The sequence below is a fragment of the Pteronotus mesoamericanus genome, unplaced genomic scaffold (genome assembly GCF_021234165.1).
Source record: "Pteronotus mesoamericanus isolate MK-2021 breed Mesoamerican mustached bat unplaced genomic scaffold, CSHL_Meso_final contig_657, whole genome shotgun sequence".
Classification (NCBI taxonomy): domain Eukaryota; kingdom Metazoa; phylum Chordata; class Mammalia; order Chiroptera; family Mormoopidae; genus Pteronotus; species Pteronotus mesoamericanus.
The window spans coordinates 14,542,585-14,800,739 of NW_026555229.1; the positions used below are offsets into that span (position 1 = coordinate 14,542,585).

The following is a 258,155-nucleotide window of genomic DNA, read 5'->3' on the forward strand; positions in this document are numbered from 1 at the left end:
TCCTGTTTAGATCTCAGAGCAGCTCTGCAAGGAAGGTTTTATCATCCCCATTTGACAGATAAGAAGCTCAAAGGGGTAAAGCAACATGTCCAATGTTTCAAAGTCAGTGGCGGGTGGGATCGTCCAAGTGCACGTCTGGATCACTTTATAGGCTTTAGTGTTCTCTGGTTGCCTTAGATGGAGATCGGGCAGGAATGGGGGAGGGGTCTGTTACAGTAGCCGCCAGGGGAGCACAGAAAGGTACACTCACAGGTAATTCGGAAGCTGAAGGAACACCGTTTCATTGTCCAGACTACCCAGAAAACTACGGCATTTATCAACTCTCCGTGAGTTCCCCCATCAAACAGATACTGAGTTTAAGAGGGAACCAAATGACTTGATTTTATTTCTGTTCTTTTCTGACTGCAGTTATAGGAAGAGCTTCATCAAAAGACAATCAGAAAGAGGAAAAAAAGAGAGGCACCAAGTCTCCATCTAAGAGTTTATTAACTCGCACACACTCGCATAAACTTCTTTAATCGATTATTGGTCTTGTTTAATCAGTATTAGGGTAAAGAAAAAGAACCCAAATGTGGCTTTAATCCAATTGCTGAGGTATTAGAACTTCTGACTTTTGGGAGACAGCGGAGGACCGTGAAAGGTATCCCCGAACTGGGTTCAAATTCCAGCTCAACACAAAATCAAATTGCAGGAGACCCTGCAAAGGAGATTTTGTGCATGTTTCCTATCGCACAGGGTTATCCAAGCCTCACTCAAAGCAGTTAATTAGTATTTACCCCCTGTCCCTACCTTCATACGTTTGCCTTTCAAATTTGTGTTCCTTATCATTCCAAAGGGAAAACAAACACTCTTAAAATAGAAAAGCAAAGCATTGTGTTTGATTCCTAACCCCAGTAGCTCCTAAAAGCTACTTTGCTTTTTAAGTAAATGTAGCATTGGGTGAACTCCTAAAGCACATAATATTAGCACCTCACAGGACAAACCACGTCGGTGTATGTAGGTACTTTTCGTATACTGAGAACAAGTGTCCAGAACCACCCCGAGAACCTTTGAACTTCGCTGTGGGACGGACCACGTGGATAGCGGTGTCAGCCAGTGAGAAGCCTGGCCCTGGAGCTGGAACACCCATCACTGCAGACTTCGCCTTTACTTGAACTTGGTCCTTACCCAACTCTACTTCCCCTCACTCCCCCCGAAAAGTGGATAAAGTATCTGCTTCTCATTTCCACAGCCTACAATACTCTAGGCCACATACTTCTGTTCATGAGCACCTAAAACAGAAGATAACCTATGAAAACACTTTAGTACAGCTGAGTAACCATTTCCTAAAATAGACTGGGTTTGGGTTTTTTTTTTTTAACTTTCATAGAAGGCCACTTTAAATTACCTGATACATGACTAGACTCTTTTACAAACTGAAGCAGCCCTTCGACCCTTCCCCAAAACTCCCGTACCCCTCCCCCATCCTCCTGCAACACGGTTACACAAGGTCACTTCACCAAGGACTTCCTAGTTTGACTCTCCAAATACCCCCTCATTAAAAAAACAACTAATGTGCACATATGTAAAAGTGGTACATCTCTAGTTTGACTTCTAATTCCAAAAAAGGCACAAAGCGACATCAGAAATCACTACGGAACATTTTATCAGTCACATTACATCAGTCCCACATCCGCGGCATGGAGCCCACAGCTTTGGCAAGCCCGTATAAGATGAAGCCCTTCCCCCATCATAACTGGACTTTGACAGATGTGACAGGCATCTTGCTGAACTTTCTCTCTTTGCCCATTCATCTCTTCCTCCCTTGACTGACCTGCTGATCAAACCCCATCCAAGCAGGACGATGAATTGAAGGTTCAGCCCAATCACCTCAGGACAGGGAGTGTTCTGGTTGTTGCTTTGGGTGTAGGTCTGTTGTGCGTATTGGAGTAGGGGTGGGGGGGTGAGCAGAGACACACAAAAAGACTGTCCCTGCTCTGTAGCAAAGCTGTTGCTGAAACGAGCATCAGCCACCTTCATGCCTTACGTCTTCGGCCTTGACGTGCAAGTTACTCGTACTGGCTACTTCAACTTCCAAATCCTTTTGTGAGAGGGTGCGAGGGGACCATCCCGTTTCTCAGACGGCACCTGGGACTGGGGACTGTGACTCATCCTTCCCCCATGAAGCAGTGTCTCCAGGACTCTACAAGTTGGTGCCTTTGGAGCTCAGAAGGCATTTAACCCCAGAAAAGTAAAAAGGTAATGAATGTTCCAGGCAAGCAAACAAAGCCTTATTTACCCATACATTGTAACAAGACTTAAGTACCCACTATTTAAAATAGGCTTTCTTTGAAAAAGTGAGTTGAATTCCAGTAAGGATTCCAGGAGCAGGCGCCCTAGCCTGCTAATCCCTCTGCACTCAACAACGCTAAATCAACACACAGGCAAACACAAAGTTCAGGAAGAAGCTTAGTTCAGAGCCCAGAGCAGCACTGTCCTTTAGCATGGACTCCTAGGGACCTGTTTCGAGGGACAAATGGAATTCATGAGGCTCTCGTGGGAGCAGCAGACACTCAAAGTGTGTCTCCCGTGGGGTGGGCAGAAACACAGCTCAAGACCTAGGGAGCCAGGGTGCTGGGCATTTGGGGTGTCTTCCCTGGTCAGAGTTCATAGTGAACCTGCCTGAAAAACAGCAGATAGTTTGGCAGGTGTAACTGATACTTCTTGGAGCAAGCCAAGTGGGAGAAGGTTGAAATCCCATACACACATGCTACTTCCTGCCCTCGAGCCTTTAATTAGTCATTAAACAAAAATGACAGTGTAGTGAGAGATGTGGAAAGCTATCCGGGGATGTGATATATTCCACAAGTTAATGTTACTAGAAGTTGATTATCAATAAGCTAAGTATTTTATTTCAATGGATCCTAAACTTTCAATAAATCTATTTTTGCACCAGGTTAAACAATAGAGATTCCTCTCTTTAATATAAGATCCTTTCCCCTTTTTTAGAGGGCAGTTAGGGGCATATAGTCTTGGAAAAAGCAAGGCCTTTGGGCCATCAAAAAGGCAGGGAGGCAGGGGGCCAAAAATTCCTCAGAAATAGAATACTTCTTAAACGTATGCTTCTTTTAAAAAATAAGAATCAGGCTTCCCATCAAGATGGCGGTGTAGGTAAATACAGTACTCAGAGCCTCTCACAATCACATCAAAATTACAACTAAACTACAGAGCAATCATCCTTCAGAACACCCCAAATCTAGCTGAATGAAAGTCCTACAACTAAGGATACAAATAAGTCACACTGATACCAGCAGGGGGAATAGAGACGTGGAAGGAGCTGGTCTCACACCTGTATGTGGTGGGTGAAAATTGGGAGGGATATCTCAGTTGCAGAGTTTCCACCCTGAGGAGCAAGGTCCCCCAGCCTGGGGTTCCAATGCCAGGAAGAGAAGTCCCCGTCACTGGCTGTAAAAGCCAGAAGAGATTGTGGCTGAGGCCGTGGGGTGCTGGCATCCCAAGTGTTCCTCTTAAAGGGCCCACGCACGGATTTACTCGGACTCACTTGCTCAGAGCTCCAGCGCTGGGGCAGTAGTTTGAAAGGCACCAGGAACATACAGGGAGAAATGGAAGCGTCTAGAGTCAAGGCAAGAGCTGAGGGGCAGCTTTCTGCCAGACAGAACTGCTGGCAGAGACCAGTGTTTCTTTTGTGGAACATCCCCCATCCCCCTTCCCCAGAGGCAGCAGGCAGGCGCCATGTCTGAGTCTCCATCAGCTTGGCTCACACTGTTCACTTACCCCGGTGATTTCCTGAGCCCGCGACCCACCAACGTGAAGGCTGACCCAAGCTGTTTAGTGGCTTTTCCATTATGAACAGCGTGACTTGGCTCTCCAAAAAGCAGCATCTGGCTTCAGCATGCCCTCTGCCTTTCTAAGTGGCTCCAGGCCCAGCACTAGCAGCAGCCGGCCTTGGTTCGCAAATTGGCCTTTCCTGGGCATGTCTGAGCCCAGCACCAGGAGCAGCCATCTGCAGATCATGTTGTGGCTCATGCTGGGTGGCCTCGAGCAGGGCACAGATGGTGGCTGACCTTGGTCTGCACTTCCTGGGAAGCCCCAGATCTAGCACCTCCCCCACCCTCGCCCCGCTCAGTGAACAGACCCAGACTATGACAGGGCACCACCCAATCCCCTCCAAAAGGGACAGACTCAAGGGGCAAACTCAGCAGGCATCAGAGCCCCACTGAAGTTAAGTCCTGTTCCGTGGGGTGGGCCATCTACACGGAGGATTCTCCACAGTGGTTGCAGCCAGTCCTTGCAGCCAATCGGCCTGGGGGCAAATCTCTCCTATTGAAGTGCCAACAGCAATCACAGCTCAACTACAACAGAAGAGTGTAACAGCCCATTTGAGGTGGGCGGGTACACGAGGAATGCCCAGCTTGGGTGTGCGGGGAGGCTGTGCCACTGGACCCTACAGGACACCTACTACATAAGGCCACTCTACCAACTCGGGAAGATGTAGCTGATCTAATACATAAAAACAAGCACAGGGAGCCTGCCAAAGGGAAGAGACAAAGAAATATGTCCCAAATGAAAGAACAGAACAAAACTTCAGAAAAAGAACAAAATAGAAGCAAGCGACCTACTATATGCAGAGTTCAAAACACTGGTTATAAGGATGCTCAATGAACTTAGGGCAAGAGCAGATGAACTTAGTGAAAACTTCAACAAAGAGATAGGAAACTAAAAACAGCTAGAAAACATTAAAAAAGTCAGAAATGAAGACTACATTAACTGAAATGAAGAATACATTACAGGGAATCAATTGTGGAGTAGATAAGGCAGGTGATCAAATCAGACATTTGGAAGATAAGACAACAGAAAAGAACAAATCAGAACAGCAAAAAGAAAAAAGAATCCAAAAAATGAGGACAGTATGAGGAGGCTCTGGGACAACTTCAGGCAATCTAGCATTCACATCATGGGGGTGCCGTAAGGAAAAGAGAGAAAACAAAGAATTGAAAACCTATGTGAACAAACAATGATGGAAAACTCTTCTAACCAGGGAAAGGAGATGACCATACAAGTCCAGGAAGCACAGAGGATCTGAAACAAGATGAACCCAAAGAGGTACACCCCAATACACATAATTAAAATGTCAAAGCTTAAAGAGAATCTTAAAAGCAGCAAGAGAAGAGCAGTTCATTATCTACCAGGAAGCTCCCATAAGAATGTCATCAAATTTCTCAAGAGTAACCTTGCAAGCCAGAAGTGATTGGCAAGAAATATTCAAAGTGATGAAAAGGAAGGACCTACAACCACAGCTACTTTACCCATCAAAGCTATCATTTAGAATCGAAAGACAAAGAGCTGCCCACACAAGAAAAAGCTAAAGGAGTTTGTTACCACCAAACCAGTATTGCAAGAAATGTTAAAGGGCTTGCAAAGGGGAGGAGAAGGGGAAGGAGAAGAATGAGAATGAGGAAGAGAAAAAGGAGAAAAAGAAACAGAGGAAAATAGTGAAAAAATAAAATGGCAATACATACATATCTATAAATAATCACTTTAAATGTAAATGGCTGAAATGCTCCAATCAAAAGACATAGGGTAACAAGTCTCAATAAGTTTAAGAAGAGTGAAATCATATCAAGCATTTTTCTCTGATGATAATGCCATAAAACTAGAAATCAATCACAAGAATACACAAAGACATGGAAGCTAAGTGATGTTATTAAACAATGAATGGGTGAACAATGAGATCAAGGAAGAAATCAAGATACTTGAAACAAATGAAAATGAGACCCAAAATCTATGGGACACAGGGAAAGCAGTCCTAGGAGTGAAATTTGTATCATGACAGGCTTATCCCAAGAAACAACAAAAAGCTCAAGTGAGCAATCTAACTTTACACTTAAAGGAACTTGAAAAGGAACAAAAAACAAAGCACAAAGTGAGTAGAAGGAAGGAAATAATAAAGATCAGAGCAGAAATAAATGATATAGTCTTTAAAAAACAATATAAAAGATCAATGAATCTAAGAGCTGATCCTTTGAAAAGATAAACAAGATTGACAAACCTTTAACTAGACTCATCAAGAAAAGAAAGAGGACCCAAATAAATCAGGAATGAGAAATACAAAGGATTTGTATTTCTGACACTAAAGAAATACAAAGGATTTAAGAAAATACTACCAACAACTAGTCATTCTTAGGTACTCGTCAACTTCAGAACGTGTCAAACCCTGTACTCATCAAATTTTGACAAGGAAAATGTTTCAGCACTCAGCCATTTGCCTGGGACTCATCACACTTGCTAGAGCTTGTATGAGTCACGGCACTGCACCTCAAGAGAAAATGCTTCATCATTTGGTACTCTTTGGCTTTGGCACTTATCACTAGTTCTGGAATAAATTAATGACGAGTACCAAGGTACCACTGTATATGCCAACAACTGGACAACCTGAATAAAATAGATAAATTCCTAGAATGCTACAATCTTCCAAAACTAAATTGGGAAGAATCAGAGAATCTGATGAGACAGATTACACCTTATGAAATCAAAGGAGTAATCAAAAATTTCCCAACAAACAAAAGTCCTGGACCGGATGGCTTCACAGGTGAAATTCACCAAACATTCCTAGAAGAACTAACACCTCTCCTTCTCAAACTATTCAAAAAATTCAAGAGGAGGAAAGACTCCCAAGCTCATTTTACAAGGCCAGCATTATGCTAATTCCAAAACCAGATAAAGACACTACACAAAAAATTACAGGCCAATATCCCTGACAGTAAAATCCTCAATAAAATCCTACCAAACTGAATACACCAATACATCCAAAAGATCATACACTATGATCAAGTGAGATCTATTCTGGGGATGCAAGGTTAGTACAAGATTCACGAATCAATATAACAAGACATACCATATAAAATGAAGGATAAAAACCACATGATCATATCAATAGATGAGGAAAAAGCATCTGATAAAAAACTGGGCACCCATTTATGATACAGAACATACCTAAATGTAATAAAGGCCATATATGACAAACCCACTGCCAGCATCATACTCAATGGGCAAAAACTACAAGTGTTCCCCTTAAATTGGGGACAAGACAGGGATGTCTGCTTTCACCTCTTACTCAACACAGTACTGGAAGACCTAGACATAGCAATCAGACAAGAAGAAATAAAGGCATCAAAATTGGAAAGCAAGAAGTAAAACTGTCATTATTTGCAGATTACATGATTCTGTACATAGAGAACCCTAAAGATTCCACCAAGAATCTACTAGAACTGATAAATGATCAGTAAAGCAGCAGGACATGAAATTAATATCCAGAAATCAACTGCATTTTTATATGCCAACAATGAACTATTAGAAAGGGAAGGTAAGAAAACAATCCCATTCACAACTGCTTCAAAAAGAATAAAATACCTAATAATAAATTTAACCAAGGATGTAAAGACTTGTACTCAATTATGACACTGAAGAAAGAAACTAAAGACATGAATAAGTGGAAACATGTATCTTGTTCATGGATAGCATGAATCAACATCATTAAAATGTTCATACTACCCAAAGCAATCTACAGATTCAATGCCATTCCTATTTAGATACTAATTATTTCAAAGAACTAGAATATTTCAAAAATGCACATGGAACCACAAAAAAACCCTGAATAGCTACAAAGATCTTGAGAAAGGATAACAAAGTTGTAGGAATCACATTACCTAACACATTACTTTATATCAATATTAGGTATCTATATTAGATGTCAATATTAGATATCAATATTACCTAATATCTAATATAAGATCATAGTAATCAAAACTGCATGGCACTAGCATAAAAACACGTACAGATCAATGGAACAGAAGAGAAAACCCAGAAATAAACCCATGCCTTTATAAGTCAAGTAATATTTGACAGAAGCAGCAAGCACATACAATGAAATGGGCTAAAGAGTTTACTCAATAAATGGTGCTGGGAAAATTGGACAGATACATGCAGAAAAAAGAAGACAACCTTCTTACACCCCACACAATAATAAATTCAAAATGGATTAAAGACATAATGTTAGACTCACAACCATAAAAATCCTAGAAGAAAACATAGGCAGTAACATCTTGGACATTGCTCATAGCAATATTTTTTCTGATATATCGCCTCAGGCAAGGGGAAAAAAGAAAAAATAAACAAATGGGACTACATAAAACTAAAAAGTTTTTGCACAGCAAAATCAACAAAGACAACACACTGAATGGCAAAACATATTCACTGATATACCTGATTAAGGGGTTAATATCCAAAATTTATAAAGAACTTGTAAAACTCAACACCAAAAATAAACAAACAATCCAATTAAAAAATGGGCACAGGACCTGAGTAGACACTTCTCCAAAAAGGGCATACAGGTGGCCAACAGACATATGGAAAGATGCTCAATGTCATGAATCATCAGAGAAATGCAAATTAAAACCACAGTGAGAGATCACCTCACACAGGTCAGAATAATAAATCAACAAACAAGTACTTAGGATGTGGAGAAAGGGGAACCCTTTTGCACTGTTGGTGGGAATGCAACCACTGTGGAAAGCAGTATGGACTTAACTCAAAAAATTCAAAGTGAACTGCCTTATGACCCAACAACTCCACTTCTGGGAATTTATCTGAAGAAACCTTTAACACTAATTTGAAAGAACACAAGCACCAGTGTTCACTGCAGCATTCTTTACAACAGTCAAGATCTGGAAGCAGTCCAAGTGTCTGTCCATCAGTAGATGCATGGATAAAACAACTATAGTACATTTATTCAATAGAATACTACTTGGCCGTAAAAATGATGAAAAGTTCCCTCTTTGTGACAGCACGGATGGACCCAGAGAACATTATGCTAAGTGAAATAAGCCAGTCAGAGAAAGACAAATACCATACGATTTCCTCGTAAGTGGAATCTAATGAACAGACTGAACAAACAAGTAAAAGAGAGACTCATAGAGAGAGCAGGTGGGCAGCTGGGGTCGGGGGAAGGGTTCGGGGGTGGAGGGGCTGAGGGAAAAAGGACTCAGGGACCCGGACAACAGTGTGGTGACTGCAGCGGGGAGGGGGGAGTTGGAAGTGGAAGAGGGTATAAGGGGCATAAATGGCGATTTAAAAAAATACAATAAATAAACAAATTTTTTAGAAAGGCAAAACATGGGAGGCAAAAATTTCTAGTCTGGCTTAACAAGGAAATTCAAGCAATTTGAATCAGCCTTGCCAACAGTGGGGTGAATCGGAGTGTTTAGTAAGTGGTGTATCTTAATAAACAATCAAAGATGACATTACAGTACAACTTGGTAAACAGGCATTATCTATTTAATAAGTACAATATATACATAGAATTCTCTTGAAAAGCTTAATTTTATACAGAACCATATTTACAAAATGAACAGTGTAATCAAATTAAAGATTATCTGTACAATGCACACACATATATATATATATATATATATATATATGAACTTTGGAAGAGAGACAAGTTTCATCCTCATAGTCTAAATGGGCAGCCATATTGAATTTTAAGAAAGAATTCCATTCCAGAAGAAAAATACAACTTTAATACACAATTATATTTTTCATTTATTTTCCTGAAAATTCTTGATATTTAGATACTTTTTCAACTTACTTTCTCTTGTTCACCCTTGACAAATTTTTAGGTTTCTAGTGCCACCAACTGGTGTTAAAAATGAACAATCTTAGCATCAAAAAAGAACTGTTAAAATAAGAAAGTGATCTTAAAAAATAAGCTACAGGAGTCATTCGTAAGGCAAATTGACCATACTGAAAAACTACATGATTGATAAAAATATTTCCACCAGGGTAGTGTATGTAACATTTACGGTATTAATGGCTTCTTATTTTTTTCTTCTAATGGTAAATATGGGTCTCAATTTATATGTAAAAATCTTTAGAAAATAATATACTGCAAAACAAAGTTTGGAAACACATGACAGCATGATTAAGTGATCTTTATGAGCATCATGTAGGCATTAATTATCTACTAAAATCGCAAAAATCGAATGCCATTTTATGGCGTTTGCATTTTCCTCCCTTTTCCTGAAGGAGTAACTAAACATCAAAAACTGTGACAAAAGTATGGAAATGTGTGTAACTACCAAGAAAACAGCAATGTCCTCTCAGCGCTCCTCAGTAAGGATTCACTTCCCAAAGCTGCATGCCGGAGAGGTTTCTGGGTCACCTACTTCTACAGGTGGGTTGACCCTCTCCCCACGAGGCTGGCTGTGAGCTGCAGAGGCTCCGAGCGCGGCCCCTGCTTCCTCCTGCTTGCACTGGACCGTGAGCCCCCGGAGGTGAGGAGCTGCTCGGTCTGGCCTGTTCACCAGTGCAGTCACAGTACCCAGTGCAGTGCCTGGCAATAGGAGCTTTTCAATACATGTATTGTTAAATGAATAAATAACGTATTGGTAACCCGATAAAATTTAACTTCAAGATAAATTGTTTTAAATGGTGATGAAGAAAGTTAAAAAGAAAATACCAAAGTTCAAACTCCTTATTCTGCTCAAACCCACTATTTTCACTCCTTAAAAAAAAAAAAAAAAGGCTGAAGTTTGAAGTGGCACAGAAACAAAGCGAGCCACCATAAGTACTCACTTTAAAAGTGACACCCAGTGAAGTGTATACAAATATACACACACACACAAAAAAATCATTTCCTACTCAAAGAAACCAGAATAGCTTCTGATGTGAACACTTCATAATGAACATATAAAACAAATTCTCCCCCAGATCTGAGGCTTATCCAGACCACGGTCCCTCTCTGGACACCCATTCTTCCCGCCACGCGTTCAATCAGTTCGGGCAGGAAGCCTCTAACCCCTGGCAGCAGCAGCCGCCTGCGCGTCCGTGTGGAGACAGAGATCGGAGACATGCACAACTCTGTACATTTTGCTCTGTCCTGATCCATATAAAAAGGGTATAGTAGAAACCAAAGAACAAAAGAAAAATAAAGTATTTTCTTTAAAAGTTTTCCATAGTTTCTTACATTTTAGGGGCGAAAAGTAACAGTAAGTCAAAATGTGATTTATAATAACCTTCTTCTAAAATTGTTTCAAAAATTAAGTTTCTCTGAGTGAATGGTGGTACCAATGTCAACACTGGAATGTTTCAATTTTGTATGTAATAAATGTATATATATATTTTTAAAAGTACACAGACATAGGACTAGATCTGATCACTATTTGGTCTCCATTAATACATTCTTCATCTTAGAAGAAAAAAAAATTGGAGTGTTGGAATCTGTATCACATAAACCGTAAAAACTTAGTTATGCTGGCTACTCTAAGTAGTCTTTAGTGTGTCTAGAAGCAAATGGGAAAATAATCAGATTTGATTGCACTAACCCTCTTATTTTCTTTATTTTGATAAATTACTATTGGTAAAAAGAACAAGACACACTATGGTTAGACATACTTTTTACAGCTATTTTAAAAATAAAACATTTCTAAACTTGTATTTCCATTTTGAAGTACAAAGATTGTGTTTCTGGATGACAATATATAACACAATATACCAAAAAAATACAATGAATCATCTAATCTTTAGTAAATTATCTTTTTAAACAATGATGATTTTAAAAATGTTAAAACACGTTAATGGGATATTGCCACCATGAGCCCAACTTTGACAGCCATACAATCCTTTAAAGGCTTTTAATCCATCACCCCAAAGCTTGCTTAAGGGGAGAAAAAAGAATGCAAATATCCAAAACAAAATTGTCTACAAGACAAACATATAATGAATTGTGAAAAAAATACACTCAGGAATTGTAACAGGTGAGAAGTTACAAGAAGCAAGAAAAAAATCCAATGACATAGAAATACTGATACTACAACTGGCAACATTTAAGCTGCCACATCTTAAATAAATATTGTAAAAACCCAATGGGATACAAACATTTGACTCTAAAATTCCTTTGGTTACAGAGATGTAATTATTTTGTGTTTCAAATAAACATATTGAAACATCATATTTGGGGACCATACGATCACTCCAGATTAACATGTAATTACATTAATAATAAAGAATGGGTGCCTTCTCTTGCGAACAGGTTCTTCACAAATACTTTAAACATTTATCTTTACACTCGATCTTAGTAAAACTAAAGTATTTCAGTTTCAAAAAATTCACTATTCATCTGTTTTAATAGCTAATCCATTTCACATTTTAAAATATAACTGAAGTCCACAGGAATTTTCTAAATGAGCATATAATTTAAAACCATATTTTATGTAACTAAAGATTCCAAAATCCCAACTATTAACTCAAACAATTTGAATCTGAAAAAAAACGTACCTAGCCCAGATGAGGTGCATACTAGCCCGGTCGCTGCTGGTCACCACAAGCTGGCCTTCCTAGCAGCTTCCGTTAAAATTAAAAGCTTTAAGGGTCACTGGCAACGCCCCCTACAACACAACCAAATGTTACAGTGGAATGTCAAAACAAAAAATTTTATTTTTTACCTCATTTTTTTCTTAAGTTGGAGAAATAGCATATTACTGGAAGATTAACCCCTGGTCTTTTCATGCATAATTTTTTAAAAGCTGAATCATTTTTGACTTTGTGTTTTAAAGGGGAGAAACATGAAGAAGGGGTTTCAAAAGCCCTTGTATGCTGAGCACTTCATATGACTATTAGTGAATTAAATTAGGGTGTTTTGGTTCAATGATGGGCTGCCACTACACAATTTCATCAAGCCTGTACTCTTACGGTATACACTGCAGTGCATTCCTACTGTAAAAGGATACTTTTCAATACAGATGGAACCATGAATCTTTTACTGGCTGATACACAGCAGGGGAGTTTCCAACAATACTGGGCAGGGACACCTGCTCCTTGTATGGTTCTTGTCTCTTCACTGAGCAGCAGTTTTGTTAGGTTTTCTTCATCCTCTGTTCTAGTTCATGCTGGTGTTTAATGAGACGTTCTATTTCTGTTCCAAGTGTTTGTAAATTTTCCTTTAATATGAAAAAAAGAGCAAAAAGAGAACATAACTACTAAGTGTAATAATTAAAAAAAGATTCCGTTTGAACTACTGTTGCCTACATTTTGAGGCTGATGATCAGTCTTAAATATCATGTGAAATAAATCAGGCATACAGTTATTTTCAATAAAGTATTCCTACATATTTCAGAGTAATACTTAATCTTCTTACTAAAGCTACTGCAAATTTTATTGCATAGAATTATTACTAAATTTGAAAATTATTCTTAAAATCCATTACTAACTATTAAGACCCAAACACAGCACAAATACAACAGGTCAGAAAATAGCTGCAAAAAATAAAATGAAGCTAGAAAATACATTAGAATGTAAATACCTTGATCTTAAAAAATATCTCAATAACCAATTTTAACTTATTACAGTACATCTCAAAGGCCACCCACTGCCAAGTAAACAATCACATTAGTGTCTATCCAATAGCTAAACTGGTCCATCAACAGACGATTGGATAAAAAAGCCATAGTGCATAAAAACAATGGGCTATTACTTGGCCATAATAAAGGAAGAAATCGTATCATTTGCAACAACATGGATAGACCTAGAGGGCATTATACTAAGTGAAATCAGTCAGAGGAAGATAAATACCGTATGAATTGACTTATACATAGAATCTGAAGAACAAAATAAATGAACAAACAAAACTGAAACAGACTCATAGATACAGAGAACATACTGATGACTGATGGCCAGCAGGGAGGCAGGTGGTAGACTGGGTGAAAAAGGGGAAGGGATTAAGAAGTGCAAGTTGGCAGTTACAAACAGTCACGAAGGTGTAAAGTACAGCATAGAGAATACAGTCAATAACACTGTAATAACTCCGTACAATGCCAAGCGGGGGCTGGGAATATCAGGAGAAACACTTGTAAAGTATATGACTTTCTAACCACTATGTTGTACATCTGGAATTACTGGGTTGGTCAAAAAGTCCATTTAGTTTTTTTGCATAAAATAAGACACATTTTTCATTTTCACCAACACCTTTATTGATTTGAATATTTTGAGTATGTCAGCTATCTCCCACGTGGTATAACGTTGATTGTTTTCAATTAATGTCTCGATTTGATCATTATCAACTTCAACCGGTCTACACCCGATCATGGGGCATACAGTCCAGTGAGAAATCTCATATGGAACTTTGCAAACCACTTTTGACATGTTCTATCAGTCACAGCCCCTTCTCCATACAATGCACAAATCTTTTTTTGCATTTCAGTTGCATTTTTATCTTTCTTGAAATAATAAAGCATAATACATCAAAAATGTTGCTTATTTTCTTCCACCTTCAATATTAAAATGGCTACACGAAAATTTACCAATTCTAATAACTTTTTTAAAAATGCATGCTGATATGACAGCTGTCACAATACAATCTAACAAAACTGTTGTGACTGAAGTTAAGGACAACTACTACTAGAGACATCTTATGGAAAAAAAATAAAATGACCCTTCTGGCCAACCCAATGACACAAAGTAATACTGAATGTAAACTATAACTGAAAGATAAAAAACAAAAATATAGCTAAACAATTTTTTACTATTTCTTTCATTGTTAGCTTGAAAAGTTGTACTTTTCAGAAAGAAAAAAATTTTATATCTAGGTAAAATGCCTATCTTGTATTACAAAAATAGTCCACCTTTGTGCTGGACCAAGCTATGAAAGAGTCACCATTTTGCAGTATTTATCGGTGAGTTAGTGAATGAGAAATACAAATACCTTCAAAGTAATATTTTTTAGCAACGTATCCTCCAAAACAGCCTGTAACTTTCGGTTGATCTCCAAAGAGAGCTCCAATGTCAATCCACTGTCAGCTGGATGGGACGTATACAGAGATGCCATGATGCCGCCCCGCCTGCTTAAGTGGACTTTGTTAAAATCTGATGCCTCTGAAGAAAGGGTGCCTGCTTCTTCCCGCAAAATGTAACTCTGAATTATCCTGCAAAATAAAACAGCACTATCAATTTTGTACCTGCAGAATTAAAAATGCTGGAACTTACAAGAGTCAATTAATGATAAACATAAAGATAATTAGCATAAATACCTATTTGCTTAATAACAGAACTATATTAGGAAATAAAGGAATTTTCCTTATTCGGATGGTTTTCTAAACATATGTACAAATTGCTTTTCTATTTTTCTTTATTACTGTAATAAAAATATTTGAGCAGTTTTTTGCTCCTATTTCAGTTAATATTATTTTCAATTTTCATGTTATTAAACTTGGAAAAGTCATGGGCAATCTTTTCCCTAACTCTAAAATTATTTCAAAAGTAAAATTAAAAAGCTATGGGTAAGGACTGCAATATAGAAAAACTCTTAAATGAATCTGGTGAGAAGAATTCGGCATAAGCACAGATTCTGGGGTGTCTGACGAGTTGAATTTGGTTCTCCACGCTTGGTCTGCCACTTGCGAGACGAGCGGTGATTCTGGAACATTTAGTAATTTGACCTGAGCCCTGTTAACTCACACGCCAAATTAGAAAACTCATTTCTCTCCCTAAGTAGATGCCAGAAATCAGTCATATATTATCAAGTCAACAGGCACCATGCCCTGTATTTAGTAGGTGCCCAATAAATTACTCCACTATGTTCTACCAACAGGAAAGATAATCCACAACACTATGTATCTCTTACAATCACAGTCATAAAAACAGAAACCTAAGCAGAACATTATCTTTTAAGTCCAAAGTTATTTTGATATCTTAAAAAACTTAATGCCCATCAGCTACCATCATGAACGACACAGTAACCCTCTGGACCAGGACGTTCCATGACCAGCAGACTATTTCAGCAGAAGCAAGGTCATTGACATCCTTCATGCTGGGAGGGCAACAGTTCCTAGGACAGAACTTGGGGAAAGACTAGCGAAAATGTGTACGACCACACCGCACGTCATCTTTGTGTCTGGATTCAGAACCCATTCTGGTGGTGGCAAGAAAAGTGACGCTGGCATGATTTACAGTTCCCTGGATTACGCAGAGAGAACGAACCCAGACACAGACTTGCAAGACATGGCCTGTGTGAGAAGGAGACCTCAAGATCACAGAGCAAAGAAGGCAAGAAGAGAATGGAGAAACTCAGAGGGCCTGCGGAGGCCAACGCCAACGCAGGCAAAAGTGAGCTGCAGGTTGGATGGTGGAAGAAATAAAGATCCTTCAGTGACTTTATCTGTGCTGACTGTGCAGATTTTTTATGAGAGGATTAATAAACTAACAGCTTTTAAAAAAATTAATGTCTTTAAAGAAAAGATCTGTGGTTTTTTTCATCTCTGTATTCCTAAACCTAGAACATAGTAACTGATCAACAAAGGAATGGGAACTGAATGACTATAATTAAGAAATCATTTTCTGAAAGATAAAATCTTGATAGGATTAATCTTGACAATAACTTTACCATCAGAATAATTTTGACCACAGATTACATTACCATAGTAATACATACTTTGTTTTTTTCCTAATTTCTTCCACCAGTTGTTTGATGTGATCCTCCATAAACTCTATCTTTTCATGTTTCCGGGCATGAGCTTTCTGCAGCCGTACAATCCTCTCAATCAGCATGGCTTTGTCTACTTCCGGGAAGTTATCCACAGCTACTGATGACCCAGTGTTTTCTGGAGATCGATCTTCTGCACTGCTTCGAGCATTAATGGACCCTAAAGACAAAAAAAAAAAAAAAAAAAAAGTTTAGATATTGTACCTGGCCTAGTTATCTGTAATCTCATACTGTTTCCTCTGGTATGATTTTCAAATAGTCTAACAGAGCTGGGCACAGAACATAACACAAGTAATACCTGGCCTGACTTCTTATGTCTGAGTATACTGATAACAGAAGTACAGAAAGATCCGCTATGTCCTCCAGGAATAGGAAGGGTAAGAATCCACAGAGAAAAAGAAACTCAAGAAAAAGAAATAACAAGTCTGAAGACCGACCAAAATTAAACTGAGAAAAAGAGACAGACTGAGAGACACAGACAGACAGGAGAATACAGCCAAGTGGGTCAAGCTCGGGAGCCAGGTCTCCCCAGGTTCAAATCTCACTTTCTAGCTGTAAGACTTTGGACAAGTGACTTAACTTTCTGTGCCTTTAAGATTCTTCATTTTAAAATGAAAATAACATTTACCTCATAGGATTATTATCCTAATTTAAATGAGTCAATACATGTGACATGCTTACAACCATGCAAATAATAAGCCCTAAGTGAATATTAGCTATTATTTTTATCAACATCAGTTGAAAAGAATTTTTTACCTTTTTACCCTCTAAACATATGACTTTTTCTCACCCCACTTTGTAGATTTCAGACAAGTTATGTATCTTCCAACATCAAGCACTAATAAATGGCAGAGCTGAGATCTAAATACCTACGTGTAATTTCAAACCCATGTTGCTTCTACTAAACAATTTCCCACTATTATGACAGTTGATGGCATTTTCTCCCTAAACATGCAACTCCTGGGAGCGGTGCAGCAGTGGCAGCGAGGACTCCAGGACCTGAGGGCTCCGTTGCTGCGGATTTTGGACAGGTCATGGAAACACTCTTTTAAATGGAAATTGTAACAACTCACATGACTTCTGCAGAGTAAATGATATGTTTGAAGCACTTAGCATTCTGGCATTCCAAAATTGATAAATGCACTAATATTTTGCTGCTTTCAAAATGTTATCAATCATAATTTTATAGACTATTCATTTCTGCTTTACACCATAGGCATATTGACTACAAGAAAAACTAACAGACTTAAAATACATATGTGTATATATATTAAAAAATCTGATATATAATGATAGCCATTTCATTAGTTCTCAGGTGTTAACAATAATATAAAAGTAAAAGAAAAAAGGTACCATTCTACAGCAAATCTCTCTGGATGAAAACTGGAAGAGGAAATTGTTACGCATAATAGAGGAAAAAGTAGGGAAGAAAAAAGGAGGTAGGGAAATAGATGATCTAGAACCACATGACATACACCTAAAACTAATATAATATTGTATGTCAACTATATTGCAACTAGGAAGAGCTTTAAATTCCAGGATGGAGGAGGAGGAGAAGGAGGGGAAGGGGGAGGGGAAGAAGAAGGAGAAGGGGAAGAAGACAGGAGAAGAAGAAAAAAGGAGAAAGAGAACCAACATGACAAAATGACAAATTTGAAACCCTGGGTAATGATTAGAACTTAAACATTTAACTGGCAGTATTTTTTCCACTATGTACAGCTACCTCTTTTAAAATTGAAAATGAAAAACATTTCCATACCTTTTAAAACAAAAAAATGCTATTTATTTTTATAATCAATCACAAAATAACTAAAACATTTAGTTTTCTTTTACCTGATGAACTAGAACGGCTTCCCATGCTGCTCACTTCTTTATCATAGCTTCCGTTCTCAATCTGATCTAATTTTTTTCGTGCTATAGAAAAAAGAAATGGATTCCTTGTGACAATTACCACGACCATTTGTCCCCACGACCTCCAATTTTAATTGCTAAAATCACTTAAGCAAAAATGGCAGAAACAGCAAGAGAAATTTTGTGAATACATACTTTAAAGAGGAGGGCTGCAGGTGCCTTTCATATAAAATGATATCTAGAAATGTACAATTCAAGGACAAAATATATAGAAAGGACACTGTGATAACAACCCACACTGGCCGGCATCACTTGGGTATGCTAAGCATACTTTTTGGAGTCCAGAAAGATGTGGAAAAGTACCAGGGATGTCCCCAAATTTCCCTTCAGTTACATCTATAAAAACAAACTGAATTCAAATATCTGAACACATTTATATTAAGTGCTAAGTTTCTTTTATTGCTATGCTTCATCAAATGTTGACACAAATAAAGTAGAGGCAAAGAGAGAATAAGAGGTCAGAATACACATCTTATTCATCATTGTATCCAAGCACAAAGCACAGAGACTCCCATTAACTGTATGACTTTTTAAATGAAAGAAACCTGGGATCCAGTTCTGGCTGTTAATCACTGAAATTGTTTGGTTGCTCTACAACCTTCCCGGATCTCAGTTTCCTATAAGAGGAAAGGGTAGGTCTCGATGATCTCCAAGCTACAGGCCTATAGGTGGGGGGTGGGCACCGCACATGCTGCACAAAACTATTCACACGCATGCATGAGGAGAAAATATCGAACTGCTATTTAGACTTGTATTTAATCTTATCTTTTCAAATTTATATTTTTCTTATGTTTTCTGATGTACATAAAATAGAGTAACACATGATTAAAATGTATAAATATATATACATGGAGAACAAATGCTTAATTTTTATTAATAGGAGTATCTGATCAAAAAAATTTTGAGAGCACTGACCTAAAGTACTTTTCCAATTCTTACACTTTGTAGTCCCATGAATGAATGTCCTTTAGCATAAAAGATGCTACAGACTATTAATGTAACTATAAGAGGTATAACAATTTGGTTTATGAACGTTAATACACTAAAAAAAAGATAAGGCTCTAATCAATGTGGTAAAATCTGATGTCAAAATATTTTTTTTCTATAGATCCTAATGATTAAAACAAACAAATGAAAAACCCACTCAAGGTCTAAGTGTGGAAGAATTTCATACCTTGCAGAAGTTGTTTGGTAAGATCCTTGACACTAGAGGCAAGCTTCCGTCTTTGAGTTACTAATTCATCTTTTAGTTCTTCCGCCTGGGTACTCAAGGCTTCAACCTCTGCTCGTTTGCGAGTGAGTTCAGCTTGCAGAGTCTGCACTTCCTCTTTTCGCAGTTCTTCCTCTTTCAACAATTTACTTTCCTAAATATTCAATTAAGATAAAACAAAAACCACAACTTTTAATAATAGGTGACTTATATGCTTCTATTATTTCTCACAGTTTAAAACACTAAAAATACCAGGTCTCCAAAGTAGATTCTCCTATCATCACTCCTTACCAGGTTGTATTTACTGAGCTCCTCAAACCCTTCGGGTAGTGACAGGGGCTACAGCAGTATGTTCGCCATTCTACACATGCAAAACACGTGCTATAGGTCTCCGCATTTCTGAACTAAAGTTTCAAGTTATTTTTATAAGTAAATTGAAGTCGCCCTCCTAACTTGAAAATATTAAATTGTTTTTAAACTACAAAAATATAAAAATGTAAGGTACTTTAAAAAATACATAAAGTAATTCCAGTTAAGAATGACCAAAACCCTGATTTTCTTGTTTTCAAAAGAGAAATATTTCTTTATAACCATTTCGGGGAAAGATTTTATTGTAAATTCCATAAGTTGAAAGGAAAAACTGACACTTCTCACAGCATTTGAAATTACAGGAAAGTCAGTGCCAATAAAAAAAGAGCTTAGATCAACTACCGCTAGGTTTATGCTATTAGGGAAAGCTAATTCGTGCTTCTTGCTATGTTGCTTTAAATGTTCAATGGACAATTATACTTACCAAATTAACATTTGTCTGTTTCATGTGTTCACATTGGCTTTGTAACTGACTTTCACTACAGGAAAGTTTATCAAATTGTGTCTGTAAAGAATTGGATTCAGACTGAAGTTGTGCATTCTTACTAGTGAGCTTTTCTGTAAATAGTAGTAGCTCAGATTCTCTTTTCCTACTGCCTTCGATGTCTTTTTGTAGGTCATTAATCAAAGAATTAAGACTTTCCACTTCTTCCTTCAAATTTTCAATTTCTTGTTTACCTCTAAAAAACAAAGTTTATATTTAAGAAAAAAATGAAACCATTAAAAGACATTAAAGTAATGGTTTGGGAATTTTCACTGAAGGAAGTACTTTATAAAGGCACTTTATTAGTTCATGTAATTATCTGGGAATGGCTAATACAATACATGCTAGGAACTAAGCGCTGGGCATCAAAGTGAGCAAGACCGACGGGGCCCGTGCTTTCAGAGACTTTCATCAAGCAGGACAGCTGTGTGAGTGTGATAAAACACTGGTGCCAGAAGCACCAAGTGGGTCACCCGACCTAGTGTAAGCTTGAACTGATTCTTAAAGTAGGGTTAGTGAACTTTTCCTGTAAAAGGTCCAGCACAGTGAAGACCTTAGGCCTCTGGGGCATATGGCCTTTGCTGTAGCTGTTTGATTCCGCCACTGTTGTAAGAAAGCAACCGAAGACAATACAGAGGGATGAGCACAGCCGTGTTCCAAAAAAGTGGAATATACAAAAAGAGGCGGTGGGCTGGATCTGGCTTGCAGGCCATAGTTCTCTGATTTCTGAGCTAAAGGAGAAGCAGGAATGAGCAGGAGAACTGAATTTGTTCCAGGCTGAGGAGGCAACATGCTCAAGCTGAGAGAGGAAGAAGAGAATGAACTCCTGTTGGTCCTCACAAACAGATGTCTGACATTGATGAGGACGAGGGCCGCACTAAATGCCTGGGACTTAACACTGGGCTCGGCACGCAGCAGGGCTGGAACACAAGATGAAAAAGGAGAAGGCGCGGAGGGAGAGGCAAGAGACAGTCACTAAAGACCTTCCAACCCACCTTAAGGCATCTTCAGGGGTGTCCAACCCACAGCTCTCGGGCCACATGTGGCCCAGGATGGCTGTGAATGCGGACCAACACAAAAATCATAAATTCACTTAAAACACTATGAGATCTTTTTGTGATTACGTGTCATAATTTATCTGATGTATGATCCAAGGCAACTCTTCTTCTTCCAGAGGGGCCCAGAGACGCCAAAAGGCTGGACACCCCTGCATGACTAGACAATCCCTGAGGCAATGGAAAATCACGGAAAGGTTCTGAGAAGGTATCCTTTTTAAAAAGATTATGCTAACCCCAGTGTAGGAAATGCATTGAAGAGAAGTACGGAGGAAAAACAGTTTAGAAGCTGTGGCAGTTTTCCAGATGAGAGCTGTTAATGGCTTGGACAATGGTAGCAGCCACAGGGATATAAAAGTAAACAGACTTGAAAGACTTTAAAGAGTCAGCACTAACAATATTTTGAAACTGGTTAGATATGTGAGGGGAAGCGCCAAAGAGCATAGGTGTCTCCCAGGTTCCTGGGCTGGAAAACCGCGTGGATGGTACTTATCACTCATCTCAGGAACATCAGAGAGCCACGGTCGTGGGCGGGAAAGATGATCAGTTTTGGACATTAATTAAGGTTTGAGGTGCCTCTGACACTTTTGTGTCTAGAGTTCAGCAAAGTGGGCTGAAAATGATTTGAAGGCCCTGCAAATACTGTAAGAAGAGTAGGATCACCCCGGGTAATAGCAAGTTTTATGATAGATTGCTAGGGCAGCCCAGGAGACTGAGGGCGAGTGGCCAGCCAGTGGGGAGGTGCGCACAAGATGAAATGAAGCCAGAAACAGCCAGAAAGACAATGGGCTCAGTGGCAGTGACACTGACAACCGAAGCAAAGCTTAGTCTGAGAAAGCGTCTACCAGATCTAAGGAGGCATTCGCACTTTTTAATGGAATACTGGCGTAGAAACCAGAGTGAAGTGGAGAGGGTTCAAAGAACAAAGAAGTAAAGAAATAAAGGACAAGCAAAGATGACTCTGTAAAGAAAGGTGTGTGGGTTGTGAAGGAAGGGAGAAAAGTAGGGAAGGTTATTGGAGCTTGATGTTTATATGATGTAATAATATGTAAATGCAGAAAGGAAACTAAGTTGAAAGAGAGAGGTAAGAGACAAAGGATAAAGAAATAGTCAACAAAGACCCTGAGAAGGCAGGAGAGCACGGGATCCACAGCTGAAGTAGAAAACAATTCAATTCAGAGAGGAACAGGATCATTTGTTCCATTAACAGAAAGAAAAGAATGGAGAATGGTTATAGATGCAGGTAAGTTCATAGGACCAAGAGCAAGAGGTTCACAGGACTGATAGTGAGGATGGTCAACTGATAGCACCCATTTTTTCTGTGAAATAAGAGCTAATTTCCTGCAGCAAATACTGAGGTGAGAAGGAAGACAAGAAGTGTGAAGAAAGCAATAAGGTTTGGAATAGATGCTAGGAAGATGGGGGAGGAGGTTCTAAGGACATATGACAGGTTAGAGGTGTACTAATATTCCAAGTCGAAGGTGCTAAGAAGCATGAATATACAGCAGCACCACTCTGGATTACAGTGAGATTTCTTTAGCGACACCCAGTAGCCTGGGTATCCGTAGGGCATGAAAAGTATTTGGATTCAACCTGAATCCATGCTCTGCCAGGAAATATCATGAGCAGGATTTAGCTAAGGGTTTTATAAGAAGCCAAGGGATAATTTCAGATCATGATCTTAAGTTACGTGCATGCGAAATAGCTACAGACATATATCTACCTTTTAGAAGAAAAAGTAAGCATTGTACATAAGTAACATAATTTGAAAGGTAAGGAATAGATAAAGAAACCAAAATCCCTTGTCTTATAAATTGCTACTGCCAATGTTTAGGGAATATAAACTTTGATTTTTAGAAGCCATGATGGGAACTTCAAAGGTAAACCAAAAATGTTCAAATGAAGACAGAAATTTTACAATTTTTAGCAAGTAAAATTATAAATTCTTGTTTAATGAAATAATTGCACTTAAAAATAAAACCTGAGATAGAATTTAAAAGCCTGCTGATTAGCACAAACAGAAGTTGCTTGTTTTATACCTTTGAAGCTGCTCCTGTATCTGATCCGCAACTTTCACTTTGTCCAGTAAGTTCTGAATTTCAGCTTTTTGGCGATTAATAATTTCCTTATATTTTGACAATTCATCTTCTGTTCTTAATCGTTCATCTTCTAGACATTTCACCTATCATAAATCATAACCAAGTTAAACTACAAACAAAATTTTCTTGTTCCTTATTAACTATTTCAGATAGTAATTATATATTAATAATCCAAGCTGAATTCTGGAGCAGTGTTAATTAATGGGAAATTAACAATCCTGGATTTCGGTTTCAGGTTTCCCCTGATTTAGTCATGGGAATTTTAGTATGTCATTTTTTTTTTTCTGAATCTCCACTTCTTCACCTGAAAAGAGGCTATACCTTCCCCACCTGCCTCAAAGAGCTGACATGGAAAACAAAGAGAAGGGTATGGGGAAAACATTTTGAAAATTATTAAGTGACTGCAAACTCAAAGTAGTTACTTAAAAGCCTATTTCTAAATAAATGAATGATACACAGTGATAATGTTTCACAGTCATATTAAAAGGGATACTAGTATTATAATAAAGACAAAAACACTGGAAAGGATTTAATAAGCTGTTAGACATTAAGACTGTATACAAGACGATCAAATATATACAGGAGAATTATAAAGAAATTCTACCTATTATTTTCTCATACTCACAGTACTAAAGTTCAACTATCTTTCCAATTAATTAATTTGCTGATAAGACTGTCTTTGGATCAGAGGCCCAAGGATAAGTTATAGATACAGCAAGAATGTAATAAAACAGGAATGTTTGCTAAACACTTCAAAGGAGTTGAAGTGGAAGATACTTTCATTTTGATAAGAGAGTAGATTTTATTGCTATGAAGTTGATATTCTACTCCTATGAGCTCTGTTATTTTGTAAAATTTCTATTTTTATTTACTTATTTTTTAATCCTGAGGATATGCTTATTGATTTTAGAGAGGGAGGAAGGGGGAGAGAGAGAAACATTGAGGTTACCTTCCATATACTCCCCAACTGGGGATTGAACCTGCAACCTTTTGGTGTACAAGACAAAGCTCCTACAAACTGAGCCACACAGCCAGGACATATTTTGGAAATTTTCTAAATAAATGCCCTTTCCCCAAAATTTAAAAAATCAGGAGTCCGAAATTTAAAATATTTACCGTTCTTCGAGTCATGCCTAAGATTTAATTACCTTTGTTCTCAGTGTTCGGAGTTCATCCATGCCCTCCTTAAATGTCCTCTTCAGGTCTTCTAGTTCCTTTATTTTGGCATGGTGCATCTTTTAGAAAGTTTAAAAGAAAACACAAATCATTATGTACTAAACTAAACTAGATTCTACTCATCCCAAAAGGCTTTAGAAGTAGATGACAGTAAGTTCCCGTTATTTCTCTCCTACACATTTATTATACACTCTATGGTATACCAAGAACAAATCACTCACCTCAAGCTGGTCAGATTTTTCTTGCATTTGTTTTTCAAGCTCTCCTTTTGTAACTCTAAGCTTGGCATCAAGCTCATTTGATTTAATTTCTTCTGACTCCTATTGGAAAAGAAATGAAAAAGTACAACTTCATTTTTAAAATTTTATACTTTGAAAAGTGAAGAAGGCTTTGGCAATTAACTCTACTAATTAAGAAATACATATTATGTATCTAAAAATGACAACTGCTTTGAAAGATTTTAAATATGTCAATTTTGCAAGACTTAAGATATGTATCATAATACAGAGTGGTTTCATTTTTAATTTTACATTTACATTCATGTACTTCTAATATTCGTCATTCTTCTTACATTTGTTAGTGTTTTTATTTGGTTAAAAACTTCTCTAATGAGATTTCTATATAAGCTACAAGTACTTGAACGCAGGAAATAACCTGTATTTTATTTAACTGCCCTACCAAACTCATTCCACACTTCAAGAATTAGATACAAAAATTCAGTTAAACAAGAGTAAAGATTTAGCATAATTTGTTACTACTCTATTTGAAAAGTTAGGCATACCTGGTATGTTTTTATCATATCCTGACAATTTTTTCGAATCTGATCTGCTTCTTCCTTTGCTTGGGTTAACTTTGTTGTTGTCTCTTTGAGTTTATCTTTGGTTTCCTGCATGGGTAAAAAAAAGGTGACAAACTTGGGCACAGTGATGTGATGAATGGTAGGAACAATGACCAGAGTGAGGAAAGTCCTTGTCTCAGCACTGCCACCGAGGGGCTGAAGAACTAAAAGCCATTGAAGAACTAAAAGCCATTAAATAAAATTAAATTTGATAGGCTTTTCAGCAAATCACTAGGATTTCCTAACTAACCTGGTAAGACAAGAAGAGAGCAAGTATTAGCCAGTTCTTTGCACACATAATAAAAGACAATTCTTTGGTTTACGGCTGTGGTATCTATTCATAAACTGCTTTTTTTATAGGTTCATACTGCAATTTGGTTTCTGTTTGTAACCACGCTCCTAAAACAGCAATTGTGAAGGTTTGCAGGGGCTACTCTCTCATCAAATTCAACTACTTTCTTCTTCTCATTTCCTATTCTTGAACTTGCCTCAGTTCTGACCTCTCCCGACCCTCTGAATATCCTCCTCTGTTTCTGTTACACGACAGTGGACTGTTTTGTCCCTCTGCCTTGCCTGGCTCCTTGACTGGATTTCTATTTCCTGTGGCAATTTTCCAGGATACTTCCCTACCCTTAGCTCTTTCTCCAAACTCCTTCCAGGTACCCGTGCAGCCCCATGGTGTTGGCTATCATGTGGATTTCAAATAAGAATCATCTCCTCCTAGTAGCTCCCCTTCAGAAAGGAGTAAATGTTGCTATTCTGCCTTCCCATTGGTAGAGCCCAGGGCATCCCTAGGTTATAACAGCTGATACACTGGACTGTAGCTTACATGTCTTCGCTACTGAGGATACAGCTTCTGGGAAGCACCTAACTCAGAACTTGCCACATATTAATGGTTCAAGTAATATTTAATGAATTAATAAAGGAATGCCTAATATATAAACCTTCTGTTCTAGTTAGGGTGGTCTTCCCAAACACCAAATAGTTATTTCCCTTTTCCCTTACTGTTCCTCCACTTGGAATGCCTTTCCCTTCATCTCTTGAACCATCTAAACTGCATCACATACTGCTTCCTACATGTCATTTTGTTTTTGTATAAATCTATCATACTATTAAGAACTTAGTTATATACTTTCAGCTGCTGGCTTTTAATAATAATTTCACTTGTATTAAAATTCAGAATCACTTTTAAAATACAAACATTTTGAGACTTTTTCAAATATTGTTTTAAAATTTTTTTAAATTTATTGATTTGAGAGAAAGAGACAGAGCAAGAAAGAAAGAACAAAACATTCATTTGTTGTTCCCCATAGATACACATTCACTGGCTGATTCTCGATGTGCCCTGACTGGGGATCCAAGCCACAACCCTGCCGTATTGGGATGATGTTCCAACCAGTTGAGCTACCAGGCCAAGGTGTTTTGTTTTTGTATTTTAAAAGTATTAGACTATTACTTCAACAATAGGACAGAGAGAGAGGAACTTTATCTCCCCTTCTCCCCCCCCACTTCTATACAGTCAGTAACTAAAACAGAATCTGGCACACAGGAGGCACACTTCATTCAAAAGTTAGCAATTGAGAGATTCCTATATGCCTCATAAATGCTCCTAAATAACTGAATAAAAGTGAGAATCACATTAAATACGTTTTAGTTAAGGTATTAACTGTGTTTCACCCACTGGTTTATTTGTTCGGCATTCACTGAGTACCTGCCATGTGCCAGGCATCAGGTAGCAAGCGGCCTTTACGATCACTTTTCATTATATTAATTTTTTGATACAATGGTATTCATTAAGCACAATACCAAGAGAATTATATTCATAATGAACAGATAACTTATTCTTTAAATATTTGTATTTGTATTTAAATAAAAATTTGTATTTCTGGATTATAAGAATCTTGGCATTAGTAATATTTTCAAAAATTTCCAGAGTATACTTTCAATTTGAATAGCCTATGGATTCTTCTCTGCCCCTCAAATTCCTGACAATGCTTAATATAGAACACAGTCAGGATGCTTAAATGCAGGAATGCAAAAAATGCTTAAAGAACAAAGTCACTGCGAGCAATGAATGATAAAATTTAACATGCGATCCAGTTATGTAAATCATTCAAGGAAATAGCTTTCCACAGTTAGCAAATATGCAGGCCCAAGCGATCCTACAGGAGTCACTAAGTTATTGTGCCTCACTAACTATTACTGCATTTGCTTTTAAAACTGATTCCAATCATTTTTCCACTGCATTACCATACTTACCTTGTGTGAATCCACTTCCACTTTTAATTTGTTTTGTGCCCATTTTACTTTAATGATGTGAGAATTGATATCTTCCTTTAATTTGTCCATTTCTCTGATGAGTTTAGTAGTTTCAGCTTCCTAAAATAATATCACTCAGTCATATTTCTCATTTAACAATCAATCAATTATTCGTGTATTCTTTCTATCTCCTCGACATAATCAATACAATAACACTATACTTCCAGAGCTGGCACATTATGGCCTATAAGCCATAAAACTGATTTAAAGTGCAAATCGTAAGATGGCAGTAAAATCCTAAATCCAATTAACAGACATAATTGACATACTATACTAGATATGTTGCAAGTACAAACACACCTTCATTCTTCTCAACTAGCTGGCCTTAAGATAAAATACAAATTAAATTGGTCTTGCCAGAATTCCTGAGGATAATGAGAACATTTCTGAACTAAAAGTCAGTTAATAAAAAATACCATCCATCACCAAGAAATGATGACCCGTTAGAAGTGAGACTGCGCCTTGAGGCCGCTACTCAATGCAAAGGCTCTGAATAGCTCAATACTCAAGTCTTCTTGGAAAGCATCTAAGAGCAGGTTTTGTTTTGCAAGAAAAATATAAGTTCTATTCTATAATAACTGTTATATTAGGATTCTGGTCAAATTATACTTATTAAACCAAGATATATACTATGTGTATGTGTGTGTATATATATATATATCTTGCCAAAATAAAATCTTCCTTTGAGGCACAAATTCATTTCTTCAAATCGGATTTAATAAAAAAATTTTTTAAAAAGATCTATCAAAAAAGTTATCTAATAAACAACACATGTCAATTTCTCATCTTTTCCCAATAACATTTTCTGCAGACAGGTAACAGGATATTGGAATTATTTCAGCTTAATACTTAAAAGGTGAAGTAAACAACTTCATGTTTAATAGTGGTTCAATCATGTAAAGTTGTGATTATTTAAGTAAGAAAAGCAAACAGAATAAATTTCAAATGAGATAAAACAACATAAGTTATACCTTTGTTTCGTACAGCTGGTGCAATCGTCCTTTCTCCTGAGAAAGCTGCTTAATTTTGTTAGCGTTTTTCTCAGATTCCTTATTTGCATCTCTAAGCTTTCTCTCAAGTATCTCTTTTTCCTTTCGAAGGTCTAAAGATTCTTTCTCACCTCTTACATACTTCATTACCATTGCTTCTTTTTCCTGGCGAGCCTCTTCGCATTTCTTATTGGCCTTTGAAAAAACATCTAGCATTAATAAAAGATATTTTTCAAATAAAAATAAATCAAAAAAGTGTATTTTTCTATAATATTATGAATGTATATTTTTGGTTTTGGTCTTTGAACAATATTCCCATGACGTGTCATGAAATTTTAAGAAAAAATTCAAAATTATTGATAAACAATACAACAAACACTTAACTATCACCCTGTTGGTGTGGCTCAGTTGGTTGGGTGCCGTCCCACAACATGAAAGGTCACAGGTTCGATTCCTGGTCAGGGCACCCGTCTAGGTTGGGGATTTGGTCCCTGGTAAGTCAGGGCATGTACGAGAGGCAACCAAATGATGTTTCTCTCTCACATTGATAGTTCTCTCCCTTTTTCTCCCTCCCTTCCCCTCTCTCCAAAAAATATATTTTTTAAAATCTTAAAAAAATTAGTATCATTAATATTTACTTTACCCTTTTCTATTCCTTTCACCTTGGTTGACACGCTTACCCCTCCAGATCTGCTTTCCCATACTTTCCTATCTGCCTTGTGCTACAGAAGGATGGCTGTCAGACCCCACGTCAACAGGTCCCCCGCCCTCATGCTTCCAGGAGGACTCAGCCAAAAGAAGCCACCAGGCAGCCTGGGGCAGGGAGGGAGAGCCGGCTCCACGGGCACCGGTCAAAGGCGCCTCCCTGGCAGATGCCTCTCCACACAGCTCTGTCTCCAGGTAGCACTCCCTGTGCCCTCTCCTATTGCTTTAGCCACAGGGTGACAAGGGTTACTCCGCCAGCCCCAGGATCCTCCTTTTTCCCTTGTCGGGCAAGCTAAGTTTTACCCAACCCTTTGTAAAGAGTCCTTTTATGAAATTCTCAAATCACCAGTTTCTGTTTTCTGCCAGGACCCTTACTGCATGGCCAAAAATTTCTAAAATCTATAGTCTTAGCTCCCTCACAAAAAGTAACAAAGTGCTAATTAATGATGATCTGATTTACAAAGAGCTTTCTAATGTATTTCACACTTAAGAATTATCTAACTGGATTAAGTGTGACATCAACATACTCATTTAAAATTCCTTGTTAGTATAAGCTGATACTCCATATTCTGAAATTTTCTACAATAAAACTTCTACAGATAGCCCTTCATTTTGGTAAATTTGTAGTTTGCAAATATGATGAAGCACATATTTACTTTAGAGAAGATGGAACCTTAAGCTTTAGGGATTTCCAATGGCATCTAGTAGTAAATATTAACCAATACTGTACCTAAATTGAAGGCAGTACAGCGTCAGGATAATATAAGAAAAGTTCCTATGCTCTCATGAAAAGTGACTGAAAAAGTCTGCTTCCAGGAGTTCTGGTACAGTGGGTAATCACATATAATAAACACTCCAAAATATTATACATACACAGATCAGTACTTTTTGAATAATCCAATTGGTATTTTTCTCCATAGAAATAGCCTACTAAATTTCAAGAGGAATTAAGAAAAACATTAGGGATGCCAGAGATCCCTGAGAATTTGACAATGTGCCTGCAGACAAGGATTGAGAAAACTGTGCTGGAACTAGCTAACAGAATTAGATAGGTTTTTATATAGTTAAATAACTGTACTTAGACAAAATCAGTTAATGGTAACATAAACTGTAAAAGAAGTCTGATTGCACAATAACTTTATGTTCACATAGTGGATTAGCTTTTGGGAATACAAACAAGAGTAAGTCTTGGCTTCTGTCCTGGAATAGCTCCTTACTTACTAAGAACAATATATAAACAAATATTATAATACAATGTAATTTCTAGTAGATGAATGTACAAGGTTCTTTGAAAACACAAAAATACTAACATTCCCTGGGAAGAGTTGGCATAAAGGGTGAAGGATGCTATACTTGAAAACTAGGTGCTATACTTGAAAACTAGGTGCTACACTTGAGCTAGACATTGAAGGTTAAGTAGGAATCGATAGACTATAAGGGGTTAGTCAAGGGGAGGAATTCAAGGTAGAGTGATTATCATGTGCAAATGCCTAAAAAACATAAAATAGCTGATACAGTTAGAAGACATCAGTTATTTTGAAGGGTTTAAATTTGGTGTGTTGGTTAAAGTGGGGAGAAAGTATTAACAGTTATAAAACAAAGAAAGGTAAAGATTAGATCCTGAAAGGAAAAAAGAATTATCTTGTCATGCTAATGATTGGAGATTTTTCCTATGGGCAATGGGAAACCAAAGGAAAATTTATAAATCTGAACCTTTTGTTAAATGTGTATTTCAGTAAGATGACGGGAGACCCCATGGAAATGGCACTGAGGCTAAAAGAAGTAGAAAAAACACAATCACAACAGATGAGGTAAAATAAAATAGATGAGGTTCTCGATCACAGCAGGGAACGTGCACCAGAGTGTTCTGTTACTCAGAGACTCTTTCATGGATCAGTTTCAAGGGAATAATCTGGGATCCTAAAAGTTCACACTTCTGGGTCCCACCCCAATAGTAGTAGCACCCACTTCAGAGAATTGTTGAGAGTACCATGTCAGTCTGTCTGTGGCACAGATAAAGGAAGAGAAGCCAGTAAAAGTTTCGGATTTGACCAGCTTACGATGTTTATCATTTACTTCAATAAAGATAAAGCATGAAGAAGATAATCAACAGGATTCAACAGGCAGTTAAAATTATTGGTGTATTAAGTAGGGGGAAAGCAGTTACAAAAAAAGACGTGCATTATTAAATTGCAATCAAGTGTGGGGGGAATGTAACTATGCACAATATACCAGGGTCTGTCCAGAAAGTATCCAGCCACATACCATGAAATATAGACACATTTATTGACGAAGATACAAGATACAAGAAACACTGTACACTGGACTATGATGCCTTAGTCCCCTTTCAAGCAGGGACCGAGGACCCCACATAGTTCTCCCAATCCCCATCAGCTGCCCTGTTGTATTTTCCTGAATCTCTTCGGCAGTCTGAAATCTCTTCGCCTTCAAAAGTGATTTTAGTTTTGGGAAAAACCAGAGGTGGCAGGGTGCCAAATCTGGGCTGTAGGGGGGCTGAGTCACCTGGGTGATTTAATGTTTTGCCACAAAACTCTGCACGAGACATGATGTGTGAAGGGGCAGGCTGTCGCGATGAAGCTGCTAATCACCAGTTGTCCATAGCTGCAGCCTTCTGAATCATCCAAATAGTTTCCATGGAGGAAAGCTTAATGCAAAATTTGATGCAGATTCATTGCTATACTCACTCAGTTATTCTGAATGTGGCGGCCACAGAGTACACACATGCTCACTCAATGGTGTCTACTGCCCTCACTGAGTAGTACAGTGAAGTTGTCATGGTTCACACATGCGCATTACAGTCCACTCTCCTTGGCTGTCAGGTTACATTGCTATTGTGCAAAATGTTCTCATTATATTAACAACAGCTGGACTTTTTCTGGACAGACCTCATATATGCATACATATACCCAAAACATCAACTATTAGCTATGGAACAAGGAATGGAAAGTAAAGAGATTGGGAGCAGGAAGTGAGAAATAGAAATGAAGAGGGACTTTCATTTTTTATTCTCTACATTTCCTTTAGTTATTAAATTATTTTTTGTAGGAAGAATGTTCTTTATGTATTGCTTTAGCATTTTTGAAAATGTTAATTTTTACAGAAATAAAATTGCCCATTCCTAATACACCACTGATGTCCAAAATCATCTAACTAGATTAGTTTACTTTAATAAACGAGAGAATCATCAGAAAGAGAATGATGATAATACATTGAAAAATACCTGTTCCGTCCGATGGGCCATCTCCTTGTGTAACTGCTGAACTGTGTTTTTAGCAGCAATGTCTTGAGCTATTAATTTATCTTTGGAAGCTTTAAGTTCTTTATTAAGTTCCTCTATTCTTGATTCTAACTACAAAGAAAATTATTTCCAGATTATTTTTATAGCTGTATCAAACAAATCACCAATACCAGACATAAACATAAACAATGTAAACAAACACAAAGAATGCAATGAGTACTTCAAAAAGTAAATGTCAGCAACATAGCTGTATCTCATTAAAATTACATTAGTATAAATCTGAAGCAGATTCTGATAAGATGGATGGTAAACTCGAGAGTAATTACTATGGAAATAACTAAAAAACTCAGCATTACACACTCAATGCAAAAGAAAGCAGTACTGAAAAAATAGGGCAACAAAATGACATGAAAAAAAAATAAATGGAAGCCATAAACCCAACTCTCAATAATAACATTAAATAAGAGTGGATTAAATAATATCAAAAGGCAGAGATCGTCAGACTGGAATAAAAAATAAGATCCAAAATATGCTGTCTACAAGAGACACTTTAGATTCAAAGGTATAAATAGACTGAAAGTAAAAGGACAGGAAAAGATAAATCATGCAAACAGCAACCATAAGAAAGAGTGGCTGCACTAACATCAGACAACATAGGCTAAAATAAAAAATTTACTAGAGATAAAGGAGGAAATTTTATAAGAGTAAAAGGGTCAATACAGCAGAAAGATCTGACAATTATAAACATATATGCACTTAAGTTACACAGCACAAAAATACATGAAGTAAAAACTGACAGAAATGAAAAAGGAAATAGACAATTTCCTTTAGCTGAAGACTTCAGTACCTCACTTTCAATAACCTAGACAAAAGGTTAACAAGAAAACAAGAGACTTGAACCAAACTATGAAATCACTAGACCTAAATATCTATACAACACTGCCTCCAGAAACAGCAGAATATACATTCTCATCAAGTGCACATGGAATATTCTCTAGGACAGAATATACACTAGGTCATAAAACAAGTCAGTTGAAATTATGTAAAGTATCTTCTCCAATCATAATGGAATGAAGTTAGAACTCAGTAACAGAGAATAAATATGAAAAATTTACAAATATGTAAAAATTAAACACCTAAATAGCCAATGTGAGAAATCACAGGGGAAATTTAAAAATACTAGGTGATAAATGAAAATAAAGATGCAACACAGTAAAACTAATGGGATGTATCTAAAGCAGTCCTTTGAGGGAAATTTATACCTGTAAGTGCCTATATGAAAAAAAAAAAAAACACAACAAAAATGATCTCAAATCAGTAACCTAAACTTCCATCTTAAGACACTGGAAAAAGAATAGGAAACTAAACCTAAATCCAACAAAAGGAAGGACACAATGAAATTAGAGAAGGAATTAATAAAATAAAGAATAGAACAGGGAAAAAAATCAACAAAAAAAAAATGGTTCTTTGAAAAGATCAACAAACCTGACAAACCATTAGCTAGATTGATCACTGGACTCTAAATGAGAGACATACTGACCTTACAGAAATAAAGAGAATTATGAACAAATACTAAGAACAATTTAACTTATGAAATGAACAATTTCTAGCAAAACCGGCTCAAGAATAAACAGAAAATCTAAATAAATCTACAATAAGATGTTGAATTAGTTATCAAAAAATAAAAAATTACACACAATGAAAAATTCAGGCTCAAGTGACTATAAGTAAATTCTAGCAAACAGTTAATGAATTAATACCAATTCTTCACAAACTCTTCCCCCTAAAAGAAGGAGCACTCTCCAACTCACTCTAGGAGGTCAGTACTGCCCGGACACCAAAGCCAGGCCAAGACTCCACAAGAAGAGAAAGCTGTAAGACCAGTATGTCTTATAAATATAGATGGAAAAATTATCAACAAAATACTAACAAAGCCATCCCACAATATATCAAAAACGATTATGCACCTGGTTTAACATCCAAAAATCAATTAAGGTAACACACCGTATAAATAGAACAAAAACCACACGATCATGCCAATAGATGCAGAAAAAGCATCTGATAAAATGCAATACTCTTTCAAATAAAATATTCAACAAATCAGAAATAAAAAGCATCTGTAAAAAACCCACAGCTAACATTGTGCTTAATGGTGAAAGACTGAATGCCTTCTCCCTAAGAATAGGATGAGAGAAGGATGTCTAATCTTGCCACGTGAAGCTGGCATTTTATTAGAGAGTCCAGCCAGGGCAGTGAGGCAGGAAATGAAATAAAAAGCACCCAAATTAGAAAGGGAAGAAGTGGAGCTCTCTATCTGAAGATGGTATGATCTTGCACTCAGAAAATGTTAAATTTACAAAATATTTTTAAAATGAGTTCAGCAAAGTTACAAAATATAAAAAAATGAATTGTTTCTATACACTTAAAATTAGCAATCTGAAGATGAAATTAAGGAAACAATTCCACTTACAACAGCATCATAAATAATAAATTACCTAGGAATAAACTTAACGAAGGAAGTGTAAAATGTATAGTCTGAAAACTATAAAACACTTGAAAGAAATAAAGATCTAAATAGATGGAAAGACATCCCATGTTTATGAACTGGAAGACTTGCTATTTTTAAGATGGCAATGCTCTCCAAATGAGTCTACCAATTCGATGCAATCTCTAACAAAAACCCAGATGGCTTCACTGTAGAATGACAGACATACAGTAAAATTCACATGGAAATACAAGGAACTGGTAACAGTCAGTCTTAAAAAGGAGAACAAAATTCAAGAATGCACACTTCCCAATTTCAAAACTTACTATGAAACAAGAGGAAACAAGACAGTGTGGTACTGGTACAATGACAGACATATGGATCAATGAAACAGAATTGAGACTCTAGAAATAAACCCATTTATCAATTGATTTTCAACAAGAATGCCAAGAGCATTCAAGAAAGGAAGGATAGTTTTTCCAACAAATGGTTATGAGACAACTAGATAGCCATATACAAAAGAATGAAGTTGAATCTTTACATCATACCATACATAAAAATTAAATCAGAATGAATCGAGACCTGAATATAAAAGGCAAATTGAAAATCCCTTAAGAGAAAAACAAGATTGTCTTCATGGTCTTAGATTTGGCAATGGAATCCTGCATATGATGCCAACTACATGAGCAATGAAAGAAAAAAACAGATAAACTGACATCATCAAAATTTAAAACTTCTGTGCTTCAGTGTACACTATCAAGAAAGTGAAAACACCACTCACAAAAGACACTATTTGCAAATCATATATCTGATAAAGACTTATACTCCACGATATAAAAATACCTATCACAACTCAACAATAAAACAAATTAAAAAAATGAGCAGAAGACTTAAATATTTACCCAGAAATATCTATTTAAGATATACAAATGAACAAGGAGCATAGGAAGGGATGTTCAACTTCACTGGTCATTAAGGAAATACAAATCCAAACCGCAAGACATCACTCTACACCCATCACGGTGCTATTATCAGGAAGTCCAACAACAAGTGTTGACAAGGATGTGGGGAAACTGGACCCTCATACTTTGGCTCCTCAAAAGTTAAACACAGATTTATCATTTGACAATTCCACTCCTAGAATATACAGCCACAAGAAGGAAGGAAAATGAAGAAAAAGGAGAGGCAAGGAAAATCAAGGCTGGGGAAGCCAGCTAGTTGGATAAAATTTGAAGTAGGAGGGCCAGTCTTCACAGTGTAGTTTATATTAAACTGTAAATTCAAAAATACTCTAATGCCATATATAAAATTTTTAGGTATATATTGTTTCTTCTTTTAATTGGTAAAAAAGTCTATTTGACTGCCAAATCAAATCTTTTCTACTCAAATTTCTACCACCTATAGAATACAATCACAACTATCATACACAATTAATGACCCAAACTTCATAAAAAAGAATGCTTTACATACCAAGCAACCCTCTAATTTAAAATACAAAACTTTTATTCATACACAAATTTTCAGGAATGTATTTATTTTATAAATTGAAGTGTAGTCTTTTAAAGATTTCAGTTTCTTTTTACCTGTTTAATTGTGTTCATGTGCTGCTTCTCTGTTTCTGTTCTTTTTTTTAATTCTTCTCTTAAATTATCTTTTTCTGAACATATGTCTAAGATGAGCTCCTGATGCTTCTTATTTTCTTTAATTAACCTAAATATGAAAAGGGCAGTATTAAAAAAAATAATTTAAAAAGGAGATTTGGAATGTAATCCTTTTGCAGATTAGGGTTTAGATACTTACGATTAATAAATCAACACTTCTAAGTACTCCTTTTGTAACAGTACATTACACTTTGGAAAAAAAAAATTCTCCGGCCAGTCAAGCTGTTAACCTTTTCCTAGAAATTTGTGTATTTCAAATCAAGCGGGTGTACCCTGCTGTAAGAGCACCGCACTCTTTCAAGTTTCTGCCCTTGGGCATCTCAGTTATGTACTTCGGTCCCTTCAGCACCTGGGCCCCCTCAGATCAGCAGTTCTCGACCAAAGGCAGTTCTGTCCCTCCAGGCATTTGCGGGAACACTTCTGGCTGCCGAAACAGGGGTGGCGCGCGCTGCTGGCTTCTTGTGGGTGGAGGCCAGGGATGCTGCTAGGCACTTTACAGTGTCCAGGACAGCTGCCACCACCAAAGAATGATCTACCCCAAATGCCAACAGTGCTGAGACAGAGAAGTCTTGCTTTAGATTTTAAAAACACTTCAATGATATTTTCAGTGTTAGAGTAGTCAATGGAAAATAACAAAAGCTTAAGCAGAAGTTTCGTTTTCAGTCCCCTAGAAAAGTATAAATAAAACCATAAAAATTACCTGCAATAAGGTAAAATGCTCAAAAAGGTTAACAGCTGATAGTTGAGGATTATTAATAGCAACAGCTATTACTTAACATTTATTGCACAATTACTAGTTATTAAGTTTAGCTTTAAGTGCATTGTTTCATGCAATATTCATGTCTATGTAATAATTGTTATCTTTTTCATGAATTAAAAAGAAAAACAAAACTGAAGCCTAGAACGTGTTTCAGTTCATATAGTTAGTAAGCGGTTGAACTGAGATTTGAGCCCAAGTCTAATTCTACAGCCGAGGCCTTTACATCTTCTACTTCGAAGATCTCTCACTCAGCAAATGCTTACAGGGTACCTGCTATGTATCTATATTATTCTGCATGTCAAAAGTACGTAAGCAAACCGTCCCTGCCCACATGGAGCATACATTCTAAGGGAGAATATTAAAATAAAAAACAAATAGATGTATAGTAAAATGCCAGGCAGTGGGTAAGTTCTAGAAACAAAACTGAAGGGGGGCAAGAGAACTGAGAGTAACTTCAGCTGTGACTTGAGATGCAGTTTGGGTAGCCCACCCTAAGGACCACAGGACTATGTTGAGAAAGCAAGTCATACAGGTATTTGGGAAAGAGAAAAATGTAGCATGCAAGTTTATTCAAGCTGTTTTGGTCATAGTTGTTTAGCTGAAATTATTTATACAAGGTGTATACCCAAGTTGTTGTAGAAGCACAAGAATCACAAGTAAACAATTTAGGAAGGGAGAAATGAAGAGCAGCAAGCCCTGAAATTATTCTTACATGCCAACTGCACATCCTATACACAGACAGTTCATAATGAAGAATTCTGGTTGGGATCTTGGAAAATAATACTAGTATTAGACCATAGGGGAATGGATATATAAAACAAAGACATCTGGCAATAGATGCATTCATGAAAATCAAGGCCAAAGGAACTGAAAGGCAGTTTTAGAGCTAACCTGAGTCACAAAGCTTTTAATTTGGAATTAAAAATATTATGTATATAACAAAAGATTAACCTAGATTTAAAAATGACAGTGCCTGACATTTATATAATGCCTTAATCTACACAAAGCAATCCCATCAAGTAAGTATCATCCTCCTCATACAGAGGAAAACTCGTTGGCTCAGAGGCTGATCTGGCCAACGAAAAAGGGCTCGCCAATGGCCAGGGGGGCCTTCCAGCTCCGGGGTTCTGGGCAGAGCTGTGTTACCCCAGTCTACCACGCTGCTGCTGTTCAGACAGGGCACAGTAAAAAGGAAGAATTAAATGTATCTAAAAACATTAGGAATATAGTAAAAAATTAGTAACTTGTAACTAGTTCATTTCAGATACCACATGAAAAATCCTCTGAAACCAAACTCACTAGGCTCACATTTTAACTTGGCCATTTATAGACATGTGATCTTGAACAAGTGCTTAATCTCTTTGTGCTTCAGGTATCTCATCTGTAAAATAATAAATAATAGTTCATACCAAATAGGGTTATTGTGAGGATTCTGTGAGTTAATATTCATAAAGTGCCAGGCACATAATTAACAGCATGTTTGTTGCTATTATTAATAAAAGTAAATCTTATCATTTACAAGAGAGGCATCAAAGTGATTAAGAGTCCAGATCTATGGAAAGTGGGAAGAGGCATCAGGGATAATCTCAAGGGGAAGGTCTTTGGATAGCAGGAAAACAAGAAAGTTACCCTAAAAAGCAAGAATGGCAGAAACACTGTGGTTCAAGTACAAAGTCATATAGTTTATTCATAATAACAACATTCTAGGAAAAATATAAGTAGGCACAGCAGCCACTAGTTTTGGGGCAGCATTGTAGTAAAATGGCCTTGGAGTCTCAAAACAGATCTGTACATTCATATTCACAGCAGCATTATTCACAATAGCCAAAAGGTGGAAGCTACCCAAATGTCCATTGATGGATGAAAGGATAAACAAAATGTGGTATATGCATATAATGGAATGTTTATTACTCAGCCTTAAAAACGAAGAAAATTCTGACATATGCTACAGTATGAATGAACCTTGAAGACACCTGCTGAGTGAAATAAGACGGTCACAAAAGGCAAATTACTGTATGATTTCATTTATATGAAGTATCAAGAAAAGTCACACTCTTAGAAACAAAATATAGCCGATCCCTGAACATCATGGGGAATGGGGCACAGATGAAAATCCATGTGTAGCTTTTGACTCCCCAAAAACTTTACTAATAGCGTACTGTTGACTAGAAGCCTTATTGATAGTCAATTAACAGATATTTTGTATGTTATATGTATTATATACTGTAGTCTTACAATAAAATTAGAGAAAAAAATGTTAAGAAAATCATAGAAATAAAAAATACATGCACAGTACTGTATGTATATATTTAAATAAAAAGCCATGTAAAAGTGGACCCACATAGTTCAAATCAATGTTGTCTAAGGGTCAGCTGTAGAATGGCATTTGCTAAGGACTAGGAACAGGGGAAAAAAAGAGTTGTTTAGTGGGTAGTTTCAGATTTGCCAGATGAAAAAGCAATGGAAATCAGGTGCACAACAATGTGAATATAATATACTTAACACTACCCAAATGTACACTTAAAAATGACTAAGATGATAAATTTCATGTTGTGTATTTTATCACAATTTGAAATAAAAATTAAAAAATAGTAAAAAAGAGGGGCTCTAGATGCTAAAAGATTAAATTCATTGGATGAACCAAGGAAGGATGAGCTGGTTTGGGAAAGACCGATCCACTTGGCAAGATAATCTGAAACAGACTGGCAGCTGATAATCTGAAGGCAAGACTGGAAGCGAGTTATGATTAAAGGCCAATTACATATCCAGCAGTACTTGAATTATGCTGTATTTTCTTCTGTCATCCTCCTCTGGTGTGTAAGCTTCCTCCTCCTCTTTCTCTACACATATACACCTCCCATTCAAGTATCATTTTTTAAGAATCAGCCTGTATTTTAGTGAAGACTTGCATGGTTTGTTTTCCTTTCTTAAAGGTTACAAAACAGTGCCTCAATATATGCATCGCTTCCACAGATAAATCTATAATAAAAATATAGCACAATATAATACTATTAGGAAAAAATAAAGTGAAATTAAACTCATTAAAATAAAAGCTAACTCCACAAATACAAGAGGTCCAAAATCAACTATACTGTTATTTACTGAATGATAATCAACAAATTCTTCTGTTCACTAAATTTTAGTTTTTTTAACCAATGAATTTACAATGCGGATTTTTAGGAAAAATTATTTTATAATTTCTCATTTCCTTTGAATTACTCAGTATTTTTTTTTTACAGATTTTATTTATTTTTATTTTTAGAGAGAGGAGAAGGGAGGAAGAAAGAGAAAAAGCACCAATATGCTACAGAAACATTGATCAGTTGCCTCTCACATGCCCCCAAATGGGGACCTGGCCTGCAATCCAGGCACATGCCCTGACTGGGAATTCAACCTGTAACCTTTTGGATCACAGGCCCGCACTCAATCCACTGAACCACACCAGCCAGAGCTGAGCTACTATTAGTTCTGTACAGCATTTTGACAATATGCTCAACATTCTTTCAAAACTGAAAAATTTGAGTTGCCTTTTATAAATATTTCTAGATCTTTAATAAAATACTCTTTTAGGTTTATATATTAAGATGTAAAGCAAACATATTTTGAATCATATTAAAAATATCGACTTTATATATACATGTTTACATAAGCTAATGTATGACAGGTATATAATATATACAGGGGTGGGCAAAAGTAGGTTTACAGTTGTGAGTGCACAAAATACAGTTTATTCTTGTATTATTACTTGTTAATTATTATATTATTTATTTGTATTACAACTGTAAACCTTTTGCCCACCCAATTAAAAACACTGATGTACACCTATTTCTAAAATAACGAAGATAAAATACCACATTCTACAAAAACACTTATAAATACCTACTCAAACTTGACCTCTGCTTAATTATTCACCAAATACATACTTGTTGACTAACTACAATGTGCATGACTCTATTGCGGAATTAGAAGCAGACAAGATGATATCTTCCTTTAAAGAATGCCATCTTTAATCCCTGTGGAAAAAAATAACCTGAAGGGAAAAAAAAAACAAAAAACAACTTACTTCTTTATGGTGTTCTCCTGCTGCAAATATTTATCCTGCACACACTTTTCAAACATAATTAATGCACGTTCTCCCTTGTTCATTCCATTCGGTACTCGATACTCTGCAAAATCTGTAGACAGGAGCTCAGATTCTATTTCTTCTAACAAATCCTCTGATGCTGAAACACTCTTTATTTTTGAAATAAGTTTCTTGGTGCAATCTGTATCATAGGGACTTTCTGAGTAAGTCTTTTGAAGAGTTGCATTTGCAAACGCAGGAGACGTTAATTCCGCCAGTATTTGAGTTACTGTCTGTTCTGTTTCATTTGTTTTAAAAACTCGCTTTGTAAAATCTCCATCAGGAAAATTAGCTATTTGTTCAGTCTCTACTCGGCATGTGTTTGTTTTACCACGAGAATTCTCACCTCCACCGTGATCTGGAACATAATTTTCCTCTGCTTCAATCTGATTAGTATGTTCATCAGGCCGACATGAAGTTTTATCAAAATTTAATGACGACGGTTTGGACTCGTTTTCTAAGCTGCTGCTTTCATCACCAGAAAACGAGTCGCACGAGTCTTCCTTTAACACAGATGTTTTCCCAATACTTTTTTCCGAGGAAACGGCGGCTCCGTGCTCTCTCTCTGACATGCTGACCGGCACCAAGTTACACTGTATTTCTTCCAATCTGTTCCTGATCTTCGTTTTACATCCTAAGTCAAAACATCAAAATTTAAAAAGGAAAGTTTTTTAAAACCACGATCCCATATGCATTTGCACATATCCCATGATGTGGAATAACTAAGGCCACAACTTTACCACTAATTATTCCTTTAAGAGCCATTCCCTGAGGCGGGAAAAAAGAAGAGAGCGCCCCGGCCAAGCGTGCCATGACCACTGGGGTGCTCCAAAGCCTCACTCTCTCCCCTCCAATTCGGTCGCACCGCTCCACTGCGGGTGCAGCCTGCCCTTCTTCAATCACCCCCGTAAGACGCGGGTTGGGTACGGAATAAGACTGGTGACTGGAAGATCAGTGCCAAAGAATTGTTTAGAATTCCTTCAGCTCCATAGGAAGAAAATGAGTATCTCAAGAATCTGTAATAAAATACTGGGGAAATAAGACAGCAATGAAAACACCAGAAGAGGAATTGCAATCTAAAATAATAATGCAAGACACATTACCACTTGAGGTGGTGAACATACAATACAACATACAGATGATGGATTACAGAACTGTAAACCTTAAACCTATGTAATTTTACTAACCAATGTAATCCCAATAAATTCAACAAAAAAAGACATATTACCGATGACAAAAAGTTACTGAGAAGGAAAACCGTTTATAACAAAACACACAGTTACCTACAACCCAAACACCTAGAGCCGAGCTGAAAAAAATTACAGTGTAAAGCATCCCTGGCAGAAATTCATTTTTCATTCAGGCCAGGATCCAGGAAGTACCATGGTGATTTCCAAACATGTTCATCAAAAATAAATAATAATCTGTGCAACACAAATAGAGGCTATATGCAAAGCCTACGTTTTGTAAAAGCAACATCTACTAAACTAATGCAACCATTTTAGAATACATTTGTATGCTATATATAAGGGTTACTATTGCAGCTATTTCCTGAAAATAATTCAACTTCAAAATTATCCTGAGACTGATAAATATAAAACACTCCCGCAATCTTTATTTAAAAAAAGAAAAAGGGGAATTGTCAACTTCTCTTGTCAGACTCCAACACAGCAGATAAATTACTAGAGTCATATCAAGTTGGGTAAAAATGTGGGCAGATCACAGTTTTGACAGAAGCTAGGAAAGAAATAACTCCAGATGGAAGATGAACTTATAAAAAACAAAGCAGAAAGATTGACTTTTTTGAATAACAGAAAGATTCATGCTCACTTTGGTCTATGATGGAGGTGGTAGTCCGAAGATGGTGAAAAGGTAAGAGAAGATGGTCAGGTGGAATGCTCAGAACGATAGGCAGGAGTGATTTTTGCTCAGGACGATAAATACAACCAACTTGTGTATGCCTGATTAATCTATTGAGCTTCTGGCATACAGGAGGTTCTCAAAAATGTGTTGAATTAAAACACAGAGTGACATGATATAACTAGTATTTGAGAAACACTATTCTAGGAATGCAGGAAACAGGAAGAATAATTCTAAGAAAGGAAAAGATGACCAGCTTGTTTGTCAAACACTGTCTTTTAATTTAAACTGTCCTTTGAGGTATCAACTAATATTGACATTGGCCTTAACAGTAAGAATTACCTAGCTGTGAAACGTATTGCAAAACAATCAAATGGAAATTATCATTCTCCTGCTGCATATATGTTATAACTAAGACAAAGTCCACACTTGTATTAAAGCTTGGTTTAGACAATACAAATAAATGCAGTAAGTTCATAATTAAGACCTCACAAGTATGCTGTATTCCAAAATCTAGGACAAAGTAAAATCACTCTCCAACAGGGGCACTATATATCTACATTACCTTAAAGTAATTCACTTTAAGAGATAACCTGCAAATGTGTTGCTGCTAAATTTGAATTTCTAATTTAGAAAGTAATCGTAAAAGCTAACGAAGGACATAGTTTTAAACATCATAATTAGCCCATTATGTTATCAACTGAGGTAGAACTCAGAGCTGACCAAAACGTAATGGATTGAAGAAAAAGAATCTTAGTAAGTCCATAAAGGCATTGTGTCTCTCCAGAATAGACGGCGCAAGTGAGAAGAAACTTGGTCATTTGAGAACTTTATGAATCTTGATTGAGTCAAACTTTGTCCGAGACCAAAAAAAAAAAAAAAAAGAAAGAAAGAAAGAAAAGCACTACGCAAAACATTGGTTCTTATCCTCTCATCCAGCTGTTGCATTTTTCCAGGGTTTCAGTCCTCAGCTTTCTTTTCCCTCCCAAATTTTATCCACTTAAGTAACTTGAACCAACAACTCATAGTTGACACCCACATTATTTTCAGCCCTGTGTCCCTGAGTTAATGAATTATCCATACCTTCATTTTAACTGTTATCTACATTAAAATCTCCATCTGAGTATAAGGATTTCCACTGAACGTTGCACCACAGCCTCCCCCTTAAACAGCTAAATCTAAAATCATAAGTACAGCTCCAGTAATGGAGCACTCCCAGCTAATCTGTCAGTGGTAAAGTTTTTCTTGGCCATGACTCCTTCCTTTCCTTTGTCCTGTTTTACCAATTTCATGTCTCCTACAATTAATTATACCCTCCTTTCTACTGTCACTCTCCCCACCTGCAACCCAATCCAGGCCTGACTGCTCCACACCTGGGACACGTGAACTGCCCCATCTCACTCCATTCCTCCCTCCCGTTTTCCTTCCTGCAATTCCAATGGGAGGATAGAGGTTAATGAAAACGACAAATGACTTCAGACAGCACTAGGGCAAGTGTCACCCTATCCAAAGAAGGAATGGATGTTTTTAATATCATTGGCTCTGCAAAAGGGCAATAGAAGGGGCCCTATGAAGGGGGCCCCCAATTGCAGAAGGGGCCAGGAAGCTACCACATTGCCTCTAAAAATAGCCACACACAGACTCTCCACAGAGCACACCAATCATCAAGTGCCACAAGATGAATTAGAGTGAGGTCAGGGCTACCGTTTCCCTCTCCAGAGGTTCAGGTACTGAGAACCCTGTCCCCACGGACCGGTCGCCTTCGCCCTCCTGCACAAGGGCTGGCTTGGAGGAGGAGATGGAGCGCAGTTCAGAGCAGGATTACACCTGTTCTTCAATCTAAGCCGCAGGGAACAAAAGCCTCAACCTTTCTTCAGGGAGAAGAATGTCTGTGTTTTTTGTGGCTCATTTTTGTTTTTTTAAATTATTGAAACCTGTCTTAATTTCTGGATTTTTTTTTTAGTAATCAGAAGTGACAGAAAACACATCAAACCAAGACAGTATTAAGGAACTGCACTTGAGAAGGAAGTGGAGGGGAAATGGGGGTGTTTTACACAGTATGACTGGAGACCCATTAAGGAAGAAAAAAAGAAAACAACAAACATTGCATGTCTGTACCTCGGAGCTATGACCGCTTCAGTAGACCAGCTGTACTCCTTTTCCAATCTTCTCTCTCAACACATTCCTAAAACCCTAGTACTTCTCTACTCTCTACTCTCTACCAGTCCCTGACCAGTCTACTCACGATTTCACCAGTTTGCTCACTGACATTTCCAGGGCTCTGCTCCTCCCTCCAGAACGTCCATCCCATTCTTCTCTCCAGAACCGAATGACATTTAAAGGACTGATTGTAACGCTGTATCTTCCTCCAAATTTTCCCTCATCACAAGTACAAAAATTATTTCAAGTAAATGACAACATACTGCACTTATCCTCGTCAAGCAGTCAGGCCTTCCTTGTGACATTTCTTTTAAAATGACCTCTGTACCTGTGAGGAGGAACCTCACTCAGGACTGATTCAAACTTTTTAAATTTCCAACAACAGTTAACAATAAATAGGTAAATAAATCTACCAAACATACTCTCTACTACACTTACACTCACTTTTCCAAATGCTGTTCAGCGGTTCTCAACAGTGTGGGACCCACGGGGTTTACACAAGAATCCGGGGGACTGACCAGCATTTAGCGAATGGGAACCAGGTTACAACAAGCCTCACAATGTACAAGACAGCACAAAACAACAAAATTTGTCACATTCTGCTGAATCTTCATCTAGGTTAAAAAAAAAACCACCCAATTTTATAATTACTTCAGCTTCGACTCTGTTTTACTATTATCCTCCTATAAATGACAGAATGCTTAAAGGACAAGTACTTTCCATACTGTTGCTCAGTAATATGCCCATGACTTTTGAAAAAGTCTTCATATTAAATGGCACCTGATAACCAACCACTCAGCTTTCAAAGTCTGTTTTCTGATGCTTAAACGAATACTTCAATGGAGGCAAAAGAAAAAGGAGAGGGGTTAACGAAGATCTATGTGTATGTATGTACAAAGCCATCACCAAAGATGAAATAACTATACAACAGTGGGGGGAGGGGGCCACAATGCACTTGATTCTGTCCATGATTAAACGTGGCGGGGTGGGGAGGGGGAACAGCAGAGTCCCCTGGCGGGCCTCTGCTTGGCAACGCGTATACAGGCCAATTTGGTTGCTGTCCAAGTGTTTTGGGGGATGGGGAGAGGGAGAGTTGCCATCAAAGCTACTGAGGATGGGATAATCTAGAAGTAGATTAAAGGGGGAGAATGTAAAACTAGATGCTTGTTTACAAGACTGTTTTAATAAGTGCTTGTATAAATTAACTCATATAGATATAGTGATTACAATAATAGATTACAATCTCTTTTGCTTTTAAAGAGTAACATAGATTGACTTTAGCAACTATAACTCATTAGGAGAAAATACTGTATTTAAAACTTAGAGTACAGTCACAAAATCCTCTTAATGCAGCACTTTTTTCTCCAAACTAGTTTGTTTCTGACACAGTACTACAGGACCAATTCACACTTCTAAGCTGCTTCAGAGCAGTGAGAACTGGTTTCGCTCTGACTGGAGCTCATCAGCTGTAGGCAACTGGTCGAGAAACTTTTTCTTTTGGTTTGTTTTTTTTTTTTTTTTTTTTCGGCCTGAAGGCACCCATTATCCACCTTGGATTTTATTTCTTAGGAAACAACTTGCATTCCTACAAAATTATTTCCATGCAAGAGCCATATAAATGAAAACACTGTAACAGCTTTGTTTTCCCACTAAATTAGCAGTATAAACAACAAAAAACCTAAGCTTATTCAATAAATTGCAAATACAAATGAATTCAGTCCACAGAGGTTAGTAACAGGCCTCATACAAAAGTACCAAGTCAGAAACACATTTCCAAACTCGATATTAATTCATTCACCAAATATGTATTGAGCATGTACTATGCACAGGCATTGTTCTATGCTTTGGGAGCAGAGCAATAAATAAGCCTTCTTTTATCGAGTTTACATTCTGATATAGGGGACCAATACATAGAAGCTCTATATTAAACTTTTTACTTTTGGTGTTTATAGTATTTTAATTTGAAGATCTGTCAGTGCTATCTGTGTAAGTTTTTTTTTAACATCCAACAGAAAAATCTGACTCATTTCAGTATAAATATTATTTATAATAAACTATAAATTTTTAAATTATAAACTGCACCATTTATATCTCAAATAATACAAACTGCATACTTTTCAAATAATTTCCATTAATATAAGCAAGTAAAGCCTGTGAGAGCATTCCTGTTTTTCAATATAATGGTTTACCATCCTTTGAAGGACAGATACATGGAAAGGGTTTTTACATAGTCCCCAAATACACTTTGAAAGCAGCATAATCAAATTAATAACTTATCTTTCTGAGGAGCTCTAACAAGGTTCTGATACCACGATTAAAGTCAGGAGCAATACATTGAATCAAAAAACATCCACAGTCCAACATAGTGTGATCTCAATCCCCAGGTAAATGAGTTTTAATAGCATTAACTTTAAAATACAAACACTTCCCTGGATAGTTTTGAAAAATAGAATAAAGTAACAGAACAGAAAAGAACCTGTGTAAGAAACATGAAAACCTTGTTTCACATGGGGAAAGTATCTGACACTGTGAAGTTCATAGAAGGTGAATTTATGCAAATAAAATTCTACTTTTAAAAGATTAAAAACTGAGCTGGCCTACTTCAAAGAATTCTAGATTAGTATGATCAAAAGGAAAAAATGTTTTGTAAAGTATTCACATTCTAACTAAGCTTTTGGGTAAAATTTAACTTTAATATATTGAATTTCCTTTACATGAAATATAATCACTATATTTTAAAAGCTGCCTTTAGTCCACTAGTTTAAAAGGTGTATTATATGAGCCCAAGTTCAATTATCCCTGTGGGGGGTTCTTAATCTTTGCACCCACAAAGCAGGATGAATTTTTGGGTACATGCATTACATCACACACACACAAAAAGACATTAAAAAGACTCAAGGCAATTGATGCAGCAGGATCTCCCTCAAAATAGTACCAAATCCCCTGAGAGGATAATAGGAGAAACAGAAATTATGGTCCATCAAGATTCCAGGAAAAAGAGGGTAAGGGGCCACATCACATAACACATTATCAAGTTGTATGTCATATTATGAGCTTGGTATCTTAGATCCATGCAATTTTGTTATCTCTAATAACTTTTAAAGCACAAAGTTATTATTACAGAAATCTTATTTTGAAGCTAGTTGTATGGAGCTCACGATTTGAATTTTAATGAGCCTAAGAAAACATGAAGTACTTTCTGCTAATTTTCCCCCCAAATCTGAAAATTCAAAGGAGAAAAGAAACTTGACCTGTACACAGTTCCCTTTACAAAAAGGAAGGCTAATAACCTTAAAATAAATGAGAGAGAGAGAACATGTAAGTCTGACTTACATTAAGGAGTTCTGATTCATGTTTAAATTTGAAACCACCTCTGGCCTGGGCTTGGTTAATTTGGAACGATGTAGTTTATTAAAAAATCAAATTATCCATTAGCACTTACTACATAATCATCCCCACAGTATATTATCAGTTTGTGTCTCTTAATGACAAATACATTGACAATCCAATCAGTATTTTCCTTTCCTGGGTTTAATTTCCACTGTGTATCTATCGCCCTTTCACCCTAATATTTTTCCTTTTGTTTACTTCTTAGCTGAAACAGGTATTTAAAATCTTAGTAACTGAGAAAAAATTCCAAGGACAGATATGAAATAATATAAGATCAGAAGGTTATTTGTAAATTTCAATTATCTGTGATCCCACTTGTTGCCCTGAAATGAGTATTAAATATAACATTCACAATACTGTAAACTCAGTGTCATGTTTATGAGAAATGTGAGAATTGGCTTTAGTGATTTAAAGCTAGAGATAACAGGTAAAAGAAAAATCTAAATTTTATTCTAAGAAAAATAACAGAACTTAAGGTTAAGGATTCTTTAACATGAAACTGATGGTTTCGTAAACTAGAGTTGATTACTAGTTATCCTTCAAAGGCAAAGATGATTCTTCTAAGTCTGTAAATAAGGCTACTTTGTCCTATCATCTTTCCCTAAAGAGTGGGACTACTGCTACGCTGTTTTATCTTTCCGATGTCAGAATGTAGCTGTAAAGAGATGTTTTTACATTAAATATACTAGGCAAATTATCATTAGCTATGCCGTCATTGGGTAGCATCAAAGAGCAACTCCTGAGTCTATGGGTGAATGAATAAAAGTTATAGACTGGTTACTGTGCTATACCACTCTTTTTGTATTAGCAATAAATAAGCCTCTGATATACCAGTCACTGTGCACTGTGGAATCTCCACTATTTAAAGAAACCTTCAAGTTTATATGCAAGTATTCTGAATTAGACATGGTCTTAAAAATAAAATCAATATAAACACAACCCATACATTTCCAGGCAATAAAAACAATATAAACAAAAGCAGAACATTTCCAGATAGATTTGTAATTATACATGTTTGCCTATTACAATGTAAGAAGGAGTTTTAATTCTTTAAATTCTGCAAGATTGGCGAACTACTCAAAACCTTCACTGAATTTTAAATAACATGAAAAGACCATAAGGGGAAAAAGAACGAGGCCAATCATCACTGTTTCCTATTTGCGTAATGGTGAATAAAGGATTGAAAAGTAGCTGTACAGAGAGAACAGTAAACTTGATACGCAGGTAGATACTTCAGTTTCACTATCAATGTCTTTAGAACCTTAATCTTTCCCACAAGATCAACACTGCAAATATGAAGGTGTAGTCAGCAGTTAGGAAGGCTACACCCACTAGCATACCTACACACTTAATAGACCTTTTCTTTTTCTTGAATGACTACCAGCACATCTCTTCAAACACTGTTCCACTGACTTACTGCACATTTTCCTTGGAAAAACTCCCACTCTATCATTTTGGAAGAAACAAAAAAGCTGGGCATCAAGGGAACATGACATATGCACAGAAAAAATTGACCAAATGCCTGGGACGGAACAGCGTATCTTTGCTATACTATCTTATTCCCATAGCCAAGACGACTATCAAGTGGAAAAGGCAGTTTCTAACACAAATGTCATGACTCCAAAGGCTGGCCTCTTTCCTCTAAACAAAATCAAGATGTGAATATTTGCTGTACTCACTAAATTGTTAACAGCTGAGCAATAACCACACCTGCACTAGTTCCCCAGGATTGCTACTACGGGACCTGTGGAAGGAGCATTACCATTTTACACGTTAGGGAGAGTCACAAATGTGAAATATCCTCCTTACCAGCCAAGGTTTATCACATGTCTTGATGTCTTTGGAAGAAAGGCAACATAAAAACAAAGACCAGATCTTTCATAGTCACAATCCCGAAGAACCGTTTCTTAGTTACTTAAAAATCACAGTAATGGCAGTGTTCAGAAGAGCGTAGAAAGTGGTCACAACAATAAACATCAAACACACACACACACACACAAATACACACAATCAACTTGAACAGACGAGGAAAGAAATAGGCGATTGAGTCAATGAAAGATCGCAAGCAGGCGGAGCTGAGCAGTTCGCATTGGGAGGCCAATCAGCCCAAACTCCGCCGCTCTCCAGGCACCGCTCAGGAGGCGCGGGCCCTGCGACCCCCGGCAACCCCTCCAGCCGCGTCTACGCCGGCAGCCCGGGACCAAGGGCGGGCGGGAGGGAGGAAAAGAGACCATAAACTCCGTTCCCCAGAGCCCGCCTTCTCCTATCTCCTGGGAGCCGCCCGGGGATATGCAGGACTGCGTGCAAGAGGGGAAGCCCCGCCACGCCGCCGCCGCGACTCCCCCGTCCGCCCCGGGCGTCCCTCAGGCACTCACCCCACTTCTCCGAGCCTCACACCGTACCCCTAACGAGGCCGCTAGAGCTCCGGCTTAGGAAGCAACTTCTCCATTGCCAGGTGCGGCAGACCAGGAGATGTGGGGGACAGCGGTGGAAAACACGGTGGACACCGCGCTCTCCCCGCAGCAGCTTCCCCAAAGCCCCGCGGAGCTGACACATCAACAAAGATGGCGGCGATGCTGAAACCGGCCCTGCTACAGCTGAGGGGGCGGGGCTCCCTGGGGGAGCCAATCAGCGCGGTGCGGCCGGTGTGACACAACGCACCTTGGGCCAATGTAACCTGTCCGCAGTGGGCGGCCGGCGAAGCGCCGCCTCCGGTCCCAGAGTCGCCAGTCTGGCTAGCCACTCTGGGCACCCACGCTCGGGCGAAGCCGGTTGTGCAGTAGCTAGTCCTGCCCTACCTCTTGCGCTCCTACGGGGACAGGCGAATTACTTCTTCCTATAGGATGCACTCATTGGATGTAATACTCCTCACCCTTTGGCCCTCCCTCGTATTAGTCATGAGCATAAAGCGATAAAAGAGAATTCGAAATTATGACTTCCCAGCTTTGATGAGCAAACCTTGCACCTGACGTAGGCAGAGTCATCAGGAGTAGCCTAGCTGCCCTTCTGATAATTCTTCCTTGGTAGAGGCTCTGGGGGTTTCCATACTACCGCGTTCCTGTCCACAGCGTGGCACCTTCTACCATTGTTTGATAATAAACTGCTGGTGCGTTCCTGTCTGGCACCTGACCGTAAGCTGCTTGAGCACCGGGTCTGTCCTCTCCCGGCTGGGATACTCAGCGGGCAGCATGGGTTTTGACATGCAGGAGCTGCTCAATAATTAGCAACGAAAAGTGATTGTGGGTGGGAGAAGTGTATTGACTACAGTGGCCTATTTGGGTCTGAAGAAGTCAGGTGAGCAGTTTTAGTTTGTGGAGATTTTACAAACCTCCTCTATCCAGTGAAGTAATGTTCTTCTGGTTTAGGGCTTATGCACGACTCGAGTGAAAATAGCTAATTCTGACAGTGGTCAATGCAAGTGTTTCTAAAGCAAAACTGTTAGGACAAAGGTCTCAAGGTCGGGGCAGTTCTAAATGTTACGTCTTACTAAATGTTAAAACATAGCACGGTACTTTATAGATGCAGCTGTGAACAGGATGCGCTGATAGAACTCAACCAGATGAAAGCAGCCCACTGCAAAGAAGAAATCAACATGTAGTTGATGAAATATTATATATAAGCAATGGCAAAACTTTCCTTTGGGGAAGGCACAGCTTCGCAGATAAATCCCAGTTCCTTTACTTGCTTTGTACATGAATCCCAGTTCCTTTACTTGCTGCTGGCAAATAAAACTACCCTGTGATAGTTGTGATAGTTTTTGTTTGTTTGTTTTGAATATATCATACCAAGTGGTGAACTCCTTGAGTTCAGTAACAAAACTTGCTACCATTCTGTTAAGCTTTGTTACAAACTCCTGGCAAAATAGAGGTAGGGAGAGACGGAAAATAAAGAAATCACTTTAAAAAAAGTTGTGTAACTCTCTTCCTCTTTCCTTTTAAACAGGAAATGGCACCACCCTCCTTAAATGAAGATACTGCATTAAAACACTTTTGTAGTTGACCAAATATTCTGAGAAATATTATTCCAAGGGGAAAAACTGAAGAAGATTTAATCTTTTTATAATACTCATTGTCAGTAATAACATTCATATTTTTATTTCTGAAATATATATTAGTAGAAAATATGTAAGTAATTATGTCTTCCAGGAATCAAAATTTTCAGTATTGGGGAAGCAAAATACAAATATAAAATCAAATTAAGTAAAGACAAACCGCACAATTCTAAATTTGAATTTAGAAATATTCATATAAACTTATGGGGCATTTTTTTTTTTTTGTCATTTAAAAAAAGTCTGTACACTGGAAAGGCCAAGTACAATGACCAATCCAAATTCTCCAGACTATCATCTTTATATATAATTTCCCACCGAAAAATTCACCTAGACTCCTGTTGGAGATCAAGAGCTGATTCTAAGTGTGGGGCAAGAAATCTACAAGACAGCCCAGATCATGTTGTTTATACCAGAAAAGAGAAAGAAAGCAAAGATAATAGGAGTTGGGTCAAAAAAACTCGGGAGGCAATTTAAAGGTGCTTCCACAGTTCGAAGACAAGACAACTTTAGCATTCAAAAGTAATAACAACAACAATTGATTGAGACAGGTCTATTATGTTAAAAATCAATGAGTGTGCTGATTTTGGTCACCCCTGGAGGACACCAAAGAATCATCACAATCTGAAAACAAAAGAATCAGGCATGCTACCTTTCCTGTTAAAAACTGAACCTCGATTAATTGGTTGACATGGAAAAGTTCTTTATAGAGTTCCAGGTAACAAATGCAGAAGATAGACTATCACCATTTTGCAAATCCTGATGAAATAATGGATCTATGAAATGATCATCAGTGAGTCTAGAATCACTAGATGAAAAGCTGATGGGAAACTTGACAGTGGATGGTTGGGGCTGAAAACACTTGAACCTGCTAGACCTATTTTAATATCCCCCAAAGAGAACAACTCGGTATCAAGCATCTTCTGATGTCATGCAAAAAGCAGCAAGTTTTCAACCCATGTGCCATGGCACACTGGTGTGCCACAAGAATTTTTAAAACATGCAGTACCTGACTAATTAGTCAGGGGCACTGACCTCTTTTCACTTAGATTGTCAAATTTAAAAATGACAACAACCAAGATAAAAATAGCTGTCTGGTATGAACGAATCAAAGATATACCTATATTTTTGTCAGATTGGCAAAAATATATATATATTGATGTGCCACAGAAATTTAGTAATTATGTTTGTCATGAGATGAAAAAGGTTGAAAATCAGTGCAGTAGAGGATTACAACACCACCTGTGAAGTATTCTTGTAGGGGATGCAATCAACAAAATCCAGTGTGAGAAAGACTGCTGTTACTTTGCTATGATTTGTAACAAAATGAAAGAATTAAAAGAGACATCTCTTTTAAAAATACATAATGCAAACATAGGATCTTGTTTGGAGCTTGATTTTAACATATCAACTATTAAAAACCATGAAACAATCTGAAAATTTTAAATACTAATTGTATGATATTAAGTTATTTTTAAAGGTGAGATAAATTTTGGTGATTTTTATAAAAGCCATAATCTTTTAAGTATTCATATTTAAATATATATGAAAACATACACAGTCCAAGAAAGTACTCAAAAAATAGAATAAAAACAACCCCACATTGACAGGATTATGTCAAAGGAGCGCTCAATAGCAACACAGTTGCACAGCTGGAACAAATTAAGTGAGGAAATAATGTAGTGTTGGATTATAAACCAAGATACAAAATAAATGTCATACTAATATATACAAAGGCAGATGATTGAATATGTTAACAGATGGAGGAGACAAATCTCCATGCAAATGATTTACAGATAATTTCTGTAGGTGCCCCGCCCTTCAGAAGTGGAAATAGAACATTTCTCCTTTAGTTGTAGACTGCACATATAGACTTCCTTGTAAAGTGTATGGTATGGAAGAGGAGGGGGGAAAGAGAAACTTTGTAGTAGAGAAACCTGACAAACTCTTGCTAGGTGTTCACGGAAAACATAATTGTTATAAATCATGTTCATAGGACATGCACTTGATATGATGCAATACCAATGGCACTTCAGCTCTGTAGTCTTCCTTCCAATAACCCCTAACTCCAGTCTTACCATGAGAAAAACATCAGACAAATTCCAGCAATAAGGCATCCTACTAAGGGCCTGGGAGTACTCCTGCAAGCTGTCAACGTCACCCACACAGGGACAGTCTGAGTAACTGCCATAGCCAAGAAGAGCCTAAGGAGCCATGACAACTAAATGTAATGCAGTATCTTCAATGGGATCCTGACTCAGAAAAATGATACTACATAAAAACAAAGGAAATCTATGTAAATTATGGACTTCAGTAGTAATGCATCAATATTGGCTCCTTAATTGTAACAATATATCCTACTAATTTAACCTCAGTAATAAAGTTACTAAAGTGTGTATGGCTTTTATGGTAACTCTGTACTGTCTTCTTAATTCATTCTGTAAATTTAAAACTCTTCAAAAAAAAATATGTTAAAAAGAAAGTTAGGAAACAAGTCCTGGCTGGGTAGCTCAGTTGGTTAGAGCATTATCCCCATACGCCAAGGCTGTGAGTTGATCTCTGGTCAGAGCAGACAAGAATCAACCAATGAATGCATAAATAAATGGAAGAACAAATCAGTATTTCTCTCACTCCCCCCTCAAAATCAATGAATAAAAATTTTTTTTAAAAGAAAAGTAAAAATTTGTTTTAAAACAACGGGGGGAGGGGTGGTAGAAGCCCACAAAACTGACTGAATTGGTCATGTTAACACTAGTGATGGATACGGGAGGGTACCAGTTTTTATCACAACTTGTTTGAAAGGCCCATAATTTTAAACAAAGTTTTAAAAATATTTTATTTAGATAACAATATAGAATAACTTCTCCCAGTAAGGGGGAAAAATGTGATCACATGTGTTTAGTTTCCAAGACGAGGCAGAAGCAGTGATTAATTTTAAAAATCTGGTAAGACTTTTAAGTGGTCAATGCCACTCAAAGGACTTTGGCGGAGACAGGTCTGCCAACTTAAACTCAAATTTCGCTCTCGAAGACCCCAGGGATGCCTTCCTAGAAGAAGCTAGAACAATTCCCGCAAAGGAACTTTCTGCGCCCGCGGAGGAACTTTCTGCGGCTCCTCGCTCTTGCACCACCCTGGGGCCGCGCCGCACCACCGAGGCTCCAATGCCGCTTCCGCTTCCGAGACACGCGGAGGGCGCGTGTGGGTGGCCGGGGGCACACTGGGGTGCAGACTGCGCAGGCGCCGCGCTGGGCCTGGGAGGCGTGCTGAGCGCCCTTGAAGCGCTGCTGCGCGGCGGGGGCTCCCAGGCACAGGCTGACGCCACTACGGCCAGACTTCAGAGACAAGTTGCCGTCAGCGGCCCTTTTGTGTCTTTCCAGGTCAGGGGTCCCAGGCGTAGGGGGAGTGAAAGCGTGTGGGCTGTGGGGCTTTGGTCTTTGGGAGGCCGGACGTTGGGCGCTGGACGTTGAGATCGGGCGTTGAGGTCAGGCGTTGAGCAGGAACAAGGGCCGTGGAAGTAGAGGATGGAAGGGTGAAGGAGGCCTTGGTGTCTCAGCTGGGAAGGGTGTGTCTAGGGTTGGAGGTTTTGACACGGGGAGGACACCGTACCGAGGAAAGGAGCAAGGGTGGAATTGAGCCCCTGGGCAAGCGAAGACCCTGCAGTAGGTTTGGAAAATAGCACGTCCGGGTTTGACTCTCCAAAATGTGAATGTCAGCTTACAGTCCATGAGGAGACCTTTTCCCTCTTCTCTCTAAAAGAAACTGGTTTGTGGATTCATTGCCTTTGATTAATTCAAAGTTACGGTGCAAACAATAAGAAAAATAAAGTTCCCCCCGCCTCCCTCCTACCCCGAATAGGAAAGGAAGATGCGCCCCAGCATTGGCTTAAACATGGGTAAACCAGCACTGGTTTATTAAGCAAGTGTTTATAGCATGTCTGCTGTGTGCCAATCGCTTTCTGGCAGTCGGCGCCTGCTGGAAATATGCTTGCCCTGTTGGCTTCTGCAGTATGGAAGATATTTCTGGTTCCCGTGTTGGGCCACCTATTGAATGAGAAATTGCGCAGCCTAGGGATCTGACCTGGATTTTTTTTTTTTTTTTTTTTTTTTTTAAATTTCAGCTGTTAAGATATAGACGGTGGATGGGGGCGGGGGGCGGATGTGCTGGAAGCAAGTTCACGTTTTCACCTTCTCAGGTCTCCCTTCTTCTTCTGCAGGAATAAAGAGATACGAATATTTTAATTTTCAAAGTATTTCCATCTTAAATTGTGCAAACGGGTCCCCTTGGAGTGGAAGAAATTCTTTATATGTGAGAGTGGGATATAAAAGTAAAGTATTAGAGAGAATGTTAGCCTTTTAATTAGTAAGCACCAGCTACTGTGCTAAATTGGTTACATACAGTCTTGCATTTAATCCTCATGATTGGGAATTATAAGGAAGTTACTATTGTTGGCCACATTTTATAGCCACTGAATCCTAGAAAGGTGAAGTGATTTCATTGAGATAGCACAGCTAAACGAGGACCATGAGACTGTTCAGACTTGGGCTTGACCCACTTTAAAGGTCCTGTTCTGTGGATCCCTTGAGTTTCATAGCTTTAAAACTGTTTCCTTTGAGTAGCCTTTTCTCAGTACAGTTTTCAGGAAGACAAAAGCAAACTTTACAGAAGAAAGAAAAAGTTACAGCTAGGGAATTGCTGCATGCATTTGGGGGCTGGGGGGTGTTATTAAAAGACCCTAAATCCATTAAATTTTATGGATTTAGCTGGGCCATGAGGCTGTGGTCTCCAGGAAGGAAAGGAGAAGGCCTACAACACTGTTAGTGTATCTTGGAATGCCCCTGTCGTCCTAAGCAAAGAGGAGCAGGCTTCCAGTGGAGGGGAAAAAAGAGAAACCACAAAGCATTTGCCCTGAGGGAGCTTCAGGTCTTGTGGGGGTCAGAGCAGGAAGCACAGAACCAAAGGGCAATACAAAGCAAAGGTCTTAGTTTTGCCTTCCGAACTGTGTAAGTTAGTGGCTCCCAGTCCATTGCTATTTCACTGCATCAGTGATTCCTTTAACATAAAATTTGTGGACCTTTCTGATTAACCTCATGTTAGCTAAGGAAACATGTGACTAATTACTATGAATTTGAGGATGATCATAAATACATTTTTACTCATCATCAGCAGCGTATGAAAATTGTGGATTGTTTATGGGGGAAACTGCTTGTTTTAAAGTCAGGTAGAGTTAGCCCATGAGGTATCACGACCCTTGCACCAAGTATCGGTTACCGCTCCGCGCTTGTGTACCAGAAGTCTGCAGCCCAAGACCGGCCACACTGCCTCATGGTATAGAGCCTGCCGCAGTGTACCCAGTGGTTGTCACAGGTTGAAGTCACGTAGGGATAAATGCAGATTCTTACTCAGCCTTAAGTCTGTATGTGTGTTAAAATTTTATAGAACTAGAAATCAAAAGAAAAAAGGCAATTTTATCATATAATAATTACACAGTGTAAAAAACAGTAAGTTCCAGTTGATTTTAGGTGACTGTGAATTTTGTGTGTATTCACAGTGGTCCTGGCTACTTGACTCAAAAGCTGACGCCTAATTGGAGTAGTTTTCAAATCAGGGATAGCAGGATTCCTCTGTTGACAGGGTGTCGGCCGGCCCACTTTTGGAATCCTGTGCTCAGTCAGGGGAGTCATGTCTGTCTGAGGATTTCTGAACTAGACAAAGTCCAGAATCACGAGGAGTTTGGAAGGTGCGTTTCATCAGCAGGGGAAGGACCTGGAGGAAAGGAGACGCGATGGCTGACTCAGGTGTTTGAAAGGCTGTGGTCACAGGGCAGCGAGAGGAGCCAGTCAGGAGGAAAAAGTACCGTCTTTGAAAGCACAATGCAATACAGTTGGATGTTCAAAATGAAAGAAGGTGTAATAAGCTTCTAGTTAATAGAACAGGTCTAGGTGTCTCTGTGCCCTGGATATTGTAATGAACATTCCTGAATAGGGAGAGGCCAGTGAGGTGTCCTTCTACCTCAATTTTCCACAGTAGGTGGAGCTTCTTTTAAGCTCAAATCCTTATTTGCTGCTTAAACTTTTTATAATGGGTCAAAGACTGATTCTGTTGTTGTCGTTGTTCCCTAAAGTCAAATATATTCACTAATTTTGGGGTTTTGAAAAGTTAATATAAAACATGAAGTTGTGCTATTAAATTTCAGTGAACCTTGACATGATGTAATTCTCCATCTAAGGCTGCCAGGTGTAGATTCAAACAGTGAATTTTGTTTCTCCTGTCCAAGTTGTAATGAAAACAGTGCCACAGTTCATTTTAAATGGTTGTATGATGCAAATATCTTTTGAATCCCTCATTGTACAGAGTACCATGGTAGGTGCTATGAGTAATCAGAGGATTATATTGTTTGTTAATTGTTTAAAAATAGGACTTGTTCCTGCATTTGAACTATCTAAAGTAACCTAGAAGACAGACATAACTGTTTATAGGTAACTAATACGGGGTAGTAAGATGCCAGTCCACTAGATCGACTCTCAGCATAACCAAATACAGTCAGGATAGGTTTTTTTCTGGAGTTGTATACTGCATTTTAAGCGTCCCACTTGAGAATATGACTATACTCTAGTTTTGTGGTTTGAATATTACTGTGACACTTTACCTGGTTTATAGTAACTACACATTAGGAAAGAAAGGTTTAATTTAATATGCAATTATATTTTAATCTTTCCAGTGCTTTGTTCTATAAAAGTAATTCATCCTTAACTATAGTTTGAAATATAAAAAAGACAGTGAAAAAGATTCCCTCATCAAACTACCTATGCCAGAACTCACTGTTATTTAAATTTTAATATGTTTCATTCATCTTTTTAAATGGAGCTTGGTTCTTTTTTTGAAGTTATAATTTTATTGAATACACAGGGTCCTTTTCTTCTGATTTTTTTCACTTGCTGTTCTAACAGACATTTTACAATGTTTTAAAAACTAGGGCTCTAAATGGTAGTGTATTCTGTCTAGTAGAAGCATCACAGTTAAGTTTTTTACCTAATTTTTTCCAGCCATTTAAAAAAATATATTTATTTATTTTAGAGAGGGGGGAAGGGAGGGAGAGAGGGAGAGAAACATTATCTTTGATTGGTTGCCTCTCCCACACCCCCAACTGGCGATCTGGCCTGCCAGCCAGGCATGTCCCCTGACTAGGACTCTAAAAGGTGACCTTTCAGTTTGCAGGATGGCGCTCAATCCACTGAGCCAAACCAGCCAGAACTTTTGGGCCATTTTAAATGGACATGTATACATGCAGGATTTTTTTTTTTTTATGTTCAGGATTGTTTTAATGGATGATTTCTAGAAGTAGAGTGGCTAGGGATGTTTTTTAAGGCTCTTTAGATATATAATGGGTTGACCAAGGAAGTTTATTTCATTTTTTCCTGTGTGATGGCTCTAGTAGCACTTAGTTGTCTTTAACTTCTTTCAAAACAATTTTGAAACAATTTTGTTAGATTGTATTGTGACAGCTGTTGTATCAGCATGAAAACTCATCATAATTGGTGAATTTTTGTGCAGCCATTTTAATATTGAAGATATGCAACATTTTCGGCATATTATGCTTTATTATTTCAAGAAAAGGTAAAAATGCAACTGAAATGCAAAAAAAGATTTGTGCAGTGTGTGGAAAAGGTGCTGGGACTGATCGAACCTGTCAAAAGTGGTAGCGACATCTTGGTACTATTGACATATCGGCCAAATAACTCTTTGCTGTGCGGCTATCTTATGCACTGGAAGATATTTAGCAGCAGCCCTGGCCTCCACCCACTGGAAGCCAATAGTGAGAGACAGGCGACATACTCAGAATATCCAAATCAATAAAGTTATTGATGAAAATGAAAAATGTGTCTTTTATTTTATGGAAAACACATGTAACGGACTTTTGGTCAACCCAGTATGTATGTATATTTATTGCCAAATTGTTTCCCAGAAAGGGCATGTTAATTTTATGTTCCTTTCAATAATGAGTGTTCTTTTTAATTGCACCCATGCTAGGTAGAAATTAATACATAGTTATTTCACTTCAAAATTTTTTTAATTGCAAATAATGTTGATTGGTTTCCCCCCTTTGTTTATCAGTCTTCATCCTCTTGTGCATCCTATTCATGCCCTTTGCATATTTATTGGTATCCGTATCTATTGGGCTGCAAATAAGAATCTGGAGATCAAAGCCGGACTGAGGACTCAAGGATGCCAACAGGGACACCAGGCTCTTTGCGTTTTCTGCAATTTCTTATGTTTATTGCTTTCTGATTGCAACATGGGGACAGATCTTCAGGCCACAGGTCCATGTTGCAGAAAGAAAGGGGTGAAGGGCCCTGCTAGCCAAATTTGTCTCTGCTTTGCAGAAAAGGACAGAGCTTTTAGAGAAGCCTCAGCACAGAACTTTGACGTGGACAACATTGTTTCACTCACACTGGCAGTTCAGAGGTAGAGGAGGGCACTTGGGTTATTCATCCACTGTCTGCTCCAGTGGCTGGATGTTTTTACTGTTTATACCACCTTTAAAGCGTATCAAATTTATCATCTTTGTATTAATACTTATTGCCTGGACCCGTTAGTGGTTTTTGTAAGTTTTTAACTGTGCATATCATCATGTTTGCTGTCATGCCCTTGGTAATATTTTATAAATTTTAGATTAAAATGAAAAAACAAAAACAAACTTTTCACTCTCTAATAAATTAATGGCAGACTGATTGGGAAGCAAAATCCAAGATGTAGATTTGTGTATAGTGCGATGAGTAGACGAGATCTGTTTGATACTACTTTGTTGTGGTGGGGTTTTTGTTGTTGTTGTTGTTGTTGTTGTTGTTTTGAGTTAATTGAGGTGGCCTATAGTCCAGTATATGCTCAGTGTCAGAAAAATGAGTTGTTTTTGGTTGTATTTGTACCTGTTAAATCAAATTGATTGTTTCTAGAATATTTATCACTGTTTGTGTGTGTGTGTGTGTGTGACTAATGTCCTTCTCATTGCATATTGAATTTCTCCTCCATTATTGTGAGTCAAAGATTTCTCTGAACTCTTTTGTTCTGTTTTATTAATAATTACATTCCACCCTTATTTTGCTTATTTGTGTAACACATGTTTTAGTCCTTTTAATTTTCAACCTTACCATATAATTTTGTTTTATGTGTGCCTTTGGTGCATAACATCAAGTTGGGTGTTTTTCTTCCTGGGTCTCTTTTTTCCTGTGTTAATTGAGACTAAACCATTGATACTTAAATTACTTGGGCTTGGTTCTGTTATCTCATTTCATGTTTCTCTTTACTGTGCTTGAATTTTTTCGATTAGATTTAGATTTTCTTTGCTGTATTTTTATTCTTCTGGTAGTGACCCTGATATTTTAGTGCGCATCCTTTATATTGTACAGAGTCTAGAGTTACCCTGTATTTGAGTCCCCACCGAATTTCCCCGGAGGTTATTTTCCTTTTTAATTTCACAGTATTGCTCTGTTTTCTCACTGCACCCAACATTGCGTTGAGTAATTCTCAGTCTGGTCCTCCAGGTCAGGTGTGCTTATTGCTACAGCTGTGCTCTCCTGGCAGGAAGGGTCTCCGACTGTAGCTGCCCGTCTGCAGACCTTCTATCAGGGGTCCTCCCAGGATCTGAGAGTTCCCCGCCATTGAATGTGCCTTTGGATCTCTTCTTTATTATTTCATTATTTTCTGGATTGTCACTGGATTAAGCGAGGCCTAATTTAAAGCAGAAGATGAGATGAAAGTTTCAGGACACCAAGAGGGAGAATTTTTCTGCCATTTATCTTCTATTCACAACAATGTTAAATGAACAGCATTTAGATATTACTCATGCTAGTTTCAGCTCTTTGTGATTCTTTTTTTCCTGAACAGTTTTGGGAAGATGGGCAAAAGTTTTGCCTGCAGCCCGCAGGCAAAGCTGTTAGGTCACTACTTCAAAGAGTTGTTTGCCCATTTTTATTACATCCCCTGGGTGGGCAGGACACTGATTATTTTTAAGATTAAGAGAGTAATAACACACCAGTGTAATTTCTGGATAGAGGTTTCCCAAGTGCACTTTGCAACAACATATGCATGTGTGTCTTATTTGCAGAGAAAGGTGCACACAGATAAGTGCTTTAAAAGCAGTAGAGAGAAATTAAAATTTATGGAAATTTAACTGCAGATTATCAAAGCAGAGGTTTTGGGGAAAATGCAAGAAATAGGGGTCAGCTGAGGAAAACTGTGAAGGAGGACAAGGAAGGAAAGCATTTACCAGGCAGATGAGGGCAAGGGTATTCTGGATAGTATTTGGGTTGGACAAAAAGCCTGTTAATGTAATGGATTTTTGTGTTTTTTTTTATGTTAATAAAATGAACCATTTTTCATTTTCACCAATAATTTTATTGATTTGGATATTTTGAGTATGTCGCCTGTCTCCTGCTATTGGCTTCTAGTGGGTAGAGGCCAGGGGTACTACCCACAGGGGAAGATGCTAAACATCTTCCAACCATAAGACAGCCCCACAGCAAAGAATCATTTGGCCAGGATGTCACTAGTACCAAAAAACTTCGCAAACTACTTCTGACACATTCGATCAGTCCCAGCACCTTCTCCATACACTGCACAAATCTTTTTCTGTGTTTCATTCGCATTTTTACCTTTCTTCAAATAATAAAGCATAATATGCTGAAAATGCTGTGTATCTTCTTCCGACTTCAATATCAAAATGGCTGCACAAAAATTTACCAGTTTCGATAAGTTTTTTAAAAAATGCGTGCTGATATGACAGCTGTCACAATACAATCTAACAAAATTGTTTCAAAGGAAGTTAAAGACAGCCAATCACTACTAGAGCCATCACACAGAAAAAACATCATGGACTTTTGGGCCAACCCACAAGTTGAGCACATTCAAGGACAGACATAGCTGAGCATCAAGTATGAGAGGGTAGGGGGACCCTGAGAGTCTAGGAAGGTAGGTGATGATCCGACTTAAACAATAACCTCTACTGTATCTCACCAGTAAGTTGTAGGGTCTCGGTTACAGATATTTCTTTTAAAACATGAACGTCCTTTTCTATTCCTTTGTTTCAAAAGCTTCTCATTTGCACTATGAGTTTTCACAGAAAATATTAAAACAACTTCGCTAATAAGGAATTATAAACTTCGATAGTTAAACTGTACTACCATTTATGAGGCACACACATGTATTCATTATTTTTATAGACCTGCCTGAAAGAAACTTTACATGTATTTTCTGTTCTCCATTTCAGAGAAAGATAAAGAAGAGGTCTCAAATATGTATAAATCAAAGCCCACCTGAGAAGTGAAATATAAAGAGAACAAAATCTATACTCAGCTGTACCATAAGAGCATAGGTGGTTTTTAGCTCATGTTTTGGGGATGAAAATTTAGCTTATGTCACACGATCCAAAAGCAGGTGCAGTATTAAAGCTGCATCATGAAAACTCCAGTCAGTTACCTTCAGCATGCCTCTTACCTTTTCTTTCCCGTGGTTTCTTATCTTCTGTGGGTCTTGAAGGGTAACTGCTTGGGATGCCGGTGATAAGTGTGCTGTGGAGGAGGTGTCAGCAAACACAAAAAAAGCAAACCCGGCCCTAACTACACAGACCGTTCCCCCGAACTCTTCAGCGAGGACCCGCAGATAAATCTAGTTATTCTGAAAAAAGAATCATTCCCTGAAACATCTGTTCAGCTGGCTGCTGGCCCTCATAATCCATTTGCGTGGGCAGCGAGCTCCGCTGCTCCAGTGTGACTGGCAGGGAAGGCGGGCCGCAAGGCGAGGGCAGTGCGACTCAGGGACCAAAAGGGCCTTGGGGACTGGGACTGGGACTGGGCCGGCCCAGCTGGGGAGTGTGACAGCTGCGGCAGCCCTGGAATAGGGTCTCAGACAGACCCAGAGGGCCTGAGGCCGCGCCTCGCTCCGTGGCTACGTGTCCTGCACTGATGGAGCCTGCAGAGCCGTTCCATTGCCCATGAGGGCTGAGCAGGGCATCACGCGCACCTCGGCGCTGTTGGGTGCTGGGATCCCCAGCCAGCCCTGGTCCCCAAACTGACCTGGACTGCACCTCCGCGGTTTAATGGCCCCTGGCCTCCAAAGCTTTTAAAAGTAAGGGATGGTATGGAACTCTTGAGAATGCTTTTTTGATATCTGGAGTTAGTCTTTGGTCATCTTGCTGAGTTCCATTGAACTTGGGAGTCTGTACTTACTGACAGAGTCGTTCTCTTCTTGTACCTGTAGGCCAGGCTTTGATAACACGGTTACATCGGTGTTAGAATTGTTCATGAGAATTATCTGTTACATAAAAAAAAAGTTACCTGGGCCTGCAGTGCTTCTACTTTCGTAATTAAAAGTTGCCTTTTAAATACATTTTTTCCCTTAGACTTCTGTGGATGTTAAATTGCCGCTTAATGTGACATCAAGAAATAATTTGGAGGCATCTCCTTGTAAAATGACAGAGCCATTTAATTTTGAGAAAAATGAAAGCAAGCTTCCGCCATGTGATTCTTTAAGAAGTCCTGGAGGGCATTCTAACCACCCAAATTTCAGGTTGAAAAGTCCAGAGAATGGAAATAAAAAAAAAAATTTTTTGTTTTGTGAGCGAACCAAGCAGTATCTGGCTAGTCAGGAAGACAGTCCGGTGTCCTCAAACCCTAATAGAATCAATGGAGAAGTGGTTGGATCCGAAGGAGACAGGAAGACATTGCCAACAGGTGAGTGAAAACTGCAGGTTTAACACTACGCATTCTGATGATTTCTTCGGCTTTTCATAAATATATGTATATATGTGCCAGTGGGCTGTTAACACAATAGCCAAATGGCTACCATACAGTATTTGCATTGAAATATTAATTTAGAAGGGAAAGCCAATATATCAACTACCCACCTTTAGCTAGATTAATCAAAGAAAGGATTCCTGGGGAGAGAATGTCTACTGATGAGCCTTGCTTCACCATAGAGAGTTTACAGTCTGGGAATGCAGAAAGCAAACACTTTGACTTTTTATGGGTGTTCTAAAGATTGGCCATATTTTAAAAATACAATACTGTGCCGACTTTATGCACATAATAGCTCATGGAAATACTTCTAAGATGTTAACTTGTTTCATTTCACTTAAAAAAAATTATTCTTTAGTCCAAATTCTGAAAACCTGGTATTTAAGGAGACTGGCCCCTGGTGGAAATTAGCACCTTCAAACCTGTATGAGATGTGGCCTTTTAACATTATGGTGATACAGTTCTCAGGGTGTGGCCCTTGGGCCACCGGGATTCGCCAGCAGGTCATATCTGTTTCTCTAATGCTAACGTATCTATTTAACTAATGCTAAAATACTGTCTGCCCTTTTGCAATGGCTATGCTGACACGGATGTGCAAAAACGGGTGGGTCCACTGTCGGCACTTCATTAGCTCAGCCTTAGGCAGGGACACCAGCCCGGGCTAGTCATCACTGAGTTTTTCGTGGCCGTCCACCTGTAGTTAAGACAAAACCACAGAAGACAGTTCTACTTAAGAATGTCCTTGATGAAGCAGGATGAATTACTAATAAATCTCGACCCTGGTTTACCGGTGTTTTGTGTGACAAAACGGGCATTATCTCCCTCACTTTGTTGCGTATTGAGTAGGAAAAGTAAGGGTGTGATTGAATTGTGGGCTGGATGAAAACCTTTTTGGGAGGAACATTATTTTTACTTGAAAAGAATGACAAACTATGGGTACCCAGACTTAGATATCGCACAGTCCTTTTCTCAAAAATGAGCTAAGTGAGCCTGTCACTTCAAGGAAAAGAGCTGACAATACTTTGTTGCTAAAAATAAAGTTCAAGTTTTCAAGCAAAATTAAGAATTATAGGAAACCTATATCACTCTGAGCTTGACAGCTTCGCAGTACTTAAAGGCTTTTTTGGTGAGATGCATGGTGGCACTAACACTTTTTGGCGTCATGAAATGTGTCAACTTTTGGAAGCTCTGCATGACTCAGGGTTTCTCATTCTTTTCCGAATGCCCTGTGCATGATGTTGCGTGGTCACGCGTGGGTAAAATGCATTCCGAGTGCGAGATAAATCACTGTATCTAATGCAAGTATGAAAAGTTTATAGATGTGGTTTTAGATGCCACATTGTAACTAACCCTTAAAATACCACGTGAGTTTTGGTGTGAAATTAAAGGAAAATATTCACAGTTGTCTGAGGAGACCATTAAATCCTTCTTTTTTTGCAACCATGTATCTGTTTGAGGCCAGATTTTCTTCAGGTACTCTAATCCAAGCAACACATTAAAACAGATTGCGAAAGCAGATACTCAAATCCAACTGTCATTGGTTAAGCCAAAGAGATGTGCAAAAATGTAGAAAACAGGTGCCACTCCTCACAGTCTTTTTCCTTTGGAAAATACAGTTTGGTTATTTTTTCTTTTTTCAAAACTTATGTCAACATGTAATGCATATGTCGTTTTTAAAGTAAATATTTTTAAATTCTTAGTTGAAATTTCTAATTCTTAGCTTTAATGTCTAATGAGTATATATTGATAAAATAAGCCCTATAAACAAAAGCTCTTTGAGGTCCTTAGTGATTTCTGTGAGTGTAAATGAGCCCCAAGTCCAGGAAGTCTGAGAAGTACTCTCTTAGTGAATGGAGAAAAGTTCACAATGAGAAGAATGGTAGTCAAGGAAATTTCAGACAAATATTTACAGTGTAGGATTAAGACTTGTAGTATAGCTTTATTATTTTAACATTACTTAATTATGGTATTTTACATTTTCAGGAATAAGTTAATATTCAGCTTTTATTAGGCTTTATATTTTTCCTCCCCAGAAAACTCAGTGTCACCATTAAATGTTGGAAATAGTTCACCACCCGAAGAAGCAAATAGTGTAAGTTATGGGTTGTTGGGTTTTTTTTTTTCTATTTGGTTTTTCTGTTGGGTAAAAGACTCTAAACTTGTTTTTGTATTACATTAATAAAGAACTATTCAATATTCAGGTATTATGTGAGGTCAAACTTCCTTTTCTTTAACCTAGTACCTTTTTTTAAAAAACCAGCCTTTTCTTTTTAGGTAATTGTAGATTGACCTGCCGTTGTAAGAAATAATGGAGCTCCTGCTCCATTTGCCTTCGCCGAGAGTCTCCCCGCGGTACCAGGCTGCAGGCCTGTGGTATTTGTACCGCAGCGGGGCTATTGACGGACACTGAGATCACAGACCATTTCCATCACTGCACGGAGCCCTGTGTGCCTTTTTTATGGCCACATTTACTTCCTTCCTTGACCCCTGGCAGCCAGTAGTCTGTCTAATCCCTATTTCCAAAATACTGTTATTTCTAGGATGTTACATAAATGGAATCAGTTGAGGACTGGACTTTTTCACTCAGTGTAATTCTGTGGCGATTCATGTCGGTTGTTGGCTGTCTCAACAGTTCGACTCTTCTTATTGATGAGTAATATTCCATGACGTTTAACCATTCTTGCATTGAAGTGCATACATCTGGATAGTTTCCAGTTTTGAGCTAATACAACGGAAACTGCTGTTTGATGCAGGTTTTTATGTGAACATAAGGATTTTTTTTTCCTAGGATAAATTCCCAGGAGTGCAATTTCTGGATTGTATAGTAGTTGCGTATTTGTTTTTTAAAGAAGCTGTCTTACCCTGTTACATTCCCGCTGAGAATGTGTGAGTGACCTAGTTTTTCTGCATCCAGCATCTTCAACACATTTGCTGCTACTAGTATTTTTATTTTCTCCATTCTCATAGGTCTGTAGTGACAGCTCATTGAGGTTTCCATTTGAGTTTCCCCAATGGCTAATGATAACCGTCTTATCATGCGTTTATTTGCCATCTGTGCATCCCTTTTGGTGAAATGTTTCTTCATGTCTTTCGTCCCTTTTCTTATTTGTGTTGTTTACTTTTTTACTGCTCAGGTTTGAAAGTTATTTATATATTCCAGATTTTAGTTCTTTGTTAAATATATGATTCAGAAATATTTTCTCCAAGTCTGTAGTTTGTCTTTTCATTCTCTTAATGGGGTGTTTAGCACAGCAGAGTTTTTCAATTTAAATGAAGTCCTGGTCAACTCTTCCTATAATGGATTATGCTTTTAGAGTTCTACTTTAGATGCAGAAAAAAATTGAGGTTATCTCCAAAAAGTTTTATTTAAATTTTATATTTAAGTTTGGTGTCCATTTTGAGTTAATTTTAAGTTATAAGGCTTAGGTTGAGGTTGACACTTTTATTTTTTTATTTTTTGCCTAGGTATGTCCAGCTGCCCTGGCACCATTTGTTGAAAATTCTTTTTTCCACTGAATTGCTTTTGCACTTTTCTCAAAAAGTGGTCATATTTGTGTGGGACTATTGTGGATTCTCTGTTCTTTTCTGTTGCTTTGGGGAATAGTCCTCCTCAATACCAAACAGTACTGGAGCTATGTAATAAGTCTTAAAGTTGGGTAGAATTATTCTTCCCACTTTATTTTTCTTTTTCCAAATTGTTTTTGGCTAGTGTAGTTCTTTTGCCTACTGGTATACATTTTTAGAATAATCTTGTCTAGGTCTACAAAAGATCTTGCTGGGATTTTGCTGGGAATTGTATTAAACATATACATCAATTTGAAGATTATTTGCATCTTTACCTTGTGGAATCTTATAATCCATGAACACAAACCTGTCTTTTCATTTATTTAGATTTTCTTTATTTTTTTTCACTTTGCAGTTTTCAGCTTATAAGTCCTGTACATGAATCTTTTGTTCTAATATTTCTTCCTTTATCATTTCCTTTGTGTTTAGAGAAATTCCTTTAACCATTCTTTTAGGATAGGTCTGCTGGTGACACAAATCTCTTAGTTTTATTTGAGAATCTGTTGATTTCTTCTTCATTTTTTGAAAGAAATTTTCCTAGACAAATTTTTTAGTTAACATCTCTTTGCTTTCAGCACTCAAAAACTCATGTCACTTCCTTCTGACTCTGTGGTATTTGATGAAAAATCTGTTCTTGGAACTGTTTTTCCCATCTATGTATGTAAGATGTCATTTCTCTCTCTCTCTCTCTCTCTCTCTCTCTCTGTAAGCTTTTTTGTTGTCTTCAAGAAATTTGACTAAGGTATGTCTTGGTATGTAGTTCTTTGAGTTTATTCTCTTGGAGATTTGCTCATCTTGAATTTGTAGATTTATCCAAATTATGGGAATTTTGGTCTTTATTTATTTGAGTACTTCTTTAGCCCTGCCTTCTTTCTCTGTTTCTTCTGAGGCTCTTCGGAGACATGAATGTTAGACCTTTGGTTATAGTCCCATAGGTCCCTGAGGCTCTGCTCATTTATATCTTCCCTGACTTTCTTTTCTCTCCCTTGTTCAGATTAGGCAAGTTAATAGTCTGATCTTCAGGTTCACTATTTCTTTCCTCTGTTCCCTCCATTCTGTTGTTGAGCCCACCTGTTCTGTTTCCATTATTGTACTTTCAGTTTTAAAACTTTCATTTGGTTCTTCTTTATATGTAATATTTATTTTCTGAGACCCTCTCTTCCTTTGTTTTAAGCATGTTCATAATTGCTTGTTGAAGTATTGATGGCTCCTTTAAAATTTTTGTCACATAAACTTAACATCTGTCATCTTGATGTTGGCATCTTTTCATTTTTTTAATTCACTTCTGATTTTCTTGGTTTTTGGTATGACAGTTTTTTTCTGTTGAAACTGAGACATTTTGGGTATTATATTATGCCACTCTGTATGTTATTTAAAAGTTCTGTTTTGGTCACCTTCCTCTGACACTGCTCCATCAGGAGAAGGGGGTGCTGCCAGGTGGGAGTAGCTGTCCAGGCTCCCCATTTGGCCTCAGTTGACACAAAGAGGGTGTTCTTCCTTGCTGCGGGGCGAGGGTGGGGTGAGGTGGGGAAAGAGTAGGCAGGCCAGAGGGATGTGCAGAGGTGGGAGGATTTGGAAACACTCATTACTGTTGAAGGGTGGCAAAAAAGTCCTGACTGTCCGCTAAGTGTCCTCTAACACCACCCCAGTAGTGGCTTCTTTAGGGTGTGGACGTGATGCTCATTTCTGCCAGATGGAAGTCCAGGCTCCCATGTGGTTTCCACAGGGAAACCCTGCAGAGATGAAGTGTTGGCGTCCTACTCTGTCGGCCTTCCTGGTAGGAGGGTGGGCACCTCCTTATTGCCTGGTGAAGGGGGAGTCTCAGCTACCCACTCTGCCTTTGCTGGTGGAAGTGGGACCACAGTTTTTTCTGTGGTGTTTGTCTAGAGTACTGTAGTTATTGATGAAAGTTTTTTGTCTTGCTGGGCTGCCCATTTCCTGGTCTTTTGACTAGCAGGAGCAAGCTTTTGGTCGGGGTTATGAGTCTGCACCTTTTAGAGTTTCCGGGCTGTTGGCTTTTCCATGTATCTGGGATATGGGAGGCAAAAAGAGAGCTCAGGGACTCATTGCCACGTCCTTCCGTGGGTCCCAGGGGTCCCCAGCCTGTCCACTGCCTGCCTTCCGAGTCAGCTTACATTTGTTTTACATGTAAGTCCAGGGTTTTTAGTTGTACTTTGTGGGAAGAGGAGGGAAACATAGATCTTTATCTTCCCAGAAGAGGAAATTCCAAAGCTAGTATTTTTTTAAATGGTATTACCAAATTTTAATGTTGCTATTCTCTTTTCTTAATAGAAGCCTAGCAATAATGTGTCTCCTGCAAAGTCAAAAAAAATGTACAAGTTGGGTCAGAATACCTTGTCCATAAATAATCCAGCGCTCTTCAACTCCTTAGGACCTCCTTTTCGGTCAGCTACTTGCCATCGCTGTGGCCTGTTTGGTAAGCACGTTGCTCTCGGTTGTGTTAGATTATTCCTCTACACATTTGACAAATATTTTACAGGAAATTTAAAATATATTACATATAAACAGAACAGCATAGTATATACACATGATATACCCAGCCATCAACATATACCATGTGTTCATCTGTACTCACCCATTCTTGCTGCTGCTTTATTTGACTATTTTTAATAGTTCTTTTTAGATAAAACTTCCATGCATTGAAATGCACAAACCCACACCCATATAAAGATACAGAATATTTCCTTCTTTTCAGAGGGTTTCCTCATGCCCCTTCCTAGTCACTGTACTGCCTAGGGTCAATCACTGTTGTTGTTTTTCCACCATATATTATTTTGCCAGAATTTCATATAAGTAGAATCATACACCATGGACTCTTAAATAAAGCTTTTTTTCATTTAGAATGGTATTTTTGGAATTCATCCATGTTATTACATGTACACTAATAATTTTTGTGTTCATCGCTGAGTAGTATTCCGTTGTATTATGATACCAGTCTGTTGTGTTTTTGTTTGCTTTCCTATTTGTTTTTCGAGAGAGAGAGAAACTTCACTTTGTCATTCCACTTATTCATTCATTCATTGGTTGTTTCTTGTATGTGCTTGACTGGAGATCAAACCCACAACTGCGGCTTATTGGGACAACTCCCTAACCATCTGCACTTCCTGGCTGGAGCCACCACAGTGTTTATCTGTCCTTTTGTTGGAACCTTTCACTGTGTCCGTTTTTTGACTGTATTTATACAAGAATGAAAATAGAGCTCTGCATATTTTTGTACAAGCTATTGTGTGGCCATATGTTTCAGTCCTCTTGGGTACATACCCGAGAGAATCGATGAGTCAAAAGGGTAGGTGTGTGTTCAGCTTTGTAAGAAACAACCAAGCTGTTTTTGAAAGTAGTCTCATTTTACATACCCATTGGTAATGAATTACGGTCCCTTCATATCTTTGTCTACATTAGGGGTTTTCCGTCTTTTAAATTTTAGCCTTTCTTGTGGGTGTGCAGTGGTATCTTGTTGTGGTTTTAATTTGCATTTCTTCATAATCAATGATCTAGGGTAGTTTTTCATATTCTTACTGGATATGTGGATATTTAGTGCCTCTGGTTTTTCTTTCTTTTTTTTTTTTTTTTCCCTGTTTAAGAGTGGAGGCGTTTGAGGCCAGCTTGGTTTTGCTGGGATGGGGGACAGGGGGAGGGTGTTCTTGTTTTTTTAAGATAATTTGGGGGGTTTTTTTGGCCTGCATACTGATAGGATTTTTCAAAATACTTTATTTCAACAACTTCCTGGGTTTTTGTAGCTATGATTCTTTTCACTGGTTTTTGTTTTGTACTTTTTTTAATGGCTGGACGTAAGCCATGTCAGAGTCTGCTTGCACGAGTCTGTGTTCACTGACACAGATTTTCTCTTTCCTTTGGTGGTTCTTTCATAACATATGTTCTGGACTCCACTTTAGGGAAGTCAGTTGTTTGCAGTCTGCCCTCCCTCTCATTTCCATCTTTGCACCCCCCTTTCTGTGCGTTTTGGGAGAGCTTTGAAAGTTTAATTGTAATAATTATAAGCAGCATAAGCGTTTTCAAGTATTCTTGATGTGATTGTAGAATGCTATTTGGTATGTCTCATCTCTGAAAATGTCTTAACTCTGGGCCACAAATATTTGGAATAAAATGTTATGGGCCGTGTTCTGCAGGGTCGCTGAGGTGTTCACAGTGCAAGCAGACGTACTATTGCTCCGTGGCTTGCCAGAGAAGAGACTGGCCAGCGCACAGCATCGTGTGCAAACCTGTGCAGCACAAGTAAGTGGGCATGTTTTTATTCAGCAGGGAATATGTAAACGATTTTTCTGATAATACAGAGATTAAATCAGGTAAGCAGGCCATAACCATGTAGAAGTTATTACTTTGTACTTATTAAGGTAAAACGCAAAGTGTACAAATCTGCAGTGAACAACAGCTCTATAAACCTACAAGTTTTCATGAATAAATTTTATTAGGATGGACCTATTAAGAGTTAAAACCTTAAGTGATTTTTAAAAAATGATTAGAGCTTTAAAAAGCCCTTTGAATTATATATACACCGAACTCAAGTTTACTAAGATAGAACTCTCACAGTGCTTCTTGGATTATGATCTTGAAATACATGTATCTTATTTGTGTGCTATTTACCAGTGTACCGAACAGTTTCACATATATAACCTCATTTGATCTTCAAAACTATATTTGGATGTGGGAAGGGTCACCTCCATGTTGCAGAGAAGAAACCCAAGGCCTGGAGACCGGGCTCCTCCCTTTCATGGAGCGGCTTTCGGAAGAAGCACTATGCACAGGACAGGCCATTGCATAGACAGCTCTGAGTGATTTTATTTTGTTACTAGTGTGATTCCATCTGGAAGAAGCTGTTTTTCTGGATTTTGTTGGTTGAGAATTTAACACTCTTGTGGCCCTTGCTCTTAACTGGCTCTGTACTATATTATTATCAATTGCTTTATTTCAGCTTCCACAAATTTAAAGATAAATCACCTCTTGAAGCAAAGAACGTGGAAGTGAAAAATGAGGTATGATATAGACTTATTTCTACATTTCACCAGTGTTTGTTTAAGAACAAAAGTTTCCTTCTGAATAAATCTGTACACTCTAGTGATTGATTTGGGGTCATTGAGAATTGTTTTCGCCCAGCCTTTCTCTCAGTGTAAAACCGCGTGAACTAGAGAGACAGTCCCTTCTTCGCAGCCCCTGCATTGCACCTTCTCTAGCCTTGTGTACTGGATTCTAATGGGGCCCCCTTATCCAATGAACATTTTTTCTATTAACACCTTTCGGCTGTTCAGATAAACAGAAACTAAATCGTTCATAATCTGAAGAGTATTGGTTGTGCCCAACTCATTTATAAATCATTTTTAGCCTGATCTGGCTGGTACTTTTTAAAAAATTGTCTGTGCAGGTCTCAAGGTTTCCTGGGAGTTCTATTCTGTGCAGGAGGGTAGGAGTAGGTATTGTTTGAAGACAGGACAGCTCTTTCCCCTGTGCTTAGGGACAAGTCCCCGGGTGAGGGGACAGAAAGGCGGTCTCCAACCAGGGACTGCTGTGCTGAACTGTAATAAACCATGAATTCTCAGACCCTGTCAAAAATATATATATATATATATATATCGTCTGCCTCAAATAGTTATTCCTCCAAAAATATTACCAAGTGCAAACATAAACCACCCCCGCCTGTTTTAACAAACTCAACATTATCTTTATCATCATGGCATGATTCTTGGGTCATCCCGGTGCTGTGTGCATTGCCTGTGGACAGTGAATTTTAGAGACTTTTGAAGTGTATATACTATTCTCTTATTCAAAACTAAGTGTCAGGCTGTTTTGACCTTGATTCCAGCAGATAATGGCCACAGTATCACTGAAACATGTGCATATATGTAACTCACTTATGTGTTTTTTTCAAACCAGAGTAACTATCCACTTGGAGTTACTAAAGAAATATCCATTTGTGCTGATAAAATAATGTTTTCTGATTTGAGAAGTCTGCAACTCAAGAAAACCATGGAAATAAAGGTATTTGTGTTTAATTTTCACAGGCAGTGATCCAAAGAACTATAGGTTTTATTTCCTTGTTTTCTATTTTGAATTCATAAGGTAGCTACAAGATATAATCTGATGAAATTGATAAAGGTTGCAAAAACTGAGACGCTTGTATCTTAGTTATAAAGCTTTAATAAATTCACATTTGCTTATGTTCCCAGTGAACTATTACATCTTTTCTGTCTTTGGAAAGGGTACAGTTACTGAATTCAGACACCCAGGTGACTTTTACGTGCAGTTATATTCTTCAGAAGTTATAGAGTACATGAACCAACTCTCTGCAAGTTTAAAGGAAGCATATGCAAACACAACGCATGAGGATGATTATATTCCTGTTAAGGGGGAAATTTGTGTTGCCAAGTACACTGTGGACCAGGTAACGTCTGTTGAAATGAATTATTTAATAAGATGTCTTACTTTACTTCGGTCCTGTCAATTTGACACCAGAGCTTTTAATGATGCAATAGATGGCTTAAAGCAAGACTGGTCAGACTTCTGTATTTCTTCCTCTGGCAGTATTCCAGGCTCTGCGGGGTTACTTCCTCCAGAGCTGTGCTAGCTGGCTCGGGCTCTGGCTCTGTTCCTAGGCTCCTCGAGAGCTGGTTGCAGACTGATTGCCAGCCGTAGAGCTTGTGTTTGTTTGCATAGCTGAACCAGCAGTGTGTCATGGAGTCTGCTGGACTAGAATAGCTTGGCAATATTTGTGGATATTAAAGTGATCTAATTAGACAAGTTTAGGGATTTCTTAGCAAGATTATTAGAAATTATGTTAACTTGTTAATTGAGTGCCCTGACGTAGAATAATAGCCTTTCCTTTGCGCGCTCTATAAATTGGTTGAGAATTTTTAAACCAAGATTGTGAGATGCTGTTTTGAAGTAGAGTACCATTTTATTTAATTTCAGACCTGGAACAGAGCAATAATACAAGATGTTGATGTGCTGCAAAAGAAGGCACAAGTCTTATATATTGATTATGGAAATGAAGAAGTAATTCCAGTAAACAGAATCCAGCAACTAAACAAAAACATTGATTTGTTTCCTCCTTGTGTGAGTCTCTTTTACTTTGTAAATTCCTAATAGGATCCCAAAGGAGCTGTTTTTAATGTTTTGATGAACACAGTATTTGCTTGTTCTATCCTGCCACTAGTGCCAATTGGCATATCCTTTTATACATAAACACTCATTGGTTTTCTTGGCTACTGTTAGCATTTTTAGGCACATTTTATCAATCTGCTCTATAAAAATAATAATTTTTTGCCCTGGCTGGTGTGGCTCAGTGGATTGAGTACCAGCCTGTGAACCAAAGGGTCGCCAGTTCGATTCCCAATCAGGGCACATGCTTGGGTTGCAGGCCAGGTCCCCAATAGGGGGCATGCAAGAGGCAACCACACATTGATGTTTCTCTCCCTTTCTCCCTCCCTTCCCCTCTCTCTAAATAAATAAATAAAACCTTTAAAAATAAAAACTAAAAGTAATCATTTTTATATTTATTACATTATTTGAAAGTGACTTGAATTAATGTGTAATTGAGGGATAATTATTTTCCTTTTTTTAACTTCTCAAGCTTCAAGTCTCAAAAATCAAAGCATTGTGAATAGAGTACCCAAAGAAAAAAATTAGTACACATAAAATTGCTTGTTTGTTTACTACTTTTGAAGAGTTTTGATAATTTTTCTGCAGGAAATACATTATCTTATAAAATCATCATGTAATTAATTAGAAAAAGTCATTTTCAAATACTGATTTTTTTTTTTAAGTAACTTGTGCACAATTTTTCAGGCCATAAAGTGCTTTGTGGCTGGCGTTATCCCAGCAGAGGGGAATTGGAGCAATGACTGTATCAAAACTATTAAATCACTGTTAATGGAGCAGTACTGCTCTGTAAAGATTGTTGACATCTTAAAAGAGGAAGTGGTTACCTTTGCTGTGGATATTATGCTGCCCGGTTCAGGTGAGACTCGTCTCTTTCTTTTTAAATGGAGTGCTTAATATCTTACTTAGTATCTGCCTGTTACTCAGAGAAGGACTAGAAACATGAAGTGAGGTCCAGTAAGCTCTGCTCAGGGGTCATTCAGGCTGTGATTGAAAACACGGCCTTGGCCCTGCCCTTGAAGGTGGCATTTGTTACAGACATGGCACACATTCATAAAACTGAATGGTTTAAAAGGCTAGATCTAGACTTTGTGTGGGATAACTACATTATCCTTTTAATATAGCCATAATAGTATTGACTCCTAATTTCTGCTCTTTTCCTGAGGAGCTCAGAAATTTCTCTATGAATTCATTCATTCTTTTATCATCGTTGCTTTTTCTTGGAACAGCCTTCTCGGAACTGTATTTTGTTAGCACCGAGACTGTAAGTACGTAGTGTTCACATTGTGGAAATGGAAACACTTTGGAATCCTGCTCTACCATCCTGGCCTTGTGGCTCTTTGAAAAGGGTCTTCTTAATGGTGTGCTTATAATTGCCTCTCAGTCTCCAAGGTACTACTCCTCTACGTTTAGAGGGTCAGGGTCGGTTGGTGACTTGGTAGAAAATGCAGTTAATTCTGTTGTAAAATTAAGTATAAAAATCTATGTTTTGTTTCATTGGTATGTATGTGTATGATGACCTTGGAGAACTAGAAGTGCTGGCTGATCCTTGTTTCAGCCTTGTTTCGTGTCTGAGAAGTAGTAGTCTTGTGCCTTCAATTCATTTTTTTCTCATAAATGGTGGTCTTTCTAAGCCCACCAGTGTGGAGGTGCTTAATCTTTCATGTTAATCAGAATTTTGAAGTGAAATCTTTTCATGAACTTTTGTCAAGTGATCATAGGAATTTTGTCTTAACTTTTAAAGCTGAGAATTACTAAAACATATTTTGTACATGGAAACTGAACTAGTAAGAAATATGCTACTGTATTAATAGCTGTGATCTCTAAATCGTGTAATTATGACTCATTTGTTTTATATTTATGCTTTTCCTTAATATTTAGTATATATCTCAATGTCAATCTGTTTTCTTAATCACTTTTAGGAAAACTCATAGACCATTTGCTTGTAGAAATGGGGTATGGCTTGATACCTGAGGGACAAAATTCTGAGAACCAAAGCGCAAACCAAAGTGAGTATACACATTAATAGTGAACAGGATAGTAACTTAGTTATTGAAGAGTATCTTCTCTACTAAACAAAAAACACAGCCATCACAGCGTCAGATTAATGGAAATGCTAACCATCCTATAAGCTTTGTACATGAAAGGTGATTTTTTCAAATTTAGTAGTACCTGTTTGTATTCTCAGTCTTCCCCGCCTAGGTTTTTCCCGATCTTTCAGATTAATCCTTGACAGCACAATCATCAGAGATTAAAAAGCACTAAGTATCATAATGCTTTGGGTTGAGGGATTTTTAGCTAACATTTCCTCAGTTTAATTTGTTTTTCTTCCTTACTTGGGTATTAATAAACAGGGCTGTAACATTCTGTCCTAGTAGGATGGTGTTTCATTTTAACTTTTTACTTTTATTTGCATGTGTGTCCTTTTCATTTACTTCAGTGAGGACCCAGTTTTGCCAGGAGCATTTTATTTTCTCACTGCCTAGTCCTATGGGTCCTTTCCTGTCGTCTGCTTTCTCCTTTCCCAGTTACAGTCACCCAGTTACACCCAGTTACAGGGTGGTGCAGCTTAACCACAGGGGTATGTTCTGAGAAATGTGTCGTTAGGTGATTTTTGTCATTGTGCAAACATCACGCAGTGTACTTACAGAAACCTAGCTGGTGTAGCCTGCGCTGTAATGGTTTGTGCTCGACTGGCCACTCATAGGTTTGTTTCCAGCAGCCTCAGCACAAACTCAGGAGCAGGACATCGTGCTGCGATGTTACAGCGTCACAGGAGTTTTTCAACTTCTTAACCTCACAGGACCACTGTTGTATATGCAGTTCATCATTGACTAAAACATTGTTATGAAGCGCATGACGCTACTTTATTATTTAAATATATTTTGTTGATTATGCTATTACAGTTGTCCCAATTTTTCCCCCTTTGTCCCCCTCCACCCAGATCCCCCATTCCCCCTGGCAGTCCCCCCCTTAGTTCATGTCCATGGGTCATACACATAAGTTCTAGCATGTTTCTGCACATTAATCCAGAGGTGATCTCTAGATTAATGATGCTATGATTAGACTCATCTGATCATATAAACAAACAGTTAGTTCTTGAGTCTACCTTCTCCTTCACCTCACATCTCTTGCTCTGCTTGGTTGTGAAATAGTTACTGATTCTTCCCCCCAAGTATCCTTTTTGTATGTATTTTTCCTTTCTTTTCCTATTAACCCCCTTTTTTTTTTAAGTTCAGGAATCCTTAACATTCAAGACAATTACAACAATGCTTTGATTTTTATTTATTTATTTTGTTGTCTCCTGTCTGTATTCTTACACTACTGCCTACATGACATCTCTAAAACCCAAATTTTGGTGTGACAACTCTGCTTAAAAGCTTTCAGTAGTGCTTTGCCATCTAGAGAAGAAAAACCAAACACTTCCTGGTTTCATAGCAGTCATGGTTGAAACCAGAAGCGTTGGTGGTGTCTTTGGGAAAGTATGGAGTGAGGAAGGACAGTGGGGGCCTACGCCATCGCACGAGAAGCCATGCTGGGCAGGACGGGAGGAGCATGGGGGAACTGTTGCCGGAGCGCCAGCACGGCAGAGGCTTCTGGGAGGCAGTCGCAGTAGTAGCAGATGCTGCAGAGGTATCGGCGGGAGGAACAGGAACCACTGAGCAACACCTGCTTTGCTACTGCACCATGGGGGTGTGCAGCACAGACACAGACACCGTGGGAATGAGGATGTGCAGGGCGCAGGCGGGGAGCACCTGGGAAAGGCTCCTAATTCCAGACTTGGAGAGGAGCCTTTTCAGAGTGACACCCCACCGAGCAAGAAATTATCAGGCTGCTGGCGACTGGGAGGACTTTGGCAAGGGAGCAGGGCGAGAACAGCACCTGGTAAGGCCTGGAGGTGCGGAAAGCGTGGTTGGGCCTGAAAAGCTGGAAAATTGGATTATTGAAACCAACGTGACTTATTTTTCTGTTTTCTGATAAGGTGAGCCTGAAGATGTTGGAAAAATGACAGCTGAGAACAAAATTGTAGTAGACAAGAGAGACTTAATCCCCAAAGTGTTAACTTTGAACATAGGTGATGAGTTTTATGGTGTGGTTTCCCACATTCAGACTCCAGAAGACTTCTTTTGTCAAAAACTACAAAGTGGATGTAAGTAAATCTTCTCAATTTGTGCTGTCCAGATAATATAATTCAGGAGATTCAACATGCAAAAATGAAGATAATGTGTAGATGTGCATTCCTTTTGTTTAAGAAGTGATCTATACCTGCAGATAAGCTGGCCGAACTTCAGGCCTCCCTTCGCGAGTACTGTGGTCGGATGTCTCCCCGCTCGGATTTTTACCCAGCCATCGGCGACCTCTGCTGCGCCCAGTTCTCGGGTAAGGAAGGAGAGCGTTGCTGTGTTCTTCACTAGAGTTAAGTACATGCAGATGAGATGGACTCTTCAGTTCACATGATGGCTCTATTTGAAACAAGTAATAAAGTGCACTGATTATGTTTTTAAATATGTCCAATTAAACTAAACAGAAGTGTGCAAGCAACAGGGGCTGTGCGAGAGAGAGTGGCGGCGGGGGGCGCGGAGTGAGGAAAGGAGGTTTTACTGTTTTATCAGCCCCGCAGTTGTTGGACACTGGTGCAGATAACTCCGTTTACATCAGCACGCGAAGGGGGTGGGGGTAGGGGGTCATGTCCTCACCAGCGTTCTTTGGAACAGCCAGAGGGCCAGCCTGGCAGCCCAGAGCTGTCGGGGCTCAGCCTGTGTAAGTAACTGCGCAGGCCTGGCCTTGGATGCCTCGGTTCTGCGATTCTCGGCTGACGGAGGCCCAGCAGCCTCACAGGAGGGGAGGTACAAGTAGGCCTCCGGGAAAGGGTTCATGGGTCGGTGGCGTCTGGCTCACTCATGCTGCCAGGCATTCTGACATTAGCTCTGTTTGATGCCTTGGCAAATGGTCCGTGTACTGAACAAGACGTAGGGGACTGACATGACCAAACGTGGTCTTTGTCCTAATGAGCTGTCTACTAGGCAGACAAGGCATGGAAATAAATAATGACAGCATACATACAGCGTGAGTAGTCAGTAAGGTGAGAATAAAGGTGACACTGTAGGAGTTGAAGGCTTCTGTTAAGCGAAGATAGGAGTGTGAGTAATTATGAAGCTCAACATTAAAATGCACAAAGGACCATTTCTAAATTTGGGAAGAAGAGTTTGGTTTCTAGCTACATGGGAAAATAATTTTGAAACTGAGTCTCCCTTTCTCAGAGGATGACCAGTGGTACCGGGCCTCCGTTTTGGCTTATGCATCTGAAGAATCTGTGCTGGTTGGATACGTAGATTACGGGAATTTTGAAATCCTTAGTTTGAAAAGACTGTGTTCCATAACTCCGAAGTTGCTGGAATTGCCCATGCAGGCAATAAAGTGTGTGCTGGCAGGTAGGACATTTTTACCATCCTCATATTCTTAAGCTACTAAAACTACAAGTAGTGGTATTAGAATTGAAATTAAACTACTGATAAGATAAAAGACTGTATTCAGATGTAACTTATCTTCACATAAAAATATTTCTTAATAGAACATTTAGGAAACACTATAATAAAACAAAATTTACTGTTATGAAATTGAGCGGGGATTTTTCTTGCTATTTATGGAGCCTGCACCATTAATATCATGGAAACCTATGAACTACATGAAGTAGAGGGAATCCTGCTTATAAAAGCGACATGAATGTTGCAGCATGTGCTTGGAAACTGCTGTATGTGCAGTTTGTCCCACTCACAGCAGGGTCTTCTTTCCGTGTCAGTACGTGGCCCCTATAACCTTCATTTAAATGTGCCCTAAATTAACTAGTTATTTCCAAGTATTTGTTTTTAACAGTGTTTTTTACCTACATTTTACAACCCCTCCAAGATGATTTACTTAACCTAGGTTGCAAGATGTAGGTATGTTGCAAAATATGTCCTTAGGAGTAATGAAGGCCTCAGTGGATATGCTTCTTTCCATGTTGGATTGTTCTTCACAAGGGGTTGAACTGGTCGACGCCCCTACCAGAAAGGCAGGAGGTGGTGAATTCCTTCACACGTTGGTGCACCAAATAGGTACTGGGTGGCCAAAAGTTTCATCTGTTTTTTTCTGTAAGATGGCTCTAGTAGTGTTTAATTGGCTTTAACTTCATTTGAAACAGTCTTGTTCAATTGTATTGTGACAGCTGTCATATCGGTGTACATTAAAAAAAAAAAGTAACCAAAATTGGTGAATTCTTGTATAGCCATTTTAATACTGAAGATGGAAGAAAATAAGCAACATTTTCGGCACATTATGCTTTATTATTTAAAGAAAGGTAAAAACTCAACTGAAATGAGAAAAAAAAAAATCTGTGCAGTGCCTGGAGAAAGAGCTATGACTGACTGAACATGTCAAAAGCGGCTTTCAAAGTTTTGTGCTGGAGAGTTCTCGCTGGATGACGCTCCGCAGTCAGATAGACCAGTTGAAGTTGATTGCAATCAAATTGAGACATTAATGGAAAACAATGAGCATTATGCCTCGCGGGAGATAGCCGACATACTCAAATTAGCCAAATCAGGAAAGTTATTGGTGAAAATGAAAAATGTGTCTTTTGTCTTATGGAAAAAACTAAACAAACTTTTGGCCAGCCCATATTATTTCACCTTGGCCAATTTTGATAAGCTAAACATGAAATTCTTTTAATTTGGTTTATTACCAGTGCGTCCAAATGCTTTTTTATAGGTTACTGGCTCTTCTATTTTATAAACTAAACATAAGCTTGGGGTTAATGATTTGTAAGTGCCCTTTCAGTAAGTGCCACAACTGTTTTTATCATGTACTAATGTAAGGGACCACTGTTTCTTCCTGGATTGTTTTATACTTTTATTATTTTCTTAACAATGTTATTGAGACATGATTTACATAGACCACAAAATTCACTGTCTTAGGCATGTAGTTAAAAGATTTTTCTAAGTAAATTTACCAGCTTGTACAATCATCACTATAACCCAGTTTCAAAGCCTTCTGTCTCCCAAATGAGATCTCTTGTTCCCATGTATAGTTAATCCTCACACGCCAGGCAATCAGTAATCTACTTTCTGTCTTTACAGATTGGCTTTTCTGAATATTTCATATCAATGGATTTTTTTTTTTTAACATAGACATATGGAAGCTCTTTACGGGCTTCTTTGTAATTTTGCCTTTATTCCTTCTGCTCAGATGGAAGGTTTTGGTTCCAATGTTTGTCACAGGTTACCTAAATATACCTTTCTGAAAATTAGAAGCGGAATTTCTAAATGCTTACTATAAGAAATATTTTAACATACTTTAAAAAATTCTTTGTTAGGAATAAAGCCATCATTAGGAATTTGGACTCCAGAAGCTATTTGTCTGATGAAAAAAGTTGTACAGAACCAAATGATGACGGTGAAAGTGGTGGACAAGTTGGAAAACAGTTCCCTGGTGGAGCTCGTAGATAAATCTGAGACACCCAACATCAGTGTTACTGAAGTTCTCATAGATGCAGGCTTTGCCGTCCGGGGGAAGGGGATAGTGACAGAGAAATCTAGTGACATAAAAGAAGCGAGTGGTAAGTAAAACGTCAACCAGACAACGTTCATGCTGGAGGTCAGATGGTTTCGTGAATGTGTGAGTTCTCATACTTTCACAAAGGATTATGCTGAGTACTTGTTGCTTTTTTTTAAACCAAATATTTAGCCCTGGCTGGTGTGGCTCAGTGGATTGAGAGATGGCCTGCGGACTGAATGGTTGCCAGTTCGATTCCCTGTCAGGGCGCATGCCTGGGTTGTGGGCCAGGTCCCTGGCTGGGGGCGTGTGGGAGGCAACCATTTGATGCTTCCCTTCTCTTTCTTTCTCCCTTCCCTTCCCTTAATAAATAAATAAAATCTTAGGGGGGGAAAAAATCAAGCATTCATCCAAATACATTTCAGAGTGTGTTTGGGAACTGAAACTGTTGAAAGTTTTATGGGTCATGGGTAGCTGAATATCAGTCGCAAATGTGAATGGATTTGAAATGTGAAATTCACTGAGGACAGTAATGGTTAACTGTAGTAGTGGTAAACTTTCTTATAAATTCATTAAGAAAATCATTGAAAATTCGGTCCTTCCAAAGCAGATTTCTCAGGCTATTTGTTTTTTACAAGGTGTTCATTTATTTTCATAGTTCCCTTGGATGGAGAAGCAAAACTAAATCCATTGGCATGGACATGGGTTGGACTTGCTGTTAACCAAACAGTAGATGTTGTGGTCTGTATGATATACAGTCCTGGAGAATTTTATTGTCATGTGCTTGAAGAGGATGGTAAGTTGACTCTTGCATTCATTTTATTTTATTTTATTTTTTACAAATACATTTGTGTAGATAATAATTCAAGATGAGTTTAATGAGTGATAAAAGTACTCTCTTTCCAAGATGGGCCAAATGGTTATTTATACTTTCAAGAAAGATCTGGTTCTATTTAGTCCTTTTATTCCATGTGAAGCCCTTATTTCTGTTTCCAACATCACTTCTTATATTTAAATCAATTTAGATTTTACAGAATGCCTCTTAAATTCAGTTTTTCTAAAAAAGATTTTATTTATATTCAGAGAGAGGGGAAAGAAGGGAGAAAGAAAGAAAGAGAAACATCGATGTGTGAGAGAAACTTTTTGATAGGTAGTCTGATAGGTTGCCTCTTGCATACCCCGAACTGGGGACCTGGCCTGCAACTCAGGCATGTGCCCTGAACAGGAATCAAACCTCCAACCTTTTGCTATGTGGGATGATGCCCAATCCACGGAGTCATGCCGATCGGGTTTCCTAAATTGTTGATTTCATTGAAATACAACATACATATAAATAAGTGCGCAAATAAAAGGGTGTCATAAATTATCACAAAGTCAAAACACTTGAATAACCAACAAGTAGGCCTAGAAATTAAACATTACCAGGCACTGGGAAGTTTCTTTTATGTCTCTTCCTATCACTAGCCTTGCTCTCTTTCAAAAGTAAATACTATCCTGCCTTCCACTAGCATAGGTTAGATTTTTCTGGTTTTGAACTTACATAAAAATGGAATTGTACAACACGTACTCTTCAGTGCCTTGCTGCTTATTTTTCATTGTTTTTTAGACTGGGCTATTATTTTTTTACATGTAACTGTTGTTTTTTTGTTGCTGTATAGTGTTCCATTGTATGAATGTACTGCAGTTTCTTATTTGTTTCTACTGTTGAACGTTTGGGTTATTTCTAGTTTTGAGCTGTAAAACGATGTTGATATGAACATTCTGTAATAATTTAGTGCATGTGTGCACGTGTTTCCATTGATTATGTGCTTATGAATGAAATTACTGGCCCTATCTTAAAAGGGCATGTGTATTTTCAGCTTTGATCAATGAATGCCAGTTTCCAAAGTGAATATGACAGTTGTTAATTTAAGTGTTCTAGTTGCTGCACATGCTCACAAGCACTATTTTCTATCTTTTTCATTTGAGCCATTCCAATGAGTATCATTGGTTTAACTTTTCTGAATCTTGCGTTTTTCTCTCCATCAGTTGAAGATGTTAAACTAAATAACTGAGCTCCTTTCTGGCTACCAGTTTGTGAGATTTGTTCTCTCTTCATTCAGAATCATCTGGTAAATAGGACACTATTTCATATAAGATAAAATGCAAAATATTTTTAGTTACTTTTATTTTCATTGGTGACTTACAAGCACATGGTACAAAATTAAAAAGTTACAAAAGAGTCCCAGCCGGTGTAGCTCAGTGGGTGGAGTGCCCCCCTGCAAACCCAAAGGTCGTTCGTTTCCTGGTCAGGGCGCATGCTTGGGTTGCCAGCCAGGTCCCCGGTTGTGGGCACATGAGAGGCAACTGATCAATGTTTCTCTCCCTCTCTTTCTCCTTTCTCCTCTCTCTAAAAAATAAATACACGAAATCTTTTTTAAAAGTTACAAAAGAGTATATAATAGAAAGTAAGTTTTTCATTTCCTCTTCTCAGTTTTCTAAACAGCTTTTCAGGAGTATATACTCTATACATATGCTTATATGGATAAAAGTGTATATATCTCTTCTTATGTAGGCATAAATGGTAAAGCACTACCTATATATGATTTTTGCATTGTGCTCTTTTCTTCACATTTTATCTTGGACTTCAGTTCACATAGCGTTTTCTCTCCCTTTTTTTAATACACTTCCTATTTTTGAATAATTTGATATTTACAGAAAAGTTCCAAAGATGATACAAAGAGGTCCTGTACACCCTGCATCCTCTGCAGTTAACATCTTTCATAATTGGACATTTGTTACAGCTAAGAGACCAACATTGGTATATCACTAGGAGCTAAACTTCAGGCTTTATTTAGATTTCACTAGATGTCCTTGTCCATTTCTACTAGCGTACTTTTCTAGGATCCAATCCAAGATTACATATTGCTGCTGTTTCCATTCTTTTTCATGGTTATGCGGTTTTCCACTGTGTGGATTTATCCTAATTTAATTAACCTAGGTTTGGACAACTAGAGGATTAGTGTTTACAAGCATTTATTAGTCGAACAATGCTTGCACTCGGTGATCCTGTTTTGAGAGTGCATCCATGGGACCAACTCCTAACGTTAAGTATGAAGTCAGAGGAGAGGCATGCTTGCGCTTTTGCGAGACAGCTCTTCGGGAGGCTGATGCGCTCACTCCCACCAGCAGTGTGTGAGGGCGCCTTTCCCATGCTGTTTCTGACTGTGTGCCCTTCAGCTTTCTCCTTTGGACCCCTCTAAAAGGCGACTTCCACTTGTGCTAATGGGTCTTTGACGCATACTTAAACGATATGTGTTTTTCTTTGACTTCCTGCGTGTTCAGGCCTTTTTCCTTGGCCTTTTGAAGCTCTCTGTGGTCTGTGTCTCCAAGCCCGTCTCTGGTGTTTTTCATAGTGGTTCGCCTTCCCACTTCTCTGCTTTGCCAGACTACACTGTCTATTTTGGAATAATTTGAGATTTATAGAAAAGTTGCAAAGACGGTACACAGAGTTTCTGTGTTCCCCTTACCCAGTTTCCTCTACAGTTAACATCTCACATAATTTGGGAATACTTGTTACTACTAAGAGACCCATCAGGTGTTTTTTGGATTCTTAATCCTGTGCTTGACCTCAGGGCCATTTCTACCTTTGGGAACACCCTCTCCTTTTCTATCAAACATGTCAGACTTTGAAGTTCTCTGTGAAACTTTGGGCACACAGGGCTCCCCTCTCTGGGTTTTTCTAGCAGGCATTACCTGTGCCATAACACTATGTAGATTGCTTCAGCACTGCTTGTGTGGAAGTTCCCTTTCTGCGCAGGCCTGTACCCTGTTTTCTTGTCTGTATGCAGAGCGCATGCTCTGGTTTCCTGAAAACAATGCCATGGTCCTGTCGCCGTGCTCAGCAAGTCATCGGTGTGGGGCTTACTGCGAGGGTTAACTAAGCAGTGGCTTATTTGCCCAACTTTTTAATAAGGAGAAGGGGAGAGCATTTGGTGTACTTAATAATTGTTCAGGGATGTCCCAGAGATTTTATGATTAAAGCATTTTCCAGATTTAAAGAAAAATCTATATTCTGTATGTTTTTTTAATATTAAATGCTATATGTGTATTGTATTTTCAGCTTTAAAGAAACTCAACGATTTGAACAAGTCACTAGCAGAGTTCTGTCAGCAGAAGTTGTCCAGTGACTTTAAGGCCCAAATAGGGCAGCCTTGTTGTGCTTTTTTTGCGGGTACGTTGCATCTGGTACAACCTTGACTTCACCAGAACCTTTGTTTCTTGACATTCAGCCCTTATTTTTTTTTTAATTTCAATTTTTATTTATTGAATTTTAACTTTATTTAAATTTAAATTTTACATTCAAATTTAAATTTGTTGAATTTATTGGGGTGACACTGGTTAATAAAATTATATAGGTTTTATCAACCCTTATTTTTAATATGTATTTTTTTCCTGATGTTGAAGCAATTATTTTTCACATTCGATCTTAAATGAATGCTTAAGATGATGTTTTTCTCTTCTCTCTTTGTAACAAGGAACCTCCAAATGATACTTGCATACCTAAACTTTGTTAAACTTTGTTAAATGTTTTTCTTTCCAGAATTTTTGATAATATTAAAACACATTAAATAATGGAAGATCTCTTTACTGCAGATTTATTGTCTTCTGGCCATCCTCTGCATATTTATTTTGAAAATAAATTTAATTTCATTGCAAAACTTTTTCTACTATTTATTTTTTATATTATTTTACCAAGGAACAAGTGAAACAATCTCTCAGTAGTGGCAAGAGTATTAGAAGTCTCCCAGATTGACAAACACGTTCAGGTTTACTGTTTTACCTTCATAATCTGTTTGTTTAAGGATCGGGGGAGAATGAAAGCTTCAGTTTGTATCAGAGGTAAAAATGTGCTGTAAAAATTTGGGGGATAATTTTAAATATTGATTTTGAGTACTCTTCTTTTAGGGAGTTGTGAATGAAAAAGTAAAAGGCATATCTGTGGAAGAGAGCAGATTTATTAGCTCCTAGACAAATGATGTCTTTTTTCAAGATAAAATTTCCTGTATTAATAGAAGGGAAATATTGCATGTTATGAACTTTGTGTTAAATCTAGGTGATGGCAATTGGTATCGTGCGTTAGTCAAGGAGATCGGCCTCAATGGAAGCGTGAAAGTGCATTTTGTGGATTATGGAAACATCGAAGAAGTTACTGCAGATGAACTCCAAATGATCCCATCGGAATTTTTAAAACTCCCATTTCAAGGGATACAGTGTTGGTTAGTAGGTATGATACAGAATAAGAAATATTCTTTACTGTCTTCTAATACTTGAGTGCATAAACTTCTAAGTATTAATATCTATAATTATAATATTTTGTGTTAAGTTAGAAGATCTTGCTTTATAGTATAAAATTTCAAAGTGTATTTTTACAGATCCTGGCCAGACTTCCTGTTGATGTCAGAGTAGGGATGTCTTCTCATGAAGCCATTTCGCTTCTAATAATTTATCCCAGAGAAATAACTGGAATTTCACAAAGTTCACCTATAAGGAAACTCATTAATTGAGCAATTATTGGCAAATAGTAATATATTTGCTATTATTAACAGCAAATATAGGTTGATTTGCTATTATTTGCTGTTAATAATAGCAAATCAACCTAAATAATCAGTAAGAGAGGAGCGGTTAAATGATACTCCAGTTAACGAACAATGGTAGTGCCTGTTTCATGGGGTGGTTGTGAGGATTAATGAAATGTTTAGAACAGGGCCTGGCACTCAGAAAGTTCTATTTAACTTTCTGCTGCTCTTATATGTCACTGAAAATAATGTAAATATGTGTCATTGATATGAAGAACTGTGCACAATTTACGTGAAGAAAGCAAGCTCTAAGAAAGGTGCAGGAGACGAGAGCACGGTGCTCGGGCGGCCGACTCCGGAACCCACCCGCTCCCTGGTAGCCGTGAGGCCTCAGGCAGAGGACTTAAACTCTCTGCGTTCTCTGTTTCCAGTCTGCAAAGTAACAGTACCTTCCTCAAAGAGTCCTGGAGAATCCAAGAGCTAAAAATACAAAAAGCACTTAACAGTGCCTGGCATTATACCCATAATAGCTATTATTATTAAAATTTCTTTATAAAAGAAATATGAGTATATTTGTACAAGTATGTATTTCCATAAAAATTGTGGAAGGTTGGATACCAAAATGTTAACAGCGGTCATGTCTGAAAACAGACACTTTTCAAGTGTTCTTTTGCTTTTCTGTTCTCTTTCTACTTATTTTTCACTAAGTATGTTTCAGATTGTAGTTTTAATTACCATGTTTTATGTCAATGCTTCTTAATATGTGGCCCCCAAATAAGTAGGGGCAACATGAGAATGTATTAAAAATGCAGATTCTCCTTCCCCATCCAAGACCTGCTGCTAAATTGAAAACTCAGTGGGGCCCCAAAGTCTGTTTTAATAAGCCCCCTGGGTAATTCACAGCACACTCAGAAGTTTGAGAATTACTGTTACAAATAAAGGTATAAGCCACAATTATCCAAGAGAAACAGTTTTTGGCTAAGTAAAATGACATTTTATTTAGAAAAAAATTTTTTTCTTTTATTGGTCCCAGGGAGAGGAGAAGGGAGGGATAAAGAGAGGGAGAAAAACATCGATGTGAGAGGGAAACATCGGTCTGTTGCCCTCTGCACACCCCCAACTGAGGACCGAACCTGCCACCCAGGCGCGTGCTCTGACCAGGGGTTGAACCTCAACCCTTTAGTTTGCAGGGTGATGCCCAATCAACTGAGCCACACTGGCCAGGGTTAAAGTGACATTTTAAAATTATCATTAGAAGACTGTCCACAAAGGTGAAATTGTGTGGTTGACATCCTTTCCCAGCATAATTGTTCACTCATTGTTTTGTACTTAACACAAAGGTGACTTCTAAAAGAAATAACCTATTTTTGCCTATTGGGGAAAATGCCAGGTGAAGGTACAGTAGTGGAGACGGTAAGGAAAGATCCTGAGCAGTATGTATTTGCAAATGCATTATTGGTACCTCAGGAATGAAAGGTATAGACCAAATTGACTTAAAAAGATACCGAATGTTGTGATCAGTAGTATACTTCAAAAAAATATTGTACCTTCAGGATCCTTTTTAATGCTGTTTTTGTTTGCCAGATATACAGCCTGGAAACAAACATTGGACTAAGGAAGCCATAGCAAGATTTCACATGTGCGTTACAGGGTTGAAACTCCAAGCCCGAGTGGTAGAAATCACTGAGAATGGAGTGGGAGTTGAACTCACCGATCTTTCCGCCTGTTATCCTAGAATAATTAGTGATGTTCTGATTGAGGAACATCTGGTTTTAAAAGCCAGCTCACAAAAAGACTCGGCAGAAAACAGACCCATCAATAAACAGGATCTTCAAATCAACACCCCAGGGCATCAAGGTAACGTTTGTTGTTTTTTTTTAAGCCGTTTATTTGTTATTTAAATTTATGTTACTCTTTGTTTTTATAGGCTATGAAAAATTCTCTATTCTGAATGACACAATTTTCCTGTAGAAATATGCTTTGTGGAAATAGATTAATAGTAGGCTATTAAAGTTAAGTTAATATGGTTTAATTTAATATGTTTAATGAAACATGGTTTTATTAAACATTGTACTTATTTTTAACATAGTTACTTATCAGATAAACTTGCATCATACAGCTATGTATCCCTTAATGTTTGGATAAATTTTAAGAGTAATATTAAATATACTACAGAAGTGAAAATACATTACAGAAGCACAATGCCTGTGACACTGCAGTAGTTCAAGGATTCTCATTACAGGTTGGACTGTTTTGTAATGTACCCCTCAAATTAAACAAAATCCCTCAAATTAAATAGATTGTTTTTTGAAAATACAGATTTGCGCTTTGGGAATTTGGGAATGTTGATAATCGGCAGTTGATGAAAAAATGAATGAATAAATATAGTACTGGGAAAGAATATTAAATTGGATCTCTTTCATAGAGACCTGTGTTTGGTATGTTTTCAGCCATCTCTTCCACTGAGCAATGGAGGACAATAGAATTGCCAGTTAATAAAATTGTACAAGCCAGCATATTAGAAATTATAAACCCAAACTTATTTTATGCTCTACCAAATGAGATGCCAGGTAAGAAATTAAAATTTGAGACCTATTTATGATCATCTTTCCTTTAAATTACATTGTATTGTGTATGCATTACAGTTGTTTCCGCTTTTTCCCTGTTTGCCCCCTTGCGCCCTCCAAGGCCCTCCCCACGCTGTTGCCCGAGTCCATGGGTCACGCACGCGTCGTCTTTGGCTGATCCTTTCATCCAGTCCCCGCTCCCCTCTCCCCGCTGACAGCTGTCAGTCTGTTCCATGTATCTGCGCTTTTCCTTCTGTTGCGTTTGTCAGTTAATTTTGTTCATTAGATTCCACCTAATACCATTAGGTATTCAGTCTAATACCATTAGATTTCATATAAATGAAATCATATGGTATTTGTCTTTCACTGACTGGCTCTGTTCATTTAGCATAATAGTCTTCAGGGTCACCATGCTGACACAAGGTAAGGGTGCCTTCTTTTTTACTGCTGCATAGTATTCTATTGTGTAAACGTACCACCGCTTTTTTATCCACTCATCTACTGATGGGCACTTAGGCTGTTTCCAGACCTTGGCTGTTGTAAATAACACTGCTGTGAACTCAGGAATGCATATATTCTTTTGAATTAGTGTATTGAGATCCTTAGGATGTATTTCCAGAAGTGGAATCATTGGGTCAAAAGGCAGTTGTATTTTTAGTTTTTTGAGGAAATTCCATACTGTTTTCCGCAGTGGCTGCACCAGTCTGCATTTCCACCAACAGTGCATGAGGGTCCCCTTTTTCCCACATCCTCACCAGCACTTACTGTTTGTTGATTTATTGATGGTAGCTGCAAATCTTTCTAAATGTAAAATCAAAGTGCTTATCTGAACTCATTAGGAATTGGGGCAAAGAGGAGGGTAATGATTTTGTCTCATTCAAGGTTTTAAGGGAGAATTGATCATAGTAACGCTTCAGGCAAATTTACTTATATCCCTGGCTGGGTAGCTCAGTTAGAGCATCGTCCTGATATGCCAAGGTTGTGGGTTTGATCCCCAGTCAGGGCACATACAAGAATCAACCAATGAATGAGTAAATAAATGGGACAACAAATCAATGTCTGTCTCTCAAATCAATAAAAAATTTTTAAAAAATTGACTTATAAAAACACAAGTGTAAACATGAATACAATGCCCTGCATTCAGCAGCTGTTCAACCTAGCCTTGATAATCTACAGCTTTTGGTAAGAAAACAATGTCCTTAATTACTGTTTTACTTTTTGTTTAAAAATGTGTTCTGTTTATATTGAATTGTCTTCACTAAGTTAACCTTCTGTGGCCATTTAAGAGAATTTGAACCAAAACTTTTTTATATCGAAAGAGTACTTTGTAATTGTCTATAATTATAGTGTTACTGTATCTTTAGAAACTTAGAGAAGTGTTTTACATTGGACCTAATCATGAAGAAAAGTAGCATATAAATATTTTGAATTTTTCTTTTTTTTTTTTTCCATGGAAGTTTACAATTAAGTCTTTCCTTCAGTGTTATCTGAGTTATCCTTGTGGTGTGGAAGGCGAGTTAGGACAAGTTGGGTAGTGGCTATTCAGAATAATTTGCAGGTACTTTAAGGCTGAAAAAAAAATAAAACTTTGTTTCAAATTGTCAAACCTAGAATTGTGGCAGTGCCAATAACTGCTCTTAAATTTATCTTCAGTATTACAAATAATCGTCTTTAATCTGTATAGTAGAAAGCAAGGGTTTAGAATTATCTAATCCTGATGACAACAAATGGTATGACAAATTGGAAGTATTTCCTTTATTAACTGTAGGCATACCTCAGAGAGAATGTGGTTCAATTACAGACCACTGCAATAAAACGAACTCTCATATAAAGCAAGTCACACAAATTTTGGTTTCCCGGTGCACATAAAAATAATGTTTACACTACACTATAGTCTCTTAAGCATGCAAGAGAATTATTTCTAAAAAGAAACAATGTACATATCCTAATTGAAAAATACGTTATTGCTAAAGAAATGCTAACCATCACCTGAGCCTTCAGTGAGTTGTAATCTTTTTGCTGGTGGAGGGTCTTAGCTTCAGTTTGTAAAAAATGCAATGAAATTAGGTATGCCTGTAGTTTTCAGTGAAAAGTACACCAAAAAATTGAAAAACTACAGCTTATTAAGTTTTCACAGAGTGAATACACTAGTATAACAACCCCAATCAACAAATGAGCCCGCCAGAGGCTTCTTTTTGCCCCCTCCCAGTACTGCATCCCTTCTGCACAAGATAACCAATAGTGGTTTTATTTATTTTTTAAATATATGTCCTAATACAGTTTTTTGGGGAGGGAGGGGGATTAGATTTGACATTCTTTTGTATACTATATTTAAATGGTAGCATTGAAAAATCTTCACAAAAGATTGTTTTTATGTATTTTAGAGGACCAAGAAAAACTGTGTGTACTGACTGCTGAACTGCTAGAATATTGCAGCGCCCGGCAGAGCCAGCTGCCCTACAGGCCGAGAGCGGGAGACGCGTGCTGCGCCAGATACACGCGTAAGGCTCCTCCAAGGGGCTGGTGGGGAGGGGGGACGGGGGAAGGGTTTCCCTGTTCCCTTTGGCAGGAGACTGTGTGGATCATGCTATTTTAGATGCACATTTCATTTGGTTAGAGAAAGAAATTAGAGACAAGGTCACAGGTGTAATTCATATTTAGGGTCATTCAGCTTTGCTTTGCCATAACTGCAGATTATCTTTAGGCAAGGGTATAGATGGAAATGTACAAATCTGTCAGGACTTCTAGATAACCCGCTCTAGATAACAATACTTTATATGGTGAATCAATGATGTTGCATTTACCTGTGGAGGGGTTGCAAATAATGTGTAGAACTCTAGCACCGTACTTAAAAAGAGAATAAAATGCCTCGGGGAGTCAGGCTCATTGGACTGGGTATACTTTATTCTATTGTTGTTTACTCTTTCATGTTAACAGATTTTTTTTTTTGCTAATATAAATAATGCTTGCAGTGAATTTTGGGGGGATAGAAATTGGGTAGCTATAAATAACTGTAGGCTGAATTTTTAGGAATAGACTTCTGGGGTCAAAGAACATAAGCCATTCTGGAAGCATATTGCTCTCAGGTCAACTAAAAGGCTCGTCCACATGTGCCAGAAGTCTGAGCGGGCCAGTGTCTTCCCCTGCTTTCGGTCTGCTGCCCAACTGATGTTCATTTTTAAATTTTAGAGTTAAAGTTTTAAAATGTATTATGCTTATCACCACAATTCAATAAAAATTTTAAAATGTATTATGCTTAGTTCTGTTTTTCTTTTATATGACACAGCTGGATTGACACTTTTCTTCCTTTTCTTCCCAGTAGCAATATGTCATAATTTTTGGTTAGGTTAAATAATCTATATTACTTTATTAGAATTGTATAACAACCATTCACAGCCTAACCATATAGGGTACTATAATTACATTTTTCTTTTGCGGACTTTTGTTGTTGTTACTGGTGTTCTGTATACTTCTTTCACTGATTATCTCCTGTAAATCCAGTGAACATTTAATGTACTTCTGTCAACTTTTATCATAGTCTCACCTGCTCCCATCTAGACTACTCGCCCTCTAGACCTGAGCTGTCATCCTGGAATTTTTCCGTCACCGTCGCCGTGGTGCTGCAGGTTGTAGCAGTACCGCCCGCCTTTGTTTCTTGGATTTCTCTCCTACCCCACCTCATTGGCGAGACTTCTCCCACCCTCATCTTACCTTGTTTTCGGGATCGCTGGCTTTTGATTTACTCTAGTGTTTGGGTATATCCCATTCTCCAGAAGCTGAGAAAAGGTATATATGTAAGATACATTTTTGGTTAACTACTATGTTTGAAAAAGTATTTATTCTAACCTAATAATTAGTGGATAGCTTTCATAGATGTAGAATCCTAGGTTGGAAATCATCTTTCCAATACAATTTTGAAGGCATTCCTTTTATTGTCTTTTAGTTGTTGGTGTTGCTGGTTGGAGAGATAGGTGACGTTCAGATCCTTTTTCTTTCTGGACCTTTCTATCTCCTCATCCTATGTTTCGAATTTTATGATGTGACTTAGTATTAGATGGGCCCTTAAGTCTAGAATTTCATGAACTTCGGTTTTGAGAAATTTTCCTGAGTTATCTTTTACTCCTTCCTTTAATTTTCTATTCTTTTAGGAACTCTTAAGTATTTTAATGTTGTACATGAACCCTTCTGCCAAATTTTCTTTTTTTCTGTTTCATCTTTTTAATGTTTTGCAAGAGATTTCCTCAATTTTATCTTCAAACTTTTCTTATTTTTGATACCATATTTTTAGTTTCAATAGCTGTTCTGTTTGTTATCTCAAGCATGTGTTTTTCATACTGTCTTGATCTTGTTTCAAGGTTGGAAGGCCATTTCTCCAAAGATGTTAGTATTGTTCTTTTAAATTTCATGGTCTTCTTCCTCCTCCCTTTGTTTCCTTGAGTTCCTATTTGTTAGCTTTGGACTTATCTTTCATGTGAGGGACTTTCCTCAAACATTCGTTAATCCTTTTCTGTTCACTTATTTAAGATGAGGGGCCAAGAAGTTAATTGGAAGTTTCCTTTTGCGTGGCCAGAGCTTGTTCACTGGTGGCCTTCACCAGAGGGTGATCCCACTGTGCAGTATCACTGGGGACTCCTCTGATGGTCGCATCTCGGAGAACTTTTGCGTGGGATGGCGGTTGCCTGCCTGGAGATCATGGCTTGTCCGAATGTGTCATTGGTCACCTTCCGCCTCTGCTCAGCCTCCTGGTCCCCAGGGCAGGGTTGGCTGGGCTCATCCTCTCTGGGGAAGGAGTAGGAGCAGCTCCCTGGATGGGTGGAGGGCATTCTGGGCTTTACTAAAACATATGAACGCAAAACTGATCATTCTCTGTAGCAACTTTAAAAAAGAGTGTAAATGTGTTTATAAACTAACGTCTGTTTGGATGCTTGGGAAGCAACTGCTTCCTGTACCCATTCCTCATTTTCAGCTCCATCTTTACTCCTCCTTTTGAATGGGTAGCACCAGTTAAATGAACGTTGGTTGCCTGGGCATTTGAGATACAAACTGGGATGCTTTTTAACTTCCCTACAGCTTTGGTTGAGCTCTGCTCAGTCATTTCCATTCACGCATCTGCTCTCTCTCTTCCCGTATTCCATTGTCTTCTCTCGTTCTCTATCCTTGTGATCTTATATCTTCTTCATTTTAATCCTGTCATTGTCTTTTTAGTAGGATCTGAAAAAAAAATAGAGGTGATGCTTATGTTTAATCTGGGTGTTTTGGCTTGAAATCAGATATCCTGGTGTGAGTTTCTAAATGAAGTAAGTGTAACTGTGAATAACAATCTCAAGAGAGGGAGGGGGCTGTTGGATGTAAGTTCTTACTTGAGATCCATTGTGTTTCCAGATGATGATTTCTGGTACCGGGCCATCGTTCTGGCGGCCTCGGAGGCCAAGGTGAAGGTGATCTATGCGGACTACGGAAACGTTGAAACTCTGCCCCTTTGCAGAGTGCAGCCAATCTCTGCCAGCCACCTGGAGCTTCCTTTCCAAATTATTAAGTGTTCATTCGAAGGTAGACAGTTCAGTCACTTTCCAGTTTGGGTGTCTCTGGGTTTGTTTATTTGTTTGTTTGTTTTCCTCCGTTCATTTTATAACTCCAAGTCCAAATCAAATAGGTGTTTCAAGTAAACTGCCCAGATTTCTAAATACCAAGCAGAGTTTACGAAGAAATCTCATCTTTTATTCTTTGATTCTCACATTCAGTTGGCCCATCTGTAGAGTGTCAAGATTCAGAAATCGCTTGCCCCAGGTTCAAAACTAGTGAGCGGCAGGGCTCGGATGAACTGGGGTTGCCTGGCCACTCATACGGGGGTCTTTCTGCTCTGTTACCACTCTGCCTTTGGAGGCTAGAGACACTCAGATGGCCCTGTTTTTGGCTGCCTTATTGTGCATACCATTACCTGTATATATTCAGCTCTTCAGTTGGAATTTGTGAAAGCAGACTAAAGTATTAAAGTAGATTTTTACTCTTACTCCTGATTTCTGCACAGAGGTCCCCTTAGATAGTAACACACTACCTCAGAGTCTGCTTTGTTTTTGACTTGGAGAGGTAAAAAGTTATTATTGGTTTCTTCTCCCATTTGAATGTATGTCCATGAAGGCAACCATTTGTCTGTTTTGGCCCTCTAGACCCGGGTTAGTGCTTGACACATAATAGGGACCAGTGAATATGTATTATTTTTTAATGCAGCAAACGGCAGTAGTACATCAAAGCAGACTTTTAAACCCAGCTAAAATCAGTGAGCTTTTTTCTTACTATCCTTAGATAATTTATCTAAATATTACCTTTTTTGAGGGTCTTAAAGATTAACTCCAATATTTATTTATTTTTCCAGGACTCATGGAATTGAATGGAAGCTGTTCTCACTTAGTAATAGAACTACTGAAAAATTTCATGTTGAATCAGAATGTTATGCTTTCCGTAAAAGGAGTTATTAAGAATGTCCATACTGTGTCGGTTGAGAAATGTTCTGAGAATGGTGCTGTCAGTCTAACTGATAAGCTGGTGATGTATGGTCTGGCAAAAAACGTCACATCTAAAAAGCAAAATGCTTTAGGTAAAGGTGTTTTTTTCCAAATTTAATAACAAGTGTCGCTGTACTTGAGAATAGATGTCCTGTGAATTGACCTGCTCTTTCCTTCCTCCCCGTGGCCACGCCGCCGTCATCCCCCTCCTTTATCAGCCCAGCGGCAGGGTCCCAGTTCCGGCTGCCGCCTCCTGGGTGGGAGCCGGCCTCCCAGGCCAGACTCCCCCTAGGTCGGGCTCGGCAGCGCGGTCGCTGTCCGTAGAATTGGTGCCGGGAACTTCAGAAATGTCAAGCATTCAAAGTTACTTGCACATTACTTTTGATCCTGATCAAAGTGAGAAAAGCTCATGTGTTTGAGATTGGATCTTAAGATATTTCATAAGATAATGATTTGGCAGGCCTGCCGTCCAGCAGAAACAGATATCCCATATATGAGAGGCAGAAGACCTAAAATCTTAGACGTGTGGGCATTGATTCAGTGGAATCCAGGACACGGTGACAGACAACACGAAAGCCCAAATGAAAACCTTAATTGATCAGGTTCTGTGTGGTTCCATGGCTGAGGGGCAGATCTGCATGTGGTCAGGCTCCAGGATTTACAATGTGTTTACCTATGTGTAACATGTTACCTATGGCTTTTTTATTTGCTTTTAGAAAAAACGAACAGGATGAATTGCTGCTGCTCAGAATTACAGAAACAAGTGCGTAAACTTCCCTTTAAGTGACATTATCCTCCTCATATTTTGAGAAGTTACATAATACTACTTTTTTTCACCCATAGGTTGAAAAACATGAACAGATTCTTCTCTTCCTCTTAGACAATCCAACCAATCAAAATAAATTTATTGAAATGAAAAAACTGTTAAAAAGTTAAGTAAGTAAAATTTGGTTATTTTTGCCACCTCTGTAACCACCAGCGGGACATTTCCAGTCGTGTCCCCAGGGTAGAGCTCATGGAGTAGAACACCTCTCTCTGTAAGGCCGTGTTTTCTTTTGTCATCTAATGACCCGAGGCCTGGTCGGGCTGTTCTCGCTCCCTCCCTAAGTCTCGCTGGGCAATCTGCCTTCGACAGGACAACAGCACTGAGGCCAGGGGTGGTTCCGGCTGCGGCCGCCTTTCCTTGGTGCTGGGGGGTTCGACAGAGCTCAGGTTGGTATGTGGAGGGACTGGTAGGAATCGTCGCGAGGCACAGTTGGCCTGAAATTCCTGGCGCCTCCACGTGAGGTTAACCCTCACGCGTGCACGTGGCTCTCGCAGTGTGCAGCACTTTTGTGAGGAGGTTCTAAGGGCCCAAGAATGGAAGGTGGGCTGCACGGATGGTGCGTGCATTTCAAAAGGAAACATACTCCCTTCTCTTGGCCACGGTGATTCTTGTGGTTGAAAGACGATGTGGGTGAGTTTTGAACACTAGTTCCCCTGCAGTTGTCCCTGCCGGTCCCGTTACGGTCTGGGGTCCTCTGTTCTAAGATGGCCTTCAGGAATGATGGAACTTTATGGTCAGTATAAATGGCCAGTTAGAACTTCTGATCAAAATGGAGTTGTCTTTATCACTTTGCGTCGATAGAATTCCAGCCAAAAGGAAAGGACTTTGACTTAATACGTGCAGTTACATCAGACCTTTTGCAAGTAGCTCGCACTGATCTCTGTGGGTCTCCGCGGTCGGTCGTGAGAGCTTTCAGACACTCAGACCTCCGGGGTTCAGACATTCTGGAGACTACTGTTTTGTTTCTGTTGCTAAGTTCAACTGAGTTCTAAGGTAAATGTCATCAGTGCAAGATCAATGGTTTTGATTCTCATTGATTTATTTCCTTTGCAAGTGTTGGTTTATTTTTTAACAAATGCTGACTTACAGTTCCAATTACGATTTCAGTTTTCTTGTGTTTCTCAATTTTAATAGGGACTGCTCTTTTGCATACATGGGCTCAAAAATCTTTAATAATAATCTTAACATAGATGAAGGAACATGCAGTGACAGAACTTCTGCAATTTAGTGCTAGCACCAGTCAAGTTAATTAACTTGTATGTGCTTTGACTTTTTATCTGGGTAATAGTTTCTTTTCATTAAGACGTTGAGAGTGCTTACACACACATCTTCAGATGAACCCTGTATTTTCTGTTGTTTCTGGATAGTCTGAAGATACTACTCAAAAAAAAAAAACCACTTGATTTAAAGCATAGTAGTTGAACTGGCTTTCCTCCTACTGTGGGAATATGTACATATTTTGTCTGCACTTGAATATACAGTGTGATACCTTATTTTGGGGTAGTGCCTTATTTAAAAAGCACTTTTACATCTAGTCACATAGTTCAGTTTCACAATACCCTTGAAAAGAAAGTATGACCCAATTGTATAGGTGAGAAGGCTGAGGCTCAGAGAGGTTAAATGGCAGTCCAAAATCAGGCACACAGACTGGAAAGTAGTTCTTATGACTCAATGCTGAGTTCTCTCTTCTGCCCCCTGCTGCTTACCTGTCTGCTGTGGGGCAATATCTTTTTAGATTAGATCGGTTCTGAAGGGGCAGGAAACTAAGGGGTTATATTATTAGAAAAAATTGTGTACATGGTTACTTAAGCATATTTCCTTTGTTCTAGTGACAATTTATTTGACTCTTTAGTATTTTGTTATTCTTCCCAAAGAGAGAGAAAATGTGTTTTCAATTTGTTTCATCATCTCTCGAGAAGTTTGTTTTTAATTTGTTAGTAATCATAAAATTGCTATACTAGGAGTGATGTGTTGATGAGAACATAAAACTCTGTAACCTTTTGCTCAAAAGCAATAAGTATTTCAGCATATAAGTTAATATAAAATAATTTTATATTTGAAGGAGAGTACAAAGAGCTATATTTTATATTTGTGACGGGGAGTACAAACAGGTATAATTGACATAATAATAGCTCTGCTTTGGTGATGGTGATTTTCTTTAACTGGCAGTTCTGATTTAATGTATAATTTCATTTAAAAGTAAATGTTTGGTTTGCTTGCATTGATACTTAAGGTAGAAGTTAAGAACCATGGTGATTGCGTTTTTATATATGGCATAATAATGATAGTTGATTTTTCTCTTTCAGAAACAGTCTTTTGGAGAAAAACACTTACAAGAGAGGAAGCAGTTAAGGCTAGACTTAGGAGAGAAAGGACAGCATCTTGTGTTTTTGTTTATTGGAACCGTTTCTCTTTGTCAACATTTTCTTTAATGACCTTTTGTGCCTCCACTTTTGTTTGCTTACTACTCTTCTATTAGGTTGGGTAGTTTTATTTTCTTCCTCTAAGTTCTTCCAAATAAATAAGCCTGGCATAAAAGATTCATAACCAAATTCATGGAAATATCAGGAAGGGGATACATAGGGGCTTTCTACTGTATATATAACTTTTTACTGAATAAAAGGACTGAAGAAAATAGGACTCCATGTTAATGATGGATAAATCTAGTTGATGGATACACGAGCTTTATTATTTTTTGGATTTTCATGTATGTTTGAAATATTTCATAATAAAGTATGCCCTGCTCTCCCTGTCATCCCTGACTGCCTCTTGTACATAATAAATGTTCTTTGGTTTGTTGTTGCTCCGGTCTCTGCTCCGCTTTTCCTGTACACGCTGAGGTTGTCCACCTCTTTCTCTCCCTCGTGACTTGGCTCCCTTTGCCTTTGGCTTTTGGGCACAGAGTCCGTCCTTGGGCACGGAGTCCGACCTTGGGCAGAGAGTCTGTCCTTGGGCACAGAGTCGGCTTTTGGGCAGAGAGTCTGTCCTTGGGCGTGGAGTTGGATCTTGGGCTCTGGACCACTCCAACTGGGGAAGGAACTTTCTCTTTCTGCTCTTGCCACCCAAACCCTTCCAGATATGTAACTACTTAGATTTTCATTATGGACAGAATTTGCCATCCTACTTGCCATTTTCTGAAGCACAAATACAGTTAACAATTTTAAGTCAAAAATCTAAATAAGAGTATATATTTTTCTTGAAGCCCATAATACTAAATTCTCCTAAACTCACATGTGCATCATTACAGACCAGCTGGCTTTTCTGCCAGCCCCTAAGTTTCTGTCTGGGAATTTTTCCATAATTTTAAGTACCAGCCTATCCTGTGACAACCTAAGGAGAGGTTTGCACTGACTCAGAAGAAACGTAAGACTTTGTTGTTGTTGTTTTTACTGATAATGTGAGTCAGCTAATCTGTTAAATGGAGACTCTCCTCATAAAGAGTTGTGACATTGATGTGCTTTCATTATATACCGCTTTGCCCAATAAAATTCTTTCACTTTGCAGCCAGATTCCTCACGTTCTTATTGCCAGCTTTTTGCTACGTTCTTTCTTTTTTTATTTGCACGTTCTAGGAGCACCCGATGCCTAGTTTGTTCATGCTCTGTTCAGTTCCAGCCACAATGAAAATGCAAATTAAAACCACAGAATCACAAAATTTGCTTTTTTATTTTGGAAAATTAGGGAAACAAGTCAAAGAACACATAAAAAAATCTAAGTCAGAGGTCATCCTGCAAGGTATTATATGGTACTGGCAATTTGAATATAAACAGTTTTAATTAAATGGAATTTACTGTTACTTGGTGGTTCAGCTATGTGCCTTGCTCCCCAAAAGAAGCTAATATAATCTATTGCACTAGTCTCACAAAGAGAGATAAAGGTTCAATGTCTCCTAAATTAATTCCACAAATTAAAATACCAGACTGCCAGATCTTTCTGAGTAGGTTTAAGACTCTCCTATTTTAATTAACGTTAATTCCACAAATATTTAATGAGCTCCAGCCACATGCCTAACTGTGTGGTAGGTGCCGTATTTATTGTTTGATAGGACCACATATGGCCTATCATACCTGCCAGGATTCTGTGATTGAGTCCTCATAATACGTGGTTCAGTCATAGAAAATAAGTAGACTAGAGCTGAAACCAAATAGCCAAACGAATAGATTATTCCTTGGTAGAGGCCATGTTAATATAAGACAAATCAGATTCCGTTGGCCTCTCATGGATTCAACAGTGAGCAGGAGTTGATGGGAAAGACATTCGCCGTGCCTTTTCTTTTGGTAGAATCCTTTTGTTGGGGCAGCTAGAAATGTAAAAGGCTTAAAACTGTGAGTCAGGTGGTTAATATTCTAAAATCGAGCTCTCCTGCTGCACAATGCGTACTCTAAAACACCAGTAACGTGCGGATCCTCACCCTCACAGGGCCCTAAGCTGCCAAATTCTGGGAGAGGAATGAAGTCATTGAGAGGCTAACTCCTGGGAGGCTGCCAGCCCAGAGCAACGAATCATTTGTGTTCCTAGTGGGCTCATCACCAACACAACTGCTGCCTGGATCTGGCAAATTGAGCTCTTCTGGGATGAGCCAGAGAGCGACACCTGGGGTACTCACCAGCGCAGGTGGTTCTGTATTCAGACTGGCACCCCCGCAGTGCCAACTCGTGAAACACAAAGGATTCTCAAGGGTGGTGTTTGTTTTGTTTTTCCAGATAAAAGGAATTGGAGGGCAGCCTGTGATTCCAAACCTGAGTTAACAAAGAGCGGTAGGATGGTTTTGCTGGCTGGCATCAAAGTGAGCTTCAGTTCCAGTGGGACCGCTGCCCATCTACCTGCCTGGGGTGGGAGCGGAGGGAGGCTCACACAGAGAAATCACGCTTCCTCTGCTGCCCTGAACATTGTTCACGCTATTGGCTGGGCACTGCAGTCTACCTTCCCTAGGGAGGTTCTTGAATTTAGGCATTAGCTTTCCAATAGCCTCCTAAAATTAGTTTCATGTAAGGCTTTAGCTGCCCAGCCTCATTCATTTTCCTGTGTTTCATTGTGAGACCCCATGGTGATAACCGTTGATGAGGAGGAGCATATCCTTTTTTTTTTTTTTTTTTAAGATTTTATCTTTTAGAGAGACGAGAAGGGAGAGAGAAAGAGGAGAGAAAACTGATCAGGTGCCTCCTGCATGCCCCCAGCGGGGGACCTGGCCCACAACCCAGGCATGTGCCTGGGCCGGGAATTGAGCCAGCGACCCTTTGGTTCACAAGCCAGCTCTCAACTCACTGAACACATCAGCCAGGGCGTGCTCACCTCTTGGGATAAGAGACTTTGAGGAAGTGAGATGGACTATGAGAGTTATTGTAAGTCAGGCAGAAGCCTACTCTGCCTCCTCCAAGGGTGCACCCAGATTCCTCTCAAAATACATTCAACAAAGGTTTATGCTAAGGCATATATCTATGTGTGAAAACTAAAGATAAAAAATCTGGTAGCATCAGCAGTTTGAAGTGGAGTGCTTATGCAGTTCTGGGTGTTGCGTGAATGACTAGCTTACATTACCCAAGCCTTGGCCTTGTAGACACTACATGTTTACTTGATTCAGCCAGAAAGCATCACATTTTCCAAAAGCACATCCTGTAAGATCTTGTGCATAATTACCCTGCTTACAGGAGTTGGGATGTATGCTTTGACCCTCAGAACAACTGGTGCATACCCCAAACCAAAGGGGCTTCAGCTTTGAGATGGCAGTATTTCTGTTCCTTGTGTCTGTACGCCTTTTGCCCTCCGCCCCATACCCATGCCCCCAATTTTGGCTCTGGCTTAAAATTTGCTGCTTTGGGGAGCACTTTAGAATCAGGCCCTTTGTTTCCTCTGGGTTGGTTTCTTTGCCACCTAAGGTTCATTGTTTTCTGTACTTCCATTTCTCAACAAGAGGGTTCTGGAAATCCACAACTTCGGTGCCTCTATATTGTACCCGCCTCTGGACCTTCATCATTTGGGGAACCGGATGCAAATAATTTGAATTGGGCATCCACAGAGTTAGGAACCATTGTACCCAACAACTTTTCATGTTATAGGCCAGGAAACTAAGCAGTCGAAAGTTAAGCATCTTTTCTCTGCCATGAAGCCAGTAGGCAAGAGAGCAGAACAGGGTACGCAGACCTTGTCTCCAAAGCGGTGGCCATTCCACTACACGGGCGTTTCCCTCTGCATATGGCTGAATACTGTCATCTCCATTTATCTCTGCTTGGAATTCAGAGTCATCTTCATATCTTACGTGTTTACCACTGAGACTCATGAACGATTCACATTTTAAAAGGGCACTTACTATGTAGAATTACCAGATACTGGGGCTGCACAGAGATGAGTAAAACAAGTCCTTGGAAGCAATGGGTTCACAACACAAGTCTTTTGGGATGATGATGCTTCCTGGGGACTTTATTTTTTTAAATTTCCACAAATCCTCACAAAAGATGGCTTGCCACGGATGACGATCGTAGCTGCCCCCCTTCTCTCTGCACGAAAAGCCGCCACCCCCGCGAGTCTCCTCCCACCCGCCCTCTCCAGAGCCCCGCCCTTCCCTCCTCCGCACTTGCACACTTGATGGAAAGACCTGATAGGCACCTGGGGCAGATGGATTATTCTTTGATGTGGAGTTTGAAGGAACGGGTATCTCCACCAGTATTTATACTTTAATCTTTTACTTCTTAACCATGCAATGAAAATTTATTTTGCCACCAATGGAAGACGTCAAGCTGTCAGAAACATCTAAAAATGAGATTTGGCTTCTCTAAGGTAGAACTGATGAGGCAAAGTGGTGGAGAGAAATGTAAACAGCCAATCATAACAGGTGGGGAAGTGGGCTGTCAGCTGGGAAATTTCCGCCCTCACCAGGACTCCAGGGCTGCCGCTGTCACACCCCTGCTGGCCTAGAGCCGCAAGCACGAGCTGCCTACCAGCGTGTGGTTGTGGAACACTTAAACTGTGGCTCATCCAAATCGAGATGTGAAGTAAATGTAAATTACAACAGGATTTCAGAAATTATCAAATACCTCTAGATTGTTTACACAGTGAGGTATTTGGGATCAACTGGGTTAATATTAAAATTAAATCCACCTGTTTCTTTTTGCTTTTCATATGGGGCTATTAGAACCTTTAAAATCACCCAAGTAGCTCGCATTACTATGGGACAAGGCCACAAGGCCCGTCTAGAGTCAGAGGCCAGGCTGCCCAATGTCACCCCCCCCCCCACCTGCCCAAGCATTTAGGCCCGAGGGCAAGCTCCCTGGCAGGTGCTCATGCATTACTTAAGCTGCTCTGGCGATGCTGGTTGGGCTGGGAACCAACTGAGAACCACAGGCAGAAAAGAAATGTTTTTAGGAGTTCTTTTAAAAGGAAGAATATAAAAACAAGAAAACAGTTATTAGTCTAGCAGACTGACATTTACAAGAATAAAGGGAAGGGTCTGGGGAAAAGGAAACAGGCCAGTCCTCCTGGAGGGCAGCTTAATAATACGTATCAAAAGCCTTAAAGTGCATATAACCAACAGACTACAAATGTACCTTCTTGCAGTTTGAGTAATTGAGTAAAAGCACAAATATCTAATTGCATGATTAAAGGTTAATGTTTGACAATACAGATTAAGTATGTTGGAACAATAGGGACTAAAAAACGTGTTCAAGAGGGAAGTGGAAAGCTGGTTATGAGACAGTATATGTGGAATGAATTTAAAAGAATAAATTTTTATGTAAGTAGAAAAACACTGGAAGAATATACACAGTAATATTAACAGTGATTATTGCTGGGTGGTGGAATAGGTGTGGTTTTTCAACTTGCTTACTGATACTTTTTTTTTGCAATGAGCACACATTGTGCAATGACATCTTTTTGATTAGTGTGAAATGATAGATTACTCAATTATAGCCACCGTGTATGGAGTGAGTGCTTATTATGTATGAGGCCTTGTGCCAGGCATTGTGCGATTTTGCTTTGTGAAGTTTGAATGTTGAAAATCGGACACCTTCTAGGCTTAAACAGGGATACTGGCTAAAAGGCTCGCTTATTGCTGCGCAATTCCAATGACAGGACAGCCAAGTAAACAAATGACAATCGCCATGACAAACAGAAGCGATGCCAAAGTCAACATTCTCGCCTGAGTCGGAGCAGTAAATCCTGCGGAGCCGACAGCGCATAGCACAGCTCTTGCTGCTGCACCGCTTCCAGGCTGGGACCCCCACGGAGAAGTAAGTAAGTACCTTCGTTTATTTGCCGACCTCGGCCAACTCCTTATTAAAAACACGGGAGGCGGTGCGGGCGGGGTTCCAGAAGCGCCTGTTGCACCGCCCGCGCCACGTTCTCCGCCTTCCCTCGCTGAGACATACAGGTGTCCCACGTGGCTCCCACCCGGGTGCCCCTCCGCAGGCCTGCAGCGCCCCCTGGCCCGAGCCGCACCCGCCGGGGCCAGCAGAGCCGCCCCGGCGTCCGGGCCCCGCCGTGCGCCCCTCGCCGCGCGCGTTCCGGAGAGTCAGAGCCCAGAGTGGTCTACCTGCCGCAGGAGCCCTAGCGCCCCGCGCCGGTTACTTACTCGCGCTCCCGGGAGACGAGCCGGCTCGGCCTCCAGTCGCCCCTACCGGAGCGCGGAGACCGCGCTGCTCCGCGTGGACCAGCGGCGTTGCGGGCTTTGTTCGGCATTGTCTGCGCTCACCTGAGCGCAGCCGCGAGGCCCGCGCGCCTCTCCGGGCAGACGGTGTCCCGGGGAAGAGCGCACCTGGCGCACGCCTCCTCCGGGCTCCGAGCCCGCTTCGGGGCGAACGGGCCGCGGTCTTGGGAGGGGGAGCGCAGCGGGCCCCACAGCGGCCCCTCCCTTGAGTTCCGGGCACCGGAGCGTCGAGCTGAGGGGCAAGAACTGCAGGTAAGGGGACGGGGGCTCGGTGGTTGCCGGTGGAAGAGGAACTTACATATTAAACCTGTGCAGCTTGGCACAGTCACAGAAGGAGCTTGTCTTCTGAATCAAGGCTTGCGGACATGCCCAAGTCACGCACTCTGCTCCCCCATTATAGAGCATCTGCAGGTGTTACGGTTACTCCAGGGCAGTTTTTTTCCCAGGCAGCCTAGTGCCCCCCCCACCCCCGCCCCAGGGAAGTCTCTGCAAGCAGAGTCCAAGAGGGGCCCGCAGCCGCTGAGGGACTCGCCCCTGGGCGCTGGGAAGGCCAGGGGGTTTGTCCTCCAGGGTGATTTCGCAAGCTGAACAACCCCACTGCCACCACGACCGGACCCAGCCCTGCTTTCCGTTCCTTTCCAGCCCGGGGCCCAGCCCTTGGCCACCTGCTGGGACGGTGAATGGAAGTGTCTCCAAGTTGCCCTTTTTAAACTTACCGGAGGGATTCTGTTTAAAAACACGTTGGACACCCGGGCAGCAGAGAAGGGAAGAGGGCACCTTGCTGCCGTTCCTTGTGGAATCAACAGCTGTCCAGCTGAGAGGGACCTTTCAATGGGGACACCATGCAGTGTGTTTGCTGTCTTAGAACTGAATAATTGGAACCTTACCATTTTCAAATTATAAAGTCATTTAATTAAAAAACAAACTAGAACCCTAGACCCTGAGTCTTTTCTAAATGGAAGTCTAAAAAGGCAAGCTCTGTTTGGTTTCCAGTGTGACATTGTATTAAGAAGTGTGCATTTGTTGAGAAAAGAGTCAAAAAAGAGAAGGAACGAGTCAGGAGTCAGAGAGGCGGCACAGCCAGTGGCAGTGGCCGTGGGAGTGTATCTGCAAACGCTGCTGGCTTTCAGCGGCCTGCGGCGTCCTCTTCTTGGTTGGTGGGGGTGCCAAGCACCGCGGAGCCCTTTTTCTGGGCGGGTGACGGCCCGTTCTCTTCTCTTGTGGAAATCCACCTCTTGATGTGTAAGAATTTCCCTGGACTAGGTCCCCAGGCACTTCCCAGGGCGAGAGGGGAATGTCTTCCTTCATCACACATGTCTGTATAACTGAACACCGGCAACATTTTTCTTCGAATCTGGTTGTTGGTCTTCCATCCGGAGCTTAGAGTAGTTATTCCCCCCACTGCAACAGACTTGGGGCCCCTGGAATGAATCATAGTCAGAGGCCCATGTCTTCACAGGTGGGGAAACCGAGACCCAGAGGCAGTGGGAGACTGCCCCAGGGCAAGTGGGAAGGCCCACCAGGAACCCGGACTCCTGGGTTTTTAATGAGCTTCCTAAAGGTCACCGTCATTAATTGGCAAGTGATGACGCTGGGCGGGGATAAACTACTGGTTCAAATGTAAAAGCCTTTTGTTAAGAATGTCCCCACCAGGTCTGCATCTTACAGAGCATTTCCTTCCACCTGGGAGGGTGTGGGGCATAGGGTAAATGCTTAACAGTTGTCATTGAATAAATGAAATGTCATATACTTATATGATCAATGGAAGTGCCTGCAGCACTGAAGTGTTTGAGAACAGTGGTCCTCAAACTTTTGTATTTCACATATCAGTCAAAAAATGTTTTAGTTGGGAGGACTGTAACAGAACAGCTACTTTTTGTGTGGTTTTTTTTTCAATTACACTTTACATTCAATACTGTATTTGTTTCAGATGGCTAATTTTTAATTTTATCCCACAATGATTTTTTTAAAAGTCCATCCTACCATCTACAAGACTATTGGGGGTCTCCTGAGGACCCTGCACAAGGAAGGGTCTATCCATGCAACCCTCCCGCTTCAGCATCACCCGTGCCAGCATCACCCGTGCCAGCTCCCTGGGACAGCTGAATACACTTGAAGTTCTGCCTTTAGTTTGCCCTTCTGTCTTCTCAACAGCTCCAGGCCGCTTGATTCTTCCACCTGCAGAATTACCTGCAGGGCTTCCCTGAATGTGGTGACTATCTATGAGCCCCTACTTTCTTTCCTGATCCCCAGTCCCTGCTCTTGAACTGGACTTCCCCGCTCGCCGCTGAGGAACCTGTGCCCTGGTCCAGGGGGCTTGTGCATGGTGGTCTCATGTGATCCTGGCAACAGCCCCTCCAGGTTAATAGAATAGGTGATGCCACCCCCATTTTTGAGAGAAGGAAACTGAGTCTGCAGTGAAGGAATGTACCTGCACGGCTCATGCTCTGTCTCCTGATGCTCGAAAGTGCCCTTTGCGCATCATCTCTGTACTGCGCGCTTCTTGTCACAGCTGAGCCGTCTGCAATCAGAAGACCTGGGCTTGACTCCAAGATTGTGGTTCACTAGCCCTGGGACCTCAGGCCCCAACTCCTCCAAGACCATTTTCATGTTTAAAAATGGAAGTGATCATGTGTATTTTAATGGGGTTATGACGGTTGTTACATGAAATTAATATATGTAATCATCATCTTTAACCATCGTACACTTAGAAAGTGTTTTACCAGTGGGAGGGATGGTCACACACTATTTTATAGGATCTGTGCAACACTGCGTGAGTTTCTGAAACTGCGATTCTCCGCATTTGACAGCTGAGTGAACTGAAGCAGGGGAAGCTCTTGCGTGCAGAATCTCCCAGCTGGTTACTAGCAGAGCTAGGCTGCAATTCAGTCCCTGGACTTCAGGTCCTGTGTGTGTGCGTCCCAGAGTGTGAATTTGGGTCTTGTGCAACTTAAAGGATTTTCAGAGATCACCAAAACAAACATTAAAATCTCTTGTGGCTAAAAATATCTTGTAGCAGATGGGGTGAGAATGGAAGGCTCCACCCAGCTGCACAACTTTCTCCCTGCCAGTCAGAGGATGCACACAGCGCAGTGTTTGTCTCTGGTGCTGACCTCTGCCTCTCTGACTCTTGGGTTCTGAAAATTTGTAATTCCTTTAGTAGGAGCACGTTGTTCCCTGAGCTGCTTTTTAAAGTGCTTTCCCTGCCTTATCAAACTAGAAACATGCTGTCCACTTCCCTAGACTCTGGGCTTGAGCCCAGATGGACAAGAAAGATGATTCTTACAGAAAAAGACACCCATGTCTGCCTGGCGGGAGACTTCTACCTCTGATTTTAGTCTTCCTGTTCAGGTGCTGACTGTTCTTGTTAAAGGGCTCAGGTTTCCATCCCGGCCCATTGAGAGGAGGCTGCCAAGAGCTAACCTAATATTTGGGGTAGGAATTACATTTTGTAAGGAGGCGGAAGTGGTTTCTTTTTTTACCATGCACTCATTTCATTTCCGATCATAGAGGAGAAGGCGGGCATTGTCCCGCAAAACTGCCTTTAGCTATTGCCAGTCCGCCCGTCTTTTTCAAAGGTAGTCTTGATTTGGCCTCTGTTTCTTCCCATGTCTGGGGAAGGGTAATCCCGGAGTGCAGTGTTTTGTGGTGCCCTGCAGCAAGTCCCACTCACCTGCTGTCCCCAGATGCCACAGGGGCTGTGTGGAACCAGGATTTGCAGACGACAGTCAGATGAGAAGATTGGGGCGTTGTTGGGGTGGGGAAGAAGCATCTAAGTCTCTGTGTGAGAATCGCAGAAGCCAGGAATGGTGCGTGGGATTAGCATGAGTAATGGAACAGAGAAGAACAAATACGGTGATGGAAGCGTTTTGTAATGGAAAAGGCTTAACAAGGTGTACCTGGGAGCAAATGGTCTGCGTCCACCCCTGGGGTTCAGGCTGCTCCTGACTGCTTTGTACAGGAATGCAGAGAGCTCTGGAAATCTCCTGTGCTCCAGGGTGGGGGCTGCTGGCAGGTTATTAGCTGGGTGGAAAACTGCCAAAGGGCGGGATTTAGGGTGGCAGACTTTTAATTATACTTCTGTTCCTCTATCCTGATTCTGAAGGAGATGGCGTGAACCAATCCCCCAGAGACCAGCATGGAGACGGATCCTCATATTAGCTGTATAGCCTGGGGCAGAACACTTAACTGCTCCACGCCTCGATTTTCTCACCTGTAAAACAGGGGTCATACTCTCACTGACTGTCTGTGGGTTAGTAGAGAAGACGTGTGAGTATGGAGCACCTGGCAGCTTGATGGTGGTAGCTGTTGAGTTTTACTGTGGAACCCATTCTTTTTAAAAAAGATGTTCAGGCCCTGACTGGTGTGACGCCGGTGATTGGGCGCTGTCTTGCAAAGTGAAAAGTCACCAGTTCCGCTGCTGGTCAGGGCGCGTGCAGAGGCAACACATCAATGTTTCTCTCACACATTGATGTGTCCCTCCCTCTCTTTCTCCCTCCCTTCCTCTCTCTCTAAAAATAAAAGAAATCTTTTAAAACATAAAAATAAAAGTTTCTAGATATTGGTATTTAGAATATCAAATTAGTATTTCAAGAAAGTTTTGATATGTGAGGAAGGGAGAATAAACAGAATATTTGAAAATATTGGGTGGGAACAGTGGGTAAAGAGTACTATTAATACTTCACCAGCATTGAAACGGCATTCACTTCGTTTATTGTGGTACAATAAAGAATGTAGTGGGCACAAGGATCGATCCGGAAGTATCCCTCCTGCGATGGGCGGCCGGCGTGGTTTGTGCTGCTTAGCTTACCCAGCAGGCACCTCTGATGCAGCGTGGGCAAGGTGACTGCAGGGGTTGTATTGGGGACAGGGGAGGCAGGTGCTGCTGAGGTCCCAGAGCCAGTGTCATCCCATCCAAACATGCATGAGGAAGCATTTGACTTCTGCCCCGATTTGGAGATTGCCAACATACGTTTTATTTTAATGAGCGGAAAGTTAGGAACATCACCTGGGCAAGCAAGGACCCATAATAGAGCAAGACGACGTGGCTTAGGTTTGTTTCATGGCAGAGGGAGTGGGGTCACACTTACTGTGTGGCAGGAACCTTCCAGCTTCCTTCCACCTTGTCCTCACAGCACCCTGGGGAGGCTGCAAGGATCCTGGTCTTAAAAAAATGAACAGGACGGAGCCTCAGAGTCCTGCACGTGCCCAAGGTCAGGGGCTGTGACCCAGAAAATCATCCTGAACTCAAGGGCTAGAGAGCATTGAGAGGCCCTTTACCTTGGTCCTGTGCTGCCCCTTGTCCCCAGGCCTGGCCTTCTCCTGGCTGCCAGGTGGCAAGTAGGGACTTGTCCTACGTGTGTTGTGTGCAGTAAGAGGAAAGAAAATTTGTCCTCGGGGGACAGGGAAGTGCCTTGTTGACTCGCGCCCAGCCGGAAGCCAGCAGGAAGCACCCAGGGTGCTCCATGTCCACCGTTCTCCCTGACTCCCCCACTCCTGCAGTGTTGAATTTCCGATTTCCGCCTAGATTGGGTGAAGATGAGCCTCTTAGTCACTGGAAGCACAAGGACTCTCAGCTGGTTGGGACATTTGATTTCATGTATTTTGGAAATGCTTTGAAACCCAAGGAGCTGAATGTACAGTGGAGTAAGGTCTGGCCCCCATAGGTCCAGGATGGAGGGGAGATCAAAGGGGATTTTTGAAACCAGAAGACGCCTTAGTAGCATCTGGAACAGCCTCCTCCCGTTTCGTAAGCCAGGGTCACACTGCATGGGATGCGAGGCGGGGGCTTCTGGATTCAGGGTTCGGGTTCTGCGCCACCACGGGCGAGGTGTGGCCCCTCCCTGCCTGTCAGGTAGTCACTTAGAGGGGTGCCGTCTCAGTGTGGATGAAGTTCTGAGCAGTGGCTCAAGGCAGCATGCAGGACCCTCCTGTCCTGAGCCTCAGTGACCTGTTCATCTCAGAGGTGAGTGCGGCTCCTTCACGCCAAGCCGCCTCTTTCACACGCCGGGACCTTCTCATTCATTCCGCGGTTCCTGCCCCCTGTGGGTGGGATTGCGGGGGGGGGGGGGGGGCATTAGCACTGACCCTATAGTGCCCCCTCTGTTTGTTCTCACTTCCTGTAATTCCAAGTAAGGTCTGGCCGTAGCAGCTTTATGAGCATGAGCTGGGTCAGTTTAAACCTTTCCACAGAAGGATCTACCTTTCCTGTGCGTCTGATTTTCAAGACAGCCATGCCTCTTAGCCTGCTCAGCAAATCCTCTGAAATCGGAGGTGTTTTGTTCCTGCAATTGGGAGGCTGTGAGAGTGTGAGTTTGTTGGAGAACTCATTTTAGTGCAGGTTATGTTAGAGGCAGTTCGGTCTGCTGCTAGAGATGACCAGGAAACTCTGGCCTGTGTCGGAGAACTAGCGTTCCTTGGGGGCGGGGGTGGGCTGGTCGGAAGGCCCATGATACCTAGATGAAGACTTGGGGCTCCTGCCTTGTTATCCATCATCTTAGATGCAAGAAGAATGCCGCTTATTTAAGAAGGTGAAGGGACTTTCCGAGTGGGGTGCATCAGAGTGAAGTGAGTTTCCCGCTGCACCCTTGGGTGCCACACGCAGTGACTGATCTTCTCTCCCTGCCCTCGTCTCTAGAACTTGGGGTTCCCTGGACCCCTGTTTCTCTTTCCATCTCTCTGCCTGGGGTTTTTCTCTTCAGAGGTTTCTCTTACAAGCGTGTCAGTGTTACCTGTTAATGAAAGGAAACTGTAGTAACACCTAGATGTGACATTGTCTGGCTTGTCCAAGTCTTTTCTTAAAGGACAAGTTTAATGCAGAGAAAGTGCAGGGTGAGATCCTGAATACATTGGATCCCATGGGGCAAAAAATACGATTTGTAGACTCTATTGTCAAGATTTTTTTTAGATATTTCCCTGCTAAATGATACTGGGGGAAAAGTCTAAATTTCATTCTGTACAACCCTTTCAGTTCTTTTACTACATGGGCACTTGCTAAAACCTAAGGTTGTCTGAATTGTGCATTAGATCTTTGTGATTGAAAAGAAAATGATACATTTCCTGGGCCTGGCAGCGAACGTCAGAAGTACACCTCATAAGGTGCGTGCCCTTCTGGAATCAACGTTACAGTCAGTTTCCTATGAAAAGCCCTCACTTTTCACATTACTTCCCTCAAAAACTGCTAAATAATCAGGCTCCATGGAACTAAATTGCATCCATACTCTAAGCGTTATTAGGCGATGAAAAAAACTTTAAAAATGTGTTTCTTCCTCAGGCTGTTTAGACATAATTTAGAAAGTGCAGGCTTGGTGACTTTGCCAGGTTTCATGAAACAAAGATATTGAAGTCAAATCTTCAACCCTGGACCCCCTCCCTGAACTCTCGTCTAGACATAGGGTTCGCTCCTTGCCCCAGTCTGTGAAGGGGCTGGGAGGGTTTTGGGGGCGGGTGTCTTGAGAAGACATTACTGTCCTTTAAAATCCAAGTCATTGGAGTAAAGCCTCCTGTGGCTTTTAGGAATGCGGGTCTCCTCCAGGCTGCGGGTCGTTTTGGTGAGGAGGGCCTCCAAGGTCTTACTGGTACCTTGAAAGGGGCCGAGTACTGCCATCTTTTTTGGAGGTGTGACCTGGGGAGCTCACAGAGATAACTGCTGTTGTTTTTTCTCTTGTCCTGGCCCTACAGTCATCTCAACATGCCCTCTGTCCTGTTGCTGGAAGCCATCTGTGTTGTCCTGTTTGCTGGAGGTAAGCTTTTGTGCTGGGGGTGGGGGTGGGGTGGGTAAGGTGTGGAAGAGTTTCGTTGGTCTCACAGCCTGTCATTCTTAACGTCTGAAGGTCTCGGGAATGCCCCTGAGTCTCTCCACATCACGGCCACCTGCCGGGTCTGAGCCCCACGGGCTCACGCGGGGACCACGGCTGTAGCCCCCCGAGTGGTCTCCTGGGTCTTCTCCAGCCCCTTCTCTGCACAGCAGCCATTTCAGAAGGCAAATCTGATCCTGCTGGGGTCCCTCTCCACTCCCACCCTCTGCCTGGAACTTTTAAGTGATGTCCCAGTGCTTTTAGGGGCTCTGCCTGATCTGACCCCATGGCTTCTGTTCGTCCTGTTGGGTGCACGGAAACCCAAGTCTCCTGATTCGCGGGCTGGTCTCCTGTCGGGGAGACAAGAAGGTACAGGAGTTGTCTCTCTGAGCCTTGGCTGCAGTGAAAGCGTTTCAGTACATTGGGGATTCTCCTGAGCACCGCCCGTCCCCCCAGGAGATTTAAGTGCTGGAGCCCAGGCAGGTGGTCTCCAGAGGTGGGCTGCCCCTCGTTAGAAGAGGAAATAGAAGAGGAAGCGGCAATCATCCGTTCACTGGCTCCCTTTGCCAGGGGGGGCTGCTCCACAGAGTCCTGAGGTCATGTCACAGGGGAGTAGTAGAGGTGTCACCCAGGCACCTGAAGCCTGACACCTGCTGTAGCAGCTGAGCGCATGGCACAGAGGCACGTTAGCTGAGTGACATCTTTAGTAAGTGGTCTCTGGCCACGGCACTCCTCTCGCTCCCATCTGGGGAGACAGCTGGCCTGTCTCCAGCTAGGCGATTTGCTGGTAAGAGGTTTAAAAAGCAGCAGGGTTTTCTTGTAGGGCCTTAGGGATTCCTCAGCTCCTGGGCCCGTTGCCAATAATTCATGGGCTCGTTCAGGAAACCTCAGTGCCTGCCTGCTGTGTGCAGAGAGCTGGGCGAGGCTCTGCGGAGGGCAGGCGGCGATGTTCCTGCCCCGGGAGCTTCTAGGGGAGCAGGGCCCATGGAAACATCACCTCGGTATGGGATGCAACGTAACGGGGCCCCACAAGTTGGCAAGATTTTGATGTCTGAATGCAATGAAGCAGAAAGCCTCTTTGCTGGAATGACAACTTGCTGAATTATTGAGTGATTTTTGTGTTCTCTTTTGGGGGATGGGGCATTAGAAGTGTTGTTCTGCCTCTGTGCCAACATCTGCCATTTTTTATGGAAGTAGATGATTTTTGTTCTTTTCATTCAGTCTACCGTGTGTATTTATAGTTTGTCTTATTCTTGCCTCTGGTGGTAGAACAGCAGTGACAATAGCATACTGTCTTAGACCTCGTGAAAGATATTTGCCTGGCAGCTTTTGACTGTGGAGCTATTTGCTGGGTCAGCATATTGACCGTCTTCTCTATGAGTAGAGATTGAAGGGAGGGCATATCAGGTCAGTAGAAACTGCTCACAGATTATGGCAGGGAGGCGGGGGTGACTAGAAACAAGTTTAGTTTGCACTTGTAAGTACGGAAAGGAAAAGAGCCATAGAGATGGAGCTGGGACCAGCCCAGGGGGTGCCACAAACAAGGAGCATCCCCCCAGAACCTGGTGTAATCTTTTGGTGTCTCCTTCCTGATCACTTTCCTGGCAGTTGCAAACCTGCGTGGGTCCAACTTCCCTGCATTGTGCAACGGCCCCCTCTCCCCCAGTCCTGGGCTTCCTCTCCTTTACCTCCTTCCCCAGCAGCAGCCCATGATCATGGTCCTTTGTCCCCTCTTTGGTCCAGTCTGCTCTTGGGCCCTGCCACCCTAGCTTTGTTTCCTCTGTGCTTGCCCACCGGCCAGCATCACATATATAGAGCACTCTGTCACGAGACATTGACCACGTGCAGTTGACGTTTCAGATTAGCTCTCCAAGGGATGCCCTCACTGCCCTCAAAGTTAATTTTGTTATGTTGTTATTGATTGCTCTCATATATCATTTTGCAGGTTTACTGGGTATCATATAAAAGGAAGAAAAACATGTCTATGAACTTCCTACCTCAAAATTTATTAGCCCTTGTCTGTGTTCATGGCATTGAATGGAAATGTCAGCGTTTACTCATAGTCCTATCTCTGAATGTTTGTTACTCCCAGGATGCCTCTCTCACAGACAACGCTGAAGGCAGTGTCTCCTTGCACACTGTTCCTTCTCTAAATCATTGTTCCTTTGGATCACATCCCAGGTGTGATACCACAGGGTCAAAGGGTACATGCCTTTTTATGATGCTTAATGTATTTGGCCAAATAATTTTCCAAAAAGGGTTGTACCAATTTACGGTGCCACCACTGGAAATTTTTCCTGAATTAAGTTTTCCCCAAGTAGATTTAAACTCAGAAATTTCACACTTAAAATGGAGTCTTATTGTTGGAGTTACAACATTTTATCATTGTGCTTTATGCGAACTCTCTTTCTCCCGAGTTATCTGCTCACATCTGAAGTTAATTTCTCTGGCATTTCTAAGAGAACCCAGTTATTAGACCCAACCAGGGGCAAACTCGTTTGGCTCCTTATAGCCCCTCTGTGTATAATTTTTAATTTTTCTCTTCAAATTTAAACACAAAGGTACCTGATATGAGAAGGGTAATTGGGGGGTTGCTTTCTGCTAGCCATCCAGTAATTTTTGAGATACCGTGTCATTGGACTCCTCCACATTCCTGTCTTCCTTCTTATTACCTGTGTGCTCTTGTCAGGTAATATAGAGGCTGAGACTCCTCCCTCTCTGCCTTGTAATGACTGCTTCTGGTGTCTTCTCTCCTAGTGCCCCCATCCCTCCCCCTTCAGGAAGTCCAAGTCAGCAGGGAGACCATCGGGAAGATTTCAGCCGCCAGCAAACGTAAGCCCATGTTTCAGTCAACCCTCCAAACGCCCACTTCAGCCTCTTTGTGACGGGCCCCCGGGAAACCACGTTACTCCAGACAGTTTGCACCCCACTCCCACCTTCCTTTCACGCTGTGGCCAGAGCTGTTCTCAGGAGACGGGCCCCACCACGCCCCTGTCCTGGGTACATACCCTTGGTAAACCCCTATTGCCAAATTTCTTTTTAAAACTTTTTTAAAATTCATTTTTTATTTTTCAATTACAGCTTACTTTAAATATTATTTTGTTTTGGTTTCAGGGGTACAGCCGCGTGCTTAGGCAGCCAATCCTATATTTTACTAAGTGATCCCCTAATATTTCAAGTATGCGCCTGGCACCATGCATCGTTATTACAGTACGACTGACTGTGTTTCCTATGCTGTGCTTGATGACATCCCATGACTATTCTGTAACTACCGACCTGTGCTTCTCAGTTCCTCCACGGTTTTCACCCCGTCCCCCAACCCTCCTCCCCTCTGGGAACCGCCAGTCTCTTCTCTGAGTCTGTGGGTCTGTTTCTGTTTTGTCCATTCATTTTATTCTTAGATTCTACATGTAAGTGAAATCACATGGTATTTGCCTTTCCCTGACTGACTGACTTCACCCATTGCCAGACTTCTTGGCCTATGCTTTGAGGTCTTCTGTTGGTGACCACTGCCTGCCCGACCGGCCTCTGCTGCTGTTTTCCTCCCTCTTCCACCCTGCTCAGCCGCCCCTCCCCGTGCCCAAGCCACAGCTGCCCAGTCCCAGGGGCCCCGCACGTCCCTACCTCCCCTCTCTGGTGAGATCGCCTTCGTTTGCCGCCTTCTGGGTAGCGCCGTGTCACTGGGGCTTCTGTGACTGCCACTGTCTTGCATCTTCGTGGTGATTCAAGGTTTGAACTCTGGAGCCACACAGCCTGGACTTCTGTCCTGGCCCCACCACTTCCTAAGACTCAGGCCTTAGGAATGTCACTGAGTTGCCCTGTGCCCTGCCTTCCTCATCTCTCCAGTGGGAATAAACCTCCTAGACCTGTTTACGGGTGGGGGTGAGGGGCTAGGGAGCTGATAGCCAAACGATACAGGGTTTCTTTATGAGGTGACGGAAAAATGTTCCAAAATTGCCTGAGGTGATGATGGACTGTATCTGTAACAATAATAAAAACCATCAAACGATGTACTTTAAATGGGTGAATTATATGTGTGAATGCTATCTCAATAAAACTGTTCAAAAATTTCAAAAAATAGTCATCTAGGGCTGTGTATGAGAACGAAGCTATTTAGTGCATACAGACTGTTTAAAGTGGCGCCTGGCCTATGGGAAAGATGCAGTCAGTGCTGGATGGTGTTTCTTGAACTCCTGGGTAATGCGGCCTCTTGTACCGGGGTGCCTGGCTCTGTCCCAGACTAGATTGTGGCCCCTGCGGGCTGGGACCAGGGCTCTTCAATATCTCTCCCTGCCCCAGGCGCACCTCCTGTTATACGGCTCAGTTAGTGGTGTTGAATTAGATTCTTCCCATTAGCACAGACTTCCACAGAAGGGCCTCTGGCCTAGACCTTGTCCAGTGTTACTTCCTCCACTGACCTAAGAGGAGCAGCAGCTGACCTGCTACAGGGTCGCTCCTGCCTCCTCTCTGCTTAGGGAGTGAGACCCTCATGGGACCAGACTGCAAGGAAGCTGCTTGTCACCCATCTGTCCCCCTCTCCCCTAGTTACATGGTGCTCGGCTGCGGTGGACATCCTGTTTCTGATAGATGGCTCTCACAGCATCGGGAAAGGGAGCTTTGAAAGGGCCAAGCACTTTGCCATCACGGTCTGTGACGCTCTGGACATCAGCCTGGACAGGGTGAGTGCAAGTCTTTCAGTGTTTGTGCTTAGGGTGTCTTTGGTTGCAAGTGATAGAAATCCAGCCTGAAGCAGAAGAGGACATTCGCTGGCTTGTGGGAGAGGGGAGGCCAGCCAGGGGTGGATCCAAGGGCTCAGTCCCTCTTTTTCTTTTCTCTCAGTTTTGCCTCCCACAGTTGGCTTCCTTCCCAGGCAGGTTTTCCGCATGCAGCACAGTTGCCCTGCGTTGTCCTTCAAGGTAGTGACACCAGCAAAAAAGAAAGTGGCCTTCTTTCCCTGCCTCTGGCAGAAGTCCTGAGGAGGGCTTTGATTGGGCAGGTGGAGGTCACATGATAATTTCTTACCCAATCACAGTAGTTCAAAGGAAGAGATTGTCTGGCCAGACCTGAGTCAGTACTCATCCATATTCACGGGACGGTGGCGAACAGGCGGATTTGGTTTCTCTCTAGAAAGATGTTGAGTTTGCAAAATAGTGGGAGAGGGAAAGAATGGAACTACCTTCTAAGACTAGAATCTCAGTATGAAGTACAGATTCTACCTTCTCCGTTCACTTGAAAGGCACTACTCCTGCCTGAGTGAATATAGCCAGTATGTTTATTTTTTGTCCTTCCTGGCTCTAGATAGTAGGTTTTAAACATCAGCAGAGTTTGCTAGCTGTGGCTAAAAGAAGGGCCATTGTGGAATAGCTGAATAGAAAAATGGACAATGAACATATACAGACAACTCCCAGAAAACGAAACACAAATTGCCCTTGGATATATGAAAAGATGCTTGACGACCTCAGTCAATGTAATAACAAATCTCCAGCTTGCATATCATGTTTCACTTAATTGGATTAGCAAACACCAAAGTTTGGTGACATGCTCTGTTGGCAAGTCTACAAGAAACGGGTGTTCTCACACACTGCTGGCGGGAGTCTGCGGCCTCTCTAGGGGGAAGCCAAAAGCATCTATTGTGCAGCATTTTATTCTAAATATACCCCCACAGATGGTTTTCCAAGATGACATTCCTGGGCTAACCCTAGGAAAACCACTAGGATTTAGGAACAAAAATGGCCTTTTATGAGGACCAAATTTTCTCCAGAATGGCATGTCATTTTGGGAGAGCGAGCACATCACCCTGGGCCGCATGCAGTCTTGCTCAGCTATTTTAAGACACTATATCAGAGCAGCGTGGACATTCCAACTGTGAAGTCAACCCATCACAGACCCTAAAAGGGCCAGGGCCCAGGACTGCTCAGTCTCCATCCTCTTTCATACAGGGCCGTGCTTTTAAAAGGAATATATTCCCTATACAATTCCACTAGTTGCTCATGGAGGAAGAGCCGTAAAGATCCAACACTGTGACCCTGGCATTGACGGAGTGTGTCCTGAGAGGTCCCCGTGGAGGGCAGGTTGGGAGAGAAGAGCTGTGTGGATTATTGGAGAATGTTTCCAGAGCAGGAAATAGGCTCAGAGCGGCTCAGTGACTGCCTAGGGTCACACAGCAATCTTAGAAGGGAGCTAAGTGTGGAGGAACTGGGACTCTTGACTGTCAGCTCAGGATTTGTTTCATTAGGTCTCTTTTCCCTACCCGTTGGGCTGTGATGAGGTGATGAGACTCAGACTTCACAACTGCTATCATATCGGAAGGGGACCACATGGCATTGTGTGTCTGCATGGGAGAGAGAGAGGAAGTCGGGGTGCCGATGGAATTCAGAATCCTCAAAAAAAGACAAAAAACTGTGATTAAAAAAAACCCAACTTTATGGCTCGGACTGTTGGGAGTAGCTGTCCCCAACTCACAGGGCCCCAGACAGAGTTCAGGAAACTTGATCTCCGTGTTGCCACGCCTAGAAAGTGGAATTCTTAGGTTAGGACTGGCAACCCAGACAGTGCCCGCAACAAGGAGTGGAACGGTGACGGGCCTGGAAATTTCCATAAATGAGGGAGCCTGATCAGGCCCAGAGTGGCTCCATTCTCTTCAGAGGGCAGAGGCTGGGTATGTAAGGAGATACATGTGGGCTTGGCCCAAGAAAAACTTTCTCACAGCAAGGCCTGTTGAGCAAAGAGTCGGGTGTCTTTTTCAGCGAGCAAGTGAGCGAGCGTCTTGAGCTGCCTGAGAGCGGCTCCGTCAGACTTGCTGGAATTTTAGTGAAGGGTTTTTTCTGTATCAGGGTGATGGTTCCATCTGATTTGTGGCTTCAGGTTTTATGTACTTGCTGCTGCATTTTTTTTTTTTTTTTTGTCATCTTGTTATCTCCATGTACAAGAGATTTTTCTTTCTATAACTTTAGTGTTCAGGAAGAAATTTTCAAGTAGCTATAAATTAAGGCTTTTATGGATGCTCTGCTGTTGGAATGGAAAAGTGGATTTAACATGTTTGAAGTCTTCCTCTCAACACTTAAAAAGCTGAGAAGTTCAAAAAAAAAAAAAAAAACCAAGCTGAGAAGTTTACTTCCTGGCTGTAATATAATGATTACAGCCGGGTGAGAAGTCTAGGCGGGCTGGCTTCTCAGCACACAGTAAACTGAAGATAAAAGACAACTCTTCTCTCTGAAACCACCAATTAAATTAAATGCCTTAACTACTGACTCAAACTGTTTGTATCTTGTTTTGTTTTGAAGTTGTATCCTTCCTGTTTAATTCAAGTAAATACACCCAGCTGTTGGTCTCAAAGGAGGTTTTGTTGTTGTTTTTTTTAACCTAAGTAATTCATTTACATGGTTCAATAAAAAGACATTTAGTGGAAACTATCCCTCCTCCCCACATATTTTCCATTTGCTCAGTCCCCCTGCCTGCTTTCTTAAGCATTCTTATAGAATCACTTCATGCAAATGCAAGGAACGAGTATATATCCTCATTTCCCCTCTTTTTCTACAGAGAGTAGTAGCTGATACACACTCTTCTGTCCCGTGTTTTATTCTCTTCACATTGTCTTGGAAGTCTTTTTGTATCTACGTAATATAGGTATTAACATAGGTATATATTTTATTGCTGATTATTGTTTCACTGCAACGATTTACCAACATTTAATTAACCAACCTCCCACTGATGGGCATTTGCTATTGCAAATCTACTGTGAGCTTATAAATATATCATTTCACACACGTGGAAGTATACCTGTAGGATAAATTCCCAAGTGCATTTGTAGTTTTCAATAAATACTGACAAATTGCTCCCATGGATGCTGTAACATTTATGTTCTCATCATTAAAGTTTGAGGATGCTGGTTACCCCCTGCAAACTTTGTATCTGGCTTATGGCTACAGCTCAGTGTGGTGCGCTCCAACATCTGTGCGGGCATGAAAGAACTATTTGTGTTTCCTGTTGGGATCTCTGTTCATATTCTTTGCCCATTTCTCTGTTGGGGTGTTGATCTTTCACATATCAGCTCCTAGCCACCCTTTATATATTGGGGAAACTAACCCTGTGTCTCTGACATGAATTGCAAATAATGGTCCATTTTGTCTTCGGTGTTTGGTTGGATCATGGTATGGGTTGCCCTGAGGAAGTTTTCTTTGTGTAGTCGATTTATCAATCTTTCCTTTATGAGATCTGGGAATTTAGTCCAGTCAGTAAACAAGTAAGGTCTTTTCTACTCTGAGGTTTTCAAGGAACTCTCCCAAGTTTCCTTCTAGAACTTTTATGGTTCTGTTTTTCACACTTAAATCTTGAATCCATTTGTTATTTAGCTTTTATTCTTCTTCAGGTTGATCCAGTTGTCCCCAAATCACTTAGTAACTGGACCATGTCTCCCCTCACTGGTTTAAGATGCTCCCTTTAGCACTGGCTAAATTCAAGGGATTTCAAAAACGTCACTGCTCAGAAACTTTTTTTGTGAGCTCCTCCCCTGTTCTGCTTCCCAGGGCCCATCTCCCCCATGTGCCCACCCAAGATGTCTTCCTACTTAGGATGGCCAGTGGCTCCCGCTCAGGGCTTCCTGGGAGGAGAGTCCAGGGGGCTGAGCTCCGGGAGCAGATGCTGCCCACCTGGTGCGGCGAGTGCTTTGATCACCTCCCAGGCACCGGGCCTGCTAAGGCCTGGGTAGTGACGGAATTCAAGCAGCGAGCAAAAGGCAGCATCGCTGCCTAAGTATGAATCATTTGGCTCACTCATAAGCTTGGCCAGGATCAGAGATAGTTACTAGGCTAGTAACTGAGAATGTAGTTTCTCCAGGGGTGTTAGAGAGCCAACGATCAGGTTCAGGGATAGGACCCTCGAGAGGAAACCTGAATAGTTATAGCCTTCTCTGCTTGAGACACACCAGTGATTTAAGGGTCCAGAGAATAGCTTCACCCAGTTTACCTTCTCTACTCTTCGAAGGTGTTGGATTTTCTCATATGACCTCCTCAATTAAGACGCAAAATCTGTTGGGAATCACCAGTGGCTCTCACGCCCTCCCCTGCAGGGGAACTTCAGCTCCCTTACTGCTTGTCTCAGGTTAGGGTGCTAACTGTCCCCTGATCTGACTCTGGTCTAGAGAGTGGGCCTGTCCCAAGCATGGCAGGAGCAGGCTTGGGAGGGCTGACCCCCTCGCAGCCAAGGGAGAGTGTGCAGTGGCTGTGATTAGTGATGAGCCAGCAGCGATGGTGGCTGTGGTTAGCTTCTGTGACGCCCCTGATCGGGTCAGTGAGCACGCTGCTGAAGGCCTTGCTGGCGGCTGAGAAGGCAAACAGTAGAGCTGAGCCTTGTGAAGACCATGGGCACAAAGTCCAATGGCCTGGCTCCCGTTGTCACTCGCTCTGGTCCAGATCTGTATCTTCTCTACATTTTAGTTTCTCCAAGTCATATGGGTATGGAGAGTGCCTCTGTGATTAAGTGAAATAATGTGAGATCATTTAAAACGGTTTCTGTACCCAGCAGGCACACACTAAGTGTGAGCAGAGATGCTGCCCTGAAGATACTCTCAGTTCAGCTGAGTGAAAGGACAGAATGGGGGTCAAGAAGGTTGAATTGGTGGTTGTCAGTGCAGAACATAGGCAGATTTGACTGTTTCCTTCCAGGTTCTTCTCCTGGTCTTTGGAATCGTTCCTTGGGAAGACCAGGAGAGAGCTCTGGCCCTGGAATTTGTTGAGTGGGCAGGAGGCAGGGTTGTTAACCTTTCTTGTCTCATTGTCAAGCCTCTTAGGAATGTCTGTGACTTGACCCTACTCTCAACCCCTGGGCCTTCTGTCTCCTCCCGCAGGTCAGGGTGGGAGCAGTCCAGTTCAGTTCCACTCCTTGGCTGGAATTCCCCTTGGACTCCTTGTCAACCCAACAGGAAGTAAAGACAAAACTCAAGAGGATGGTTTTCAAGTATGTATGCTCAGATACTGCCCAGGTTGGGATGCAGCTAGCTGCTCTTAAAATCGCTCTTGAAGGGTTTGGCCCTGCCCTTGGCCTCCCAGAGAGGGCTGGGGTGTCCGGAATGCCAGCTGTGCTCAGTGCGTAACAAGAATTCCCTTCTCATAAAGTTCCCACGTTTAATGTATACAAGTCAGTGGTTCTGAGTATTTTTTCAGAGTTATGCAACTATTACCATAATCTAATTTTAGGACATTTTCATCATCCCCAAAAGAAATCTTATAAGCAGATATTTCTAAAAGGAAGATATATAAATGACCAATAAGCACATGAAGATATGCAACATCATTAGTCATTAAGGAAATGAAATCAAAACCATAATGAAATACCACTTTATATGCACTGGGAAGGCCAACATAAAAGACAGATAATAACAAGTGTTGGCAGGTGTGTGGAACTCTCATACACAGCTGGTAGGATCATAAAATGGTGCAGCCACATTGAAAAACAGTTTGGCAGTTTCTCAAAATGTTAAACATAGTTACCACATGACCCTGCAACGCCACTTCAGGAAAATTGAAAACATATGCCCACACAAAACTGCATACCCTAACGTTCACAACACATTGTTTATATAGCCAAAAAGTTGAAATAACACAAAGGTGTAATGGATAAACAAACACAAAGTGGTATAGTCATCCAATTGAATATTATTCAGTGTGACCAGAGTCACACTGCTTGTCCAATAGGCCCCACCCAGCTTTCCTTTCCCACCTCTCCCTCCCCACCCTCCCCTGCCCGAAATAGTTGGTTGAGCCTCTTTGTCAGCGGTGGTGAAAGTCACAAAGATGTGACTCATGCTACAGCATGGATTATGCTAAGGAAAAGGAATAGACACAAGTTATACATTTTATAATTTCATGTCCGTGAGCGTCTGAAATAGGCAAATCTGTGGAAACAAAGGAGATGAGTGATTGCCAGGGACCGTAGGGAGCGGGATGCGATGCGGGCGGGGCGGGGCGGGGGGGCGGGGGACTGCTAATGCGTTTAGGGCTTCTTTTTGGGGTGATCGGAATGTTTTAGACTTAGATCATGGTGATGGTTGCATAACTCTGTGAGTATATACTTAAAACAGAATTGTGTACTTAAAAGGATACATATTATATTATTATTGACAGACTAATTACCATAAAAACTTTTTATCCACTCTATGTTCACTAACATTTGCAGTGGGAGAAAGTAGCCTGTTGCTTTGTTCAGGACTGAAAGTCAAAAACTGTTTGGGTGACTTTGACTCGAATGATTCCACCGTGTTCTCTTCTGAAAAACTAAACCAACGGCAGCAAATTAGTTCAAAAAGAACTAAGAACTTTAGAGATCATCTAGCATCTATGCCAACTCTTTATTTCACGGAGGGAGGATGCCGAGGTCGAGAGGGAGCCAGGACCAGAGTCACAGGGCCAGTCCAGGGGGCCCCACCCAGCTGTCCTTTCCCATCTCTCCCTCCCTTCCCCCTCCCACCCTCTCCATCGTTGGTCCAGCCTTTTTCTCAGCTCTGGTGAGTCAAAACTAAGGGCTGGAGAGTGTTCTTCAGGACCTGAAATACAGAGCCACATTAGGAAGGTGCCGGAGGGGGACGCCGGAGGCGGAGAATAAAGCCTCTTTACCTGCCTGCGCGAGGTCGGCTCCGATGTGGGGGGTGTGCGCAGTCAGCACTGTGCGTCCCGGGGTAACTATGAGAAACGGCAAACCCGGCAAGGAGGCAGTAACTAGCATTCTGGCCACAGTTGCAGGGTCACTGAGGACACTATTACTCACCAGGACAGAGGAATGTTGGCCAAATGGGAAGGGTGGACTCTCCAGGGCTCTTTTCCCTTTTTCTACAGCGACGTTTTAAATGCTGGTCCGATCGGAACAGGTTTACCGAACAGCCAGAACACTTGCCTTTCTAGACCGGAGCGATTCCCTAAGAAGTGTGTTTTGAGGTGGTTAAGAAACCACCCTGAAAAATCACCTTATTGCTACCTTGCAATAGGAACATTAAAAAAATATTACAACCAAGCCTTTCCATAGCGCACCCTGTGATAACATAAAATCAGATAAAACATGGTCAGCAATTGGCTCTGTACGCCCAGAACTCCCGGCCAGCTGGCTGGGCAAGCTCATTCCGTCATTCAGTGACCTCCCAGTAACGCAGCTCTGAGTTTTGTGATTCGATTTTTTGGGACCCCATCTACAGCTTTATCAGAGTTTTACTGTATTTAGATAGTGCTACAGAAATAATATTCACCACTTTACCTGAGCACAAAGCCTCTTAGAGCCTTCTCTGGCCAATTTCAAATCACATTAACATTTAAACATAGCTTTTAGAATCATTATAATTACAAAGCACATTGCTCTTTTTTTTAACGGACTAGTATTTGGTATGTATTTTTGCATAAAGCTGCATTTTTTCATTTTGATCCTGTTTAACGGTTCTATAATAATCCAATGAATTGAACTATCACAGTGTATTAAATCATTCTAAAAGGACATGCTTGGGTTGATTCCAGGATTTTTGTTGCTCGCTTAAAAAAATAAAAATAAAAAGGCTGTAATCAACATCTCTATATCCACAGTGAATTTTCCTATGAAATATTTTTCAAAGTCTATTCCATGGACTACCTGCATCAGAATAAGTAGGAGAGAGGAGGCTGGTTTTAAAAAATGTAGATTCTCAGACTTGGTCAAACACCTACCAGTTTGGACTGCCTGAGGATAAAAAACCAAAGAGTAAATATTTCAGGCTCCGCAGGCCATGTGATCTCTGCACAGATAGTCCGTAAGTGACTAGGCATGGCTGTTCCCCCACCCAAAACTTTCTTCACAAAAATTGGTAGAGGGCCAGATTAGGCTCACAGGCTGTAATGTGCCAACCCCTGGAGAGGAAAGAGCATCAGCTTTGCAACCAGCATGACTGGGTTTAAACTCCAGTTCTGACCGCCGCCGGCTGGGCGAGAGGCTGGTGACTCGACTGGTTGGGTGCTGTTATGGTTAAGAACTTGTGCTCTGGAAATGGAGGCCCCATGATTCAAGTCCTGCCTCCAGCCACTCATGAGCTATGTGCCCTTAGACAAGGCCCTTTCCTGGACTCTGGCATCTCAGAGCTGTGGTGAGAATCACACGAGGTAAGCACCTGAATATAAGCGCACACACACACTCACACACTCTTAACACACTGGTGCCTGACACGTGGTTAAGTGCTCAGTAAATATGAGCAGTTATTACTGTCCTTTCTCTGATAGGCGTTTCCTCTTCTATTAAATGAGGATGCTCTGAGCACCTTTTATCCTAGTTGTAAGGATTACAGTCAGTACCAGGTAGGGGTAGTATATGACATAAAAGTAGTAGCTTAGTACTAATATTACCCTTTAGAAACAGGAGACAGTGTCTTTTCCAGGAGACTAGAGGAAGACTGCAGATGCAAGAACTTTGGTGAAGGTAGTAGTGGTCCTGGGAGTCAAAATCCCCTTGGTGGCCGATGTGCGGCGCGGCATGGTGTGAGAGGAGTCCGCGGTGTTTGGGATTCGCCGATGCTGTGCGCTCCAGTCCCCCTTGGCCAGCCCACTGCCCAGGCCAGCTCTGCCCGCCCATGTCTTCACTCACACCCTGTCCCCCGATGGGCACGGCTTTCCCTTTCCCTCGTCCGCTGAGTCACTGAGACCCCGTTCAGACACTTCCCCCTGAAACCGGTGTCCTGGTAGTTCCTCTCCACAATGAACCCCTTCTCACAGCTCTTACTTTTGTCCTCTCATTGATACTTGTTATTTGCTTGTATGTCCTATTTATTCAGCTAGATGGACGGTTCTTTGAGGCGTGAGATCGTATCCTGCTTCCTGGTCCCCCTCTCACTACCGTGCATCTAGCGGGTCCACAGTAAATACTAGTGGGTTGAAAACAGTAAGCAGCTTTTTAGTTGACATGGATGTTGATCTGAAATAGACTAAGAGACTTAATTCTAGGAGCTGTCTACTATGGTTGACATTCATTAACTTAGTGGAGCTCCAAAGAGAGACTTGCCCTTTAAGAGCTCACGGACGACAGAAAGCAGTGAAAGTGAAGACTCGTCCAGGCCTGGCCCGTCCATCCTTCGCAGGCACAGGCTTCCATGCTGATTCCTCACCTGGGTGCTGAGTGGACAGGACTTTGAGGACTGAGAGGAAGGTGGGACCACAAACTAAAGGAGCCTAGATCCCGGAGTAGCTGCTTGGAGGACAGGAAACCTGGCCAGGGGCCCGGACAGGAGTGAGAAATCAACACTTTCAGTGTTAAATGTATATGTCCATGCATATATGTACACACACACACACACACACACACACACACACACACACACAAAGACAGTACCCATGCCTCGTGTCCATTGCATATTTCCACATTAGAAGAATGGCCGTAGGCTCCTCTATGAAGGGCTGAATCAAAGGCAGACATTGCCTTAATTTATACTCAGATTGTAATGAGTATAAACTGGCCCCCACCCCCAATCTAGTTTGTGATTAGCCAGCATTTCAGAATGACGATTTAACAGGGTTTTCTCTGTGTGTAGAATTAATAATCGCTCATGGCTAGATGGGTTACCATCCACTGAAAATTGGCCTAAAATCCACTGTAGCGACTCATTCTTTTCCGCCCAGCTGACACTGAGAGCCAGCAGTCCTCCCTCCGAGGACTTGCACAGCCTCCTGTCCTGAGATTTAGTAGAGATTCTGTGCTGGGATTCCAGGCTTGTCCACAGTCCCTGTGACTGGGCTCTGAGGTTACAGGATCTTAGCGTCCCAATGAGATGGGACCGTTGTTACCTGCCCTGATCTGGAGGCAGCCAAACAGTTCAGCCTTCCACTGCCTGACCCTGAACTTGGAAGCGGGCCAGGCAGGCCCGATCATGGAAAGGACCCTGTCATTCACTCTCACGGATCCTTACGAAGCTCTGTTTTCTGCCTTCCCACCCCAGGGAGATGTTGAACCACAACATGAAGGGAACGATACTGGGGTGAGGATATCGGAGGCAGGTGCCAGACAGATGATGGCAGTTGTCAGCCCAGAGCCACCGCTAGGAAAGATACAGAGTGACATTATTACCTAAATAACAGAGTTGTGCGGGGTGCATCTTAAGATCACAGGAAGTACTCATTTCTGTTCATCACTATTGTGGTTTAGAGGGTGAGAGAGCACATCTTTCCCGGTGGAACTGTCACATTGGGCCTCTGCCAGGAGGCCGTGGCCAGCGCCACTAACTGAGGAGCCATGGTTGCAGGCTGTCTTGCAGGCTGCCTTCCGACGTCACCTCTCCGGATCACTAATTCTCGCTTTGTTTTTTCCTCCTGGGTGAGCTCAGAGGAGGGCGCACAGAGACAGGCCTCGCTCTGAAATATTTTCTACACAAAGGCTTCCCTGGGGGCAGAAATGCCTCTGTGCCCCAGGTCCTCATCATCATCACTGACGGGAGGTCCCAAGGGCCCGTGGCGCTGCCGGCCAAGCAGCTGCAGGAAAGAGGCGTCACTGTGTTTGCCGTGGGGGTCCGCTTTCCCAGGTAAGAGTCTCGGTCATGTGAGGTCAGCGCTGTGTGTGGGTCGGCCTGGGGCCCGTGGTGGGGCTGAGAGACGTCACAGCCGCTGGAGGGTCGGGGGGTGGGGGGGGCAGGAGGAAACACCATGCTGGTTCTTCCAGGGTCTGTCTTTCCTTCACTCGTTACCTTGGTGCTGGAGCACAGGGAGCCTTGAGTCTGGAAGCCTCAGCATTTGCATTGTCTTTACTTTAGTCTGAACATTTGGTTTGACTTGCCAGAAACTCGACTTGAATTTAATTGGGAAGAAATGGGAAATTCATGGACTCCTCTAACCGTATTTGGTGGGTCAGGGGTCCCTCCTGGTGAGCAGGAGGAGCCAGAGGCTTGACTGTCTTAAAGGATCTGTCCCCTCCTGTGTCTCTGGGAGCTGGGACGGTGGCTGCAGAGCGCGCCCAGCTCACATCTTCCCAGCTCCACCCCAGGGAGAAAAGACTCATTTCCCCAGTTTCAAGTTGAATAATCCAAGGAAGTGTTCTGATGAGGCTGCATCACATACCCACTCCTGAGGCCTGGGCAATGCGGTGACAGGCTGCCGTCCTCCGACGCCACATTTCCCCCGACGCCGGGAGATGCCTCCCTTGGAGAGGGGGAGGCACAGATCCTCAGCATGCTCAGCCCTAGAAGGGGAGGTAACATTGATGGGTGCCTAGGTGTTGCGGATGTTAAGTGAAATGACTCTGGTCTAGACACCATGCCTGCACGTAGAAATCCCTTTACTCATTTTAGGACATTATTCTCTCAATCACTAAATAGAGGTTCTCATGTGAGGCACTATTACTAGTTTCTAGGGATATGGAGACAACCATACCAAGTTCCTGCCCTCTGGAGCTTCCATTCTAGGGGAGGAACTATAACTCAAACAAGTGAATGAATAAATAAAGTAATATAGTTTCAGATGGAAATGAAATGCAACGGAGAAAAATAAAGTAGGGTAAGAGGTTACAGACTGATGGGGAGTAGAGAAGATAGTGATTTCAGATAGGGGGGTCTCTCAAGGCTTCTTTGAGGAGTTGATTTTTGAGGCCAGGCAGGTGGATGGCAAGTGCAAAGGTCCTGCGGCCGTAGGTAGCTGAGTGAGTTATAGGAACAGCAAGGCAGCCAGGGAGTGGCCAGAGCCCAGCAAACAAGGAGCGAACTACAAGAAATAAGGTATAGGAGATGGGCGGAAGTCAGATTCTCAGACTGTGGGTCGTAGACTTTGGAGTTTCTTGTGCGTAGGTTGGGAAGGCTTTGGAGGGTTTTGAGTGGGAAAATGGCAGGAATTGGCTTACATTTTAGAAGATTGGGGGAAGTGAAGAAACCAGCTAGCAGGACTCTGGAGCTGCTCACACAGAGATAAGGGAGGAGTGGTTAGACTTAGGTATGGGTGGAAGGCAGAGCAATGGAGGAGCTGCTGAATTGGATGTGGGCAGGTGAGAGAAGATCCAGATTTTGGCCCCAACCCCAGGGCGAATGGTAGTGCTATTTACCAAAATGGGAAAGACTGGGGGACAAACAAGGAAATTGAGTTCCATTTCAGACAGGTACGTTTGAGGTGCCCACTGGCCATCTAAGCAGACAAGCTTTGGATATACAAGCCTGGGGCAGGGGAGAGAGGACAGGACAGAGACTGAAACTAGGAGTGGTATTCAAAGCCTAGGTAAGATCGCTAGGGAGTGCAGCCCAGAGAATCGATGGCTAAGGACCAGCGTGTGCAGGTCGGAAAGAGAAGAGAGACTGAAGGAGACTGAGGGACCATGGGGATATCCTAGACTCTGCCACGTCCTGGGGGTGATGGTGACCCCCACTGTCATGAGCATCATAGTTGCCATTGCCAGTACGTTGGTATGAAGCATAAGCTGCTTTCTCGTTGGTTCTTTTGAGAGGGCCTTGCGTTGTGCCTCACTGCCCACCCTGGCCCCCCCGCCCTGCGCCCGCCTGGCACACAGTGTGAGTAGAGTGTGTTGAACACAGCAGTTCAGAGGCCCAGAGCTTTGCCAGTGAGGATGGAATCCACCACATGGTATAAACACGTGGCCTGCTTGGGGTGGGGGTGGAGTTGGGGTTCTTCCGAGCTGCAGACAGTGGGACCTCTGAGGAAGCCTCCCAGGCCTACCAGACCCCTCCCCCAGCTCCTAGTAAAAGCGTGGTCGCTGGTGACCAGTGGTTCTCAAACTGTTCTCTGGACCAGCAAATATCGGTATCACCTGGGAACTTGTCAAGAATGTCAGGACACAGACTGGGGCTCCATCCCGTGGAATCCAACACCTGGGGGCGAGGCCCCTGTCTGCAGTTTCTCTATCCCTCTGTGATTCTGACGCCCACCCAAGTGTGAGAACCACCGATGTGGGCAGCAAGAGGCTCTGTGTGACTCTTTCCTGCTTTGAGCATTTACTGAGCCCCCTCCCCGATGGTTCTCCTCCGCAGCTGAGCATCTGCATCTCCAGGGAGCTTGTAAGGGAGTCTGTTGCCAAGTGGGGTCAGGAAGAGCTGCCCCCTGAGAGAGCGTTTGTGAGCCCAGAGCTGAGAGCCGCGTCTGTGTGCCGGGCCCAGTGCACGGTCCTGGCAGAAATGTCTGCTTTATGTGGCATCAGAGAATAGAGAAGTCAGTTTTAGAAAGAAATGACCTTTTTGCCATATGGCTGAACCTTGGCGTATTTTGATGCATGTTTGATGGGCAGGGTTCTAAGTGCATTACTGACTGCCCCGTCTTCTTAAAAAGAGGTTCCTCCACCTCATCGAACCTCGTCTGCACTCCCCAGTGTCCTCGTGCCAACCACCGTTTTGTCCTGGGCACTGCATGGCGCCCTCTGGCTTCAGCGAGTACTTGTTCCTTCCGCTGGATGGCTTCCCAGTGCCGTCCTTGGAGTCCTTGAGTTCATTGTTTATAATTCTTCCATAGTTGTTTTCTATTACCAGCTATCCTTGTTTGTTCTTTTCTTGCCTAGAACCAGTTTCCTTCATTTCCTTTCTGGTGCAACTTTTCTCCCCAGCTGTGGGTGACAAAACCAGGCAATGAAGTCCATTGGGACCATTTGTGAAATCTGAGTGTGAGGCTGAGTGGGGAGGTCTGTGGACGGCTGCATGCGCACATTGTGACCCATGGCTGAGCATCCTTGGGGTCTTTCCATGGTTCACATCTGGGCCCCACCTGCATCCTGAGTGGCTGAGGCTGCCGCTAAGTGGCTTCTGGATCACCGGGTGGTGTTGCCGTCCACGAGGAGCCCATGGTCTAGAAGGTGGGAGGGGAGGAGGAAGGTGGGTTTGGAGTAACAAGACAATGTCATCTCTCCGCTGGGCGCTGGGGCACAGGTGGGAGGAGCTACACGTGCTGGCCAGTGAGCCCAGGGAGCAACACGTGCTGATGGCTGAGCAGGTGGAGGACGCCGCCAACGGCCTCTTCAGCACCCTCAGCAGCTCCGGCATCTGCACCTTCGCCTCTGCAGGTAAGGCCTTCCAGCCTGGGAAGGCGTGGGCTTGCCCACGTGGAGGTGGGGTGTGGGATGTGGGATGGTGAGAGGGAGGGGGCCCAGCCACCTTGGCCCTGGGGCGCTCTGCTGTGTTCTGCCTCCCTGTGTCAGGCCCTGAGGGAGTCTCGGCTGGAACCCTGAGCGTGTCTCCGTGGGGTGCAGGGGCCCAGGGCTTGGGAGCATATGGGGCCCCTGTGCCTGTCCCCTCCTTGGTCAGCACATGGGCACCTCAGCTGCATTCGAAGTTGTCTTTGTCAGGGTCCACCCAGGAGCAAAGTGAAGTATGTTATAGGAAACATACGTGTGGGAATGGGATGTAAAAGCTGTGCAGGGCAGGGCCTGTGCAGAAGAGATGCCCAGAGACAGGCCACCCAGCAGGGGGCAGAGCGGAGCCCTTCCCCAGTGTGTTCAGCCCAGGGCTGAGGGTGGCAGAACCACAGTGGTGGAAGGAGGCGTAACCCTGTCTCCCCCATCGGGTGTGTGCCGGGGACACAGACTGCAAGGTCCAGCCTCACCCCTGTGAGCGCAAGACGCTGGAGACAGTCAGGGAGCTTGTCGGCAATGCCCTGTGCTGGAGAGGATCGCGGGGGACCGATGGTGTGCTGGCCTCACTCTGTCCCTTCTCCAGGTTTGTCCATGTGGTCTGGGGTCAGAGCCCAGGGGCATGGGGATGGAGGGCCCCAAGGCTGAGTGCTCAGGAGCTGCGGGGTTTGGAGGAGTCCTTGGGGGGAAGCAGGGGCAGAGCTCTCTGGGTGTAGGGAGGGTCAGCGTCTCATCAACACACCACCCAGGCGCCCCGGGTGAGCGAGGGTGGCAAGGTCATAGCCACGCTGGAGGCTGGTAACCAAAAAATGGCCCTGCGGGGCAGGGCTCTGCACGATCTGGTTGTTTGTTCCTCGAAGCACCAGTTTCCACATTTCTGGGGGGCAAAGGCTTCAGGCCTTGGGTGAGCTCTCGTGGGGCGGCCGGCCACGGGGAATGCTGGGCTCTTCAGGGCCGGGGCTCAGGCGTTCCAGAGCACCTGCTGCCACCTGGCCAGCAGCCCGCCCTCGCCAGCGCCTGGACTGTCCTTTGACACTTCATCCAGGCTGCCTCCAGTACAGCGCCTGGCCAGCACTGGTGAGCCGACCTCTCGCCCTTCCTGGAGGCCGTGGTGGCATGTGAACCAGCTGCATCTCGGCCCAGTGGCTTGCCCTCCAATGAGAGATCATACACAGCAACGAGATGAGTCAGCGGAGAAGTGTGAGGCCCTTGTCGGGCCAAGGGAGCATCCGAAGTTGTCCTCGGCAGGAAAGCACCATGCCCTACCCGTGGTTCAGAGGACGGGGGCCTCCTGCCACGTCAGAGCCCATCCAGGCTCTCTTCAGCCCCCAAGGTTTCAAGCAAAAGGAGGCCGTCACTTCTTTGTTCCCCAGTGGACATGTTCCAGGTGCCGCCCCGAGCCAGGCAGCATGCAGAGGGGAATAGGCGCTGTCACTGACCCCAAGGTGCCCCCGGTTAAGAGGGGCCGTTGGACAAGCAGGCTAGTAACTGCCTCAAGGCATCCCTGCTGCCAGGATGGGGACTGTCCTCCCAGGGACGTCCTCCCTGGGATGCACGAACACTGCCAGCCCCTACGAGGGGGGCTGCATAGAGGAAGCTCTTCATCAGTTCCCTCATTCAAGAGATGCCCAGCGGGGCCTCCTGTGTTGCCAGCACTGTCCCCGGTCCCTGGGAATCAGCAGGAACAGCTCAGGAGCATCCGCCCTCAGCTCATGCACTCACCCTCTAGTGGAAGGAGGCAGCAGTCAGTAAAATGAGTCCATAAACTAGGAGGCAGTGATAAGGAAGAGCCCAGGGATGGGCCTGGGTGGGGTAGGCCGGTGGAGGGGCCTGGGGTTGCAGTTTTAAAGAGTGGGCAGGGAAGGCCTTGCACGTGGCATCTGAGTCCAGCCCTGAGTGGGTGTTGGGGACGAGCCGCATGCAAATCAGGCAACGTCCTGTGGCCAGTGTCCGCTCCAGCCAGGCAGGCCCCCAGTGCAGGCCTGGGAGGGGGCTGGCTGGGCTGGGACTTGTGGTTTTAGGAGGGGTACACACAGAGAGGGAGAAGATTTCTCTTTAATGAGCTGGCAGATTGACAAACTTTTGATTCCAGGACACCTCCGTGGGTTTGTAATTGATGTGGCTTTGACCTCACGGGGCTGTTCACTCCAGGATAGGCGAGGCCCCAGGGGGGAGCCCATCAGCCTGCCCTGTGGCGGGCAGCCCAGGATCTGGAGGAAGAAGGCCTCTATGGAAAATGTGAAGGAGCTTTTGCCATGGCCCGAAGAGAATGTCCTTGTGGGTGAGGCCGTCCTGGAGTTGATGCCAACCAAGAGGAGGGCTCTCTATCCGCGGCATGAGGGGCCCCTCCTGCTGAGCCTGGCCCATCACCCCGCAGACTCCAGCCCCGGGGGCGGAGAACAGGGGCTTTGGAGTCGGAAGGTGGAGTTCGGATCCCCTCTGTGCTGTGTTCTAGTAACTGTGTGACTCTGGGCACCCTAATTCAGCCCTCTGAGCCCATATCTGCATCTGGAAGATGAGGATGACCGTCTCTTCAGGTAGCTGTGGCTTCCAGGTAACCATGGGGACACGTGCAGCATGGAAGCCACCACAGGAATGGTGGCCCTTGCGTTATCGCAGAATGTTAGCACTCAAGCGGACCTCCGGTGTCATCCAGTCCCGTGGCTTAAAAATCTTGAGCTGCTCAGCCTCAGATGGACACTTGTGCAGACCAGAAAGATCACATTTGGGGTGAAGGGGTGGGGCTGTGGCACTGGGGGAGGCTGTCACCCTGGCCACTCAGTCTCCTTCCTTCCATTGAAGACCCAAGGAATGCAGTTGAAAACTACAGACCAATTACTCTCTAGTAAGAAGGAACCAAAGACCAGAGAAAGAAAGTAATATGCCTGGGGTCACACAGCCAGAACCCAGCTGCCTAATTCCCAGTGTCCGGCCACCCAGCCCCCGCGCCCCGCCACCGCCCCTCCCCCACAATGTGCTGGCCGCAGGAAGTAACTTTGTAATGGAAAGCTGTTCTCACTGTTCATAGTTCTGCACACTTATCTCTAGCATCTGACACGATGGCCAACTTACATTATCTTTCTTTTTCAATTGTCTCTGGGTAGATGGAAATATGCCCTACTCTATGTGCAGATAAAAGCTGGGGTGGAATCAAGAAAGAAAACAAGAAAGTCTTTCTTAACCAGCTGCTGTGCTGGAATTTTATATCAGCTTTGTGCTTTAATAACCTTCCCGGCTTCTGCCCTCCTGTCAAACCTTTGATCTCTACCGTTTGTTTCCTTGGACTGTAGCTGGAAGAAAGTGTTCTTAAGCCACCCCGCCACCTGCTACAGGACCACCTGCCCAGGTACAGCCTGCCTCTTGGATTCTCCCACTCCGTCCGGGCCCTGGGACTAGGCTGGTCTTTCCCTGCGGTGGAGGGTGCGTGCCTCGTGTCGGGCTCTGTCCTCAGACTTTCCACGGACTGGTTCACGCAGGCCTCACACATACTGAGACACAAGTTCAGTTATCACCCCGTCTTAGATGAGGTTGCTGGAGCTTGGGGGGCTCTTCAGGTGCCTGAGTAACTGGAGAGGGTCACATTTGTTAACCGCAGGGCCCATAGGCTCGCTGTCTGCTGTGCCAGCCCCAGAGGCGTTGACAGCCTCGGGTGGAACCTGGGAAGCATTGCCACTTTCACTGCCGTGCTCCCCGAGCCCGAGGACACCCAGGTTGTGGGCCTCACGTTCCTGAGACCTTCCTTATCAAGTGTAGGTGCAGCTCCAGTTCATCACGATGGTGGCCTGGAGCTCCTCTGGGTCCCCGAGCAGCTGTGGGCTATCCGGATATGCTGTGTCGGTTTTCTGGGGCTGCTATGACAAACTACCACAGACTGGGTGGCTTCAACAACAGCAATGTATTTTCCTACAGTTCTGGAGGCGGCAAGTCCAACGTCAAGGTGTCAGCAAGCTGGCTGCCTGCTGAGCCTTTTCTGCTTGACTTGCAGATGAGCGTTTTGTCACCGTGTCCTCACATGGCCTTTGCTCTGTACACACCTCTGGTGTCTCTTCTTCAAGGACACCAATCATACTGGATGAGGACCCACCCTATGCCCTCATTTAGCCTTAATGTCCTCTTTAAAAGCCCTATGTCCAAATACAGTCACATTCTAAACTATTGAGGGTTAGGACTTCTACATACAAATTCGGGGTCCCCATCCCAACAGTCCCAACAGTCCAGGTCCCATGGGCACGTCCCCAAGCGAGCCTGTGACTCACACAGTGCCCTGCGAGCTCACCACTGAGTGTCCTTCACCACCCCCGCCAGCTCCCGCCCCCCGACGCGTACCTCACTTTCCCCTCTTTGCTGTACATGTTGCAGCTATTGGGTTGGCCGAAGAGTCTGTTTAGTTTTTTTCCATAAAATAAAAGACACATTTTTCATTTTCACCAATATCTATTTATTTGGATATTTTGAGTGTGATGGCTACCTCCCACTATTGGCTTCTAGTGGGTAGAGGCCAGGGCTGCTGCTAAACATCTTCCAGGGCATAAGACAGCCGCACAGCAGAGAATCATTGGGCCACAATGTCGGTAGTACCAAGAAGCTTCGCAAACCACTTTTGACACATTCGATCAGTCACAGCACCTTCTCCGTACGCTGCACAGTTTCTTTTTTGCGTGTATTTCAGTTGGGTTTTTACCTTTCTTGAAATAATTAAGCATAATATGCCAAAAATGTTGCCTATCTTCTTCCCTATTCAATATTAAAATGGCTACACAAAAATTCACCAGTTTTGATAAGCTTTTTTTTTAATGCAAGCTGATATGACAGCTGCCACAATACATTCTAACAACTTTGTTTCAATGAAGGTAAAGACAACTAAGCACTACTACAGCCATCATATGGAAAAAACTAAATGAACTTTTTGGCCAACCCAATAGTTTCCTAGTGGTCTTCGGAGGGGAAGGGAACTGGGCTGAGGTGGGGCAATATGGCCCACCAGACTCGTGCCTGTGGGCTGGCGTGCTAGGCTGTTAATGGACATCTCTCTGACAGGCCCTTGTGACTCACAGCCTTGCCAGAATGGAGGCACGTGTGTTCCAGAAGGACTGGACAGGTACCACTGCCTCTGCCCGCCGGCCTTCAGAGAGGAGGCGAACTGTGGTACGTGTGCACGCACTTCTAAGATGGACTGTTGGGGACTACCAGGGACCGTTGGGGACCGCTGGGGAGCGGCGGTGTTTAGCCTCCCCTGACTCTCCTCTCACCCCTCAGGCTGCTAGGTGGACACTAGCCCTTGAGGTTTAGAGCCACCTACGTACCACGTCCACCACTGCTGGGACGTCTCCTGTGATACAGCCCCTGAGCGCTCTGTGAGCAAATAACTCAGCTGGTGGAGCTCCAGGGAGGACAGTGGCTCCTGGCTTACTAACTTTAGAATGACCACTGCCTGACCTCTGAGTGTCGCTGAGCTCAGCTGCAGGCTGGAGCCGGCCCAGCTCAGGGTCCTGGTTCTGGGCAAAGCCTCTTGTCCCCTTTTCTAGAAAGTGGGGCCTCAACTCTTTTTGGTTTTACCGGAATGAAATGAAGACTGTAACGGGCTTTACCCCATAGGTTTGTTGGGAGCCTGCAAACAGACTATGTACAGGGCGGGGCAAAAGTTGGTTTACAGTTGTGAGGACACAAAACACAAAGTTTATTTTGGTATTGTTATTTATTATTGTATTATTTTCCATATGAACAACTGTAAACCTACTTTTGCTCCACCCTGTATGTTAAGTGCTTAGCACTATGCCCAATACATAAAGTAGGGGCTTGTTTAATAACTTTTTAAAAAAATGTAGTGCTGGGTCAGTTGGAGACGCGTGTGGAAGAAACCAGTCTTGACCCTCTACCTCACAAGCCCCACAAAAAGCAGCTCCAGATGGATCAGAGATCTATATGTAAAAGGCAGAGCCGTGAATCTTCTGTTTCCCCATAGGAGCGTGTCTTCATGACTTCTCAAACCGGACACGAGAAGCTCCAACCATAATGGGGGGGAAGTTATAAAATAGATCGTGATTTTAAATAGGGGTTGGGCGGAGCTCCTTGGCTAGAGCCAGGAGGAAGGGCTCTGGGATGTGCACTCAGTCTCTGCACGCCCCTTCCTCCTTGGAGAGAGGTTTCTCCCACCCAGTGGGGTGGTGGGTCCTCTTGGGTAGAACGGCGACCGGCCTGCTCCCGGTGGCCATGGCGTGACGGCCACTGTGATTCTGCAGCCCCGACGCTGAGCCTGGAATGCAGAATCGATGTCCTCTTCCTGCTGGACAGCTCGGCGGGCACCACGCTGGAGGGCTTCCTGAGGGCCAGGGCCTTTGTGAAGCGGTTTGTGCAGGCGTCACTCAATGAGGACTCGCGGGCCCGCGTGGGTGTGGCCCACTACAGCCAGGAGCTGGTGGTGGCAGTGCCCGTGGGTGAGTACCAGGACGTGCCTGACCTGGTCCGGAGCCTCGATGCCATCCCCTTCAGTGGAGGCGCCACCCTGACGGGCAGGGCCCTGCGGCAGGTGGCGGAGCGCGGCTTTGGGAGCGTCCGCAGGACAGGCCAGGACCGTCCTCGCCGAGTGGTGGTCCTGCTCACGGAGTCACGCTCCAAGGACGAGGTGGCCGGCCCGGCGCATTACGCGAGGGCCGGAGAGCTGCTTCTGCTGGGCGTGGGCAGCGAGGCTGTGCGGGCAGAGCTGGAAGAGATCACAGGCAGCCCAGAGCACATCCTGGTCTATGACGACCCACAGGACCTGTTCGACCAAATCCCAGAGCTGCAGGGGAAGCTGTGCAGCCAGCTGCGGCCAGGTAAGATCCAGTGGCCTGTGTCCCCTGCGGAGCAACCTCAGCCTGACCCGGGGCCCATTGTCAGCGGCAGGTCCTTCCTTTTTTTACTGCCATTTAACCAAGGCCTATGCATAGGGGCTGGAACCACTTTTATGTATTAGCCGCATGAGTAACTTCTTAGTTTGCTGGTCGATAAAATGGGGCCAATGATAGCACCTCCCGGAGAGCTTTTGTGAGGATTCAGTTAAGACAAGCAATGCACACAGAATGGGCACTCAACAAATAGTAGGTGTTGCGATTTATCATTATTGTTAGTATTCATTTATTGTTGTTAACGAGGAGCTCAGAACCCACTGAGTGTGCTTTAGAAGAGCGGCCTTCCAGCTTCTTTGATGGGAGCTCCCAGTATATTCCCACTGTGCGCGCGCACACACGTGCACACGCACGCACATGCACATGCATACACAACTGAAACAAGCATTTTGTGGAACGATGCTCATCCTGTCTACCTGAAATGTGTTCTCCTATTTCTTACTGACTTGCACGACTGACCCATTAAATTGATTCTGTGACCCGCCACAGGGAGGTGCTCTGGAGAGCACTGCCCGCTGGGAGCAGACGTTCCCATGGGTGGGCAGGGCTTGGCCCGTGGCGCCAGGGGCAGTAGCTGAAACACATCCTCGGTGGGGCCCCCTGATTTCTCCCTCAGCGGTGGTAGGCGGGCAGCTGCATACGGACTTCAGCTCCTCAGCCCCAGGTATCACCTGGTGAGACCTCCCTTCTTGCCCCTCTGCTCTAGTCTCCCCATGGCAGCCAGAGTGGGTTTTTTAAAAATGGTGTTAGATTTACAGAAAACTTGTGACAGCGGGAGAGTCCTCATATGCTCCACGCCCCATGTCCTTCCTGTAAGACGTTAACAAGGTGCGCTTGTCACAATTAAGGAACCAATGGTGATACATTATTATTCGTTATTCAGATTTCCTTAGTTTTAACCTAAGGTTCTTTTTCTGTCCCAAGGATTCCCTCCAGGACACCACATCACATTTAGTCACTGTCTTCTTAAACTCCTCTTGGCTGTGACAGTGTCTTAGGCCTTCCTTGAGCTAGAGTGGTTTTTAAAAGCCTATAAATCAGGTGCTCTTCCCCCATACTTAAACTTTTCCAGGGGTTCTGCTCCGCACTGGGAATCAAACCCAAACTCCTTCTGGTTTCCGAGAACTCCCTGTGTTCTGGCCCCTGCGGTCTCTCCGCAGCTCCTGCAGGCAGCAGGACGCACCTTAGAACCCCCACCCCAAGCTCAGACCTACTCCTGCAGACTAACTCCAGCTCCTCAGAGAAGTCCTGACCACTTCTCCCAATTGGCTCATGTCGCTCCAGCTGGTCCCTCTTGGACTACCCTGCTTTTTCCCTCATGGCTGCTCCCGTAGCTTGTAATTCTACATTGGATTCATGCCTGTCTCCCCATAGGCTGTCAGCCCACCGATGGTAGGCATCGACCCATTCTGTCCACTTGGTGTAATCAGTACCCTGTATACAGTGTATGGCACATGGTGGGTGCTCAGTAATGGGATGGGTGAGGGTATGAGTGAAGGTGCTGTCACAAAGGATCCCCAGAGCTCAATGGCTTACATGTGATAGACACTTCTTTCTCGTGTAACCATTCAGAGGTGAGTGGCCTGGGCCAGCAGGGTGGCTTGGCTACCTTGTGGTTCTTCCTCTAGGTCCCAGGTCACTTCCTCAGCAGGAAGGGAGTGAGTGGGGAAGTGGAAGGCAAGCAGCTTCCTTTTGAGGCTATAACTTGGAAATTTCACAGTTACTCCCCATCATATCCTATCAAATAGAACTAGGACACACAGCCACACTTAGCTGCCAGGCAAACTGAGTGTGGTCCAGCCAGGCACTCCTACATCCTGCCAACGTTCTAGCAGACGGTGGAGGGTAGCCACTGCAGCGGACAGACAGCACACTGCTGTCTCCACCCTGCTGGCCTGGTTTAGAGGAGGGGCTCCGCCGGGCAGAGCCTGACCCTGAGACCGCTCTGCTTCCGCAGGCTGCCAGGCGCAGTCGCTGGACCTGGTCTTTGTGTTGGACGCCTCAGCCTCCGTGGGGCCTGAGCATTTCGCCCAGATGCAGGGCTTCGTGAGAAGCTGCACCCTCCAATTTGACGTGAACCCCGACGTGACCCAGGTCGGCCTGGTGGTGTACGGCAGCCGGGTCCAGACAGTTTTCAGGCTGGACACCCACATCACCCGTCCTGCGGTGCTACGGGCCATGAGCCAGGCCCCCTACCTGGGTGGTGCGGGCTCAGCAGGTACAGCCTTACTGCACATCTACGACAAGGTGATGACTGTCCAGAAGGGTGCTCGGCCTGGAGTCCCCAAGGCTGTGGTGGTGCTCACGGGCGGGCAGGGGGCGGAAGATGCAGCCGTCCCTGCCCAGAAGCTGAGGAACAACGGCGTGTCTGTCCTGGTGGTGGGCGTGGGGCCTGTGCTGAGGGACACGCTGCGGAGGCTCGCAGGTCCCCGGGACTCCCTGATCCACGTGGCAGCCTACACAGACCTGAGGTTTCACCAGGACACACTCATCGAGTGGCTCTGTAGAGGTGAGCAGGGGAGTCCACACCCATCAGGGCTGACTCCCAGGGGGCACACCTCTGCCTGAACCTTCACACACATCTTTACAAGGATCACAGCTCTTCGCGGCTCCTGGGCGCTTTCCATGTGCCAGGTTCTGTACCGAACCCCAGGCTCACGTGCCGTCCTGCGCCAGGCGCAGCCATCCTGCTGACATTCAGGCTCCAGGAAATTTAACACAGCTGCCCCTCCGCAAACCTGAGAGTGTACACTCTCCATTTAAATAGAAGATGTTGCTAAGATAACAACACATTCCCGCAAGGCTGACACTGACCTTGGTAGTGAATGCCAGAGCGAGGAGCAAGCACAGCCAGGCCAGCCAGACTCCAAGCCCCCCTTTTGCCGGGGACATCCTTCCCACCTTTTTAAAGTATGTGGCTGTCCTGTGTAAGTGGTGCTATGAGCCTAGGACACCCGAGAGAGTCTTTCCATGTGCACGTAGGGAGGCTGGGTGGAAGTTGGGTCTTTGACCTAGCCTGGTAGTATGGAGCACCATCCACATGCTAGCCTGTGGCTTAAGGGCCCACAGAAGGGCCCACTAAGGTGTGTAAGACCCTACCCTAGGGGCCTCAGAGCTGAACTGAGCTTCCTTAGAGGAGGGGTTCGTTGGGGCTGACCCAGCCTGGGCCCGCTGGGCACTTTCTTTCTTGTAGAAGCCAAGCAGCCCGTCAACCTCTGCAAACCCAGCCCTTGCATGAATGAGGGCACCTGCGTCCTGCGGAATGGGAGTTACCTCTGCACGTGCCGAGATGGTTGGGAGGGCCCCCACTGTGAGAACCGTGAGTAGGGTCCTTGTTCTGCATCTGTGAGCTACGGGTGGCATTCGGGGACCGGCCAAGCCCTGGGGACTCAGCTAAAGGCAAGTTCCAGGGTGTTGGCTCCATGTAAGGGATCATAGCATCATTTGTTCATTCACACAAGAAATGCGTAGCAGGGGCCTCCTACATCCCAGGCATCGTTCTGGGTGCAGGGAACCTAGCAGTAAACGAGACAGTAAGAATCTCTGTGCTCCTGGAGCTTCCTTGCATGTGGGGGAGACATGTCTGTAAGTAGAACATGTAGTAGATTAGATGGTGCTGAGCATATGCGGGCCAAGTAATGGTGACTGGGAGGAAGGCCTCCAAGGGCGGCCTCCGTTAGGACCACCGTGCACCTGGAGTGACCGGGAGACAGAGGATGTGGGCCCGGATGCAGGTAGGTGGGTAGATGTGGTGGAAGCTGGTGGGAGTTCTGAGTGTTTCCGTTTGCTCAGTGAAGCAGAAGGAATCAGCTGAGAGTGAGGATGGGGAGGCGGTGCAGGAGGTTGGAGGGAAGAGCCACCTAGGGGAAGCGGACCAGACTATGGTCACAGAGCAGGACTGTGGGCAGCATCCCGGGCCCCCGGGGGGCCCCTGTTTGTGAATTTAAAATTAGAACCCCGCAACCAGAAGACGATTCCTGATGGAGGCTTGGGTTGTCAGCCGTTGGAGGGTTGGCTTCCTGGAGGCCAGGCTGTGCGTCTGAAGGGCTGTCAGATTGGGCCGTGACCCGGCCCCGTTCTCTCGGGTTGTGGAGTAAGAACAAGACATGCAGGTGCCCACATGGCTGCAGGATGGGTGAGAGGACTCACGCACGCCTCATGTCCTCAAAGTTCGCTTCTTTCCCAGGAGCCTTGAGAGGAGACGCCCTTAAGGCCCGAGGCTCCCGCCCACGGCCTGAAGGCAGGCAGCCGCTGGCCCCCTCCCAGCACCTCCGGAGAAGGCCTGGCCCCGCTGGACTCTGAAAGGACGCAGGGCCTCAGCGGAGCACATGCCTCCTGCTTGCTTGGTCCCAAACCCTTCTGCCCACTTCCATCACCCACGGAGAAGAGATGTCCCCGCTATAGACTGTGCTGCTTAGGGGCATGGTAGCAGCTGGTTTCACCCATTAATGATGGTGTTGAAAACTCCTGACATGTAAGTAAATGTTTACTTTCCGTACCCAGCTGTGCCCTGTTGAGCTTGTCTCCTTTCCCCTGAGGAGAAACAAAGGAACCTGGAGGCTTTGGAGGGCCTGTGGGAAGCTCGCCTGGCCCACACAACAGATGCTCAAAAGGATGCTTTTGGGACACTGATGGTCAAAAGGAGGCAGTGACAAGAGGGTCGTTCGGACCACTGAAGCAATGGCGTGTCAAGGTGGAGAAAGTTGGACCTTTTCACACATTGTTCCCTAAAGATGTCCTAGATGCACTTGTTTTTTGGTTTGAAAAGGAACGAGTGGCATTCGTGATTTTGCTGACTGGATCTGTGCGTGAGAGACTAGGAAAAGCCCCAGACGGGAATGTGACCGGTTAACCAGCTTGTTGGACTGTGGGGGAGGGGCTGAGGGTGCGAACAGCCCTGGTTCTCAGGGGCCAGGTGCAGCTGGCCTGGGTACCAGGTCACATTCTCTTGGAGGGCAGGGGGGTTCCTTTCACGTTTACCTAGGAGGGGTTAATTGTGGGGTGTTTACGGAGCGCTTTTCTTACTCTCCTTAGTGGGGCAAAGAGCAATCGAGTTCTTGAAACTCAGCAAATAGAGGAGAGAGACACTTACCAGGGTTTTGCTTCTTTAAACAGACCTTAGGCTGTCTAGGGTCTTGTTTTGCTTTTGTACGTGTCATTTTTAAAAGATTTCAAGAAATGATGCTGGTTATTTATTGAACGGGAGTAGCCGTATCGGCATGGCAAAGAGGCGTTAGCTGGAACGTGTTCTGGCAAACCAGGCCCTTCCTCACCCCTGTCGGACTGAAGCGTCAATTCCTCCCATGGGTTGTGTTTTGAGTTCAGCTCTCAGTAGACACTGTTGCAGAGCTCTGAGCTTAATCACGACACTTTATCACAGCCTTTCTCTTTAGTATACATAATGCCCCGCATTATATGCATGTGTTCAAGGCTAGCACTGAGCCTTCAGAATGTCAAGATTTCTGGTGCTAGGAAAGCACTGCAAAGAGACTATCACCATGGTGGTGTCAGATGTTAGAAATAAAAAGTCCAGTGTGCTAGGACTGCCAGGACAATCTTTTGTGTTCGAGGGATATTTTTATTGCAGTTACTAAGCTGAGCTTGGCAGGAGGTGACATCAGAGCAAGGCCACGTGTCCACCCAGCAGGTGCCGATAGGTGTAGCCAGAGAATGGACATGAGTCCATTGTCTTTAAAATTCACGTCAGCTAAATCATTTCATAGCGAAGGTTCTTTGTCTGGGTCAAGGCTATTTGGATGTCCCATTTGAATTGCTTAGGCTTTTAAAAAGCACACGTAGCTGTGGGTTACATGTTAAAGGCTTTGCTGTTTCAAGTTTTCAGTCCCAGCTCTTGAAAAACTTTTTTTTTCCTTTTACCTTTTTCAAGTGGAGGCACCACTGAATAGTTGAATCCTTCCAATGTCCCAATAGCAGCACAGGGAATTCAAGCCTTTTTCTTTCTTTTAAAAGAAATCGGCTTTTAATTATACAAGAAATATAAAAATATGTTCTTGTGAAAATTACAACATTGCCAATAAGCCATAAATCTTTTATTTTCTCTGAATGATCCTCATTCCAGCCAACTTGCTGAGCACATTTATATGAATAGTTAATTCTCTTATCTTAGAAGAATGTCATTTACATAATGAATTTTGTCTCTTCCTTTTGGAGTTTTAGACACTTTCTCATCACTGTGTGTTATCTAGGACCTGCAGAATGTTTTAAAAAGTAGTGGCAATGGCACATATCTAGACGTCAAGGGACGTTTTCACCATTAGGTATGACGTTCTGGGGATTACTTTCTAAGGGTAGGAATGCCTCTATTCCTGGACTTCAAAGATTGTTGATTAGGAGTGCTGAGATTTGTGGTATGTTTCCTTCGAGATGATGTTTTTTCACTTTTAATCTGTTCCTATGATAAGTTACCTATCAACGTATTTTCAGTGGTTGAAGCACCTTAATTCCTTGGATAAACACTATCTGGTCATGGTACGTGATTCCTTAAATGTGGCGTAAATGTGCTTATTTAAAAAATGCAATACCAAAATCTGGCTCATTGAGAACCCTGATACAGTTAAGAGACAACCTGAGGCGACAGTAAAGGCAAAACTGACAGGGGAGCCTGAAGTATCCATACTGACAAGATTCTTTACATTACAAGAAAATGCTGTGAACATAGCAGTCCGAGGAACATTTACTTTCCGTTTTATAAGGTTAGCATACTTCTGATACCAAAAGTCCAACACACAGGGCAAAAGAAAAACCAGATCTTGTTTTAGGGCATAATGAAAAAGTCTTACCTAAAAGTATTGGCAAATTTTGTCATTTAAAAATAAGCACATTGATGCTAGGAATTTTAATTACTACCCAGGCAACTTTCTAAGTACTGGTGTCTTTCCCCCACAAATTATTTAGGAATGCGTTTAACTTCTAGGAGTATTGATTTTCAGTCGCTTATATGACCAGTTTCTACAGATGTTTCTGGTGTATTCGGCACATTGTTTATTATACTATGAAAATTCCATGCTACTTGATTTAAGGAGGCTTAACATCTCTGGCTAAGATCCCACATTGTAGTTCTACCAGTTTTTACTGCACATATTTTGAAGTCCAGTGTGTAAATAGCCAAGATGTTTCCCCCTTGAGGTAGAAGCCCATCAAGCCCTGCCCCAGTCATTCCATGAACTACAGGACAATCCCAAAATACAATTAACATTTTATTCCTTTAAAAAACAAAATTTAACTCACCACTTAGTAAAAGGACACCAAGTGTTTATGACAAAGGAAATAAATGCCCTGGGATGAGAATGACAAAAATGAAAAAGCCTTTAGTTCTCAGGAACCAATGTTAGAAAACTCGGATTCACAGCCCCCAGAGCGAGGCAGAGATGACAGACGAAATGTTCCAACCGGTGTTAAAAAAAAAAAAAAAATGCCATCGAAGACAAGACGGGGGCAGCACTGCCCCTTTTACAAGAACAGGGAGGCCACCCCAAACAAAATTCACCACTTATTTTTTCTTGGAAGGGGCCTAGCCATTGAGCACAACTTAAAAAACAGGGACTATGAGAGCAGTACATTAAATAACTCTTCTCTTAAGAATGGCCTGGCCCCAGGACTGAGTCTGTAAACACAAGGTAATTTTTTTTTTTCTATGGTAATGTGAAAACTCAGTTAAATCTCAAAAGACACTTCTCTGTTCTAAATTACAGGATTTGAAACATTTTTTTTAAGCTCATACAGTGTCACTTTAAAAAGTCCTTAATTTAGCGGGGACAGTGCTGCAGCTTGGTCCCAAATATTTTCTCTTCTGTTACCATGTCTCACGAAGCACGTCATAGACGATATCAATGCAGAGATCCCGACTTTTTTTGTTTTCCTATTCCCTTCGCCGTGAGGAGGGCCAGAGCCACTCTCAGCCGAAGCTTTCCACGCGCGGCACCCCCGCCCTGGTTTTCCCTTCTACACAGGCTCACCCTCTTACAGAGTTGCTGCTTTAACGAAGATTTGAACGAAGCAGGATTGTCGCCAAGGTCCATATTGACAGGAGAGTCTTTAGAGAAAGCTTGTTTCCTAGCTTGTTCCTTTCTTCTCCCATTCCTAGGGCACCATTCAAATACCAACACCACCCCCCGCAAAAAGAAGAAAGTTAGTAATTCTATGTGGCAGCCCCCCCCATACATAAAACAGGAAGAGAGCTCACAGTTACATTTCCAACCCCGTGTGTCCGTCACTGTGTGTGGCACAGCAAAGTGTGCTGTGAGTGACTCCCGATGTCATTGGCTCCCATGCATTCAATGCTTAGTCACTGGGGCAGGTGCCTGAAAACACCTCCCGCAAGATAGGGATAAGGAGCTGAGTTTGCCAAAGGCCCAGGCAGCTCTGGGCACGTTCCTTACTGCCTGGATGCATAAAGGATTACTAAGACTTTGGTCTAGCCCTCGGGGAAACCCAGTAATGGCATCTGTTCAACACTGACACCTTCCCGAGCCTTTTGTCGCCGGCTGGCCGGCTTGTCTTCAGGCAACTCACGTCACCTGCCTGAGTCTGTTCACGTTCTCCTGGTGGCAGTCGTTTAGAATCCCTGACTTTCTGACTTGAAAGCTGTTCAGTTCTATTCTGTTCCTGAGCTGGAGCTGCCGCCCGCCCGCCCCCCCGGAATCTATGGCTGATGGGGGGGGGCAGGGTAGTTCAAAGAGTCGCGTGTCCTCGGGCAGATGGGTGCGAGCCAAGGCGGAGCCAGAGGGACAGTGTAGGCCCTGTGCCTCTTCTGCCGAGAGTGGCGCCCAGGGTGGGAAAGTGCCACCTGGGTCATAGGAGGGGCCCCAACTTAGGGATCATTCTGCTGTCCACTGGTGGCCTCGAAGGGGGCCAGGAGCGTCCACTTACCTTGGCTTTCTGGAGGACGGTGCCTTTGCCCGTGACCATGACGGAAAGAGGCCTGTTCTTGAGCGCCGTGGCAGAGTTGACCGGGGTACAGTCCAGGGTGGGGGCGGCAGCTTTGGGCTGTGGCAACAGGGGAAGAGTGAGGCCTGAGCCGGGGGAGGCAGACATGACCCGCCCCCCTCCCCCTCCCCCCTCCCCCCTCCCCCTCCCCCCTCCCCCTCCCCCCTCCCCCCGACTTCTCCCCACTCCAGTCCAGCAGCTCAAGGGGTCGTGGCTCCTGGCACTCACTTGGGGGCTCACATTCTCCAGGTGGGTGGTGTCCACAGTGGTGCCCAGCGTCACAGGCCCGGCCTCGGCCTTCTTCAGGTTGTCCTTCACCTGCACGATGTTGAGCTCAAGGTCCACACGCCTTCTCTCCTCGACCCTGCACTGCTCCTCAATTTCTTTCAGCTTCTGCTCCAGGCTGGCCAGGACTCCCTTATCTGGAAGGGGAATATTTCTTTTTAAGATTTTAATATATTTACTTTTAGAGGGGAAGAGAGGGAGAAACATCAATGTGTAGCTGCCTCTTGTGCGCCCCCCCTACTGGGGACCTGGCCTGAAACCGAGGCATGTGCCCTGACTGGGAATCGAACCGGCAACTCTTTGGTTTGCACACCAGCATTCAATCCACTGAGCCACACCAGCCAGGGTCGAAAGGGGAACTGAGTGAGCCGATTGCAGGGAGGGTCCTTTTAAAAGGCAAGCTGCTAGGAAACAGCTGACAGGTGACGGGGGATTGATCTGGAAAAGAATCTAGAGGGACTCAGATTTCTTTGCAAGTGTCCTAAGCCTTTGAAGGCTGGAAATTAAGGATGATGCAAGACATGTGTGGTTAATGCAAGAAAGATAGCATGGGACCTCAGGAAGAGCCACTATGTCCAAAGATGGACCAAGGAGTATACATTTCATTTAAGTGAAAATAAAATGTTTGCGGTCACACTGCAGCTTTCACAAATTGCAGCTTTTCCCCCCTTTATTGCTTCTTGGCCTTTTGGCTAAGATCGAGTGTCATACAGATATCCCCCTTTAGCCAGCTTTTAAAACTACTAGTTGTTAAACTACTAGTAGTTTAACCTAGGAGGTTAAAACCTCCTAGAGGTCAGAGGGTCTCTTGGCACAAGACAGGGACCTTTCAGGAGGAGGGAGGGGAGAGGACTTTGAGGGGAATCTGTGCCTGTGCTGAGGGTGGGCAGGGCCAGGGGCCCAGCTCCAGGCTCCTCCTCCGGAAGGCCCTTTACCTGTGCACTTTAACAGGGTCTCTCTCAGGTCCCGTTTCTCTTTCCGGAGCTGAGCCAGGTGCCCCCGGATTTCTTCCTTCTGCTTCTCCAGCCTCTCCTTCTCCTCTGTGTACCGCTTCACCTCAGCTTCTGTCCAGTTCTTGCCAAGTTTGATCTCTACAAACGCAGAGAGGGGCAGCCCCAGGTCAGCCAGGCTGGAATGCGAGGGCTGTCCCCGGCCCGCGGCATGGGCTCGGGCGGAACCTGGGGCTCTGATGGCAAGTCAGGGCTGGATGGCAGGCCGGCCTAGCAGGGGCGATAAAGGAAACGGGGCCTACACCTTCTTCACTGCCTGACCTGGGGCAAGGCCCTTCCCCTCCTGAACCCCCGTTTCCTCATCTGGAAGGGAAAGGGTTGGCCTAACTTCTCTGAGCCATTTCTAAAACATTCAGCTCCAGCCCAGGTACCTGCAGAGGTCACCCTCAGCTTGTCCTTCACAGGTGTGCCAGCCCCGGCTGCGGGGGCCGCCACAGCGTCAGGGCAGCTCAGTGGGAAGGAGATTTTTTGCTGTTCGGTTTGGATTTTGACTGTCGTGATTCTTGGCGAAGGCTCCTCAGGCTCTGGACTCTCCTGTTGCGTCTGCTTTTGGAGAAAGCAAACACGGCTTAGCAGGCTGAGGGGCCCGGGAAGGTGGGGTCAGCGCCTCAGCTGGGGGACCACCTGTACCTGCAGCACCGGGGCCCCTGTAGACTTGGCGAGAGGTTCGTCTGCGGCGGGGCCCGGGTGTGCAGCGAGAGGCTCGGCCGGAGGGTCCAGGCAGGGCGGAGTTGGGGAACTCAGTCGGGTCTGGGTGCCCCCCGCGCTGTGCAGGAAGGACTTGACCGGCGTGAGGTCCAGGTACACGTGGTCAGGGTTGCCCTCGCTTGGAACATCTGTGGCAGAGGCGGCTTCCTCGGGCTCCACCTGCTGTGGAAAGAGTCAGGCGGTTTCACCATTGCCGTCACAACCTGGGCGGGAGAAGCAGCACCCACCCAGCCTCAGAGCTCCTGTCCCTGCCCTGGGAGGAATGGGCAGGGAGCCTCCCTCGCAGAAGCCCCTTATTGAGCTGGAGTTAGATGGGGAGGTCAGAGTTCAAGTTCTGGATCAACCACTCAAGAGGCGGGAGACCCAGGACACAGTCCTAACTTTCCTGAACCTTATTTCCTCACCTGCAAGAGAACAGAACAATAGGACCTCCCTATGAGGTGATTAGGATTAAACGAGGTAGTCCACATCAGCTTTTAGCACAGCACAGGGTCCAGCGTCTGATTGGTGGCACCTCCCGCCAGTACGGTGACCCTCCCCACATCACTGTGGGCCTCCAACGCCAGTCCCAACAGCACACCCCCATCCTCGTGCTGCTCAGGGCGGGTGACCAGCTGTCTTAGCCAGACAAGTTCCCACGCCAGGTGGACTGCCCACCCCAGGACAAAAGAAGACTTGTTGCCTCTAGATTTCCGCATGCATGGCTCTGCAGGTGACTGGGAAGCCACTCCTCTTATGGCCAACATACCCCGGCACTGAGGTTTGGCCACAGGAGGACTGGGCCGCCCCACCGCCACCGCCCCGCGCGCACCCGTACCATGGCCGTCAGCTCTGACACCTCCACATCGTCATACAGCAGATCCTGGCGGTCCTTGCTGGGCAGGCCGTCGATGTATGTGTTCGGCTCCGAGAACTTTCTCTGCATCAATCTGGAGGACACACGGCAAGACAGAGAGAAGGATTCAAGATGGGGCGGTGAGAGCCATCAGCCTCAACAAACTCCGGACGAGAGGTGCCGTGAAGGCCGAGGGCTGCGCGGGGGCCCTGGGGACTCGCTCTGGCCACACTTCAACTCGCATTCGTTCCGCAGGGGTGGCTCCTGCCTCTCTTCCCAGGGCCTTCCTGCTAGAGCTCTCGGTTCCAAACTTCTCTTCCAGAGAACCTTCCCTTTCCCCAAACCCCTCCTCTTAGCATCCTTTTACCATCTTCTGACTCCATTTTTGGATCTCCTTCAACAACATCAAAACCCTTTCTCTTTTCATCTTTACGATTCACTTGGGGCAGCACAGACTGGAGACTTGCCCCATTTTGTACGGAAGAAAGGAGTCCGTTTCATGTGGGCCCAGCCCAGGACCACTTCTGCCCCACTGAGCCTCTGTTCGCTCATCTGGAGAGCGGAAAGCAGCACCTCTGCCCTGTCCATTCCGGGGGCCCTGGGGACCCAGAGAGAAGTCCTTGGGAAAGTGCCAAGCCAGCTGCAAGGGACCTGGAGGGTCAGGAGACATGCCGACTCTGCTGTAAGGAGAGCCAAGCCCTGCAGCCGCTCAGGGCCCAGCTTGGCTCCTGGCCCTCCTGCCACCGGGTGGAACAGGGCCGACCCTGGCTGCTTGACTGGCCCCGGCACCTAGAACGCACCCTTCCATGACTGTGTGGGGAAGGGAGCAAAGCAGAAGGCCCATGATACTCACAGCAGAGAGTTTTTGGCCGCACTCACAATACAGGAAACCCTGTCCGCATCCACGTAGTCGTAGGTGAATTCCTCGGGGTCTGTCTTGGAGCCTGACTCGGAGAGCAGGAGGCCGAGCCAGTGGCCCATTTCCTCAGAAGACTTGGCCTGGGAGGAGACAAGGCGGGCGTTGGGGTGGGCGGGGCGGGGCTGGGGGGGGGGGCCCCGGCTGCAGTGCGCCCCCTGGTGGCTGGCCCACCACCCAGGCCTCCAAGAGCCAGGGCCACGCCCCCTCACTTTCACCAGAATTTCCTCCAGGGACTCCATATAACATCATCTTCAGTGATGCTGTGGACATTGGTCCCAAGCGTCACAGGTGACTTACATACATGTATTTCTAGAAGGCTAATTGGACCAGGAGAAAATCATTAAAATTGCAGGTATTTTAGGTTGACACCTCTACCCTTTGAACTATAACATGAACTATAACATGTCCGTGTATCACCCTAAACCTACAGAGAGACTGCCTGGCTGGATGCCCTGCTAAGAAACAACAATGGAACTTTGTTTTTGTTTATAGGTTCCACACTCAAGATGTCTTAAATACCGTACACTTATCTTGACGCTGATAAATCACGACGTAAAGCCCGGAGACACTGGTGCTTGGGTTCTTCCCAGGGCACAGCGCATTCCAATCAAACACATACACTGGTATTTCTATTAAAATGCCAGTGTTGTTTCTTGCCTTGATAACGAGAAAAAGCTGCGAGTTCTGTAAACACTGCAGGTTTGTTTTCATGACAAGAAACAGCCTCCACTTGGGCACCATACAGCGCAGCTCTACCACCTTCCTGCCGTAGCCCCTTATGCACTGCTATGCACTGAGTTGGACACTTAGCGGGCTCCCTTGTGCCATTGATTTTCAAGTGGGTTTCTCAGTACGGCTTTTTATGGGCACCCCCTGGTTCCTGACACCCTGGGCCACGGTAGCAGCTTCCTAACAGGTCTCATTATGTCCCTTCCTGTCCTCCTTTCATCCACTCCCCTACAGCAGGTGGGTGGAGCACCTCAACACCCAAACCTGAGCATGCCGCCCTCCCTCGAAACGCAATGGCTCTCCCATTGCTGTGAGGAGCAACCCCCCTTCCCTCCCACCACTTTCTAGAAACTGGGACTAAATAATCAAGGAAATGAATTGATAATATCTTCCTTGAATACTGGAATGTAAGTTCCATGAGGGTAGAGAACATATCTGTCTTGTTCATATACTATCGTACTGCGTAGGTACTTACTAACCAGAAAAATGTACAAACTTGTCCCTGAGAAGTAACTGGGGATGTGGATCTTTCGGCCACGAGAGGGCAGTATTGAAGTAAAATTCGGATGAAGCCGCCCACGTAAAGGACCAGGTGAGCAAGAGTGAATGGGAAGTGTGTGCCTCTGAGCCTGTGAACTCTGGCTCTGACCTGCCCAGCTCAATGCAAGGCATTATGTCACCTTTTATTTTTGTAAATGTGACTTCACATCAGACAGGGTGGGGAGTGGGAGAAATGTAATTGTATCACAAACCTGATTCTTCCCCCCAGATAAGCCTTAACAGGCATCAGTTTTATATACCAGGCTGCATCTGGTGACACACACACTAAATCAAACCCACTGTGAATCCCCAAAAGGCTTTGCTAGCAGCTCAGAGAGTTATAAATACCCCTTCTGCCCTAAGTACAGGAAGTCGCTCATTGTCCGCTCCTATAACACAACCACCCTGAGGTCAGAAAGGCAATGGAAAGTTTTGAAAATGCAAACAATCTCAGGCAAAGGAAACAAAAACAACCCAGGACTCCTTGCAGCCCCGATGTGCCTGCCACCCCCAGCCCGGCCCGCAGTACCTCAAGCTTGGCCAGCTCCTCGCCGTTGTGCAGGATGCGGAAAGAATACAGGTGGTCCGGGCTCGGGTCGGGGACCACCTCACAGCCCACCAGGCTCAGGGGCTGCTGGGCCATCTTGCTTCGGTTCCGGTCCTGGTAGAAGTGCAGGTGACTGTCCCTGACGGAGCACCAGCGCGACTTCCACTGGCTGTTCACCAGCACGTTCAGGTAACCTGCAGGAGAGGAGGAGGCTGCAGGAAGGTGCGGGCGGCTGCCCCCACCTCTGGGCCTCCTAGCTTTTCCCCAGAATCTCAGTCCCAAAACTTTAAACTCACAGAGCCTGTGAATCTCATAGTACATTCTTTTCCCCTCCTCCATGCCATCAGCTACACCCTTTGAAGCGGAGCTGCATGGCTCTCCTGGTTTCGGGGCGGGGAGGAGGGGTGGGAAGGTGTGTCCCGAGGGAAGTGAGTTGCATCTTGAACTACACAAAGCCTCTCTGTAGGTGTACAGGGCAGAGGAGTCCCCACCCCAGACTTCATCGCCATGCCTCTGAGCACCCAGCCTGTAGTGGCCCACCTATGGCCTCTGGTCACTTAGGCCACGGGCAGCAAGCTCACCCCAGCCAAGGTCTCCTCATGGCAGGGGCAGTCCCCTTGCTTGTTTCCAAGCTCTCCCCACCCCTCCCCCCAAACAGCCTTGCCATCCCCAGGCCACTCAGCCTCAGCCTGCAAAGTCTCCCTCCACTTGGCCAATGGCTCCTCAGCCTCCCAGATGCACTTGGCCTTGGCCCTCCCTGGATCCTGCACTCCCTGCTCTGTCGGCCTTCTGAACACTTGGATCTGTAACAGTGAAACTCTATGCTTCTACGTCGGCCTCTCCAACTGGACAGGATGCTTCTCAAGGGCATGAACTTGGCACGTTCATGCCCAGCACCCAGGGTCTGTGCGCTGCAGCCTGTCTACCAGGGAGCTGCTCTTTCAGTACACTCTGTAGGCAACCCTTCCCTGTTCCTAAATGGTTGGGTGTGTTGGGTTCAGCTTCCCAAGGAGAGGACAAGCCTCCGGCTCCCCGCTTGGGTGAACGTTTAGGGAGCTGACACCACGTGTCAAGCACAGTCTTGTCCCTAGGGCTGCAAAGATGAGTAAAATCCAGCCTTTGGGACCCTCCCCCACCTTGGGCTGCTCACCTTCCCAGGAGCACTGGCTTACAGAGCAGCTTCCTTCTCTACCCTAAGCGCCTGGCAGTTGCTGGGAACCTTAGCTGGGATGTGCTAGGCTCGCGCAGCAGGGTCAAAGTGCACGGCCACCTTCCCACCACCCAGTGCTGGCCAGGCGGTTGGAATCATGAAGTTCTCAGAGCCACGTGGACATCACAACGTGGTAGCAAAGTGGAAGTGTGGGAGGCCAGGACCTGGGACCTCTAGCTCATCCGGGCAGGCCTCCCACCGGCCCATCTCAACTCTCTGGGTGGAGAGAGGCGTGAGCGCCGAGTCTTGGGAAGGAGTACATCTGTGTTCCCTCAGGCCCTTCCCCAGCCACAGGGGACGGGGGCTGTTTTGCTGCTGACTCACTTCCAGCAATAACCCAGCCACATCTCCCAAAGTGACTCACTGGGACCAGGCTCCCATGCCCAGCACCGTGCCCCAAGGCCCCGGGGTGCTTGGCTGGAAGAGCAGCGGGCTCCAAAGGCGAGGCCCCGGCCAGCCTCCAAACACAGAAGAAACAGGGACTGAGGGGAAGAGCCCATGCTGGGACGTGGTTCCGTGAGTGAGAGGAAAGGGCCCAGGGGTAGACAGTAACGGCCTGCGGGTCCCGGGAGAGCTACGGCCATGAGCCCCAGGCTGACCACCAGTACGTGGGCTCACCCAAGACACTTTGTGGGAGAGGTCTCTCTCCCTCGCCACTCCCCCTGGCCTCGGTTTCCCCAAGGCTGAATAAGGGCAGTCGAGATGACCTCTAAGAGCCTACCAGCACCCGTACACACACACTGTCCCAGCACTAGGGGCTTTTGCCAGCCCCTAAATGCATCTCACCTGCCTGCATCTCACTCCCAGGTGCCATCCCAGCCCATTCGGCCCCCACCGGTCCTTCCACCCCACCAAGGCTCAGGCCCAGGAAGCCACCTCTGCCCAGGGAGTGGGAAAGGTTCTTTCTGTCCCCAGGTCCTTACAGCTACTAAGACAGCAGGTATGTGGTTATGGGTGTAAAGCTGTAACCTCTGTTCTCCACCTGCTGGGTCCCTTTTCCATAATGTGGTGCCTGCCAAGCTTTGTAAGTATCAATCAAGTGAATGTATTTTTTTAAAGACCTCTTTTTTTTAGGGCAGCAGTCAATTACCCTTCACTTGCACGGAAGATTCAGGATAGCAGCAAGGAGAGTCTGGTTAAACCTAAAGAACTACCTGCAGTGCAGATACACAGAAACTGAGCCACAGGCTGCCCATCCCTAAAAATGGTTAAAGCAAGACCTAAGGCCCCTGCCTCCCCTGTCTGAGCTGCCTTCCGGGAGACAGGCTGCAGCCTAGTGGACAAGTCCTGTGGTCCAGGAGGCGGTTACGACTCTTACTGGATGTCTCGAGGGACCTCTCCGGAGGCTCCAGCAAGGCAGACTTCTTCCTGCCCAGGTTCATTAGGTTGCTCAGCTTGAGGCCAGGAGAACATTTCTTCTTGACTGTCAAGATGACAGAAAGAGCCATCAGTGTTGCACACAGCTGATGCACCTGCCCTTATGGTAGGTGGAAAAAAATAGAAGCCCCTTCCTACTACATTAGCCCCTCCCTGCACGCACGTGTATATGCACACCAGCGCACACACGCACACAGACTCCTCCCCAAACCAGGGTCGACAGCCCAGGGTCAGCTGTGCCCAGATTCACACACTCAAGAGGGGCACACTGGCTTCCCCTGGGCAATGTGTGAGCACTGGACAATCTTTACAGACTGTATGGGCTCAAAGGCACTTAAAACTGGGTTGGCAAACGAGAAGAAATGAGTACTCTTCCACCCCCAGCACGTCATGAAACTTCAATTCAGTCGTCTGTCCCTTTTCCCTAGGTCTGTGAGCTGGAAAGTATTTCCAAGTAGTTTATAAATTGGAGGCATGTTAGAATTAGCTGTCAAAACCCAGTAGCGTGGAGCCACACAATCGAGTCACAGCCTGGGCCCTGCCCACCCCACCCTGGGCTGAAAGCCATAAGCACGGGTACCGTCTTTGGTCTCTGGGACCTCCGGGTGGCCGTCTACGGAGCTTCCATACTCCTGGGCTGACAGGTACTTCTCAGTTATGTCAGGCTGCGGGAGAAAGAGACAAGTGGGTGATCTTGTCCGGGAATGGTTACCTCGGAGACCACAACCTAAGAGAAAACAATAGATCACACTGGGGGGGTCACCTGGTGCCAGGTCCCTGGTGGGATGTGGGCTGGGCTTCTGCCTGGGCTCCCCGGGGGGCCTGCCTCCACCCTCCCTCCCTGGGGTCCCCCCGCCCGACCCCAGAGCACTTACTCCAGGCTCTGCAAGGTAAGCCACGGGACGCCCCACCCTCGGGACTGGCTTTCAGACAGGACCGAGGGCCGATGGGTCCACCCAGGAGACATTGCATGGCAGGGCTTTAGGGAGAGCTCTTGTTTCTTACCCCAGCGTAAAGAGAACCTACATCTACTCTGATTTTTGTTTCTTGTCAGTGACCAAGCAATGAGCGGCAACTCCAACAGCCCTGCCTCAGTCACTCGTGGTGTTCCCTCCACGGGGGTGGCCTGCGCCTCCCCAAAGAGCAAAGGGCCCCCTCCCTGCTCAAGCCCTCTGCATACCCTCCGCTGTCCTCCTGGTCAGGGGTGGGGAGCCCAAGTGAGGTACAGTGACCCTCTGGCCACTCGGTTCACACGCAGGCTTCAGGGCACCTACCTGCAGATACTCAGGGACATGGACTGTCACCCATGGGTGAGGCTTGCCCCTTGGTCAGCACCCAGCCCAGCTTCCTCAACTTGGACCCCTAAGCGGGGATCCCGCAGCTCCATGCAAATGAGCCCTTTGGTCAAAACAGAGAGGTTTCCCCAGCCCCGGGATCTCTCCTGGGGAGTAGGCGGGAAGAGCGAGCTCGGAAGAATCAATCTCCGCGCTGGAGAGGGGAGGGCAGAGGGACTTGGTCCCCCTGACTGCTGCCCCATTGAGCAAGAAATAATTTAAGTTCTGTGTCACTTTCATTAGTTTCCTGCCAAGCCGGGGCTCCTGTCCTTATCCTTTCTTATTAATTGCACTGAAATGTGAGAACAAAGCTCCCAAGTTTATACTTTGAATTTTAATGGAGAAAATGTGGTCTCGAACTGACCCCCAGGCAGAGCAGAGACTTACCTTCTGACAGTTCAGGCGCGGGGCCTCCAGGCCGTACTGGTTTCCCTCGGATGCCCCCTCGGAAGGCAGGCCGCTCACCTCCTGGATGACCTGAGGCAGGAGGAGAGCCGTTAGCAGAGGCCTGGGCCCCGAGGTCCTGCGGGCCCAGCCCGAACTCCCTCAAGCTGGGGCCCCTCAAGGTCAGTGGGCAGAGGTGAGAGAGAACATGCACGATTTCCTAAGAACAGAGAACCGCCCAACCCCAACACCTGGCCTGCGCGTGGCTTTGGGACCAAGCTGGGCAGGCTGCGATCGGGGGTGAGGGGTGGGCTTGTTCCTTAGCCCCCCTGTCTCCTGCAGGCCCCCACATATTCTGGGGATGGACAGAGGGGGCAGGGAGGCTTTTAGAACCAAGCCTAAATGTGGCCAGAGCACAGAGCCCTCAGCTCTGTGGGCCGAGGCTGGGGACACGCCGGTCAGAGGTGGCTCTGGCTGTGCTCAGCAGCAACCCCGTGCTCTGAGCTGGGGCCACCTGGGGGAGTCCCAGCAGGTAACAGCCCAGGGTGGCCACAAACACACTGCCCGGCCAGAAGCCCTTTGGGGGTGTGGACTTAGCAAGAGTGATTTCAAAGACCCTCCTTTTTCAGCCTCTGCATAGTGTGGCTCATGGAAAGGGGTTAAAATGGGAAAAGCCAAAGAACAAAAGGAAAAATGGCTCTGGGGAAGGAGAAACGGAAGGCATTTCTCTTTCCTGAGACTGGCCGTGGGTCTGAGCTCAGTCCCCACACCTGTAGTAAGACGGGGCCATACCTGTGCCGCGGGCAGCTGTGGGCTCTGGTGGATGAAGGACCCAGAACGTGAGAGGCCAGTTTGCTGTCCCCCTCGTAGCTGGGGGCGTGCCCAGGGGAAGCGCGCTAAGCCAGGAGTCCAGGCTCCAGGGCGTGGGGCTTCCATTTCTCTGGGAGAGCTGTGCCCTGTGCCTGCCTTTTCTGGGACTCTTGTCCCACACGCACCATCCCCCATTTACTGTCATATACCCGTCCCGTCCTGTGGGCACAGGCACCATTAGGCAGAGCTGAGACACAGAGGCCCCGGGCAGGCAGGCAGATCTGACACAACAGAGGCGTCTGGTCCAGACCCCACTGGACAGGCTAACCACCCGCTGCAAATGGGCCTGGATTCTCAAGAGCCAGGCCCTCACGGCCAAGGCCACCACCTCTGTGCCCATCTGGCCAGGGAGGAAAGGGCCTCTCTGCAAGGGCTGCCAGGCAGGCTGTGTCTTCTCCAAGTGTTCTCGTCTTTACCCCACCAGCAAGAACAGGGTAAGGGCAGGGGTCTCAGGAAGACGGCACGAGAATTGGGGAGAGGCTAGAATCGGGATGGACCTGAGCAGCACTGGGAACTGGGCGCAAGAGCAGTGTGGGTGTGCACAAATGTGCGCATGCGTGTGTCTGTGTAGACAGTTGTGTGTGCACATGCACATTTACGCATACAAGTGTGTGTGCCTGCAGGTGTGTGCGTGCAAGTGTGTGTACCTGCAGGTGTGTGCGTGCAAGTGTGTGTACCTGCAGGTGTGTGTGTGTGTGTGTGTGTGTGTGCATGGGTATGGGTGGGGGTGGAGGGCAGGTTAAGCTCCTGCTCTGGTAATGCATCCATGTGGCTGTGATGGAGGAGGGGCTCGGCAGAAGGAAGGAAGGGGCCTCTCTGGCTCTCTCTGGCTCCCTCTGGCCTCACCAGGGGACCTGCTGGCTTTGGAGATCCCTCTGCAACTGTGGGCCCCTTCTTGGTGCAAAGCTTATACCTTCTGGAATCGTCAAGCTCATTTTTAATAGGGGCAGGCAGGCCCCTCCCAGGTACTTTATCCTGGGGCCACATCGCAGAAAGTGCGGGCAGAACACAGGACTGTAGTCAGACGGTTCTAGGTTTGAAACGTGACGCTGCCCCTCACTTACCTGGGGACGTTAACATAGCTCAGCTCCCTACCGTGGGGTTAAGGGGGTTAAATTTGTTACAAGTGCATGGCCCATGGCAAGCACCTAACAAATGGCAGCCACATGTGTTCTTTAATAAGGAGGCTGGTGATGCTCATTAGGGGTCAGAAAACAAAATGATTTCAACTGGAGCCCCAAGTCCAGGTGACTGAGAAGGGCGCACAGCCAGCAGCGGGGTCTGTGACCCACTTCCCTAAGACTGATGGCTGCCACTCAGGAGGCAGGGGGCCCGGGGAACTGGATCGCAGACCCTTTCCCCGAACAGCATCCTTTCCTTTTGGGCAAAGAAAGGGAGCCCGACCTGCAGCCCCCACCCCCCCACCCCCCGGCCGGGAGCCCCAGAGAGAAGCAGGCCCATCCCCGCAGCAGCCTAGGGGCTCCCTCACCCTGAGCCACTGCTCGGCCTGGTCCTTGCTCTGCAGGCCCAGAACGATGACATCGGCATTCATCGGCGTGATCTTCAGCTTGTGCTCCTTCTTTCGCACTTGCTTCTCCTTGTGGACAACACTGCTGCCCAGCAAGTTCACGTCCAGCTGGGGGCTGTGGTCCTTGGAGGATTTGTAGCACTGGAAGAAAACAGATAAGATGTTGCATTGCAGCGGGGCCAGGCCTTGCCAGGGTCTGCAAAGGAGGGGCCACCGGGCATGGCAGGACCCACTTCTTGGTGCAAAGCTTATACCTTCTAGAGTTGGGCTCTGCCCACCAAAGCCTACAGGCCCGATGCCCTAGTGCAAGTGCAGAGCTGAAACCTCAGACATCAGCAACTCAGTGGCAGCGCCCGACCAGGCAGGTTGGCCTCTGCTCCCGCCAGCCGCCGCCTCTCTGGCCTCAGCCAGGGACGCCCAGGACTCTGCTTGTCCTAGCTGCTCTCGTCTCACTGGGCTGGCTCCTAAAGCGTGTCCTCTGAGGGCGACACCCGCGTATCCAGGGTGGAACACTTGTCCCATCTCTCCACCTCTCTGCATTTCTTGCTCAGTTCCCCCAGGAGGGGGTCCGTAGGGAATGAAGGCTAAGATAACCTCCGCTTAGTTAGGAAGATGACGTCGTTAGCAAAGAAAGGAAGGGACTTTCTTCTCCAACCAGAGAAAACACTGGGCCCCTCAGTTTCTCAGGTGCACAAGGGGGGCCCTCACAGGATCACCTGAGGGACTACGTGCACAGCGCAGGGCATGCTGTGACCAGGGAAGAAAGGGTGCTTATAATGATGCTATGCTACTTCACAGCAGGACACAAGGCTGTGAATTTTAATATAAAATAGCAGGAAACAGGGCAGTGGTCAGATTAGTATCATCTGAGTCCTTTAAGGATTGGGCTCAGTAATTCAAAATGCTATGACTTTGGAGAAGACACCTAACCTGTGATTTCACGCTGCACAAACAAACGCAGTAGCCAGGATTAGGGCGGGGCAGGAGGCTCCACCCAAAGCCTCTGGTGGCCTGGACTGGACGGAGAAAGAACGGGCTCTCGGAGGGGGGACAAAAAGGTCCCCGGAAAAAATGTGCATGGGATGGGGCAGGATGGGACGGGACGGGATGGGATGGGGGTGTGGTTACCCCAGAGCCCCTGTGAGAGTGATGAAAACGACTAGACTTTTCTCATTCAGAAAACACCCATTCCTAGAAGCTTGATCAGATTTAGGTTGAATTAATTTTTTTGGCAATAGTAAACCATAAAAACCAAATTAAAAAAAAAAGAGAGAACATTCATTCACACCTGCAAGATTGTACATACAATTTTAGGGTCAGGGATCGGCGAAAATCTGCTATAAAAGGATCCGATCACGGGGTATGAGGGACCACCCCCTCGTCCACCCTCCCCCGAAAAAGGAGAGAAAAGACCAGAACACGACATGAGGCCAACTGACCAGGAGTCTGGTGTCCTTGATGACGCAGAGCTGCTTGGCCCACTGCCCCAGCCACTTCTTGCGCCACAGGAAGGCGCAGATGCGGGCGTCGCGCATCAGCTCGATGCTGGCCTCGGGGGAGGGCCACTGGTGGGGGGCCGACTTGCCCTTGCTGCTTTCATCCTCATCGTAGGACTCGTAGGAGCTGCTCACAGCCTCTCCATCCTCTGCAAGGCAGACCCGCCTGGTCACATCCCCGATCCCCGCTGGGCAGGGCAGCGGACGTTCCTGAACATGCTGGTTTGTTCAGAAGGGCGGGGAGCAGGCAGCAGGCAGGAGCGGCCACTGGCCCCCAGGCCCCAACCCAGCGGCCCCTCTATGACCTTAAGCCAGCCCCGCAGCTGTGGACCACAGACCCAGGTAGACTTTCCGGTCCCAAAACCCCCTGAGCAAAGCTTCTTGGATGTCTCTGTCTCTGGCTACACATACAAATAACAAAACCAGAAGTCTTTCCCTTTTCCTCCTCAAACTGTCATCTCAGAATCCAGAGACACCTGGCAAGACACTGCCCTCCGACGGACTGCTGGCCCTGGAGAAGGCCCATTCCCCGCCGGGGGCCCCTGTGCGTCATCGGAAGGGTGAGCGGTGGCGTGAGGATCTTCCTGAGCCCGGGGCTCGGTCATTCTAAGTAGCCGGGAGGAAGGGGTCACCATCTGAGCCCAGAGAAGGGCACATGGCCAGCTGCCTGCCCTGCGGGGCCTGCTCTGTCCCTGGTTCTGTACTAGGACTGGGGCGGGGGTGTGGCTCCTGGGAGATAAGGCAAAATAAACCACGGCAGGAAATGGCTTTCTGGGGAAGGGGCCATCTAGCCATTCCTCAGTGACCCCGCATAGTCATCACCTTTTAAAAGAGTCTGTATCTTCCACAGACTGTGTTCTCTTCCCGTCTCGCCGAATGCCTCTCAGCACAGGCTTCACTCTTCTACTTGTCCCCCAACTCATATACTTCCTCCACCTCTGGCAACGAGCCAACCTCACGTCTTTGTTCGGAAGACTCCCAAAACTCACCAAGAACAAACTGGACCCAAACCTAGGCACACTCCACACACCTCAGCGTCTCCCCCGCTACCCTGCAAGAGTGGATCTATTCTCCAGGCCTCGCTGCATTATCGAAGGCCGAAACAAAAACCAGCCGAAGAGAAAAATAAGTCAATAACACCCCAGAAAGCAGAACACAGAGAACATCAGGGTCCCTGGTCCAACCCCTGGCTCAACCCAGGAATCCTGTCTATTATAACCTTGATGCTGCTCCAGCCTCTGCTTGAATTCCCCAATGGACAGGGAGCTCACTACCTTACTATTGCTTCTATTACTGAGGAGCTCCAACACTTAGAAAGTGGGCCCATCGTCTGCTTCCCTATGACTTCTACAGACATGTTCTTTCTCCTGGAGTCAGGGCAGTGAATTCTCTCTCCTCCTCCATGATACCCTTCAGAAGAGAAACATCTCTTGTCTTCCCTTCCTCAGAAGTCCCTTTTGGGATCTGCATGGCTAGCTTCCCGCATACAAAGGAGGCAGAACCACCTTGGAATTCGAATATAGGAAATGGCATGAGGCCACTGCCATAGTTATTCTCGCTACAATGCCAATGAAGAATGTGCTCTGTGTTGTTTTCATATTTCTAAAAGTAGCACTTTAAACACTTTCATAGCGGTTTTCTTTAAGGGCAGCGTGGGACTGCTCCCCTTCCTGGCTTAATAAAAATGCTGCACGGTTCTTAATTTTATACCCGTGAGACAAGCAAAGACTGAAAACAGTGGCCCTGCCCCATGTGGGACCCTGAACTCTCCCACTGCTGGTGGCCACATAAACTAACACGAACCTCGTGCAGAAAACAGTCTGGCAGCCTGTTGATTCAGGAGCCAGAAAAACACCCGTACCCTTTGACCCAGTAATCCCGGTCCTGGCAGTTTATCTTAGGAAACTGGTTTCTGAAAAAGGAAGGAAGGGGGGGAAGGTTACATGCATTAAGATATTAATTCAAGCAATTTAACAGTCAGCAGAAGAGGAATGGGAAAAGTATGATTATAGTTGCACCCCGCGCAGCTATAATCCATGAAAACTCTGAAGACTGCTCTGCAACTCCATAAATACGAGGGTAAGCGAAAAAGCACACTTAAAATCATAAGATGCAAAGAGATCAGTACTGAATGCCAACAGGGAGAATCCAAAATAGTCGATTTGATCTGGTGGGAAGCTGAGGGTGACTTTATTTTTTAGAAAAGTCATCACCATCAGGATTGTTATTATCTGTACAGTAAGTGAATTAAGGAGAAAAGGCAATGTCACTGGGGCACCTCCCCCTTCAGTAACAAAAATGAACGTGGGAGGCTATGGGTTTCAGTGTGAAGAAATCGGCCCAGCCCCTTGCTGATTTGTGCTTCTGGGGCTGCCCGACATGGTCCAAAGAGAAATCGAACACCTGCCCAGTCCCCTCCCGGGGGCAGGGGACTAACTGAGGAGAAACAGCACATCGCAGTACGTCAAGCTACCCAGAGCAGCTTGGAGGAAACTGAGGGTAAATGGATTACCTTTATTTCTCCCGAGAGAGCAATCATAGCCCCTCCATAAATGTGGGATGTTTTTAAACCAGAAACTGGCTTCCTGGGGTCCCAGGGTGAACTGAGGTGAAAGGCAGGGTCATCCGATAATTCCATCCCCCTGTTTGCAGTCGCCACTGTGTCCTGTAGCCTGTCCTCGGGAAGAGGGGGCAGAACCACCAAGCAGCACTGAGTCCTTCAGCCACGCGTGTGGATGCCACAGGCAGGGGTGTGTGGCAGGGTGACACACGGCATGCAGGAGCCAGGCACAAGGACGGGGGGAGAGCAGTGGCCACGCGTGGGGCAAGCGCCCCGTCTCTGAGAGCCAGGCAGCAGGCACGGAATCACCGGCATTCCGCTCTGGGGACAAGCAGTACCCAAGGTGATGGTGGCGTAAATGACTCCTTCGGGCACCTGCACCCATCTGGGGACTCCAGTGGGGGGAACTCTGCCAGGAGGACCTGTGTGATATCCAGAAGCACAAAAGCAAGACAGAGACAAGGTGAAGGCAGGGACGGACCGAGGAGCAGAGGCACAAGTGCACCCAGATGAGGAGGGGGTGGCTGCCCGTGCCCAGGTGTTAGTGCTCTCCCGCTGGGGGCCTGAGCTTGTCCGGAGAGGCCTGGGCCCGGCCACGGACTTCACTGCCCAGCCCCTTCGCGTGCAGAGACAACCACATGGCTACCCGTCACCAATGGAATGTGGGTGGAAGCGATGCGTGTCCCTGTGGCTGGCACATTTAAGAACCACGTAGTGGTTCTCCACTTTCGTTTCACAGAGGATTTTGTGGCCTCAGAGGGTGGTCGAGCCACGCTGGAAGGAGCCTGGGCACCTGTACTACTGGTGGACCCGTAACACCACACTGAGCCGCCCTGGGTGGAAAGCGCACTGGTACTGTGTCCCCGTGACCCGGAAGGGGGTGACCTGTTAGTGCGGCTCTCACCCCAACAGCAGGCATCATCAGTGAAGGAGCTGAGGTCTCGGGCGAGCAAGACAGACACTCTTGTCCCCTGCATGGGCCATCGGGACTCTTCCTACAGTTTTACTGGGAGAGAGGACTCTGACCCTGTGAGACCGTGTGGGGACAGTGCTGACACAGCAGGACAAGAAACCAAGACAGTGGTCTTCTGCAGGAAGTCAGCAAAATCACAGTTGGCCAACGAACTACAACCAGGGGCTGAAGGCCAACGGCCATTCCTCCTGTTGTGACCTGTGTGTCTTACTATCCAAACAGGTACGGGGGACAACAGACAGGAGCAGAGGGCAGGCTGGCTTATATCACAGGCGAAGCCGCCTCTGCACGGCAGCTGCGGCCAGTCCTCCCCACGCCGCCCTTGGTCCTGGTCCTGGCAGGAGAGGAAAGGCAATCTGGCATCTTCTCACGCCCTTGCTGCCCTCGGGACAAATCCCCCGTATGAATTCACAGTCCAGAGACAGACACCAAGAAGCTCAGGGCCTTCTGAGCACTTGTTTGTGTTGTGATGTGGTGTCTGCCCCGCAAACAGGCTCCTGGGAGCGTCTGGGAGGCAGGCCCCGACTGGCACAGGCCACACCCAAGCGAGTGCCCCAGGCCTAAGACGCTAGGGAGGTGAGGTGCCCACCACGGTGAGTCACTTCTTCCCCCTTCCAGATGCAGCCAGATGGCTGCCACACGCCCTCAGCTTTGCTCGGAAATCACAGCTTGGCCGGTGACTCCAAAACATCTCACACACTCAGTGAATTCAAGCTAAGTGACATCTGCCCACCAAGCCAGCTTCTTAGCAGAAAATAAACTCAGACCAAACAGGCCCTCACCTCCCACACAGCCCCTGGGCCCATGGGTAGCAGGTGAAATATGAAGGCAGAGAAGGCTCCTCCTACCTGCCTTGAAGTAAAGGGTCCTGTCTCATCCCCGTCCCGTCCTTTATGGAACCCACGACGCCCCCTTTCAGTGCATCCCCGTCCCGGGCCCGGCCCTCATCTCTTATATCTGCAAAGTGCCTTCTGCTTCCAAAGACATTTCCCTTACAAAGGAGGGGCAGGGAAGGAGGTAAGGAGGGGGCAGTGGGAGGACCAGAGTCCAGCTGCCTGAAAGAGAAAGTCAGAGCGATCTCTTTCTTCCAGAACCTTTGGGGCGTTCCTGTTTTCAGGAATTCCTACACCAAGAGCATTTCTGATCTGATTTCCTCAGGCTGACAACCACTGGCCAAGGACAGGTGGCCCCAATATGAGCCCTGCCCCATTGCCCAGGTGATCTTTTTACTACCCAGGTCAGCCGCCAAGCACCCTGCAGGCCATTCGGGGGGAAGCCAGCCCTCACCGCGATCTGCAGCTGACTTCTGCATCCACATCTCCTATTTCTCCCCGCGCCCCTCCCGCTCCCCTGCTTCTGCTCCGTGGGCCTCCTTGCTCTTCTGCACACGTGCCAAGAGCTCTCCTGCCTCTGGGCCTTTGCATGTGCTATGCTGTCAGGAAAGCCTTTTCCCCGCAGTTTTCTGCCCCATGCATTTCCCGGTTCACTCTCGGTCACACCGGCAGAGAGGCCTTCCCTATCTGAAGTAACAGCCCCCACCTGCTGCAAGCCAGCAGCCCCGGCTGGTTTCCATCTTTATCATCACCTGACACACCCAACCGAAAGGCTGGGGCTGCTGAGCTCTCTGGCCCTGAGTCCCTGACTCCTGGGAGCATGCTTGGCATGCGGGGGCCAGATAGTAGCTCTCAGTCCAGTGAAAGAACCCTGGGAACTGGTCTCAGGCTCAGTCTGACCACATTTCCCTTGTTCCCGAGCGCCTGGGGCCCCTTTGCCTACACACCTGTCTCCTGACACATTTCTGTGCTGAATCCAGCCACACCCAGGCGGGAACACGGGAAGCATCTGGCACATAAACCAGCTCCTATGGACCAGGCCGACCCCTGCCTGCAGGCGGGCTGGGTCTGCGGTAGGTCTCAGCTCAGCGCTCTGTGGCCAATCCTCAACTTGGACAACACTCACTGCTAACAGCAGCCCGGGCTGTCCTCTGCTTCCAGCACCGGCATTCTCTGCAGGAAGTGCTTAGACCCTCTCCGAGCCCCAACCCTGGCCCCGGCATGTACCGTTGAGGGACACATCGTATGGCTCAGCCTCTTCATAGTAACCCTCCGGAGACTCGATCTTTGGGATGGGAAGCTGTTTCCGTTCTGCACTCTGTGGTTTGAACAAATAAAACAAAAGTTTTTCAGATGCATTACACTGGCAACAACTTGGGATGGGCCCTTTGGGTAGAAGGAGGGGGAAGTCCAGAAGAAAACATGCCCAGCTAGACTTGAAGCAATTTGGGAGGGAGGACAGGGAGCACCAGGCCCACGTCCACGGTGTCTGCATTGCACCCCAGGGAAGGCGGTGCATGGTGCTTGACCTCACCGAGCCTCGGCTTTCTCCTCTGCAAAATGTGCTCAGACCCCCACCGCACACATAAAATATCATCACGCCCGTGACACATAACACACATGAAGTTCAGATGATATTAGGTTGCTGCAGTAGCAACTATGGCTTCTAAATAGAATACGCTTTCTAAAAAGACAAGGGCTGATGAGAGGTTCATAGAAGATGACCAGGTTTCAGAGGATTTAGAAACTTTTACCATAATAAGTTCAATCATTCATTTAGCAAGTGTTGGATGCCTCCTACATACTAGCTGCAATGGATGTATCAAGACTGTTAGTCCTAAGAAACATTAACTAGGTAGTGAATGTTTGTTCACAGCTCCTGATCAAGTGCATCGTGAACAGTGCAATAATAGACAAGGTCAAAGTTCTGCAGGCACCAGGAGGGTGTGAGCATTTAGGAGCAAGGAAGGATGCTCAGGTAACAGTATCTTTGGTCTGAGTCTCAAAAACAACCCTAGGTTCTTATGTGGCATAAGGGCGGGAGGAGCACAATTTGAATAGAATAAAAAACGTATTCAACTGTGTAAAAGCACGGTGCGTGAAATCGTCTCTGTCCCTCCATTATTCCACCTGTAAAACGGGCACCAGACGATGAAGCTAATCTTACAAGCAATTGCAGGGGAGACACAAGAGACAGACTGTTGCATGACTAGCACTGTAGCGGGTCATAAGCACAGAAGCGCCCACCCACAGAGGCTGCAGCTCTGTCTGAATCAGGAAACCGTTGCGGAGGGCCAAGGGAGTATTCATAATGAGCTGAGCTCAGAAACGGCCTCAAGCGCCTTTTCATTCCTGGTTTTGAGGAGTCCACCTGAACGGCAGGCCTGGGCCTTTGGGGAACGTCAAGTGACAGCAGCGGACACTCTTAAGGTAAAGGCTGGGGCGCCACCAAGAGGACATAGCCAAAGGAAGGACGCCCGCAGGGCCCTAAGCCCAGACAGCCAGGCTGGGCTCGGGTCCCCGTGGAACGGTACTTAGCACGGGCTGTGAGAGTGTCCTCTCCCAGCTTCGCCCACGGCACAGGGATGCTGCAGCTGTTCACCGAAATCACGCTCCCTGGGCCAAGTCCTGTGTGGCTTGGCATCGAAAGTCTATTTATGTGAACTCTGGGGTGAATGTAACTGGGTTTGAATCCAGGCTGTAGGACTCCAGATTTAAGTGTAGGTCAGTGATAGCCTCTCAGAGCCCCACGCGCTGCCTGCCTCTGTAAAACAAGAATAGCACTGGGGTTGTCTTGAGGATTCAGTAAGAGAAAATGTGATAGGGTTTTGCAGGGCCTGGTCCATATCAGATACAAGGAAGCTGTGGTTGTCATTGTCTTGGGTCTCCACAACCCAGGGGTCTACAGGAACCAGTTACTGGACAGTCATCTGACAAGGGAAGACTGAACCACAGGAAGTAGGGTGGGAGAGGCCAGGCCACAGCCTGCGTCCCTACAGGACCCTTTTAACTTTATCTGGCTTCACACCAAGAAAGCTGCTATGGGTCCCAGAGGCAGACTCTGAATAGCTTTCACCCCAGCAGATGCAACACCCAATGCGCAGAAAGGAACAGAATACTCTGTTCCTGTCCTAAGCAGACCAGCTGCTGTGCTGAGCCGGCAGGTGTGGCTGCTGAAGGGGTTCAGCTGTGGGTGTCCCCTCGGCCGGGTGCCTTCCTCGTGGCTGGGGCCTTGCACACGGTGTATGTCATCAGTAGCTGCTAGTGGGTGACCTTGCGCCTTGGCTGCCATGAGCCTGGCCAGATGTTTCCGCTCCTCTTGGCCATTCCTGGCCCCTCGGTCAGCCTGAGAAGGGGCTGCTCAGGAGACCCAGCTGTGCTCCTCTGAGGGCCGGTTTCTCTGGGGGGACAGTGTCCCCTCACCTGGGCAGGAGCAAGGTCTCCGCATGTGGGTCCTGGGGCCCATGCTTCCCGAGCTACCGGGCCTCCAGCGCTGGCCTCCACGCCCTCACAGTGGTGCCGGGACCCTTCTCTTGGTGAGGAGGTGGGTCCCATCTGGAGAGGGGCTCCGAGCACCCACGATCTAGCAGCCGTCCGCACCCCTGCGACAGGGGACCGGGACAGAGGCAGGATGGAGCCTTCTGAGGGCACTCGTCCTGGCCTGACTGCCCTGTCGGGGGCAGCTGGTGGGGGTGGGGAGGTCAGGCACAGGGAGTGTTAGTACAAGCCTGTCATTGTAAAGTCACCTATAAAGGGACGTAGAGGGAGAGGCAGTACAGGCAGGGCAGTGACGGGGATCCGACCTCCGGGCCTGGGGCATGAACCCTGACGCTGGCACCACTGAGCTGTGTGACTCTGGGCACCTTACTGGACCTCTCTGGGTATCCGTTCTTCCACTGCAAAATGGGGAAAGAGAGTTGAAACACCTCTCAGGTGTGGGGGGCGGGGGTGGGGCCTGTTGTGAGGACTAAACTGGGCTCAGCATTAGGAAACACTCAGCAAGTATCAGCTTTCACTAACCTAAAAAGTATAAAAGTGTCGATCAGAGGAAGCAAAGCTGCCCCTATACATGTTTGATGGCAGAAGAACAGACGTGCCCTGGGGAGGCAGGAGACGCTGGGCTTGACCAGGCTTATACGAAGTTCTGTGTCTTTAAAAAAGACAGTCCCCGCCCTTAAGCCTGCTGGGCAAAAGATAAGGCCTCAGGTCAAGTTAAAAGATAAAATGTACATAATTCCAAAAACAGTCACAGTGTTACACAGACACAGTGGCCTGTATCAGAGGTCTAAGGAGCAAGAGGTCCTAACTTCCCAGGGTTAAGAATAAAGAGCTGTTATTTTAATCATCATCCTTGGGATGATGCTGAAGATGATGATTACGCATCTTAACTAAAGATGTAGAAGAGATGTGATTTCAAAGCCTGAAATAACTTTCTGAAGGTTCACAGGCAGGGACAGGAAAGCCACTCAGCTCAGCATGATTTGCTAGAGGTCGGCAGATGTTTTCGGTAAAGGGCCAAACAGTAAATACTTTCGGGATCTGCAGGCCCTCAGGGTCAATAATCTCGGCTATTCGAGTCAGCTGACGCAGGGCTAAAGTATCCAGAGATGATACAAACTCAATCAGTGGGACTGTGTTCCAGTAAAACTTGCCTCCCGAGAAAGCAGGTAGGTGTGGATTTGGCCAGGGGGCTGTCTTTGCTGATTGTGATTTAGATGAGAGCTGGAGATAAGGGGTGGCCTGAGGTAGCCCCGAAGGTCTGAGCGGCCTGCCCCAGGATGCACTGCGGAAGGGTCCTGGGTGGGGGCTCCCCACACTGGCCATGGACAATGTCCTTTGCACAGGAAGCTGCTCCCCCTCTTCCTCCCCCTCCCCCCCCACAGAGCAGCTCACTTGAAACCAGCAGCAATGCGTGTCCAGGCCTCTAAGGGGACACGGGGCGGAGATGGCTCTGCGGGCCAGGAGCATCCACAGTGCCAGCAACCATCTGTCTCTCCCGCAGTGACCACAGCACCTGGCTGTGCTGTCAGCAGCCTGGAAGTGCCACAGCTGCCTGAGTCACTGGAGTCGCCAGCCACACCCACGAGGTTGCTCTGAACCCCTGGCTGAACCCCTGGCTGACCTTCCCGTTGCTGGTCAGATCTGCTGTCCATGGACTCTGAGGGGGAATGGAGGGGGGCCCCAGCCACCAGAGAGAGAATCAGGACCTCCTGAGCGCCTGGGGCAGAGGCCATACTCCTGGCGCAGCCATAGACCCGGGGGAGCCCAGGCGGACATCCAGCTCCTGCCGCAGCAACCGGCAAGCCTGGGGCTGGGCCTTGAGGTAGACGGGCCACCTGGGCACCCTGAAGCTCTGGGGCCAGGGTGGGAAGGGCTGTGGCTTTCTCTGTCTGGAGAGGGCCACTCCAAGCTCATGCTCCCAAACTGTTGCTGCTGCTTGGGTCCCCCCACCTCTTCCCCCGCCCTCAGAGCCAGAAGACACAGCTGTTACCCACTCCACCCTGAGGCCACTCCTGTGGGGCCTTGGACCAAGAGCTATGGCCACTTCAGCCAGACTTGCTGGGAGAGGAGGCCTGAGGGAGAGCAGGCACGTGTGCGCGCGTGCATGCTGGGACGGGGAGAGACCCCGGATTACGCCAGCGCCCCCCTTTTTACTCCACATCCAGAAGCTCCCAGGGTTGAGGGTGGGTGCCCAGGGTAGCACTAGGAGGAAGACCGTGGACAGGCAGTTGCAGTCCGCACCCCTTGTCCTTCTCAGCAGAGAAATTCCACGAGGAGGAAAGACTGGAAAGCCGGCTGCTTTGCTGGCAGTCTCCCCTGGGCCTGGAGTTTGTTCATGGGAACATTTTCTGCAGGGCCTGTGCTATTGGGTGGTGACAGTTTCCCCAGCTCTGGCACCGGGTTTCCCCTCCAACTCTGACAGAGCCTCTCCTGGCCCCGGACGGCCCTGCATCTTGCATCCCAGCTCGGGGGCCCTCCAGCCTCATGCCCCAGGTGACTGGCAAAGTAAAAGCTGGCACTGGAACCTGCGGGGCTACTGGGACCTTGCAGGTTTGTGACTGCAGCCCGGCCCCAGACCCTGGGCCTCCCAGCCCACGCCCACAGTTGCAAAGCACAGACTTCCAGAACGCAGCCCCGCCTGGGGCTTGGGGCCTGTGAGACTCCACAGGGGAAACGCACCCTCCAGCCAGGTGTGGACCCACCAGCTGCTGCCCCAGCTGGGGCCAGTGGTGGCACTTCCGCTGCACAAAAGCCAAAAGCCCTGGGTCAGAATCCGATGCTGAATTCAGGTTAGGAACAGTCCTGCCCTAGCTCTGAGCGGCCACCTCCCCTCCTCGATCCCCAGCAAGTGGCACCTGGGACACACCAGAACCCGCTGAGTCTCCCACAGGGCCGCAGCCAGCAGCAGCTGCAGGAAGCAGATGGGCGCGTGCCGTCTTCCCCACGTACTGGGCAGAAAGCTACGGGGAGCTCTCTGGAAGGAAGGGTACCAGGGCCTTGGCTCTGCTAAAAAGAGCAGCTTCAGTCCGGGAGGCCATAGAGCGGCCTGAGCAGCGGGAACCTGCATTCGATTCCTGGCCCTGCCATCTCCCAATGCAGGGATCGGGCCCAGTTCTTTTAACTCCCTGAGCCCCTGTTTCTTCATATAAAAAACTAGCAAACGCAGGCCCCTCCTGACAGGCGGTGAGGACGACCATGCTTGGGGGCAGCTTGGAGTGTGGCTCTCACCAGAGTTGTCAGCGTAGTGGGGACACCCAGGGCTCAGTCCCTCGGTCACACCCAGCCTGAGACGAAGAGTCTCTGCCAGCCGTCACCCAGCTCAAGGAGCCTCAGGCGGTGGGGTGTGGTCCCAGGCACTCTGGGTCCCCCCAGTGTGGCCACAGGAGAGCAGCTTGAGGACACCTGTCCCCCCCTCCCAGGAAGACAGGAATGAAGGGGGCCGGCCTGGGGTCAAGGTCACCTCTGCGGCAACCTCAGCCCACAGATCTGGACGACAGATGGCTTGGTAGGAGCGCAAGGTCCTTGGAGTCACGTGGCTTCCTGCTGGTGCCGACCCTTCAGAACCCCTGCCCCACAGAAACCCTTCCCAGCTCTCGCCTCCTACCTCGCGAGAGCTTCCCCAACTGGATCCTTTAGAAGAGCGAGCTCGGGTACAAAATCTGGCTCTGCCACTTCGAGGCTATGTGACATTCAGGCATCTAAACCTGCTGATTCCAGGCTCCTCACCCGTAAAATATAACATTACTCCTTATCTCTCTGAATACTAACACACAGCCTTAGCCCACTGAATAAGACAATCTTTTCAGAGAGATGTTCACATTCTTCTCATTTAAATACCAGGAAAGAAGAGCCAGGGATCTTAATAACTTGCTCAAGGTCAGAGAGCTGGTACCTGGCAGAGCTGGGATCTGAACCCAGGCTTATGATTCCATAATTCCATCCATCGTCCTTTCTTTCCTTCCTCCCTCCCGCCCTTCCATTTATCCACCCACCCATCCATCCATGTGTGTGTGGCTCACTGTGTGCAGACACAGGCCATTAGACTCTGAATGATGGACAAGTCCCTGTCCTAGGGAGCTTATATCTGGCCTGGGAGGCAAATACTATGCAAGAGCATTTCCACGGTGGCCAGCGCCAAGGAGGTGGTAGCTGGACAGCGGGATAGGCAGGAACTGGGGCGAGATGGAGGTGGGATGCCTGACGTAGGCAGGTCAGGGTAAGTCTGCCTAAGAGATGGGGAGGCAGCAGCCATTGAAGAACCAGGCCCAGAAAGTGCCAAGTCCCTGAGGTGGGACCGACCACGTGGCACAGTCCGGGAGCAGAAGGGAGGCCAGTGAGGAGCACCTGCGAGGAGGCTGGAGGTGCAGCTGGGACACACCAGGTGGGCCCTGGGGCCATGTTAAGAAACGCGGATGCTATTTCCTAAGTTCAGGTGAGAACCCCTGGCGGATTCCCAGCAGCACGTGCAGTGTGATGTGACTTACAGCTCTAAAAGCTCACTGTGGCCTGCGTTGGTGACCATCCCAGACACGGCCCCACGTGGTGCTGGGTAAAGAGCCTGTCGTGGCTCAGACACATCGTGGCACTTGCTAACAGTCATCTTGCTCATTGCCCACTTCCTTTACCCTTCGCACCCTAGTACTGCGGCCCTGAGCAAATTGGCGTCATCTGCAGACGGGCTTCCTTTTGCTCTGCCTGTCCCCGTGCCTTGCTCCGTGCCCGACACGCAGTAGGTACTCAGAGAAGGCCAGACACTTGGCGGACTGATACCTGCGAAAACAACCAGAAGTTCATGGGGGCCACGTGAGGGAAATCAGGGGTCTTGGACCCACACTTACGATCTTCGGGGGCGGGAGGTCCGGAAGACTCTTCTGAGGCGCCGTGGCATGCTGGCGGGGCTCCCCGTTGGTCAGGGGGTTCTGCTCCTCGGGCCCTGTGGGCAGCAAGCGGGAGAGGGCTCCGGTGAGGGGCGCCCAGCCCCACAGCAGGCTCTCATTACCCAGGAATGTCTGGTCACATGCGCCCGGAGTTCTATTTGAGCAGGTGTTAATTACCCAGGCAGCCGGTCCCCGGAGCCAAGGTTGTTTTTCCTCCAAAAATAGGGTGCAGTGCTGCGTCGGCCACAGATTCCTCAGAAGGGGCTGGTTTGGGTTGCTGGCAGGCTCCGCACCCTCTCCTCCACCTGCCCCATGTCAAAAATGGCCTAGCCGCAGAGCTTCGGGGAGCAGAGGAGGTGCCCTGTGGTCACTATATTAAGCCACTCTCAGCTCTGACCCTGTGATTACTGCTCTTTTCTTCCCACAGTTTAGCCGGAAGGCCAATGGCCTCTGGCATAGTGGCTGCTTCCATACCATCTCTGCTGAGCCCCTTGGTGATGGGGCAGGAGGTAGAAAAGCCACACTGAAGAACTTGACCACCAACCCCCTGTGTGCTTTTAAGGAAAAGGCACCAAAGGCTCTTCTGTGTCTGATGGCTTCGGCCAGTGGCCCAGGCCCCTTGGGACAGACAGGTTCAGGCAGATCTGACCTCGGGGCTTTGGTGGCTGATGTTTTGAAACCAAATTTTTAATAGGACTGAGGGTTTTGGGGAGCTGTGTCTCTACCTCTCTCTAAGCCTCTGCATTTGAGTAACAGAGAGTTGAGAGAAGGGGCTTCTAATGATCATTTTTCTATATGTAGGCAGCTCTGCAAACCTCTGCATCTCCCTGGGATCTGCTGGCCCCACTCCTGGAGGTTTTCAGAGAAAAGTTGCAAATATAACAGGGCAGACACTAAGAGAGCATGGAAGACACACTGTGTTCTTCCAATGAAAGATAAGTATTCTGCCAAAAAGAGCACCTTTGAGGAAACCCTTTAATATTAAGGCAGTTGCTGACACCAGCATTCCCTCCACCCACCAGGGTCCCCAAACACATATAATATCCAGACTTCTAGCAAAGGATGCAAAGTTGAAACCGTGGGATCAGCACCATCCACAGCTGCTTTCTTAAAACATTTAAACTATGACTTCCCATTCCTGGGACGATGCTGGGGAAAGCTGAGAGATCTTAGGAATAAATTCCTCATCCACAAGGGGGATGTGAGACCTTTAAGAGGCAAGGAGGTGGCCCGGTGAAACATCCCAAAATACGTCAACCCAAAATACCATCAACCAAAATGTGACTTCCAAAAATATCTCCAGCAGGCCTGTGTATGGTGCTGGCTGGGAGGAAGGCAGGACGGGACAGGACCGAGGCTCATGGCTTCCCTGCTCCTGGGAACTGGCCATGCCACGAGCAGCCCCAGCCCCATACCTTTGTCTTGGGACTCAGCATTCTGTTGCTTGTTGACTGTCACTTTGTTCATGTAAATGTACTCCTCATCAGAACCTGCAGAGGGTGAAGGGAAGACACAGCTTCGTGTGAGTCCACGAAGGGAAAGGGCTTCCAGAGAGAAACGGTGTTCCCTAGAGACGTTGTCACCTGCTTGGGTTCCAGGAAAGAGGAAAAACATAACACTGAGTTGACTGAAAGAGTCCAACAGAAAGGAGTCGACAGATATCCCAAAACAGAAATGGCAAGTTGCTGACTGTTAGTTTACTGTCAGGGTACAGGAGTCTTAAAGGGAAAGATTTCCCCCATACCTCAAAGATTTGCCTCATATTCCACCAAGCAGAGATTTCTCTAGGTTTCCTAGCATTTAATATTAATTGTAAAATATTTTTCTATCAGTCATTCTCACCCTAGTCTGAATTCCTTGCATGGGCTAATCAAAGCAATGTGTCTGTATAACATAGGTCACATTGAGGATCCGAAAGCTTAGCTCCTCGACTTCTGTGGGGGCCTGAGGAATCCAAATGATGAGCTCTGGATTTAGGGGGACAAGTGCACTGGCAATTGGAACTAGAGCACTTGTAGCTACCTGCTAGATTTCACCTTGCAGCAACGTATCCCCTCTTCTCCTTTAGAATAATTTCTGTGCGGGCTGTCACTTTCCCATTGTCCGCCTGGGCAGAGCAAGGCTAGTCTCCTAACACCTGTTCAGTTTCTAATGTCCAAGGACCCTTTCTTCAGAAGCCCACAGAGGAAGCTCATCTTAGTAGTTCTCCCCTTACAAACACTCCTGCAGTTCTTTTGCGGCCCTTAACTTGCATTTCCTAGAAACTTGTGGTTGATAAATTCCAGTGGCTGCAGACGGTGTTACGGAGCCAAAGAACCCAATTCAAACCCCTTGCAAAGGAGGCAGTTCAGTGCCAGTCAGTTCCTCGCCACAGACCGCGTACACACGAGCCAACAGGCCTGCAGAAGCAGAGTCCTAAGAACTCAGAGTAACAAGAGGAGGATATGACTGCATCTGTCTTCCGCCTTCAGCCCACGGGATCACCAGCTCAGTGTCCAGCCCTGCCAGGACCAGTCAGCAACATCGCCCTTACACCAAAGGCCGCAGCAGTTTGTGGAGGGAACCGTGAGGCCCAAACACAGCCACAACTGGCATGTGTCCACCTACTGAGGCCCCGAGGGGCTGCATCAATACCTTCTCCAGAGCGTGCATGGGGGAAAGAGTTCTGCAGGGGGAGACAGGAGTTGGGAGCCCTGGGCCAAGCTTGGCCATAATCATGCGGTTCTGGGCAAAACACCGTAGCTGCGTGGCCTTGGTCTTCTTGTCTGCACAATGTGGAAAACAACTGTGATGAAATACTGCCTGTTTCTACCCAACCGTTAAGCGTTCAAGAGTCCAAAATTCAAATACTAGGAAATTTGAAAAAGTAAGGTAACCTTATAAATAACAAAGATGAAAAATGACAGCCTAACACAGGGAACTAACTCCTAGCCTCAAACGTAGGAAAATGGTGAAACAAGACATGGCACGTCAACACACAAAAGAGCATGTTGCCTGGAACAAGAATCAGGTTACTGAAGAGCCTATAAGTTGCCACAGCCATTTTGGAGGGGATTTTGGAGGATGATTTAATTTTAAGTGTTCCTGTTCTTTGACCCAGCATTTCCAATGCCAGAAATTTCCCCTGAAGATATACTCCGGCATGTAAACACAATTTTGTTTGAGGATGACGATTGCAATATTGTATGAGCTTTCTTAAAAGAAAAAAAAGAGAACAAAACTTAAATGATCACTAATAGGAGGTTGACTGAACAATATTGCTCATCTCTACACAACTGTGAAAAATAAAGTTGCTCTATGCCTGCTGTTTACAGAGAGAGCCAAGACTTACAGTTAAATGGCGGGATCACATTTCAGAATAGCACAACAGAAAAAGTATGTGAACTGTCAACACGTGGAAACATGCATGCGCAGCAATTATAAACATAAAAATAATATAAAGCAGAATCCAGAGGCAAGCCACGACGACACAAGAATATTCAGATGATCCTGATAAAGATCAAAAAAGGAATCTAAGGAACGTAAATCATGTCTCATGTTCATTTTACATGTAGTTCTTACTGTAGACTAAGACCACACTCTCACCAAAAAAAAGCAAGATATTTTTATTGTTTTAACTGTTGGAATTCTAAGCAGGTGCTTCCTCCCAAGAGCGAGATTTGTAAGTTATGGAGAAGACTCGCATTGGCCTCTCCAAGGGCTGCGCCCCCACCCTGGACATTCTGCAGGCCATGGTCAACTCGGTGCTTATTTTCAGAGGGTTGCTGATTCAATATCATCCAGGCTGGTTAAGTAGGAGGCTCCCAGGACCACCTGCATCATGGGAAAAGCCCAGTGAACCTGGCCCTCATCCATGGCCGGGAAGCAGCAGCCTTGGGAGGGAGAACTCATTCATTTTCAGACATGCCCTGAGCACCAGCACTATGCTAGGTGCTGGGGATACAGCAGAGAACAAAATAGACGTTGTCTCCACCTTCGTAAACCCAACAGTCGGGGGGCAGTGGAAGCATGTAGTAGACACAAATCGAAGAGTTACTCAGGTGTACGGGAATAACCAGAGCCAAAGATGTGGGTGGAAGGGAGCGCTCCTTATGCCCTGAGCACGTGGGGAAAGGAACCTGCCCACAGAGAACTGGGTTTAGCGGGGAGAGGGGCATGGACCCTCTTTGCCCCATGGGCAACCCCAGAAATTTCGCTATAGTCCCTGAACACGATATTGGTGGGGAGGGGGACAGGGCCTTCACTGGCAAAGGCAGGAACGAACAGCAGGCCCCCAGTGAACAGACATCACCAACTAGACAAAAAGCAAGGTTCATTTAAAAAAAAACCCAAAAACTGTTATAGTAAGGAAACAAAAGATAAAAAAAACTCAAGCAGAGAATTCCGCTTGAAAAGTGTAAACTGCCTCTCCTATCCATGCTCACAGTCCACCCTGAATGTGTGAGAGAAGCAACGGCTCAGCCAGCGTGGACTGCAGGCGACCTCAAAATGGCCAGCCTGCCTCTACCTGCATGTTCTGTCTGGCTGAGCTAATTTTCTCGATACGGGGTGAGGCTGGGAGGGAGAGCGGATGCTTTATTCCAGGGGCCTTGGGTCCTGTCCGGGGTGGTAGAGATCATGCTGAAACGCTGGAGTTCGAGGACAGCACAGCAGTGAGGTACACCTGCCCGAGCGCTGGCTGCGGCTCCCATGGCCGTGCGTCTCAAGCAAGTGACCTTCCAAACCTCGGTTCCCTTGCTGTTTAGATGGGGATAACAACAACTCCCTCACTGGCTTGGGATGAGAATTAGATGACGTAATCCATGTCATTTCACACATTAAACACAGTGCTGGGACACGGCTAATGCACAAAAAATGTTAGCTGCTGTTACAACCACTCTGCTGTAAGAAGGGTGCACCGAGGGGACCGGAAGTTCTCAAACCATGGCTGTTAATAACTTGACTGTCAACCTTAAGCACAGAGGTGACAGCCACAGGCCTCAGTATAGCTGTGCATGTTTATTCTTAGCACTCTGGGTGGTGCTCTGGGGGTGAGTCATGGTGGGAAGCCCATTGGCTGGTCCTCAGCAGCCTCCTGCAGGCTGCCGAGGCCAAGGGTGGGAAGGCCTGGTGTTGTAAGAGCAGAGCACACAAAGGTCAAGTACGAAACAAGGGTCATCCTACACCAAGAGGCATAGCACGTTTGGTCAAAAAGGGAATCCCACACAGGCGGCTCTGCTAGAGTGGTTACACCCCATTACGGAGGTGTTTTCTAATTCCCAGCAGAGGTTCTTTAACACTGAATATTCTCAGGTCACAGCACAAGGCAACGGGCCTGGGAGCGTGCTGTTTAAAAGATCCACTGATGTGTCCTCTCGTGGATGAGTCATCCCTCTCTAACTTACCTGCTCTGTAATGTGGCTTTCCCATCTGCTGTTCCCACCTTTGATGTGCTGCTGACCAGCACTCACGGGCAGGCCAGCAGACGCTCACTACAAAGACAGGAGGAGCCTGGGAACCAAGAGGTGGCCTGGAGCTGAAAGACCGAGGGACTCAAGGCAAATGCCTCTGATGAAAGGCTAAGGGAGCCAGGATTACGTCACCAGAGAGATGGCTGCCGGGCATATAGCAACATGTTCAGCTTTACAACATCTCTGTTATTCAGAGAGTAGAAACTAGTTCTACTGGCAACAAAGAAAAGGATGAGGGACCTTGAAATGTGGCCTGGCAGCTTCAGGTTGGACGAAAGAGAGAACCGCCTGAAACGACGGCCAGAGCAGGTGCACGTCCCTTCCCTGCCTGGCACCGGTTAAGGCTGCCCCTGCCGAGAGGCAGATGGATCGCATGCCCTCTTATGGTCCCTTACTGTCCCCAAACGTCATTTCCAATTCTAACATTTGGCATAAAAATAAACTCAACTCAATTGTTAGAACTTCATGAGAAGGCTTTTCTTAAAAAAAGAAAAATCTGAATGTGCTAGAAATGAAACCATATGTTCACAAGAAGCCTTCCAGAGAGTGTTCAGAGCAGCCTGATTCACAATAGTCCCAATGTAGAAAAAGCCTGAATGTCCATCGACAAGTGAATGGATACGCACACGGGCTGCGGCATGTTCTTAGAATGAAACACTACTCGGTGATAAAAGGGAGAGACTGGTGAGGAAAAGTGCTTTGGAAACACTTTGTTTAAAACCTCATTTCTGGGCTGATGTGTTGAATCACTAGAGGTTTCTGGGCTCCCATTCAAGTCACACCATTGTTATGGGCTGACTTGTGCTCCCTCAAAATGCATATGTTAAATCCTAGCCCTCAGTAGCTCAGAGCACGACTTTATTTGGAGAAGGGGGGGTCTTTAAAGAGGTGATTAACAATAAGTGAGGCTACTGGAGTAGGCTGTAATCCAGTATGTTCCATGTCCTTACAGGATGGCAAGATTTGGACACAAACAAGCACAGAGAGAAGATGGTATAAAGACCCGGGGAGGAGACAGCCATCTACAAACCAGGGAGAGAGTCCTCTGAAGGAACCAAACCTGAGACACATTGGTCTCAGATTTTTGCTCTCCAGGACTGTAAGAAAATCGATGTCTGTTGTTTAAGCCATGCGGTTTGTGAAACTTCACTATGGCAGCTCTCATCAATACAACCCTCTGCCCACGCCCATGATCAGCTCTCCCCGGGCCCTGGGCCACACTCACTGCTGCTTTTGATGTAAAGCCGGAGGAGCTCGGCCAGGCCGCTCTTCTTCACCACGGCGGTACTGCTCAGGTTCTCCTGATCGAGGACCTTGAGGAAGTCTTCCAGCTCCGTCAGCAGCTGCTCCAGGGCTAGAGGCAGAGAACGTAAGAAAGCTTTACAGCAGCTGCTTTCTCTTCAAAGGCCTAGCTCAGAGACCCCTCTGGACCCTGCGCCATCCCACTACGAACCTTCTGGTGACAAGGGGAGGGGTTTGGGGAGAGACCTGGTAGCATGTGAGAAGCCCAGCCAAAATGCAGATGCCCAATGCTAGGGTCTTGAGGAGAGGGAAACAGGCCCTTGACTTTGAGGTGAACAACCTCGGCCAGAGACACAGGTCTACCATTGCCCATTTGCTGGAGCAACAGCGACAAAGATGGCCCAAGCCAGCCCATAGGCTACGAGAGCCTGGAAACAAAACTTTTGTTCCTTGATAAAGGTCAATCAAAACAGACCAGTGTCTAGGGAATTTGAACATAGACCAAACCCACCACCATCAAAAGAAGTGCTATGGTTGACCAGTTGTTCATTCTGTCCCTGAGGATGGGGAATCATAGAATTGCTCCAAGGAAATGAAACACTGATCATCCCGCTTTTGCAGAAATAGGGATGACCCATCAAAAGCCATGCTTAAGCAAGTCAAACCTTCCCCTGAGTGTCTTCAGTCGTTGAACCACCTCCACTGCCACCAATTCCAGCATCGCTCCCATGAAGGGCCTGGTCCCACAGACCCAGTTATCAGACGCCTCTCTCAAGGACCAGTACCATAGAAACGCTCACCCATTTCTAGCTGGAACCACCCCGCAGAAATGCTAGTGCAGAGGGCAACAGTCTAGGATTGGGACAGTCACTGGTACTGTTGTCATTATTACGAGTGACCTAAATCTCTACTAAGAACAGGGCGCTGCGTGTGCTGATGGGTTTGTCATCTTGGGTGTCCCTGCCTGGCTGGCTCTCCAGAGCGTGCTCATTAATGGCAACCAGCTCCTTGAGGGTCTAAATTGTGCTTTCCAACCATTGGTAAAGTACAGTCAGTGCCCCAGTGCTGCATGTGGTAAAAGCTGGCCCAGGTGCCTAGAAGTGGATGGAAGGTGGCCCTCATCTCTGTCTAAAAAGAGATAAGTAGATGGTAAGTGACAGCCTAGGCGAGGCAAGAAAGAAGCCATGTTTGGGTAGTTCTGCTCAGGAAAGAGCCATTTCTCCTGCCCTATCCTTGGGTATTGGCAAGAATGCCACAGGAGTTTTCCAAGAAGCCATAGCTTTTGCCCAGTTTACCTCAAACTGATTAGACTCTTAACAGAGTGGGTTTTGAAAGGGTACCAGAGTCCCCTAATAAGTAGGTCAGGTGAGACCTCATAGGATGCCGAGCACTTGGCTGGGCCCTCGGCCTGAACTTACTGGAAAATTAAAAGGCAGAGTCAGGATGGCTTGGCTCCTGCCTTTTGCAAGCTCAGTAACAGGGCAAGGCCTGCACAGGTAAAGCAAGTTACAGAACCAGGGCACGCCACCAAGAATTTCAGAGTCAAGCGGGTGATACCAGCTTCCAGTGTGACAGGAGATCGGACAAGAACACAACCCTAGGCCCAGGAGGCTTCTGGGAAGATGTGGCACTACGGTAAGGCCTTAGGTTAGTTTTTGGTTTGGTTTTACACAGTTATTCATGAGTTTCCTCTTGAGCTTACAGAAGTCAAACCAGGGAAAACAAGGGATAAATTTGAGGAAAATGACCCTGCGCCTTGAACTCAACTCCAGTGGGGAGAAGGGAAAGTGAAAAGGCCTGGCAAGGCACGTAGGGTCTCGGCCGCATTTTTCCTGACCTTCTGAACTTGAAGCTGTTCTACTGCTGTTGCTACTTGGGGGGTGGGGAGGGGGGGAAGCACCAAAACTGAAAGTGTCTCTTCACTTCCACATCCTCAGCTATTCCCAAAAGCTGTCCGATTCCTGGAAAACAGCCTTTGTTTATCTTTGCAGCAAATGCGTCCTAAGCCAAAGGGTGAAGAGTTCTGTGCCTGGCTCTGGGGAGACAGCGGTTAGCCAGCTGGGGTCTCCAGCCCTCCCAGGGGCCCCATGTCTGGGGACAGTGAACATGCAGGGGGGAACAGAAGTAATTCAAGAATGTCCCTGAGGATCAGGAATGTGCCAAAGACAGAGAAACAAACATCGGGGTTATCACGGAGAGGAATTTAATTTATAAACTGGCCACTGAGGAATGAACAGGAGCTCACCAGAGAGAGCCTGAGGCACTTCAGAAAATGGGGATGGGATGCTCATGAGACTCAAAACTGAAAGCACACTGAGCGTTGGAGAGACCACAAGGAGTTCTGTGTCTCCAGGTCACAAGGGGCTTAGGGCAGGGTGGTGGGCCGCAAAGGGGAGAAGGTGGTCTCTGAGGCCACAACTGTGGGATCAGATGCTGTGGGCAGTTCATAGGGGCTTTGTTTGTTTTGCTCAAGAGTATCTTGCCCTGCAGGGCCTATAGGCAGTGCGTCAGGGAAGGCCACGTAACACTCTTCCCCAAGCAGGCTAGAGACGGAACAACTCCGCAAACAGGGAGGACGACGGGAGGGGACCAGGGAACCAGGCCGGGAGGCCGGGAGGCCAGTGAGGTGAGTGCATTAGTGCAGCGGAAAATGGCGACGCTGTGGCCTACTGACAGCAGCCAGGGGCCCTGTAGGACGCCGTACCCCCAGCACCTCCAATTCTACCAACCACTCTGCAAGCGCACAGCGTGGAAGTGGGCTCCTGAGGCTGACTGACAGTGGAACTCAGCCACATCCGCAGTTGGTAGTGGCATTGGGGCTCAAATCCAAGTATGTCCAAGTCCAAGGTACACATCGCCTGCCATCTGTTGGGAGCTTTATCTGGATTGTGGCATCTGGTTCCCCTTCCACTAGAGTCCACAGGGCAGGAGAGATGGGGTGGGGGAGGGTGCCGGACTCGAGAAATGATGGGACCCATGGGACCTGGGGATAATTCCATTAGATGTAGGGACAGTAAGAGATGCCCCGGGGTGACTGAGAGGCAGAAGGCCATCACACACAGGCCTGGGGACACTGCCATGAACTGGACAGCTGTGGCCCCCCGCCATCGGGGAGGTGAGGCACCAAGCAGATGGTGGCGGCGGCGGGGCAGGGGGCTCGGAGAAAGCAGACGCCCTCCTTTTCCTGTAAAGCGGCTGCGCCAGGTGAACGGTAATCAACGGGGTTGAAGACACTCGGTCGCAGGAACCGGAGAGTCACCAAGCCCCGGATGCCGCTCCCCTCCTCTCCGGACCTGCATCACCCTGCAGGGTGCATCCGGGTCCCTTCTCCGCCAAGCGGCCCACGCCCAACGGCACTCAGCTCTCTGGCCGTCTTTCGCCTCCCTGCCCGCCTCCCTGTCAAAGCCTTCTGTTCCCGGCCCTGTCCGTGCGAGCCAGGCCGGCATCTCAGGCTGGGCCGGAGCTCCTTCTGGTCAAGGGTCAGCCTCGGCAGGTTTGGGCGCCTGACAAGGTGCTGAGCACAAAAACAGGGGCCGGCGACCCTGTTGCCATCACACCAGCTTGGGCCCCCGCTACAGACACTTGGAAATAACCTAACAATCAACAAAAGCAAAGCCCCGATCCGCGCCAACCCCGGTGACATTTTTCAACCCTCAGAGCTCAGAGGGGCGGGCAGTCCCTCCCAGGAATGTGGCTGTTTCACGGAGGCCCCTTCCCCTTCCCCGCCCCCACCCCACCCCACCCCACCCTTCTCAGTTCTGTCTCTTCCTCATCTTCCAGTGGAGGGTGGAAAAAAATAAGCGTGTTGTTCACTCTGGAAACTGTAGGCCCTTGTGCGGGCTTTGCATCCTGGCTCTGTTAAAGTTCAGAGTCGCCTGCTCAGGGTCTGACAGATCATCAATAAGATTCTTGTTCGGGGCTTCCAAGGCCCACGCAGAGCTGGGTGGTTCAACTGCTCGATTCACTGCCCTTGGCCTTGGCCAAGCTCTGCCTCCAGATGACCTCCTCCCCTGGCTTTTCTCATCTTGACGCTGACTTGCTTCATGGTCACTAGGTTCCCAACCCTAAATGTCTTCCCAGCATGCCGAAAGAGCGGCCCTTCGCCGCTCCCCTGCTGTTTTATGAATACGTTTTAATTTATTCAGCTGCCTTTGCTGAAGACCCAAGACTGAGCCTGGCTTTCCTTCCAAACATGAAACCAAGCCAACCTATTCTTTAAGTATAAAGAAATGCAACCCCCACAGTTCCCAAGATCAATCCACTGGGGGGATTATCCATAGGTGCCCGACCGCTGGGGACAAACCAACGTTAGGAACCTGGTAAACGTTCCTGCGACAAGCATCAGAGTAACAGTGGAATTTGCCACACACATTCCTCCTGGTTACAGAGAATCCAAAATTCAGGCCAGCCTTTACCAAGTACCCGCTGCATGCTTGGCATGTTAACAGGGAATGGGGTCTTTTCTTTCTCTTTTACCATCTTAATACACACATATAGCATAAACTTTACTGTTTTAACCACTTTAAAGTTTGCAATTCAGTGGCATTAAGTACATTTGCATCGTATGCAACCATTGTTGCCACTATCTAGTTCCAAAACTTTTTTTGTATCACCTGAAACAGAAACTCGTCAGGCGGTTGTTCCCCATTCCCGCCTCCCCCAGATTTGTGGCAACCGCAAATCTGTTTCCTGTCTCTATGGATTTGCCAGTTCTGGCTATTTCATCTACACAGAATCATACACTATGTGGCCTTTTGTGTCTGGCTTCCTTCACTCAGCATAACGTAGTGGCCTCTAATCATACCTTGTTCCGTCTGATGGCAGATTAATGTCCCATTGTATGGATAGGTCACGTTCTATTTATCCATTCATCATTAAAAGGAAGTGGGCTCTTGTAAGCAAACAAAAAAAATGAATAGAAGTATAATTTCTATACAGAAACAGCCTCTATCTTTACTGAACAGTTCTAGTGTTTTGACACACACACTCAGTTGTGATTACTAACCACAATCAAGATACTGAACATTTCTGTCACCTCCAAAAAGCTCCTTTGTGCCCTTTTGCAGGTGACCCCTTCCACAGTCCCAGGCCCTGGCAACCTGCATATCCTTTGGAGTCTGACTCCTTACAGTTAGCATGAGGCCTTGGAGATTCACCCACGCTGCTGCACGTGTAAATAGTTTCCTTTTAACTGCTGTATAGTATTCCGCCGTGTGGACGTAGAAGCCTCCATATACTTCCTCTGCCAGATGCTTCCACCCAGCAAGTTCCCCTGTCCTGACACACCGAGCCATGCTCTTGAAGGCTCCTCCTGCTGACTTCAAAGGGCAGGCCTGCCTTCAGACACTTAGTGGGTGGCCACTCAGGGCCCTACAAACAAAGGGGAAGCACTGCTTCCCAGCCACGGCTGCACCTTGGAATGAGTAGGGAGTTTTAGGAAACTCCTAATGCCTTGGTGTACCCCCAGATGTCCTGTGGAATTGTCCTGGGTGGGTCTGGGCCTCAGGAATCTTCACAGCTTCCAGTTGATTCTATTGTGCAGTCAAGGTTATGAAGCACTGAGATAAATAAAGGTATTGTTTCATGAAAAGCCTTTTTACTTTATAGAAGTACTTGTAAGATTCCTTAAAAAACAAATTTCTATAGTGTTACTATATGACCTAATTCTAGTTTTACATGTACCACTTTCTAGGTTCACGTCTGTGACTATATATGGTGTATATAGTCAGATACACTTGAAATTACATTTTTCCACCCTAAACTCCTTTCCCTTCTGGACAGTAAGGATGTGGATGGCAAGAACCAAATGTCTATATGTCTACACATCACCGAACTCAGTTCTCTGTCCTGCCTGGACGAGGGGAAGCTCTCATCACTGACAATCGGCACCCAAAAGATTCACAGGCTACCCCGATGGCTGTCCTTGAGCCTACCTGCTTGGACGCCAGGAGGCCAAGCCAGAAATGTAAAGAACTTTCTCCAGAGTAAATACTCCAGGAGCTTTTCTTTATCTCCGCCTCCAAAAAATGGCGAGGGGAAGGGAGGGCTTCTGCCTCCCTTACCAGCCCTGTTAGTGCATCGCTCTCTGCCGTGCCTGACCCTCAGGCCAGCTTGTCATCAGTTTTGCAAGGTCTGTTTTTTCTCCCCTATCTTGGAGTCTCATCACTTAAAACTTTCCCCAACAAGAGGCCACCCTCTGCATTCCCAGATGAGCAGTGCGGGCTGAGAGACGGGACAGATGCTTTGCTGCTGCTCGCACTACTGGAAAAACAACTCTGAGCTGCTCGCTGCTGACCTCTCAGATGGAACAAACCTCCCTGAGAGCAGAATTCCAACCCAGCTACAGAGCCAGCTGGAACCAGGGCTGCTCAGAGAGGGTTCTTCGGAAAATCACTCAGTAACAGCCGAGGACATCAAACCGAGAGCAGCGAGGCTGGAGGGCCCGAGGCTTGCTCAGGGGCCCCTCCACTCTGCCCCGGTCTGCCCAGTGCGCCCTGGTCTTCCCCGAAGTACCACCCGTCCATCCAGCCAACAGCACATGGGCCGTCATGTGGCAATTCTCTCATCTTTACTGTTTTCTATTTGTCCCATGAATGCAAATCCTTTGTCGCCAATGAAATTGAAAACTCTGTGTAGGTAGGGACCTCATGGTCTGGTTCCCCCCACTGCGGAAACTGTCTGCTGTACACAAGGCTCGCACATCTAGACACATACATGGCGTAATGAAAACTCCCTCTACTCTAAAAGTGTCTGGGCTGCTCTGTCCAGCAGGCCTGGGCAAAGGGCTCACCAATCCCTGGTCACAATCCCAGTCCCTATGTGGGCCAGTTAACATCTCTACAACGACCACCCAGAGGCAGCTCTTGGAAGCTGGCAGGGCTGGGAGCACAGGAGGCACCTCACCCCTGGACGGTGCACTGGGGGGACTTTCTCCAGGATGCAGGTGGGCAGGGCACAGAGGCAGCTGCTCCTCTCTGGTCCACGGACCCAGGGCCAGAGAAGTTCAGCCCCCAAGGGTACAGTGCAGGGGGCCCACGAGGGCAGAGTGAGACATCCAGGTTCTAGCAATCGCTAGGGCCCAGGCCAGACAAAGAGGCTTTGGCCCAGGAGGGCTTTTCTGTCCGGGTCCACTTAGGACACTGAATAAGGCGATCTGCCGGAAGTGACTCAGGTGGAGGCCAGTTCTGCTGTGGAGGTGCAAAAGTGCGGCTGGCAGGTGGCTCCCTGCATGGCAGTCACACAATGGGCCCAAACCATGGCTGCTGGCTGTCACTCAAGTTCCTGGGGGAAGTTTGGGAAGTACTGTGTGATCAGGAAAAAAAAAAAAAAAAAAAAGAGGCGGCTGGAAAATAACAGTGGTTCTCTCCCTGTGTGGGAGTTATGGGAAGTGTTTCCCTCCTTCTTTATTCCCTCCGTATCCCTCAGCACAGAAGAGCTGTGAGTTATCACACCGAGGAGAGATGCTGCTGTGGCTGCTAAGCTTTCGGTTTTGGCTGCACATGGAGGCTTGTCTTGATGCGTTTGCTATTAGTATAGGAGAAAAAGGACGCACACTGAAGATGTACAGAACGAACAAAAATGACTGTACCATTCAGAGTTCTTGTTTCTCTCCAACATTTGGCAAAAAGTAATTAATGCGTCCTGGGACTGACGTGCTGATGGGGATCTTTTCATCCTGTTGTGGCCTCTGTCCCCCAAGGAGGTCAAAATTGGCCCGAGCGATCCAGAACCACCGCCACCTTGACTTTGGAGTCAGCTGGTGGGAGGCTGACCTTCAACCCAAGTCAGAGTCCTATTTCGGGCCTCCAAGGATGCTGGGCAGAGAACAAAGGTCTCGCAGCCTCCCAAGCCTCCTTTGTCTGTCTGGCCTGGATCCTGCCGGCTGCTGGAACCTGGAGTGTGCCACCCCTGTTGTCACGCTCCCCTGAACTGCTACAGTGTCCTTGGGGGTCACCCATTTCTTGTCCTGGGTCCCCTGGGTTCCTGGTCCAGATGGAGCACTGTCTTTTGTGCCCTTCCCACCTATACCAGGTTCCAGATTCAAACTGCCTAAATCTTAGTTCCAAATCTTGGTTCACTCTTGCCTTCACCCCATCCTGGCTGTGTGGCTTTGGGGAGCTTAATTAACTTCTCTGTGCCTTCATTTCCTCATTTGTAAAACGGGGTTGCTAACAGTACCTACTTCCTAGGATTGGTGTAGCTACCAGGTCCTTCTCCTTCTTTCCTACCTCCTGCCCGTCTAAACCCCTGTGCCCACAGCCCTGCAATCTACCCGCCATAACAGCAGGACCAGGCAGTGTTCCTTTGGGCAAAGAGAGCAGTGCTATTAAAAACGTCGCCAAAGGGATGGCCCTTGAGTGTATGCTGTGGTTAACTGTTGCTTTTCCCCCTTCCCCAGGGGGATCTGCTTGCCCTTTTTTATTTGCACCCCATTTTTCTTTGGGAATCCCCTTTACCCAACAGCTATTTATGGTTTGGGTGGGACTAGAACCCCACTCTTGACAAGGCAGCCATATGACCTTGTATCTAGCCAATCAGAGTGCTTCTTTCCCCTAGCCACAGTGATTGGCTTAGAGATGGCCCCGTGACCTGAGCCAAGCCAATGAGCATCAGCCTTGGGACTCTTCCTGGAACTACTAGAAGTCTCCTTTCCCAGGGTCTCTGAGCTGCTAGAATGTCAGCCTGCTAAGGCCACGTCTGGGACGGAGAACGCAAACCGGGCCTGGAGATTCCTGATGACACCATTTCGGCACCTGGATTCAGCCCCAACTCACAGTAGCCTTCCCCTATTCCACTTAGTATGTGGGGCCAAGGCATCCCATTCTTGGATTAAGCCAGATTGAGCTGGGTCTCCTTTGCTTCCAAACTACCACAGCACACATTTCGAGCCTGGACTCTGGGTCAGGCAGTCTGCATGCACAATTCCACCCACGTCACAAGGTCTGCATTATTGTCCCCTTTCAGAGGGGAGAGCTGGGGCCGAAGGAGGGTCACCCTGCAAATATCAGTGCTCAGGATCAATAGGCCCTTCTGGCCCAAGTCTAGAGTTTATTCCATTAACCTTAGTCTATGTTACATTAGTAAATTACTTATGAAAACAGAATGTTGAGAGACCAAATTCAAAACCATTCTAAAAGCACCTTGAGGAGCCTGGGATAAGATGTCACAAGGCCCAGGGTGAGGGCAGAGGACAGGCAGGCAGGGGTCAGAGAAGACAAACTTCTGCCAGCCCTAGGGATAAGGCAGGAGTGGAGGCTGAAGGGGGAATTCCAAAGACTCAGAGAGGAGGCGCATGACTCCTGGGGAACTGAGAGGCTCCAGGCAAAGACCTCCATTCATTCCAGGCAGTGCTGATGGATTTCCAGACAGTCAAGTCCTACAGGGCAGCCTGCGGGACAGTCGAGGGTGGAAGCTGCCACTCCTGGCTCAGGGAACAAAACGGCTGTGCAGACCCAGAGGACAAGAATGCTGATGTAATAGGTAGGTATGATTTTAGGTTGTGGGAGAGCATGAACAAAGGGTCTGTCTAAAATGGCCCTAAATATTAGGAAGAGTGGAGAAGCAGAAGTCCCCACACAGACGAGCAGTTTTTAGAAGGCTGGCAGTTCTCAATGGCTGTTGGGCTAGACTAATGCGGCTCTGCTGATCAGAACAGTCTCTACTGGGCAAGGGCTGATAACCAGGCCAAGAGCTGTATAGAATCCCTTGGTGTGAACGCCATCAACCTGAAGTCAGTCCTTTTAGCGACCCTGCGGGAGCTACAATCAATAATGAATAGAAATTAATTACTTTGGTCTACTAAGCGTGCTCTCTTCTTCCTTTTGGTAATGGAAAGAGCCATTCCACATGGTTCAGATCCAGCTGACCCCACCTTAGCCATAGGAGGTGGGCATGTAGCTGAGGACTGGCCCTCCTTCAAGCCCCACAGACGGGTTCCAGCAAGGCCACAATTTCTCCTAGGATTTGCTCTGTGCGCTTCTCTCTCCTCATTGGATTACAAGCCACGCGGCTGTGTACTGGAACTGCAGTACACCCCTCCCTTTCCAGTGTGAGAGGAAGCCAGTATTCAGAGGGGAGCAAAGCAGGTAGCTGGAGAAAGAGACAGAGGCCCACCCACACCGCTGGAGTCCCTCGGTCCAGCCGCGCCTGAAGCTCACGCTGCACTTGCCAACTGCGTAAACCAATAATCCCTTCCTCACAGAAGCTGACTTTTGGTCACAGATGACAAAAAGTCTTGATTAACATGGAAGTGGAAGTTGGAACACATGATGGCTCCAGGCAAACCGCCCCTTTACAAGGCACCCTTCAATTTCCTAAAGCCATCAAATGGCCCCATAATAATCTTAATGGCCTGTTCCCTTTGAAAGGTCCAAGCACAAAGCCTGCAAGGCCAGGTCACTTTCTTGGACGTCTTACATGGCGATCAAAGCACCAGAAAAGCTGCTGACAGCGGCGAACAGACACTGAGGTCATGGCGATGACGGTCCTGTTTAAACCACAAGGGAGACCAGCAAGCCTAGGAATGGATGGCGGGGGGTTGAAGGGGGACAGGGGGACTTGCCTCCTTGCCAGGGGCCCACCTCTCCTCTTTTTTCGGACTGATGCCCATCCTTGTGCTGCTCTCCACGGTCCCAAATTCCAGGCCCACAGCGGGACTTTTCAAACTGTGGCCTTGACCCTTTGCTGGGTGAGCACCAGCAGTCTGAACCAAATTTAGTGTTAAAAAAAGTGAAAAAAAAAAAGTAGTAGAAAATATCAGAATGCACTGCATCTAGCAAAGAAATGGCACCTTTCAAAAAACCTTTAAGTGGTGTATGTGTGTGTCCTGGGAAAAGTTTGTAAAACACACTTCTCACCGGGGTCCCAATCAAAAAGACTGAAAAGCGCTACAACAGGCTCATGCTCTCTTATCTGGAACCTGCGAAGCCAGAGGTGTTTTGAAGTTCAGCATAGTTCAGACTCTAGACAAAGAACATGGCGCATAACGTCCCCACCCCCACCCCCGCTCCCAGCAAGGTCTAGGGAAACACTCATGAATAAAACACATTGCTATTTCCACAGCAAATTATACAAATACTCATGCCAGCTGGGGCCAACAGATGAGAAATCACCTCGCATCATTTCAGATGCCTCCAAATTAACTTGTACCAACCTTACAAAAAAAAATGTCGGGTTTTAGGGTTTGGGAATTGAGGTGATTGTGGGCCTCGCTAGGGATTTGCAGGATATTTTTCCTTCTTCTGCCTCAAAAATGACTTTTAATTTTCCAGGTTTTAAAAGGGACCTCGTGGAGGGTGGCGAATTCATGCCAGGCTTTTAACGAATTAATGCAAAACCACCAAGAAATTCATAGGGCTGTTGGCAGGTTGGCCTTTTAAAGCCCCTCCTCACATTAACGGGGCTTCTGGGAGGAACTCACTTAGTGGCTGACGGCTGGCGATGGTACTAATTCTCTGGCCTCCGGCTACATGTGGCTACTGAGTACGTGAAATGCGGTTAGTATGAACTGAGATCAGCTGTGAGCCCACAGATGGCATCTCAAAGAGTGTAAAATAACTCCACAGCTCTTACTAAAGGTATTGATTATATATTGATAGGACCGGGTGTTGGATATGCCAAGTTAAATAAAATATATTCTTAAAACTAATTTCACTGTTTTTTTTTAAGTTAAAAAACTTAAAATGCACTTTAAAATTACATATACATTTTGCTTTATGCTTTTATTGGACAGCACTGGCCAGAAACATCTATCATAGACTCAGAGCATTTATAACCACAGAACAAAGTCATCTGTCTGTGGAAAACCAAAAATGTTCAGGGAGAGGAAAGGACTTCACCGAGGTCACACGGTCAGTTTGCAGAAAGCTAAATTTCCCATATCTGCCCAAGGCTTTCTAAATCTCAATTCAAGTAGTTTTGTATCCTAGAGAGGAAGGAAGGAACAAGGGTCAGAGTCTTTTAATGAGAGCGGGGACAAGGGCTCAGGAATGGCAGGCCCTTCTAAAGCGTTGGTCGCCGTTCACCAAGGTGCAAAGGGGCGAGCAGAGGGAAGGCCTCTCCTCTGGAAAACGGCTGTGACCCGGACAAAGGAGACTTGGTTGCTCAGGGCAGGCTGTACTTCGTCTGTGTGAACAGTGAGCCAGTTATTCATCATAGAAATATTCTAAATGAAACCCTCGAAGCCCTGTTATATAAACAATATAAAGGTATCACAGGGTTTTGCGTTGGATCATTGTTTTTGTTTAATGTTGCAGCCAAAATTTATCAAAAAACTGCTGATGTACGATTTCCGACTCTTCTAGTGCATGTCAGCCCGCGGGAACATTTTTGAGTTTGCTTTTGGCTTCTTTTTTCAAATCTCCCTTTCCCTCCCTGGCTTCTCATCTCCCCTCTCTGCCTCCTCTCTCTGCTTCAATTTCTCTAACAGTGTGGTCCCCCAGCCTCAAACACCCTGGAATTGCCTTTCGCCCCTTTTTCTCGGCATAACCAAGTTCTCTAAGGTAACGCCCATGCACACCACAGTCTCTCACCTGTTATACCCTTGGCCTCAAACCAGGCTTTAAGAACACCCCACACGGTGCTGTCATCATTCCCAACCGCTGCCACCCTGGCCCCGTCTACCCACAGCAGCTGGCCCACAAGTATCTTCCAGGCGCCGGCTTGTACATCAGTGTTCTCTTTAAAGATGTAACGAAACGAACACGTACTCTCTGCCAGAGCCAGGCAGAGCAATGCAGTGGGAAGATGATCAGGCAAATCCCTATTTCCCGGTTTCTAATTTGCATGTATTCCTTGCATTCATAAAATAAGAATGCATGTTACATTCTTTTTTATGATTTTTTAAAAAGATTTTATTTCTTTATTTTTAGAAAGAGGGGAAGGGAAGGAGAAAGAGAGGGAGAGAAACATGTACAAGAAAAACAACAACTGATTGTCTCTTACACATCCCCAACGGGAGACCTAGCCCACAACCCAGGCAGGTGCCCTGACTGGGAATTGAACCTGTTACCTTCCAGCTCACAGGCAGCGCTCAACCCACTGAGCCACAGCAGCCAGGACACATGTTCTAATTCTACTTGCATGTCACACTGTACTGTTTCCTTTAGTCTCTCCCCTCCACTGTGGTGCTACTAAGTTGAGGATGCGTCTTATCATCATTCTTCAATCAGCTCTCCTCCTTCCAGTTGTGGTGATTTTCTATAGTTAGGGGGCTATTTGCACAGTATTAAGTTTCTTTGGAAAACAGATTAATTTATAATGTTTTCAAGTCATGGAAATGCTGACACCACAAGAGATTCCTACAGTACAAGTGGGGGTCTTGGAGTTCCTTTAGGCCTCCCCTCCTGCACCTGGTGAGGCACCTCCTAAGCACCTGTGAGGTGGGTACCCAGGCCTGGGCAGGAGTTCACAGGTTTGACTTGCAGTGCTGGGCCTGGGCGAAGAATCCCCCTCTTTCAGTCCACGGCTCTGAATGTCTGTCCTTTCCTTTCAAAACTGGTTCTTGGGACCCCATCCAGCACTTCCAGAGAAATCCCACACTTGGTTCAGGAGCTGCTTACTCAGAAGTGAGGCTTAATTAGAAAAACCTGGGAATGAAGGCGGCTGCTTGGGCCTTACCGCTGAATTTAATTTGGCACAAAGTGAAGCAAAAATGCATGAACTCTAAATTCAGCAAAAAGGATTAATAGTTTTATGATGGGCCACTTTCTACTGAATAACCCATAAAGATAGCATTGCAGCTCAATAAATAACACAAAATACTATTAATAGTAAACCAGTAAAAGATTAAAAAATACAGATAAAAAAGACGGAAACTGCTTGCATTAAGAATAAAGTCAGCCCCGGCTGGCGTGCCTTGGAGGGTGGGAGGGTTGTCCCATAAAGCAAAAGGACGCATGTTCAGTTCCTCTCAGGGCTCATGCAGGCTTGGGCCCCAGTCAGGGCACGATGAGACACAGCCGACTGATGTTTCTCTCCCTCTCTCCCTCCTTTCTTCTCCTCTTTCTACCATCAATCAGCATGTCCTCAGGTGAAGATTTGAAAAACAAAAAAAGCTACCCCTTCCCCAGCCCCCTGAATGCATCCCCCTCGAAAAGAATGAAGTCAGGCAAACTACTGACAAAGCTTACGACACTGAGCTCTTATTAGAAACCTATATGGTAGATATAATCACCGCTTAGATGAAGGAACAGGTGCAGGGAGTTAGGTAACCTGCCCGAAGTCACGCAGCCAGTAAATCCAGATTTGAATTCAAATCACTCTGACCCTCCAACCATCACCTCAGCTGGCCTCCCGAGAGTCCTCCTTTCAAGTCCAGATAGTAAAACACACACACAGTCATTTAAAAATAGAGCCTAGCAGAGAAGGCATATCTAAGGGAATTTTGTTTGCCTAGATCTATATATAAATACAGGAGAACTCGGCTAGTCTCCTTTAACACTGCTTATTAATAACAAGCTGCCAGTGACCAAATCATATCCCACGAGAACAGTAACAGAGTAAAAAAAAAAAATAATAATAAAAGCCTTAGGAAATACATTTAACTCACAACAGGCACTGGGACCACTGTTGTATTAAAGTTTCTGGTGTGTGGTAAGTTGTCCAAACATTTGACAGGTTTACCAGTACAGCTGGTACTATTTTGCTAATGCAGCATTTGTTAGGCTTGAGTGCCAAACTGCAAAATGTATCAACTTTTCTACCGGGTTTAAAATGGCTTTTAGTTTGAAAAAGACTAAATGCCGTCTAATAAAGTTAGCTAATAAAAAATAATCCGCTGTGCAAACGTATTTTGTGAGCCCCGTGTATAAATGCGCCTTGGACTTCTCATCACAGCGAGTGGGAGATGGAAAGAGGTGGGAAGAAGGGGGACCGAGCGTCCATGGACGGACGCCGCTGGAGGGGTCCATCCAAGTCCCCCGGAAATGAATCGTCTTCCCCCGCACCCTGCACAGCAGGTCTGCTCAGAGAGGATTCCTGGAGCTACATCTGCTAATGGAAAGGTAAAAGAAGGGCCGGCATGTGATGTTTTAATCAATGCCTTCCCCTGGCTATGACAAACAGGTTTCCTGCAAGTGATCTCGTGGCTAAGTGTTGACCTGGTCAAAGAAACCCAAATAGCTCTCCTTGTACTGTAAGAACGTATCCATATTTTTTTTTTCACTTATTTAAAAAAAAGAAAAGTACTGGCATGATCAGGGCACTAGGCAAAAGAGGTCCACGGAGATTTAGAAGATTAAAAATCAAAATCCTACCTCACTAGCCTGTTTTGGATTTTGGCTATGATCCTGTTTCAACTGAGTGGACCTCTGCCAAGAACACCAAAAAGGGTCATATGTATATATGTGACATTGCCACCTTACCAAAGCGAAGGGTGAACAAATGCCAGAGAGATAGAGTGTGGTGATTAATTTTAGGTGTCAACTCGCCTGGGCCATGGACCTCCATCATCTCATAAGCCAATTGCTCATAATAAATATTTCTCTATAGATAGATAAATGGATGGATGAATGGACCAACTGAGGGATGGATGGCTAGGCGGACGGATGGACAGATGGAAGGTGGATGGACAAGGACAGCTATCCCACTGGTTTTGTTTCTCTGGAGAACCCTAGTGCGCAGAGCTTTGGCAAACCAAGGAGATATCCCGCTCAAGCTGAAAGACAATTAGTAAAGGGCAAGAACAATTTCATGGGCTGGGAATGGAAACATTTACTACTATTGTCCTGAAGCCTCAGAACTCCTATGTACTTTTCTATCCCAAATTTATTCCAACAAACATGGTTCAAAACCCCACCGATCTGGACAGTCTCTTGGATGTTGAGGCTCAGAAGTTTTCAGAACTTTGGATATGTGTTTTGTTTTCCAAGCAAAATTTCTGCTTCAGTACAGTCATTTCTTCCATCTCTATATATTCTATTCCTGTGAAATCATGGGACCAAGTGTTAGGAAAGGAACCTAGGCAAAAAAAAATATCAGGTAAGTTTCTCTCTGGGAAGGTGTGGAATTCTGCAGCATTACTGTCATGTCTCCTAACTGATCCCTGTCCCTAAATATCAGTGAGACAATCAGGATGATTCTTCAAATCCTAGCACCTGACTTCTAACACAGACTCCTACCCTCAAAGGATTCTGCCACACATTAAACTGAAAGCCTGCGCACAATATTCATTTGAGAAAATCACTCCCACGTGACATGTGACATCTGAACAGAGAAGCTAGGACAGCTCTGTGCAAAGAGTTCTGAAAGTGATGGAACCAGCTTGTTCTCTTGTTGGCCAGTTGGAGGCCACATCTTACAGCGGGGTGTTGCCTCAAGCCGAGTCTGCCATTGTGCTTCCTATAGCTTCCTATCTTCAAGCATTCATTTCCTCGCCATTTAATGGACCACCTACTATGTGTTAGACCCAAGATTCAACCACTAAATGAAATAGGTATGGCCTTCTCGGAGTACGCATCAACATACCTCATGTACATTCTCTTGCTATAGTTATGTTAGCTTTTCTGCACCTTTTAGATGAACATCAATAAAAAAATGCCTGTTGACTTAAGTCCCAGTATTCTGTGATTCTCCATGCATGAATGGGTGACAGAAAACCCTACATGTTGTTTTTTTTTTCTACAGCTCTTTTATTATGGCAGCTGTTAAGTTCTTTCCTTCCCATGACAAGGGATGACCCCAGAGCGGTGGAAGGAGCTGGGTGAGGGGTCAGTGGCTGCACTAACACGCTGTGGGAAACTCATCAAGTCTGATAACTTTTCTGACCCTTAGTTTTCCCATCTATAGAAGCACTCATTTTGCAGGTTGGTGTGAGGATTAAATGAAGGAACACATGAAAAACACCAGATGCAACACATTATTCAATAAATGTTATTATACCCTGTGATGGGTTGAATAGTGGCCCCTCAGAAGTATGGCCAAGTCCTAACCCCCTGGCACTTGTGATGTCACCTTATTTGGAACCAGGTCTTTGCTGGTGGCATTAAGTTAAGGATCTTAAAATGAGATTATGCTGGACTTAGGTGGCCTCCCAATCCAATGACTGGTGTCCTTGTAAGAGAAAGGAGAGGGAGCTTTGAGGTACAGACACACCAGGGAGACCATGTGGAGACAGAGATTGCAGTTAATGCTGCCACAGCTAGGGACACCCGGTGCCACCAAAGTTGAAGAGGCAAGGAAGGACCCTCCCCTAGAGTCACCAGAGGGAGCACGGCCGTGCTCCCACCTTCATTGTGGACTTCTGGCTTCCAGGAGGGTGAGAAAGTAAGGTGTTGTTACAAGCTGCCTAGTTTCTGGTGATTTATTGTGGCAGCTCTAGGAAACACACTCATGGAACAAGAGCAGAACGTTTGCACGCAGCTTAGGAAAAAAACAAAAAGCTTAGGAAGGAACAGGCCTATAGCAGATGAACCTGGTTGGAAAGGGTCTGATTATCCACCGGATTGTAAGAATCCGATTAGTTTCTAAATCAGTCAGAAGAAAAACTTCTTAATTTGCAAAGATCCACTCTGGTGAAACAAAGCCCTCCAGGGTTGCCGTAAATAACTGTGCACAACTTTCACGAAAAGCTGAGCGAGGCGGTGGGCCCAGGGCTTGTAGGCAGGAGTGTGACAGGTGCGCGTGGGACAGCTGCATGGAGCCCCGAGGAAGAACGTGCCCAGGCTGCCCTCCATTGGTGACAGCGGGCTCCAAGCCTCTTGCGCATGGGGCGCAGCCCTGCGGAATTGGTTCCAACACAGGTGCAGAACACTGGGAGCACAGGATTCTGGGAGTTGGGGTAAGGCAACTCTTAGACTATGTGCCAGACTGAGAAGTCCCAAGTTAAAAAAAAAAAAAAGAAAGAAAGAAAGAAAGAAAAGAAAAGAAAATTCCAAGTTGTGTTTCTTGGAAGTTAAAAAAAAAAAGGAAAAAAAAGAAAAAAAATTCCAGGTGGTGTCTCTTGAGCTCAATGGATTCCCATCCCGCGTGTGGCCTGCGGCAGTTACACTACCTGTATCAAGGCCCAGCGTCAGACCGGCTGTTCACTGCGCTGTTCTCAGGTCAGTGCCCAGGGCCCCCAGCAGCTCCCAGCCACAGGGAGCCCCCGCAGGGTCCTGAGTCCTGGCCCTATCGGGCCTCTTATAGCTTGGGATTTGCCAAAGGAACCTCGAACTAACGTTCACTGAATGGAAGGCCCTTGGCTGGGCAGTTGCCTAACGTAGTTCATTTTGCTTAATCCTCCCCAACCTCATAAAACGGAGTTTGATTAACCAGTCTCAAAGCTGAGGACATGGGTGAAGTAACTTTCCTAAGGTTACAGAGGGCAACCACTGGCAGAGCTCAAATCAAAGCCCAGATCTCTGGCCTGGCATCCGGTTGCTCATGCCCACCGAGTGGAGGCCTGCGCTGGTCAGGCCAGGGTGCCTCTGTCCGCCAGCATTCAGGCTGTTCTGCTCATACCACTAACGGGACAGTGCTGCCACGGGACCTGCTGTCCTAAGGCCTTCTGCCCCCGTTATTTAATCCTCACGACAACCCTGTATGAGATATATCATTAGCCCCATTTTACAGATGGGGAAATCGAGGTGTCTGAATAAGAACAAGCCTTCCTCAAGGCCACACAGCTAATGTGACGCAGAACTTGAGCCAGGGCCCCGCGGCCCATGTCTTTCCTCCCAAGCAGAACCCTGCCTGTGCCACCAACTTGAGAGCGAGGCCACCTCTGCGCAGGGGCTATTGCTGTGGCACTAATGAGAAGTTAAGGAGGTGATAGCCAAGCTGTCACTTACATTTTGTTTTTTGGCCCTTTTTACTTGTGGACATTCTCCTGTGCAGGCTGCTGCTCTGTGAAAACCTCAGGAAAGTCACAGCTGAGACAGTTGCTGACGGATGGCCTTGAAACCAGTGATTTTCAACTGGCGTGCCCCAGAATTTTAGTAATTAGTGTAGGTGTGCCACGAGATGAAGGTTGGAAGCTCCTGCTCTAGACTCCGCCTGCCGGGGTCAGGGAAGGGCCTGGCATTACCCTCTCTGTGGGCAGCACCCTGGGCCCGAGTTACTGTCCTAGGGCGGCCGTGACAAAACACCACGGACCAAGGGGCTTAAATCAACGGGGATGTCTTCTGCCCCAGGCCCCTAGGCCAGACGTTCAAAATCAGGTGTTGACGGGGAAGTACCCAGGGAAGAACACTTCCTTTCCTCCACCTGGCTCCTTGTGGTGTCCAGCCTCTGCCTCTGTCGTCACGAGGCATTCTCCCTGTGTGTCCGCATCCTAACTGCCCTCTTCGTCTTATCAGGGTGCCTTGTCTTTTAATATATATTTTCTACACTTTTATATATAAATGTACATACACAGATGTGTGAAGAATACACTTCTAAAAACAATGAAATCAAATTCTATGTGCTGCCTGGGATGGTGCTTTTACTACTATATCATGGACCTGTCTCCAGGTCAATAAATTTATATTCATATCAAATGTAACGATAGCAGAACATTCACCATATGAATATATCATACCCTTATTTTCTGGTACATGTGCATATACCAAACCCTTATAATTGACCATTTTCTGATGTTTTTATTGATAGAGACAATATTATGAAGAGCTTCTTGAACATACCTTATTATGAACCTTCCTGAATATTTCCTTAAAAATGGAAGGGCTGCATCAAAGATTATGAATGCTTTAAGAACTTAACTAAATACTTCCAAATCCACCTGTACCCCATTCCAAACCACTGGTCCAGCTTACACTTTCATTTCTCCATTCACTCACTCATAGATGGCATGATCCTTTTAATCTTGACCGATGTGATAGGTAAAAACTGGTACCTTGTTTTTATGTTTGTTTGGTTTTTTTAGGATGCCTTCCACTTACTGGCTAAAGGCCCGCCCTAATCCAGTGGACCTCTCATGACACCTTAACTCAATCACTTCTACAAAGATCCAGATAAAATCTTCCAGGAGTTGGGACTTGAACGTATCTTTGCAGGGACACAATTCAAGCCACAGCAGGGCCTATGAAGCGCAAACAAATCAAGTCCGTGCTTTGAGCGCTCTTCCCGGTGAGCCCAGCACTGAGCTGGGCCCTTGCTCCTCAGCTACGAGGGGCTGGGCTGACTCAGACACCGGCTATAGGGGGGCAGCATGGGGCCCCCTTTTGATCCTCCTGCTACCCCTTGGACTACGAGCTTTGTTTTGTTTCAGTACCCATGCTCCTGACCCAACCAATCAGATTCTTTCTTATTGGGCCCAACCATCGGGAGGCTCCCCAGTGATTCAAATGAGCAGATGGGATTAAGAACTGGAGCCTCGGGGCACACGTTCACCAGCACCGCTGGTTCAAGAGAAACAGTAAGTCATGTAGCCAATGGGCCTGCCTCTCCTTCCCCCCGCGCCCCCAGACCTCCAGACCAGAAGCTTCATGAGAAACATTCCTTTTTGTCTGTCTTGATCACGAGTTATTCCCTGTGCTGAGTTTGGTGGCCAACTCACAGCAGCTGCCCAATACACGTTTGTTAAATGAATGAGTGAGCGAATGAATGAATAATTGAATAAATGAATGAACCAATGAGTGAACGAACGGATGTAAGGACTCTGAAGGGCATTTCAGACGGAGACAAAGCCACGCCAGGAAGATAAGTTGAATCCTGCCATCCATCTAAGAGCTCACAATCCAGAAGGTGGGACAAAACCACCCAACTCACCACCCCATAACTCAAGTAGGAACATACTAACTCTGCATGATTGCTAGTCTACAGGGGATGAGTATGGCAAGTGACTGGGTGATTAAGAAGGCAAAACGGCATCTGGGCTTGGCTGTGGAGGATGTGCATAAATAGGGATGGAGCAACGGCAACATCCGAGGTGGAAATGAGGGCCATGAGAGCTTTGGGGGCTGCTGAGAGGAATGGGTGGCTGGAGCAAAGCTGCAGACAGGCAGGCAGTGAGATGCAGCTTCTACAGGATGAGCCAGCAGGCCAGGGGTGCCCTGCCAGCCAGGTGAGGCCATCCAGCTGGTAATGGGAAGTCACAGATGGCTTGGAGCAGAGGAATGATGAAGAAAACAGAATTACTGAAGAGTTAGCTGGCTGTGGTGTGTGGGAGACCTGCAACTTGAAGCCCATCTCTGCTCCAGCCCAGTCACAAACTCAAGTTCACAGCTCAGAGGCTGAGCACTGGGGGTTGTTTGGTGAATGCTACATACTATTCAGAAACTCCTAACAAGACATTTTTACAAGGCTAATGGCCTGAGATCAGGACTTCAATGCTGAGGGTTTTCAATAGGAAGGAATTCCCTCCCCTCTTTCTCAGTCTATACAATCACTAAATCATCGTGATCACTTTGGCAAAGAAAGCTACTAACTTCTCCAAGCCCTGCGTGACTCTCAGTAACATAACAATGCAGTGCTAAACAACTAAAATGTGCAGAAGTGTTTAGGCGTGTATACTGTTCTCTTCCATTCCCAAGCTAACACACAATCCAGGAACCACCAAGCACAGCCTGTGGGACCCCCTCAGTGAGTCCAGTCAGTGCTGGTGTTTCTGGGGGTCTATGGGCACCAATCGGATTGTGAACGTAAATGAGACTTCACACCCTGAGCCCTAACGTAGCCACCTACATGATCCAGTACAGGCTCGACATTTAAAAAAAAAATTATTACCAAAATGAAAATATAAAATTTTAAGTCATCATAAAGAACTCACAGAGAAACAAGTACTATCTAGGGCCCAGTTTGAGAAACATAATCTCTATACAATGTAGAAAGCCATCTACAATATCTTCTAAGGAATGAGCCCCCCACCCCACTGCTGCCACCACACAGCTCCAAAGCCAGTTACCATGCTCGGTTTAAGGGGCAGCCTTTCTTTGAGCATCCTCGATTTTCCAAATGCTCATCCTGCATTTGTAACTACCTCTATCTTTGGGGCCGAGACTGACGACAGAGATTAAGTGTGTTCCCAGCAGGAATGTTTAGTGAGTAGATGCATTAATTACTGTAAAGAGCTGTGGGTCTAACTCCCCAGTATCAAGATGCTAACTCTTAGCAAAAAGGGAAAATTCTCAGATACAGGCATACCTTGGAGATGTTACAGGTTTGGCTCCAGATCGCCACAACAAAGTAAGTTCAGTCACGCGCTACGTAACGACATTTTGGTCAACAATGAACCACTTATATGATGGTGGGCCCATAAGATTATGATGGAGATGAAACATTCCTATTGCCCAGTGACATCATAGCCACAGTCACATCAAAGCACAACTCATTACTCACGTGTTTGTGGTGATGCTGGTGTAAACAAAACTACTGAGCTACCAGCCGCGTCAAAGTATAGCACATACAATTATGCATAATACATAATACTCCATAATGATAATAAATGACTATGTTACTGGTCTATGTATTTACTATACTTTGTATGGTTATTTTACAGTGTCCTATTTCTACTCATAAAGTTCGCTGTAAGACATATGACGACAGCAGCCTCATCCACCCTGCTTACTGTATCTTCTGATTGCATCATTTTCGCAGGCGTTTGATTTCATCTGCTGTCGCTTTGAACAGCAGCAGCTGCACCAGGCTTGTGGCCCCGGGAGCAACAAGCAAGACCACAGCTTTGTGTAAGCGCTACCTATGGCGTTCGCACAAACACGGAATCACATTTCTCACAGTGCAGCCCCACTGAAAACCAGCAATGGCTGCATACATACACCTCAGAGATATTACAGATTTGGTTCCAGGCCACTGTAGTATTGTGAATATTGCAATAAAGAGAGTCATAATCTTTTGGCTGGTGGAGAGTCTTGCCTTTTATTTGTAAAAAAAAATAAATAAATTAATTAAAAATACAAAACAAAAACCCCGCACCTATGAAATGCAGTAAAGCCAGGTATGCTGGTCCTCATGACAGACACAACCAAAGCAGGCCTGGGACAGATCCTCTCAAGAAGAATCGCAAAACGACGGGACAAAGTGATGACCCAGGGAGCCCAGGATCACTGCCTTTGGACAGGTCACTTATTTGTGTCCTGTATATTTCCTAGGTGATTTCTGAACATGGGAACAGAAAATCAACACCCAGGCAGAAAGGAAAGATATCCCAAACCCGAAGCCGTAATGAACGTGAAACATGAGCTCTGCCTTTCCCGGTGGTCCAGGCAAGTCACGTGGAACTGGCATGGCAATTCTTATCTGATCTATGGAGACAGACCAGTTCTGCAGGAGGGACGAGCCCTTCTTCCCTGATGCTAAGTTATGAGAGCAATGCCTCACATTTGACAGAACGAGGCTTCTCCGGTGTTGTCCCATTGGAGCACTTCATGGCAGGGCAAGCTGGTCACCAAGATGGCCGGGCTGCGCCGTACTCATGAACCAGCCAGAGATGCGTGGGAGGTGACAGCCCACGCATCGCTTTCTGGCTGAGCCAGAAAGAAAACAGAGTTTTGGGTGACTTCCCATCTCCTGTGTAACAGGAGTCTCCTCAACAACAGGCGAGAAGACAGTCTTCTGGAAACAGCCTGCCTGTACCAACGGCAAAACTGGTCAGCGGTTTGCAGAGGGATACTTGGGACTTAAGGCTCCTATCAGGCCAACCGCACATTCTCTGAGGACATGTTCCAGAGGGTGGGTTTCGGGGTGCCTTCCGTCTCCAAAACGCTGGGGGAAAAATTACTCAGTGGTTCCGTCGGTCAACGGTGGCTGTCCCCGTCGCACACCCCTCCCCACTCCAGCACGGGCGGCCCCACACCAGACAGGATGTGGCTGTGGGTAAGAGCTAAATGTGAAAAGGGTTGTTTGCAGAGCAGCAAAAAGCTGACCAATAATGCGTCCAGTCTCCCAGGCAGCTGATAAGAGAAGGCCAGAGGCTGCCCCAAAATGCAGCCTCCAGTTAATCCCTGCTAATTGTCAGGGAGAAAGGAATGAAGGCTGTGCTTGAACTTGCAAGTTTATTTCAGGTTATCCCAAAGGCTTCCTGGGTCGCTGGCAAGGAGGCAGAGGCGGGCAGAGGGGGAGGAAGAAAGACTGCTCTCCACCCTGCTCCGACTGTGGGATAATGTTTTGCAACTTCGCCAGCAGCAGCTGATGGCTGGGCGCATGCACGCGCGCGCGCGCGCACGCACTGAATACAAACAGAAAGCTGATTCTTCCCATCCTTGCGGGCCGTGCTGAAGCGTGGCATTTAGGGTAATTAACTGCAGGGACTCGTTAACGACTCCGTGAGGGGAGCAGAGATAAGAAGCAGGAGATCCCACAGATGGCTGCTGAGCATGAGTCAGGGCAGCGCTGCCAAGTTTCTCGGACAGGCTGCACTGGCCCTCCAAGAGGCAACGGCTCAGCAGCCAACGGCGCTCGTTCAGAACCCCAGCACAGCTGGACAAGGGGCAAAGCCTATCATTCAGGAAAACTGATTATAGCAGACAGCTCTCGGCGTTCCTTCTGATGGTGGTTTCCTTGGCTCAGTGTGAAAAAAAATCACTGCTGATGGTGAAAAACTTTTAATGAGAAACTTTAAAATGAAAAATTTCAAACGGACAAAGTAGCGACTAGGGAAATGAATCCATTACTGGGCTCATTGGTGCTGAACAATGGTGTTGAACATTCTTATTTCATCTCTGCACCCCATTTTTGCTTAAGTGTTCAAAACAAATCCATTTAAAATGCAATGTATGTTGAAGCACCGCCAACAGGCATAGTACATGCTTCAATGTGTCCATCAGATAAAAACTTTTTACATTACTTCAAACCAATGATTATGCCCCACACAATTAACACCTTCAAACCGTTTTCTTTGGTTATCTTGGCACCTCCTGAGGGCATTCAGAGGGCAGTAATGGGAGGGGTCGACATACCACCATCAAGCGGGGTGAGCGCTTAGTTTCCTCACCACTCACAGGAAATCAAAAGAGTTAATCTCTCAAGGTTTATCCAGACTCCAAACACTGCTCTTCTCAGGCCTCTGAGGGCTCTCGCATGTTAGCTGTAATATTGCCTATAATTTACTCTAATACTCTCCTTCGAATAGTGCAATATATAATATAAGCACCTAGGTTCATGTAAAGCCCCCGCCCCCCAGGGCGGGAGCTAATATCTAAAAATACCGCCATCAGATTACACACACCATGACTACCGACGAGTGGAAAGACTCCAATCAGAAGTCCACACCCCAGAGGCAGCTACTATCAGGCTTCAGATATTTTTATGGATGCTAAAACTGTTTTATTGCTGAAATGAGTGGCTGGAAACCCTATTCTGGCACCTCCGCCCTCAAATGAATGGAGGTAAGAATGTAGGTAAGCCCAGCAGCCTGAGCCACTCAGAGTCATATGCTAGACCTGTAGTGCAGGGCTCACCTGCTACTGGAAGATTCTGTTGTCTGATCCACGAGGGGGGCTAAACCCTGCCCCTACCATTTTCTTGCACCTGCCTTGCCTGTGGGGCAGAGCGCCTGAACGCCTAGAGCGAGGGCGTCATCAGGCCTGGAGAACAGACTGAGGCTGTTCTTGCATCTGTTTGCTCACGGATGTTTAGGGAGCAGCTGAATTTGGTCTGAGGCTCGCTTTCACTTAACAAGTCAAGGCGGAGTGAAGCTGTGAGGGAGGGGACCTGTGGCCCCCTTCTATACTTGACGTTGGAAGTCACCAAGTTTGCCCAAAGCACCTGCAGTGTGGCTATCTCCTCACTTCTAAGCTTTCGCTTGTGGTATTTCCCTCTGCCTGGAATTCCCTCTTCTGTCACCTTCTCTATGACTCTTTCCTCTCTGTTAAAGCCTAGTTCAAGTCCTGCTTCCTCCGAAGTGCCTTCTCCAGCAGGGCCACTCTGAACGGCTTTTCACTTCCCAGGACAGCAGGCATGCTAGGAGGCACTCAGTGGGATGGGCTGGGGTCCGCAGGGTCTCTGCAGGGCTCCAAGGGCAGGGACAGGGAGGTCCCTAAGTGCCCGGCCACTGCCTAGGGGGTGCCCTGCTGAGCTGGCTCCTCCTCTCTCATCTCCCCCGCACCTGCTACTGGGCAGAGCCGCTTAAGTAATGCTGAAAATAACTCTCCGTCCGCCACTCAGTGCTCAAAGGAGAAAACCAGCCAGGTTTGTGCTAAAGAGAAGCAGCCAAAGGAAAGGGGCAGGAATTTGGCCTCCAAGTTGGGAGGAAGAAATTCAGCTCAGCTGAGGTCAGGCAGAATACAGGATAAAAGCCTGCTGGTGTGGGACGTTCATTGTGTTATAAAAGCCGGTTCTGAAGGAAGCAGACCAGCAGGGCAAGAGCCCTCATCCACAGGACTTGGGGGGACGGGGGGACAATTTACCAAGGACAGAATCCAGGCCACAGAAAGTTCCCTGTGTTTCTTTTCTTTCTTTTCTTTGTTGACAGAAGAGCAGAGGGGAGATTATTCTGGGCTGAAAGGGGAGAGGGAGATAGGAGTATGGGGGGGAGACCCTATCATAGCTCATCAACCTAGTGAATTAAATACGATTCCAGTGTGTGGGTAACGTAGGTGAGTTCGACTGTATTTTATCAGGGAAAAAAAAGACAGACTGGAATGTCACTTCTCGCGAGATTCGCTACATTAACTTCTCCCCGGCAAGTCACATCTTGCAGACACAGCAACAACAAAGGATTTTCCCTTGGATGAAACAGCAAAATTCTTGACTAATTTGTTCCAAACTGAAGTTTCTCCTTGGGCTCGAGGAGTGATGCTATGCAGTATCTCAGGATGGTGAAGAGTTTAACCCCCAGAATGACCACCGGTCTTGTCCCTTGGTCCTGGGGCAGTCGCCTGGGCCTCCCCAGGGCCACCATGGGGGTCCTCCCTCCCAGCTCAGAAGCGGGAGGAGCCTCTCTTCACTCCAGAGGGTTCCCAGGTTTTCCCTCCGTGAACACCAGGCCCTGCCCTAGGCTCACTTGCCATTGTTTGTCCCAGGATCTGTGGCTCCGACCGGGGAAGGGGCATCAGGCTGGGTGGGGTGCAGCAGCAGGGTCAGCAGCCCTGAACTACCCCAGTACTGTTTTTTCACTTTTTCTCCATATCTCGAGGTCCTGAACAGGCCATGGGTGACCATCTCTGGAAGCTTCCATGCTGCCAAAGAGCTTCTCAATGACTTCTTTATGTACTTTCTTCTATTTTTATTAAACTTTTACTGGAAAATAGAATGTGTACACACACATACACACGCACGCACGTGCGTAACAAAAATCTCTCTCTCTCTCTCAAACATGCAGGTGCTGAAGAGCCTCTCTCCCGTCTCAGAACCCCCAGCACCGGCCCCTCCACGGCAACTCCTGTCAGTGGACTGTGTATCCAACCAGGAATTTCCAATGCATGGTATTCTATATCAAAACAGGTATAGAAAAATACAGAGAAAACACCTGTATTCTAGTAAGCCCAGCATTAAGAATCTTCCCATTTTCACTTGCCAATGTCCCTTGGGGATCCACTTTGGGCAACATATGGGAGTGTCTCATTCTTTTTAACAGTCGTCTAGTACTCCCTTGAATGGATGCAACCTATGTATAAAAATATGTCTTTTGTTTATAAAATACAATACAGTTGTTATTTTTGCAAAACCTGCAGAACCAAGAAAGATGCGTAGCAATGAGGAAAATCTCATTAACCCTTCCTCCCCCAATTTTTTTTTAAACTTTCAACCCTAACACTTCGAATCCCTCCTGCCCCACAGGCTACCCTCATAGGACGACATGGGACATTTACTTGGTGGCCAGTGGGGAGAACAGGGACTGGGAAGGCAAAGGCCAGGCCCTCAGAGTTCTGCCTCCCTACCTGATCTCATGCTTAGCCTTTTGCAGGCCTTTGTCACTACGGTTACCTGCCAACACCCCCCTATCCCCCTGGTAACATCCGCAAGACCCGGACAGAGACACTGACTGGGATCCCAAGACCACACCTGCCTCGCGTTTGCAGGAGACACAAAAGGTAGGGGCCCTGCCCTCATGGAGCTTCCGTGCTGTGACAAAGAGTAACAGGACACAGTCTCGCTGATTAAAACCTTCTCCCACAGACTCCTCAGCCCAGTCCGCTCTGGCTGCTCTCACTGTTGCTTTGGCGTTCTGGGCTTGGACATGTTGTCGGTTATTTCATAGACCTTTGAACACCCACCCCTTACATCTCCTAGGCAACAGGACCCTAAACATCCCTGTAAAAGTTACGGATTTGAAACGCCTGCACGTGATCACTGGATTTTTCTGAAACTTGCTCATTCAGGCAGAAAGGGAAAAAGTGGGTTTGGAAACGCTCCCTGGGAGACAAACAGCTGGCTAAGCCCCTGGCACGGAACCCCAACGCCAGGGCCGACAGGCCTGACAGTCGGGACAGTGCCCTCATTTAAGGCACTGCAGATGCGCGCTCTCCCTTGGAGCGTCTTAGCAGACACCCAGCTGAGCGAGACAGGATCCCAGTGGGGCTCTGAAGACCCTCGGCAGGCTCCGCTTCCCCAGGCCTGGCCTCAAGATAAAGGCGGACGCTGTGAGCCCCGGCTGCAGGGAGGCTGTTCTCACTGGTCGGGAGCCGCCGGGTTTGTTCCCAGATCTGTCTAATGCTCAGCATTTACACGGGAGCTGCCAGAGTCCTGAACTCACCCCTCTCTGGATGACTCTAGAAGGAGGAGGAAAAAGCCATGCAGCTGTTTCAGCTTCTCCATCCTTGGAAAGACCTGCCAAGTAGGAGCTGGAAGGGGCCCAGGGCTGACGTTGCATCCTGAAGAAACTCCTCCCTAGACAGACCTTAGAAAACTGGGTCTGTGGGGTAGAGGACAGTGCGGATGCAGGCAGGGTAGGCGGGTGAGGGGCTGTGAATTCCTCAGGGCCAAGGAGTGGCACTGGGAACAGGCACATGCCTCCTGGCTGTCGGGGGAAGGGAGTTTGTCAACAGCAGACATTACCTGGCCTGGTGTGCGTCCAGGTTCACTAGGGTGTCTGAGCAAACCTGGCCATGTCCGGCATCGCCGGGGCCAGTGCCTCATCCTCTAGAACAGGGGTCAGGACACTGTGGCCCTCCGGGCCACACTGAACACACCAGCTGTTTTTGTATGTCCCCCAAGCTAAGAATGGCTTCTACATTTTTATTTTATTTTTTAAAAGATTTTATTTATTTTTAGAGAAGGGGAAGAGAGGGAGAGAAATAATCGATGAAAGAGAGAAACATTGATCTGTTGTCTCTTGCACACGCCCTGACTGGGGACTGAACCTGCAACCCAGACATGTGTCCTGACCAGGAATTAAACGGGCAACCTTTAGCTTTGCGGGACAATGCCCAGCCAACTGAACCACACCAGGCAGGGCACTTACACATTTTTTAATGGTCAAAAGAAAATCTAAAGAATAACACTTCATGACATGTGACAATGATATGAAATACAAATTTCACAGTGTTCATAAATAAAGTTTTTTTGGCACCCTGCCACTCCCATTTGTTTACATATCATCCATGGTCGAGTCATTGCCACATAGACCATGTGGCCACAAATCCTAAAGTATTTACTAGCTGCCCTTTACAGCAGTTTGCTGGCCCCAGGATTCTAGAGCAGAATCAAGGATATTATGTAGGTACCACCATGACCAGTAGAAAGCATTCACGTCACACAAATTTCCTATTGAGAAAATTCAAAATATAAAATAGATTGCAATGTTTGATAGTACAGATGTACCAATGGCAAAGGAAATCTATTTTGGAGGGGAAAACATTTTGCTTCGTTGGAGCTCAAGCTCAGTATTCCCTATCATCAAATCGATTGCAAACGTCCATCTGTCATAACCACCCCTAGCTTGGAGGCTGCTGGCCAGTACAAAAAAGAAGGTTGCTTCTATTCTCATATTTCTTATTATGGTTTTCAGATTTATTATTTCTTATTACATAAGAGCCTCATTGGGAACAAATATAAAAATGTTAATTGAATTTGAGCCAACAAAATACACCACAGCCAGCTGTACTGTTCTTCTTGACACCCCCCCCACCCCCACCAAAATCACCTTCTTAAAGGAACCACACACACTACAGTTTGTTCAAGAGATCAGGGGATCTCCCAGAGCAAGGATCATGTGTATTCACTGATGCATAAGCACTCAGACCTGTAAAATAAACCAACATATATGGAGCGCCAACCATGTACCAGGCTTTGTGCTTGGATCTGGTGGAGGTGGAGGTGGAATCAGGGTGGAGAAAGCAATAGAAAAAAAAAAATGAAACGTTATCTCCACTTAAGGACTTGCAACAGAGAAGAGAAGAGAAGGAATAAATGCCAGTTAAATAATAGAACTAAACTCTGATATCGATGCTGCTGCTATGGTAGCATCTGACTTGCATGGAAGCAGCCTTCAGTGGAGCTTATACGTGTGAATTTCTTCAATCTTGGGCTGAGAGTACTCAGTTTCCCTTACTCAAGGCTCAAGAAGCTCTGCAATCATTGCTCCTCTTTGCAAAGGATTACAGCAATTCTCTAACTCAGAAACGGCAAGGAAGAGCATTTTGAGGCAATCACGGGGGCTGAAAGGACACTGCAAACTCAGACCCTGATAATGTAGTCGCTGAACTTGTTGTATCCAGACGTGTCAACACTCAATTAAAAACACAACTGCAGCACTATCCAAGAGATGGAAACACTGAAGACTTAAGACTAAGGAAGCATGGAAAAAATAAAAGACCACCCAGGCAGAATCAGCCCAAGACTGGGGAACCATTGGAGCTCGCAGGCCTCCCTAGAAGTCACCACCCACAGAGCCATGAGCTAGGAGGAACGAGAACACACTGGTGGAGAGGTCCCCGTGGACCGGGCTCGGCACATCCTTCACCTACCTTCCCTTGGTGTTTTCAAATATCGCTGGGGGCACTGTACACGCCAAGGTCATAATACACATATAAAACATCGCCTTTGGCCCACAGTTTACTAATTCACACTTCTATCCCTTCCTCTGCACCCTCTCACCCCGCCAACCCAGACTTCCCAAGTCTAAGAACACCCCAGGAGAGCCAAATGTGAGATGCTGCAAACTTCTCCTCAACTAGCATGTGACGAGTTATCAAATACATGTAGCAGATGGAATACTTTACGGATTATCTGAAAACCCTAGCAGGCATATTCCTTTTGTTAAAACTCTCCCAAGAGGCCAGTCTCAAGGCAAGAATCAAATGTGTCCCAACGTACAATCTGTAAACTAGATTACTCTGGGTGAAGTCCAACCAAGGCCAATGACGTGCTTCTTAGGAAAGAGGCCACCACTGTGCCCAGAAAGGTATGGTGGAGCAGCAGATGAGAAGGACACAAACATCTATGGACCGTTTACTGTATTGTAGACACTGTACCATATGTCATACGTATTTAATCAAGGGATTGTACGGTAATGTTGACATCAGTGGTCAATGCGACCTAGGGAACCGAGGTTTTGGCAAAATAGCAGTTAATGGAGAGAATGGTTTCTGATTTTCCCCAGTGTGAGTTCCCATACTCTTCTAGATGCAAAAATGAGTAAGATGCATTCCTACCCTCAAATGCTTTCATGTCAATTCAGCAGGATAGCGAGGAACTAAGGGCTGGGGGAGCACAGAGAAAGGAGTACCAGGGGCCTGAGAGGCATGAGGAGAGAGTATCCCATAGGTGGCGCTTCAAAGGGCCATTGAGAGTCTTCCCGGCGTCTGAGGGAGTCGGTAGAGGGCTCTAATGTGTTTTCTGCACTCTCTCTCAGCAACTGCTTTCCAGGAAACTGGTTTTGCTGGACCTTTACTGGTACTACCCCTACAGTGTGCTGTGTCCTTTTTAGCCAGGAAGGCTCTCAGGCAAGGAGGGCTACCCCAGCAAAAGCGGAGCCCATGTCAAGGGAAAGGGCCCTCAGAAGGAGGGCCAACCACCAAGGCAGTCCATCGCCTGCGCGCGGATTGCTCTGCCAGCAAAGGACGTGAAGAAGCATTTTCCTGCACAGTATTTCAGGAAGTCGCAAGACAGCGGCGTCTAATTCTTTCTTGTTTTAATGCTAAACGCGCTTCTAAAATATGCATTAGCTTTGTATTGACACAGGAAATTGACTGGGATTTTCAGTCAATCAGGTGTAAGGCTGTCTCATACTATTGCAGTTTATCTCTATTATTTTATTAATCCTCACCACTTGATACCCTTGCAGACACCAGGATGGAAGACAGACAAGGCTGGAACACACATTGAAATCAGCACCCTTTCCAGGACAAGCTAAGCAGCTTTCTATGAACTAATATGAAAAGGGCTGCCATTGCCTTCATTATATCCCAAGGGGCCAGGAGATTTAGAATGTAAATGAATATTCTAATATGATAGACCATGATTTCTACATGAGAAATGGTCTCTTTTCACAAAGCAATGGTGTCTTGCTTTCCCTACGAATGTATCATCTTTCAGATTGTGAAAAACCTCTGCTGCTAAGATGATTCCTAAAATTAAATTAGCCCCAGAAGATCAAAGGTAAGGGCCTGGAAGAAGAGAAAGAATGGGTCCATGTTCCAGTTTCTTAAAACCCTACAGTCTAAGAAGTTCCCAAAGGTGACCCATGGAGGAGGAAGCTCGGTCTCCTGGTCTCCATGGAGGTTCTGGCCACCACAGAAGGCCAAGAACACGTCACTGGTCATCACTAAGGGTGTCTTGGCCAGAGAGCCCCAGACCCTCCACTATCCATAAGGAAGCATCTGGCCCGAGTACATCACCAGATGGAGAAGAGACTATACCAACTATACGCAGTTACATATACATACATACATGTGTGTATGTATATGCCACGTATATAGTGTAAATAGCATGTGTGTGTATACACATATGATCTGTCCAGAAGGTACCCAGCCACCTTATATGAAAATAGAGACATTTCTTGAAGATACAGGAAACATTGTACATAGGACAACGAAGCCTCAGTCCCCTTCAAAGTAGGCACCTTCAGACCTCTCACAGTTCTCCCAATTGCCATCAGCTGCCTGGTTGTATTTTCCTGAATCTCACTGATGGTCTGAAATCTCTTCCCTTTCAAAGGTGATTTTAGTTTAGGGAAAAGCCAGAAGTCTCAGGGCGCCAAATCTTGGGGTAGGGGGGCGGAGTCACCTGGGTGATTTGATGTTTTGCACAAAAACTCTGCAGGAGATGTAAAGCATGAGCAGGCATGTCGAGCGGGCTCATGGTTGTGATGAAGCTGCCAATCACCAGCTGCCTGTAGCTATGGCCTTCTGAATCATGGGAATAGTTTCCGTGGAGGAATGTTCAAGCTTAGTGCAAAATTTCATGCAGATTAGCTCCTCTATTCTCTCAGTCATTTTGAATGTGGCGGCCACACTGTACACATACTCACTCAAAGGCATCTACCGCCCCCACTGACTAGTGCAGTGAAGTTGTCATTGTTCACGCATGTGCATTCCAGTCCACTCTCCTTGGCTGCCAGGTTACATTGATGTCACGCACACCATTCTCATTATATTAACAATGGCTAAACTTTTTCCAAACAGCCCTCGAATATCACCCACAACAGCTCTTCTGCAGTGGTGCTAAGACTAAGTCAGCTAAAACCAGGATCTTCAAAGGCAGGTCACACCGACCCAGCCTAAATATCCTATTTCCCCACAATAAAAAACAAAGAGCAGACAGCTATCACCCAGTGGAACAGATAAAACACTCGGGAGATTCTCCCATAAAACAAATGTCTTTGGGGGATGATAGAAGAAGGGACAGACAGCCATTTTCTCCTTCATTGGAAGTTCTAAAATATTGAGGCAACTTGGATCACACTGTTATTGCTATTTCCTGGCAACGGCATTTTGAGATTTCTTGTACTGTGGGGGGTTTATTCCCACATTCCTGTAAGTGAACACTTCCAGGGCAGTCACATGATGCTCTCCTAATGCCCTAACCTCCAAACCCCAAGTATTGGATGGAGTCTGAGCAAGTGAAAGTTAAGTGGGTCTCTTCCTCGAGTCAGTCAGTTCCCTTGCCTTACAACTCTCCAGAGAGTGAAAACAGCCAAGGTCACCAAAGCGAGTCTGCTTGGGAAGAGATGATGCTTTCATTGGTCGGGGCTTCGTATGTTTTATGTGGCAAATACTTTTGCTATCCTTTTGCAAGGGGAGAAACAAAACAAAACAAAACTCCATTCCTGGCAGGGATTTGAATTACACAATCTGGGAAGAGAACCTGGAGCCAAAGGACTTCACTTCCCCACTGTCTGGGATCTCAGTGACAATTTAGACTGAATTTACATTCAAGATGTTTCCATGGCGAGGTGCAGGGCTCTCCTCAGAAGGCTCACTTATCTTGGTCATTCTACTACTAGGGAGCAGATGCCAGATCCTGGGGAGACCCTAAGTGCAATTTCCCACCATGGTGCGCTGGGCATTTTCTCCACAGGGCACCCAACAGCGCCCGGCCCAGAACTTTTGAAAGGCAATCCTGTCTGTCTTCTGTCTTACAGTTATCTGTCTCAAAGCCTCGGTTTCCTCATGTCTACAGTTTTCCTCAGAAAAACTCTACTCTCACAGAATTGTAAGGTTAAACAAGATTATTTATGTAGTGTTTTTCTGAGGGTACAGCAATGAGAATTTTATTTACTACAAGTTTCTAGATGGCAGGAACATTGTTGCATTTGATTGGCACCATCTCTAACTCTGCACTATATACAGATGAGGTTTAATAAATGCTAGTGATAAGTCCTTTTTTTTTTTAGAAATTAAGAGTGAGGGAAAATGTCACAATGTTACAAACATTAAAGCAGTGTTGTAATAGTATATCAATGAACCAACTGATCAAGGAAAAATACTAGAATGAACAGAATAGGCTCTAGTATATACAACAATTTCATGTATGACACAGACATTGAGAAAAAGATAGATCATTGAAAAAAACTGTTGTTACAATGACGTGACCATATGGAAAAACACATTTAGACCCCTATGTCATACCTTATGAAGATTTTCAGACTGTTCAAAAACTTAAAACATGAAACAAAGATCACAAATGTGCTAGAAGAAAACATAGCTGATGGGAATGTACAACGGTGCAGTCATTTTGGAACAATGCCTAGCAGTTCCTCAAATGAGTAAACACAGAGTTACCACATGACCCAGACCTCCTAGGTATATAACCAAGAGTAACAAAAACATGTTGACCACAAAACTTATATGCAAATATTTACAGAATCACCATTCATGATAGCCAAAAATGTAAACAACACATGTCCAGCAACAGATGGATAAACAAAGTGTATTATATCTATGCTTATACATACCATGGAATATTATTTGGCCATAAAAAGAAATGAAGGAGCCCTGGCTGGTGTGGCTCAGTGGATTGAGTGCCAGCCTGCCAAAGGGTTTCCAGTTCAATTCCGAGTCACAGCACATGCCTGGGTTGTGGGCCGGGTCCCCAGTACGGGGCACATGAGAGGCAACCATACGTTGATGTTTCTCTCCCTCTCTTTCTCCCTCCCTCTCCCTTTCTCTAAAAATAAGTAAAATATTTAAAAAGAAAAGAAATGAAGTACTGGTGATTTGCTACAACTTGGACTAAACCTCGAAAACATGCCAATAAAGAAGTCATCACAAGAGTCTACATATTATGTAGTTCCATTCAGATGAAAGTCCAGAAGAGGGGAATCCACAGAGACAGAAAGTACATCAGTGGCTGCTTAGGGCTGGGGGACAGGGTGAGAATGGAGGATAAGGAGTAACAGCTAAAGGGTATGGGGTGTCTTTCTGAGGTGGTGAGTATCTCCTGAAATCGATGTGGTTATAGTTGCACTTATCTGTGACTAAACACTGAACTGTATACTTTGAATGGTGAACTGTATGGTATGTGAATGATATCTTGATAAAGCTGTTCTAGAAAAAAGAAAAAAGATTTTTTAAGAGTAATTTTAGGGAAAGATTTCCTAAGTATTAGCAAAATATAGAGTCATAAAAGGAGATAAATGTGGTCACACATACACACACAGAATCCTACTTTGGAAAAGTGAACATAAAAGCAAGTCAAAAGATAAGAAACTGGGGTGGGGTGGGGGAGATTTGCAATTCATACCCAGAGGGTTAATTTCCTTTACAGATAAAAAGCACCTACAAAATTAATTTTAAAAGACCAACAATCCAATAGAAAAATGGATAATGCATATGAATACTACACACATACACACACACTCACACAGCTTTTATAGATATGAAACAGTGTTCAACTTTACTTAAAATAAATGTACTAATAGATTGTGTTGATGAGACTACAGGGAAACAGACACTCTTGATATTTTGCTGACGAGAGTAAAAAGGATACAACTTCCCAGAAGGCATTTGGCAGTATCTAGTCAAATTCTAAGTGCACATAACTGTTACCCTAGCAATTCCACTCCTGAGATTTTATGCCGCAGATTTCCTTCATGTGTCTGAAATGGCCTACATGCAAGGTGGTGGTGTTTGTTATAGCAAAGGATTGGGAAAAATGTAAATGCCACTTAAATTATATAAATTATACCTTCTCCACGTAGAGGAGACACTGAGCATCATTGCCAAGAACAGGGCAGATCTATCAGGAAGGAGCAACAGGAAAGAGCCTTAACTTATCAATAAATAACAAGGTGACCAGTGAGTATGCTCCATTTGAATCAAAAAGGGGAAATTATACGTATGTGGCTGCTGACACAGGGACTCTTTCTTTTGATGTCTACCTAATAAACCAGAGCAAGGAGGAGTGAACAGGGGTCTGAGGGGGCTTCCTTTTCACTGCCCTTTGGATTTTAAAACTTGGTACCATGGAAGCTGTAAAGAAGAGCAAAAGGGACAAGAGGGGAGGGGACAGAAAGGAAAGGAAGGGAGGGATGAAGAGAGAGAAGGACGAAGCTAGGGCAGGGGGAAGAAAGGAAGGGAGGGAAGAAGAGAAAAGAGGGAGGAAGAGGAATTAGGATCACTGCAGAAAGGAGGGAAAATATTTGGACAAATATATCCTTGACCGATATTATCATTGCAGGTGGAGATCTAAGGATTTTCACATTCCATGTTATACATTTTTGCTACAGAGGCATGTTTTATAATAAGCATGTATGACTTCTGCTGTAAAACAACAATTTCAAATGTGTGGCTGTTGTTTATTCTATCTTAAATTATTTAAAATAACTCCGTTGGCAGGAGGGGAAAGAACAAAAGGAAGAAAGAAAAACTGACTTTGCTCAGTTGGGCCCTACCAGCTTGGAAATCTGACCTTTGATCTTTGTCCTGGAAAGTCAGAGGAGACGTTACCAGAGACAGGGGATGTCAGAACTTGCAGAACTTGCTGGAAGCCGATCTTGACGGCCTAGCCTGGGGCTAAGAGCACTGAGCCACCTACTCCCAGGGGTAGCCTTGCTCGGGGGACAGAAGCCCTCAACAGTGTACAGCGTCTGTAACTCTCAGCTTTTAATCCATCATCCCCTCCTACCTGGTTACAGGAAGAAAGAAGCTGACAGACTCAGGCCAGGAGGCCAGGGCCAAGTTCAGGTCCTGGCTCTAGCTCTCCATCTCTCTTAGCCCCAGTACCCTCATCCATTCAACAGCAGTCATGTGGCAACATACTCTGCCAGGGGGACTGGACCCTCCAAACCCAACAAACCCATAAAGCAGGGTGCCCCACCTTGTAGCGTCTCTGGGCCACACTGGAAGAAGAAGAGTTGTCTTGGGCCACACATTAAATATACTGTGACACGTGATCACAAAAAAAACCTCATAACGTTTTAAGTAAATGTACGATGTTGTGTTGGGCCACATTCACAGCCGTCCTGGGTTGCAGGCCGCTCTGCAGGCCACAGGCTGGATACCCCTGCTAAAGATTGCGAAGGGTCTTGCAAATGTGTCAAGAGGAAGGGCCATCATCCCATAAGTCAACTCCTAGAAGACAGTACTGAGAGGTGGACTCTTTCGCTCTGGTTATTCAGGGTGTTTCTCAGAAGCCATGCTTTTCTCTGCTTCTTGCTGCCATTGGCCCACCTCTGCGGCTGTTTGGGGCCTTCCTTGCCGAATCAATGGCATCTTGTCTGTGGTCTTGACCACACTCCCAAGTGTGCCCAGCTCCAAGTGATGAACCAACTTCATTGGGAGCATCTGCTGAGAGCTCTCTGAGAAGAGCCATTGTTCCCCACACACTTGTCCAAAGCCTCCATTTAGGGATGGCTGTAAGCGTGGATGGGGGACATTCATCACCGGGAACATTTGCCAACAAACGAGAGACAGCTGTTGGGCTCGAATGGCGTGTGGCTGAATGTTGTCTACGGTGAGATTTATTTTCCAAGCAAGAACATCCTCACTTATCTAGTCCAGACTGTAATAAGTGGGGGAAATGCTTACCTTTCCTCTGCCAAGCTAAAGTCCATGATTACCTCGCTAATCACACAGCATGCAAGGCACCATGGGTACACGTCAGCGGACAAGGCCTTCTGCACGCTGGTTAAATATCTACCTCCAGGCCCACCGGGAGAAGGGGCAGGCCATGCGAACCATGCCTATAGAGCCAGGGGCCACCCATGCCTTGCCTCCCAACTGCCACACGCACACAGCAGTCCTGGGTCCACACTCAGCAGGGACTTTGGAAAGCTCAAGGTCTAGTTGAAGGAGGCAGATGGGAAACGGAACAGAAACTCCTGGGAATTACCAGGAACAAAGTAAATGCCCACCTGTGCACCAAACACTCTGTTGTGAATTTTAGGGACTATGAAACCAGCCATGGGGACAGGAGAGGGCTAACAGGAACAGCAACCCAGACACAGGTATACTGCCTGGGTCCCACGTGAAGTATGAGCCCGGGCCCGGTGCGATCAATGCAAGCTGGCTTCCTGGAGGAGGGGGCAGTGGATGAAGGTGGGTGTGATTGGGAGGGGTGAAGGGGTGGGAGTATGTTGCCTGTCATAAGCAACAACATGAGCTAAGGCCTGCCTGGGCCGGCTGGGGACAAAACGGGGAGCTAGGACACCTGGGATCCTGCCACAGAGAGAAGTCTCCTTTCAGAAAAGGTTATTTCATCCGGCCAAGGCTCTCTTCAGAGACGGCCAAGCCTCAACTGTTAGCAATGTTGCGGAATCCTCCTCCCATCCCAAAGGGATACACCAAGATGGCGGGACAGCAGCCAGCAGACTCAACATCCCATGTAACATCCCATTCAAATGAGGCTGCGTGTCAAGTTTAAAGCCATTTGAGGAGAGAGATCAGGCTAGACCAGGCAGCAGAATGTGCTCTAGGGCCCTAGAAAGCCAGCTTGGCTGTGAGCTTTTGCTTGGGCTGCCTCTGCCCTCAGTTTTCTCCACTCACAGAATAAGGATGATAATATTTATGGCTGATTCCTGCCTCCCCAACCCCATGTGCAGTCTTGATTCTGCTGGCCTGGGATAACACAAAAGTGTCTGTTAGGAAAGCTTTGGGAATCCTTTCAGTAACATTCTGAGCTCAGCCAAGCTCAGGGGAATAAGTCCCTGCATTCCAGGGGACTTCTCCAATGAAGCAATGCCAAGACTGTCACGGAAAGATTCTAAGAGGCTTTTCCTATCCGGACCCTCCCGAGTACAGTACTCTGCTACCCCAGGGAGGCCAGAGACCCGGTGGAGGGCGAGAGTAGGTACTTCCGGTTCTCACCTCCACCTCTCGAGTCCCTGAGGATTAAATGAGATGGTGAGAATAAAACGCCCGGGGAGGGATGCTGCTGCCAAGCCTGTGCACACGGTCACTGTCAGACATGGGCAGCAAGTCCTCGACTTGGCTGGGATTCTGAAGCCCTGCCGTCTGACATTGGGTTGGCCAAAAAGTTCGTTTGGTTTATTTCCACAAGATGGTTCTCACAGCGTTTGGTTGTCTTTAACTTCATTTAAAACAATTTGGTTAGATTGTATTATGATGGCTGTCATTGCAGCATGCATTAAAAAAAGAAACTTGTAAAGATTGGTTAAGTTTTGTGTAGCCATTTTAATTTTGAAGATGGAAGAAAATACGCACTGTTTTTGGCATTATGCCTTATTTCAAGAAAGGTAAAAATGCAACTGAAACACCAAAAAAGATTTGTGCACTGTATGGAGAAGGGGCTGTGACTGATCGAACGTGTCAAAAGTGGTTTGTGAAGTTTCGTGCTGGAGATTTCCTGCTGGTTGATGCTCCAAGGCCAGTTGAGTTGACAGCGATCAGATCAAGACATTAATTGAGAATAATCAATGTCCTGCCACTTGGGAGATAGCCGCCATACTCAAAATAACCAAACCAATTAAGTTATTGGTGAAAATAAAAAATATGTCTTTTACTTTACGGAAAAAACCATATGGACTTTTTTGTCAACCCGAGAGAAACATGTTCCTCGTCAGCAACTGTGGTACAGTTAAGTTCAAAGGCTCAGAAGGTAAAGGGAGCCAATTATATGGTGACAGAAGATGATTTGACTTTGGGTGGTGGGCACACAATGCGATACACTGATGTGGCATCATAAAAACGTATGACTGAAGTCTACACGACCCTATGAACCAATATTATCCCAATAAAATAAATAAATAGATCGATAGATGGATAGATAAATAGGCTCGGGCCCTCAGTTACTCCATCCCAAGACTTCTGACACATCTCACTGGGATATTTGTGAAGGTAAGAAATGGAACACATGTTGGAATAAAATTAAGAGGTACTAGTATTAGTTATTATTTTTAATCATCGCTCTTGATTCTTGATGTTCCGCTTAGTATCAAGAAGGCGGCAGCGGCTGGAGAGCAGTGAAGATGAAGAAAGCCAGGGCTAACGGTGGGGGGCCCTCCCGCAAACGGAGGCAGTGCTGGGTGGAGAATTAGTCAGGAACAAATTAGCCACGGCTGTGACGGCCCTGTGGCCTTCCCTTCACCTGGAACTGCAAGTCCCAATCCAGCACTGAAATAATCCTCTTTTGGATGTGTTCATTCCTAGTTCTCAAACACACTTTTATGCATAGTTCTTCAGTGAGCTTCCCAGCATGCCTGTGACACGTGACATGAGCAGAAGGTATTATTACAGACGCGGAAAACTGGGCCTGGGGATGGCGGACCCATGAGGCACGATGTCCTCATACTGATGTCTTCTTCATGAATCCAGTTCCCCTCTCCCCACAGCCTGCAAGGCAGCGTGGCTGAGGCTGAAGGCCTTGGGCGTCACAGACAAACAGCAGCTCCATGGCAAAGTCAGCCCAACCACCCACCATCAATGACTGGCACCAGGGACTTGGACTGTGTGCTGAGCCCACCAAAAAGCTCTCTAGGTACGAGGTTTCACTCAGTCCTTACAAACCTCCAAGGGAGAGTGCAATTGGCCCCTTCCAAGAACCTGAGGCTCGGAAAAGGTACTTGCCCAGGGTCAAACTTGTCCAAGCTGTATACGAACCAGGTCTGCATAAACCCTGCAACTTTGAACCATTATTATATTCCCTACAAGGGAACATTGGGGGCAATATAGCATTCAATGCCTTTTAAAGGGACAGGCACTTCACTGACAAGGGTTGGCTCCAAGATCAAATAGCTGCCTTCCTTCCCTGGTTCTGCCTGGTGAGAAGAACACAGGACCATCACTCAGGAATCTCAAGCAATTGTCCTACACTTGCCACAAAAGCCTGTCAGACTGTGGGCTTGCTCCACACCCAATCTCACCCGCAGAAGCCCCATCAGTAAAGTGTGGAAAACTTCAATAGGTCTATAGCACCTTGACCTCTTCAGAAAAAATAGGAAGGAGAATATTCTTTCTCTTCCAATGTGCTCGGATTTTTCCTCTAGAAAAGGCAGCTGACTGCAATACAATGACCACTGGGCTGGGTGGCTGGGAAGCTACATTTCACTGCTTGGCAAGTGCTCTGAGTGAGGCCCCAGGTCCCTGCCTGGCTCCGCTCTCCCCCTCACCTCTGTGCACCCTCCCCGTTGCTAACCCGCTTCTGCCCCCTGCGCCCACCCCCACCACCCACACCGTCTAGCTCATGGGGATCTCAGAACCTCTGTACTTGCTGCTCCCTCCACACAGCAGGCTCTTCCTCTTCATTTAGGTCTCAACTCCAACAACACCTCCTCAGACTCTCCATGACCACACTGGCTCATGATGGCAATGCCACCGCCACCATCCCCGAAGAGTCTCACGAGACACTGCTTTCTTTTCTCGTGTTACTCGCTCCTCTCGGCAATGATGTTTGCTCAGAACTCTGTGTGCTTGTTCCTGAGCTGCTTTCCTGCCCTAGAATGTGACCTCCATTGGGACAGGGTTCTCACGAATACTGTGCCCAGATTTACCTAAGCACCTAGACAGCACCTGGTACACAGTGAAGCTCAGAAAATGCCTACTGTGTGAATACCCGGAAATTCTTGGATGCAAAGTGACTGTTTAAGGACATCGGCAAACGGCAAATCCCTCGAACTGGAAAGCACCCTGGGGCTGACCCTTGAACTTAAGAAAACGAAAATGAAGTCCTTTACTGCTCCACCACCGAGGCATAAACATTCCAGGGGACCAGGAGCTGGGAATGCAGATGCAGAGGCGTCAGCAAAACCAAACATCGCCAGTAAATGGACAGTTCGAGTGAAGAACAGCTAGAAGAAAAATGTCAATAAGCGACTTCCAGTGCAAGAGAAAGAACAGATGAGAAAACCAGGAGAGTGGACCTCAGGCTTGTTCCATTTTCTGAAAACCTTGAGTTTTAAACAGATTTCCTGTCCACCCACTAAGCCACGCCCCAAAGAGTTCACTCTCCAGCTCACGCTCACAAGACTCTGGGGCCCGCCTCCTGAGCCCATGCAGGCTTGCAGAGCACACCACTGGCAGAACAAACAAGCAGGCGGTGGCCTCCCTGATCCAAGTGGCTCTTTACTAGGCACATCATTAAGTCTCAAAAAGCCTTACAAGAAGATGGTGACGAAGGAAAACAACTATTATTTAGAACAGAAATAGAGATGGAATAAAATCTGTTCGGGACCCACTCTGCCCAGCTCAAGCAGACCTTGGGTGGGGGAGGCAGGGAGAAGCGTTCATCTTGTCTGGATGCACCGATTTTGAGTGAACATTCCCATCTCCTGTGTGGAAAGGAGCAAAAATTCACTTGTGCACAGAGGAACAACTTCGTGTCCCACCAAACAGGTACTGAAACAATTCGGCTCTGATGCCTTCTATTCAATCCAGTAAACCTGTGGACGTAAGCTCTTGGTCATGACCTGTACTTAGCCATGTGGGCTCAAAGATGGCTCCAGGTGCTCAGAGTGGCTGGGCGTGGCTGAAAAAATATGCAGCTATTATACACCAGCTCTCCCTTCCCAGGTTTATTCAAGGGTAGGTCATGAGCATCATGAGGATGGCAGACTGCTAATCACCACTGCAGCTCTGATAAAACAGAAGCTTTGGAGGCAAACGGAAAGGTGGTCTATTATCACAGCTGTATGGGCAAAGAGTCTTGGACAGCCCAGCAATTAATAAAAAGGAGAATGGCCTCCCCACTCACTCCCCGCACAGGGTTGCAGGGAGGAAGTTCCCACCCCACCCCCATCTTCCCGCTGCCCTCGGCTGCAGCTTTGTCTGCTGCCCTGACTATGCCCGCTGCTGCAAGTCAGATTGTCAGGCTTCTGGTATGGACAGCAGACTGTAAGCAAACTCTTACAAATTCCCCTTCACCCCCATAGCCCATTCTCCACCCCCAATAGCAATGACTTTTCTAATATGCACCTTTTCATTTGTTTGTTTAATGTGCGCTGCTTTATGAATTTTTAATGGCTATAAGTGCTATGGTCAAATGTCCTATTCTGCTTCTTGCGTTCAGTCAGCGCGATGTCGTATAGAGCCATCGATGTTACTGGATGACATCTAAACCATTGCTCTCACTGTTGCGTAATTCTCCAGGATGCGCATCTGCCGCCACAGCTCACCTGTTCGCTCCCTCAGCTGACATCAGACTGCTACCCACTCTGCACTACCCCAGACGGTGCTGCAAGGATTATGCTTGAACCCACCCCAGGTGGACCCACGGAGTCACTTTTGCATGTTGAGAAGAGTTGGCATCCTGCAGCCTCTCGCTCCTCTCAGCTGACTGGCTGGTCGTTTGGGTTGGCTTGTCTCTGGTGACTAAAGGAGCCCAGCACCCTGGCGTGGTGTGGCTCAGTGGGTTGGGCATTGCCCTGCAAACCAAAAGGTTGCGGGTTTGATTCCCAGTCAGGGCACGTGCCTGGGTTGTGGGGGCCAGGTCCCCAAGAGGCAATTGATCAGTGTTTTTCTCCCTCCCTTCCCCTCTCTTTAAAAAGTAGATAAACAAAAATCTTTTTTAAAAAACTAAAGGAACCTAAGCATTTCTTCAGGGGCTTGTTAGTTTTATGGGGGCTTCTTCACCCGTAAACTCCATTCATATCCTTCTTTCATCTCCTTTTCTACTGAGACATCTATCCTTTTCTGGTTGGTTTGCAGGAGTTCCTTGCATATTCTCAACGTTAATCCCTTGAAGGTTTTAGACATTGATCTTGCTCTCCTTTTTGACAGCTGCCTGGTAACTTTGTCCAGGGTGTCCGGTCGGGAACAGAAGCCCTTAACTCTGCTGTAATCAAACTCTGAGAAAACCTGAGGACAGCGACCATTTCTCAATCACACAATTGCACGGGGTCAGGCGCTGTGGACGCAAAGAGGAATAATGGCTTTTGGCTCTTAAGGAGCTTACAGCCTCCTGGGAACATAGACTTTGCATCAATTATAACACGGACACAATGACCACGACCAGGGAGGGCTGTGCAAGGTAGACTGAAGGATTAAGGGCTTCGGGGATCAAGGTGTCAAGGCTGAGTGAGCCACAATAGATGTGCCTGGCAGGCAGCCCCGAGGGGAGAACATTCCAGGTCAATAGAACAGTACACACAAAAGCCCAGTTTGGGAAAACACAAGCAATCCAGTGTGGCTGGGGCACAGATGGAAGTGAGGAACGGGCCACACACAGAAGTAGCTCAGACTGTCCCCAGCCCAAGGGGACAGCATGTTTCCTCGCCCTTCCCACAGCGCTGGTGAGCAGACCTAGACGCCACCGACACTCAAGGAAGAGGGCCTCCCTCAGGGTCTTCAGAAACTGGGGCTCACCTCAGCTACAGTAGCAATGTACCAAAGTCTTTGAGAAACCCAGAGACAGACTATTCCTGAAAGAGAATCCCAGGAGCATCCAAGCTAAGCTCCTGAGGTGGATGAGAGACACCCATCGGACACGTGGGCACTGTCCCGAGGGAAATGAGGATTCCCTTTCCGGCTTCAGCCGGACCCTGCTGCTGCTCCTGCCTCGATGCAAGGTTCTTGGCCACAAAACCTCCCGCTGTCCAGTGTACTTGCACTGGGGACACACTGAGTAAAGTCATCAGCGAGGCAGTGGGATCTTGCCCAAAACCCCACCAGCTGCTTCCTCCTGAAGCTAACCCATTTTCACGCTCAATAATGGTCATGTTTTTAAAAGGGAAACAAAAATTTGCAGAAATTATTTTGCTCCAAGCTGTGCGATTGCCTTTACGTCTTCCAGCAAGAGAAGAAATCCATACGCACAGACACCAGGCAGCCAAGTAGGAAGGCACAGGGCGGGGGCACCGTGCAAGGTGCGGTGAGGACACCTCACTTCAGGAGGTCAAGACGTCAGGGCAGACAGGCTAGGAAGCTGTGAGTCACTCCCCTAACAGCTGCAGGCTTTCCTCCAAGCTACCTCAGCCTCCCCAGGGCAGAAAAACAAGTCTTGTTGTAGGACAGCAACTTTATCCTTCAAGGGAACTAGGTAAATAGCTTTAGCAAATTTTAAGAAAATGGGCCGATGCCTCCTCGCCTCCAAAACACGCACATGCCCAGACACACAAGTGCACACATGCACGCACGTCCCAATCATGCCCAGTATCTGTGAGGGGAATGCACTTATTTATTAACTTCTTCCCTTTTCATTGTGCCCCACTAGCTAGGTATTTTGGGGACTGCACAGATGCAGAAAGGGGAGGAAGCCAGACCCCAAAGATCCGTGGCCCCCATATCCCTCCAAACTGCTGAAAGCATTTTCCCACACAATCCCCGTGGTCACTTTTGGGAGGTGACTCCCTACTGCTGCTAGGGAAAGGGAAGTGATCGCCCAAAGCCACCTCCACACCCTCGAGGCCTCCTGTTGAGGACAAGAGGCTCGAGCCTGCCAGCTGCCACCCCCGAGTCAGAAGTCCAGCTGTAGAGGCAGAAATGGGCCAGGATCCACCCTCCTGCCCTGCGAAGTGGGCGCCATGTTCTCACGGGGAGAATGCAGGCTGCTGGCCTGCTCTTAGCATCCACATCGACATCTCAGGGCCTTCCTGCACCCTTGGGAGCCTTGGGGCCCTGCCTCGGGGGTCGGAGAAGCAACCCCTCCCATGCTAAGAGATTCACTAAGGAATTCGAGCCTCCCCCCTCTCCTCCAGGCCTGAGTGGGGACCCTGGAGGGCGCGGGAGGGAGTCATGCTTCAGAAGGATTTGATCTCAAAAGCAACAGCCCAACTTGCCCCCCTGAGAACCAACCCGGCTTTCCCACTCTCCGGGGAAGCGGTGCACGGCAAGCCGGGCGCGACACCTGGATCCCATAACTCTTGGAGGAGATTTGCTCACAGCCTGAACTGTTTACAGTTACACGCACCAAACCCACTTCAGATGGGCGGGGGATGGACGCTTGCCCACGGAGAGGCCAGGAGGTCAATGGGAAAAATTATTTTAGTCCATGTTGAGCCTTCATGTTTGGAACTTTTATCCAAACTGTGGCGCGTTCTCATGCTCCCCCTGTGCGGATGCCAGGCCCTCCTCTGAGGCTCGGTTCCAGGGAGCTGGGGACGGCCAGAGGAGGAGCCCGCGCAGGGCCGGGCCTGCTGCTTCCACCCCTTGGAGGCCAGCCGGGCACAGGGCAGTGTGAGGGCCCACAGAGAGAGCAGAACTCTTTCCTGGGAACCCAGGTCACCGGGACACTAACCTGCTCTGGGCCCACTACGATGGCTTTTAGGGTCCCAGGGTGAGCAAATGGTGCGGGGCCGGAGGGCTGGGAAGGTGGCCTTCCGTGCAGCAGGCCGAGTGCAGTGACGCTTTCTAGGGCCTGACGAGGCAGCAGGGCCCATGCCAAACAGATTTTCACTCAGGCCTCCTCTTCCAGGAGGGAATGAGATGCTCTTCATCTGGCTGAGAGCAAACCCCATGTTCCCCGCCCTGACTCTGAGGTCATCCGCTCCTCCTCGGGGAGCCTGGGACGCAAGCCATGGCTACTAGACACGAGAGCCCCAGGGCCCCCAGGGAGCTGGGGCCAAGGGGAGACTCTCTCTTTCTGGATCTTTCTGGACTCAGGCTCTCGTAGGGAGGAGGGAGCCCTTTTCTAGATTCAAGACCTGGGAGACATGGCTAGAATTGGCAGGAAAAAATAAAGAGAGAAAGTGGGAGAGACTCAAGGGGGGAGAGTAAGTGAATGAAAGAGCAGGAAGTGGGGGGAGGAGGGGGAGGAGGGGGAGGAGGCGGAGGAGGCGGAGGAGGAGGATGAAGACGAGGAAGGAGAACTCTGCACAGAGAGGAGCAAGTGCGACCCTGTGTGGCCCCAGGGCACTCACACCAGGTGACCGTTTTGTCAGCAACCACTGGCCTGCTTTGCTCCAGGCTCACCTCCTGGGCATCTGGGATGTCACCGACCTGAACCAGAGACAGGCTCCTGCTGTCTCTGGTGAGACGCAAGCCTCTCCCAGCTCAGGGACCTGCAGGTCTCTCTCAGGACATCCCCAAGGCCCCAGACACCCGGAGCTGCCACAGCAATCTAGACACTGGGCCATCATACCCACCATGATCCTCAGCCACAATCGCAGCACTGACTGTAGGGAGCCCTCCCCCCCCCCCCCCAAAAAAAACACGCTAAACAGCATGGTATCCGACTCCGCCACGCCTGTCGTGGACCAGCCGCGCCGCATTAGACCATCGAGCGGGAGGTACGAGGCTGACTCTTGCTTCTGTCAACCATGGTACCGAATGCTGGTGTCTGCCTTTCTTCAAAAAATATGCTAGATGGGGATTCCACAAAAGGCCTGACGATGCTAAGGGCAGTAGGGCGGTGGCCATCTCAAGCACAAAAGGAGAATGGGATTAATAACTGAGACTATCTGCCAAGACGACTCAATGCTATAACAATGGCGATGAGATGCCCCAAGCAAATTTGCCCCCCATTTAGGTTCCAGTCCCAATGACAGGGACGCTGAGCACCCAGGCGGTGCTCCTTCCAAAAGGACCATATTTGAATTTTAGTAAATCAGCTCAATATGTTCTAGGACTGTGGGTATTAAATAAAAGAAGTCAGTGAAATCTCCAAACAATAAGCTCATTCAACACAATCTTTTTGCCTCCCCCCATCTGGAGACTTGAATATAGTTAACATGAATAAATCCTGTTGTGTAAAAACTGGGGGAGAAAAAGGGAGGCGGAGGATGGAAGGAAATGGCAGGGGTCCCAACTGCTGGTGGAACAGGAAGGCAAAGACAGTCCCCAGACCCGAAAGGATGCCAGCGTGCCAAGGCGGCCCTGGGGAGATGGTGGCAACCCTTGGCTGTCCAGGTACAAAAGCGTCTGGAATTTCCCCACCTACACCCCCTCAGTGTCTCCTCTGCAGCCCTCCTGTCCTTGCTCTTAAACTGGAAGTGGCCCTCGGGCTGTGCCAAACCTGCCCTTCCTCGGTGGCCCATCTGCAAGCCAGGCCTGACCAAGCACCAGGGGAGTTTCACTTCCAATATGCATAAAATAAAATAAAATAAAATAAAATAAAATAAAATAAAATAAAATAATTCTTGCCTCCCCTCACACCCCAATGTTCCTGGCACAAAGTTGAGACAGTTAGAACTAAGAGCCACACCAGCTACAGTATGATTCTGCAAATCTTCCTGAACACCCCAGAAGGCGTGATACAGACCTGGCTCTGTGAGTGGACTTATTTGCCATTAAGAAGAGTTGCACCTGTGAAGTTCTGTGTAATTCATGCTTTAAAGTTATATGTGCCCATATGATCCTCATGCAAGGAAGTTCCACAGGCTTCTAACAAGCTGGACTCAAGGAAGATGGGGAAGACAAATCCAGCATTCTGAGTCATTGAACCAAACACAGTTCACCTGAGAAACAAGCCAGTTCCACAGGCGGTTGTTTGTTTGTTTGTTTGTTTGTTTTTAATGGAAATCACCAAGATCCTCAGATTCCACTGGGACCACCAGCCTGATGCCCCTTCATTTTCCTGGGATGCCACACCCCACACCCCCCACTGGTACAGCCAGGCCTGGTGACTTCGCGTTCTCAGCCCGAGGCTTCCCTGCCTGGAAACAGGAGGGCCAGTTCCTCACGCCATGTGGTACGAGGTGCATTATTTTGCTAAATCACGGGTTCTTCAAGCCATCCTAGCTAGCTCGCATAAACAAGCAGAACCGCCAAACGCAAAAAGTCAGCCAGGAAAAATTATGGTGCAGACGTAGGTACTCCATTTCAATTCAATAACTTTATTGGTGGAAAAAAAGATTTGCACAAAGGCTGCCAAAGTTAATACATTAGATCCATGTGTGCGAAGAAGCAGAGTTCCCAGGGTGGGGACTGCAGCGAAGGCTTCAATGTGCCGTGACCTTCCTGGCCTTTAAGAAAATTGTCCTTTTCTATAAGTAGACTGAGAGCTTCCACCATCACCCCAGGGGTGCCTAACGGAAAAGTCTGTGCATTTAAGATGGCATCAAGCAGTCAGTCTTTTTATTTTGTACCAAAATTCTTCACCTTCTTCTGTTGCACCTTCTTCTGTTGCACCTCCAGGTCGCTTCAGGCACGAGCATACCAAGGCCTCAGGCTCTGTTTATAGCCTATGATGGCCACCTATATGCTTGATGGAGTCTTCACTTTCAACCACAGCATTGTCACCTACTAGGGTTTATTTTAAACCCAGCTTTCTGGAGGTACACCTTACCCGGGGTGAGAGGGGAAGCCTTGTTCACTGCACAGTTCTCAGTTTTCACAAATACCGAGGGCTCTCTGACCACTACGACCATGAAGATTCGGAAAATAAAAATTGCTATCATTCTGAAACTTCCCCTTGTGCCTCTTCGTGGCCCATCCCTTCCTCCAGCCTCAGCCTCAGTCACTACTGGCCTACTGGTGTTCTTTCAGAACTACTGGTGTTCTTTCCCTCTGTTTTGGCTTTTCCCCAAAAGTCACATAAATGGAATCGCACAGTGTGTAGACTTTTGAGTCTAGCTTTTTGTCCCTTAACACACTGGTGCTTATCACTCATGGTTAGTTACTGTTAGTGTCTGTGTCTTAGACGTTTAGCTTTCTTGTCAAAAAGACGAACTGACTGGCTCCTGTTCACCTTTGCTATGGAGAAACCAAATTTTTGCCTTTTAATTAAACTGAGGCCTGGGAGTATGGCGGCCCACCCTCTCTGTCCGGGATTAATGGGTTTCCTGGGAGGCTGGGCTGTCAAGTGGGAAAGCTACCAGGATGGTCAGCCGCCCTCCCGGGAAAAGCCACCACTGAGACACCTGCTGGGGAGCAGCAGGTGGCTCTGGCTGAGCTCCCAGCAGAAGCTCCTGCCTCGGCTTAACCACCGGCACAGGGCTGACTGTGCACCGCAAGGGCCGGCCCCTGTAGAAGCTGAGCTTGCACGCTCCACCAGGCCTACAGCTGTCTTTGAAGTCCCGGAGAGAGGCTCAAGGAAGTGAGAAGAGTTCTGGGGGGTCTGCTTAGAACACAGCAGAGCTTCTGTTCATGTCGGTGCCCACCCCCCCGCCCCACCGCCACCGACTCCTCCCTAATATTGAACGCCTACAGAGACCTGAGTTCATTCTGTTTTCCACCAGTAGGCGCAATATGTCTCCTACTTCTTTATGTTCTTCCTACGCTTCCCTCTCAAAGGGTGTTTTGGTTAGTTTGTTTGGAGACTAACAAGGGAGAAGGTGAGAGCCAAGTGATAGAAAATTAGTAAAGAGCTTCAGGTTCTCATCAGACTGTCAGGTTCTCTTCTACATAAACTTCCTGGGACACGAGAGGAAAGTCAGGCAGGGCCAGGATGGGGGTCCGCACATGAGGCCTGAGAACAAGCACTTCCTCGCCCATCTCCTCCCTGCTGACGTGGAGGAGAAAGGGAATGACGTGCGGATGCTGGCTCTGAGAGGCTAGGTTGCCTGGGGACAGGCTGGTCCCCCCAACTCAGCTCCAAGTCGCTTCAAAAAGTACACGATGGCCATGGCTGGTGCCCAAGCTAATGGTGAGGACCCCCACCCCCAAGAAGGCAGACATGGGTGGGGTCAGAGCCATGTCTCAGGGACGCAGTGCACCTGCTTCCCTGAATTAACTCAGCATTGTCGCTTCTCGCAGAACATACCAGTAGCTCTTGGAAGTGTATTCCGTCAAGCAGCCAGTGAAGCAGGTTAGTAATCATTATCCTCATTTGTACAGACGAGGAAACAAACCCAGAGACATTAATTGACTTGCCCAAGGTCGCAGAGCGAGTTAGTGGCAAAGGCTGGATTAGAACTCTGAGCCCTGGAGTGAGTGCCCAGGCTTGCACCCAGCTCCACGAGGTCTCTCAGCCATCCAGAACATGGGCACCGCCAGGTCTGTGCCCTCAGGAGCCCTGGAGGCCAGGTGCGCTGCTGCAGAGGGCACAGACAGGCTCATACTCACAAGCAGAAACCTGCAGGATCCTTCTCTGTACCAGCAGACAGCAACACCCCTGTGCTGGAACAGACAGAAATAAGGCTCAAGTCGGGGAAGCGGAGGGCAGCCACTGCACGCTTGCATCTCCAGTTCTGAGGGTGGCCTTGAGACCGAACTTCATTTCCCTCTGCTCTGGAGGGTCAGGGCATCGTCCTGCTGCCTGTCACGCCTTCCTTCCTTCCCCACTCATGTCCTGGGGCTGGGGGGTGGGACACTTGGAGGAGAAAGACAAGATCCCTGTCTTGAGGAGCTCAGTCTAACAGGGGAAACAGACGTACTTACATATAAGACGGTGTGGCACTAATTCAACAAATACTAGTTAAACACCTATGATGTGACAGTCCCTGAGAAGACATGCCTAAAATAGTAAGAGGACACAGGAAAACTCAGGGGAGGCTTCCTGGAAGAGGAGGCATGAGGGCTTGGTCCTGAAGACTGGAGAGAACAGGAATGGGTCTGAAATGGCTCTGAGCACTTCTTTCTAAATAAACCCTGCTGTTACTAGGAATTCTGCCCTTTAGAAACTCAAGGTTCAGAGATAGTATATTCTCTTTCTGACTTTCTGAGTTCGTGCCTCATCCCCTTAGGCCTCCGTTGGCCTGTCGCTCAAATGGGAGTTCCAAAAGCTGGCTCTGGCATCACAAATTGTCTTGGGAGACACCTCCATACAAAAGTCCTTGGGAGACAAATTCCTGACCGGGCTGGTGGCATTCTCTTTCCCACTAAGTCTGCTGCTCTCTGCTCTCAACAGGAAATTGGTTTTATTTATAAGAATCACCATTCTAAACTGACCTCTGTTGGGCCAGCCACATTCCCTCCCTCATTTCCCCTCCTTCTCAAGACAGCCTCCTCCCTCCAGAGATTCCTCAGCGACCACAGAGCAACCAGCACTTGAGCGCTCGGAAAGTCAAATAGGCAAACAGTGGAGGCTGTTTTCTAAGTGGGGAAACTGAGGTCTGGAGAGCTCAGTGACTGGCCCAAGGAAACAGAACACGTGGGTCTCCCAGTCCCTAAGCCACTGCTTTCTTCAGTGCACGGTGTCCGTTCCCTGCCGCCCTGCCCCTCCACGGGCTCGGCCTGGGCTCCGGGCAGACGCACCATTCTCCTTTGGCTTGGGGAAAAGTCTCCCTTCTCTGAATGACAGAAGTCTTTAGAGAAACATTTCCCACCGTTAAAAGGACTGGGAAGAAAACTGGCACAGCTTCTTAAGCTTTGAAGCTCCTTGGCCCCTCCTGGCCCTTTAATTGTGCTGGGAACCAGCCCAGTTCCCAGTGCTCCTACCCCTTCAGGGGAGGGGAAGGGCTCAAAGCAGAACCCCCAACCCTGCCTGGCCATTTGGCACCAAAGGTGACCTCTCCATATTTCTGTTTCAGGCTATTTCACTGCCAAAGCTTCAAGGGCTCCCACACAAAGAGCTTCAAAGTCAGAAGGGCTCAAGGTCAAGTACAACCATGAGCAAACCCTGAGCTTAGGGTTCTGAAGCATTATGTTTGAGATTGTTTTCAAGCAGTGTTCCCACAGCCTTGTAAAGCCTGTAATAGCTTAAGGTGAATTACATTCAATTTCTGCGTGTATCACAAGATTTGGTAGAAGCACACCATGTGAGTATTGCGGGGCGGGGGGGGGGGGGGGGGGGGAGCATTTTATTCCCCACTTGCTTTTCATTTTCTCGGTGACGAAGCTGTGTAATTATGTGTCTCTTTTTTCAGTGGTTCTCAACTTTGGCTACACATTTAAATCACCTGGACACCCTCACCAAGGACAATGCTGAAGCCACACCCTTAGGCCAATTAACTCAGACGGTCTCCGAGGCGGCCAAGAGGTCCAAGTTGTTTACAGGGCCCGTGCTGAGCGCCAGGTGTGGCTCAGGTTAAGCAGCACTGGAACTTCAACAGGGAAAAACCAGGACTCCTAGCTATGGAAATAGAACAGAACCAAGGATTCCTCTGAAGGCAGAATGAACATGATTAGCTGGCCCATCTCTTTTAATTAGCTTCTCTTTTCAGCTCTTCCTGACTGCAGATTTCAGGAGTCCCACGTAAACTTTCAAGTATTTTTACTGGTTTGCCTCTTCCCAGCTCCCCTCTACCTCACAGCACCCTACACAGTGCCCTCCCTCTCCTGGGAGTCAGGTGATCCAACTCAGAAACAAAAACCACACAGGAGAATGGTTCCACTCACAACCACAGTGATCCAAGTTCAAGTGGCTATTTCCACGGTGCCTGTTAGGATCCAAATGTGATGCAATTTCAGGAAGCTTTGGCGTGGACATTCCAAGCACAAGCCCCAGTAAGTCAGTCGCTTTTGGCCCTAGACACACTCGCCAGCTGGAAGAACAGTAGGAACCAGAATCCTTGACCACATGGTAAGTTCAGCCAATAGGCTCAGGCAGCCAAGCAAGGATGCCCTTAGAAGAGCCACCAGTATGTAAACATCAAGGACAGGACCCTTTCCAAGGCTCCCTGTAGAACTTGGAACTGCTTACACAACACCAAAGAAATTCACATACAAGATGCAGCAACTCCTCCATCTCTTTTAATGACAACTTTCATAAAAGCACCATTTCTCTGGGAGGATACCCCACCCTTTTCCTTGAGAAGCCATGGCTGTCTAGTAGAATAGCTCAGAATGAATAGGGACGAGGTGTGGAATATTTCTGCACTAGATACTGTGATATTCCCAGTATTCTTTAGCCCCAGACATCTCTTTACATCCCACAAAACAATGGAAAAATCAAGCCAGAGCTTACTAAGGATAGTTGGTTTTGGAGAGTGCACACTATGTAACATGCTGGGGAACATGGAAAATAATTTCTCCTACATCAACTACTTGACAAGATTTACAAATGAGAGGAAACACTTTGAGAAGCTGGAGATGGTGATGAGTCATTTTACTTATGTGGGAGAGGGAAGAACTCAAAATTGGGAATTTAGAAAGACAGAATGAGGCATTTAAATAACAAACTTTAAAAATACTATCAAAATTAAGAATTCTTCTTACATATGCCTGAGAGCCAGAGTAGATCTTGCTTTTTTTTTTTATTTTTTTACATTTAGCTCTGTTGTTAAAACCACTAACCCTCATCCCAGAATTACTCAGGCTTACCTTGAGAAAGGGCTGGCCTCAATCTCAGACAAGCAGGAAGAGACTAAGATTCTCGGTAGAGCTGCACTGATGAGTTGAAGATGGGGCCCAACATGCTTTATTTTGCACAGACCAACATTTTAATTCAGTGAGTGTTCAAAGCACAACTCATCTGCTACTCTAGAGAACGCGGAATTTTACAAGGAGGTTGGGGGAACCCCCAAATTCCTCAGCTGAAAGGTAGAGTAAACATACTGGTGAATGGTAAACATACATTCACGAGTGAGACTCAATTCCCCAGAGTCCAACACTGAAAGATGAGCTGGGTTAGGCTCTGCAATTCAGATAATTCTCAAATAGATCTACTTATCACTCTGTGTCTGAATTATTGCAAAATGATGAGGCAGATACATGTGTTACAAAAAACATCAACACTCTGAACTGGAAAAGAAGTTTCCTTCAGTTGGCAAAACGCCCCTAACCCCAGGGTAGGAGGATTTTAGGTTCTCAAGAGGAAAAGATAAGGAAGAAGCCTTTCTCAGGTCAAGGGCCAAGTCAAAAACTATTAATACAAAAAAACTTATGATAATAAGTGGCATTGGGAATTCACCCTAACTTAGAAAAATCTGAAAGAGTAGCTTGCAACCTGGACCTAACCTGGCGCTGACACAATTCAGGCGTGGCAGACCTTGAGCTGGAAGAATCGCCAGGGGCCAACGCTTCCCACTGGGAAGGCAACTCAAGTCCTGAATTCCCTGTGAGGGTCCCTCCCAAAGGGCGAAGGGGGCCCCACCCCGGGAGGGAGCCGCAAACTGCCGTTTTATAAGGAGAGGGACTGCAGCTTCCTCCGGTCTCTGAGGCTCCTTAAGGGCGCATTCAGTGATGCAGGCGCAAAACTGACGTGATCGCAACAGAATTTGAAACAAAACCCCCCACCGGTTTAGAAACCGGTGTGAGAGGCTCCGGGGACGGGACGGTTCACAGAAAGACACAGAAGGCTGCCAACTAATTAACCCTATAACCCCAGCTGGCTTTCCTGCTCTTGGCAAAACCCTTTACACCTGAAGCCCTGGCTAGAATTTGGGTTTTTTCGCCCTCAACTGTAACCAGGTGACTCAGATGAGAAAAAGCAATGGGAAAATCCAGAGACAGGGCTAGTTTAGGGAACTAAAGCCAATCCCTCAAGTTGCCTTACTGTCAATTTCTGAAAACAGAAAACTACTGCGAGTGAGATTCCTTGGGAATCTGAGCATTTGCCTTTCTTACTCTCTCCCTTGGGAAAATAAATATAGTAACGGTATTTCCTCTGTCAGGTTTGGCAGAGACGAGTCGGCGACAAGAAAGTGTAAGAGGCTTTCCTAAAAGAAAGGCGGGGGGGGCGGTAGACGGCGCCCACAGCGTCCCGTTTAAGGGGCAGCGCCTGAAACTCCTTTCCCCAAAGGTGCGCCATCCGAGGCTTCCAGACTCCAGCCCCGGGGCTCCGAGCACGAGCGCGGGTGCGGGTGCAAGCTGGGCAAGCGCCACCACCCGGGCCGGCCCGCCCACCGGGGTTTGGCCCAGATTCCCCACCCAGGCCAAACCTAAAACTTGCTCAGCTGCTCACTGGGCTCAGCCGGGCCTGGGACGCCTCCACGCGCTCCACCTGCCGAGCACGCCGTTCGGGTCCCCCAATTCCTGCACCTCTGCCCTCTTGGAGGGGTGGGGCGGAGGAGAGAACAGCTTGGAGGGAGACGGTTACAGGAGCGGAGGGACGACTGGGGCGGCCTGACGTAGGTGGGAGTGGGGCTGCGCGCCCACCCCACCGCCAGAGCGCATCCCCGCGCAGGCTCTTTCCCGGGATCTGCAGGAAGCCTTCCACTCCCGCTGGCGCTCGAGCGGGAGGATCCAACAACTCTCTCCTTTGCCCCGAAGCCGCCCCTCACGCTTCCGACCTCACTCCGGCCCTCCTCGGGCCCCAGCCTCGTTCCGGATGGCCCGGGTTTGGGGGGGAGGCGGGACTGGTAGGTCGCCTAGCGCACACTCTCTCCTCCAACAGGTGAGAGGCTCCGCCACGCCGAACCCGGCCCTCCGCGCCTTGGGAAGATCAAAGAGTCCGGGCCACAGCCACCACCTAGGAGCCCACTTACGCACCCGCGACGGAGCTGTGGCCCTGGTCTTTGGTCCGGCTCTGGGCTGAGCGAGGACAGGCGGCTCCGCTCACCTGAGTCCCAGCGGAACGTGAGGCGCACGCGGTGACGGCCGCGCCATCCCTCACTCTCCTGGACGCTGTGCGGGGTGCGGGACCCGTGCCCTTACCTTTGTACCGCTCCATCGGGGCCTCGGCTTGCTCTCCTCGCCGCTCGGCTCCGGCGCTGGGCTCTCAGCGCACAGCTCTGCGCCGGGGGCGCCGCGCTGGCCCCTCCCCGTGATGTCACGCTCGCGGCCGGACCTCCAGGAGCGGCCGCTGCGCCGGGCGTGCCACCCCCACCGAGGAACTCTGCGACCCACTCGGTAGGACCTTCGACGCGCAAGTCCCTCCGCACCTGGGCTGTCTCCCCCCTCCGCCGCTTGGCAGCGCCTTCACGTTCGAGCTCCTGCGGCGGCGGGAGGAAACTAGACCGGGACCTGCCCACACCCTAGGGGGAGGCTCCGGGGAGCGGCCGGCTCCGGCGGGCCTACTAGAGCTGCTCTTCCAACTGCCGGGATGCCGACCCACTGCCTGGAGGAGGAGACTGAGGCTGAGCCGGGAGGCGGAGATGTGCATAGAGCGCCTCCCGCCTGAACCCCCGGGCCAGCGCGCTTTTCGCCTTGGTCTTCCTCGAGGGGAGGCATGGGGAAAAGGTGGGGACAACGCAGCCCTGCCCCCGCAAAGAACTGCCCCAGTTCTTTGGGAATCGTTCCCATCCTCTTGCAACCTCTTTGGGCAGGCGCCGCCTCATACACACGAGGACTGGTGAAACATCTACTTAATGCCCAGGTTCCCCGGGCGCCATCGTCCCAGGCTCTCCCGAGAAGGGTTAGGATTTCTAGCGCCGCCAGGACAAGTCCGGCAGCTTCGGATCCCGGGCGGCGCAGTACCCGACCGCCCCGCGGGGTGGCAATCCGTGGGGAGCTCTGCCGTGGCTCTAACTCCATCCCACGCCGCTGCCCGAAAGCCACATTCCGTCCGTCTTTTGCCGTCTGCCCCCTCCAGGGTCTCAACATGCCCGTCCTCCCCCCACCCCATCTGCCCCCACAAGGATTTTCCTTTAAACTTTTCAATTTTCACTTTTAAACCTCAATCATGGTTTGTGCAGGACCCTATGTTTTTCAAAAAGTCGTCCCCAACTTCCTTGAAGGAACAGTTAAGAGAGATTTGTTGTTGTTCTCGCTGCTGTTTTCCAAAAGACTTCTTAATTCTTCTTGGAACAGCAGATTTAGCCCTGATGTTTGGAGACCTTTGCCCTAGCAGTCTTAGAAATATTTTTCTTTGTTATTATTAGTAGCTAACATCCAGGGAGCCCTCCCCACAAACCAGGCACGGTGCTAACGTTTGTACGTGCAATGCCTTTAATTTTCCCAGGACTCCTGTGATCTGGAGACTATTCTTTCCAGCGTATGGTGGAAGAACTCGCCCAAAGTCACACAGCTGAAAAAGAACAGAGCAGACACTAAATCCAGGTCTGCTGCTTCCCAAACTCTCCTGGTGCTCGTAGGACATGCCAGGCTGCCTGTTTCTGCCCAGTGGGGCACACTGACAAGTGAGAAATAACAACACAGCCAGGGAGGTGCTCTGATAGGCCTGGAGCACAAGGGAGTCTGGAAACTCAGCTGAGGGCCCTGAACCAGGCTGGGGGAGCCCCAGTGATGGGGACGGTGGAGTGAGTGCAGCCTTCCAAGCGGAAAGGATGGCAGGGTCGAGGGCAGGGAGGTGAACCATTTCAGGATCAAATGGTTCTGTGCTTCTGAAGCCCAAAGGGAGAAGCCGAGAGTGGAAGCAGTGAGGCTGGAGAGATGGGCACCGACCTGCTCAAGAGCCTGGAACACCACCAGTGATTTGAAAGCCAAGGGGATTGGGCAGCATTGGAAAAGGAGGTGCCTCAGGGCTCCCAAAGAGGCAGAGAGAAGGGCGGAGTAGAGGAGGCAGTGGCACCAGCCAGGGGAGAAGTCGCTGGGGTGGTGGCATCGCAGACAGGAAGAGAGGACTCAGGGCAGAAACATGCGGGAAGTTCAATGCCAAGGAGGCTCTGTGAGGACCAAGCACAGAGTGTGAGGGTCAAGGAAGAGCTGGGGTTGACCCTGCAGTTTCCAGGGCGACTGAGTGGAGAGTATCACCACCACCCGTCTGCTCGTTTGCTCGGTCGGTCCTCCGATGTTACTTGAGGCCCTGTTAGGCGCCAGGTGTCACCAGGTAGGGCTCACAGAGCACGAGCAAGGTGGACAAGGCCTTGCTCTGAAGGGACAGCTGCTGTGAGTAAGGGTGGGGCCATGGGGACAACAAATAGAGAAGAGATGAACATCCCTGCGTTGCACAGAGAAGTGGCAGCAGGCCAGGGTGCTGTAGGGAGAAAGGGAAGAGCTCACGGCACCTCCAGGCAGGTTAGAGCCCCACACGTTATTTCATTTAATTCCCTCTGCCACTCTTCCTGGTGGGCGGGGCTGGTGAGGGTTCAAGAAGTAGAAAAAGTGGAGGGCATTGCACAAGCGCTTTCAGCTCGGGAAGCAGAGGACAGGAGACAGTGTGGAGGAGACCTCATACAAGCAGGGACAGTGAAACCAGACCAGCACAGAAGGTGCTCTTGCCTTTCTGTGTTTTTGTTTTTCTCTCTTCCCTCCTCCCTCCCTTTCCTCATCTTGCCCATAGCCCCACGTGGTGCCCACCCTCCAATCTAGTGTCCCTGAGATGACTATCAATGCATCTCCAGTTTCCTCTCAAATTCTCAGAATCTGATTGTGTAGCCTCAAGCCTGGTGACTGGTCACTCTTGGCCAGAACCCAGCTCTGGAAGTGAGCAGGGGCCAGCGGGGTGAGGTTACTCGTAAGGTCCAGCCCCACTCAGCTGGGGCTTTGTTTGAGCTGGCCTTTCCAGAAAGGGCAAGGGCAGGGCTGGCTCTGGCTGAGGTCTGAGGTTGTTGCTAAGAGCAAAAGGTAAAGATTAAATGATCTCCATCTAAGTCATCTCTTGCAGAACTAGAACTCAAAAATCAGGTTTCCTGAGTCCAAACCCTGTGCTTTGTCACACCGCTCAGATCTGGCTTTCCCGGGGCTCTGGCTGGACGGGGCTGTACCCTAGCAAGTCCTCTGGTGGCCATCTCTGTAAGCATTCCCTGGAGCTGGGCCCCATCTCTGCAGGCTGTGGGGGGAGGCTCCTATCTCTATCGAGCCTGTCCCTCTCCCATTTCCCCCACCGCCTCCAGCCCTTTAATTACCTCTCCCTAAATCCTCTCCAGTATGTTGATGGCGATTTGGCAAATCCCAGAGCCTCTAGACAAAAATCAATCAGAAATGGAGGCAGCGTGAATTTAAAACGGGATTTTGCCGCCCTGTCCAAGACTGAAACCGAAGCATAACTTAAAAACACCAGGAGGAATCCCTGGCCCCTGAAAAGCTCAGCTCTGCTCCCCCCACCCCTTCCCAAAACATGCATGCTGTTTAATCCCGTGTCTTTAACTGCTTTGCAATTTCCACCAAAGGGCCGCTCACACTCAGATTCTTAGTCATTGGGTTCCTGGCCTCCAGGATCAGAGGGTCTGGTTTTTAGCTCGTTCTCAAGCTTCTGATGGGACGCCGACCCCAACCCGGACCCTCAGGCCCCGGAAATGGGCTGCTCTGCTTGCTGCCGAGAGTCCTGAAACCAATGGAGCACACACACTCTGTCCAAGTGGTGGGTGTTGCCACCAAGCTCAGGGGCGTGGGGTGCCTCGGGCCATCTGGGTGTGTGGGTGCAGGTGTCAGGACACACAGCAGTGAACTCCACAAGGGTTCAGTCTCCAGTCATTTCAAACCACTTCTCAGCCCCAGGGAGGATACCTCAACCCCAGGGGGTTTCTCCCGCTGCCGCAACAAGGAGGCACACCCACTAGGAGGCAGTTGCTTGACAAACTTTACCCTGTTTAATTCTCACAGTGACCCATGCGGCCAGCCAATTACTCTTTCCTCTCGTTTTTCACATGGGGACCTTACTCATGAAGTTTGCCTGAGGTCACGTTGTGCAGGTCAAGCCGTGCAAGCAGCGTTCAGACCTGACCTCCCATCCAGCCTCCCTTTTGCAAGCATGTTTTTTCAAAGCCACCTCCGCAACTATTCTTTCTTTCATTTCTGCTCACTCTGGAGCAGCCGGCTCCAAAGCCACCTCTCGGAGGACAGCCCCTCCCCCATCATCCTCGGCCACACGAAGCTGCTCTGTGCTCTAGGCTGTCTGCAGCCCACAGACCTCTACACTGGGTCACGTTAATCCTCTGTCCGGTGCTTAATATGGCACCCAGCGTGGTCCCTGTTGAATGAATAAATGAATGACTGTTCCATTATTTCTCTCTTGGGGTTTCTGTGAAAGGAAGCACACACTCAATGTCTTTGCTGGTTCAGACGGATGAAACAAATACTTCCTGAAGGACATATGCGGTCTGGTTGGGCATGGCGTAGAATGAAACAGAAGGAAGTTGGCATTTGAACCAAGCCCGGAAGGGAGGAATTAATTCTTTTTTTATTGTGATAAAATATATGCACCACAACATGGGCCATTTTAACCGCTTTTGAGTGCACAGTTCAGAGGCATGAAGTACATGCATGTTGCTGGGCACCATCACGACCGCCCACCTCCAGGATCCTTCCAGCATCCCAGCCAGACACTCTGCACCCATTAAATAATCGATCCCCGCTCTCCCTCCTCCTCGCTCCTAGCCTCTACCTTCTGTTTCTATGAACTTGACTGCTCCAGATCCCTCACAGAAGTAAAATCAAACACAATATGTGTCCTTTTGTGTCTGGCTGATTTTACTTAGCATTAATGTCTTTGAGGTTCATCCATGTTGTAACATGTATCAGGATTCCATCCCTTTTTAAGGCTAAATAATATTCCATTGCATGTATACACCACATTTCCTTTACCCATTTATCTGTTAGTGGACATTTGGGTTCTTTCCATCTTTTGGCTGTTGTGAATAATGCTGCTATGAGCATTGATGTAGAATTATCTGTTCAAGTCCCTGCTTTCCGTTCTTTTAGGTACTTATCAAGGAAGGTGACTGCTGACGCATATGGTTATTCTATGTTTAACTGTCAATGGAACCACCAGAAATGTTTTCCACAGCAGGTCCATCATTTTACATTCCCACCAGCGATGCATGAGGGTTCCCATTCCTCCACATTCTCACCGACACTTGTCATTTGCTTTTAAAAAAAATTATACCCATCCCAGCGGGTTGCCTTCCTTTTTTTAGGATTCTGAAGGCAATACAGCATAAAGTTGACATTTCTTAAGTATGTGTGGCGGCTACATGAGTGTTTTTTATATTATGCAGTGCGGACCACTGGCTAGGGCCCAATTCTGTCCATTTGAGGAAACTGAGGCCTGAAATTTCCAAGTCAAAAGTGCTCATTAAGTACCCAGGCGACGAAGCCTTTCAGCCGGCTCTTGGAAATACTCCAGAATTTGAAAACCTAAGACTGTTTGGCTTAATTAAAGAAGGAAAACAAAGGCTGAGAGAATGGGAGCGTGGACGCGGGAGAGGGGAATAGTGAGGAGGCTGCAGAAGGCGGACCCCCGCGCGCCTCCCGGAGCCGGGCGCGGGGCCAGGGTCCACAGCAGGTGACAACAGAGAAAAGGAACATTGACCTTGTTCTCTGGACATCCTGGTACCCTTACCTGCACATGTCCCCAGGCACAGCAGGGCCGTGGAGGGTTACAGGCCTACAAACTGGGGTGAATAAAGTTGTTTTTGGCTGCACCTCTAGGAAATTTTCAGCTTGGAAAAACACTCCTAGCCTACTGCGATCAATATCCCTATCATGATTTAGTTTATGTAAAAGGGTTATTTATTTTTATGAAGTTCCTTTAAGATACTCCTATGAGGTAGAGTTCGTGAAAGGTAACCCCCTGAAGACCTACGTAACTGAGGATCAAAGAGTCCAGGAATGTCAGTTTCAGAAGTTGTGGGCACCGGACCCTGCATTGCATACAGAGAGGTAAGGGATCCCAGGAGCACGTGCGCTTGCCCAGGTCACGCTGTGGGCCAGGGGCTCCTTCGGGCCCCCTTTGCAGTGCCTGAGTGTCCCGGGGCTTCCTGGTCCCTGGGACCAGAGAGGGGCAGGGCTGCTGGGTTCCCTAACTCTGTGTACAAAGGCTACGCCCTTTCTCAAAGCTCTGTGCTGTTGGCTGGGTGCCCACCCATTCTCCTCTGTTCTGGTGAAGCGCACTGGGTGCTTTTAGAAAGCACACCCCCACCCTCCAGATTCGGATGTGACTCCCACACTGTCCAGAGAGATCAAAGGTTGGCGCTCCCTCGCCACCGGAAATCACACATCCACTCTTAGCTAACAGGTAGGATTCCCAAACTCTGGGTTGGGTTTTCTCTCCAGAAAATCGGGGTTAGGGAGCTAAAGGACAAATTCTCCAGGCATCTTCCCACCGAAATCAGAGGTTCCGTAACTTGGTGGACAAATGCATCCTTGTTCAGTCTCTTCTGCTTGTTTGTTTGTTTGTTCCCATTCTGTCCGTGCCTCACCCATTTCCTGGTCCACCTCCGGCCCGTTGCCTCCCATTTCCTGCCGTGATTCCCAAACCGTCAATGTAGAACATCTCAGAACTGTGGGGAACTTGGAATCCGTAGTGAGTCCGACCGCGTGACCTGACATTAGGGATTCAGGAACCCAGAGAGAGGCCAGCGCCTGCCCAAGGGGACCAGCAGCTGGCAGTGGCACCAGCCCCCAGGCACAGTCTCCAGCGAGAGCTCTCCTTCCATCTCCCTGGGGAGTCCTGGCCCCGTGTCATCCTGAGTAAGTCACACCGCGCTGCTGGAGTTTGCCTGAACGCCAGCGTACGGGTGGGCAGCAGCTGCCAGGGGCTTGATCTTGGATTCACTTCTTTGATTGTTTTTGCTGACTCTTCCCATGATTGCTAACATCATCACTTTCCAGATGGGCTCGGGCAGACAGGCAGCGAGACCAGAAGCGGCAGCCCACAGGTTCCTCAGAGTCCCCAGACAGGGAGAGCGTGGTGACGGGAATCGTTCATTCATTCCTGGAGGCAGAGAGGACTTCTGGCTTTTCCCCTCCAGGGACATCCTTCCCCTCCCCCACAGGGTCCTAGGTGGTCCTTTGGACCCAGCCCCGAGGACTTCCTCCTCCATCAAGTCTTCCTAGGACGCCTTGTTTTGAAAGCATTTAAGGAGTGAAAGGGTTCTTGAAATCCTGGAACACTTTTTCCCAAGATTCACTTCTCATAAACAATAGAAAACAACGACCATGTTTTAGGTCTTACCTCTTCAAGTAAAACATAAGTTCGTGTGAGCAGGAACTCAGCGCAGGCCCCTCGGTGGCCAGTCCGGGCTGGCTAACCTTGTGTTCGGGTGTGTGGACTTGTTGTGGGTCCCCAGAACCTGCAGCCACTCATGCCAAGTCACCGCCTCTGCAGCAGGTGCCGCCTCGGGGCTCAGCTGCTGGTGAGCTCGCTCCCCCAGGCCCCGCAGGGCTGCCTGGCCCCGCACCAGTCCCCGGCCGCTCGGCCTCTTCACCCCGCTCCACTGAACACGGCAGAGCCTAACCTCTCATTCCAGGAGGCGGGCACACTGTCTCCTGGTGGACACGCCAGCTACCACTTCCAGCCCCTTGGGGCACTCTTTTTGGCCCCCTTTCCAGTGGTTGGATAGATGGAGTGGAATTTTAAGTTGCTTTTTCCCCAAGTCATTGATTGGGGTTGGAGTGGAAACCGGAAGCAATTATTCAGGGACTGGACCGGTCTCATAGAAACAAGGTGTTATTGGTACCGAAGAAGAAGCGGGTGGGCCCTGACTCGCCAGGCGCAAGCAGTCTCTGGGCAGGCAGGAGTGCAGGGGGAGGTCACAGGCCTGTCTCCACGGCCCTAAACCGAGACCCTTCCACAGCAGGTCCTGTGGGCCCTTCCAGCCCTCCAATCCGCCCACCCTGACCCTCTCAGCAAGTTCTCCCTTTCAAAGTGCCAACTGAGTTCACATCCCCCAGTTTCCAGAGGGAGATGGAGGCGCTGAGAGACAGAAGGAGTGACCTGGAGCTGCTGCACAGCGGTGGCAGCTGTCACGGTGCTGAGGGTAAACCTGGGTGTTCACCCTTTCCTCCCAGAAGGGAATGTTGCCGCCTCTGACCAAGGTCCCTGGTGCTGCTGTTCTGCTCAAAGATGGCCTTTCTAGGGCCGCACGACAGGCTCATCGCTGTGCGGACAGTCTATACACGGCGCGTGTCCACAAACCATTCACGGAAGAACGGGGCATTCTCCACGTGGTTGACCGCATCCCCATGGGGACGACAATCATGCATACAGGGGATAAGCACACACACACTCACACCCCTGTATGCGCATTATGTAAACGAGCGTGCAGTGTATCTGTGGCATTGAAGTGTCACGGGGGAGTAAGATCCTGGCCACCAGTGACCTGTGTGGGGTTTTCTGCACATCCCCAAACAATTGTCCACCACCAGCTGGGTGTCCTACCGTTCAACTCAATTCTGACATTATCTACCTGGAGATAGTGTCAGATCCCACAGGTTAAGGGCTCTGGCCTATAGGACACGACTGCCCACCTCACCCCACCCCACCCCACCCCACCCCACCCCACCCCAGGTGCCAATCACAAGTTCAGGAGATATTACCTGTGCTTCTGACCTACTGGCTATGGATCAGCTTCTGACGACCTCTTCCTCAGATTCAATTAATTTGTTAGAGTAGCTCACAGAACTGAAAACATTTCACTTACTAGACTGTGGGTCTATTATAAAAGGACATAACTCAGGAACAGCCAGATGTAAGGGAAGCCCAAGGCCAGTTACAGAGAAAAGGCCGAGCATTGCCCTGGCTTCTCTGAGCACAGCATGCGCCCCCAACCCCCAGGTGCTCACCGACATGGACGCTCTCCAAATCCTCTCCTTTGGGGGTTTTTTTTGAGGCTTTACTATGTAGGCCTGAGTGATGAAATCATTGGCCGCTGGTGATTGATCCAACCTCCAGCTCTTACTCTCTGGGAGGTCAGGGGGTGGGATGGGAAGTTCCAATCCTCCAAACACGTCGTTGCTTCCTTTGGCAACCAGCCCCAAAGTCTGGAGTTTCCAAAAGTCACCTCATTAACATAAATTCAGGTGTGATTGACAGGGGTTTGTTATGAATATCGAGACACCTCGGTTGCTCTTATCACTTAGGAAATCCCAAGGGTTTTGGGAGCTCTGTTCCAGAAAGGGGATGAAGACCAAATATATATTTATTATAAATCACAATATCACAGGACAAAATGTCTCAAAAGGCTCCTAGCGGGAGGTGATAATGAAAAAGTTGAGAAGCACTGGAATATAGGTTCTGGTTAGACACTCTCCTCTACCTCTTTCTAGCTGGGTTACCTTGGGCAACCTATTAAACCTTTCTATACCTTGGTTTCCCTCTCAGTCAAAGGGAAATAAAAGCTATATTCACCCCGTAGGTTGTGAGGATTACATGAAGTACATAAAGAATTTAGCTCAGTGTCCAGTACATAAGTTCACGATTGATGTTAGATACAGTAATTGTCAAGATGGCTGAAAGTGAAGTGAAAGTGAAGAAGTCGTTCCAGCCGTCATCACATGCGGAGGGGTTCTGCTTGGTGCCAAGGACTGGAGTTGGTGCTATAATTTCAGCCTCCCACCTTCCACCTCTCTGCGTGTCTGATGCTAAGCACGGTGCCAGGTGCTTTGTTGGGAAATAAATGGCACAAAGCCCCAGCAGGTGTATCCAACCTTTTGGCATCTCTGGGCCACGCTGGAAGAAGTAGAGTGGTCTTGGGCCACACCTTAAATACATTGCAACACGTAATCACAAAAAAATCTCATAATGTTTTAAAGTAAACGTACGAGTTTGTGTTGGGCCACATTCATAGCCCTCCTGAGCTAATGCAGCCCATGGGCCACAGGTTGGACACCCCTGCCAGGATTTCCAGCCTCAAAGGGGAAATGAGAAACTCCATTGTCATTGGCAAAAGAGCCCAGTGCCCTGAGACAGTATTTCGTGAATATTAACGTGTACAGGATTCACATGGGGATCTGGTTAACAGTCAGGTTCTGATTCAGATGGTCTGAGGTAGGGCCTTAGACTCTGCATTTCTGACAAGCTCCCAGGCAATGCTGATGGCTCTGGTCCCAGATCACAAAAGGAGGAGCCAAGTATGAAGAAGCCGCCCTTCCCCAGCTAGGCAGCCTGAGGAAGTGGTGTTTCCCTTCTCTGCTGATGGCGCACATTCTTTCGACTTCTGATGGTGCCCACAATAAAATGCCTAGAAAATTTCACACCGGTGGATTCTGGAACAGAATCTGCAGGGTGAGATTATCTGGGGTCGCGATGGGTCTCTGAGTATTTTGAATACTGTGTCCCCATGAGCTCTCTTCAGTGCCCCAGACGGATCACAGAGTTGTATCTGTTTTTCTTTTATGATCAAAATGCTTAAGAGGCAGAGAGGGCAAAGGACGAGGATGGGAGGACAGAGAGGGGAATCATTGTGATGCAGCGTCCCTGCTTCCTTTGGAACCAACCTCACGTAGCCAACGATTTTTTCTGGCAGAAACAACTGAGAGAATGTAAATGGAAATGGTTTGTAGAGGAATCTCTCACAGGGCACAACGTTTGAAACCAGGCCACTACAAGCACGCCGTGTTTGGGGCTCTCGTTCTGTGTCACTGGATCAGAATTTTTAGTGTAATTCAAGCAATGTTTACAAATGGTCCCAGCGCAGAAGGGATTGGGGTGTAGGGTTCAGAGCCAAGAACAAGAGGGCCCTGAAAGGCAAGGAACAATCATCTTTTTTAAGTTGCTGCATTTGAGGAGTGGTTTCCTCAGAAAAAGAGTAACCTGTTAATGCATACAGATGTGGCAACTTGACTGTTCAGAGAATGACCTTGCAAGTGTGTTTAACTTGTAGATTTGTTCTTTGATCTGCCCATCGACCTGAGGGTTTTGGGGAGGGTTCCTATCCTCCCTCACACAACTATCACTGGGCAACTCAACTCACAACTGGGGATGCCAAAGTGGATTCCCCACTTTATGGGGAATCCAAGGTCTAGCCAACTGGTAGGACTCCCCTAGGGGCTATATAGGGTTGGCCAAAAAGTTCATTTAGTTTTTTCTGTAAAAGACACATTTTTCATTTTCACCAATAACTTCATTGATTTGGTTATTTTGAGTATGGGGACTCTCATGTGGTAGAATGTTGATTGTTCTCAATTAATGTCTTGATTTGATCGCTATCAACTTCAACTGGTCTACCCACCTGTGGGGCATCGTCCAGTGAGAAATCTCCATCACAAAACTTTGCAAGCCACTTTTGACATAGTCAATCAGTCACAGCACCCTCTCCGTACACTGCACAAATCTTTCTTTGCATTTCCTTTGCATTTTTACCTTTCTTGAAATAATAAAGCCTAATATGCCAAAAATGTCACTTATTTTCTTCCATCTTCAATACTAAAATGGCTACATAAAAATTCACCAATTTTGATAAGTTTTTAAAAATGCATGCTGATATGGCAGCTGTCACAATACAATCTAACAAAATTGTTTCAGATAAAGTTAAAGACAATTAATCACTACTAGAGCCATTTTACAGAAAAAAACACAAATGAATTTTTTGGCCAACCCAATAAGAGTGGGGCAGCTTGAGAAGCGGAGAGAAAAATGTTCCTGAGCAGGTCACGTCTTGATTCAAGGTGTCCTTAGACTGAAAAGTTGGAGAGTCTGTCTGGTTAGAAGCCCAGCTCCATCGTGTGTGATCTGTGTGACATTGGACGTGATTCTTCGTCTGAAAAATAGGCTAGTAACACGGACTTCATAAGCACGTAGTAAGGATCCTGAAGGGTGAAGTACACAAAAAAACAGCAAAATATATGGCACTGACTGAGTGCTTTAGTCTTGGAGGGGCAGAGGAAGAGATGGAGTACAACTTAATGGTTTTAATATAGTAACAAAGTTGTGCAAACATCACCACAATTAATTTCAGAACATCTTCATCACCCTTAAAGAAAACCACATACCCATTAGTGGTTGCCCCATTCCCCCCATGTCTCCAGCCTTAGGCAGCCACTAACTTATTTTTTGACTTTATAGATTTGCTTATTTGGAAATCTCATATCAATGGAATTATACGGCATTTCCAAAGACCATCACATTCAAATATTCTTTTTGTGTCTGGCTTCTTTCACTTAGCATAATGTCTGCATTACGTCCTTCTGCCAAATAATATTGCATGGTATGGATTATCCCATTTTGTTTATCCATTCAATCAATGCCTATATGAGTTGCTTCCATTTGTGATCTTATGAATAATGCTGCTTTGAGCACTCACATACAAGTGTTTGTGGGGAGGCATGTGTTCTGTTGAGATCCCTGCATAGCTATGCCCTTATACAGGTGCTACTCTCTCTGATTTAACTCTTGCTCAAGTGTTAAACTCATGACCTCTCTGACCCAAATTTGCTCTTCCTCCAAAGTATACTACAGGTTCTACCACCTAGCCTCTGGCACAACCCAGAAACTTACCTGCGATCCTTTGCCCCACCCTCAACTCCTCCATCCTCCACCCCACCACCGCCCGCGTCTGGTCCAGCTGCAACTCAGGTAGAAGCATTCTCAGAATGGCTTTGCTGAAATTCTAGAATCAACCAGACCATTCTTTGGACACTTATTTTGTATTTGGATACTCTGCTTATATTTTTAGGGTTATTTGATTAATATCTGTTTGCTCACTATTTATCTCAAGTGCTTAGGACAGTGGCTACGTTATAGCAAGGCTGTAAGCCTCTTGAGATTGGAGATATATTACCAATTCCTTTATACAGCTCACAGATCCCAATACAGTGCTATTGTCAATAAAAAATGTGTTGGATAAACCTTCTTATATTTTTTTATAATTTTTTACTAAGGTGTCATTTACATACGACAAAATTCACCCTTTTTGGTGTACAGTTCTGTGAATTCTGACAAATGTTTATCACACACCGCCATAATTAAGACATAGACATTTCATTGCCTCCCAAATTTCCACACGCCCCTTTGTAGTCAACCCTCCCCCACTTGTAGCTTCTAGAAACCTCTGATTTGTGAGTTTCCCTGCTTTTAGTCTTGCCTCTTCCAGAATGTCATATCAATCTAATTATCCATGATATAACTTTTTGATTCTGGCTTTTCTTCCGCTTGGCATAATGCATTTGCGCTTCACCCTTGTGATTGCAGTACCGCTTTCGTTTTTACTGCTCAGTGCTATTCCATTGGATGGATGACCTGTAGTTTGTTTATCCGTTCCCCATAAAGAACGTTTGGGATGTTTTCAGTTTTGAGCAATATGAATAAAGTCAATATAAACATTCATGTGCTGGTTTTTGTGAAGCCAAAGGTTTTGGTTTCACTTGGATAAATACTTAGGAGTGGGGTTGCGGGGTCATGTGAGAAGTGTATGTTTAACTTTATAAGAAGCTGTCGCACTGTTTTCCGAAGTGGCCGCACCCCCCTGCGCCCCGCCAGCCCTGGGAGAGGGCCCCAGTCCCTCTGCATCCTCTCCAGCTCTTTGCAGTGAGAATTCTTTACATAATAAACTGGATTCCAGGTCCTTTATCAGATCTGGGCTTTGCAAGTACTTTTTATTTCTTCCTCAGCTGAAGCTTTGCTGTTTCATTCTCTTTATGGTCTCTCTCAAAGAGCAGAAGTTCTTGATTTTGATGAAGACCAATTTATCACTTTTAAAAAATCTTACAGGTCCTGCATTTGGTATCGTATCTAAGAACTCTGCCTAAACCCAGGTCATGAAAATGTTCTGTACTTTCTTCTAGAAATTTAATAGGGTTAGGGCTTACATTGAGGCCTTTGATATTTTATTTATTTATTTACTTACTTACTTACTTATTTAATCTTGTGAACATTTTCGTCTGCTCAGGCCCCAAGTCTAATTTACGGTGTCCTTATCTGGGATGCTGTCCAGCCTTAGGGAAATGGCGGCGGGCAGGGACCGCCTGTCCCTGGGGTTGGCACTTACACAACCCCGGCAGTGAGCTCTCCGTGAACTGGGAGGCCCCAGCCCCTCACTTGCCTCACCCTGATCCCTGCGGCTTGTTTTATTCATGTTCTTATTTCCCTCAACACCAACATCATGTCTCTTAACTTTAGATGCCAAATAGATGTTACTGAAATTTAAAAATGAGATATTAGTATGGCTTGAGGACTGCTTATTCCATTGAGAATTGAGGAAAATTTGAACACCTAGAAAAAAATCATTTCCTAGATATTCAACAAGCACCGATGGTAGCTATATACCTAGTATGCACCATATACCTACCATGTGCCAGACACCTGAGTGCCTCCTGGTGGCCCGGACCCCCAGAAAGTTGTTTCATCCTATGTGACCCTCTTACACCAGAGTTCGTCACATTACCCAGGAACCAGGAATACAAAGTGCTCCATAGGATGTTTGTAAAATCTGAAACACATTCAGGTAGGAAGTAATGTGTGAGCTATAAAAATGGAAGACTGCTTTCCACCTTGAATTACAGTGGAGCCAGATCTGAAGAAACGAGGCCAAACTTGCAGGCTACATCTCTCTAGTTTTCCCTCTAGTTGCACCCCACCCCCAACCTGAAAGGGTTTTGTTATTCCCAATAAGGTCACATTCTGAGGCTCTGGGTGGACATATCTGTTTCAAGCCCCTGCAGATGCTGTCCTATGTGAGTTCAAAAATAAAAACAACCACTTTCGTGTACAGGACAAGTTTGCAATCACAGCTCCTGGCTCCCTTATTCTTACTCTCCCTCCCGCCAGGCCCTGAAGCTATGAAATTCCCCTGGAGTGAGTGTCTCCTTAGAAAACTTAGGACTGGAGTTTTCAACACTCGCCCTCTGAGCAGACAATAGACTGAAGAAACAGCGAGCATATAGGGGAGAAAAATAAGCTGTTTTAATAGCAGGATTTCTAGGCCATGTTTTCAACCTTCAGCGGTTTCTCAAGGTAGTGAGTGGAAAAAGAAAGGAGAGGGAAGGGTCGTCCGTGGATTGTTTTCCTTTAAGCGACCGTGCACCTGGCAGCGCCTCTCATTTCGGGCTCCTTTCTTTACATGGAGATAACAATCTCCCTGCCCTTGAGGCGACCTCTGAGCAGATTTGGATGGAATCTGTTCAGAGGGCTGGACACCCTGCTACGCTGAGGAAGGTGCTGGTGATTTTCTGAGGAGGCCTCTGGAGACGTCCTAGGCTGCCTCTGACTTCTGGTCCCATGGAGGCGCGTGACAGTGCCGGACAAAGCCTGGTGATGGATGCTTGGTTACGCACAGACCAGCTCCACTCTCGGCCTGCGACCACGCAGAAGTTCCCAGGCTTGCCTGATCATCGGAATCGCCAGGGAGCTTCTCAGTTTCAATACGCGGCTTCCCGGTTTCCACTCCAGACCTTCTAGATCTGAATCTCCTTGTGGACTGAGGTGTGAGCTCAGCTGTAACCCCCGGTCCTCATCGTGGCTCCTCCCCCAGCTCCCCACGCTAGTCTGGGCAAGTCCGATGGCCCCTGATCCGCGTGCCTAGGAGGACGACACCACCTAGCCCACCCGGGTTGCTTGTGGGGATCACAGGTGACTCTTGGGAAGGTGCCACATTCATCAGCAGCCGTCTGATTACAGTAATGATTCGTAAATGCCAGCAATTGACTCTAACTTGTTCCAAATGCCTTTTTTTTTGGGAGGACAGGAGTATTTGTTCTATTTAAAAAACAAAACAGAACACAGGGGAATCCAGCTGACTCTTATCTGACGGGAGCGTAACCGCCACCCACATTTTCCAACTTTTCCTTCAGAAGCATGTAGCCAAGATCATCGCAGGAATAAAAGAACCGATACGTCCTGTGCCGGCATCTGTCCAGGTCAGAACAAATGTTACCAATGACCAGGCTCTACTTTGCTGAGAAAGGCTGGTCTTAGTCTTTGCAGAGATGAGTCTTTTGACATATCATTAGAAAACCATGCTTTACTGTGGAGACTCCAAGAGAGCTGTGACAACTTTAGAAGGAATGTGGCTTTTGGACTTGGTGAGAGGGGGCTACAATCCCACTCCCTTTTTGGTGGGCTTCTCCTTGTCCTGGGTTCACTCACGGTAAGGGCACTTAGCACCCTGCACCCCTGGGGCCCTCAGACAATGTTAGCCGCCGCCAGCACCCGCCGCGGCCCACCAGCTTGCCCTGCGGGCTCTGGGTCCTGGATCCTGACTCCTGAGCCGGATGCAGAGCGGCTCCGCCTGCCTCCAGGCCCTTCGGGATGACGGGGAGGGCCTGCAAGGAACCATGCTCAGGGCCAGGGGGAAAAGGCCTCTCTGCCTTGGCGGGAGGGTTTCCCAAGCCAACTTTTCTTTTTATCTGAAGGGAAGGGCTGAGTTAAGAGGCCGCAGCAGGGGGACAGAGCAAACAAATACGGAGAGACCTCTCCAGGGGCTGCTATTGTGCTCAGCACAATGGTAGGCGCTGGAGAGCAGTTTCATCCAGCTGAGGTTGGAAAGTAAAATAAATGTGGTCATACTACACTCTCCGCCAGAGCCCTGACCTGCTCCGGCCCTCTCCTGAGCTCTGGCCCTCTCCTGAGCTCTGAGCTCCGAGCTCCGTGGGAGTGAAAGGGCACTTTTTATTAAAGTCCTGGCTTAATATGGGGAGAAGGGAATTAGGGCGTGGAAACAGGTCCTCAAGGTGGGGGTTGGGATTCCCAGAAGCTGTGGGCACTGGTCTTCACCACCTTGGGCTTTCTGAGAAGCTGCCAGCAGGGAGTCCCCACCCTTCCCAGGGCTTTCCGGCCAACAATGGGCCCCATCCAGAAGGGCAGGGCTGGCGACACACCCGGACCGGGCTGCTTGGGTCCGTGGGGAGGAGC

The 258,155-nt window shown here is 45.8% G+C and overlaps 4 protein-coding genes and 1 pseudogene across 13 annotated transcripts; 2 read left to right on the plus strand and 3 right to left on the minus strand.

Moving 5' to 3' along the window:
* Positions 1-11,521: 11,521 nt before the first annotated feature.
* On the minus strand, positions 11,522-51,974 carry CCDC186 (coiled-coil domain containing 186). Of its 2 annotated transcripts, XM_054581554.1 has the most exons (16): positions 51,757-51,974; positions 41,912-42,605; positions 37,011-37,137; positions 32,925-33,053; positions 28,961-29,173; positions 27,930-28,049; positions 25,614-25,718; positions 25,054-25,152; positions 24,805-24,891; positions 23,597-23,739; positions 20,443-20,698; positions 19,614-19,803; positions 18,362-18,442; positions 16,478-16,688; positions 14,753-14,972; positions 11,523-12,992 (listed from the first exon to the last, which is right to left on the minus strand). In XM_054581554.1, the coding sequence occupies exons 2-16, from the start codon at positions 42,541-42,543 to the stop codon at positions 12,909-12,911; spliced, it is 2,697 nt and encodes an 898-aa protein (XP_054437529.1). In that variant the 5' UTR covers positions 42,544-42,605; positions 51,757-51,974; the 3' UTR covers positions 11,523-12,908. The 2 variants fall into 2 exon arrangements, with proteins under 2 accessions (XP_054437530.1, XP_054437529.1); XM_054581555.1 differs by lacking the exon at positions 51,757-51,974 and having other exon boundaries at positions 11,522-12,992; positions 41,912-42,600.
* Positions 51,975-64,893: 12,919 nt separating this feature from the next.
* LOC129077045 (signal peptidase complex subunit 1-like) lies at positions 64,894-65,410 on the minus strand (annotated as a pseudogene).
* A 5-nt stretch (positions 65,411-65,415) lies between these two features.
* Positions 65,416-100,003, plus strand: TDRD1 (tudor domain containing 1). The gene is made up of 24 exons (XM_054581226.1): positions 65,416-65,483; positions 65,682-65,709; positions 65,824-66,154; positions 68,251-68,309; positions 72,074-72,218; positions 73,930-74,035; positions 74,733-74,793; positions 75,689-75,793; positions 76,014-76,196; positions 77,600-77,771; positions 78,835-78,921; positions 80,895-81,062; positions 81,185-81,292; positions 82,174-82,344; positions 84,261-84,503; positions 85,098-85,235; positions 88,542-88,652; positions 89,535-89,705; positions 91,582-91,854; positions 92,448-92,567; positions 94,949-95,065; positions 97,947-98,114; positions 99,784-99,830; positions 99,911-100,003. The coding sequence occupies exons 1-24, from the start codon at positions 65,416-65,418 to the stop codon at positions 100,001-100,003; spliced, it is 3,273 nt and encodes a 1,090-aa protein (XP_054437201.1).
* Positions 100,004-116,218: 16,215 nt separating this feature from the next.
* VWA2 (von Willebrand factor A domain containing 2) lies at positions 116,219-146,551 on the plus strand. The gene is made up of 13 exons (XM_054581227.1): positions 116,219-116,273; positions 119,085-119,159; positions 120,873-121,006; positions 126,172-126,281; positions 131,644-131,838; positions 135,166-135,299; positions 135,819-135,951; positions 138,656-138,711; positions 140,403-140,510; positions 141,605-142,177; positions 144,207-144,758; positions 145,443-145,568; positions 146,436-146,551. The coding sequence occupies exons 1-13, from the start codon at positions 116,222-116,224 to the stop codon at positions 146,549-146,551; spliced, it is 2,364 nt and encodes a 787-aa protein (XP_054437202.1). The 5' UTR covers positions 116,219-116,221.
* A 2,926-nt stretch (positions 146,552-149,477) lies between these two features.
* On the minus strand, positions 149,478-241,477 carry AFAP1L2 (actin filament associated protein 1 like 2). 9 transcript variants are annotated; one of them, XM_054581560.1, is made up of 20 exons: positions 241,403-241,477; positions 184,387-184,515; positions 179,127-179,201; positions 177,673-177,767; positions 170,561-170,651; positions 167,866-167,949; positions 164,911-165,116; positions 163,433-163,612; positions 161,077-161,166; positions 159,936-160,020; positions 159,297-159,401; positions 156,751-156,962; positions 154,887-155,032; positions 154,016-154,127; positions 153,121-153,357; positions 152,862-153,036; positions 152,416-152,571; positions 151,424-151,617; positions 151,139-151,255; positions 149,478-150,349 (listed from the first exon to the last, which is right to left on the minus strand). In XM_054581560.1, exons 1-20 carry the CDS (start codon positions 241,416-241,418, stop codon positions 150,323-150,325), a joined length of 2,532 nt encoding a protein of 843 aa, XP_054437535.1. In that variant the 5' UTR covers positions 241,419-241,477; the 3' UTR covers positions 149,478-150,322. The 9 variants fall into 9 exon arrangements, with proteins under 9 accessions (XP_054437535.1, XP_054437534.1, XP_054437539.1 ...); XM_054581559.1 differs by having other exon boundaries at positions 153,121-153,360; XM_054581564.1 differs by lacking the exon at positions 167,866-167,949.
* Between the last annotated feature and the right edge of the window lie 16,678 nt (positions 241,478-258,155).

Bases quoted from the DNA above. Each gene is read 5' to 3' on its own strand.
- AFAP1L2 (XM_054581556.1), bottom strand. The intron at 167,950-170,560 runs GTACATGCCGGG...GATATCACACAG, and splicing joins ATACGATGTGTCCCTCAACG to GTCCTCCTGGCAGAGTTCCC. The intron at 159,402-159,935 runs GTACCCGTGCTT...TCATCTTGACAG, and splicing joins GGTCCCAGAGACCAAAGACG to TCAAGAAGAAATGTTCTCCT.
- CCDC186 (XM_054581555.1), bottom strand. From the start codon at position 42,543: ATGTCAGAGAGAGAGCACGGAGCCGCCGTTTCCTCGGAAAAAAGTATT. The intron at 25,719-27,929 runs GTAAGTATGGTA...TTACCCATGCAG, and splicing joins TGGAAGTGGATTCACACAAG to GAAACCAAAGATAAACTCAA. The intron at 25,153-25,613 runs GTATGCCTAACT...CTTTTCCAATAG, and splicing joins ATATGATAAAAACATACCAG to GAGTCAGAAGAAATTAAATC.
- TDRD1 (XM_054581226.1), top strand. From the start codon at position 65,416: ATGAGGGCTGAGCAGGGCATCACGCGCACCTCGGCGCTGTTGGGTGCT. The intron at 92,568-94,948 runs GTAAGAAATTAA...TATGTATTTTAG, and splicing joins TCTACCAAATGAGATGCCAG to AGGACCAAGAAAAACTGTGT. The intron at 95,066-97,946 runs GTAAGGCTCCTC...TTGTGTTTCCAG, and splicing joins GTGCTGCGCCAGATACACGC to ATGATGATTTCTGGTACCGG.
- VWA2 (XM_054581227.1), top strand. From the start codon at position 116,222: ATGCCCTCTGTCCTGTTGCTGGAAGCCATCTGTGTTGTCCTGTTTGCT. The intron at 116,274-119,084 runs GTAAGCTTTTGT...CTTCTCTCCTAG, and splicing joins TGTTGTCCTGTTTGCTGGAG to TGCCCCCATCCCTCCCCCTT. The intron at 140,511-141,604 runs GTACGTGTGCAC...GTGATTCTGCAG, and splicing joins CAGAGAGGAGGCGAACTGTG to CCCCGACGCTGAGCCTGGAA.